This window comes from Centruroides vittatus, unplaced genomic scaffold (genome assembly GCF_030686945.1).
Source record: "Centruroides vittatus isolate TY-2023 unplaced genomic scaffold, ASM3068694v2 contig_364, whole genome shotgun sequence".
Lineage (NCBI taxonomy): Eukaryota > Metazoa > Arthropoda > Arachnida > Scorpiones > Buthidae > Centruroides > Centruroides vittatus.
The window spans coordinates 5263366-5466235 of NW_027122188.1; the positions used below are offsets into that span (position 1 = coordinate 5263366).

The following is a 202870-nucleotide window of genomic DNA, read 5'->3' on the forward strand; positions in this document are numbered from 1 at the left end:
AAATTCTTGAGTAGAAATTAATTAAAAGCCATTTATAGGTAAATTGTATTAGAACTTATGCTCAACTAATACCAGTAATAGTGGAATCCCCAGTTTTACAGCCGATCAATTTTTCTTCTCAGGTATATTTGTATGTTAATGGAGTCGGTTGAATGCTTCAAACTGAATTATAACGATAAATCGATGTCTAGTGATGGATACGAACTACTCTCTATTGAACTACATGAATATTTCATAATTTTCAATCAAGTTTAGTACAGTCGTCTGAAAGATTTAACAGAAATAAATGTCTCGAAAACCAGATGATGCTCCATATTTTTAACTATAAGTTTATGATAATGAAACTATCATGGCTTCAATTAATGCAACATGTAGGTCTACTGCCCTTTCACTTTCTCGGTTATTATAAGTTATAACAGAATGAAAGTATGTCGATCGATCAAAAAAATTACCTCCTCAAGATTTCTGGACTCGGAGGACCTTGAATTGTGGCGAAATGGAAAAAAGTTGGGTTATTTAAAGCTTAATAATTCCTGTGCCTTTCGTACAAAATTCCTGAAATTTTGCAGAGCGGTTTGAGCGTTACAGAGAAATATTTCTAGAAATTTTCAGGAAAATCGGATCATAAGTCCGAGAGTTATAGTCCATCCACTTACCATCTCTCAAACCAATCTGAAGACTTAAAGGTATTGGTAGCAATTATTAGGGACGATAACAGAAAAAGAATGCCGGTAAAGTCCAGCAACTATACATTTTTTCAGCAGTTATCATCATTATTGATTTAACAAAGCACTTTAATTACCTTCAATTCAACTAGTTAAATGTGTCTATCCATTAAATTTTTATTTGCTTAACTGTTCATCAATGTTATTCATCAGCAATTCATTTGTAATAAGGAGTAATAATGATTATATTCTTGAAATACTTATTCATAACGATGGCGACTGTTATCTAGTATTAATGTAGCATTATATGTAAATGATAATTATAGAAAGTAATGAAAACATTAATCAAATGTCTGAAGATGCTAATCACCATTAAAATTCTCCAGATAATCCAATTTATTTCCTGCTTTGGGACACTTAACCAGGAGCAATATTGGATACTTTAATATATTTTATGATCGAGAAAAATCCATTAAAATTGAGATAAAAATTCGAAAAAAATTCAGTTAAGTTATACATAAATACATAATTAATTAATTTGTACAGTTATTTCGTTGCCTTATATTAAAATCTTAAGAGCGGATAACGTGTTATTACTACATAAAAATTCACAAATTAATAATATAATTCTTTATATTATTCGAAGTAAAACTTTATTTTAAGAGAATCTAATTGAAATTAATGGCCTTTATTAAAAGAGGTCACCAACAAATTTAATAATTTTGGGTTAAAGTATTTTGCAGCGATACAAGTAGATTAAAGATAGAAGAAAAAAAAGAGGAGGAGGAGAGAAATTTAAAAAGAATAAATGAATCTATTAATCACCAGTTAAAGAAGTTAAAACGCTATTAAAAATTGGAACACATTAAAAAATACTTTAAATTAATTTACTAAAAATAAAAATTTTTGAAAAAATTTAAAGATTTCTGGTAAAATGTAATTGAAAAATTATAAAATTTCTACATTTATAAAATGATATATTTGGAAAATATACCCTTTTCCTTATTATTAAATTAAAAATTAATTCAGATAGAAATTAATTTAAGCATTAAACTAATTACCCCCTTATAAAAAAACAATTTCGAATAATCAATAATATTAATTAAATATTTTAAATTCAATTTTTGTGTCTAAAGAAATTTAAAAACATCTTAAAATAATTTTTTAAATAATACAATTGTTTGTACATTACACAAACAATCTAATACAGTACTGTACATTAAATTGTTTGTTTGTTTGTTTATATATATAACAATATTACAATAAGTAATTATTGTTATGTATTAAATTAATTAAAATTATAGAAAAATGTTTAAATAAATCGACTTACTAATTAATAAACAATAATAAAAATTGTAGCGTAACATCCGAATATCAGTATTAATACAATACTGTAGTTCTGTACAGCATTATGACAACAACACACACGGTTACATTAATGCTATATGGAACTATTATGTAAATACTAATACTAAAACTCTATATCATAACACGGAACCGTCCATTAATTACGTGTACAGTTTTAAGTGTGGTCTCAAAAAGTACATCATTGTACACGATGGTGAGGAATTTAATTTTATAAACTATCAGTTAAGAATATTTTTAGGACATTTTAGTTATTTTTTTTCAATGTCAGGGGGTCCTTGAACTATTGTACAGGTAATTAAAGATGTGCCAAAAATACAACAGAGGAAAGGAGCTGCACACGTAATTACGTTAAAAGCATTTAAAATATCAACTATTTGACTTATAAAAATGAATTTTATACGTAAATAACATAAAATAATCTTAATCTTTTAAATTTATTTTTATGTTTTAATGCCCATTTTTAAAGACAAGGATCAAGAATAAGAGTTAGAAGTTAACCAATAATCGTTTCACGTACTAAAAGTAAAAGGTAATTGGTTAACTTCTAACACTAATTCCTAATCCTTAATTGTAAATACGGCCGTAAATCAATTATCTCTCATTCTTTATTTACGAAATTTACTGAATATTAATGCTTCTCTAATAACCTATTAATTAACAAAATATAATTAATTTTTAAATAATTTAAATTCGTTATATTCGATGATGTGAGATAGAAAGAGTGAGGAAATTCTTTAATTTTTTTGGAGAAATTAATTTACGTATCTGACGATCATTTAACTTCGGCAGATTTATCAATGTTGACTCGATATATCCAAATATTGAGAATTTAATTAATATCGAATGCAGTTAATACGAGGATACGTGGCTTTTGATCCGATTTTACTGCGCTGGATACGAGTAATTACTAGAGATACAAGATGGATGTAACATTATTACAACTCTATAGCTTTGGTCTAAAATTTCCATTTATAAAACAATTATGATACAATTTTATTGATATTTTCAATCTGAATCTTAGTATTTTTTTATCATAATTGCAGGTCATTCAATTATTTTCCTCGTTTAATTGATCGTTTTCTTATTCTAAATCATAGAATCAACAGTTTAAATCTTACTAAACACTATGAAATTCTGACAAATTGTTTATAAGGACTTTAAATTTGATATAATCTAACTTCTAACAAGCAATTATTTATTGTGATATCGTCATAATGTCGGACTGCAATTTTTAATCATATTTTTTAATTTACTTAATTTAAAATATATGCTCTCCACCTCAAATTAGTAGTGTCTTGCCCCTGTACATCATACTTTTCCTGTTAGCAATAGAGTCGTGCCGGTCATCTATTAACTGCTTTCAGGGGGAAATTTTTGAACTGAAATCACACGACTTCCGGTTTGCCTCATTTTTTAAGAATGTTTCTATTTAAAATACCTAAAAAACAACGTTTATACAACGTCCATCTCCGAACAGAGGACATGTTTACGTTCCAGTTCAGTGGCTGTTCTTCACAGGTTTGACTATTAAAATTAACAAATATTAAAGAATAAGCTTTATATAACATATATTTAAACCTTATATTATTATTATTTAAATAATAAAATAAAAAGTTATAACATTTTCTAACTTAAATTTCGAATTTTCTTCATCTGTATAATTGCTAAACATTTGCACTTTATTGCAAATTAACAAATTTGACGGCGATCAAAACCTTATTAACAAGATTCTTGCAGACTTTTCACTTATATATTTAATTAAATCTTTTCATTTGGCTTACTTTTCAGACGCTCGAAATCCTCTAATCAACCTTCAGGTCTTATTAAATTTTGAGCATTAACCCGTGTGATCTCATTCCTATTTAAACGAATTCACAATCAAAAATTTAATTTGTATAGCTTAAAAGCATTCATCTTTATTAAATTAATGCATATTTTGTCTCTATTTAATCCATATTTACGTTATATAATGAGTATAATTTAATAAAATACAATAAGGAACTATATTTTCTAACATTCGAATGAATATTTCTTATGTTTAAGATAATAAAAACAATAAAAGAAAGGATAATATTATGTAAAATTTAGATTTTCGTAAGTAAAACATATTTAAATTCTTAAAATTTTTATATAAAATCAATTTAAAGAAGAGAGAAAGGATGATTCAAAAATCAGTTAATTATTCTAAAATGAAAGAATTTTATTATAATTTCTATTAAGTAACGGTTTCAAATGAAATTTTCCATGTTCAATAAGCAATTTACATCTCATTGAACATGGAAAATTTCAATTAACATGGCTTATTTAATTACAGATAATACAGTATTGTGGAGTATGAACACACAGAATTTACACACTCCATCATACGAGTTACAGAAAATTGCATAGAAAATCGAAATTAATTTTATTAATAAATAAAATTAAAATCAATTTTTATGGTAATTTCCATTAATTTCAGCAAGTCAAACTAATATTTTTTCCGAAATTAATCAAGTTAATTAGATTTATTCTTTCACTTATTTTCTCATTTTCTTCTAACGATAATGATAAATATAGTAATGGAGGTAAGCAGTTGAAAACACAATTATTATGTTAATTAATAAAAACATCCTTCTGAACTTTCACTCTCGTTAATAATTTAAGAAAAATTATTACTTAAAAAGTAAGAAATAAAAAAAAATAATAATAATAATCATGGAAATTTCAAGGAGAAAAGAGAATTGATACGAGATATAAAAACAAAGAAAACTTTAAGCTTGGCTATCGCGACAGAAATCCTGAAAAATTGCCAAAATAAAACCTTGTATTGTTTTTATTTCGAATTTTCTTCCCTTTTTTAAAAAAATTAAAACCTGTTGATCGAAAAGTTTTTCTCGTTAAATTAGTTTATTTCGCTTATAAACAAACACAAAATCCGGTTATTTAACTGTAATTAAAGTCAAAAATAACAATGGCATAAATCTTAATTTACTCTTCGACTTTTGTTTATTAATGATCATTATTTCTGCATTTTCTGGTGTACAATATTTAGAAATTAAAATTAATTTTCTAATAAAATTTTTCGCTTTTTTTTTCGCAATTATCAAAGACATTAATTCGTGGAAATGGAACAGATTTCAATTTAAAAATCATCTGGCAATTGTTGATTTTGTAGATTATATCTGTTAAATCGTTATGGATACTTACAGATTACCCAGAAAATTAACAAGATATTCCAATAAACAATTAACTATTCGAGTACTTTTATCTCCACCTTCCTCAATCCACGTACTGTACAACATGTTACTTTCCTATACGTTTATCCAGGCTAAAGTATAAATCTCTATTACAGTTTCGGATATCTTATCTAACGGATTTAGGAAATATTGATTTACTTATATTACATTTACTCGACATCGCATAATCTCTGCAGTATCGTAATATAAATCGAAGCGATATCAACTTAATAAATGATCTGATATTTACAATCAGATATTGGAAATTCTGTCTTAGTCATATCAGAATCAATTAAATAAATATAAAATATTTAAGAATATATTTTTAATTTTAAAAATATATATTTAAGATATAAAGTTTTATTATAATGTAATTTAGCAAGCGTTAGAAGTCTAAATATTAGATTGAATTGATGGGATAAGGTAACACCACTCATGGGCGATCTGCCAAGGGAGATTGTCTCACAGAAGGAAAATTCCTTCCTATTTAGGTGTTAAACACATTGATCAGGTGCAAACCCGTGACATGAGTTAGCATTCGTGTTCTCTAAAGATATAGAGTTCTATATCCGCATGTATTAAGTCAGAATTTATTATTTCTTCTAATTAACTGTATGATGATTATAAAAATTAACTTATAAAATCGTTACTTTCTATTATAAATAATGAGTTACTCGCAATTAACATCCTATAAATACACTAGAATTCTGCTCTATTTTATAACTAAGATGTCTTAACCGACACTCAACTGTAATTCTGAAATTTTAATTTTATTCTTCTTCGATTTTCAAAAACTCTAAGGATCAATAAAGCTTTATACAAGCTGACTCCTTGGAAAAATAAATATTCTCTTAAAAATTTAATTGCATTTTAATAAGAAGTTCTTTAATACAGTATTATTTTTCTTTTATATGCACACAAATATAATGACTATATAGTCAGAAGCATAAAGCTCATAAGCTTACTACGTAGCGTAAAATATAAAATCGATAACTGTCCTCAAGATAACTTATGTCATTACTTATTTGTAGCGTAAAATATTATAATATTCACATTATCTAAGGTTATATTTTGGCTTCTATTCAGGTTTCGATTTTTATCATTCCATATGCATACAATTCCGCATCAGTTATCGATTTATCATAAGCTTAATTCACATAAAAAATATATTTTTCTGATTAAACTACATAAAAAAAACAAATTTATGCCTTCCGTTATTCATTTATTTCACTAATTGGGCTGCAATTCAAAAAAATAACCTATAAATGCCCACTGTCTTTCCTTAATCTCGAGAACTGAGTTAGGTGAAAGATTAGGGACAAAAGGCTCCGATTATACTAAACTATATATGAACTTCCGGTACGAACAGAAAGTCACGTGATTTCAATTCAAAACTTTCCTCCTGAAAGCATTAATAGATGACTGGCACGACTCTATTGCTAACAGGAAAAGTATGATGTACAGGGGCAAGCATATATTTGAGGTGGAGAGCATATATTTTAAATTAAATAAATTTAAAAATATGCTTAAAAATTGCAGGTTACAATAAATAATTGCTCGTTAATATTATTTTTCTATCCTAATAAATTTAATTTTCTAAATTGCATAAACGACGACTATGAATTAATTAACAAAAAAGTTGAAGAGGACGATGTAACACCAAATAATAATTACAATTATTTATATAAAATGTTCATATTTTATAGCTATTATTAACATTTTTTTATTTAAAGAGAATCTATTAATCTTTGGAGAAAGAAAAGAATGTGTATCAAACATGAAAACAACGAATTTTTAATTTCATTTTTCTTTTGTTGTTACTATTAATACGCATAGTCGAAATTGTTTAACTTTTTAATTAATTTTAACAAAAAAAACGAACAGAAAGTAGTGAAAAAGAAGAAAAAGAAGGAAAAAAAACATAGATACAGGTGTGCAAAGAATAAATTTTATAAATTCAATTTTAAAGTTTAGTTGTCGTTCTTGATGCGAACAAACATCTCTTCCACCTCCTCCTCCTGCTCTTCTTCTTTTTCTACTTAATACAGGAATACAAAAATTAATATCTCGGTTTATATATCTGGAAGAAGAAGAATTCATTTTCAAAATCCACAATAAACAAACAAATGAAAAAACAATACGCTTGGATTGTTAAATGCGATATTCCGAAAATTGACTTTCAAAATATATCTTTGAAAATCAATTTTTATAAATAGAAATCATTTAAAAGATTCCGGAAGTCTCTCGATAAAAAAAAAGAAGAAGAAAATTGACGATTAAATGTCGCTTCCTAAAATTTTCCAAGTTTATTTTTTTAAAATATTCAAATAAAATATTATTTTTAGGTTAATATATGTTTTTATGTAAAGTGAGGAACGTATTTTTAAATGTATCTTTATCGTGTACAATGAAATCTGTCCAAAACAGAACCTCAATAAAAGAGAAACCTGCTTAAACGGGAATGATGTTCGGTACTGTACGAGTCCGTTTTACACAGGTTTCACTGTACTCTTCTTTATACAATATTTAATATATTTTAAAAAATCTATATTAGTTTATTTATTTTCAATCGGAATTGTATCGTAGGAAGCTGGCTTTTTTTTAACTCTTTTCGCCCTGTGGGCACTAAGAGGGCCTCTTTTAGTAGGCCCATTATGGGTTCGGCCAGGCCCACAATGGGGCGACCGGGTGGTGAGGGACGGGGCCCGACATATCCGAACGGACCACCCCCCGAAAAATTCCTGGGGATTATTTGACCCGTTCGGATTCGATCCCGGGTCCCCCAGAGCGGTAGACTGCCACCTTGACCGCTCGACCATCCGGCCTCCCCGTAGGAAGCTGGCAAGACCCTTTATCTGGGGCCTCTCGTCACCTCACAGAGACCCTAATTTCAATTCGAATTACATATTAAATGTAATAAACTTTATGAATATGATTAGAAAACCAACAGACATCAAATTCTGTCTTGAAAATCCATTAAAATATCGAATCTCTTGTTTAGAATTGAGATTCTAATGATAATTAATGTATTTGTAGTTACAATTTACATGTCTGAAAGATCTTAAATTCGTAATTGTCATCGTTAAAAATGTTAATTATTAGTTAGAATTCGATCAATATTATAGAAAAATTTATATAAAAATTTAAAAATAAAATAGTAGAAAATTTTCAGCAAACTTTAAAGATTTTTATTTTATTTTGTAGTCCACTTTCGTTTGCAAACAGGCAATTTTGAGTGCTTTTTTCTGCACCTTTATCATTTATATCAGTTTGTTTCCTCTAGAAACCGTCCGAGATTCTTTCAACGCATCACAATGGCCTTCCAGTATCTCCACTTTGAATTTATCTCTCGTTCCCCCCTCTGAAAATAACTTTATTGATACGAGTTTTTGCATAAGTTTAGTATGTAGGCCCTATAGAAGTTTTCACGAATCATATCTAAAAGCGAGAGAAAATAAATCGAAAGTTTATCGTAAATTCTAGTAATGCGGGGCGTAAAAAAATTTATAAGCTTATTTTAATATATATTCAATGTGAAATCCGTGAATATTTTCAAGTTACAAATCGACATTTTGTACTTGCAGCCAGTACAAAAATTGAAAACTAATACACTGATTTTTTCACACTCCTCTTGTAAATATCTTCTGTTTGTTTGTGGATCTTCGGTTTACTGTATACAGAAAGTCTACAAGGGTGAACTTTACTGATTATTGATCAATCAATTATCGATCAATAAAACCACCCTTTAAATCGCTACCATCTTGGAATTTAACCGCTCGATTCAACGTAATTATGAGGGGGAGATATCCGTAATTACGTATTACCCGAAAGACTAGTAAACAATTAGTATAAATTAACATATAAATAACAAAATTTGCCGTGTTTATATGATTTAAAACACAAAAATAAACGTTCAAATACTAAGTTAAACGAGGTGTTTTGGGTTAATTTTTGGTTCGAAATCCGTGAAATCGGGGTTCGTCGTATTGTATTATATTAAACTCTACACGTAATAAATGTAAATTTTGTAAATTGAAAGATTTTTTAAAGATATTCGATGAATTTTATCTGAAAGGGAAGCTATTTTTTCAATCAATTTTTGTAATAAATTAGAATGGAAAAGGGGAGTAATATTGCAATAATACTTCATACTAAACTGCAAAAATAATAATAAGCATCTATATATTATCGACCTTTTTTAATAAGAGTCAAAATACTAAAATAATAAATTACAGTAGAAAATTTTTTATGACTTATCTCCGAATTTGTAAGAGATTTTGTGCATCTTTTAATTAAATAATATAGAATATCGCAAAGAATCTATAATAAATAATAGTAATAAAGATGAATATTTGTTAAATTAGTTCCATTTTAAATCGAATTAAAACATTAGTCACTAAAGAAAACGTCATAATTTAAGACAGAATTACGGAAACAAAAATTTGAATTTAGAAAAATGGAGGCGATTTTAAATCTTAACGAATCATTTCGTTGTAATAACTTAATATTAATTAAGTATAATAGAATATAAATTATTTAAAATCATCTATTTATTGGCCTACTTCAACATAATTATGCAAGAATAATTTTGCCTGTGGACTAAGTAACTTAATTTTCACTCGAATGAAGTGGAATATTAAAACTGTAAGAGAAATCGCGTATAAAATTCCAATTTTATAACTAAGAAAACAAATATTAATTATTAAAATATATAAATTTTGATATTTTATACAATAAAAAATTGTTTTTCTTGAATATAATTCAACTTACGTGAAAAAAAAACAGGAAAACAATAAAGGCAACCTCTAAATGCGGCCATTTTTGTTCCCGTCGGTGTCCGTTCTTCACAGGTTTAACTGTATATATATATATATACAATGCTATACTTCACATAGAAAAAAAGAATTGAGTTATAAATACCTTCAGGTTGTACGTTGACTACACGTTTAATATTTCAAAAGATAATAAAAATTTTCTTGTAATAATAATGTAAAGCGTGTAAAATTTGGCGGTAATTTTCCGTAGTAATGTTACATTAAAGCATTTACTGTTAACTTGTTTCCGATTGAAGTTGATATATTGCAGGTTCTGTGCCAAGAAACCAATCGATTCTTAAAGAAAAACAAATGATAAAAAGTATATGCTCCTCCACGCTTTGCTACACAACTTACACTTCCAATATATAAACTTTATTATAGATTATATATTGATTTATTTCACTAGAGTTAACGTTTAACAATTACTTTATTCTTGAAATTTAGCAATCCTTGCTAATAAAAGCTTTTAGAGTCCATTGTTAACCAAATTAATCGTAAGGAACTTCGGGTAAAATCTGGAATCTCGTAAACTGGCAAGCCAAAACTAGCGACCCAGTGAAATTTCTCTAATTACTTCGAGTTTTATGTACTGTAAACCTAATTATCTTAGATATTTTGCATTTACAAGAACATTTTTATGTACTGATAATGGTCTTATACTTTTGATAATGAAATTGTTGCGTGCCGTGGCCTAAAACGTACAGTACATTAGTAACTTTTGCAGATTTTGATATTTATCTATGAAATCTCTAAATGTGTCAGATATAATATATATATATATATAATAGTATTCTCTGTAGGTTTTCTAAGAATAGAGCCATAATAAGAAAAAGAAACTGTTGAAGATAAGTAAAGACATCATCTTCACCTTCCTCAGACACTTCTTCATCAGCTCCAACTTTAAAATCATGAAAAAATAATAGAGTAAAAATGTATTTTGATGTCGATAATTAGTATTAATGCATATAATAATTGGTAATATAAAATCTAGAGACGTTGTTGAGATAATTTACTATGACTAAAATTAATACACTGGAGTGTAATTATCGTTGTCGAGATTTAAAGCGAATTAAATACCGTTTATAGTAATAAATACGAATGAGGAAACAGTTTAATTTCGTTGAAAACACGTCAAACTACCGAAGAGATCAAAAATTGAAAATCTGATCGATAGTCAGAGATAAGCTTTCACTCCACAATTGAATTGAGTCGCCGCTTTGATCCATTTATCCCTATCTTCCCATCCAATCCAAGCTGTCAACAGAAGGGACACGTGTCTCAATTCTATTCTCTCATCCATCAACACATTGTCCACAGTAACTCAGCATGTTCCACTTCGATTAAACTGACAGATTGGCTTAAAAAATGCGACAGAAACACGTCGGTTTTACGTTTTCTCGACCTCTTCTTTACTCACGCAAAGGCATCTTTGGTCTATCGCCTGTAAAATCGACATTTTTTTTAAACAATATGTATTAATAAGCATTATTTTGCTAAATATCGACGCCTTTTGGGAATTTTTCGCCTTAGATATCGAATCTGTTCCGCTTTAATTCTTTATTGTAGCTGCGGGTAGATAGATAAACGAGCTCTCCGCCGTGTACCGAACAATGTTCGATAGTTTAAAATTGCCTTAAGTGATATTTAGTTTCGTGTAAACTGTTAAATTTATAAATTTCTCTGCAAGGGACAGCCATTTTCGTTCCGCTAATCACTTTAAAAGCGAATTTTTTTATACCCAGACAATGGCTTCAACGTGAAATTATGGCATAGCATTTCATATAATTATTCAACTGTTTATTAAATTCATTATAGAATACACACGTTATGAATCACGTGAAATTCTGACTTTTAAATAAGAATTTTAACAGTAACCCTATGCATTTAACAGTCAAATCTCCATTAATAAAGTTCTAATGCTAATTTTTTTCTAATTATTTTACCAGTTAATTGCCAGAAAATGCAAATTAGTTTGAATACAAAATAAGAATTAGTTTATTATTAATTGAATTAGAAAATTTACAGGAAAAATATATACTTTACTCATTTACTTCACTGTTGGGGAATTAAACACAGCAATTACAACGCTAATCAAACAAATAAAAATTAACAAATTAAGTTTGTTTGGATAAATTGTTTAACTAGATAATTAACTTTTGTTTTTCTAACTTCATTAATATCTTGGGAACTCTCTATCAATCAAATTCTGCAAACAAACAATGTTTGTGCTTGTGCTTGTGTGTGTGTTGTGTATGTATTGTGTGTATTGTGTGTGTGAAAATATACACCTGCGTATTTGTAAGACAATCAGAGAGAGAAATTAATATCTCACTTAAAAGTGTGACGTCGACCAACAGGGTAAACATAATTCTGACAGCTGAAGTGGACATCTTTGTAAGCATAATTTATAATTCGCGTCTTACCTATACCTAAGACACTTTTCTTTACTTTCGAGGCGACAGAACATAATTAAAAGCGAAAAGTTTAACGTAAAAGAATGTATGGAACTACTTTCCATTCAAAAAGAGTTGAGCAGTTTAAAACTCAATATGGAAAATTGAGGCAACATCCGATAATGGAAGTTTTTGCTTGCTACAAATACACACATTATAAAAGTGTACTTCGCCAAATTGCACTTGAACGTGACATCACGCAGCCCATCAAAACACCAAAGACATTAGAATGTTTCTAGTCCAACAATCTTCCACGACGTGATGTATAAAAAATACTTTCATTTTACGTGACAAAATAATAAAAATAAAAAAAAGATTGTTTGATCTTTTTAAATGTTTTTCTAATCAATAAAAGACGTTCGACTCGACAGTATTCTAGAAAATACAACCGCACCGAACTGTAGTGTGTGTTTTCGTCAACTGACCGCTAAAAATTGCAATTTTTCGCGTGTCAAACGATGAGAAAAGAGTAAACACCGTTCAACGACGAAATATCAGTTTTTTTTAAATGTGGTGTCGAGTTGTGGAAGATAATATTTCCTGATGCTGTCATGCTTAGGTAAGTGAAAGTTTCATTAAAAAATAAAGTGTATTCCAGTTTTAATCAATTTGAAGCCTTATAAAAAAAATTCGGAGAGAAAAATACAAGAATAAAATAATCTAGATGTGGCATTTTACGAATTACTTATATATTTAAGATTTAAATTTATTGCCAAATTATGTCCACAATCATTTACTTTTAAATTTGGAAACCATAAAAATAATATTTTTCTAACAACAAAACTATGTTTTCTCGTTGTCAATGTGCATAAAATTAAGTCCAATAATTGTACTAAATTAGCATCATCTTGTAATATTTTAAAGAAAGAGATTTCCAATGAAGAAGAACAAGTAATACAACTTTTATATATAATTAAAGTATAATAAAAATATCTCCAGGATTTCATATTATTCCTATTAATTAAATATGAGTCTGCATCTATTATTTTAGGTTAGGTTAGGTTATTATTATTTATATTTACTGTTTATAACTTCACAAATATTAGTCCAACAATGAATATAAATACTTGTGCATATGAAAAAATATAAAACCAATCTTCCATTTGAATTTTAGAAAAACAACTGTTAGACTATAAATAATTACATACTTTAATGTATATTAATAAAACTGTCATCAGTTGCAATGATCTCAGGAATCTATATTAAATGTATTTCTATTAAGCATTGAGTTAGAGAGCTAAGTAAATATTTTGAAAAAAATGTTAATATACTTTGGAAAAACTTTTCGGTATCAATAAATTACACGATATAAAACTTATTTATTTGTAGTTTATTTATATAATTTCACTTTTTATATAAACTATAAATATGAAACATTTGATAACAAGTGCATTCACTGTGTCAAAATAAAGTTATTTTCATTAAATTAATGATAAAAATAATGTATTTACATAAGAAAGTCTGTTTACGTTCTTTCTTAATTATTTTATATTTACATGCATATTACATTTTTGTATGTTTACTTTAAAGAAACCAAAAATAGATACTTTTAAGAACTTTTCTGCTCTTTATTAATGTGTTGACTGGGCAAAGTCTTCCCTCGCCATTGCCTTATTCCTCTGTTCTTGGAGCCTAATGGTGTAGCATCCTGTTTTGTCGGAGGGCAGAATGGCATTTTTGTTTTTGCTGAAGATGGACTGGTTAGCAGAGGAAGAGGAGGAGCTGATCCATATTTAGATAGGATGCTAATTCGTGCTTTTATTTCAGATGATTTTAAGTCTTCCGGAGAATATTTTGTTTCTACAATTGCTGATGAGTTGTCTGTATCGCCTTTAAATTTTTTCAAATGAGGACTATACATTGGAGATTTTAAACACAAAGGACTATATACAGGATATAGTTTACGTTTAATAGGAATATTTGATTTTTTTATATTATTTAAGGGTGATATGTCTTTTTGAAATTTCATAAAAGGTGATATATTTGCTGGGGGTGCTATAACTGGGCTGAATAGCTGATTGAGCTGAAAATTTGCTAGTTGATCTTGTGCTTGTTTTACAAAATTATTAACATCCTAAAAAATACACAGTAATGTACATAAATATTACATTTTATTTAATAAATAATTAAATATTAATGTTAAAAATTAATTAAGTTAAAAATGAGCTTTATAAAATTTGATTAAAATACTTGTATTGATGTCTTTAAATGATCCATAGCTTCTTTCATTATTGGACTTCTTGGACAAGTAGAAAATAATGATAATTCAGTAGCCATAGCAGTAGAAATTTGATGATCATCTTTGCAAATGTTAGAAAGATTGCTAGCAGCTACAAATTGCCCAGGTAATAACATATCCTCTAAACCAAAAGCCTATAAAATTTTTACTTTATTTTATGCTTGTAATTTATTTTATCCATAAAGCTGATATTTTCAAAAATACTTACATCAACACCTTTAGGAAATTTTATTGCAAGAAACCAGAATTCATCATCACCCAGATAAACAATCTGTTGTAAACTATTTTCATTGGAAACTAGTGAAACAACTGTACCCACAACATCAAATTCTTGAAAATCAGATTTACTGCTTATTTCTGAAAATTTGGTTACCTTAACAAATAATAAATAATATATTATCATTTCTATCATATGTATTAATGAGGTGAAAATAATATTTAAGAAAAACAACTACTGTAAAAACAAATTAAACAAACTATCTAAATTAGAGGAACAGTAGAAAACAAATATTTTATTGATAATGATATGTAATGAGCAATTATTTATTGTGACATTGTCACAATGCCAGCTACAATTTTTAATCGTCTTTTAATTTTAAAAAAATTACGTGACTTCCGGTCCAAACAAAAGGTTTGTATATAGTTAATTTGGGTCTCCAGGCCCATCTGATGTCAATTTCAGGTGTGTTTCAACATGTACATTAAACTTGTGATAACAATTAAGTCATACCAGTCAGCTATCTACCTCCATTCTGGAAAAAATTTTGAATTGAAATCATGTAACTTCCAGTCTAAACTGGAAATTCATATATAGTTAATTGGGATCTCTGGCCTCTAAGCTTTCTGTATCTACTCTCAATTTTTATCTATCTAACTTCGTTCTTGAGATTAACAAAGGAAAAACAGACAGACAAATGACAGTGGAAATCTATAGGTTTGCAATTTGAAAATTGCAACCTAATAAAGATATCATTACCAGCATAATATGGGATTATTAGAAACCTTAGGAATTTTTCATGGGCAGTCTGTCTCAGATGTCAATTCCCATGTCTCACTATCCATCCATCTCCATTATGGACTGCCAAACCCATGATGGATATGATTAAAAGGCTCCCTTAGTACCCACAGGGTGGAGAGAGTTAAAAAAATATATATAAATAAATAAATAATACGTTTTAGAATTTTCACTATAAAAGCAATGTTTTTCAAATGACACTACTATAAATTCAAAAGAAAATACAAATACCTTAAGTGAAAGTAACTTCCAGAAAAGTAACTTTAAGAAAAAAAATGTATTTAAAATGAAAAAACTTATCTCAATAAGCAAAGATTTGGTCAATATAAACATATTTATTAAGGAATTATGTCCTTTGACTATAAAAATAAAACCACCAAAATTCAGAGAAAAACAAACATTATTGTTTAGCTTGATAAATTTTTTAATGGAGACACATTTTACACACTATGAGTTTTACTATAAACTACTTAATTCAATAGTTTGAATAGGAATAAAATTATTCTGCAATAAAATAATAATAAAGAAGGTTCACAACTGAGATGAAAGTATTTATTGCATTAAATAAACAAAAGATATTTCTTTTCATTTATATTTATTAAAGATTTTTACACTATTGAATTTTTATTTATAAAAATATGTCTAACACTTATTTAATTTAGATATTTTTTAGAAACAAATGTATAGCTCATTAGAGTTAAACATAAAGTGGTGTTCAATAAAACTTCATGCATTATCTCAAGAAAATTAATATTTGCTGCATTGTCAGGGTCATTATGTTTGTGAGTTGCAACTAAATACATTTATTGCAACACTTTGCTTAAAGGCTATAAAGGCAGAGGTGTTTCTTCATTAAGTGGTCTGTTTTGGTAGATTAAATAGTATGGGAAAATGTACAGTTAACATCAAGAAAAAAGTATGTGGCTAATAACCTTTAGGTTTTTCTTTATTTTACGTGTTAAGGTTATTCTTTATTTTTCTTTATTTAACCATTTTCTTCAGAAATAACTTGAGACTAAACATAGACCTTAATATTATGTTTATAATAAAGTCTCATCTAGTCCAAATAAAACAAAGACCATGACAGATAAAATTGCCCTTTATTGAAAACGATGCATTTAGAATTGAAACTATGCCAATCCCTCTTCAGGATATTTTACTTACACCATATTTATAAAACTTAAGAGATTTAATACATCAAAACAAACTCGATGTATTAAATCTCTTAATTTCCAATGAGAGAATTTTGGAATTTTGTAGTTTAAACCCGAAGCAGATTTATAAAATAAGCATTTGTATATTTGTTCATTAAACCTATTTTCTGGAAAAGTGTGAATGCTTTTGCTTTTACAGGATAAAAAGGCTTTCATTTTTATTGATTATAAATATTAAAACAGTTGCTTTAAAACTAAGAAATTTCCTTTAATTAAAAAAAATCTATTGATTTTTCAATAATTGGGCTGCAATTTGAAAAAACTGTAGACCTATAAATTCCCACTGTCTGTCCATCTTTCCTTAATCTCACAAATGGAGTTAGATAAATGAAAGATGAGACCACATATGAAAACTTTAGGGCCAGGAGGCCCCAATTAACTATACAGGTGGCCCTCGACTTTCGCACATAATTGGTTCCTAAAAGTGTGCGCAAATGTTGAATGTTCGAAAGTAGAGGAATGTAAAAAAATATGCACCAAAAACTGTTTTAAATTATTTATTTACCAATAGGTATACATAATGAAGTTAACGAGACGTGCTTTCAGGTGTTTTCATTATAAACTTGTCAAGAGTTAGTTGAATACTGCTCTCTTTTTTCTTTTCTTGATAGAGATTTCTATAACCTGCTGTATCTTTTGGAAACAATCTTTAAAGATATATTTCCACAATTTTGAACGTATTCCTTAATTTTACTCTTATTTTTCAAAATTGAACATATTGTAGATCTGTTTACATTGTACAAATGTCCAGTTGAAACAAAAGATTCACCATTTTCAGAACGTTTAATTATTTCCATCTTTGTCTTGATCGTATGAAGTTGATGAGTCCTTAATTTCTTTTTGTTCATATCAACACTGCAGTTTCCCCATTTCTCAATTTCGTTTATCAATTTATAAGAACAAAATATTTAAACATAAACAAATAAATTGGCAAAACACATAACATGTTGACACACACCCTAATGCAAAACTGAAATTGTTTTGACCTCTTGCTCGGAACAACACAGTAGTAGTTACGATTCCGAGAAGTCCGCTATTATAGGAAGTATTGTGTGTCTGAGAATGTAGAGTGAGCTACTGCACTTCATAGTGCATGCGCATTCTGCATGGAAACAAATTTTTTCATATGGACAAAAATATTTAAAAAGTTGAATTTTTAAAAATGTGCAAAATAGCGAATTGTGCAAAAGTAGAAAGTGTGAAAGTGAAGGGCCACCTGTATATAAACTTCCAATGCATACTGGAAGTCAGGTTATTTCAATTCAAAACTTTCCCAGAAAGCAGTTAATAGATGACCATCATGACTCTATTGGTTAAGAAAAATATGATGTACAGGGGGTAAGCCACTACTAATCTGAGGTGGAGAGCATATATTTTAAACTAGCAGATGAGCGGCACTGTTTGGGCAGAAAATAACAGCAAAGATTAAGATTATTAAAATATTTCATACTTTTAACCCTTCTATTATATTATATTAGTATTATATTAGATTTATAATTACAAAGGTTATTTTTCATAAGAGTTTAGCAGACCAAGTGATCAATCTAACACATTTTAAAAATTCTTTAAATTGTGTACTGTGGAGGAATAAAGAATTTTAAAATGCATTAGATTGGTCACTTGGTGTGATAAACTCTTATGTAAGATAACCTTTCTTGTTATATAAATCAAATACTATAATATAACAAACATTAAAACAAAAACCGTATAAAGAGTTGGATTATTTCAGCCTATCATCATCATGTTTATTGTGATATTCAGATGGTATGATATGGCACAAATTCAATGATCAAGTAGACAGGAATAGAAAATATATCTTAAATTTTTCATATATCATAATATTTCCTAATGTTAACTCTATGAAACTATACCATTCACAGCCAAATATCAAATGGTAATCTGTTGTAGTGCCCAAGCATTATGCTTATTAATTTTTTCGTTTATTCTGAATTCCACACATCATGTCAGGTTTTTTATTGTATTTTTCGTTTCATTCCATAGTATTGTACTGCAACAAGTATGACGGGTGTTACCTGTCGTACTTGTTGATTGGTCGATAACCAAGAAAACGTGTTTACTTGTCATACCCAATGACAGGAGGTATAAAAGTTCCAACTCTTGTCCAATTCAGCATATTCTAGTTCCTTCTTTGAGTTGGTTCAACAGTTAAGGCCATGTAGGAGTGCCAGTTCAGACAAAAGAAAAAATAACACAAGTGTATTTGGAATGAAGAAATAGAAATCCAGTTCCATCATATTGAATACGTTTGACATCTATGAAATAAGTGCAAGAGACAGCAAAAGAAACATCAAAAGACTTAAGTAAGACCATTATTTTTGTCATCATATTTGATTATCATGTTCTTTCATGAAACATGTGTAAAAATTGCACGTAATCTGCATATATGGAATGAAACTGTACTAACTATAACTTTACTTGATGTATAGTGTATATAACATCGAATATTGTACAAAAGATATAAGTTTCTGTTCCTCTCATGCTTTAGAATAGATAAAATTTTGTAAATAATCTATGACTAAACTTTTGTTACTGAATATTCACAAACTTTAAAGTATTTCATTTGTGCCTTAACCCTCCACTCTTGCCTAACAGACCTAGGTCTACTGGGGCTTTACACTGTCAACAAATCAAATTTTGGAAAAAAGGACCAAATATTTAAACTTGGCACTCTCAAAAACTGCTTAAAACATATTTTGTGCTCACCAATAACCTTATATTAAGTAATTTTCCTATTCAAATGCCATCATACCACTGGTCTGATAGAAAGAAGAAACTATTGAAGAAGGCAGTTGAAGTAATTCAGCCAAAAGTAGTTGTTGAGGATATCCTCCTCCTGAAAGAGAGATCAATGACTACTAATTAATATTGGTCTACTATTAATATTTGAAAAGTGATCCATGTTAGACAGGTTGTGATGGCTGCTTCTGATCGTAGTTGCTAGCCTTAACATCCAAAAGACTTCATATAAAACTTATTTAAATAAAAAATATCTTGTAAAAAGGCAAGAATAATTGCTTTTATGTGATAACAGTGTTTATATTTTTGCAACAGATTTTATAAACTATGTGGAAAGTATGTTCTCGTAAATATCACGTTTATAGAAAAATTATTGGGCTGCAATTTGAAATAACTGTAGACCTATAAATTTCCATTGTCTTCCCTCTGACTGTCTGTTTTTCCTTAATCTTGAGAAAGGAGTTAGATAGATGAAAATTAAGACCAAATATGGAAAGCTTAGGGCAAGAGGTCCAGATTAACTATATATGAACTTCTGATTTGGACCAGAAGTCATGTTGCTTTGACTCAAAAGTTCCCCTGATCAGAGTTAGATAGATGACTGACATGACCCTATTGTTAACAGGAAAAGTATGATGTACAGACACCATAAAAAGAATTGAGAACATTCTGACAAAAAAATTACCCGGAATTTGACAATTTCACAGTAAATAATCGCTTGTAAGAATTAGTTTGGTTTATTTGGTTACGGCAATGCAACACCTATTTGAAGAAAACCCAGAAAACTGCACGTGGCCAGCTTGTTAGCCATGTCCAAACCCACGACAAACTAACTACTGGTGTGTTCAGTGGTTTGATCCATTTAGTTACTGGAGGGCACTTATTAACCTATCTCATGTTGAAATTTGTCTATGTTGCATGTAGCCACCATGTTGAATTTTTGTCAATGTTAAATCTAACAAAAATTTTTTTTTAAATAATAATCATGGCTACTGTATCGTTAAAAATTATTTTTATTATTTTGCACAAGCAAAATAAATATATTAAAAATATTAAAAGCAAAAAGTTATATTTTGAAAGTTTGTTTTAATATAAAAATTACGATGCATAGCAACATCTAGTATCAAAAACGTTCCAATGCAGAGACGAATATATTCAGGGTCGCCAGGGCAGGTCAAATGAGGTCAACACAGAAATATTCGGAAACAACATGGGACAGGTTAAGAAAGTATCATTCAGAAATTAAAAAATCCAAGTGGCAAGTGCTATATGCTACTTGTCCCAGTAACAATATAGCATGTCTACATCATTGTCACAGTAATTAAGTGAATGTAATATCGAGTGCTGTATTGTTTTTTGCTTTTTCCCTTAATTCTATTAAACATTTCTACTAACTTAAACTAGTATTTATGTTAGGGCTTATTGCATCAGTGAATATAAACACAAAAATTTCTTGAATTAATATATATTTAAGTTTTCAATACAAAGAGATTTTACAGTAATTAAAACTAATATGTATAAAATATATTTGGGTGTATTTTATACATTTTATACATATTAGTTTTAATTATTGTAAAATCTCTTTGTATTCAAAAAACTTAAATATATATTATAAATTCAAGAAATTTGTGTGTTCATATTCACTGGTGTGATAAGCTAAATAACGTAAATAACTGGTTAAGTTAGTAGAACTGTGTAATATATATTTTTTTAAAATTATATCCTTTTTTGTAAGTATTATATTTAGTTTATGATTTTGTTAATTTTTTTGTCAATAGATGGCACTGTGTGTAAATCAGCAAATTGAATGTAGATAGAAATTTATAGATTTACAGAAATTCAATAGATATTTTGGGGTAAGATGTATGACATTACATTATCTAAGTTAGATGTAAACGTAACTGCCAAGTTTCGCAGAAATTGGTCGAATGGCCTAGGAGTGTATAGCAAACAAACATACATCCTCATTTATATATGTAGATTAAATTAATTAAAAATGCAGCCCAGCATTGTGATGATGTCACAATAAATAATTGCTTGTTTTATTTTGATTCTGCATTTTAAACAGATGACAAATATTTTTCTGGATAATTTTCATGAAAATTTTAATCTAATATATTCTAATATATAATCTAAATATCTAATCTTTTTTATTTCTCTAAAAGTTTACAGATTTATCTATCCAACTAAACACATTTCAAATATTAACAGAATTTATATTTTACCATCCATGCATTCTTGGAAAGCCATGAACTAAATTTAACATTTACTAAAATTTATATTATGATTTCATTTTAAGATAACAACTCACCTTTCTGGGAATATAAAAAGATTTTATTATATCAGAACTATTTTTTATTTCTTCATAATCAGTTGATTTTGTGCTGTTTAACTGAATTTGCCTTTTCCAATTCCTGAAAAACACTTTGATGTTATAAATTTATTTAATTAAAAGAACTATTTAAATAAAATTTATATAATTTAATGATATAAATAAAGCACTGAGCTTACTATTTTGATAAATAGTAAGCTCAATGCTATCTTTTATTCAGGAAACTTATTGTCAATCAGATTAAATTTTAAAAATTTATCTACTTTACTTGTACTTAGTTTTATATTTGTTTTTATATTTCTATTTTAGAACTTTAAGATTTCTCTTTTACATTCTCTTAATAAATATTGTAGAATGTAGAAACATATAAATCTGGTTTGCTTTAATTAGCTTGTCAATACTGTCTCTCATTTTTTTTCTATGTAACCGGAGATTTTTTTGCCAATTATCTATAAATAAACCTCTTTTTTTATCTTTAATTTTATACTGAATAAGATTTAAATTATCTATAGTTCTATAAATTCTTTAAAATATACTTTCATTAAAAAAGACAAAAAGTTATCACATGCTATGGATCAGTATGAATCACAATCAGAAAAGCCGAGAAACAGAAGAGAATAACCAAGTGATTTACAAGCTGGAATCAAAAAGTGTCCAAAACAAATATGTATTAACAGAACCTCAGTTTGTTGAACTACATTTCAAAACCAAACTAGATCAAGAAGTAAATGCATTGATCTATTTGTAAGAGAAAATAGAACATAAAGTACATCTGAATATAATTAAATAGAAGAACAAGGTCAATAAAGGTAATAATAAAATAAAATTGTAGAATTTACAAGTTACATATGTGTGAGATAAGCCGGGGGCTATAGGGGATGTCCTATTAACCACTTAATTGGCACAGGTTGTTTAAACCCAATCTCTGTGAAATTTCGAGTGGAGAAGTCATGTGGGGTAAGTTGACAGGCGTTGTTAGATAGTCAGGAGTCAGGTTAAACAAATAAACAAAGCATTTATTAAAATCTAAGGTTAACAAGGTCTACAAGGCTATATTCGGTTAAATGTGATTAACAACTAGATATATATAAGGGCAGCTAATAACTAAGCATATTCTCGTAGCGAGAGAGAGAGTTCAAAATGCTCTAACAAAAATATCTGTATGAGGAAACGAACGGTATGCGTCGAATGGTTCATAGGAATCGTAGTTCTAGTAGATATGGTGAGCTGTATGGAAGTTCAAAGCCGTGATCTGTCTTCTACCGGAGTCCTCTCCTTTCACTGAGCTGGGAGATGAATGTATCACCTGGACAAGTATAACTTCCATTGGATCGGCCAGAGCTTCCGAGCTCAAGCTTTTATTCGACTGTCATAGGAAAGGAGTCACATGATCATCATATATTGACAATAACGATGCATTCTTGACACCTATGTGTCAACTCTCCCATCTAACTGTTATCACAAATGGTGACTCTGATCTAATCCACACAAAGAGCGTTTTTTCTATTGGAATTGTTTACACTTTTTTCGACAACTGCATTAAATCCACGGATTTCACATATGTATCAATTTGAATGATACATAGGTCAGATATATATATATATGGGTAGCAAGTCCTCATTTAATGTCATTTTGTTATATCATCATGAAGGAAAGATACAAGTACATTTGTGTGACAATTGAGTGTTGATACAATGCTGATGAAAGCAATATAGGCTACAGAGTGTAATACCAAAACACAAATACTGAACAGATACAATTAATATATTTTATTCACAGAACAAAACAAGTGTTGCAGGATCTTTTGTCGGGATCCCAACTAAGGTTGGATACCAGTGAAATTTTCCCGCATTGGAAGTACACATGATTACAGACCAAAAAGAAAGAAAAACATTTCATGTATAACAGAAGTAACCTGAAATTAATATTACCTTAAAACTACCTTACGATCTAAATAATAGGAAAGTAGAATAAGAAATTAGAAAGATACAGATAGGAATATCAATAGGAAAAATACCCAGGATTTTGTCAAGGAATACTTTTCCTCGCTTGTGAGATGGGGTTCTTGAATTCTTCTAGCTTTCTGATTTTTCATCTTTCATCTGTTTCTTATCCAACTTAGTGATAATCAAAAGTCTCTTGTTCAGAAAGAAGCACTAATAAAATTTATATCCCATCGAGCTACACAGTACTCACCGAAGCTTAACCTTCTTCACTCTCTTGTTCTGTTTTTTCTCTGACTGACTGGACCTCCGTGCATCCTCTTAAGAATCTCCAGTTACTCTTTCCCCTTTGGACCCGTCATTGTCCTCTTTATTGTTCTTGATGTTTCTTGGAACATAACCCCCACGTTGACAAAAGAAAGATTAGACAGGGAAGACAAGAACAAAGGAAAGATGTTGAGAATTAAAATAATCAAAACACATAAATTTTAAATATTTAGAAAGGTGAGCAGCCACATTTGTAATCATTTACAATTATTGTTGTTGAATTTTCTTTATAAACAGTAAAATTGATTTTACGATGTAGAAAATAAATGCTGGAGGTTGCAAACATGATCCAATTAGAATAATATCAACCAAATAAAATCTTGTTTATATTAGCCTAAAGTAAAATTAATTTATTTTTACATTATTTTCACTTAATGTTACAGTTTCCAAGAACCTATCAATGTTGTTAAATGAGAACTTGCTGTATATAATTATATGTTATATAGATTATATATAAATATAAAATCAAACTTTTTTCATGTGAGAGCATCAGCAGTTTTTCTGGCATTACAGTACAATATTTTGAGATAAATCAGCTTTCTAATTTATCACAACTTATTCAAAATAATTATTATTGAATACTAAAAAACCAATTCTGAACAGAAAGCAACATGTGAACAACATAGTCATATTTTAAGAAAACTATTAAATTCTTTTCTTTGATTTTGTGAAGCAGAGGCCTATTTCATTATTCCCAGTTTTTATGACTGTATATATTTTCTATCATGACTATGAAATATTATATCAAAGCACCATATTTTTTATTGGTTATCTCAGAGTATGATATTATAGTTTAAACTGTGTTTCCAATAGTATAATCTTAATTTATTGCATTGAGTCTATGGGAAATAAAATGACTAGGTTTATGATGATTTGCTTAACAACAATTTCAAGAACTAATTAGGCCATAAAAATGAATAATGATATACACTGCTTTGATGTTAAAATAAAATTGCTGCACTAATTTTAAAAAATATAAATATAATGCCTACCGTTTAGTACCAGGAATTAAATTAAATATCCTTAGTACTTTTCCTTCTGTTAACATTTGTAAAGATTTTTCTGATGGAGACCACACAGTTAATATACAGGCAGCTGAAATAAGCAAAAACAATAATAAAATTAATTATCTTTTAAATCTGTAATAAATTAATAACAAAAAACAGAATATGTTCAAATAAGCAAATGAAGTTTGAGAGAAATTAAAGCAGTCATTGGGAAATTTGCAGTAAAAAAATAATATTACAGCAATAGCCACAAAAACATTACAATAAAATGGAGTAGCATCTCAACGAAGACTATGGACAAAAATTTGGGAAATTCACCAAGTTGCAGAGAGATCCTGTGTTTTAAAAGTGAAATTGAAACATTCAATATCTGAATGCTAGGTTAAAACAAGATTAAGCATACATAGATATTATGAATGTAAGACATAACGAGGAACCAATATTTACTTTATTTCTGTTATGTCACTGCCTACTTACACAGGTATACAAATTTGTTAGTCTCAGTTAACAAACCACAGTTTTGATTTTAATGAAAAAATGAAACAGCTTTAAAAGAGAATCAAAGAAGAAAATACATTTTTATTTCTAAACTCTTTTCAACACTATTTACTGGATGAACTTAAATTAAAATAAAATATTCACTCATTTCTGCATGGAAAATTTGCAAATTAATAAACTGCATTTAAAATGTTTTTCTGAATTGTCTTGGTTGAGTAGTTAAATAGAAGTCTTATTGTCATTTTATACACATACTTTCCTTTGTTTTTCATATTTTTTTAGATATATTTCAATGTTAACATTATTTATTTTATAATAAATTTAAAAATGTTATAAAAATGTGGTTGCATTTTCAAAAAGAAATAAAATAATAAAAATTTCCGTCAAGAAACTGTGTGTGTGGTATCACACCTCTAGAGGAGAGAACGACAGGTACAATAAGCACTTTATCCATTCTCCACAGATGCCTTACTTCCTGGGCGAGTTTCTGGGTTCTGTGTTAAACGAGGTCATTTTAACATGGAGTAAATAGGGATAGGGGAACACGCAACCAAAAATAAACAAATTTTATTTTAATTTTAAGTTATTTTTATAACTTTCTAATGTTTTCAGTGCATGTATTTTGTGCATTGTGAGTGTTTGGAATGGATTTGTCTTTATGTATGTGATTTTATTGTGTTTGTCAATAAATGTGATGTCTGGTCTGTTCTGGTAAATTGTTTTATCTGTGATTATGGCTCTGTCGTAGTACATTGTGTGCATGTTGTTTTCCAATACTGTCTGTGGAATGTATTTGTAGTATGATTTGTAGATGTCTAATAATTTGTATTTGTTTGCAAGCTCTTGGTGTATTATATTTACTACTTGATTATGTCTGTGTAAATAATCTGTCTGTGCCAAGAGCTTGCAACCAGAAGTGATATGTTGTATAGTTTCTGGCATGATGTGACATTTTCTGCATATGTCATTTGTGAGTGTTGTATCTCTGAGTATGTGTTTTCTGTAAATTTTAGTATTTATGACCTGATCCTGTATGGCAATAATGAATCCTTCCGTCTCCCCAGAGACATCCCCAAGCTAACCAGCTGCTTGACACAGTTTTGTCAACAAAATTGTGCCTGATTGTAAGGATGCCTGCCACGGAGTGCCTTTTGAGCCCATGATTGCTTAATGGTGTCTATGCTTTTTATATGTTGTGTTGTGTCCATATAATGTGACCATAAGTTTAATGGTGTGTTATTTGAGTCTGCTAGAGTTACCACTTTATGTAACTTGATGTTTCTTGTTTTTTGTAGAAACCTCTCGCAATGACTGTATTTGTTTGTAGTGAAAATTAACTATGTCAATCAGGCCACGTTCACCATCTTTATGTGGATGGGTTAATCTTTCTGTGGCAGATTTAGGATGATGTTGTTTATGCTTAGTAAGTGTAGTTCTTGTTTTCATTTGGAGTTGCTCAAGATCTGTGTGAGTCCAATGTATAACTCCAAAAGAATATGTGAGTACTGGGATGACATAATTTATGTGTTTATTGCTTTAACTGTGTGTTTTGCATTTAACTGTGTTCTGAGAATAGCATTTAACCTACTTTGGTATTCTTTAATTAATCTTTGCTTTATTTGTGTATGTTCTGTTAGTTTGGCCTGTTGGAATCCTAAATACTTGTAGAACTCGCCCTCTTCCAAGGATTCAATAACGCCTCCATTTCCAAGTGCAAAATCTTCTTTCTTCAGGATTCCTTTTTCTATGTGAACTGTTTTGCATTTATCTAGGCCAAATTCCATTTGTATGTCCTTGGTGTATGAATGTGTGATTTGTAGGAGTTGATGAAGTTGTTTTTGTGTGGATGCATAAAGTTTTATGTCATCCATGTACATGAGATGTGACAGTGTAAACTGTGTTGTTTTTTCATGTCTGATATTGTAGCCATATTGTGTGTTGTTTAATATGTTGGATAATGGGTTCAAGGCTAGGCAGAACCAGAGAAGACTCAACAAATCTCCTGAAAAATTCTTCGCCTGATAAAAATTTGGTTTGTTTGTGTGGAAGTGTTATGAATCTTGAAATGTAGTGTTGTTCCCCAGTGCTGCATTGTGTTTTGGATGAATGCAATGAGTGATGGATGTATTTTGTACATGTGTAGAATATGTAGCATCCAACTGTGTGGAATGCTGTCGAATGCTTTTCTGTAGTCTATATATGCCATGTGTATGTTTCTGTGTTGTTTGTGTGCTTGCCGTAAAATGACTGAAACTATGAGTAACTGTTCTTTGCATCCCCTGTGATTTCTACGGCAACCTTTTTGTTGTTCCGTTAGAATGTCGTGTTCTTCAACATGTTTGTATATTTTGTTTGCGATACAGGATGTCAATAATTTGTAGAGTGTTGGAAGATATGTAATTGGTCTGTATTGTGTGGGGTCTGTGGTATTGTTGTTTTTAGGTTTCATGTAGGTGATGCCCTGAGTAAGAAAATTTGGCATGTCTTGTGGATTGATGATGATGTGTGTTAGGTGTTTAGCTAGTTCCTGGTGCAGTGATGTAAACTTTTTGTACCAGAAATTGTGAATGTTGTCTACACCAGGTGTCTTCCAGTTGTGTGTTCTGTTAACAGTGTATTGGAAATCATGTATGCTTATTTCAACACAGGGCATAGTTGGTATGTTGTGTAAGTTTCTGTTCTCCTCCTCGATCCAGCCTGCTTCAGCATTGTGCGTGACAGCACTGGACCAAAGAGAAGACCAATATGTTGTGAGTTCTTCTTCTGTTGGTGTGCCACTGTGCTGTGTATCAGTGTTTGCTTTGTTATTAATTTGTCTGTAAAAGAGTTTTTCATTGTTTGTAAATAATTTATTTTGTTGTTTTCGTAGTGTACATGTTTTGTATCGTTTGAGTCTACGTGCTTTGGCAGCAAGTTTTTGTTTTAGTGTATCAATGTATTCTGTAATGTGTGTGTTGTGATGTTCATGTTTTGTGTGCGTTTTTATTTTCTTGAAAATGTTTTTGAGCTGTTTCTCTTAATTTGGGTGTTATGTTGCTTTTAGTGTATTGTGTCAGCCTGCCTAATTGCTGTCTAATGTCATTTATTTGTATTTCTATTCTTCTCTGCCAGGCAGGCTTGTGATAGTATTGTGTTTTCTGTGTATTTGTCTGTGACTGTACTTTCAGTCCATGGTGTGTCACTACTGTGACTGCCCCAGCATAAACTAATGTATGAATGTCTGCGAGTGTAGAAATTGAATGAATGTAGTGTGGTATTAAGTGAGTGTTTACATAATTTAGTGTTTTTCCTACTTCCTTTGACGTGTTGATTTTTGGTATTCGTGGTCTTTGTGTGGGATCTGTGCCTGTATATTTAGTGAGTGTTTCCTGAAATATAAGTGAGAGTGTATTAACTAAATCCAAGTCTATGTTATCAGTGATGGATGAGGAAGTGTCTGTAGTATCATTAGTGGTAATTGTTGTATGTGTGTTATTATCAATGCTTGTTGCTGGATTATCCTGACAGGTTACATGATCTTCATTAATGTTAGATGTTTCTGTCTGTTGATGTATTTGATCAGCAACCTGTTGTTTGATAAGTTCAAGTGTTGTTTGTGGAATAAGGTTGTTGTGTATAATTGTTCTTTTTTGATCAACAACCCTTTGTTCGGTGACAGTGAGGTGAGGATACTGTTGTGTGAATCTATGGTGTAGTTGTTGTCTGTATGCTGTCATGTTTGTTTCGAGTTTTGTGATGTGTAATAAGTACGGATGATAAACTCGTTCATTTCTACTGTCCATTTCATCCGTTGGCGTGGTTTTCCAGCCTTTGTGGTCTGTGGATGCATTGCCACAGAAACACCAAGGCTGGGTTGGTTCCTCACATCTGTTGAGGGCATTGCAGTAGCCATGCTTGGGCCGGTGCTGCTTTCGCCACCGGTAACCAAGGGAGACTGTGACCTATTTTTCGAACGTGAGCCTCTGCCTAACCCACGAACGCGGACCTTGTTAACCCGGGCGACGTCCGAGCCGGTATCACACTTTGATCTAGTTATTACCATGATGAATATCTCCACAGAATGTGGGAGTGGTCACTCTTAGCTTCATTTCTCCCCATAGACCTTACTGGCATGGGTGTCCCTACCAGGAGCTTGTGCTCCAGCCTGCATTGCCCTATGGATCAGTAAAATTACTGGGCTCTCCCACCACGACCAGGTGGTGACCACGGGAGAGTTATTATTATTATAATAAACAGGTCTGTTGTAATGTTTTTAATTAATATTATTCTTATAAACAGAATAAATAACATTTAATAAAATTCAATAGCATGATGACCTTTCTTTTGAAATAAAACCAGTTTATGTTAGCAGTTTTGAATTCTACACTGATGTTTTAAGCTTATTTCCAGAAGAAAAGATCATTTCTGTAGAAAAAGAAACATGATAAAAACATAATATAACTTTAAAATTTATAATTAAATTTGAAATCTAATTCAAAAATCACATTTTATATTTCTCTAAACAAAAATACTTTTTAAATCAAAATAAATACCAGATTTCTTTTGTCTATCTTCTTCAGATATTCCAGCCAAAAGCACTTTTAACAAAGGTACAGAAACTCTTTCTGGAATTAGCTAAATAAATAAGCTCTTAATTAATACATAATTAAATTATTTAAAATATTATAACATAAAAATAAATTAGGTACAGGTAGAGATATATAGGATATATAAGTTATATATTTATTTATTTAAGTATAATTAAAATAATAAATTAGCATGTTATTAAATTTATATTTTACAAATTAAATAAATATATCATAAAAAATATTAAATCTTTAAAAAATTATTTTAATTCTGTTGTAATTCATTATCTTATTAGATGCTTAACCAATAGAGGCTCAACTAATAGATTGATTCAGGCTAGAATAAAAACAAAATATGGCATCCTTAAAGGAAACTATAACACTGCCTTAGCCCAATATGCAAGCAAGCCTAGGGTGTTCCATGTTGGGAAGATGCAAAATTATTAAGAAAAATATTTTATGTGCAAAAATTAAGAATAATTGAAATCATTGACATATATAAAGCAGCAAGCCAAGGGCCCTGCATTAACAACAGAGAAAGCCTCAGCATATTGCAAGCTTGACAAGCATTTTTATCTAAATGTACTTAAACAATTAATAGTTTTTTATTAATTGCATCCATGTGCTTAGTATTTATTAGAGGTTCTTTTATATTTTAAATAAATAATTTTATTTAAATTTATAAATCTCAAGTTATAACATAAAAAATTTAAATAACCTCAAAGAAACTTTGAACTGTTCCATTTTAAAACACAGCATAACTCCTTCTTAATAGAATGGCTTCTAACCTGAAGAAGACTTGTAAATTAAACCAAAAATATTTGTTAGAACTATTAAGAAGTGGATGAAACATGTGAAAAGGTGTGTTTTTTCTATATAGTTTTATAAAAGTTCTAGCTTATGGTAGAAGATTTAATTTTTAATAATAATAAGTTAACATTAATTAAAATAAACACATTCAGGTTATACCATTGGGCCAATGGTATTATTATAAATTATCAATTATATACAACGTGTATTTAGTATATTCATAAGTTTTCTTGTTAGTTTAACACTAGAAAAAAAGGGCATCAAGATTGTCTATTATCTCCCATATTTGTTCAACCTATACAGAAAATTTATGTTCAGGGAGGCAAAGTTAGATGAGATGTCAGCTGGAATCAATATAGGAGGCCAGCATATCAACAGCTTAAGATATGCATATGATACCACTTTGTTAGCAAGATGCAAAGAAAGATTAGATCTTGTTATCAAGAGAATATAGTCAGAAAGTGAAAAGACAGAATTAAACATAAATAAGGCAAAATTTTATGTTGAGTGTTGACTCAAATAAGTTTAGGGTTGGTGGGGACAAGATTCAGGTTATCAACAGCTTCATCTATCTTGGCACTATAATAGAAAAGGACAGTATGCCAAGGAAGTAAGGAGAAGAATATCCTTTGGAAGAAAGGCCATGACACATGTGAAAAAAGTAATGTGGACAGGGACATATCAGACAAGAATATCCACAGCAATAAAAATCAAACTAGACAACAAGACCATAGTGTTATGGTCTTTACCATGATGCTGTACAGTTGCAAAAACTGGACTGTGAAAACAAGAGAATAAAAATAAATTGATGCAATCAAGCTCTGGGTTTGCAGACATCTATTGAAACTACCATAAACTGCCAAACAAATAAATTGGTCATAGACCAGATCAAGCTAAAATATATGCTTGAGGAGTTAATATGCAAGCAGAGATTGTCATATTTTAAATCCAAAATATAAATAGACAAAGGATGCAAAAAGATATGCTAGGCAAGGTGGAGGAAGCAAGAAGAAGAAGACAAAAAACAAGATGGAAACCCATGTATCCATGTCAATGAGACGAGCAGCCTGACCTCGGAAGAGCTAGAAAAAATAACAAGACAAGACGGCAAGAGTTTATCCATAATGTCACCATCAGTCAAATTTCAAGTTGACTACACTTAACTATTTCATGTGTTATGTGAAAGTTTACCATATTGCAATTCTTTTAAGAAAGATTTATAATATGCTAATTTTGATAATTTTACGTTATTGCAGTGAACAGTACATATTATTATTAATATAACAATAAAAATATTTATATATCAAACCCATGCAACCATAAAAAATATCAGCTATTTATTGATTAAAATATTTCATAGGTCACTTTTTGTCTTAATTCTTCAGCTTTTTAAAAGTCTTCAAAATGTTCACGAGGAGATTGCATGATTTGTGTATAGTTACTGGTACTTGTTTTTTTTTTCTTGTAGGTAATAGTGATATAAATATTTAAAATTTTTTATGAAATAAAAAAATTATTCACATTTATTTATCTTTTAGAAAACAATCAGTAACAAATAACTTTTATGTTATATTAGTAGATATCAACAAATTGACTAAATATCTCATACTTCTTCCTTCTATGTATATTAACAATCATGTTTCTAGTAATTGAACTGCTTAAATATAGATTAAATGACAAATTCTGTTTGATCAAAAATCAGAAGAATATCCAATCAAGATACTTAATTTATTGTAATAAACAAAGAATTATCAGTAATCTATGCATATTTACATTTATAATAAATTTCTAATAATTATATCAGAATTTAAAAACTTTTTGTTGTAATATTGAATCAGATATTGCTGTAATATTGAATCAGAAATACTAAAAATTTATTACATTACTCAGTATAAGTTTATAACAATATGACTGTTATGAAATTCAACACTAATATTAAAAATTATTTTAGCTTAAAAATAAAAATAATAAAATAGACTTCAATATTTAAGGTACCTTATTTTCTTCCAAAGCTTCATCAATTTTCTTTTTCATCATTTCTTGGAACTGTGCCTGATTTTTATTTTGAAGTTTATCTTTATATTCATATAATAAATTTCTTTGACGAGCATTTAAATCTGCCTGAAATTATAAATTTAAATAAGCTGCCAAAACAGTTTTTATTTTAATAAAATAAATTATAAAAAGCAAAGACAATATAATACAAATTAATTCAAATAATATACACATGATACTTAAATGAAATATAACTCACAATACATATGCACATATGTAAGTAAACTCTAATTCTGTAGTTTATGTTAGAGATAAATTTTAACTCTTACATTCTAATTACAAAAATTTAATAGATATAATGTAATAAGAAATAAAGAAATTTAATAAAAATAATTAAGAAAAATGTCAAAAGATAAATATTTATGACCATAGTGATTAATGGCAAAATCTATTTACAGCTAAAACAAATCATTAAGAAATTATTATTTTTGCAATCTGAATACAATAAAGCATTGATTAATCAAAATAATTGGCATGGAGCAGGTTCAGATAGCCAATTTTTTTCAGATAACCAATCATAGTTGGTAAAGAAAAACTAAAAAGATAAATACTTTAAATAAAGTTAAAATATTAATTTTAATTCTAGTATGATAGTAGAAAAAGGTTAACGAATATAAATTTAATATATATGAATAAGAAGAAACAACATTAAAACTTGTCTAATTTATTAAAAACAAGCAGTAGACTTTCATTGCAATCTACAGTGTGTTAATTAAACCTTGAATTCACAGTAAAAAATACATAACAATAAAATTAATATTAAACAAAGTTCATTAACCACATAAAAATTGTTTATCAGTTTTTTTTTAAAGAAGTTACTTATTTTGCTTTATCTTTCTTTTTCTTAATTCTGCTAAATCCATGGCATGCTTGATTGTCATGAGAGTTGAAAAATTTGATTCAGGTTGTATTTCTAACCATGCAAACACTATTACTAATGCATCAAATACTTCATGCACAGTAGTAGTGAAATATTTGATGCATTAGAAGTCTGTGAGGCTTTTTTATTTGTACTGTAATAAATAAAACTTAACATCAGTGTTGATAATGAGATAGCTCAATAGCTATCCTACAGAAAATAACTGACAATAGTAATTATGTAAAATCTTCATGATTTTTGAAATTAATACTCTCTGAAGTTGACTTTGAATCAATTTTCAAATAATTGACACTCAGTGCAGTGATGACAAACTTTTTTGCATAGGTTGGTCAAAATTCAATTTAAAATTTATTAACTCCAAATTGCATTTGAAATATTTAATTTGAATAATTAAAAATAAAAAAAATGCTTACAAATTATAACTTATTTAACTTTTTAATCTATATGATAAAAATAATAACAAGCTTAAAATAAGCATATAGATGATGATAATATTTTCATTTCCAAAATATTTATTTCCATTATAATCATATAATGAAAATAAATATTTCATTTAACGGGAAATTTTCTGTAGTTTGTTTGATGATAATTTTTCTATCTGAAGTTCATAATCAGTGGCATTTAGAACTTTTTTGTGTGTAGAGTTTATTTAAAAAAAATATTTGATAGATTTCAAATTTATAAAAACCTATTTATTTCTAAAAATTCAATGTGACTGCCTTGAAATTGTTGCACAAGTCACAACTGCTATAGTAGGCCTATACAGTGGTGCCTCATATAACGTACTTAATCCGTTCCAGGTGCACGTCCGTTATACAAAACGCATTTTCCCATAGAAATACATGTTAAAACATCTAATTCGTTCCGCAGCATAAAATAACCGCACTGTATCATTAAAAAAATAAACATGGGTGCGTTCTTTTATTCCTCCGTGTAACTCTGCGCGAGCAACATCCGTTTTAAAATTCCTGTGGAACGCGTTCCTAAATTCCGGTGGGAGTGCGCGCCGTCGAACGGCAAAAACGGCCGCTTGTAGCAGTAGTTTACGGTGTAAAGCAACATGGCGTCCTCCATGGCTCAGATAGTTTCGTTTCCGGGTCCATTATGTGGTTTTATGAATGAAAATTTAGAAATTGTGAAAGCGCGAGTTAGCGCACGCGTAAGTGTCTTTACGAATTTTTTTCGAGGCTATTTTGAATGCTCTTTCAACAAATAATCCATTTTATGGCTAAATTTTACAATTGGGACCCTTCTTTTGCCTTTAAAAGCTCATATTTTAGAATTATAGATTCCTCCATCACGATACATATCGATAGTGCGGGCGCTGCCATCTTTCTTTCTTTCACCGTCGTTCCTAAATGCCTACAAACAGCAGCGTACTCCCGTAGTAGTGGAGACGCAGAGCGACCGCTATTAAAGAACGCACCCATGGAGCAGTCACCAATTATGCCGGAAAGTCCGTTGTTTGCAGCCAGTCCGTTGCTTGAGTCACGTAACGGCCAAACAGAAAGTCCGTTGTTCGCAGCGTCCGTTATTCGAGGCATACGTTATACGAGGCACTAATGTATATCAAAATATTAATAATGCATTTGATAAAAATTACACCATTTCTTTTCTTTAACTACTATTTCTTACTGTATAAAATTTAACATGATTTTGTTTCTAAAGAAAAATGATGATAAATTAATCTACAACTAAATAAATATATTAATACATAATAGTTTCCTTCAATTTAATAGACATAAAATGATAATTGAACAAATTTAAACTTACTTCAGAAATTCCATCTTCAGATGAACGTTTTAAAACTTCATATATCTCTTCTCCTGTATTTAAGTCTTCAACTTGAGATAAACTTATTTGGTAATCTCTTTTATTATTCTTTAGTATCTTACTTTCTATATTATATAAATAAGAGTGTTAGATATTTGAAATTTATTATTAAAAGTTTTTATCTCCAATAGTATACTTTAATTATTTTTTGTTAATTATTTTGTAATTTTTTCTAATACTATAATATGTTAAAATACAGTAATTTTAGAACAGACAATCAAATTATATAATGGGCAATTATATAATTCTGTATTCTAATTCTATATTTATTTAAATAAATTTATAGAAGAAACAAGCTATAAACATTTTTCTAAAATACTCAGAAAATTCAAATTTATTCATAAATGATTACAAAGAGAGCACTTATTGAATTGCAAATTTGAAATTGCAGACCTATATATTCCCACTGTCATATATTTGTTCTTTACTAAAGAATGGAGAATGGAGTTAGATAGATGAAAATAGAGACCAGATATAGAAAGTTTAGGGCCTCCAGTCTCTTAAACTTTTCATATCTGATTGCTACTTAATTAATTATGTACAAACTTCCAGTCTGAACCGAAGGTCATGTAATTTTTTAAAAATTAAAACATGATTAAAAATTACAGCCGAGCATTGTAATGATATAATAAATGATTGCTTGTATTTCACTATAACATGTATAATCCATTTATCATAACTTCAATTCTGACATTCAGTGATAACAAAATGTATTTTATAAATTTATGCATTAAAATGATATAATGTATTTTCATTTTTCTAGTTGTAATATAGAAAATATCTAATCCAGCAACTTCAACCTTTAAATTTCCGGTACAAACGACGAAAATTAACAGAAAAAACTAACGTTTTCGAATCTCCATCGAGATCTTCTTCAGGTTCGTTAATGGAATGTCACTTTAAATTTCCGGTACAAACAACGAAACTTAAACCTTTAAATAAATTTAAAGGTTGAAGTTGCTGGATTAGACTTTATATGTACCGGTAGTGACGAGTGAAGTTTGTTTTCAATAGAAAATATCAATATCAAAATATAAATTATATCTTCTGTTTCTATTTTTGATTAAAAAAAATTGAGCATGATTATAAGTTTGATGACTGAATGAAACCCAAATCATATGAGGTGGTATCAGAAAGTTCCCAAACTGTAATTGGCATAATGGTACCATTCAATTGAACTGCTTGTACTGCTGAATCAGCATACTGAATGGTATCAGAGAATGAACATGCATTCAATCATTTTGTAGTGTGAGGATGTAGTGTGCACACATGATTTTGTAGTGTGAAGACCACTCTGTCATTTTGATGATGTCTGACAAATTCAAGCAACATGCATCCATCAAATTTTCTGTCAAGCTTGGGAAATCTACCATTGTGACCCTCAAACTGTTTCAACAGGTTACAGGTTTACAGTGGCCATTCATTAAGCCAAACACACGGTTTTGAGTAGTATGTGTGTTTCAAACCATGCTCATTGTTTTTTCAATATTAAGGGTATCGTTCACTGAGAATTTGTTCCTCCTGGCATGTAGTCGAATCTGATTTTTACTGCAATGTTTTGAAGCACTTGAGAGAGGATGTGCAACAAAAAAACTGGAGTGCAACAGCTATTGGCTGTTGCATCATGACAACACACCTGCTCACATCTCACTGATGACAAAGCAGTTTGTGGCAGAAAACAAGATGGTAGTTGTCTCATACCCTCTGTACTTACCTGGCTTAGCCCCTGTGACTTTTCCTTGTTCTCAAAAATTAAATTGAGGTTAAAAGAGTGTTTTGAGAGCATCAATAAAATTCAAATGGAATCACAAGCTGTATTGGCCTACTTTAAGAAAGTGGACTTCCATGGTGTCTTTGAGTTGTGGAAGAGGTGTTGAGATTGCTGTATAATTCCCAAGGAAAAGGGGACCACTTCAAAAGGGATAGTGGCCAGATTTGAATAAGATAACCTTGTAACTTTTTATAAGCCTAGTCTGAGAACTTTCCAGTACCACCTTGTAAAGAGTCATTACTAACATAAAAAATGAATAAAAGATTGTAAATGAACTAAAAAGTTTTACTGCAAACAACAGAAGCTGTACTGTATATCTTATTAAACAGATTGCAAATAAAATAAAATTTTTAATTGAGAAAGCTAATAAATCTATCATAAATTTTTCCAATCAAAATATAGCTTTATTATTATTCAATGCTACCAGATCAGATGGGTACAATTTCTATTTCAATAACAATAATGTATTTTATAAAAATAAATCTAGGGCCATTAAATCAATAGATTTCATATTATTTATCAAAGCAATTAGAATAATATAACTAAAACGTAACAATTACAATTTAAACTATATAAAATGTACTTGATATCTTGATAAAAACTTTTATCCAAATAACAATAAACTTTGTTTTAGTTAAATATAAATAAAATGGTTTTAAACTATAGTTAACATTGTAATTTTTTAAATTTGAATTTGTATTTCATTGGTAGTTGAAGCAGAAAAATCTGATTTATTAATTTATAAAGAAATGATTTATTATTTAAATAATTAATATTAGTTATAAACAATATATTTTTCTATAAAATAAAAACAAAGTAAAATTTATTCAATGAAAAAATGAAAAGGAACTAAAAACATTACAACAATAGTCTTTCATGGAAGAAGAATGGAATCAATATTCATTATTCTGCCTACATAAAGATAGTTCTGTGTTTGTTACAAATTAAAATATAATACATATAAAGAATATATATTACAAAACTAAAAATATGTTTAAACCATTATAATCCTCTTTCACAATGTACAACATTTTTGCAAAAATTAAGATTATATATATTTTTTAAAAATGTAACACAACGTCATATGTGTGTTTGTTTTTTATAATAATTAACAACCCAATTTTTACCAAAAAAATGTTTGTTTTGTTTGATTAGCTGATTGACTAAATACATTTTTTTTTTAACTGTTTATGCTCCAATTTCTAATTTTTAAATGGTATATTTTATCTTTATTGGCATTTACCTAATTTTGTAAAAAAAATTATTTATATGATCCAAGTTTTCTCACTAAGAGAAATTCTATAAATTTGAATGAAATTTAGTGTTTATTTAAAATTTACAAAATTTACTTACAGATAATAATTTGCAATGTCTGTAAGTCAATGTCAATTGATATGTTGAGATCTACAGACATTGTAAATTATTAACTGTAACAAATCAATTTAAAAATTGATATGTTGAGATCATAATAAATAAACTTCATAATTTTTTAGTTTCCCAAAATGTCTATGTCAATTAAATAAACTGAAAGTAGATACAAGCATCACATTCAAGTCACTGCAGGAAAACATAATAATGGTTATAATTTTGCTAATATCGATTTTAAACTGTCAAATAATCTTCATTTGCCCTGACTTCTTCCTGAATTTATAATGATTTAATGCATTACTTTTTAAAAAAAGTTTTGTTTGTTGTTTAAACAGAGAATGCTACTATGTTTAAATAATAAAGTCTATTATTATTTAAACATATTAATAGATAGAAACTAAAAGGAACAGATTAACTTGAAGAAGTTAATTTATACTTCTTAGTTTTTAAGCAGTCTAATATATCATATTATTAAGTTATTTTGTAATTTTCATCAAATAATTGATTTTTGACAAACAAACAAATAGATATCAGTTTAAATCTAATCTTAAAATTACCATCATCAGAAAACATCTCTGATATTCATCAATTTTTTTATCATGAAATGAAAACTGGAAAACTAGGAAGAAAAATAGTGACTACTTTTTCTCACTAAGAGAAATTCTATAAATTTGAATGAAATTTAGTGTTTATTTAAAATAAATTGAAAGAAATATTTTATCAATAATTAATATTTGGGAAAAACAATTGATATTTTATTTTTGAAAATATCAATTTAATACTTGAAATAAATTTATATCACATACATACCTTCTTTCTCTTGTAAAATTTCAAATTCCTTTTGAACTGAAACTGACAATTTTTCTAGTTGTAAGTTTCTTAATTTCAAATGATTATCAGCTGCTTTCATTTCAGTTTTTTCATTGTGAAAAATAATATTTCCATTTTGCAATTTTTCCATGAACTATATTGTAAAATATAATTTAATAATAAGAATTAAAAATCTTTAAATACAAAAACAAAAATTATATATATATATTATATATATATATATAATATATATATATAATATATATATAATGTATTATATCAAATAATAAAACATATTCTTATAATTATATATTATATACTGTCTTATGTAATATTATATTTACAGTTTAGAACATAATCAGTTTTATATAAAATAATTTTACTTTTTCCTTACATGTATATTTCACATAAATGGCAACATTTATTTAGCATCATTTCTCTTTATCATTTTTAATGATACTATTAATATCAATATCAATAATAATAATAAACTATATTTGAATTGGATTGGCTTTGTTAAGATGTAGTCCCAACACATTATGAGCTATTAATTCACAATTTTGTTCCCTTTAAGCAAGTCCAACTGCAAGAATGAGATGGAGAACAATATCTTAACTTGAGTTTTCCATTAACAAAAAGTCTTAAAGTCTGGATTAAATTTGATTTCTGACCCCTAACAGAGTAAGTAAATATTTTATTGCATAATCACCTAGTCAATTTCATCTGTAGTTGTAACTAATTTCCTCGAACTAGTTGTTAATAATTTTTAAGCAGGAAAAAGATCAAATCATTATACCTTATTAAATAACTTAAAATTATGATAATAAATACTGATATTTTAAACAGTAGTTTTACCAAACAACTCTATACAAATCCAATACATTATAATCATAAAGCCAACCTCTGCTGTATGCCATCGGACTACATAACAGCTATATCAATAATAAATTACTAAACAATTTGACCCTAGAGGGAGGCATTTGGCACCGTCTTGTAATAAATTTAATAATTATAATTTTAATTAAATAATTTAGTTTAAACTGGAAGAAAAGAATCGGCCCGGAGCAAAACTCAAACCTGCTACTGCTTACTGTGCAGATGCATTGCCAGTTACACTACCCAGACCTCCAGTCTGATCTGGTCCTCTAGTATATATAACACTACACTTTAACCATTGTCAATTACTATGGTGCCAGCTGGCGATGCATCAAGTGTCCTCGTCCTGTAAACTCCCACTTAAGGCACTCAACCGGCCATCGTATACCCTGGAAAGATATATATATAAACAAACAATTCTATGCACCCCCAATACATTATAATCATAAAGCCAACCATTGCCATATACAATATGTAAAAAGAAAAACTTTTTCTTTTTACATATTCTAGGCCTGTTCATAATGTAATCCTCATAGTACTGTGCAGTGTGGGTGGAAATAAATCTTGAACAGGTATGCTTTAAATTGCATATTGTAATTGTTGTTAGTTTCTCTGCAAATTTGTTTCTACAACAGCTACCAATATATTTTTATGTATGGCTGATGAGGGTCTTATATACCAAAATGCATACCAGTAATAAAGTTGCATTCTGATGATAGAAGTGTCATTTTAATGTTACCAATAGCAGTGTGATAAGTCTCGGTTATCTCTACTATTGTATTTGAGATATTAGTTTTGACAATTATTGAGACAAGAAGCTCTTTTATGTCTTAGTTATTTCGATGTACAACTACACAAACTTTCATTTATAGTAATATATAACAAACAAATATGAAATGTATGCATGTTGGTGTTTGTTTTGTTGCATACATCTATCAAAATACAGATAGATAGATAGATAGATACCCCTCAACTTATAACATTTTGACTTTACAAATAGTGTAATAGTAATGCACATCAGTAATCATTAAATTTTGAATTTTATTCTGTTTCAAGGTCAGTCTTCTCTAGTTTCTTCTTCATTGATTTGTTGCCACTCAGTCATTCCTATTTGGTGTCTAACTTAGATTTCATCCTTATGAGTCTTTAATCTTAAAATATCTTTGGTATGAGAAAAATCTATAAGAATATGTGTAAAGTCAATAAATGTAATTTCATGATAAATTAATAATCTCATTCATTTTAAATGATTAACTTAATTCTTTAAAGAAAGTTAACTTTTTCTAAAATTCTCAAAAAATATTTAACTAGCTTTAATCTCTATAGAATATTGGCCTCAATATTTAAAGAAACAGACTTAAGATTATTTTATCAATACCTTACAAATTGATTATCTCCTAAAAAATGATTATTTAGATAAAGACTACAAGAATTAAATTTAGCTCTCTCTTAAATACAGTACATAATGATCCTTCTCCCTGTCATAATATATTACATGAATTTTTAAAAAATTGCACATCATAAGCTAAATACAGTAGAGCGTCGTTTATCCGAATCAATTGGGGACTGGGGTTGTTCGGATAACTGATTATGTATGAAAAAATATATTAACCTATCCCATGTTGAAATTTTTCTCCGTTGCATGTTGCTTCGTGTTGAATTTGTCGATTTTAAACCTAACGAAAATTTTTTATAATAATAATCGAGGCTATTGTATCGTTAAAAATTATTTCTTTATTTTGTATGAACAAAATAAATATATTGAAAAATATAAAAACAAAAAAAAAATTATACTTTAGAAGTTAATCTAGTATCAAAAACGTTCGATTCAGCATGACACAGTCTGAGTGGAAAGCTTTCGGTCGACCGGCTTTCAGATAAACGACGCTCTACTGTAGTTAATTCCAGATAGCTAAAATAAAATTATTTACAATATGACTCATAAGGTATGCATGAAATTCCTGACAATTATAGCAATAGCTCTTTTGATTAATTGTAGAAGTGTTTTGTCACATATTAAAGAATAGATTAATTCATTGGATGCTAAAGAGAAATTTGAGAATTTTCATTTGTCAGGGGAAAAGATACTTCAAATTTGGTTTTTATTCTCTCCAGATTTATATACCTTACAGTTTTGAAACTAAAATCATGTTTATTAGTTTCTTTGTGATCTTTCAAATGCTTTTGGCTGTTTAATATAGATAAATTGGTTAGTATGCTAATTAAATTAATCTTTATGCTAAATTTATTAATTAAAATTCTTTTTAAGTTATTTTCTGAATTTAAAATATGCTTTTGTTGAGAAGGAAAATTTACTAAAACTGTGGAGTGCTCTAGAGGTACCCCACAGGGTGACCCATTTAGTTTGTATCTTTTTATATTATATTTAAGTGATCTTCAATCACACCTTTTGAAACGTTCTTCAGATAATATTCAGGTTGCTAATTACAAATTAACCTACTTATTACTTGTGAATGACATAATTATAATACCTCACACTAAAATTGATCTTCAGAGGAAAAATCAACACATTTAAGAAATACGGCAAAAAAAATAATCTTGAAATAAATATTACCAAGTCAAACATTTTAGTTTTTAGACAAGCTGATGAATACAGTTAAATACAAATTTTGAAATACAGTAAAATGGCTTTTTTATGATTGTCAAATAAAAGTAGCGAATTAATACAAACATTTAGGTGTGATATTTGATACTATATTATCCTTTAATGCTCATTTTACATAGAAAATGTCTCAGACTGTTCAAATAAACAAAACTTTAATTTCCTTATTTTCAAGAATAAAACTTAATAATTTAAAAGTGGTTTATTGATTATTTCAATCTGTGTGCTTGACTACTTGTTTTTATCTAGCTCCATAATGAGCCTTGAATGTTTTAGACAAATTATTGAGTATTCAGTCTGTGAAAATTCGAATCCGCCGAAGCCAACCGCTAGCAATAAAATTTCTTTTATTACTTGGTTCCCACGGAGAATACATGAATCATGAGGAACAAAATTCAAATAGTGCTGGTTGGTGAAAGAGAGGAACGTGACCAAGCTGATAAAAAGGCAACGCGAGAGGAAAAGGGGGTTGGTTACAGTGAAGATCCTTATTAATCCATTACGATCTTTACGAAATTCCTTCTCGAGTTGGTCTTTACTACTCGAGAACGTCCGTACAATGGTTCGAGGAAAGCTACACCTCCACACTCAGCAAGTGAATATATACAGTTTATTTACACAACAAATATTTACAGGATGTACAAATTTGACAACATTATGTACACTATTCAACACAGGTGTGGTGTCTCACGTCAGCTTGTCTGTTGGGGACTATTGGCCTCTCGGGAAACTCCGGTCGGTTCGTGGAGTTGGCTCAACTACACGGCCTGTCCAGTCTCCGCACTTACCCGTCCCTGAGATCGTTGTCAGAGGAGAACACTCTCTCTACGCTCAGCAGGCTGTCCAAGTGCCTGAAACTACCGTGTTAACAGTCTCTTGCCCTTCTCCTCGTTTCTCTCGCCACCCTTAGCTTTTAAGGGATGCTACGGCGACCACTTGCGACCAATAGGGTCCTTCTTTTCCCCTGGGAGCTTCCAAAGACGTCCGCCCTACGCCCGACGACGTAGCTTACAAACGCGTCCATCCCTTGTTTACGTTTTACAAGTCGACCAACACGTGGCCAACACATTGACATGTACCATAAATGGAAACGCTACTCCCTTTGTTGTTCCCGGCCGTTTATAGCTCCAAACCCCAGGTGGGACTAATTATCTCTGTCGCGTGGCTTTTCGACTTAGGACGCTAAAGGCGACCTTTACACCTCCCACCGACAAGGTTCAAACTGCGCTTCACAAAAGCCGGTTTGACCTAAACAATACCACCACGACATACAACAATCTTTACCGTACAAATTGTTTCGTTATGCTACATTTCCTCCTTTTCTATTACAAGGATCAAGTTACTACAGATAGTAAACTATACTAATAATACACAATATCTAATATTTTACAGAAAAAGTCTTTACAAAGTCAATACAATTTTCGGCAAATTGTCCCATCACATTGTATTCAGAATCACCTGGTAGATATCGATTATATCTATCCGAAGGACTTAATACCAAAATTAAACTGCCTTGTCTGTACGACCTGGAGGTTCCGGGTTGCTCTTGACCTCCAGTCTGGATAGCACGTCGATATCATTGCGATTCTTCCCTCTTCCGTGCGCGATCTTTACCTTGTTGTCCCGCGATACCAATGCCCTAGGGACCAATTGCTCTTTATGAGGCGTGCGGTCAACTAGCCAAAGGGGAACGCATGCCTGCTGACTATGATCCACCTTGCAATAATTTCTAACATTGCCCTTTTTATTTATTGTAGAGCTTGTCCTATTTTCTCCGTTTACTTCCGCAACCGTAACATTCGTGACTGGTTTCTGTCGCCTATTTGTTTTCGTCCGCCCGGCTCTCCTCAAAACGCAATAATCAGCTGCCAAAAGTAATGCATCTGTACCGCAGCTAAGTTCGTCAGTTAAGGCGCAAGTTATCAAAGCTGGAGCGTAATCATTTTTCTTTTTACTCGACCTCCCTTCTAGCCTTACAGGTATTGTCACTAACGTTGCCAATACCTGCTGTCCAAATGCGCTGATTAACTTAACCTTTCTCGCTGCCCGCGACACGTAACCCGGTACTACAGATTTCCTAATTACCGTCATATCTACCCCCGTGTCCACTATTGCAGAAAATTTATTACCTTTACAAGTGAGCAGGAGATTTTCGTTTATACTAACGGGTACATTTCCGCTGATCGTTTCCCTGTTCACCTTTACCCTAGCTATTAGCTGCTCGTTCGTTCGTTCGACGATTCTACCATTTCGTCTATTTTAACCGCTCGCGTTGGTTTAGACTTTGGTCCTTCCTCTTTGATATGTCTCCGAGGACAATCCCTTCTGAGATGTCCCATTTGATCACAGATATAACATCTCACCTTCGATCCTCCGTTGTTCGCGCTCATTCCCCCAGTTCTAGTGACTGTTCTATCTCTTTCGGATTCAGATATACACCTAAGGTCTCCCCTTCCTACAGCCTCCGCATGCTTATCTGCGTATCTGGCTATCTCTTCCGGTGGGAACCAGCCCTTGCCTTCTTGCAACAAAACGTAACGCTTAGTGTCTGCATCTAACTTAGTCTTAAGATGATCCGAGACGACTAGTTTTGTTAGTTGCCCAAATGAATCTACGCCTCTACTATTCAGATAGTACCGATAGAGGTCCTTCCATTCTAGCCGCAAATTGGGGCCACGTTTCTTTGCTTCCCTTTTCAGAGGAAGTGAACTCTTTGAGGTATTCAGCAGCAGACAGTCTTAGTTCGTCTAATATGAACTGTTTTAAAGTTTGGTAATCCCTAATTTCGACTGCCGTAAGCCTATTCAACGCCGTTTTACATTTCTCAGATAGCACCGTTAAAACTAGCTGCCCCTGGAGTTCTTCCGGTACATCGTACGTTTGTAAAACTACCTCTACAGCTCGAAACCACGATGGTACTTCCGCCTCCTTGTCTGGCATTTTAGGTAAAGCCCATCTGATTTTTCTAGCTAGACTATCCAAGTTATCTCCCAGCTCAGAGTTATTACTAGTTCTAGATCCACTTCGTAGACGATCTCTCTCTAACTCTATTTCGGCTAGTCTAATTTCCACTTCCATTTCGCTTTTTCTCATGTCCATTTCAATTTCCCTGTTCCTAGAGTCTATTTCTTTGTTTTTAGTTTCTATCTCGGCTAGTCTGATCTGTAAGCATAATTTCTCTAACTCGTCAGACTCGTGCCCCTCTATTTCATTCCAGTCGTCCATAACCTCGACCTCGGAGTCCAAAATTTCCCTTTCTGGTTCTGTATCCATTTCCTGGGATTGACTAAGATCAGCCCGACCTCCCTGATCCTCAGAACATGGCAAACCCCTTTTTGACCCTCGAGTCCTTCCGCATCCCGGCATTCTGAACACAAATAATTAAGAACAACTTACCAATATCGAGCTCTGTTCCGCCTTGATTTCCGGCTGCTCTTCCTTCCGTAAGTATCCAAAGTTCTCAACTATCTTGAATGTGGGCTCAGTACTTTCCTGTCGTCTTGCGAGAATCTCCTGAAGATTTGCAAGAATATCCTGTCGAAGACTGCGCCAGTGAAGATCCTTATTAATCCGTTACGATCTTTACGAAATTCCTTCTCGAGTTGGTCTTTACTACTCGAGAACGTCCGTACAATGGTTCAAGGAAAGCTACACCTCCACACTCAGCAAGTGAATATATACAGTTTATTTACACAACAAATATTTACAGGATGTACAAATTTGACAACATTACATACACTATTCAACACAGGTGTGGTGTCTCACGTCAGCTTGTCTGTTGGGGACTATTGGCCTCTCGGGAAACTCCGGTCGGTTCGTGGAGTTGGCTCAACTACACGGCCTGTCCAGTCTCCGCACTTACCCGTCCCTGAGATCGTTGTCAGAGGAGAACACTCTCTCTACGCTCAGCAGGCTGTCCAAGTGCCTGAAACTACCGTGTTAACAGTCTCTTGCCCTTCTCCTCGTTTCTCTCGCCACCCTTAGCTTTTAAGGGATGCTACGGCGACCACTTGTGACCAATAGGGTCCTTCTTTTCCCCTGGGAGCTTCCAAAGACGTCCGCCCTACGCCCGACGACGTAGCTTACAAACGCGTCCGTCCCTTGTTTACGTTTTACAAGTCGACCAACACGTGGCCAACACATTGACATGTACCATAAACGGAAACTCTACTCTACTCCCTTTGTTGTTCCCGGCCGTTTATAGCTCCAAACCCCAGGTGGGACTAATTATCTCTGTCGTGTGGCTTTTCGACTTAGGATGCTAAAAGCGACCTTTACAGTTACATAGTGTCCGCTAAACAGTGTGTGCGTCTCAAAGGAAAACCGCCGATGAATGAAAGGAACCCGAGGATACCCCAAACTGGTTACAAGACCTACTCGAACACAGAGGTATGACCTACCCAAGTCGTGTAAACTCTCCCTCCGCGTATCCTAAACTTAGGCGACGGTAGCTTGCCCCTATTTGTAACTGTAATTTTTATTCTTAATAAATTGTTGTTGTTTTCCATTGATGTCCTTTATTCGAGTATCGCTGCTGCTCTATCGTCGGACCCATCCACTTCCACACTCTCACTCGTGTAACGTGCGACACGTAACCAATCCGAACCGCCATCTTGACCGTGGGCAAGTCTCACCGACCTGTTAGCTGAGAAAAAGGAGGTGCGACTCTGTCCACCTCCCGGTGCACCCACAAGTCTCATTTCTTTAGATTACTTCTTAAACTGGATCATTTTGTACCTAGATACACAATTAGAGTAGAGACAGGATGATACCCACTGAAGACTAGCATTATCAAATTGTTCAGAAATTTTCTTAAAAGTATTATTCAATCTCCAGAGCCTTTTGAATTTTCATTATTACAAAGCATTATTGATGAAGCAATAAAAAATTGAGCTACACAATGGTTTAAAGATCTCTCTTCAATTGTTTATTCTTCAGGTTGCATCCTACTTATATATTGGCTAATGTAACAAACGTTAATAGATGCTGGCCATGGATTAACACCTGGTAGTTATAGCATTCATCGAAACTTGATTGTGAAAAACTTAATTGTTCTAAATTCCATCCACAGTACTCATTTATTATGGAAAATGCACTTTCAATATAATTTTAATTATTTACAAATTACGTTAAATATATTAAATTTATGAAATGATAATCAACACAATAAACTCAGAACACCTTATATATAAGCAGCCGTGTTTATATATAAGGTGTTCTGAGTTTATTGTCTTGATAAGTTATGCAGTCTATGATGAGCTATGATAATCAACTATTAAAATTACATCCTGATAATTTTTCTAAATGTCAAAAAAATAATTCAATTATACATCTTATAAAATATAAAAAAATTAATTTGTTGAAGGAAAAATGTTTTAATGTAAATATACTATCAAAAAATTATGTTATACTGTTTTATTCTAGATATTCAGTGTATAAATATGTAAAACTCATAAAATCTGTTCTTCTCTGATAGGGCAATCATCTAATTAATAACCAAAAAATTAAATATAATATGTAATATTTAAAAAATTTTAATTTGTGTTAATCATTGGTATGTTTTTTTCAGTTTGTATTTCTCCACCAGATAAGGGAGACTCCATGTATGTCTTTAAATAAATAAACAAGTAAAATAAAATAAATATCTAAGCAAGCAAAATATCTTTACAGTATTATAATTAAACATATCAATTTAATATAATTTACCAATAAAGGATATATTCTTTGTATTATGCATTCAACACAACCAATAATTCCACCATCAGAAAACAAAGAGGAAAAGGAAACAGGAAATGGCTTAGGAGATTTATAATAGCCCAATTTTGCATTCCAACGAGCTCTTCTCGTAGAATTTGTACTTATTTTCAGCATTAATTCTGGAGATGCCTAAAATATTTAAAAACAATAACTATTGTAAAATTATATAAAAATTTAAACATTAAGAAAATTATTCTTGAAATTTCTACTATCTATTAAAATGGCCATCATTAACATATTTGACATATTTGTAATAATACATTTTTTTGTTAAAATTAGATACAAAAACTATAATAAAAAACTTACACATAACAAAATTGTATAATTGTACAGAACAGAGACTCATAATTTCATTAATAAAATTAAATTGACATATATATACATGCTATATCAATTTAATAATTTTAAACTTAAATTATTAGTCTTTACTGAAAATTTAATCTTAATTCCCCTTTGAAAATTTGACAAATCAAATACTTAGAAACTATGAACAAAATCTCTTATGAACTAAACGTCTATCTGTCACCTCACTATACTAGGAACCTGTTTCCTGAATCCTTTCGCTATCGTCAAATCGAATTCCTCTTTAAACACCTTGGATCGCCTAATTCTCAATCTGGACTTCGCCTCAAATCTTTCACTCAGTAGTACACCTCGATCAGGAATCACCTCGATCATCTTCGGTTAGCGTGCTGGTTTTATGCTGTGAGGTGACGTCACAATTCAGCTAGGTTACTCCCCTTATTTACATACTTAAGTTTTCTAACATCAAATTTCTTTCTGGCAGCTTCAATTCTCCGACAAAATCTTATAAACCGTTTACAAAGCATTTAGCACAATTTTCTGGGATGTTTTATGACGGTTTAGTAAGTATTTCTTTTCTAGTGAGTGTGGGGATTCCCCCCTCCATTTTTTTTCTCTGCAGACTGTTTATTTCCGCTGGGCAGCGCAAGTGCGCGGGATTTTTCCTACGGCACTCGTTCTTCGTGAGTTGGTTTATTATCTTTTTTTTTGGTTACTAATAAGAGAGTGGTGGGGAACCTTCGTCCTAACTAAACATAAGCCCCAAACAAAATATAATAAAACGAAAAATAATAATAAAATAAAAATAACGCTCGGACTCAGTTCCTTACACCGTGTCTCTTGAAAGTTCACTTGAATGCTGGGAATGGAGGCATATGTGGCCAAAGCTGTATTGTTTAATCCTTTTTTGACAAATCCAGATGCTTGATGCTCTTTGAGACAGACATATAATGGGCAAGCTGTAGCACTTATGTATTGCAAGTGGTGGTTGTATCGATGGTCGATGATGGGATTGCAGTTGATGCCTGGCTGGGAGATGTTCCTTGTTGGGACAGCCTTTGGCGTTACAGAGTAAAGAGGAGATAGCCAGACTTCTGTGAAAAGCTAAACAATAATTGTTTCCTCATGCTATTTCTTTGTACATTGTGACTAGTGACTTAGTGTAGGTAATGGTCTTTCTTTTTGCAAGGGTTTATTCAACTGGATGGAAGCGGCGTTGGAAAGATTGAAGATCAGACTTTTAATAATCTGTGGGGGTAGCCATGTTGGGTCACATACTGGGTGATAGTGCATAGCTCCTTTTCTCTTGCCCGTTTGTTCAAAGAAGGTGAAAAAGCTCTCTGTATTAATGATCTGAACACTGCCAATTTGAATGTGAAAAGATCATGGGATGCAGCTGGGATGAAGGTGTGGAGGTGGGTGGGTTTCCTGTATACCTGAGTTGAGAGGCATCTCAGTTTGTAGGTGATCTGGAGGTCCAGGAAATGAACAGAGTGGGCATTGTCCTGTTCAAGATGTAGTACTAGGCCGAATGGGTTGTGATTTATCTTTTGTAAGAAATCTGGAATAGCAGATTTGTCTGGCCAAACTATGAGAATATCATCAACATATCTGGTATATAGGTGAATGTGGCTGGTGAAGGTGGGAAGTATGCTGGATCCAGTTGATGCACTACTAGTTTGCGTAACAAACCAGATAAAGGGCTGCCCATCGGGACGCCCTTGCTTTGTAGGAAAGTTTCTCCTTTGAATGAGATAAAGGATGAATGGCAGAGCAAGTCAGTTAATTCCAAAATGTGTTTATGGTGTTTGTTGGCATCATTAATGTGGAAGAGAAGGAAATCCTTCTCTTCCACATAGAACCAATTTGCACAGGAGGAGCAGAAAGAAGATTCAATATGGAATTTGTCAGCATCATTAATGTAGGAGAAGAGGAAATCATGGAGGGACAGAAATTTCAGGATTCTCATAATTTGACAGGACAAATCTGCCAATTACACACGACTTTTTGTAAAAGCACAAAAACTATTTTTCTGCTAAAATAAAGAAAAAAATATATTTTAGAATGATTTTTATTCATACTACATTTTAAGCAGTTTAATGTGACAATAAACACTGCTTTTCTTTCATAAGTTTTTCTATGAACAGCTTGATCTGAAACATTTTAATGTGCAAGGAACTCTCTATGCATTCACCTCTCAGCTAATTTCAATGCTTGTTTTTCAGAACCTGCATTTTTTTAAAAATTGCTCACAGATCTAAGTGTTACTGAACAAGTTTATCATCTTCAAAGCATGATTTGGAAATTCAGAAAACTCTTCTTTGGTAGGTAGAGCTTGTAAAAGTCAAGGAGTGGCATAATGTGGAATTCTGTTCTCAGTTTAGTGCTACACTGAAGATTGAGAAGCTCCTTGAAGAAATGAAAAAAATGGAAAAGACGTTGATGGCATCCTCACATCTGAAATCTTAAAATGATAATAAAATTTGTCCTTTGATCTCCAAATCTCTTCTGCATATTTTTCAGAATTATCTGGATTTTTCTTTCTAAATATTTCAAAATGAACAAGATTGTTGAAGCAAAGTTGTAATTCCCACAAGGACAACTAAGGTTCAAATGCCTTGATCTAATCAAACATTGTGCTCCTTTCCTTGGATTCAGTTCATTGAGATGTTGAATATAGCCAATCAAAACACAAAATCACACTTACAATTGCCAAATTCCTTCACTGACTTTCCTTTTGTATATGTTACCGGCAAAACCTGCTTTTACGCCAAACTAGTTTGGCCTGACACGCTTACGGCAAACTAGTTTGGCGTGAAATTGGGTTTTGCCAATAACATATATAAAGAAGAGTTCAATTTCTTTCTTCAAATCATAAACTTGCTTGAGCTTCTGACCATAGCTTAGCCATTGTACTTCAGCATAATGAATTACATCTCCATAATCAGATGCCATGTCATTCAACAACTGTCTGAATTGGCAATGATTTGGTACATTTGATATAATGAAATTCATAAGCTTCATAACAACTGCAACAGCATTTTTCATCCCATAGATTTTGCACATAAGTGTTCTTGATGCAATAAATAGTGACACAACATTAACTCATGACCAGTAAGTCAGTATACTAGCTTCTTGAGAGATGAGATTTGTCAAGATATTGTTCTTTCCAACCATTGATCATCAGCCTTCCTAAAAATAGCCTGAATTGCTTCAGTACTTTTATCAAGTCTTCTTTCAAATCTGCACCAATTGTTGTGTCCATCATTCCCATCATGCTCATTTATTCCTCAGTTATGTTAAATTCAGCATCAACACCTTGAATGAAAACAATCAGTTGAGTTACATCAGACACATCAATATTTTCATCCAATGCTATAAAAAAAACCACTTGAATTTGATAACCACTTGAAAATTTGATACTTTCCATTTCAAGAGGTCTTCAATGTTCTTTGACATGTCATCAACTCTCCTACTGACAGTAAACCTTGACAAGTTAATTTTTTTGGACTGACAGCATTCTTCTCAGGAAATGTTACATCAACCACAATTAAATTATCTTTTCATGCAAGATTCTTCCAAATAAAATTTAAGAGCACTGTCTATCAGTGTTAATAACGCTGATAGACAGTGCTCTTAAATTTTATCTGGTGTGAGATGATGATAATTTCTTTCACCAACACCACTTTAGGACATTCCTTCACTATCCTTTCATCACTAAAAGGCTTCATACACTATATCATATCTGGTTGAAAGCTTTTAACACACAGACTACTTGTATTGACATAACCAAACAGCAAACATATTACATAAAAAGCTGTAATTATAGACAAAATAATTCATTACAACAAACTGTCTAGTCTGTTGTAATGAATTATTAACTGGCATATTACATATTAACTGGAAAACAAAAAAATCACACACATCAGAGATATATCCATTCCAAACACTCACAACTACAAATACAATCAAAAAACTAGTAAATATTCAGAATTTTTCCTTAAAATAAAATCTGTGAGGAATGAATAAAATATTTATTGTAGTTTAATTTGCTTCTTGTTTGGTTTTAATAATCTTGATGTACTTCTGGCTATTGGAATGCCTTTTCCCAAACCATAAATGACCATAAACTGTTTTTTTCATTTTATTTTTCCTATGTATTAACTCCAACATGTATTTTGCATTTATTACTCATCCCTCCTCAGTTGATTACATCATCATTAAAAACAAGAGTATCAAAATATTTGTTCCTGTATTCCTATCTTGTACAGGTATCATAACACAAAAGTAAAAAATGTTTGGTATTAACAACATTAAATATACTTAACATGTTACATAATTAGGAAATGCTAAGCATAATTACATACACCAGCAGCACATAAACAAAACAACTGTATTTTTATAGCTATTCATTTGCCTTGGTTCAGTACATATTATAAGACATCAGTATCAATCAAGTAGAACACAAATTCACCAAAGTAATAATAATAATAATTTCTAATAAAAATATTAAAAGAGAAAGAAGAAATGGCTTAGTAATTTAAAAACTTAATTGTTATATAATATTAGATATAGGTTATAACAAGTATGTTTGTTTATCAAACTGATAAAATTGTTATTATTGTTGAATTTCTTTGTTTAATGAGAAAATTAAAAATTTTATTTTAGTATTAAAATTAATATCATTTTTCAATACTTACTTCCAAAGGACTACAAGCTGAATCTGATCCAATTAATTCACTGTTACTTATTATTAATTTCTGTCCTACAGAAACTTTTCCTTTCTTTATAAAAAATTGAAATCGTTGATCCACATAAGCAGGTATTTTATACCAACCATCTGTCAGTTGTACCTTATATATCTAAAACATAATAATATAAATACAGTTGTTCACAGAGTTGCTTATCATCAATATTTACAGTGTATTTCAATAAAACTGCATTATAAGTAAATAAAAAATCATTTCAATTTAAATAAATAAATTTATTTATTTAAATATCTCAAATATAAAGATTTAATATTATTGTTTAAAAGCAATAAATTTTTGTATAAAGTATAGAGTGATCATAATTAGGGTTTCTCATTTCCCAGTCTTTTGCTTGTCCCGGGATTCCGGGATAAAGTGAACTGTTTCCCAAGATCCCGGGACAAAATTAATTATTTTTAAGATATACAAATTATCATGAAATCAAATGATATAATTATTTTTCGTCTTTTAAAGTAATTTAATACGTTCCGCAACCTCCAAAATCATATTAATAACGCTAAGATATATATTAAAAATTTCCTTTGAATTACATAGAAATGTTCACAAATAGAAAAAATTTATTACAGTTTGCTGAAAACTGCATACAACAACAACAAAATGCTTTGAATTGAGTTTTAAAAAAAAGAACTTAGATCAAACTTCTAACTTAGAAGGTAATTTTTGTTTTTTCAAATAAAATATAATACAAAATATTGCAAATTTTTTATAAGAGTTTAAAAAGCAAAGATATTCAATACAGTACTCTGATCACTCAATCTAATTCTTATTTTAGTAATGAAAAGTCTTGCTACCGAGAATGCCTTTACCGATTTAATTGATGTGATTGGAATCGTGCTTAATGCATTTAAGAGAGGACAAATATTATGTGTTTTTCACCTGTATCCTGAAAGATCTCTAGTTCATTTTCAGAATTGTAGTACTTCTTTTGCTCTCTAGTATTCTTGATTTGTCTACCTCGACTACTTTAATAGAAACATCATTGCCCAATAATTCGGCAGTTCGTTTGTCTTTAATAATCAGGTTATGAAGAAAAACTTCATACTTGCAGACTTTGTACTTGTTTGTATCCTGGCCCAATTTGCACAACTTGGCGTTACGCAGTTATTGAAGCTACTAGGCATGGTTAAAAATTAAGACAACATAAGCACAGTTATTACAGATATTACAGGTAAAGAATTTTGAGAGTCCTGCTACAAATAAGCTATGTATTGATTATTGACCATTTGTGACGTGCCATAACGAGTAAAAATTAAAAAAAAACTAATAAGTAGGTTTAAAATTAATAAATAAAAATGTATTATGACAGTTTATGAGTTAACTACACTTTCTATTTGCAAAATTTCTTCAACCTTAACACAAAATAAGAAAAAAGTGAATTTTTAAGAAATTTGCAGGATTTCCCGGGATAAGAAAAATTTTCTGGGTTAAAAAAACAATCGTGATCCCGTTTGAGAAACCCTAATCATAATTAGAGTCTACAGAGAACTCTGAATACCTAAAGAACTTTTGAGCAAATCTCAACTAAATTTGGTATATATAATGTGCTGAATATAAGTTTCAACATTTCCAGGAAAAAATTTTACTTCAAAATTCAGCCTGTAGTGCAAAAAATGGCATTGATGACCTCTTAATATGCATATTATTGATACATACAATTTCCATTAAATGTTGGAAATTAAAAAACAAAGTTTAATAATTTTATTTACAGGTATAAGTACAAATTTAGAATGTGAAATTGATGATTGAATCAAATATATGGCTCTATGTGTCTTGCATGTCTATACTCTAAAAACTACATTCCTTGCACAACGCACTTGATGAGGAAACATAACTGATGTGCATGGAATTGTTGAACATGTTATTAAATTCTGTCTTTAAAGATAGGTAAGTTGAGAACATTGTCTTGATAAATGAGGCTCTTTAGATAGCCTCATAAGTCATAACCAAAAGACACAGGAGTTTCGATCTAATGATTGTGGTGACCACAATGTTAGAAATGATTGACAAATCACTCTCTCAAAAAGCAAAAAATGTTGTTGCAGTAACACTTGCAAATTTAAGCAAATATGTAGGGTGCACCTTATTGCACCCTCTCAAAGATTGCAGTGTTCAGACAAATTTCTCTGCTATAGTACTGGAGTGACAGTTTCAAAATCTGTTTCCATATCTCATGGCATTAACAGAATATGTCATTAGCCTAGATGTAAAGTTTTCCTTAAAAGCTGAGGACCAATGATAAAGGATGCTGTGAAGCCACATCTTGCTGATAAACATGTGGATTTTTGTCAGACAAAATATGGAAGTTGTGAATGTTTACATCACCATACAAATAAAAATGAGCCTCATCACTTCAGAGAAATTTCCAAGCATCATCAACCATCATCCAATTTATGAATATTGTGGCAAATTTTTTCCACTTATCATTATCACCAGAAACCAATTCTTGACTGCCAGATATCATGTATGGATAAAAATGGAAGATTTTTTTGTCAAACTTTACACAATGTCATGTACAGTACAACCAATCTAATTGTAATGATATTGCACTTATAATATTGATAATATGAGAATTTTACATTCCACTGCTACAGTCTTTCATTCACCAATAATGTCTTTTGTTTTTGAATGTCCAATCAGTTTACAACTCTCCTGGTTTTCAATTTCCGATCTCCAGTCTCCAACTAAAGTTCCAATCTATTGAGAATCTTAAAAAAATAATTTTCCTAAGATTCTCAATAGTCAGAGGACAACTTTGTAAACCTTTTATGCAATGAAATTCCATGTGCTGAGTTTAAATTGCCGTTTCATTGATAGAAAAGTTTAACAAGTAACACATGATAAGACAAAGTGAGCACTGTGACTGTTCACCTATTGAATAGTGAAAAACATTCTATGACTCCTCCTGTACTTGAAATTTGTTAGAAAAAATACGTAATATGCACATTAAGACAGTATTGCAATATTTTGCCATAGTGGCCAAATTTTAAAGTAAAATTTTTCTGAAAATGCATACCCAAAATAGTATATACATATATCAAATTTGGGTGATGTTTGTCCAATAATTCTTTCTACAGAAAACTCTAAACATCTACTCTTTAATTATTATCACCTTATCTATTTAAGAATATGTAATTCAAGAATAATTTATATAATTTTATTTAAATTTTATAAAAATATAAAATTTTGAATGCAAATGGAAAATTTTTATATAGATTAGATATAATGGACATACAATCATAGCAAAAATTGCAGTCTGAATGGAGTTAAGAAATTATTTTGTAGTAAAATGGAGACAGAGTTAAGCTACAATATCAATACTCCAAATTTTGTAATTTCATTGAAACAATAAACATTTAAATTTAGATACCTCATTTTCCTCATTTGTAGTATCTTCCAATTCACTATTTCCTGTAAATGAACTAATTCTTTTTATTTCTGATACACAAAGGATCATGGTCTTTACAGGTGTATCATCTCTTTCCATAATTTTTTTAAGTGCTGATCTATGAATAAAAATTATACTAAATTATACTTAATAATTAGATAGATAAAACACACACACACAGACAGTATTAAATCCAAGAAGCTTATTTTTATAATGTATGTCTTTTTTGAGATTTATTTGAAGATCCAGGGTTGCAATTAAAGATTGCAATTGCTGGATCCCTCATCCAGCAATCCAGCTGGATCCATCGCATTCTTCGGCCTGCTGAATCCAGCATCAGGTGCTGGATCCAGCGCTGCAGATCCACAAATACTCAGTTAACTTTCTAAATAATGGCAAAAAAGTCTGCATTGCTGCTTTGCTAACGACTAGACTGCTACTAATTACTTACTCACTACTTTACTAACACTAATAATTAAATTACTTATAAATAAACTATATCTTAATCAATCCAGAAAAATTTAATAAAATAATAATGTATTCAATCGCTTTTAACAATCTTCCTCAGTTACAAAAGAATACAACATTAACTATAGAACATAAAATGTGTTTGGAATAAATATAAAAAGAATATGCTTAATTACATCCCATTTTTAAACAAGATACATAAATGTACTGCCAGGTCTGATAATTTTTGTATTGTATACCGACGTAATCCCACTGTTTTCAAACTTTTAAGAAACGATAAAAAGAAAGAGGATCAAAATTCAACAGAATATGAACAGGTATATATATTCGGTGCCTTTACACGACCAACGTTTCAATTCCAAGCTTGTTTATGTGGGTGCAACGATGCGCAGTTTAAAACAAAGGCTCAAGAGCACAAATATACAATCAGTTAGAACCTTGACAACACTGTGCTAGCATCATACGCAAGACAGAAGGATGTTAACATCCAATGGGATCAAGCGGCAATTATAAAAACGACGACAAATAAGCAAACGGTCAAACATCTTGAGAGATTGGAAATCTGCAAGGCGCACATGACAACTGGTTGTATAAACCATAGAGATGCGGACTCATTGTCTACCGTGCGGAGATCCTTTTACATTAATTAATGTTATTAACGGACAATGCTGGTTTCGTTGTTATATCTCATATATTTTTTTTCCCACTATTTATTTTGTTTATTTATCTATATTTTGTCCGTTTGGGCGTTTTCATTAATGTTTATATTTATTCTGAACACATTTTATGTTCTATATTTAATGTTCTATTTTTTTCTGTAACCGAGGAAGACCACTTCGTACCCGCAATCGAACTGAGTTCGATCGGTTTACATAGCGTTACACAGAAAATGGTGTTTTAGACCCTCGGAGAAAAAAAATCGGCGAAAAAAAAATGTTTTTTTGGACTTTCGGATGTATTTTCAGTCCCCAAATTTTTTGAAAAATTTTTTCCCGCGCGAAAAAATTTTATTGCGATTTTAATTAACCCTTAATGATGGGCAATTAACGCTTAATTGTTTTTTTATGGGATTTTTTTATAGAACTTTATTTATCCTTCTAAACTTCTAGCGCACCGATTTTACTTCGGTAAAGTTATTTAAAGCTATTTTCTGATGTAAAAAACAACATCCGATAGTTTTTTAATTTTTTTAATTAATAGATTTTTTTATAATTACGTTTAATTAAGTCGGGGGGGTCGGAAATTTCAATTAAAATCGTAATTTAAAAAAAAAGTTTTGAAATATCCCGCCATCTAGTATTCACCCTACTTTTTACCCTTCTCCTCCCGAGAGTTTCATGAGAATGTCCCGCGAAACACGACACCAGCTGTTCTCAAGGTCATCCAGCTGTGTAAACAATGACTCATCAGTGTCAAGTTTCGCGCTAAGGCGAGAAAAAGGAAATTGTACTTTGAAGTGTTTTCTTCAAAATTAACACATTTCTTTCGTTTTTTTTTCGTTTTTAATATTTTTTAATGTAATTAAACATAATTAATTCAAAAAATTTTAAAAAAAAGCGCAGCGGAAGGGCGTTAAAAACGATTGAAAAACGTTATTATTTTATTAAATTTTGCTGGATTGATAAAGGCGTAGTTTATTTAACTTATTCTACTTCCAGTACATAGTTTTATATACTTATAAATAACTACAGATTAATATGTAGAGCCTATATAAGAAAACTGGTAAGACTGATAGCCACTTAGCCACTGATTATCCGTCCTTACATTATTATAATATATTAATATAAATTAATTAGTAAAATTACCTTTGCTATTATTTAACTTAAAGATTACATTATAATTATAATCTAACTAAACATTTAAAGTTAATTATATCTATCTCAAGTGTTAAACCTAACCAAAGTTAACTTTACTACCTAACGTGTAAGAAGTTTTACTGATTTATAGAGACCAGTCTAAATAATAAAAGTTTCTTAAGTATTTTTAAAAAATGTTTTATTTTCTTTAAAAAAACCATAAATTTCTGGGTAGATAGATAGACAGATAACACTTTATTGCACCAAAAATACATCTACGCTGGATCCGTGCTGGATCTAGCTGGAATGATTTCAATCCAGCAAAAATCCAGCTGGATTGAAAACACTACTGGATTGCAATCCCTAGCTGCAATAGTAGACAAGTGGGTAAAAATTGAAAGAAATACCTTAATTATTTTGTACATTTTCCAAATTATCAAAACCATTTATTGGATGTATTTATGGATTGCTGCTACATTTGAAAAATTACTGTTTTCATATTTAACCCAATTCAGCATCTGCCAATTTGGTTATTATGTTTTTAGGAATCAAAATCTTGACTACCATCTTCTGGTTCAAATTCATTATCTCTTTTGAAAAGACATGGTGAATTTGAAGTAGAGTTTTCCTAATTACTCTTCAGTTGATAAGCTCTTAAATTATAAACTCAATTGCAACTTTCCACACTCAATATTCAACAATATTTATAATTTTATTTCTAGAAGATACATACATTATACAAATAAGCTGCTTGGGGTTTAATTCTGTTTGTGTGTGTGTGTGTGTGTTTTATTTATTTATATGAACAAATGAAGATTGCAATAAAAAGTGCCATCTGTCTATAGACAATCTAAAGAGGTAGAATTTTAATTGAATTCCTTGCCTGCACTTTAAATTATATTATCTTACACAATACAGTACTTCAACATGTTTCCCAGGCTTCTCAACCTGGAGTTTATTTTTAACAGTACCTTTATTCCCTACAGTTTATTTGAAGTCAATAATGTACTCTATGAACCAATGACTGGTGTGTGACAAAAAAACAAACAAAAGGAAAAAAAATTCACAACTAATGTTTTTGAACTTCTGAGTTTGAAAACGTTCGTTGTGAATTTTTTTTTCCTTTTGTTTGTTTTTTTCATCACACACCATCATCGGTTCATAGAGTACATTATTGACTATACCCTGGTGTTGTATGTTGTTGTTTATTTGAAGGCTGGGGTTTTAATCAAGGAAATATGATATAGTATATATCAGGGATGGGCAAGCAAGAGTTTAGTGGGAGCTGAAATGTAGGTTTTGCAAAATGCATGGGAGCCGCAGTTCTGTACTGTCATGGCAAATAGTATGGTAAGGCTGGAAAGGATAGCACTTTCAGCAAGAGCCGCATGTAACTCAAAAAGAGCCGCATTTGCCCATGCCTGGTATATATTCTATGAAATGCTAATGAAAACATAGTAAAACACACTAACTTAGATCTTGTTAACTACAAATTTTTTTGAAAAACTATTCAGTAATTTAAAATTTCTTGACAATAGAGAAATTATAATTAATGAGTGTTTTTGATATCTGGAAATCTGTGATATTGTGCACTATATGACTGTACTGTTTTCTTAGATCTTGTTAACTACAAATTTTTTTGAAAAACTATTCAGTAATTTAAAATTTCTTGACAATAGAGAAATTATAATTAATGAGTGTTTTTGATATCTGGAAATCTGTGATATTGTGCACTATATGACTGTACTGTTTTCTTAGATCTTGTTAACTACAAATTTTTTTGAAAAACTATTCAGTAATTTAAAATTTCTTGACAATAGAGAAATTATAATTAATGAGTGTTTTTGATATCTGGAAATCTGTGATATTGTGCACTATATGACTGTACTGTTTTCTTAGATCTTGTTAACTACAAATTTTTTTGAAAAACTATTCAGTAATTTAAAATTTCTTGACAATAGAGAAATTATAATTAATGAGTGTTTTTGATACTGGAAATCTGTGATATCGTCACTTAACACCTTACACTTGCCGAGACAAAATATATTTATTTGCAACAAACACGCAAACGTTTTCAGCCTGATTCACAGGCCATCTTCAGGCTTGGAATACATTTGAAATTAAAATTCCATCCATGGAATACAAAAATTCAAATTCAAAATTAAATAAGGTACAATCAAAATAAAATATTGAATAACTAACATAAAGCAAAAAATAACAAAAAATATATAAAAATGTAACAAATGAATACGTAAGCATTAATAAATGCAAATTTCTAAGACATACAATAAAACCACTATATTGATTGGTTAGAGCCCTTATTAAACTTCTTAACCATAAACTTCCATGCAGAGGGAAGACTATCTGCGTCCCTCGCATTAAGACAGCCTTCTTGTAATCTACTTCTAAAAATCTGCAACTTTTCCGCTGTCAAGGCTAATGATGGAGACGATAAAGGATTTATGATGGCCGCCTGATTCCATTTGACCGTAGCTCCTGGCGCTTGCGCCATTTGGGACAAAACTGTTGCATTAGACCCCTTTCTGATATCATAACCATGCTCCTTGATTCTAATTCCTAAACTTCTAGTGGTTACTCCGATGTAATCTTTTTTAACGCCCAATTGCATGTTTTCATACGGAATTTTATAAACTCCTGCTTTCTCTTCTGCCTTTATAACATCTTTATCATTCCTGAGGATTTTGTATAAATTAGGGGCCCTTTTTATAAGCATCCTCGAACTTTTTCTGTGTGCTATTTCTTTCATGACTGTATTCATACTTTCATTATATGTAAACTTTACAAACTTATTGGGAGCATTCTTAAAACATCTTTTCTTGATGTTGTTTTCATATTTCTTAATTATTCCTAGAATTGTACTTTTTTGGTAACCTAGGGTCCTGGCTACACTTATTATTCTATTTATTTCTTTCGTCCTGTCTTGTACTCTTTCGCAATACAAAAAGGCTCTTCTTATTAAAGCTCTGAAAGCTGCAATTTTATATTTATACGGATCCTTGGATTGGGAGGGAATATACAATGGGCTGTGGGATGGTTTAATAAAAACACTAGTGGACAAGTGGCCTTTTTTGAATGTGATATCGATGTCGAGAAAATGCAGATTCAAGGAACTTTTCTGCTCCAATCTTAAAGTAAGGCCATCATTGTTATCATTGATCTTATCTAAAAAATCTTTAATTCTGCTGTTACTTCTCCATAATATAAGCAGGTCATCAACGTATCTGCTGAAATACACGATATCATCCTTAAAACCATGAAAAATTCTTTTTTCCAGCCTCCTAACTACCAATTCGCATAGGATCCCTGAGAGTGGGCTTCCCATAGGGACCCCTCTTCTCTGTCTGTAGACCTGTCCATTAAACACGAAACAAGACTCCCGGCAGACCAAACTAGTTAAACTCTCTACTTCTTCTGTATAACTAAGCAATTCCGAGTTATTGCTGTATAAGAAATCCAATAGTGCCTCCTCGCACGATTCTATCCTTACTGACGGATACATGCTCTCATAGTCGAAAACCGTTGCAACTTCATCCTCCATTAATGCTATACTTTGCAGATCCTTAACCACCTTCATAGGATCACGGGCAACAAGAGTATCCGTGTCTAGTTGCAAGGATAAGTATTCATGCAATTTCTTTTCTAACACAAATGTGGGACCCCTGCACTTCTCTACAACAGGTCTTATTTCTTTACCGGTTTTATGCACCTTCGCGAAAGCAAATAATCTAGGTGTTCCTGGCCTAGGGTTCCTGCATTTCTTGAGAAAAGGCAAAACTTTGGAAAGCTTAGAGACCTCCAGTTTCCTGACCCTTCTATCCAAGCTTCCAATAAGATTGCTGTTGATCTTTTCACACTCCGTCTTTTCGATGTAATCCATTAGTGCTTCGTTATATGTACGCCTTTTCATGATGACTAGTTGTTTACTTTTGTCAGCCCTAGTCAAGACCAAATCATTATGTTTTAACCAATTCTTCGTGAGCCGGATGTCACTACTCCTAAAATCCTGCTTACGGCCCCTCTGCCTGTTGTTGAGGACTGCTTTCCATCTGAAGTACTCTTTCTCTAAATCGTCCAGCCCAACAATGCCTCTTTCAATTTCCTGTACTGAGGTTTCCCAATTTATAGCCTCTACAGGTACAAAATTTGGGCCTTTTATTAGAAGCTTCTTAATTCTTCCTGGTACCTCAATTTGGTCCCACGCGCAGAAAGTAATAAGATTTTTCTTTGTATTTCTAACCTTTTGTTTACGTATAATCCATTTTAACTTCTTTACATAATTACTAGTAGAATTCTTCTGGACTGCTTCAGCTAGATCGACCACTCTTTTATTCACATCAACTAGTTTCTCTGGATCCTCATTGTATATAGCGTTTTCTAGGCTAACGAGATCATTCAATAATCCGAATTTCTTGTTCTTCGCAATCCGAATAGACTTCTTCAGGCAAGCCATACAAAACCTGAATTTCAGTGAACTGCATTCCGTAGGAACGCTGATTCGGTAGATTGACATAGGGAATACTCCATTCCTTAAACAAGCCTTTAAAAAATCCAATTTGCATTTAGCTTTAACCAACCTTAAGGTTAACTTCCTGTATCTTTTGCAAAGTTTCACCGGTGCCGCCATATCAATAATATTATAAAGCACTCAGCAAATCATTATAGATATACGTACTTAACACCTTACACTTGCCGAGAAAAATATATTTATTTGCAACAAACACGCAAACGTTTTCAGCCTGATTCACAGGCCATCTTCAGGCTTGGAATACATTTGAAATTAAAATTCCATCCATGGAATACAAAAATTCAAATTCAAAATTAAATAAGGTACAATCAAAATAAAATATTGAATAACTAACATAAAGCAAAAAATAACAAAAAATATATAAAAATGTAACAAATGAATACGTAAGCATTAATAAATGCAAATTTCTAAGACATACAATAAAACCACTATATTGATTGGTTAGAGCCCTTATTAAACTTCTTAACCATAAACTTCCATGCAGAGGGAAGACTATCTGCGTCCCTCGCATTAAGACAGCCTTCTTGTAATCTACTTCTAAAAATCTGCAACTTTTCCGCTGTCAAGGCTAATGATGGAGACGATAAAGGATTTATGATGGCCGCCTGATTCCATTTGACCGTAGCTCCTGGCGCTTGCGCCATTTGGGACAAAACTGTTGCATTAGACCCCTTTCTGATATCATAACCATGCTCCTTGATTCTAATTCCTAAACTTCTAGTGGTTACTCCGATGTAATCTTTTTTAACGCCCAATTGCATGTTTTCATACGGAATTTTATAAACTCCTGCTTTCTCTTCTGCCTTTATAACATCTTTATCATTCCTGAGGATTTTGTATAAATTAGGGGCCCTTTTTATAAGCATCCTCGAACTTTTTCTGTGTGCTATTTCTTTCATGACTGTATTCATACTTTCATTATATGTAAACTTTACAAACTTATTGGGAGCATTCTTAAAACATCTTTTCTTGATGTTGTTTTCATATTTCTTAATTATTCCTAGAATTGTACTTTTTTGGTAACCTAGGGTCCTGGCTACACTTATTATTCTATTTATTTCTTTCGTCCTGTCTTGTACTCTTTCGCAATACAAAAAGGCTCTTCTTATTAAAGCTCTGAAAGCTGCAATTTTATATTTATACGGATCCTTGGATTGGGAGGGAATATACAATGGGCTGTGGGATGGTTTAATAAAAACACTAGTGGACAAGTGGCCTTTTTTGAATGTGATATCGATGTCGAGAAAATGCAGATTCAAGGAACTTTTCTGCTCCAATCTTAAAGTAAGGCCATCATTGTTATCATTGATCTTATCTAAAAAATCTTTAATTCTGCTGTTACTTCTCCATAATATAAGCAGGTCATCAACGTATCTGCTGAAATACACGATATCATCCTTAAAACCATGAAAAATTCTTTTTTCCAGCCTCCTAACTACCAATTCGCATAGGATCCCTGAGAGTGGGCTTCCCATAGGGACCCCTCTTCTCTGTCTGTAGACCTGTCCATTAAACACGAAACAAGACTCCCGGCAGACCAAACTAGTTAAACTCTCTACTTCTTCTGTATAACTAAGCAATTCCGAGTTATTGCTGTATAAGAAATCCAATAGTGCCTCCTCGCACGATTCTATCCTTACTGACGGATACATGCTCTCATAGTCGAAAACCGTTGCAACTTCATCCTCCATTAATGCTATACTTTGCAGATCCTTAACCACCTTCATAGGATCACGGGCAACAAGAGTATCCGTGTCTAGTTGCAAGGATAAGTATTCATGCAATTTCTTTTCTAACACAAATGTGGGACCCCTGCACTTCTCTACAACAGGTCTTATTTCTTTACCGGTTTTATGCACCTTCGCGAAAGCAAATAATCTAGGTGTTCCTGGCCTAGGGTTCCTGCATTTCTTGAGAAAAGGCAAAACTTTGGAAAGCTTAGAGACCTCCAGTTTCCTGACCCTTCTATCCAAGCTTCCAATAAGATTGCTGTTGATCTTTTCACACTCCGTCTTTTCGATGTAATCCATTAGTGCTTCGTTATATGTACGCCTTTTCATGATGACTAGTTGTTTACTTTTGTCAGCCCTAGTCAAGACCAAATCATTATGTTTTAACCAATTCTTCGTGAGCCGGATGTCACTACTCCTAAAATCCTGCTTACGGCCCCTCTGCCTGTTGTTGAGGACTGCTTTCCATCTGAAGTACTCTTTCTCTAAATCGTCCAGCCCAACAATGCCTCTTTCAATTTCCTGTACTGAGGTTTCCCAATTTATAGCCTCTACAGGTACAAAATTTGGGCCTTTTATTAGAAGCTTCTTAATTCTTCCTGGTACCTCAATTTGGTCCCACGCGCAGAAAGTAATAAGATTTTTCTTTGTATTTCTAACCTTTTGTTTACGTATAATCCATTTTAACTTCTTTACATAATTACTAGTAGAATTCTTCTGGACTGCTTCAGCTAGATCGACCACTCTTTTATTCACATCAACTAGTTTCTCTGGATCCTCATTGTATATAGCGTTTTCTAGGCTAACGAGATCATTCAATAATCCGAATTTCTTGTTCTTCGCAATCCGAATAGACTTCTTCAGGCAAGCCATACAAAACCTGAATTTCAGTGAACTGCATTCCGTAGGAACGCTGATTCGGTAGATTGACATAGGGAATACTCCATTCCTTAAACAAGCCTTTAAAAAATCCAATTTGCATTTAGCTTTAACCAACCTTAAGGTTAACTTCCTGTATCTTTTGCAAAGTTTCACCGGTGCCGCCATATCAATAATATTATAAAGCACTCAGCAAATCATTATAGATATACGTACTTAACACCTTACACTTGCCGAGAAAAATATATTTATTTGCAACAAACACGCAAACGTTTTCAGCCTGATTCACAGGCCATCTTCAGGCTTGGAATACATTTGAAATTAAAATTCCATCCATGGAATACAAAAATTCAAATTCAAAATTAAATAAGGTACAATCAAAATAAAATATTGAATAACTAACATAAAGCAAAAAATAACAAAAAATATATAAAAATGTAACAAATGAATACGTAAGCATTAATAAATGCAAATTTCTAAGACATACAATAAAACCACTATATTGATTGGTTAGAGCCCTTATTAAACTTCTTAACCATAAACTTCCATGCAGAGGGAAGACTATCTGCGTCCCTCGCATTAAGACAGCCTTCTTGTAATCTACTTCTAAAAATCTGCAACTTTTCCGCTGTCAAGGCTAATGATGGAGACGATAAAGGATTTATGATGGCCGCCTGATTCCATTTGACCGTAGCTCCTGGCGCTTGCGCCATTTGGGACAAAACTGTTGCATTAGACCCCTTTCTGATATCATAACCATGCTCCTTGATTCTAATTCCTAAACTTCTAGTGGTTACTCCGATGTAATCTTTTTTAACGCCCAATTGCATGTTTTCATACGGAATTTTATAAACTCCTGCTTTCTCTTCTGCCTTTATAACATCTTTATCATTCCTGAGGATTTTGTATAAATTAGGGGCCCTTTTTATAAGCATCCTCGAACTTTTTCTGTGTGCTATTTCTTTCATGACTGTATTCATACTTTCATTATATGTAAACTTTACAAACTTATTGGGAGCATTCTTAAAACATCTTTTCTTGATGTTGTTTTCATATTTCTTAATTATTCCTAGAATTGTACTTTTTTGGTAACCTAGGGTCCTGGCTACACTTATTATTCTATTTATTTCTTTCGTCCTGTCTTGTACTCTTTCGCAATACAAAAAGGCTCTTCTTATTAAAGCTCTGAAAGCTGCAATTTTATATTTATACGGATCCTTGGATTGGGAGGGAATATACAATGGGCTGTGGGATGGTTTAATAAAAACACTAGTGGACAAGTGGCCTTTTTTGAATGTGATATCGATGTCGAGAAAATGCAGATTCAAGGAACTTTTCTGCTCCAATCTTAAAGTAAGGCCATCATTGTTATCATTGATCTTATCTAAAAAATCTTTAATTCTGCTGTTACTTCTCCATAATATAAGCAGGTCATCAACGTATCTGCTGAAATACACGATATCATCCTTAAAACCATGAAAAATTCTTTTTTCCAGCCTCCTAACTACCAATTCGCATAGGATCCCTGAGAGTGGGCTTCCCATAGGGACCCCTCTTCTCTGTCTGTAGACCTGTCCATTAAACACGAAACAAGACTCCCGGCAGACCAAACTAGTTAAACTCTCTACTTCTTCTGTATAACTAAGCAATTCCGAGTTATTGCTGTATAAGAAATCCAATAGTGCCTCCTCGCACGATTCTATCCTTACTGACGGATACATGCTCTCATAGTCGAAAACCGTTGCAACTTCATCCTCCATTAATGCTATACTTTGCAGATCCTTAACCACCTTCATAGGATCACGGGCAACAAGAGTATCCGTGCATGAATACTTATTAAAGAAATTGCATGAATACTTATCCTTGCAACTAGACACGGATACTCTTGTTGCCCGTGATCCTATGAAGGTGGTTAAGGATCTGCAAAGTATAGCATTAATGGAGGATGAAGTTGCAACGGTTTTCGACTATGAGAGCATGTATCCGTCAGTAAGGATAGAATCGTGCGAGGAGGCACTATTGGATTTCTTATACAGCAATAACTCGGAATTGCTTAGTTATACAGAAGAAGTAGAGAGTTTAACTAGTTTGGTCTGCCGGGAGTCTTGTTTCGTGTTTAATGGACAGGTCTACAGACAGAGAAGAGGGGTCCCTATGGGAAGCCCACTCTCAGGGATCCTATGCGAATTGGTAGTTAGGAGGCTGGAAAAAAGAATTTTTCATGGTTTTAAGGATGATATCGTGTATTTCAGCAGATACGTTGATGACCTGCTTATATTATGGAGAAGTAACAGCAGAATTAAAGATTTTTTAGATAAGATCAATGATAACAATGATGGCCTTACTTTAAGATTGGAGCAGAAAAGTTCCTTGAATCTGCATTTTCTCGACATCGATATCACATTCAAAAAAGGCCACTTGTCCACTAGTGTTTTTATTAAACCATCCCACAGCCCATTGTATATTCCCTCCCAATCCAAGGATCCGTATAAATATAAAATTGCAGCTTTCAGAGCTTTAATAAGAAGAGCCTTTTTGTATTGCGAAAGAGTACAAGACAGGACGAAAGAAATAAATAGAATAATAAGTGTAGCCAGGACCCTAGGTTACCAAAAAAGTACAATTCTAGGAATAATTAAGAAATATGAAAACAACATCAAGAAAAGATGTTTTAAGAATGCTCCCAATAAGTTTGTAAAGTTTACATATAATGAAAGTATGAATACAGTCATGAAAGAAATAGCACACAGAAAAAGTTCGAGGATGCTTATAAAAAGGGCCCCTAATTTATACAAAATCCTCAGGAATGATAAAGATGTTATAAAGGCAGAAGAGAAAGCAGGAGTTTATAAAATTCCGTATGAAAACATGCAATTGGGCGTTAAAAAAGATTACATCGGAGTAACCACTAGAAGTTTAGGAATTAGAATCAAGGAGCATGGTTATGATATCAGAAAGGGGTCTAATGCAACAGTTTTGTCCCAAATGGCGCAAGCGCCAGGAGCTACGGTCAAATGGAATCAGGCGGCCATCATAAATCCTTTATCGTCTCCATCATTAGCCTTGACAGCGGAAAAGTTGCAGATTTTTAGAAGTAGATTACAAGAAGGCTGTCTTAATGCGAGGGACGCAGATAGTCTTCCCTCTGCATGGAAGTTTATGGTTAAGAAGTTTAATAAGGGCTCTAACCAATCAATATAGTGGTTTTATTGTATGTCTTAGAAATTTGCATTTATTAATGCTTACGTATTCATTTGTTACATTTTTATATATTTTTTGTTATTTTTTGCTTTATGTTAGTTATTCAATATTTTATTTTGATTGTACCTTATTTAATTTTGAATTTGAATTTTTGTATTCCATGGATGGAATTTTAATTTCAAATGTATTCCAAGCCTGAAGATGGCCTGTGAATCAGGCTGAAAACGTTTGCGTGTTTGTTGCAAATAAATATATTTTTTCTCGGCAAGTGTAAGGTGTTAAGTACGTATATCTATAATGATTTGCTGAGTGCTTTATAATATTATTGATATGGCGGCACCGGTGAAACTTTGCAAAAGATACAGGAAGTTAACCTTAAGGTTGGTTAAAGCTAAATGCAAATTGGATTTTTTAAAGGCTTGTTTAAGGAATGGAGTATTCCCTATGTCAATCTACCGAATCAGCGTTCCTACGGAATGCAGTTCACTGAAATTCAGGTTTTGTATGGCTTGCCTGAAGAAGTCTATTCGGATTGCGAAGAACAAGAAATTCGGATTATTGAATGATCTCGTTAGCCTAGAAAACGCTATATACAATGAGGATCCAGAGAAACTAGTTGATGTGAATAAAAGAGTGGTCGATCTAGCTGAAGCAGTCCAGAAGAATTCTACTAGTAATTATGTAAAGAAGTTAAAATGGATTATACGTAAACAAAAGGTTAGAAATACAAAGAAAAATCTTATTACTTTCTGCGCGTGGGACCAAATTGAGGTACCAGGAAGAATTAAGAAGCTTCTAATAAAAGGCCCAAATTTTGTACCTGTAGAGGCTATAAATTGGGAAACCTCAGTACAGGAAATTGAAAGAGGCATTGTTGGGCTGGACGATTTAGAGAAAGAGTACTTCAGATGGAAAGCAGTCCTCAACAACAGGCAGAGGGGCCGTAAGCAGGATTTTAGGAGTAGTGACATCCGGCTCACGAAGAATTGGTTAAAACATAATGATTTGGTCTTGACTAGGGCTGACAAAAGTAAACAACTAGTCATCATGAAAAGGCGTACATATAACGAAGCACTAATGGATTACATCGAAAAGACGGAGTGTGAAAAGATCAACAGCAATCTTATTGGAAGCTTGGATAGAAGGGTCAGGAAACTGGAGGTCTCTAAGCTTTCCAAAGTTTTGCCTTTTCTCAAGAAATGCAGGAACCCTAGGCCAGGAACACCTAGATTATTTGCTTTCGCGAAGGTGCATAAAACCGGTAAAGAAATAAGACCTGTTGTAGAGAAGTGCAGGGGTCCCACATTTGTGTTAGAAAAGAAATTGCATGAATACTTATCCTTGCAACTAGACACGGATACTCTTGTTGCCCGTGATCCTATGAAGGTGGTTAAGGATCTGCAAAGTATAGCATTAATGGAGGATGAAGTTGCAACGGTTTTCGACTATGAGAGCATGTATCCGTCAGTAAGGATAGAATCGTGCGAGGAGGCACTATTGGATTTCTTATACAGCAATAACTCGGAATTGCTTAGTTATACAGAAGAAGTAGAGAGTTTAACTAGTTTGGTCTGCCGGGAGTCTTGTTTCGTGTTTAATGGACAGGTCTACAGACAGAGAAGAGGGGTCCCTATGGGAAGCCCACTCTCAGGGATCCTATGCGAATTGGTAGTTAGGAGGCTGGAAAAAAGAATTTTTCATGGTTTTAAGGATGATATCGTGTATTTCAGCAGATACGTTGATGACCTGCTTATATTATGGAGAAGTAACAGCAGAATTAAAGATTTTTTAGATAAGATCAATGATAACAATGATGGCCTTACTTTAAGATTGGAGCAGAAAAGTTCCTTGAATCTGCATTTTCTCGACATCGATATCACATTCAAAAAAGGCCACTTGTCCACTAGTGTTTTTATTAAACCATCCCACAGCCCATTGTATATTCCCTCCCAATCCAAGGATCCGTATAAATATAAAATTGCAGCTTTCAGAGCTTTAATAAGAAGAGCCTTTTTGTATTGCGAAAGAGTACAAGACAGGACGAAAGAAATAAATAGAATAATAAGTGTAGCCAGGACCCTAGGTTACCAAAAAAGTACAATTCTAGGAATAATTAAGAAATATGAAAACAACATCAAGAAAAGATGTTTTAAGAATGCTCCCAATAAGTTTGTAAAGTTTACATATAATGAAAGTATGAATACAGTCATGAAAGAAATAGCACACAGAAAAAGTTCGAGGATGCTTATAAAAAGGGCCCCTAATTTATACAAAATCCTCAGGAATGATAAAGATGTTATAAAGGCAGAAGAGAAAGCAGGAGTTTATAAAATTCCGTATGAAAACATGCAATTGGGCGTTAAAAAAGATTACATCGGAGTAACCACTAGAAGTTTAGGAATTAGAATCAAGGAGCATGGTTATGATATCAGAAAGGGGTCTAATGCAACAGTTTTGTCCCAAATGGCGCAAGCGCCAGGAGCTACGGTCAAATGGAATCAGGCGGCCATCATAAATCCTTTATCGTCTCCATCATTAGCCTTGACAGCGGAAAAGTTGCAGATTTTTAGAAGTAGATTACAAGAAGGCTGTCTTAATGCGAGGGACGCAGATAGTCTTCCCTCTGCATGGAAGTTTATGGTTAAGAAGTTTAATAAGGGCTCTAACCAATCAATATAGTGGTTTTATTGTATGTCTTAGAAATTTGCATTTATTAATGCTTACGTATTCATTTGTTACATTTTTATATATTTTTTGTTATTTTTTGCTTTATGTTAGTTATTCAATATTTTATTTTGATTGTACCTTATTTAATTTTGAATTTGAATTTTTGTATTCCATGGATGGAATTTTAATTTCAAATGTATTCCAAGCCTGAAGATGGCCTGTGAATCAGGCTGAAAACGTTTGCGTGTTTGTTGCAAATAAATATATTTTTCTCGGCAAGTGTAAGGTGTTAAGTACGTATATCTATAATGATTTGCTGAGTGCTTTATAATATTAGTGTTTTTGATATCTGGAAATCTGTGATATTGTGCACTATATGACTGTACTGTTTTCTTTGATCAATTATCATAATGTATAATTATTATTAAACCCTAGATTTATGTTTCAACATGTTTTATTGCTGTATGTAGAAAAGTCAAATTTAGATATTTGACTTTCCATGAAATATTGATTTCTGAAGCAAATTATGCTAATTCTATATATAACATATTTTTCCATATTTTAGTGGTTACTAAATATTTTGTCATATTTCTCTATGTTTCTTGCTTTTCTGATATGTCAACAGCATTTGGTCAGCTGATTGGCAGTTACTGTTAGAGTGAGAGATCTATATAAGGTTATCAGAGAGCAACAAAACCAATGTCTTGCCCATAACAAAATCTTTATTCATAACAAAAGGATAAAAATTAAAAGTCATATAAAAAAAGTTCACAATGCTATTAAACAGAATTTACAACATACATAAAGATTAATAATGATAGAATTAATTGTTTTATAAGTGCAACAAGATACTACTTATCTAGAAAATAGTCTGTATGAAAAACTGACAGCACTGCTATATATCTAAGATAGCAAACATATTTCTTTATGACATACAGCCATAATTCCAACAGTTATTAACTGTAGTAGATTTAAAAATTTAAATTACCAATTAGAGTTTGAGCTTTGAGTTCAAGAATTCCTTCATATTTGAATTTTTAGCAGTTTGACATCTTTTGCAGCCATTTATTCAGATATGAATTTATTTAAAATTTTTTATATTTAATATATTTAAATATAGCATCTGCCATATTTCCTACAGAATACAGACAATTTTATTTGGTGCCCTGTTGATTCAAATATAATTCCAAAAGATTTTTCCATGTCAGTTGTAACTGTGGATAAGAAAATTACCAAACAAAACTTTTAATACAAATAAAAAAATAATTTTCTGCCAGCCATGCCAAAAAAGTAAGTATATTGAGTATACTTCCTACCATTTATCTATCAATTTAGCTATCAACAGATGCTTAAAATTAAAAAAATAATTCGTTGCTAAAAACCAATACACTCTGATGATTTGAAAATGAATGTGTGGTTCATCATGTAACATAAGAGTATGAGTGGACCACTGTGTCTGGATAGCCTTCTCTCCTTTAATTCTTTGTTCTGGATTATAATCTTTTTCAGATTGTGAGGTCCCGGACAGGTCCAAACCGTCACGAAATTCGCAAAAAAACAGTTAATTTGGAGAAAAATTTAAATGTTTAGAAAGGCAAGAAAAAAGTTTGTAATATGACACCTTTGCTTATATCAAACTGTGATGCATAAACTGTAAATCATAGACAGAATGTCGTCCTATAATCAGTGAGAGATTGAATTCAGCTTTCATTTTGACCTTTCTCATGCTCCAGGTGGGAGTCCCATTACACTTAGTAACGAGGGACCAGCCACTCAGGAAGAGTGATTGAGGGAGAATGACCAATCAGAAGGGATGAAGGAAAGAATGGAGATTGATATAATCCTGACAATCAAGGACACCTTGCAATTGGTAAGTTATCGCACTTGGTTAGTTAACGTTCCAATTAACCAAGACACCATGTGTCAATGCACAAAAAAGCAGTCTCTCGTCTATTGTGCCAACCTGTAGTCTGTGCCACTATGGACTCAGACTGTGTCGCCAACGCCAACTGACAGAGCCTCCCCACCTGCCTTACAGACTTGTCAGTGCCACTGCCCCAGGGCTACCTTCAATCGGTGATCAATGCCTAGAACATCTGAACCGCCAAATTGTTTTAGAACAAACTATCTTTGTATTGTGTAAGTTACTCTTATGTTAAAATAAATGGTTTTTGTTAGCCACTTGTCATCTTCGTCTCCTCTGTCATCACCTACATGTGAACAAACCCTAGACCATCACTGACACAGAATTATTGACTTCCCCTAAAAGTCAGCAACTCACACTGGTGTCTGAGAAGAGGGATTTTAAGTCCCCAATCACCACCAGGTCAGCTATTTAGAAGATTTCTCAAACTTTTTCATATCTAAATATGAGATAATGAAAATGCAAAGATTTATTTATAGAAAAGAGAGTAGTCAAGTGTTTCCTCATAAGAACCATCTTAAAAATAAATAACAAACTATTTTTGAGGTTTTAGATGTAATATTGCATGCTTTGAAACACCAGAATGAGAAATGAAATACAAGATATATGGCAACCTTATTCTGAAAATTTCTTTTTTGAAACATTATACTTTTTCAAAAATAAATTTTGGATTTTCATAATGTATTTACATATTTCAAAGGGTTTTGTAACACTATTATTCAACTTTAAATATACAGAAGGGTAAATTATTATGATATAATTATTACATATAAACTTAAGAAATTTGGATTAAAAACAGAAAGAGCACTCTAGTTTTTGAATAAAAATTTATATCCATGAAAAAGTTTCAATGGGCTTTAACTCTATTATGACATTTTATTAAGACAAAATCATTTCACACTTCAAATAATTTACAACAATATTTATCTTTAAATTCATAAATGCTATCTCATCTGTATTAAGTCTATTTAAATATGAATAAAAAAGCATTAAAAGAAATTACTTTTGATACAATAATAATTTTAAGTTTCAAAACACAATTATAGCTGTTTTAATATAATATAAATAGTTTGTTATATTATCTGTGTGTGAAATAAAAATATAAAATATTTAAATCTAACTCTATTATTTGTATTATGATATTACAGAAAAGAAAGTTTCTGTAACTAAATTCTCTAGTCCTTCAATTTTGTGTTATTGAGAGCAAACTATATAATGAAACAATAAAAATAATGTAATGCTAGCATAACTTTCTCAATTTGAATTATTTTTGATCTAAAAGACTAAAATAATAATATAATATATATAATACAAATAATAAGCCAATGCATATAATTTTATTTCTTAATATGACATTTAATTTAATGTTTGTAACATGCAAAAAAAAAACAACTTCAAATATAAGTTTTCTTTATATTACAAAATTAACAAATATAAAAAATAACAATACAAGTTCAATAATTTGTACAAGTTCAAACATGCTCCCCTAAATCATTTTTACATGCTAAATTAACATTTTCATACATTTTCAGCTGTCAAACAAAAGTTTTGTGCACTCATAAGACGTTTTTTTTTGCAAGTTTTAGTTTCAGTATCATATTAACCATTTCTGGCTAATATCAAAATTATTTGTGAAATTTAATGTTTTGTTTGTTTGATCTCTATTTAAAGTTATGGTATTAACATTTTAAATAATATTTTATGCAGTGTAAAATATTTATTTTAAGAAAGAGTGAGTGGCGTAGTGATTATGTTCTGGCTTAGAAGTGACCTTCCATATTTGTTGTTCCATTGTTGTAAAAAATTAAAGCTTTCCTATCTTGTTAAGAAATGTAATAATATTTATTTTTAACTTTCTGGTAATTCCTTTATAATATGCAACTTTGTTTGACTTTCATATACATCTTTAGGAATGAATTACATCTGAAAGTGTGGGGTGTCTGAATATTACTTTTACCTATATATATATATATTATATGTATGTATGTGTGTTTTCATATTTTAATTAAATTTAAAAAACCTTAACCTTTTTAAAATTTCTAAGTATATTTATGGAATATTTCAATATATTTAATGGCCAGATGGCCGAGCGGTCAAGGTGGCAGCCTACCACTGCGGGGAACCTGGGTTTGGATCCAAACAGGTTGAAATATCCCCAGGAATTTTTCGGGGCTTAGTCCATCCAGATATGTTGGGTCCTGTCCCTCACCACCTGGCCACCCCATTGTGGGCCTGGCCAAACCATAATAGGCTTGCTAAAAAAAGAGGTTCTCTTAGTGCCCACAGCAGAAAAGTTAAAAAAATATATATATATAACTGTCCTTTGTGGTAGAGTATTGTGACGTCACTTGGGGCATGTGTATTCACAGGATACATAATGCAGATTAATGCAATTTTTATATTTTTAAAGATATATATGCTTGACTACAATTATATCTTTGATTTCTACACTTTCTCTACTATCTAACAGTATCAAATACTTGTGGGTTTAAAAAAATGAGATTTTTATTTATATTTTCTGTAATTTGATCTGTAAATGAAAAAGCTTAACTTAACAAATGTCAACTCACTATAAATCATTTCAACTTTCACTTATTGATCAGATTGTCAAAAATAGCTGCAATGACTTACTTGAAATGAATTGGGATTTGTCCAGTCATGAAACCAGGAGAAAAAAATAGAATGTGTAGCATTGTGGTAAAGTTTAAATATTCTACATTATTATTTTATTGAATTGTGATTGTTATGTGCAATAATCCAGAGTACAGCACTCTCATGCTGTGACAGAACTTACTGCAGGTGGTAGTAAGGCATTGTTTTTCGTAAAATTTCTCTGAAAAAAATAATAAAGTTGAAAACCACTGTAGGAATCGCTTTAGAACATATCAGTTGAGGAATACCACAAAGCCCACAGTTCAACTGTTATTTATTTTTGAGAAATTCAATAAAAACATCATGTAAACATATATATGTTGGATAAATATGCCTCAGAATGCAGGTTAAAGTAAATCTGTTAACCTAATATAAAAAGAGTATTTTGGCATTGTTGTTCTTTATAAGAGATGTAAATTTAAGATGTCAAAAATTTTCAATGTAAATGTTTGTATTTCTTGAATTCTAATGAAATTTATTGATTAGCAAATGCACTCCCAGATAAAAAATAAATAACAATAATTTGTAATTTACAATTCTTTCTCTATATCTTAATCCTTAAAAATTGAAATCATGTAAGTTCATTCTCTAAAATTAATAAATATAACATAACAACAATAACAACAAAAATTATAATACAGTAAAAAATCTAAAACTATTACTAATTAATTTCTTATTACAAAATGCAACATAAAAATTTACCTTTGATTTTGATCTATTTCTTTGTCATAACGATATTTGAGTTGCAATAACACATTTTCAGGAGTTAAACATCTAATGTAATAAATATGTTGTAAGTTTAAAAATATATTTACAAAAATAACATATTAAATTTAACTTTTTAAAAAACTACCTAATCAATTTTAATTATATAAACTATTTTTCATTACTCTATTTATTAATTTTATCAGATTGTAAAAATAAAATTTAGACATTTTGAAAAAAATACTTTATTGCCAATTGAATCAACAACAATTACAATTAGTGATTGAAATATATTGATGGCAAGATGTGGTTTATATTAATGGTGATTATCTACAAGACTAAAATGTAATTCAGTCTTGTAGATAATCACCATCAATATAAATCACATCTCACCATCTTTGCACAAACTTTCTATTCGATGAGCATAGTATGACAGATTTTTCTTTGAAGAAAGTCTCAAGCATGGATATTGTCACTTAACTGACAATATTGTTCTGCAGGGCATAAAACAGATGTAGTCACTTGGCACCAAATTTGGGCAATAAGGTAGATGAGGCAGAACCTCCCAGCCTAGATTAACCAGCTTCTCTACAGTCATCTTTGCTCTATGTGCTGGTGCATTGTCATGGCAGTATCGGATTTTGTCAAGTTTTGATCTTGGTGTTCAAACAATTCAAACAATCTTGGTGTTATTCCACAAGAGTTCTTTCATGATAATGATGTTGGTTGGGGAAGTAACCCATATAATGATGATGCCAAATGCAGATCATTGCCTTCTCCTGCACTATCAACTCTTTGACATTTGCAACAGCTGGTCAAATGTAATTGTACCTTTGTAAATTGTAATTGTACTTTGCAGATGAGACTGTGAGTCTTCTTTATATTGTGGCCACTTTTAAAATGATTGAGACAAAGCATGCAAATGTGTTCTTTCAAAACTTCTTTCTGTTTGAAGTTTCATATTTTCAGGCATTACTGATGTACCTATTTCCAATGAAATATGTAATGAAATTCCATCTATTTACTCTACACATCGAACATTCTAGAATATTTATTCTAGTTGTTTCTAGAAAACTTTAAATGTCTACATTTTACCTTTACAATCTGATAATATTAAAATTTCATAACAATATAATATATACTATTTATTTTTCATATCAATATAATATAAAACAAGTAAAACAGCAAGGCCGTATTTGAGACAAGATTATGTCTCGGAAACTAACTACTAAGAGGGATCACTTTGACGCTCACGGCAAGTCTCATTCTCATTCTCCAATCATCTTTGATATTGCTGGTTTTGAGCGCAACCATTCAAACTTTGCCAGTTGCAGTCACAACCACGAGGTCATCCATGATGCATTTTCATTGAAATTAACCTATCGAATGTTGAAATTTCTCTCCATTGCACGATGCCCCAGGTTGAATTTTTGTCAATGCGAAAATTTCCCGTTTTTGAAAAAAATAATGATGGCTATTGTATCGTTTGTAATTATTTTTTTATTTTGCACAAACGAAATATATATATTAATAAATGTAAAAAGAAAAAATAATTATATTTCGGAAGTTAGTTTTAATATAAAATTATAACGACATGCCATCTAGTTTCAAAAAGCTCCGATGATGAAACGAGATATCTCCGGTCAATCGGTCGAGGTTAGCACATGGCAACCAGAAATATGTGGGGAATAACACGGTACAGGTAAATGGTTTTTTTTTTTTTCAAAGATTCGTTTGTCAAATTTCGATTTAGCAACATTCGCTTTTCGAACTTCCCAATGCATGTGTTTGTGAAAATTTGATTTCACAATATTCGTATTTCCAACTTACCAATGAGCAACGCATGCGCAAATCTTGCACTACTGCCTGTTTGTAGAGTGTGTCACCATTTTGTATTTTATTGTGTTTCGGTTCTTGGTCCCCTGACTACCTATGAGTCTGGATTTTTTTATGAGTGCATGATTTGGGCATCTAATACTCTGTTGCCAAGTTCCAACTCCTGACATATATTCCTTCATACCTATAAGCTGATAAGACAGCAGGTCATACGACTTTATAAACAAGACATAGTCTTGTCAATAAATTAATTTTTAATTTAAGATTTACATACTTTAACATTAAATTTTTAAATTAATATTAAAATCTGCAAATATTAAATAAGGTCTACATAATCTGTATAAAATTATAATTGCCAAAATTACAGATAAATATATACTGAATTATTTACTTTTTTAAAAATATGCACGGAAATGCTTTCTCCATTGATGATAATTTCCATACAATCCACGTATAATGATTATGTATCCAATCGTTATTCACAAGATTAGGATCCACTCCAGGACCATCTAAAAATGCTCTAAGAATAAAAAATTAAATATATAAGCACTAATATACACTATTTTTGGAACAAATTTACTAGATTAAATTTTTTATAATCTTTATATTTTGTTTCAGATTAAATAATTGAAACAAATACAATGATTTACAAAATTATATTCTTAAATTCATCAACATTTATATTAAATAAAATTTAATATAAATGGGTTTAATATATAAATTTATAAATAATTTAATAAATATATAAATAATATAAATTTAATATAAATTACTGAATTAGGTTATTTTTTTTGTATGTTTCTAATTTCAAATCTTTCACTTTGTTTCATTCCAATTATAATTTAATTTCTTAGTTTAGGAAAAAAATTTATTCTTATGAACATTTTTTCCCTCTCGTTCTGCCCTGTGTATACAATGGGGCAACTGGATAGTGAGGGACAGGACTCAATATACCTAAAACAATGCCCTAAAAATTCTGGGATTGCTTACCCTAATAAGATCACTGGTTCCAGATTTATGCAGATATTAATTTTGAATAATTTTGTTTTATGTAACTAATTAAAATAGTTTAAAAAGGCTCATTATGTTAACTGCTAACCAAATAGATATAATTTACGTAAAAACTAAATAATTTTTCTGTCATTATTAATTAAATTTGTATTTGTTTTTAAGTTTTTTTCATCTAATTTGTCTAATTATCTTTTATATTTGAGCATATAAGAAAAAATTTTATATTTTTAATAAGTTATGTTAATATTGCTTAAAATAAATCAAATATGATGGAATTCTATAATGTGTCAAGTTTTAAAGTTTGACCTCTCATTAAACATATAATATTTTAATTTTTAAAATTTTCTGGTAACATATTCAATTTTCCTTTTCAATTGTATTTCAATTTTTTATTTTATAAATAGTTTGCTACCTATCCAAACATTTCATATCTGTGAGGCTAATAAAGATACTGTAGTAAAATTTACCTTAACTTTGGACCACCAAACACTAATAAGTAATTCATGACAAAATATAGCACAAAGGTAGATGTAACATGTTATATCCTTAATTAATCACCCTAACATAATTATTATTATTATACATTATAATAATAAATGTGTTAAAAGGTTACTTAGCTTTAGCAATAGTCCAAAGTTATGGTAAACTGAATTATAGAAGTTTTTATTTTATATCTTCTAAATTCTTTCAGGTATGAATATATTTATCAAGAGTTAAGCTGATGTCATACTATGACATTAACAAATCAATTAGTATAAGTGGCAATTTACTTTCTTCACATTTAACATATATAAAAATTCTAACTCCCCTTGAATATGCATACTAATAAAAATTATATTATATTACAATGCCAAAAATCAACTCTAGCCCTTTTAATTTTTGAAAAATTTTACAGAAACACAAAAGAATAAACAACATAAACAAATCACTTAAAATAAATTTAGAACTGAACCAGAAAAAATAAAACAAGTTCTAGAAATCGATAATAAGTAAGATGTTGAAAAAAAATAAGTAATTTCATATGTTCAAAAGACAAACTTTAAAATTAAAATAACTATAAATAAATATTTAATTATAATTAAATCAAACTTTCTAATGGAGAATATTAAAAATTAAAATTTTTAGAATTTGTTTTTATGAAATTGACTTACTTGCAAATTTCTTCAATTCCTATTTCGTTACTTTTATTTAAAACAATAGTCATACCATCGGCAATTTTAATATCAATACACTGATTGCATGTATCTAAATCAAAATAGTCCTTGGCCTTAAAAGTAAAATCTATTGCATTTGAAGCTGTTAATGAATACAGAGCTTCCAAAACATCACCTTCATAAATCTGAAATTAAAATTTATCATTTCTTTTACTTCAGTAATTATGTATGTTTATTTTCTCTTAAGTTACCATTAATATGTTTATTTTTTTTAAAAAAATATGAGTCATAAGCAAAATAATGTTGTAAACATAAAAAATTGTAAACGAGATTCTTAAAATATGTATATAGTAAGACCCCGCTTAATGCTACCTCGCTTAAAACTGATTCGATGTAATGCAGTCTGCTCGAAGCCTAAAAAAATGCTCAAAATTTACACTGATTTAAATTATCGTGGCATTTCATTGATTCGTACATAATACAATTATTTACGAATGTGAACCAATCAGCAAAAGGTGGCAAAAAGATGTACTGTACTTTCTTTAAATCTATGTTTGGTGCAATTTTGGAAAAAATATAACATTACGGATACCATAGACAATATCAGCTTTGCTTAGCAAGAATTTACTGATAAATGCATGAATGAAGTGCAGAAGAAGTTATAGCTGAAGGTAGTTATGGCTGAAGGTATCCAAGAATTCTCAACCAGAAGAGCCTATCGCCGTATCGTTAGGTTGACCAAACTCAATCTAATTTGTACAGCAGGACTAGAAGATGTAGACAATCAGGATATTGAGGAGTTACAGCAGGTTTCTGGTGAGAGCCTTACCAATGACGACTTTCAATAATTGGCAGAACAAGGAATTTGTGTAGAACTGGAAAACAGTGATTATGAAAATGAAGAACCCAAAGAATTTCTCTACAGATTTCCTTAGTAAAAGTTTAGTAACAATAACTGAAATAATTGATCAAATTGTAGCGAATGATCCAGATTTTGAAAGGAGTGCAAAAGCAAAATGAGGCGTTTTGGATCTTCTGCTACCAACATTTGCTTCCGGAAAGAAAATGAATATGACAAATGACACTAGACGAGTTTATCGCAAAAAACAAGAATTTCAAAAGAGCCAGAACCTTCATCACAAAAAATGAACGTTACATTTCTGTGTGCATATGTTTGTGTGTTATTTAACATATATTATTATACAAATTAATATAAAAATAATTTAAAATTAAAGTAAACTTTGTTTATTTTTGGTTGCCTGTTCCCCTATCCCTATTTACTCTATGTTAAAATGACCTCGTTTAATGCTGTTTCGTTTAGCGCTTTGTCGTCTAGGAACGCATCTCCCGTGTTAAGCAGGGTCTTACTGTATTAGTTTAACTAATTATGTTAAAAATTAAATATAAATCAATTAATTACCATTGAACTTTTTAAATTAAAATTCTGAAATTTTACAAATTTACTGCTTGAAACTAATTAGAAATAGCTGGTGCTGTTATCTTGTATTAAACTTGAAAATTATAAATAATCAAATTGAATTAATTAATAAAACTAAATTAAGACATGTGGAAGAAAGCATCAACTCAGAGCAGAATTTGAATCATATATTCAATTATTGTTAATAATTATATTACTATCAATACATCTATATATTAATAGAATAAAAATATTTTTTTCTATCTAGCATTTTGTTATTTGAAAGCTGCCTTAATGAATACCAGTCACAGTGTCATATAAAAATGTTAAAATGTTTGTAATTTTGAACTTATATTATCCAAACTTGGAATGATTTTCATCATTATTGTGTTTCTGTACTTTACTGATAAATACATCATCATTTAACATAAATATGTGACATCTTTTAAATATAAAATAAAAGTACATAACAAAACAAGCAATTATTTTATTGTGACATTGTCACAATGCCAAGCTGTAATTTTTATTCACAATGTTCTGAATTTTTTAGTAGTGTTTTGTCCCTATACATGATACTTTTCCTGTTAACAACAGAGTTCATGCCAGTCATCTATCTAACTCCATTCAGGAAAAATTTTGAATTGAAATAATGTGACTTCTGGTGCAAACCAGAAGTCACATTATTTAGTTATTTAGAAGATAGTTAATTGGGACCTCCTGCCCCTAAACTTTCCATATCTTGTCTTGTATTTTATCTATCTAAATCTGTTCTCGAGACTAAGGAAGGACGGACAGACAGTGGGAATCCATAGGACTACAAATTTTACAAATTGCAGTCCAATAAATAATTTGTTTGAGTCTGTTCACAAAGCTGAGATTCATTGCTAAAGATGATATGTGTCAAGGAGGCCTATCAAGTAGGGACAAGATAATTCAAGTTTCCACTCATCAAAACACGTTTTACGGAATGAATTGGTTAGTGTGAGTCATCCTGGACAAGTTGAGACAGGTATGCAACCAAGGCAGACCCGCAGGAGAGCTATCGACCCAACTCCAGATTGGTCGGCCAATGACCTTCTAAATTAGATATAAGGCAATGTGACCATTGGAACAAGGAGAAACAAGCAAGACATAAGACTATGTTGTTGTTGTTAGCAATCAAGAAATATTGCTTGTGAGCCCACGGATTTTTAAAGGAATTCTAGAAAATTAATGTTAATCATTCTTTCCCAAAATGTAAATATCCCCAATAGAAAAACCTCTCCTCACGGAGAATCGGGTCGGACATCGCCGCTAAAGTCAACAATCCAATGTGAAAGTTAGCATGAAACAACCTGGCAAAAATGCAAATCATCACGCACCTGCGACTTGAAATGAAAACATCATACAATCATGTGACTCATTTCTCACACTAAGTGTATAAAAGCACGAGCCCACCAGAAGCTCGAGAATTTGCACCTGGAAGTTATAATTGTGAATGTGCCATTTTCGTCTCCTGGAACTCCACTGGCCCAGCGAAAGGAGAAGACCTGGTAGGAAGACATATAACGACGCCAGAACTTCCACACAGTAGTGCCTCATATAGCTCACCACCCACATTAAAGGTAATTATCAGCAGACAGTGAACTCTCTCACTCTCTCTCGAAAAATAGGCCTAGCTGGTAGATAGTACTCTTGTAAAATATTAGACTATATAATCGCATTTAGCTGCATACAACCTGTCTATGTATCGAACTTTGTGTAGCATCCTGTATCTTATAGTTAGTAATATAATAAATGCTTGTTTTATTTGTTAAACCTGTCTCCTGTCTATCCAAGGACATCTGCCGACTTGCTCAACCCCCTCACCACTTGATAAAAAGCCATCTGAAACAACAACGTGGGCGGTCTTTGCAGACTGTTGCCAAGTAAGTGGTTCCTAGGGACATCCCTGGAGCCCACGGTTTCTCACATGCTGTACATACTGTAAATAGTGTAAAATAAATGGACTTAATCTGAGTTAAATGAGTCGTAAGGTGTTCTTTCTGACGGACCACAAATCCAGAAATCGACAACACAATCTGAACTTTACTGTATGTTCCCAGTCTATAGCAATCTATGATTCATTGTCATGACATCAATGCAAACATGTTGGGGATACATAACAATCACCATAGACATGCAAATTTTCCTTTAATAGTTGTCAGTTTATGGTACAGGAAAAGACAACATTCTGTAATGAGACTTTTACCTATCTCTAGATGGTGGACAATGATGATGTTACAGTTGTTCATGCTTGTTTCATGATCATCTCTCCTGGTGATCAGTTTGGAGTGTCCAGTGTCATTGTGTATATGTGCCCTATGTATTGACTGCCACAACACCACCTCAAAGTCAAGTCAGAATTACCCAGATGGCAAGCAATTTGGCAAATCAGCCATCCTTTCCACACATCAATAATTTGGTCTTTCTCAAACTTCATCAGCTGTGTGTAATGTTTTTGACTGCATAGTACAGGCACGCTTGGATAACCTCCAAACAACAAAACACTAAAAATTCTGAACACAATTTACTCATGTTACACTGCAATTTTTGCTTACTGTGTACATATTATGCCAACACAATACAAAATAAATAACAAAATTCATGTTTTTATCAGTAATAATTATAACTAAAATTTGAAAATGTTATTGAAAATTTTGCGTATAATGCAAATTCAATATAATTCTACTCATACTATTTACATATATATTTTTTAAGTTTTCTGTTTCATGTTCAGAAGACAATATATATTTTCATACGAACTTTTTATTTTTTTCTGCAATGCAATTTTTTTATTAATCTAGAATTTAATATAGTAAATTTTATTAATTAGCTGATTATGTATTAATAATAAATTAACAATTAATTGAACATGATAATGATTTAAGTCTCTGTTTGTTAACAATGTACTGAATATCTTAAAATTTTACTTGCAGTTAATAAAACATAGTATTTCTGTTTAGAAATTTAGAATTAATTACAGTAGAGATTAATTAACTGAAATAATTGGGCAGACACTTTTGGATAACTGATTTTTTCAGAAAAAATGATCACACTTGGTAGAAAAAGAATAAAATGTAAATATTTTTACTTAAATAAAGTAAAAATATTAAACAATTAAAAGTTATTGGCTTTTTATCAGTAACATATCATACAAGTAGTAGTTGTTGATATAGGTTTTATTGGAGGAAATGCATTTCAGGCCTTAATGACCACTCTTCAATCCTTATAATAGTTGACTATTGGTTACAAGTTGACATTAAAGAAAATATTGAGTAATTTACTGGGTAGAATCTGTTTACAAGGGTTGCTGTAGATGGTAGATGTAGAAAATATGAGGGGAGTGGTGTTTAAAATACCAAAAGAGTAAACTAAGTATTTAATGTTACATAAGGTAGAGGAACCAGTTGCACTTGCATAAATGCAACTGTGAACCAGTAATAGAACATTTAATTAAAAATATTCATTATAATTCTAATACAAGAGTAAAAAAGATTAAAGCATAGAAGCTTTATACATATAAATGACTAGAAATAATGAAAAAATTGTCTAATTTATTAAAAACAAGCATTAGTCTTCCCTTGCAATCTATAATGTACTGATGAAACTTTGAATTCAAAATACATAATAGTTAAGTTAATAATAATGAGAGAGCTCAATAGCAGGTCTATCAAAGATAGCAAACAATTATTATTAGGGAATAATTTCTTAAAATCATTTTTTCATATAATAGATTTTTAAATAATCAATGCTCTGTTGAACTAATACAATTTCAATTTAAAAATTTAAAACTATAAAAACTATAGCAAGCTCTAGAATTAATTTAAAATATATTAATAGTTTTTATTTTACTTTATAAAATTATTAAATAACTAATGTAATATATGATTTATTTTATTTAATAATAACTAAAATTTTACCTTTTTTGTACTTGAAGTGAAGGGGAGTAAATTGTTAACAAATTTCCTCAAGCTCTGTCGTGATACGCCACTAGTTTTCGTTATCCACAGCTTACCAGGAAGAATATTTACTTTTTTATTGTATTTATTTTTAATCCTTTCTTCTTGATTTTTCATAGCAAAATATCTTTTTTCTTCTATGTTGCTTTTATTAGTTACAGGAAAAACTGTCTGAGGTAAATTATAATCTACATTATCATTTATATTATCTGTATCTTTTTTGTCATTGCTTCCAAAATCTACTTTTTCAATTTTATTTCTTTTTTGATTTTGAGGTGAATATAATAAATTTGATTCATCTAAAGTCCTTTTTACTAAATTATCTTTTCTATCTTCATTATTATTTTCAGTTTTTTGTCGTTTAAAAGTTTTAGCGAGTAAGACTTCGCTGTGATGAACATTATTTGACTTAATTGTATCATTCAAATTATCATTAGTTGTTTTTTTGTCTTCTTTCATTAAAATGGAATGATTTTTTATGACCTGTTCAGTGTCATAGACATCACAATAATCACTGTTCAATTTGTTTTTATCATGGAAATTGCTGAAGTGTTTATCTTTTTCAAAGTTGCTATCTAAATTATTACTTTCTGTATATGATTGTTGGAATAATAATTTTGCTTTGTTTAAAGCTTCTTCTGATATTAAAATCTTTTTTCCAGCTGCACTATTAAATCCAATCTGATTATTATAAAAATCTTGATTTTTTGTTGGAATAAACCCAAATTTAGAATTGCTTTGTTCATCTAACTTATTCAATTTAATTTCACTATCTTTAAGCAGAATTTTAGCAGCTTGTATCGAATTTTCCGAAATTACCACACTTTTTCCTGCTGCTGTGGAAAATCCTGGAAATTTCAACAATTCGCATGTTTCACTTTCCTTCATTAATTGGAACTTTTCATTTACAGACAAATTACATTCTGCAGGATCATTGTTTAAAATTGTTTTTGCTTTCTTTAATGCATTTTCAGAAATTGTAACTTTTTTTCCACTAGCAGTATTAAATCCAGGAAATTTGCTTATATCTGAGGGAAACTGTTGTTGAATTTGTAAATGTGATTCATTTTGAACAAGATTTTCATTAGTAATTTTAATATTTTGAACAGTAATTTCAGAATTACTAATTTCTTCCTCTTTAAGAGAATATTGTTTTTTATTACATTCTTTAAAGTCCTGAGATTTGTCACGAACAAAATTTTTCTCAATATGTATTAATTTTAGTGGGTTATCAGCATTTGCACAATCACTTTTTTCTAATAACATCACATTATTTTCATTTTCAAAATAATATTTGCAATTTTTATCATTCAGTTCAACATTATTTTCTAAATTAAATTCTAATTTGGGAAATTTATTTGTTTCGTATGTAACATTACGTGTATTTTCATCAGAAACTCGATTAAAATATAATTGCTCAATGCTTTCTGAATTATTCATTATAAGATTTTTACTTTTTTGTATTTTGTTTAAATTATTATTTGAGATATCATTCAAAATTGTTTTTGCTTTTGACAATGAATCAGATGATATACAAATCTTTTTTCCAGAAGCAGTGGAAAAGCTAGGAAATTTTGAATTATGTATTTTGAGTACAGATTTATTTTTACATATTTCTATCTCTTTATCATCTGGTTCATATTTTACATTTTCTTTTTCATATTCAGTGTGAAAATCTGCAGGAATATTTTTTGCTGAATCATCTGAAATATTGGCATGTAATGTTTCAGATATTTGGTCATTATAATTTTTATATGTAAATGTCGTTTGAACATCACTAAGTTCTACAGGATTTTCATCTTTTAAATTTGATTTAGCTTCTACTATATTTTCATTCAAAATTAACTTATCTTCATCTTTAGTTAGATTATCAGTTTTTATTTCTAAATCAGTATTATTTAATTTGATATATTCTTTACTAGATACATCTTTAGCTTTATCTTTTTGATCTTCCAATAGAATATTTTCATTGTTGGTTTGAATTCTTTGATTGTCGAAACATTCCTCATGTTGTTTTAAATGAGGCATCTTTGGATTTTCTTCTTCATTTATTTCATTAACATAGAGCTCATGATCTGAAATCTTAGTTGATGGAAACTTTTCCAATTTAAAAACATTGTCATGTTTATTACTTTCCAAAACAGCCTTATATTTTTCATTGTTGTCATTACTAATAAATAACTTTTCATCATCATGTGAATCATCATCATCAATATTATCCAGATGACTGCAAGCAGTAAAATAACTCATATCAAAAGTAGGAAGGTAATCAGCTTCATCTGTATCTAAATTTTTGTCATTATTTTCATTAATAAATCCTTCAATATCTGATCCTTTCGTAAAAATTTTACTGCTGCTTTCATTAAGTAATTCTTTTGCAGTTTTTAAAGCATCTTCAGATACAATACATTCTTTACCAGCTGCTGTGAAAAATGATAGCTTATTATCATTTAAAACTGCAGTTTGATGTGGAATTTGTTTTATTTTTTCTTTTAAATGATTTTCTAAATTTTTATCATTAAGTAATAAATAGTGTTGGTTTTCACGTTTACTGTTCTCATTCAAAGAACTTATCATAGTAGTCATAGTTGATTTTGATGTATTATCAGTTTTATTGAAATTTATGTTTTCATCAAAAGATTCTACAGCTAATTCTTTTATTGACTCTTTCTTATTTAAGTTCAGAAAATTCACTTGTTCCACATCTGAATTAAAATTGAGATCAATCAATGACAAATCAGCAGAATTATTATTTAACTCTTCTTTTTGATCAAAAATTGATAATTTGCATTTATTTAATTCAGCATATATTTCTTTAGATTTGTTCAAAGCTTTTTCAGACAAATGTATATCTTTTCCTGAAGCAGTTGTAAATCCTTTAAAATTTTTTGCATTTTTAATCTCAAAACTAAATTGGTAATTTGAGCTAGTTTGTTTTTTTAACACCTTCCATGTTGCTAAATAAGCAATTTATATTATTGTTAATTTTAAATAATTCAGTTCTGCATTTAATCTGCTTTTCTGATGCATGATTAGATAAAATTTTTACATTATTTTTTCTTGAAATTATCAATGGATCTATATTAATTTTATCTTCCAGTGTATCCAAATTACTTTTTTGTATTATTGATCTATTAAAATATTTTACATTGCTATCCATATGTTTCATTGAATTCTCTTCTAAGATATTTTCTCCACATTGAAATAAGTTAACTTCATTAACATTTTGAAAATCATTGTTTATTTTTGTAGGATTTGGAGAAAACTGACTGAAGGTATGACTACACCCTTTTTCCATTTCTTGTAAACAAGCATATGTGATTTCAGCTACTTCCATTACTTGAGTTAAAGGAAAATCAGGAGAATGATATACTTGACTTTCTGTTTCTTTATCAACATCACAATTTTTATTGTATGTACTTTCTGTACTTAAATTCTTATCAGAATCTATATTTAATTTACACTCTGCAATATCTGTTGATGGAAGTTCTATTAATTCTTTTTGATCTGTTTGAGAATTAATATGTTTTGACTGATTATAATTTTCTGTTGTATTTAATTCAATTAAGTTAGGATTATTATTTACAGGATCCCTACAAAACTTTTGAGCATTTATTGAGTTTAACTTTGAAACATTTTCATTTGTATTTTGGAATGTATTAGCTAATAATTCTGCATAATTATTTTCATGATGATTAATATTGGGATTATGTTGATTTAAAATGCACTTCCAAGAATCATTTGTTACTTTTTCCCACATTTCTTTTGCTTGCTGTAAAGAGTTTTTATTTATAATAATAGGTTTACCATTAGCTGAACAAAATGAGGCAGATTTTTGAGGCAAAATGTCCAAGTTTCTTCCAGTTATTACTTCACAATTAACATTATGACAATCAATATTTTCTTGAGGGAGATTTGATGAATAGTCTTCTTTTATCATTTCTATATCAGAAAAATTAAGTTTTGGCATAGGAATATCTTTGTTTGATTGATTTATCTCTTTTATTTCAAGTTTTGTATAACTGTTATCATGACTTATAAATGAAAAATTTTGAATATCATAATTTGAATCATTCTTACAATAAGATATATTCATATTTTCAAATAGTTTATCATCTGTAGCCAAACTTGATGTTTCATTAAATAATTGATTTTTAGATTCATCAGTTCTGACTTCATCAACATTAAGAACTGAATGTTGTTCCTCATCTGTAGATATTTTAATTAAACTGTCTTGAGTTTTCTTATGAACATTTATATATGGCATAACTACACTCTCATTATTGTTACAAAGTTCATTTTTTTTACAAGTATTAGGGAATGAAAACTGACTAGCAAAAAGAAAGCTCAAAGTTTTACAAATAGTTTCATTATTACCAAATGAACATAGTTCATGCTTCATAGAATTTGTGCAAAAATCAGAATTTACATTATATGTTGAATTATCAGTTTTATTATCTTCTGTACAAATCTTTGAATTACCTGCTTTACATGTAGTCAATGGCATTTCTTTCATTCCTTCATTTTCTATTATAAATTTTTGAGAAGAAATAAAATTTTGCAATATATTAACAACATTTTCATTTAAAGTACTTTCACTAGTTTTAATGATAAATCTCTCCTTTAAAAAAGGATTGGCTATAAGAGTCATATCAATATATTCTGACCGAAAATGCATTTTATTGCATTCTCTATAAGTATTCATGTCAATTATGGAATTATCTTCCAGACACATATCTACATGAGAAGAAGGATCATCTACTTTATCATTTTTTTCTTCTATTTTCTGATTTTCTACAGAAAACAAGTTCTTTGGAACAACCTAAAATATTGAATCAAGTATAAATATATGAATAATCAGATAATCAATACTATCCAAACTGAAGAAATATATTATATAGTAACATTTATATGATTATGATTATTACAATTATTTAAACCTAAAACTGAATATGAAAGGTAATGTGTTATTGTAAAATCAGATAATCATTTAAGTATTATTTACTAAAATTAAAATATCAAAACATTGTACTTTAAAACTGTAAATATAAATTATCAATTTAATACAAAATTAAATTATAGAAGCATTTTTAAAGAAATTGAATCGAAATTTTATTTTTAAAATAAATCAGTTTGATCAAAATTTGTAACTTCATAATTCAAAACACAATTTACTTTTATGAATCTTATCAATATAATTAAAATTTAGCATCTAATTTGAATTCAATAAATATTTACTAAATTTTATTACTTTTTCATTTAAATTATTATTGCTCGTAAAACTGACTCTTCTTGTATCTATAAAAATTCTCACATCAACTGTTAAATTTTTAGAAGTTATATTTATTATACTCTTTCAGAATATATAAACTCCATCATCAAAATCTCATTATTTGAAAATCATAATTTAGGTGTCAAATTGTTACTATAAAAGATTCTAGACTGGTAAATAAATAAATGATTTAAAGCAGAAAATGATCAGATACTTGATTAAAAATGCTTCTGTTATTTAATAAAATATGTTGGCTTCCTGAAATAAGTATAAAAATATTGCCTTTATCATTGATCACTTATTTATCTGCAAAGATGGACTACATTCTGAAGATCCTCAACGGGGATTCTAGTTCTGATTTGTGAGGTACAAAACCGACAAACCCTAACTTGAACAATAATGTAACAGTCAGCACACACAACTTATTTTAACATATGATAAGTGTAATAATGTTAAACAAAACATGCAATTTTTCAGTTTACAATAAACTTTATCTTTCTCTGATACACAGTCTGCTTACTATTAGTGTACTTATTACTGTCTGTAAACTTTTTTATTTATAGTTGTGCTGTTTATTAGAATAAATATAGTAAATTAAATCATGAAAGCAAAAAAAGTCAAAATTAACATTTCCTATTAACTAAAAAAATAAATAACAATAATAATGTATAAAATAGCAAATAATTACAAATCTTATCTGTTGACTTTGATGCCTTCATCACTATTTAAACTAGTTAAAGACAGCAATTGGTAGCTTTTTACTAAATAGATGATTTATTTTATGGAGGTAAAAATGAAAATATGGATTTCATAAACATGATCAATTTGAATCAACTTGGAGTAACAAGAGTATATCAAACAGATGAAAAGGTAATACATCATTTGGACACTAACTTATACATAGTTGAAGAAATCTAAAAAGTTGCAAATATCTTCTTATACTTTCCAGTATAGAAGAAAACAAAAGATTTTTCTTGTATAAGATAAGCATTCAACAGATGGATCTGTAAAGCAATGCTCTCCTTATCCCCACAAGAAATATCACAAAACAAGACAGAGATCTAGCTATTTGCTTGTTTTGATAGCCAAGCAAATAGCTAGATCCTTTGCATCTCAACAATTTTCGTGAAATCTCCAGATGCTGTCATTCTTCCTAACCAATACCACCAGAGATGACCAAGAACTTTCAAAAAGACTTCTTGAATAAGACTTTGTTGACTTCTTTATTTAACTAATGAGATTCAATAAGGTTTCTGTTTGATCAACAGATATTCTCCAGTATTCAATGTCTCACTTTAATAGCAGTTTGTTCTAATAATGTTTTGGAGTAAACTTGGCTTTTTACTTCAAAAGTAGCATTAGTAAGTCCATAAACCTACAATTTTTATTTTCCAGAGAAGGATCAATTAGAGATTGGAATAACTGTCAATTATCAGTCTATTTTCCTTTTAACAATATATCTAAGCCTTCATCAATCAGCATAATAATTATAGTGTCCCAATTCTTTCTCCTAGATGAAAATGTCTGAAAGAAGTAACTGAGACAAGACTTCAAACAAATATTGATGAATTTGAAATGCCTATTGTCAGATAATATGCAAGTAGATAAAATTATGTCTTCTTCCAACATCAAATCATAGAGTAACTGCTAATATTTGTTACTGTTAATGACTATTATTGTTACTGATTGAGTAAACCAGTAACAATTATAATCATTAATAGTCAATAATAATAATAAACAAATAATATTTATAAACAAGTATGAATAACACTTGTTTTAAATATTACTTAATGAATCCATTAAAATACAGCCAAATCCTGTTACCTAAATCTATGTTTATCTGTTTCTATGTATACCCTGTTACCTAAATGTTTATCTGTTTTTGAAACTGTGTTTTACTGTGTATTTCAAAGTAAGACCTAATATTAAATATGTTTGATATGCCTCAATTTATGGCAGTATAAGCTGTTTTATATTTTTTAAATTTTAATTAGTTGTACGTGGATTTTATATAGTTGTTGCAGTCATTTTATCGTTCTGAATATTCGAACTTGTGCTGTATATGCACACCCTTGTGTACAAGGAATTAACGGTATCTAAGAAAATGTGCATATGCTTGGATAATTTCTATACAATTTATCTTTGTATGTTGTAATATTTATACAGTAGAGCATCAATTATCCGACTCAATTGGGGACTGGGGTTGGTCGGATAACTGAAAAGTCGGATAACCGAAAAGTATGAAAAAATATATTATTAGTATAGTGTATTAGGCCTGGTTTAAATACTAGCCTCCCTTTCATGGTCGAGCCAGTGCTGCCAGCTAAAACATGCAAAAATTTAACGAAAATAATATTAAAGTAGCCAAGACATAACCAAATATTGTAGCGCCACATCACTAGCGGACATTTGAATTTGCCGACTAGAACATGGTCGGTTAGCTGATAAGTCGGTTAATCGGGGGTCGGATAATCGATGCTCTACTGTATATTCTTTCCTGTTAGTTGACTGAAGAGGGGCAAAATGCCCAAAACGACTAAGAGTAAAAGTACCCGTATCAACTAATAAAGATGGAAAAAGCCAAGTGTTTAATAAATAACACAGTCTTGTGTTCAATACTCAATTAAATCTAATGTGTTCTTGAAATAATTCAAATATCACAAAATTTTTTTTCATTGTTTCTTTTGGGAAAGTTCTAAATTGTTTCTGTCCATCCAAATTATCTCAAATGACAATAAAACACTTCAGAAAACATATCAATTCATGATTTTAGCATGAAATTAAATGTTACAAATTACTTTAATCACAAATACTTAACGAGGTTATTAAAGGCTACATCTTTAAGCAGTAATACAGTTTGTTTAGTTACAGCAATGCAACATGTAGGTGATCTGCTATGGGGGATGTCCTAAGAGGACTTTTATGAGAAACTTGCCCCTACTTAGATGTTACAAATGTGAATTAACCAAGAAAACTCCATGTGGTCAACCCACAGGCAAGGTGCAAACCAATGAATAACTAACAGTGTTCAATGGTTTTATCCATTTAATCACTAGCGGGCAACTTTAAGTAGTAATACAACAAATAAGTTTGCATAGTACACCTTATTACAAATTGTATGTGAACTATATTTTGTTTAATATACAATAAAGAACAGAGAAAATAAAATAACAGCGTAATGAGTTATTAAGAAGTAGCTCATAAAATTGCACTGAAAATCATTAAAACCTTAACATAGACAAAGCACCATTAAAACAAACAAAAACAGTCACTGAAAGTAGAGTCAAATCTTACTTCCTATATTTATTGTTGGAACTTTTGAGTTTCACAAAACCAATTTCAACAAATTACTTATACTAGAATTATTCAATTCAAATATCATAATGAATACTAAAGAACATTATTCATTGTACTAGAAATTCAAAAATAAAAAGCTACTGTATATGCACAAATGTATGTAACTATAACTATAGTATATATGTACAATTATATAGTTTATTCTAAGTTTATTTTTTTATTTTAAAAATTATACTTACTAATGATTTGGAATGAAATGATTTATTTTTAACAACAAATGAAGAAATTGTATCTGCAAAGATAATAAAACATTATTTTAACAAATTAAAAAAAATAAAATTAATTCAATAAGCTTTTTTTTAAAATTACTTATTAATTTTACTCACATTTATTATAATAAAATTAATAATGAATAAATAATGAATCTATACATATATTTATTTACTTACATTAAGCCTATACTATTTTGTTTATTCTAGTATTTTATTTCATTTATTTATTTATTCATTGTTTTAATTATATGTTTATTGTGTATTTATTTTACTGTAAATTTTTGATAGTTATTATATTTTTATATGAATAAGAAACATTCAGCACACTTGTTTGAATTTGTAAAATTACACTTTAATATACTAATTTTCAAATCGAGTTAATAAGTTCTACACTGATGGTGTTCTATATTTAGAATGTATTTTTTTTCTTTAAAGAAGGTTGTTAAAAATGCCAAAAAATGTCCTTTAAAAACTTGAATGTTTAAATAGTTTAAACATTAGATTTTGTAATGTTTAAATTACAGTCGACTCCGCATAAGTCAACACCCCAAGAGGAAGCGGAAATGTGTCGAGTTATTCGATGTGACGACTAAAGCGAAGTTGGAAAAAACCCACAAAACTACAATTAATAAAATACAGTAGTGCATTATACAGTAGTATAGGCTTATAATACATTGTGTCCTCTATTTACAATTACTCTGTAGATGAAAAACTAAAAAATTCGTTTAGTGTTGTTTGTTTTGAACACTCAACTTTCTTTTTCAACAATCATGAACGCCTTGAAAACATTGTCTTCGCAATTGTCAATTGTTGGCAAGTAATGCCTAAGGATTCTTAATGCCTCTAGCGTGAGAAAATGCAAATTTATATTCTAATGTGACGTTGATGTAGATTGTATATTTTCTTTTTGTTTATCTGTTATTATTTTATACATAAAAATACATAAAATGTTAAGGCATTTTTATTAATAAATATTAAATATGTATATATATTAATAATATTAATGTATTATTATATTATTAAATATATTAATTTTATATTATAAATAAATCGACTCCCCCTGAAAAAAAATGAGTTTGCACCACACATGTGGAGTGAATTCATTTTTTCAGGAGGGGTGACGACTTATCGGAGTGTGGGACAGCAAAAGAATGTTGACTTATCCAGTGGTGACGAGTTAAACGGTGTCGAGTAAACCAGAGTTTTTTAACATTAATGCCTATGTAAGTTGGCTGGGACCACGAAAAACTGACTACTTAACCGATGGTGTCGACTTATGCGGACTCGGCTGTATATTAATATTATATTACTAATAATTTCACACTGATAACTTTAAATGTAGTATAGTTTCAATTATACCGTCTCAATGCCAGGCCGCAATTTATAATCAAATTTTTAATTTATTCAATTTAAATATATAAATAAAATATATGCTCTCCACCTCAAAGTAGTCGTATCTTGTCCCTGTACGTACATCATGCTTTTCCTGTTATCAGTAGAGTCATGCCAGTCATCTATCTAATTCCATTCAGGAAAAAATTTTTAATTGAAATAACATAACTTCCGGTTTGCATCAGAAGTTCATATATACTTAATCGGGGCCTCCTTCCTCTATGTTTTCCATATCTGGTCTCAGCATTCATCTATCTAACTTCATTCTTGAGATTAAGGAAGGACAGACAGATAGACGACAGTGAAAATTTATAGGTCTACCATTTTTTCAAATTTCAGCCCAATAACTACCTGTTGGACACTCTCCATTGCAATGGAAAGATGGATTGGAGAGGAAACTACAAAGAGTGGGTGTGCTGTCTGGGTGGATGCAAGAGGCGCAAGATGTGAAAATGGAAGGAGATTGTCGCAGCAGTTAAGGACCCAACAGTTACAAATAACCATTGAATGAATATAAGTTATATATTATAATCACTTTGAATAGTATGAATTTGTACAGTCTGAATAGTAAAACACTTTCACAGAACACCTTACTTGTAAAAATCATAATTTGCCCATTATTATAACAATTAGCTTCTGATCAATATAAATGGTAAGATTGCTGAGATTTTTAGCTTTCAGAAATTTACTTTCAAAAATGAATAAAACTAATAAAGACAGATTTACTATTGGGTTAGAAGTATTATGTGATTATTATTTTTATAATACAGGCATGATTTTCCGTATAACTATATAAATGAAAATGCTCTTGGAAATACACTTTTCATCATAGAACAGTCAATTTTCTATAGAAATTTTCAATTAACAGTACACTCTTCATGTAAAAAATATAAAACTTTTACAAATCTCCAAAAAATACTTTATACAGTGGAACCTTGCGTAATGATCAAAGCAAATTGTGAAAAAATGACTCGATTAACGAGCAACATTTTGCATAACGAGTGACCAGGAGAGGGGAAGTCCCGGACTATGCACATGTTCTATCAATCTGTGTTTAGCACTTGTTCTGCTAGCATCTTAATGTCGCTTATGATCACATATTTTTCCAAACTTCTGTTCACACATATTATGTATAAACATTAACAACGATAGCACGTTATATAATAAACACGCCAAACGATATGCCAAATTCTTGGGCTATGTAAAGACTATGATTAGATATTAGAAATTAAATAATTTGACTAGAGATAGACAGTTATGTTGCTATCTTGTATTAAATTTAATAACCAATTCCAAATTAAATTTTTAAAAAAATGTCTAAATAAAAATTAATTATTTATAATTATTAAATTTAATACAAGATAGCAGCATAACTGCCTACCTCTAGTCAATTTATTTAATTTTTAATATTTAATTATATCCTTTACATAGCCCAAGAATTTGGCATATCGTTTGGAGTGTTTATCAGACATATTATCTGTTTTTTGTTTTCTGCAAATCCAATTCTCATTCCAGGTTGGTTCATTCTGCGCTAGAAGAAAAGATTAAGAAGATTCACACTTCTTAGGAATGTATATTGTATAATTTTCTTTGAATAAACATTATACATAAAATATTTGAGTATTTTTTTTGGTATGGAACACATTATTGTATTTTACATTAATTTATATGGAAAAAATTGTTTTGCTTACCGAGTGTTTTGCATTATGAGTAAGATTCTGGAATGAATTATGCTCGTTAAGCAAGGTTCCACTGTACATTTGTAACATCACAAAACCCAATAAATTTTTAAAGCTAAACAACCACTGGATTACATCAAGCTACTTTTCCACAATTATATTTAATTAATTACTAAATAATTTGTCACTAGAGGGAGGTGTTAGGCACCATCTCTTATTAAATTTAATAACTATAATTAAATTAAAATTTATTATGTAATTTAGAATATTCTGGAAGAAAAGAATCATCCCGGAGCAGGATTCAAACTCACAACTCCCACTTACCATGTGGATGCATTGCCAGTTATGCTACCCAAGCCTCCAATCCAATCTCCTCTTCCAGACATATTTAAATATGATATAACCATCCTCAGTTACTTACAGTGCCAACTGGGGATGCCTTCAGTGCCCTCATCCTATAAACTCCTACTCTTATTTAAATATGATAAACCATGGATGGTTATATCATATTTAAATATGTCTGGAAGAGGAGATCAGACTGGAAGCTTGGGTAGTGTAACTGGCAGCACATCTGCAAGGTAAGCAGGAGTTGCTCTGAACAGATTCTTTTTTTTCCAAAATACTCTAAATTATTTAATAAATATTAATTTAATTATAATCATTAAAATTTAATAAGAGATGACACCTAATGCCTTCTTCTAGTAACAAATTATTTAGTAATTAATTAAATATAATCATGGAAAAGTAGCCTGATGTAATCCAGTGGTTGTTTTGCTTTAAAAAAATAGTTTTTCATTAAAATGATTATGTTCTCCAAGAATGAAGAAAAAAGATGTACCAGCTTAAAGTTCTAAGTTAAACTATATGATAAAAGTTCTGAAAAAGTTTCAATTAATTAATATTACCTTGATTATATGTAATTAATAGTTATTAATATTGAAAAAATAAATGTTCCTGATTTCTAATACCTTTTACTGTGACAGGAGTTTCCATTGCTGAATTCCATGACATATCTTTACAAGGCTGAATTCCCAAACTTTCAGTAATCTTAAGTGGTGTACTAGTTTTAAAACAACTTAATGGAGTATGAAAGACAGGAACAACAAATTCATCACTGAAATTTATATTTTTATTATTATTCAACAGCAATTATAAATATAGCAAATTAATTTTTTATTTTTTACTTAATTTATGTTAAAAAATTAATTAAAATCATTATAATGTGATGAGATGGAGCTAGTTAATACTACTCTCTCCAACATTGGCACTGAATGCTGAAAAAACTTAAACATAAAAGAGCAGGTTGGAAGACAAATTAATGCAAGAGATACAGGCAGTTTATTATCAGCATGGTAGTTCATTGTAAAAAGAAGTTTCTTTATAGAAACTCCTAGATACCATATTTAATGCATATTTTTGTATTGAAAATTTACAATTCTAGTTCTACATTTACATTTATTTTGTTTTACTTTATTTTTTATGTTAGAATTTTAATTTTTATGTTACTTTTGTGTTTTAGTTTTAATTTACTTTATGTTTGAATTATTGGAATGGTGCATTTATATTCAAGTGTTTGAAGTTTAATGTTCTAATATTCTATATTTATTATATTCTACTTTGGAACAGTTTGCAACTGGTGTTTCAAAATCAGTCACCTGAGGACATCCTATGCATTAGGATGAAAATGCTAGTATATAATAAGCAAATAAATGTGTCTCAGCAGCCAAAGGTGTTTAGTGATGCTTTTAATAATTATTCTTTCTGCTGACTGTGGGTTCAGTTGTAATTCTTCCTTAAAGTTAAGACTGACTTATAAGCATTAAATTCATAAAGTAAAATTAAGCATACTTGTAAATAGTTATTAACTATATTTTTTTATTATTAATTATACTTACTTTATTTGATTTTGCTCTTGAGTAATAGGGCTCCATAAGAAGAATGGACTAGAAACATGTGGTGAAATATTTCCTTCTTGAAAAACATTATTTGATATCAATAAAGAATTGTTCTTTTGATCAGATTTTTTCAAAGATTTATCAATATATCTTAAAGTAATAGGACTATTGATTAAAGAATCATTTTTTAATTGTTCAGCAAAGCTGTTATCAACATCTTCCAAACTATGTTTGTTTACTGGATCTGACAAATAAGTATCATTATTTTCAATATTTGCATTTTCAGGTTTAATTAAGAGATGTTTGTCAGTAATTTCTGTTAAGCATTTATTTGGAGATAATTCAGTTATTGGAATAATAGTATTATTTTCAATATCACAATATTTCAATTCACAGTTAGTGGTAAATTTCCAATCATTAAAATTTTTCAAATTTGTATCACTGTTGTTTGTCAAATTAACATCTTTATTTTCTACATCTTTACAAGTATGGAAATCATCTATTTCATCGTTTGAATCAACATACCAATTTTCATTTACCGGTCCCAACTCTGTAAAAAAAAAAAATGTTTATATATCTTTATATATATATATATACACAGAGTTTTTCATAAGACATATGCCATAGGAGATTGTGTGGAGAAGCATAAGGGCATAAGGAGATTGTAGACAAAGCATCAGGGACAAGTGTACAGTGTACTGTTTATATAATGTATAAAAAGACACATGATTGCTGGATTACATTGGATTATATTAATGCTACTATTAATAATTAAATGCTAAGTAATATAATTCCCACTCTGGGCAATTCTTTTCTTCCAAAATTTTCTAAATTAATTAATAAATATTAATTTAATTATAATTATTAAATTTAATTAGAGATGGTGCCTAATACCTATCTCTAGGCCAAATTACTTACCATTTAATTATTACTAGCAGTACCGATAGCAGTAATATAGTCTGATCTAACCCAGAAATTGTTTGGCTTTAATGTAACTATTAGAATTATAGATGTTTACATTTGTCATCTCTTGATAAATTTAATAATTATAAGAAGATTAAAGCCAAATTATTAAAAGTTTTTTTTTATTTATTTATTTTGTAAAAAGGCTTAAAATTAATTAATATTTTTTTCTTAATTCTACCATGGCTAATTATAAAGAGTAAATTTTAATAAGTAATTTTATATTTACATACTAAATTTTTAATGTTTGTATGTATTTTTTGTATTTTATACTTTGTGTTATGCTATACAGTGGAATCTCGCATAACAAGCAAAAACAAATTGTTAAAAAATGACTCGCTTAACGAGCGATGTTTTGCATAATGAGTGACAAGGAGAGAGGAAGTCCCGGATTGTGCACATGCTCCATCAGTCTGTGTTTAGCACTCATTCCGCTAGCATCTTAGTGTCACTTGTAATCACACATTTTTCCAAACTTCTGTTCACACATATTATTTATAAACATCAACAACCATAGCCTGTTATACTGTATAATTAACACACCAAATGATATGCCAAATTCTTGGGTTATGTAAAGGCAGTTATTAGAAATTAAATAATTTGACTAGAGGTAGGCAGTTATTCTGCTATCTTATATTAAATTTAATAACCAATTCCAAATTAAATTTTTAAAAAATGTCTAAATTAAAAATTATTTATTTATAATTATTAAATTTAATACAAACTAGAAACATAACTGCCTACTCTCTAGTCAAATTAATCAATTTATAATATTTAATTATAGCCTTTACATAGCCCAAGAATTTGGCATATCGTTTTGCGTGTTTATCAGACATATTATCTGTGATTTTTTTTTGTTTTCTGCAAATCAAATTTGCATTCCAGGTTGGTTCATTCCATGCTAGAAGAAAAGATGATAATTCACACTCCTTAACAATATATATTGTAGAATTGTCTTTAAATAAATGTTATACATAAAATATTTGAGTATTTTTTTCGGCATAGAACATATTATTGTATTTTACATTAATTTATATAGGAAAAACTGTTTCGCTTAACGAATGTTTCACATTACGAGTAAGATTCTGGAACAAATTATGCACGTTAAGCGAGGTTCCACTGTATTGTGTTATAAGTATATGCAGTGTTATACATCTATGAAGTGATGTTATGCACTTAATAATGTTATTCTGTTCTGTGAGAATGCATCATTTCAGGTTTTCAATACTGTCAAACAGAAAGTAAGTGCAGAAAATTCAAATGTGTGGTTGAATTACTTTTCAGTAATATAGGCACAGCTGCATAGTTCTGTCTATAATTAACCAGTGTGTTGTGAGGATTGACCTTGTTCTAATTAATACACAAAACATTACCAGTATGGTATCTGGAGTCCCTTGTTATACTAGTCCCAGAATGTAAGTGATTACACTCAGAATTTCTGACACAAGTAATAGGTTATATCTACAACTCAAGTTTTCAGAGTCTGGGATAGCAATGATTCAGTCACATGTGAAACCAGGGATAAGAAAATAGTGAAGGAAATGATGAGATTTAGTTGGAAAGAGTCACTCAACACAGTGAACTAAAGAAGTTTATTAGAATGAAAGTAGTTTGTACAGTATGTTACATAGTATTTGTGTTTATGTTCGTTATGATTGCAGAGAAAAAGTTTACAGATTATAATACGTTCAAATTCTGATGAATATTTCCTACGTTTTGTAACAAACAAATCCCACAAATGAATATTTTCTAAGTTGGAAATGCCTAGTAGGTTACCAGGACCCAGTTCTTTATGAAATAGAACTTTGGGAATTCAAAAAATGAGATGAGATGAGAAGAATAAACACAGATCTTGACAACTTGGAGAACAAGTAGCAACTCTCCCAAGGACTAAAAACCATATTATATGAAGATGAGATTATCCAAAGCAGTGACTAGCAGGTCAGTTGAGGAAAATGTGCCATATTCTGACTTCTAATGAAATCATATCATTGAAAGTTGTGATGTTAGGCTTGGTTGTGTTTTTTTTTTTTTTTTTCTGATTCTCACACTAGATTTTCATTATTGTTGTGTTTAATTTTACTTAAATAAACCTAAAAATAACCTGACCTGTAAGGTTCCACTCACAATATTTCTCTAGACTAAAATATAAGTACACAGCACAAAACACTTTAAAGAACCATAAATAACTCCAGTAAACAGATGGAAGAACTTTCAACAGATCTCCTTCAAAAATGTTAGTTTTCAAAGACCTGTTGAAAGGATCACAAATGTTAGTCCTTCTGTCTGTGATTATTTACTTTAAGGTGTTTTGTGCTGAAAACTAAAACTAACATTTTAAAAAAAATCAGTAATGTGTCATATTCTTGCTATCATCTGCATATCGAGTATTAAAGAACACAAATTCAATCCTCACAACAGAACAAAGCAGCTGAGCCTACACTAATTGAAAGTTATTTGACAAAGTGACAAAATCAGTATGAATTTTGTGCATTTACTTTCTATTTGACAGTATTGCAAACCTGAAATGATGCATTATATAACCAGTACACTTGCCCAATGCTCTGCCTACAAGTCTGATAGTTCTCTGTATAATCTCCTATGGCACATGACAAATGAAAAACCCTGTATAAAAAACATTTCACAAAGATTATTGTTTAGATAATATTTCACATTTCTGTTTGATTCTAAAATTTTATTCAATAGTAATTTTTATTTTAAGAAAATATTTCAAATTATTGAAATTAATAATATGAATAAAATGAGAATGTAACATTATTTTTAAGTGATTTACACCCATTTTCATAAACCAGAATCAAGAATTCAAATATTAGAACTTAATACAGTAAATTTCCATAAACATCAAGTAAAATAAATATTTATAGATTAACTTCTAATTCTTGATCTGAGATCTTCTCTCTTCCTATCCATAATAATAATATTTAACAATAATAATATTGTAATCTGATATTACTTGTTTCAGAAATTAGAACACATTACCAACTGGATAAGATTATAGAAAATGTGCAACAAAACCAAAACTCCAGTTTAAAAACGTCAAATACATTTTACACCTAAAATAAGAAAGTTATCATCAAAATTATAGCAAATTAAATGTATCATCCGACAGACTCTTACAATAGAAGAAATTAGTTATTATAGTAACCAACAGATGTCAAATACTATGTAAACATTCTTTTTCTCACTTTTAATGTTGTGGGATTTCTAAAGTTTTATTACTGTTTTAAACTCTCTCCATTTTAATGATAAAAATAATTACTATATATTTATTCTTCACAAAAATGGAAAATAAAGTAAAAATACTATGTATACATTCTTCGAAAAATTTAGACGAGGACGAATTTTATATACAAACAAAATATTCTGAAGAAATATGAGAGATAGATATTCTAATAACAATAAAAGAATGTTTTTAATATTGTTTATACCTTCAATAATTATTTACATTTGAATATTTGCAAACTTTATATGTTAACACTGACAGTTATGTAAATGATAGATATCCATCGTTTTTTATTTCAATTTTACTTCTTTATAGGCAGATTTATATAGACTTCAATACTTTTCTGTATTGTATTAGGAATTGCTATGATTTTACTTCTAATTATAAAAGAATATTTATACAGAAATAAAATTTTAAAATGACAGAATGGAATACATCTGCCATCATTGTGCTTATATATATTAGTTTCATAAAATTTCTGTTGTATGTTATATTACAGGGGTGGGCAAGCAAGAGTTCAGTGGGAGCCAAAATGTAGGTTTTGCAAAATGCATGGGAGCCGCAGTTCAGTACTATCGTGGCGAATAGTATGGTAAGGCATGCAATTTTATTATATAATATAAATATAATATAAAACAAATATTGAATTTTTTTAATAAATATATTTTCACAAAATTATAAAAGTAAAAATAAAAACAGAAATTAACACTTTCAGCAAGAACCACATGTAACTGAAAAAGAGCTGTGTGAAGCCCGAGCGATACTCGAGCTCATGTGTTTTTGATATCATAAAAATGTCAAATCAAGGGAACAAGCTTTTGATTCTGATGCTCGTAGAAATTGGAAGGATACTTTAAATCGGGAAATATTAAAGCTATTAATCGAGAGAAAAATGTTCTTTTTTTAACCTTAAAAGGAGATGCAGCGCTGATATTATGTATCAGACTTATAAGAATTCGAAACAATTGAATACGAGCAGAGGTTTCAAGTTGCGATTAAATTCCCTTGATCGGAATAAAACACAGTGTCGAATTTAAACCTTTGATAGCTCGAAATGGTCGGTCGTCTGCCTAGAGACAGGAAACCGACCAATCAGGAGCTGGAGATCCAGGGGAGAAAGATCTTATAAAAACCTGGATCTCAAGGGCAAAGCAGACTTTTCTCTGCCTCCCCTTGTGAAGACTTCTCCCAGCTTCTGTCCGTGTCAACCACTGTTCAGACTTTCCCCAGCTAACAACTATAATCAACTGTCCAGACTTTTCCCTGCCTCTACAAGTGGACACCATCCGATTGAACTTCGGGCTTTCACCATTCGTCACAACCTCCCACGGTCGAGCATCAACTGTCTGCCCCGGGGCCAACAACCGAACCATCAAGAGCAACCAGAAGACAAGACATGCAAGACACACTAGATTGTAAGACTTAGTGTAAATAAACGGGTTTGTTTGTCACTGCAGCTATTTGCCTCACTTTCCTTCACCCCACATACGATAAGTCCTGACATTTGGAAATCACGAATTCGGCGACCTCACACTGGTGTCAGAAGTGGGATTGTTATGCAATTTGGCAGTCCTACCAAATCGTAGAGGTGGCCGACATCCAAATTTTGCTTCTCGATTGGTTTAGTAGAAGGAAAAGTGGGACTGAACGATGGATACTGAGGCAAGTACTGCAGCGCGATCTCGCGATGCAGGTGGCAGCTCACTCGGTGCTTTTTCGGCTTTTGGGGGAATGATACCGACTTTCTCAGGAGAAAGTGGACGCGTCTCAGATTTCTTCGATACTTTGGAAGAAATTTCGAGTTTGGCAGGTTGGACCTCACGACAATGTTTAAGTATTGCAAAATGCAAGCTCTCAGGAATAGCTAGAGAATTTGCTTGGCAAGATCTTAGGATGAAAGCAGTCTTAGATTATGCAAATTTTAAACGCGCCATGATTGAAAGGTTCGATCGAGAACCGTATTCTATCCGAGTACAGAAGTTCCATGCATGCACTCAAAAACGCGATGAGTCAGTGCAGGAATTTGCGGTTCGCCTTCAGACGCTGGCAGACGCGACTAAGATTGAACAGACGGGTGCTACAGAACAGGAAAGTGCGATTATAAGGAGGTATCAACAAAAAGAATTGGACGAGAAACTTAGAGTTCAGTTCTTGCATGGCCTAAATGAACGCATAAAACGAAATGTAATGTCTCATGACCCTGCTACATTTTCGGAAGCACTACAGATTGCTATTAGGGAAGAGACAATAGAGCAGTTAACAGGAAAGACACGTAACGTTATTGCAAGCATAGGAAAAACAGAGGAGTCTCATTCAACTAGGTTCAATAAGGAAAAGTCTCACCAAAACCACACACTAGATGCGAAAATAAATAAAATTACCCAGCAGTTAGAGATGCTACACAAAAATTTAAGAAGTAAAACCACCCCTGGATTAGCAAATAGTCCTAGAAAAAGTGAAAGGTCTCAATTTAAGCATACACCTCAGAGGGTAGAAAGAGCAAGTCTCAGCATAGGGAATTACCGTCCCTATCAGAATTCACAGCACTCCTTACCCCCTCCAAATCACCCGCAAATACCACCAGCTGTTAGGCAAAGACAACCCCTCTCAAGATATTCCTATGATAGATATGTTCAGTTTCCCTCTTGGTTGGGAAATGGAGGTGAGCTGACAGGGTATTCCCCAACAGATCCAGCTTGGATAGGAAGTAGCTATTACGCTGGACCATTAACGGAGTGGCAGGGGAGAAATGTTCCTCCACAATTTAGAGTGGAAGGAGGCTTAAGAACGAATGCCCCTGAATGGCAGGTCCCAATTGTAGGTTCGACAGTTTCACCACGATATAATTGTATAGAACAGATACCATTTTATCAAGCACGTTATGGTCCTTGTGGACGAGGAGTTGATCAGAATAGCGAACAGTTGACATTTTCTCAAGCGCGTTATGGTCAATTCGGTCCAGAAAGTAGTTTTAATAGTGAACGAACCCCAGTTAAATGTCCTAGCAGAAATAAACGGATACTTACCTAGTGAAGTGTCCTTAATAGAACCAGTATCAGAAGATAACGTATTTAAGTACTACCAATGGATCACGACGACGGCAGTCGCGCTTCCTGGTATACTTCGGATTTTCGCTAAGTTTCCGTTAATCACTCCAGAAGGGTATTTCGACCTCTTTGAAATAATAAAATTCCCCGCTTATTTTTCGCACACGAAAGTATTCGCTTTTTATCAAGTTGAATATCCATACATTGCTCTGTCGCGAGATCGGCAGTTGTATATGTTATTGGAGGCCCACGACCTTCAGAAGTGCAGAGCGAGTGTAGTAACCGTAAGTGCACCGGAAGTAGCAGTATGGAAATTACCTTATCATTCGTGTGAATATGCATTATTTATGGCCGACGAACCATCGGTTAATAGAATGTGCAAACGGAGGGTTACAAGTTATCCAAAACCGATGTTCCGCCGAATAGATGAGGAAGGAACTTGGATCTATTCGACTCCTTCCCCCACTGAATTTGGTGGTCGAATGTCGTCAGTTAAGCAACTTACCAAAACCCGAAATTAAAATGATAAAATTAAATAATACCGGCATTTTTAAATTACCAATGACATGTACTGGACATGTGCCGGGAGTTCGTCTGACATCACACTTTCAATCGAGAGCAACCTTTACACTCGCAGCTCGCAGTCATTACGTCATACCAGCAATATCCGATATACTTAGTACTGCGGAAACCAAAATTCTAAAAAAGTACATCCACGGAAACTCATCCCCGAGTTTTCTCCGAGAACGAAAGGATGACTGGTCTTTAGAGATCGCTGGACGTGCATTACGCGATATTTCTAGGGATATCGAGACAGTGAAAACCGATGTCTTTCAAAATTCGTTGGAGGCTTACAATCATCCGTTATTAAATTGGAATATAGTCGTTATCGTTACTATAATAGCAGTTATTATAGGTCTCGTAACCGTTTGGCGTTGTCGAAATCGCATACGCCGAATAAAGAGATGGAAAGAGAGAAAAGCGACCTCTTTTTCCAGACCGAGAGAACGTCAAGAAGCAACGCCAACTGAGTTGGTAGAATTGACTTTGATTCCGAGCAGAACCGATCAATTACAGGTAAACAACACATCAGTGGAAAAGATCTTCGTTCCGGCCGTACGAGAGGGAAATATGATACCCCTCCCCGGAATAGAAACTTTGCCGATACAAACGAGACGATTATAATCAAGAAGCTGAGAGATATCTGTGTCACCCAGCAAAATAAGGGACTTAATCTCCTCAAACTTTACACTATCCAGAATATTATATTAATAACTTATTCCCTTTCTTTTCTGTTTTTTTTAGAAAAATAAATAAATAAAAGAATGGAGGGACAGGAATCAACCGAATGTCGGGAGGTGTCTGGAGTCACTCAGGCTATTCCTCCATCTTCGTCAACAGATCCGGCGTTGATGACCCTCTTCCAATGCCCGGTTTGTTATGAATACATTAGACCTCCGGTCTATCAATGCTCCACGGGACACGTTGTATGTGCAGAATGCAGGACACGGGTTCAAAGATGTCCCACCTGCAGGGGATGGATGAGGGACAACAGGAATTTCCTACTGGATCAGGTGGCGGAGATGCTGGCGCTCCCTTGTAAATTTAGAGACAATGGTTGTCAAGAGATTTTGGCTCTCAGGGATAGACGAAAGCATGAGAGACGGTGCGCTTTTCGAACTTGCGCCTGTCCGTCGCTCAGCTCAGGCTGCCATTGGGAGGGAACCCATCACCAGGTTATCCCTCACGTAGTAGACAAGCACCCCCGAGTGATTCATTTGAACAATCATACCGTTTACATGGCATTACTCGGTCTGGACTTGCCTCAACGTTTGGCTTGGACTACCAGAACGACCTGCTACCGACATCATTTTATAATCCAAATCATCAAAACCGAAACAGAGGATGATTTTTACCTACTTCATCTCCTCGTCCGATTGGTAGGACACCGGGATGAAGCAACTCATTTCAAAGGACGGATAGAGGTGAATGGAAGAGGAAAGACATCGATTTGGGAGTCTATTCCCAGAGACGTCGCAGGAGACATAAACCAAATCACAAAAAACGGGGATTGTATGACTATCCGCGCACCCACAGTTAAACAGCTTTTAGTGAATCGCATCTTGTCGATGGCAGTATTTATACGCCCAACACAGACGGAAAGGAACAGTTTGACTGTGAATCAGGAGGAAGAAGATATTTAATGATACAGATCGGTCCACTATAAAACAAAAACAAAAGGGAGGAAAAAGGTTTCCTATGAGAAAATGATTATGGTCATAGTCCTTGAAATGTATATGTATATATCGGTAATCATGATTCCCTCAAGTTTATTTTGACTGTCTCTTTCTGTATTTTACCCAGACCGAATGGCGACGGGACCAATCCAGATCCACAGTTCAATCGGAGAAGGAGACGGCCCCGATAATTGGGATGATGAGTGGGAGCCGTTTGTTTCTGCTTCGACATCCCATGAATCGGTGAAAAGAGAAGTAGATACAGAAACGGTCCGATATGCGATCGAAAGAACCCGCAGAAAATTGAACTCTCCGAGAGCTGAAATTCTCGTCCTACCGGAGGGAGTCGTGTTAACTGAGGAACTTCAAAGGGATTTGGATAGGGTAAACTCACTCGTCCAGGTTAAAGCGGACGAGAGGGGCGCTACGATACAGGAAGAAAAGAGCACAAAAGAAAGAAAAACTTCGACGGATCTAACCGAAGAAATTACACAGAAATCTCCATTATCCGAATCCCAAGGTCAAGGTCGGAGAGCGGCATTTTACCTGGCTTGCCTAGAGCGAGCGGGTGCGATAGGATCTACTGATGTAGGAGGAAGAGGAAGAACACTAGAGCGATGTAATTCCAACGACATCAATCCACAAGGAGGTAGATCAGTAAGAGGAGCGTCCGTTTCAAATACTTCCAATTTTAGAGGAAGAGGAAAAGGACGAAGAGCTTCCGCTTTAAATACCACTAACGTTGGAGGAAGAGGAAGAGGGCATGGACAACCGATCTTAGACTCCCAGTAGAAAGGAAAGAAAAACAAAAGAAAAAAAAATAGGGAGAGAAAAAAAACCCTCCTATTGTATACACTGTTTCTATAGAAAAAAAAACATTTAAGATAATCCACCAAATAAATATATACTACGTATATGTATATGCAATATATGCTTTGTTGTAAGAAAATATATTCTTAAGAGATAATTATTATTACTATTGAAAAATTTAATAAAGCCAAATACAGTACGATGCTATTATGTCACCTATTTTAGAAAAATCATTTGTCAAAAACAGAATTTATGTTATTGACATTTTATTTCGATAAACGCGATTGTTAAGACATAAATACGACGTTACTCTGTCATATTAATTATTGTACCTACCCCGTTTTTGTTATCCGTGTGATTATACCTTGAAAAACTGTTAAGTATCATAAACTTTATATGTATCCCAAGCACTGAAGAACGTTATTCTGGGTGCGACCGGAAACACCTGATATTCATGATTGTAACGCGAAACCAATCTCGCGCGCGCGCAAAGTAAACTTCGTCTCCTTGTCGCGTATCGCAAGGTGTGTAATAACCGATTTAAAGAAAAATGTTTTTTTCCGCGCGGTCGTACCTATGGAAAAATGTTGCATTCCATTTTGTAGCAACATTTTCAAAAGCGCCGGAGCCCTGTGAAGCCCGAGCGATACTCGAGCTCATGTGTTTTTGATATCATAAAAAATGTCAAATCAAGGGAACAAGCTTTTGATTCTGATGCTCGTAGAAATTGGAAGGATACTTTAAATCGGGAAATATTAAAGCTATTAATCGAGAGAAAAATGTTCTTTTTTTAACCTTAAAAGGAGATGCAGCGCTGATATTATGTATCAGACTTATAAGAATTCGAAACAATTGAATACGAGCAGAGGTTTCAAGTTGCGATTAAATTCCCTTGATCGGAATAAAACACAGTGTCGAATTTAAACCTTTGATAGCTCGAAATGGTCGGTCGTCTGCCTAGAGACAGGAAACCGACCAATCAGGAGCTGGAGATCCAGGGGAGAAAGATCTTATAAAAACCTGGATCTCAAGGGCAAAGCAGACTTTTCTCTGCCTCCCCTTGTGAAGACTTCTCCCAGCTTCTGTCCGTGTCAACCACTGTTCAGACTTTCCCCAGCTAACAACTATAATCAACTGTCCAGACTTTTCCCTGCCTCTACAAGTGGACACCATCCGATTGAACTTCGGGCTTTCACCATTCGTCACAACCTCCCACGGTCGAGCATCAACTGTCTGCCCCGGGGCCAACAACCGAACCATCAAGAGCAACCAGAAGACAAGACACGCAAGACACACTAGATTGTAAGACTTAGTGTAAATAAACGGGTTTGTTTGTCACTGCAGCTATTTGCCTCACTTTCCTTCACCCCACATACGATAAGTCCTGACATTTGGAAATCACGAATTCGGCGACCTCACAGCTGCATTTCCCCATGACTGTTATATTACATTAACTAGAAAGATTTTTATAGCCAAATGAACAGCAGAATTCTTCATCAGGCTACTTAAGGATAATTAATTACTTAAGTAGCCTAATACAGAATCTGGAGGTTTGTTTGGTATTTAAATTAATTATCAAGTTGGTTGTATAAGTTTTTATAGATTAATTATAAACATTCTATGATAAATTTATAATTTAGTAATAGTTTCATTTGTGGTTTTTTTAATATAATTTTTGATTTTAAAATATATCTTTGTGGAAAGAAAGAAGAAAAAATTATAAGTTGATTAGCAAAACAACGACTTAAATTTTCAAGAAGCCAGAAAATATCTTTTTTATTAAATGATAAGTTAAGATGTTTGAAATGTTCATCATTCCATCATCAGACCATTGTAGTTTAATGAATATTCAAATTGCATCATTTTTTTACACAAGTATTACACAAAACAAACAATTACAATATTATTCCGTTTTGTATAATATTTCTTAAATTTAATCATTTACCATTACACTGAGAATTAATTATTGCATTTATCCAAAAGATAAATTAAATGTAATTAATACAAGTATGTCCTCTTAAACTTGAAAAAAATAATAAGACAGACGTTAAAATATATTGTATTCTAATACATGATAGAGAGGGATTGATCAATTTTATTATTTTTTTCAGAAAAATCATCTACTGCTTTACTTTTGTTTTTAAATCTGATTACAACATATAAAATTTATTTAAGTGTAATTAATCACAAGTCAAGTTAAACATTAATGAGATATAATAATAATAATAATAATAATAATCTCTCTCCCGTGGTCACTACCTGGTCGTGGTGGGAGAGACTGATCCATAGGGCAATGCAGGCTGGAGCACAAGCTCCTGGTAGGGACACCCATGCCAGTAAGGTCTATGGGGAGAAATGAAGCTAAGAGTGACCACATTCTGTGGTGATATTTATTATGATAATAACTAGATCAAAGTGTGATACCGGCTCGGACGTCGCCCGGGTTAACAAGGTCTGTGTTCGTGGGTTAGGCAGAGGCTCACGTTCGAAAAATAGGCCACAGTCTCCCTTGGTTACCGGTGGCGAAAGCAGCACCGGCTCAAGCATGGCTATCATGGCTACTGCAATGCCCTCAACAGATGTGAGGAACCAACCCAGCCTTGGTGTTTCTGTGGCAAAGCATCCACAGACCACAAAGACTGGAAAACCACGCCAACAGATGAAATGGACAGTAGAAATGTACGAGTTTATCATCCGTACTTACTACACAATCACAAAACTCGAAACAAACATGACAGCATACAGACAACAACTACACCATAGATTCACACAACAGTATCCTCATCTCACTGTCACCGAACAAAGGGTTGTTGATCAAAAAAAAACAATTATACACAACAACCTTATTCCACAAACAACACTTGAACATATCAAACAACAGGTTGCTGATCAAATACATCAACAGACAGAAACATCTAACATTAATGAAGATCATGTAACCTGTCAGGATAATCCAGCAACAAGCATTGATAATAACACACATACAACAATTACCACTAATGATACTACAGACACTTCCTCATCCATCACTGATAACATAGACATGGATTTAGTTAATACGCTCTCACATATATTTCAGGAAACACTCACTAAATATACAGGCACAGATCCCACACAACGACCACGAATACCAAAAATCAACACGTCAAAAGAAGTAGGAAAAACACTAAATTACGTAAACACTCACTTACTACCACACTACATTCATTCAATTTCTACACTCGCAGACATTCATACATTAGTTTACGCTGGGGCAGTCACAGTAGTGACACACCATGGACTGAAAGTACAATCACAGACAAACACACAGAAAACAAAATTCTATCACAAGCCTGCTTGGCAGAGAAGAATAGAAATACAAATAAATGACATTAGACAGCAATTAGGCAGGCTGACACAATACGCTAAAAGCAACATAACACCCAAATTAAAGAAACAGCTCAAAAACATTTTCAAGAAAATAAAAACACACACAAAACATGAACATCACAACACACGCATTACAGAATACATTGATACACTAAAACAAAAACTTGCTGCCAAAGCACGTAGACTCAAACGATACAAAACATGTACACTACAAAAACAACAAAATAAATTATTTACAAACAATGAAAAACTCTTTTACAGACAAATTAATAACAAAGCAAACACTGATACACAGCACAGTGGCACACCAACAGAAGAAACTCACAACATATTGGTCTTCTCTTTGGTCCAGTGCTGTCACACACAATGCTGATGCAGGCTGGATCGAGGAGGAGAACAGAAACTTGCACAACATACCAACTATGCCCTGTGCTGAAATAAACATACATGATTTCCAATACACTGTTAACAGAGCACACAACTGGAAGACACCTGGTGTAGACAACATTCACAATTTCTGGTACAAAAAGTTTACATCACTGCACCAGGAACTAGCTAAATACCTAACACACATTATCATCAATCCACAGGACATGCCAAATTTTCTTACTCAGGGCATCACCTACATGAAACCTAAAAACAACAATACCACAGACCCCACACAATACAGACCAATTACGTGTCTTCCAACACTGTACAAATTATTGACATCCTGTATCGCAAACAAAATATACAAACATATTGAAGAACACGACATTCTAACGGAACAGCAAAAAGGTTGCCGTAGAAATCACAGGGGATGCAAAGAACAGTTACTCATAGATTCAGTCATTCTACGGCAAGCACACAAACAACACAGAAACATACACATGGCATATATAGACTACAGAAAAGCATTCGACAGCGTTCCACACAGTTGGCTGCTACATATTCTACACATGTACAAAATACATCCATCACTCATTGCATTCTTTCAAAACACTATGCAGCACTGGAGAACAACACTACATCTCAGGGTTAGTAACACTTCCATACAAACAAAGTAAATTTTTATTAGGCAAGGAATTTTTCAAGGAGATTCCTTGAGTCCTCTCTGGTTCTGCTTAGCCCTGAACCCATTATCCAACATGTTAAACAACACGCAATATGGTTACAATATCAGACACGAAAAAACAAACACAGTTTACACTGTCACATCTCATGTACATGGATGACATAAAACTTTATGCATCCACACAAAAACAACTTCATCAACTCCTACAAATCACACATTCATACACCAAAGACATACAAATGGAATTTGGCCTAGATAAATGCAAAACACTTCACATAGAAAAAGGAATCCTGAAGAAAGAAGATTTTGCGCTTGGAAATGGAGACATTATTGAATCCATGGAAGAGGGCGAGTTCTACAAGTATTTAGGATTCCAACAGGCCAAACTAACAGAACATACACAAATAAAGCAAAGATTAATTAAAGAATACCAAAGTAGGTTAAATGCTATTCTCAGAACACAGTTAAATGCAAAACATACAGTCAAAGCAATAAACACATATGTCATTCCAGTACTTACATATTCTTTTGGAGTTATACATTGGACTCACACAGATCTTGAGCAACTCCAAAGGAAAACAAGAACTACACTTACTAAGCATAAACAACATCATCCTAAATCCGCCACAGAAAGATTAACCCTTCCACGTAAAGATGGCGAACGTGGCCTGATTGACATAGTTAACCTTCACTACAAACAAATACAGTCACTGCGAGAGTTTTTCTACAAAAAACAAGAAACATCACAATTACATAAAGCAGTAACTCTAGCAGACTCGAATAACACACCATTAAACTTACACTCACATCATATGGACACAACGCAACATATAAAAAGCATAGACACCATTAAGCAATCGTCGGCTCGAAAGGCACTCCATGGCAGGCATCCTTATGATCTGGCCCAGGATTTTGTTGACAAAACTGCGTCAAACAGCTGGTTAGCACGGGGATGCCTCTTTGGGGAGACGGAAGGATTCATGATCGCCATACAGGATCAGGTTATAAATACTAAAAACTACAGAAAACACATACTCAAAGATACAACACTCACAAATGACACATGCAGAAAATGTCATGTCATGCCAGAAACTATACAACACATCACTTCTGGTTGCAAGCTCTTGGCACAGACAGATTATCTACACAGACATAATCAAGTAGCAAATATAATACACCAAGAGCTTGTAAAGAAACACAAATTAGTAGACATCCACAAACCATACTACAAATACATTCCACAGACAGTATTGGAAAACAACACGCACAAAATGTACGACGACAGAGCCATAATCACAGATAAAACAATTTACCACAACAGACCAGACATCACACTCATTGACAAACACAATAAAATCACATACATTATAGACATATCCATTCCAAACACTCACAATATACAAAACGCATGTGCTGAAAAAATTAGCAAGTACACAGAACTCGCCCAGGAAATAAGGCATCTGTGGAGGATGGATAGGGTGCTTATTGTACCTGTTGTTCTCTCCTCTACAGGTGTCATACCACACACACTACACAAAAGCCTGGGCACATTACAATTGAATAGAAACACATACATCACACTACAGAAGGCCACTATATTGAATACATGTCATATTGTGAGAAAATTCCTGAATACAGACACACACACTGATACACTTCTTTAATTTCTGTTTTGGTTACTATGCCTTGACTTTGGTCCGGCATAGTACACAGCCACCGGTGTTAACCGAGCATCTCTCACTTAACCCAACATATTAATAATAATAATGCTGGATGGCTTATAAAAATAACAAGTTCATCACACATTAAAACCTATTACCAAAATCAACTATACATCTACAGATCATTTCACATCTTTTGATCAGATGAATGGTATCAGTTGGGATTCTGAAAATTATAAAGAATTCAAGAGCCTTTTTTTGGTAACACACAGTGACCTAGTCAAAGATTTGTCAACAATCCATTCTCTTCACTAAGTAAATAGACTGATCTCTGCTATTTTGAATTTTAAAGCCCTGTACTATAAGATTAAAACTGTGAGTGTAGCTGATCAAATGATGAAGAATATGGCTTAATAAAAACATTTATAAGTTGTACAAAAGTTCCAAACATTTTCAAGTCTTTCTGTTTACTTATGGAATTTAAAGTTACTTAATTGTAAAAATTTTAACTATCTCATACTAAACTCAAAACTTTTTATTTCATTTTTAATTTTTCTGTTAATTTATAAAATAACAATATTTAGCAAACTTTATAATCAACAAACAAGTTAAATGCTTAACTTGTTTGTTGTGTGTATATTTATACAGTGATACAGTGACTTAATTTAATATTCAGACAGATGTGTAACTAATAACATATAAAAAAAACTAAGGTTGAATTTATTTTGTTTATTTATAACACAAAAAATGAGCACATGTTATAAACATATAAATTGAAAATTAAAATTGTATACAACAACTTGTTTTAAAAAATGAAATTGGGATTGATTTCTACAACTTTTACATTGCAATTTAATATCCAAACACACAAAAAAACTATTATTGGAAATAAAGAATTTAATAATTTAATATTTAATTGGGCCTCCTTAGTTGGGAATATTTAGTTAGCCTTTAATCTCTTCAGCATTGACTGAATCAAGGCCATGTTCAGTAACATAGAATGCCAAGTAAGAAATCTAAGGGATAGGAGAGCAGATCTAAGTATTCTGAGTATCCTTAAATGGTGTGCTAAGTTGGTAAGTTACACTGTCTTAAAATGGTTGATGAGATAATCATCATAATTATAATTAATTTTATGATCATTACAAAAAGGTACAAGTATATTTAGTCCAGCACAAGCACTCATCTTGCAAATCATATGTTGAGACAAAAACAAAGACATCACTAGTAGTAACAAAACAAACCAACTGAACTAATTAGAATTCTAAGCAGTGGGAGGAGTCAAGTAGATAGAAACAAGTTCAGCATCACAGCACAACTTAGCAAAAATTCTGTAAATACTGAACAAGACTCAGTTTTCAGGTATATTAAGGGTTAATTTCATCTGTTTGGTTCCTGTTGTTGTCTGTCCAAATATTAAATGGATGCATTTTTCTAGTCCCATCACTGCTAACACAAATATCTTTTTAAGAAATAATTTCAGTTACCGTATTTTACGGACTATAAGACGCATTTTTTTCTTCGAAAAATTGCCTCCAAAATTCAGGTGCGTCTTATAGTCCGTAGCATCTTATATGTATTTTATATGTATTTTTTATTAAAAAAAATGCTTAAAAATTAAAGTGCGTCTTATAGTCTGTAGCGTCTTATAGTCCATAAAATACGGTAATTGTTTTATTTAATATTCTATAAAACATCAATAACACGTTTTTTATTATAAATATCAATAATAATATGAAAATGTTTCTTATATCCCTTTAATTTATTTCTTAAACATCTGTCCAAATATTAGATAAAGTCATTGGCTGCATTCAGCAGAGTCAACAGCTGTAACCGAGCAAAGGCGATTCAATCGGTAGCTGTTACAAAATTACACCTGCCAAACGACAAGCAACGTATGTGTTGGATCAAAAAGCAGCCATCATTGGTCACTTTCAGGTAGCGATAGTTACTAAAGACATTACTAAATGTGACATCAAAATACCAAACGTGTTCCAAAATAGTGCTACTGTAGAGGTTGTTTGACAGAAAAACACTCAATAGCTCCGGAACTGTCAAGTCTGCCGAACGCAACCACTGTATATAAAGCAAACATTTCATATATTTGTTAATATTCAATAATCTAACTCAGATTAACAATTCAATTTTGTTCACTGTATTGCATTTGAGTGATGTGTAAAATTTGTATCTGCAGTGTAAGAGCTCAAGTTTATTATTTATATTTATCTTAATTCTTCTCAGTTCAGTCGTTATGGATTGTATATAATTATTTCATAATGAACAGATTTCCTTTTTGTTTTCATTTCTCAGTTAATGTATTGTGATAAATACTTTTAATATTTACCTTTCTTATCAATCTCTTGAAATAAACACTCAACATCTAAATCGTCGTCTGAATAAATTTCCCAATTAGCGCCTTCTAAACAATTTGCAGAAGAAATTATTTTTGCGGCTGAGTTCATAACTGTAACTTGCCTTCAACCATTTTATAACATACCTTTACTTATTGTAAAGTATATAAAACATTATATTTACATACACATAAAGCGTTTTCTTAAAAATGTATCTTATTTACTTCGTAATATTTTGTAATAGGCGCTACAAATACATGCAACGCCACCTGCAAATTTTGATCTTTTTCCGCTTATTTATCTGATTTTATTATGTTAAAATATTTTTAAAAATTTGTTTTAATATTTATTCGTGTTTTAACACATTATTTTTGATATTAATATAACTAAATTTATAAGAAATTTATTTGCAGAACTGATTGGAAGGGACAACTGCTCCCGATAGAGAGGCCCGGTGGTTTCGATTCATAACTGTATTACCACGTGTGTATTTGTTCAAGTGTTTTAAAGTTATGTCGATTTTTATTTTTTGAGTTTTTTTTTAAAAAGTATACTTTTTACGAAGAAAGGCACGTAAATTTAGAATCTGAATTTGTTTAGACATTCATTATGCCTACAACCTGCTTTGTTCCTGGCTGCAAAAGCGGTTACAGAAGCAGCAAGAGCGAAGAGAGGAGACATTTTTTTAAACCAGGCAAAAAATTCTTACAGTCCTGGGAAATAAAAATTCCCAGGAAAGATAGGGAACTAAGGTATAATTCTAACATCTGCGATGTACATTTCGAGGAAAGGTTCATAATAAAAACTTTTAAACATCATATAAATGGACAGCTTGTGGAAATAGAACGAGAGAAATGGACCTTAACTTCTGATGCGTATCCAACAATATTTTTCAACCTCCATAAATATTTGACAAGAAAACTTCCAAAAGAAAGGAATTTACCATCAAAAAGGAGTTGTGTCAATGAAAAAGAAAGTAAATTTACTGGTAAGTTAATTTTATTTATTCATTCATTTATTTCTAATACTGTTATCTCAGTGATTTAGTTATTTATTAGGAAATGTCGAGACTGCTTCCATTCCTACGGTTACCCTTCAAGAAGAGACTAATGTCAACAATCATAAGATTTTGCCAGAATTGACCACTGAATCTTCTGTCTCTACAAATAAGTACATAGTACTTACATCTACTTCATTGGGAAATTCTACAGGAATGCTTAAATGCAAAGAACAGATATATTCTCTTTGCAAGCAATTAAAGAATTGCAGAAAAATGAAGAAGAATCTCAGAGAAGAAAACAGGCAACTGAAGAGAAGAATGCTCAAACTCCAAAAAGAGCTCGAGAGTCATCAACTTAACAAAACAAATTTGCCTTACAGACAAAAATTACTTATTTCTAATGCTGTCCGTTTGTCACAGTGCAAAAATAAATGTAGAATGAGGTATGACATTGAATGGATTTTAGAATGTGTGCTATTAAGAATAAGATCACCTGAAAATTATGAGTTTATGAGGAAAAATAAGTATATGCCTCTTCCTGATCGTTCTACTTTAAGAAAGTATATAAGTGGCATTGATGCATGATTTGGATTTGATCTGGAATTGTTTGACAGACTAAAAGATAAAATCGTATAAAATGGATCCATAAGAATGCAAAGGAATCTTAATGTGAGATGTATGTGCTTTTGTAATGCAATTTCATTATGGACTTGGACAACCCACAATTTGCTTTATTTTCAAAAAATATCTGCTTTAAAAAATAAAAATTCTGCTATATTGCTTTATTCTATTTAATTAATTTATTTTTTTGACACTTGCATTCAGCACACAAATTTTTTTCTTTGCATTTTTATTGGTTTACCTGATTCTCAATACTACTTTTACTGTATATCTTTGTATGACTCTGATAAATCATCTGAACATGAAGTGAATATGAATGTCCAAATTTTCCTTGGTAAATAATGATCTCTTTGGTGTGAGAAGATAGTTCAGGGTAGAAAAATTCCTCTCTATATCTGCCCTGCTGGCTGGAATTGACTTTTAATGCCAGCTAACTCAAAATCAACATTTCCGTGTTTCCAGAAATTTATTATATCATTGCAGACAGCTCTGTTTTCATTGTTGATCAAAGCATTATAGTATGCTATCTCTTTCTTTGGTACCTCTTTCTTAGAGAATCTGCATAATTGAGAAGTCCATTGTTGGTTATGATTTGAATCTAGGACTTCAAGCTTTTTCCAGAACTGCCATGCTGGATGTTTGTGATCTAGATAAAGTTGGAGCTTCAAATCCATACTAAATGCCTTCAAGAATTTGCCAAATATCACTTCCTACAACACTAGATTTGGATCCATGCTTTGACTCCAGTTTCTTGATCAAGTTGCATAAGGCTTGGCTTGCAACTGCATTTAGCTGTTCTTCAAGTTTGGAATGATCAAGTAACTCTCTGAGTTCTTGTAATGCAGCTTCTTCCATAGTCTGATTTTCTCTAATCTATGTCACTACAGCATTCCACCTCTTATGATAGTACAAAACTGTGTCTAGCCATGCCCCCATCAAGTCAAGTAATAACTGGTACAGGCAGTGTGAAAGAGTGGTTCTTGGCAGATAGAGCTATCTGCAACGAATGCCTTCTGTTTGCTGCCTTTATCCCTGAGATGAAACATTTAGGATGCTGTTCTTCAGCATCCTACATGTGTAAAATGTGCCCATCATGTCATATGGAACAATCTCTTGCACACTGGCATGAGTTTCAAAACAGTAGCATTCATATACAGAATGTTGTCTGTCAAAACTCCAACAAAGTTGTTTAACTCAACATTCAAAAGTTTAAGAGAGGCAAACACTTCTTTGACAATGATATCATTGTTGCACTTCTCTACAGTCTGTGATTGCACTAGACAGAGTGGTTTCAAGGCACACAACCAATGTATTTACAACTTTCCTGTTTTTCATATTGACCAACTCATCTAGTTTCCACAGAATGTCAGCACCTTGACACATTTGTGCAGTAGTGACTAAATATGTTTCCAACATTGGAGAAAATCTTGTGCAAGATGCTTTCATAAGGCAAGTTTTCACTTTGAGATAGTTTCAAATTTGACTTCATTCACTTTTGGAACCTTTGTGATGGAAAATGTGTGTGAAAACCACCATTTCCCCCCTCCAAAAATACCTCGATGTAAGCATTTGTGAACTGTTATTTACGATATTTGTAATAATTTTTGTTTAATCACTTTATATTAACTTTTTTTTTTGCTAAGTATGTATTCACTTGAACTTTGTTAAAACCTTAACCATGTCTTGAACAACAATCGAAGTGTAAGAGGAAATTCACCTATTTTAACAATCTAGGGTAAAATATTACCAATCTATTTTACCAAACCCCCTTTTCCAAATTTTTATATCGATTTAAAATGATTTAAATAAACGAATTAAAATAAAATGGTTTATTATCCAACTATCAGAAATCACACAACATGCCAAGGGAAAAAGAAGAAGCAGCAATTAGAGGATTAAATTAATTTGTAAAGGATTGAAAATATAAAAAAGGGAAACATCGTACCCCCCTTTTCTCACGGCACCGAGTGTCATGGTGAGGCTCTGACTTCCACAATGTTTACTCATTAAATGAAGAACCTAGTCAAAGCAATCAATGAGTAATGATGAGAACTGTTACAAAGCAAAGATGAGTCACACCAATGCAAGGATGACACTACAAAAGTAGTCATCAAAACTTTTTGATGTCATTACCAAATAACAATATTTTTCTCAGAAGTTTGATGTCATTACCAAATAAACAAACAACAAAAAACCCTCTCATCCACGATGATGACACTGCCAATTGATCATCATCCATGACGAACTTTCTCATGCTGAAAGTGTTTAAAAAGGAGAGCTCCAACCTAATCTGACCAGCAGGAGCGAGAGAGAGAGAGAGAATAGACAAGCACCAGACCAGACAGACACCAGAAACCTCTGCAGCCTTGACCGCACTTCAGACCCACTTCACTTGCCCCCTCCATCGCTACCAAGAGGTCAACAGAAGCTATCATTAGTAAGCATCAATAGTAGACCAAGAGAGTGAGTGAAACTGGACTTGGAGACAGACCGACTGTCTGAACAGACGAGAGAAGACATCTGGTTTGTCCGGTATGTTGTGAGCTGCATAGTTCGAATACCCCCCGTTAAGTACCCCTCCTCTCATTGCATAGATAGAGAGAGGCAAATTTCCAAAAATTGGATTTGATAACTTTGTTCTAAACTTTCATTTTTTTTAATAATAAATTCCCTTTAATTGATTATATCTGGCTCTGCATTCTTCCTCCTGAGAGGCTCATTCCTGGACTTTGGAGTGACTCTTACCCTCGCGCCTTAATCATTTATTTTGTTTCAATCAGCGGTGTGTCCAGTAAAACACACCTGGTGGCAGGACTCTACCTAAAACCTACGTAATAAAACATCTTGATGGCCCCAAACCCCACATGTGCAAGGGTAGTCCCACAGAACAGAATATGGAAACCATGCCTTGCCATCTTGAAGGTTTACTACTTCCTGAAGCAGTAAAATGACAAGGTTCTGTTCTGTTGATAGTACTCATGCCCTTACAATGTTTCAGTCTTGTAATATGTGTACTCACAATGAATTTCGTTTCATGGCTGACCATAGTATTACAGTACTCGCAGCATGAATTTCCATCTTCCCTTCATCAGAAAATTCACATAGTCAAAGAGCTGCTGTAACTGATGTCTTGGGCATTGACTTAATATACAATGAAACAATTATCAATCAATCAATCAATTCTTTATTGTTTGAACCTTAGTTCATTATAAAGGGGTTACGTAAAGCCGAAGTTAGTACAACATAATAAATTAATACAGGATGTTACAAAATAAAATACATACAGTGATACACAAAACCGAAGTTAGTACAATTTAACAAATTAATGTAATAGCCTAATACAAGATAATACAAAGTAAAATACACAATAATAATCATATTTTGATGTGAAAAAAGGATATATATTGATTATATCTTTCCAGGATTTAAATCTTGTTAAACACTTTTTCCTGCTTGCTTCAAATTTTATACAATGAAAAAATATGTTCCCAACACTTAATTAAATACTTTATTTATTCAAATCTCTACTGCAATATATCAGACATAACTAACAGTTATGAGATCTTGGGGAGATGGGAGCTATATTGCCAACTGTTAGGAATGAAAAGTCATTACATTTAAAAAAGTCATCTTTGCTACTGTGGGAACGCCGGGACGTAGGACGGAGTCGTACCTCTTTTTTTTCGGCGAACAGGTCGGCAAAACCCACCCCACTGTCAAGGATGGCTAAATTTTTATGATATCCCGACTCGTCGGGATCGGGTAATTATTTGTCAGGTCGAGTGGAGGAAGTGTGTGGGTTCGTCGATAAGTTTAAGGCGATACCCGAATTAACGGAACCATGAGGAAAACAAATAACGATTTATTTAGACGGTAAACAAATACAAAAGGTCTAACGCATTCAGTTCCTAACCGCGGGAGAGAGAGTACAAATGTTGGGGGGATCATACCTCTTCCTAGGATTAGTCGTAGGATTAGCTGTAATCGTAGGATTAATCGTCTCGGTTCTCCGGTCGGAGGTAACAGGAGATCGGGGCGGCTCGTCGTCGGCGGGCTTCGGTGACTTCGTGTCTCGGCCCTCGATTCTCGGGACGGATCCTACGGGTCGGGTGTCTTGTGCGGACCTTCAGCGACCCCGTTCACAGATATTTCCCCCCTTTATATACTCCAGGTGTCGTCCGCTGCGATCACCAATCGCGATGGTGGGTGATGAGTCGATGTCCGTGACTCAGTGGTTGGATCCGGAGTGGAGGGAAGTGCGTTTCGACGGCGGAAGGCTGCACATTCTTTGAATTTTGATCGCTTCTCCGATATCTCCCGAGGGGATTTGAACAATAAAAATTTAAGATTTGTTGGGCCGGGTTTAACCCCGTCCTCACACTACTTAATTGAGCAAATAAAAAAAAAAATACCAAATCATCCAAAGTAAAAATTTAAAAATAAATATTTTATTTAACGAAAACAGTAAATTTCTATTTAACATTACATATACAAAGACACTGCAATTTTTCTGAAAGGAAACGATTAAATCATCAAAATGTATGAAAATGAAGTTTTTAATACTGTAAAAATGATATTGACAGAGGCCACACGAAAATAATAGTTATAAATTTGAAAAGAATAAATAATAACAGAAATATAGTAAACAAGATGTATTTTCATGTGGATATATAAAAATGAGAAAAATCTCTATTTTTGACTTATTTGGACACATGCCAGTACACTACTACAGCCCTCAAAAAACTTGCTAGGGCTGGCAATAAGGTGTAGGAATTGGACTGGATTGCAGAGAAAAAACATTGCAACCTTGACAAAAGTTCCTTAATTCTGCTTTATTGCTTAATATCTTTTGCATAAAAACTAGAAATGGTATGGTATGCACTCATTTCATGGTTTCGGTAAGTAACCCACAGTTGGATTCGGATATTGCTTTATCTGCTATTGGGTTGCCTTAATTATGACAAATTTAAAGGATCATTTGTTGGACATGTTGATTTTGGTGACATTGAAGCTACATTTGCCAGCAGAATGCTGAAGGTGATCATGCTCTGGTTTTTATGTTTTAGCCCTATTTAGGTGGATGGACACAAACAATTGCCTCATTCTGTTGCAAAGGAGCTACTCCTGGTATAACTTTATCCATTTTTCTTACTAGAGCTATTATTGCCCTAGAAAAATGCCATGTTGAAGTCACAAGTACTGTTTTATTAGTACTTTTTACCGACGGCCGGATGGCCGAGCGGTCAAGGTGGCAGCCTACCGCTCTGGGGGACCCGGGATCGAATCCGAACGGGTCGAATAATCCCCAGGAATTTTTCGGGGGGTGGTCCGTTTGGATATGTCGGGCCCCGTCCCTCACCACCCGGTCGCCCCATTGTGGGCCTGGCCGAACCCATAATGGGCCTACTAAAAGAGGCCCTCTTAGTGCCCACCGGCGGAAAGAGAGTCGATGTCCGTGACTCGTGGTTGGATCCGGAGAGAGGGAATTTTCGAGGGCGGAACGTTCTTCGGACCTTCCGTCGTTCCAGTGGGCTGGAACCATAACACTAAAAGAGGGGCCGGGGAAAGAGTTGCATGTAATTTCTGTTTGTGACAAACTATTTTCAACTCTCTGCACTGCAGTCTCAGATTGACTTGTGCAAGGTTTAATTAATTAATGCCGGTATTGTAGATTTGACGACAAATTTAGGCTAGTTGTATTTAGACTAAACCTACAACTGTAGTTGTATTTTATCTCTACTGATTTGTAAAGATAAAATACAACTAGCAAGTTATATTTACTAATTACATTTTGTTTCTTTACACCAGGGCTTCTTAAACTAATGGGTCGCGACCCCATTTGGGGTCGCGAGATTTTAATGCAAAATATTAAAAATAATTTTTGTAACTATAATAAATACAATTTTACAACTTTTTGTGCACGCCCTGCTTTACACCTTTACTAATGACCGACAGTTGCTATTTAGTGATGTTAAAATATACGACGCTTGGACTCAGACTCGTCGAGTTTTAGATGGATTATTGAATACAAATAAAAGTGAAAAACTCGACGAGTCTGAGGAGTACTCGGAACCGAAAACTCCAGTTAATGCCTTAACCGCTTCGGACATCTGTCCAGCCTTTATACAATATTTTGTTTTATAAAGATAATTTTGGGTGAAAAGGGACATTTGAGGACGGAGCAATAACTTTTCCGAATATATTACTGCAATTACATTCATTCTATTTTGGTTGAGAATTTAGTTAAAAAGCGCAAAATTACCAGACAAATATCCGGTATTTTCCATTACTTGCACATACCGAATGATCGTAGGTATTTTATACTACTCGTTTACATATTGACTATACACTTTCTTAGACGGGCAGATGGTCGAGACAGTTAAAGCATCAGCACATTGGATCACCCGAGAAATTTTTCATGGGCGATCTGGATATATCGATCCCATCCATTTTTCACCACCCGCCCGGCCGTTTGTGACATGGCCGAATTCATAATGGGCTTGATTTTAAAAAATATTATTAGTACCCACAAAGCGGAAAGAGGGAAAAAAAAGCCTTTTCCCTCATGGCAAGAATTAAAATTACTTTTTCCACAAAATATATAATTTATAATAGATTATATAAATTTTCTATAATCTATTCATTAGTTGTTGCTTCATATATCCTGTGAAAGAAATGTATTTAATTAGATTTGTAAGTATAGTACACTGTAAGTATTTTATTATTATTATTATTATTTCAGGCGACCTATTAGCAAATTAATCATTATAGCAGACTTTTTATTTTTAAATAATTAGATAAAATTAATTTTATATGTTGATATTTTCCTTTCATTTAATAAGTAATCATCCGTTAACTTAAAGGTATGATATTTTTCCACGATAAATAATTTAAAAGCCAAAATAATTTTATCGTACAACGAACATCAAATTTTGTTCCGTCGTAATTATTATTAAAGGGATTTAATGTAACACTCGTCCTAACATATACACTAACTATACCTTTTACGTGCTGTCTAAATATATAAATTCTAATATTATATAATTTTAAGAGTTATAATCTTTTTCCACCGAGAGAAATATTCCGGATGTTTGTTGTAAGCGCGTCACGAATTCTTCAACTTGTTTATTTAGTTCAATGATTATACTTTGTATTTATACTTGAAAAGGACAACTGGACAGGAAAGACTTTCGTGAGAAACATTTTATCCAGGTCAGTCGTACGCTAATCTCTAAAGTAAATAAATAAATAAGTTTAATAGTCAAATCAGGATCACGAAACCGAAATATATTACATTTTTAAAATTACTTTTACTATTATTAACGACAATTTCTGTTACTGCATAAATATTAAGCATCTTCCTTATTTTCGGAGGATAAAACATTTTTAGATTTTATATTAAAATTTTAACACTTTAAACTCAATTTAATGGTGAAAATTTAGCATTATTTTATTTGTAAAATTGTCATTTTTTTAAATAACTCTTTCTGCCCTGTGGGCACTACGAGAGCCTCTTTTAGCAAGCCCATTATGGGTTGGTCCAGGCCCACAATGGGGCGAGAGTCGGGGGTCGACATATCCTGTCGGACAACCCCCCGAAAAATTCCTGGGGATTTCTCGACCCGTCCGGATTCGATCCCGGGTCCCTCAGAGCGGTAGGGTGCCATCCGGCCGCTAATAAAATTGTCATTAATAGATGAATAGAATAAATTCTTTAAAAATAACAACATTGTAAAAATTTTCGACCGATTGTCAAAAATAAAAAATGTTTATAATTTATAAAATAATTTTAAAAAATTGATCTCATATATTATTAAGTAAAAACAAGATTTTAATTATTAATATATTTATAATATTATCTTACGAAAAAGCGCCACCGAACGACTAACGAGGAAACTAGAATAAACGATCTGAATCACAACCAGAACCGAAAAGGTTGCGAAGTCGGTAACTTGGAACAAGGCCACAACGCGGAACTTGGACAATGTGATAGATAAAAGACGTATATGGATTATTAGGTTTGTGTATTATTCATCTATTTAATCCGTTTTAAACGTATATCATTGTAGAAATTAAATTAAAACTCGAATGAAGTAAAATACGTTAACAAATATGTTTTATGAATAATCCAGATGGTGATTAACCACTTAATGGAAAAATTCCCGCGAAAGTTAACGTGATTTATAATAACTTTTCTCCTATTCGATTTTTAAATATATTTACAATTGATTTACTCACCCCCCAATGAATCATCTGGCATTTAAAGGAAGTTTAAATTAAAGCTTATTAAAAATATATTAAACATCATACATGAAATGAATTCAATGGTGGCCTAGTTTATAAGTTTAAATGTTTCATATATATGTGATCAACGCTCTTGTGAAATCCTGTAATTACCCATGTATGTATGTTTCTCTTAATACACTTTATAGTTGTTGTAATTTAATATCTGTTCTGTTGTTAAAAGAATTGTGTAACATTATATAGTCAATTAGTCTCATCCGTTTAAGTTTTCACAGGAAACCAGGATAAGGTTCATCTATAATACTGTTTTCATTTATGAATAAACACTAAATATTTATCGGATTAATTTATATATATATATATATATACAATACTTTACATAGTATTGTTATGACTCTCATTAATTTAGTAATTGAGTATTTAAATTTGTATTTAATTCATGTTCGCTTTTACATAATAGTTATTGATGGTAGTCGTCCGGTAATATAGAAACTAGCCGACGTTTTTAAGCTTAAAAGAATTTAAGTGGAATGTGATTTAAAAATACTGAATAATAGTTAATTAACCATTATATACTTGTATTTCTTGTTATTGCATAACTGTTTAAAACAAGACATATTGTTGGCTAAATTTATATTCTCATTAGCGCCGTGTAAGAAAAAAATCTAAACGTTTAGTTTTTGAATCAAATAACGATGCTTGCTTTCTCTATATAAAGTTGTAATATTTAAAAATGTAGAAATAAATGCTTTTACATAAAACAAGATGTTTAGACAAATAACTGTCATTTTTATTTATATTGCATTTTTAAATAAATCATTTCTAGTTAAATGATGGAAGTATTTTATGAAAAGAGACTAAATAATCATTTTTAACTTAATTATTTAAAAAATTAAAAATAATTTAATAAATTATCATATTTATTACATCATTTGTAATTAAAGATTTAATTTTTAAATTATTTATCTTCTGTTATTGTTTAATTAATTATATATTTTATTGTGCTAATTCTAATATTGGTTATACTGTTCAAAAATATGAAACTTAAATTATGTATTGGTTATGATTTGTCTTCTGTAATACGGTAATTTTAAAAATTATATCAGTAAATTCAAAAACGAGTGAACATAAGTTGATAAAAATCAAAAGTATTTTTATTTAACGCTTCTTGTTTGTTGTATAGTTTTAATTATGTCTTAATTTTAAATGCAATTATCTGAAATTACAAATTTCAACAATTCATTGTTAATCTTTTATAAATCACAACCGTACCCAGCAGAATTGAATAAAAAACTTAAACCAACACCTTAATGTTCGCTGAGAGATTTTTTAATGTAACAAACGTTTTCGATCTATTCGTTAGATCATCGTCAGGTTAACGCATTAACGCAAGGGACGCGGAGGGTCTTCCTTCAGCTTGGAAATATGCCGTTAAAAACTTATAGGAGGCGCTTGAACTTTAGTATATTTTAAATTGAATTATTTCTAGTTAGGATAGGTAATATTAATACTTGAGTACGGGTAATGAGTTCTTATTTTACACTTGTTGTATCTTTTATAATGTATCAGTTATTTTATTAATGTTATTGGTTATTAATGTTTTGAATTTTGAAATTGGTGTTCCATTTAAGAAATATTCTTTTTAACCTGACGATGATCTAACGAATAGATCGAAAACGTTCGTTACATTAAAAAATCTCTCAGCGAACATTAAGGTGTTGGTTTAAGTTTTTTGTTAATCTTTTATATGAATATAAGCAAAATTAACTCTGACTTCACTGCTAAGGACAAAATATTAAGAATTTAGATGATATATGATATTTAAGAAGAGATTATTGAATTAAGTAATTTATCTTCCAATTTATATTTTATTCCTAGTTTATTTTCAAGGTCAATTTACACAAAATGGAACATCAAGAGAAGATTCTCAACAAAATTTATATTACTAAGTTTAATAACAATGAAAAACAATTATACAATATATACCAAATGTTACAAAAATATGATTATACATTTAATTTATAGTTTGTTTTTCAATATGTAGGTTGAGCATTGAATTTCTTGTAATAAATCTTTTATACTTATAATACTTCAATAACAATTAACAGGAAATTACTAAAATGAATCATTGATGTTTGGTAATTCAATTAAACTAATCAACCATTAGATATTTCACAATCTTATCTTAGAAACAATGCCAGTTCTTATATATTTATTTTAAGATATATAAAAACACTATATTTAAGGAAAACAAATATTTTCTTTTTAAATGTATTTTATTATATTATATATGTGTATGTATGTAACGTAAACATTTTTAAAATAATTTTTTGTTTTCCATTAATACAGAAAGAAAAACATAATTATTTACTTAACTTATATAATTTACAATATCGATTCTGGTGTATTTACTTTAGAAATCAATTCTCATATCGGTACATATAAAATCCAATATATCTTCCTAAACCTTTAAGTTTCCGGTACCCAAGACGAAAATTAACCAACAACTAACGTTTTCGATTCTCCTCCGAGATCTTCGTCAGGTTCTTTGACGGTTTTGAAAATGGAATGTGATTATTCCTCTTGCATTCCAGAAGAAAATTCAGTTTAGCCCTTGCCCTCGTTAGGGCTAACGTTAATTTCTTGTATGTTCTAGCCGGCATAGCTATTTATAGAAATCAATCCTCATACCGGTACATATAAAATCCAATATATCTTCCTAAACCTTTCGTCTTGGGTACTGGAAACTTAAAGGTTTAGGAAGATATATTGGATTTTATATGTACGGGTATGAGGAATGATTTCTATAAATAGCTATGCCGGCTAGAACATACAAGAAATTAATGTTAGCCCTAACGAGGGCAAGGGCTAAACTGTATTTACTTTATATTAAAGTACAGAATGCATGCTTCATTATGTTGAAATTTCAAATCTTTAGATATAATTTTATTATATTTAGCAACTGTATAAAGTATATAATGAACCAATAAAACATAGACTTGAGCTGACTCTCATCTTTCTAATAATGTAAGTTTTTAAATCACTTCAACAATGAATGATTAAATTGGATGAATAAATTTTTTTTAGCAATCTAAGAACAGACTAATGCATTAGAAACTTGATGCTATTTTTTTTTTTTTTTTAAATATAGAACTAATTAAAATTTTGATTTTGAAAAAAATATTCTGTAAAATTAAGGATTAGGTACTGACAGTTAATCTTTATATTTTTGTTTATAAAAAATGCTAAAATATAAAATTTTAATTTTTCATATTTGTCTGATTAAAACACACAGTATTGAGTAATTGTCAAATAAATGACTAATATTAGTTATCAGATCTAGCAGAAAGAATTGATAAATTAAATTGGATACATAAGTATTGGATAAAATGAAACTTGGAGATATTTTAATTGTTTTATTAATATCTTAGTTTTTTCAACAGGTTTTCTTAAATCATAAATTGTATAAATTCTGTTATTTTATATTTAAAAAATTACAAAAGATTAGTTTATTATGAAATTTAGGAACTCAAAAATAGTTTTTTCCCTCTCTATAATATACATAAGATTTTAAGATTTTTAAGATTTGATTATAAGGTTAGTCATAGCGAAGAGCCATTAAAGCTTTTTCATATGGAGTTAACAATTTGATTATCCATTGTTTAAGTAATACAATTACTTTTTCAAAAACCTGATGTAGAAGAAAAAAATTTGTCAAAATATGACTTTATTCTAGGTCTTTTGGTTTGTTTGATGTAGAAATTTTTTGACAACCTTGTACAAATAATGAAGAGAAATGCTAAATATTTCTCTTAATATTGTTAATCAAAGTCATTCTAATCTAAAAAGCTCATATACCCTTATATTGATAATGATAATTATCCTGTATTAGTGAAGAAATCACTATCTGCTCATTATGTTTACTTTGTTGATTAGAGTAGTAAACTACAATCTGGTTTATGAAAACTAACTTAAGAAATCAAGACTTAATCTTACACTGTTGGAAACTTAGCTTGCAAATTTAATCAAGTCTACCTAATTACGCCGCAATGAAATTTAGACGAAACTATTTAGGTTTGTTTAAAAGTATCCCTTGTTGATCAGATATCTGCAGTAAACTTGATTTCTATATCATTTAAATATTTAAATGACTGAAAATTTTTGAGAAAAGCTCTAGGATCTTGTAATAAGAGAATCTATTGCTGTAATATATTTTAAATTTAATATATTATCACTCGTATTCCTACTACAGTAGAGCATCGATTATCCGACTTAATTGGAGACTGGGGTTGGTCGGATAACCGAAAAGTATGGAAAAATACATTATTAGTATAGTGTATTAGGCCTGGTTTAAATACTAGCCTCCCTTTCATGGTCGAGCCAGTGCTGCCAGCTAAAACATGCAAAAATTTAACAAAAATAATATTAAAGTAGCCAAGACATAATCAAATATTGTAGCACCACATCACTAGCGGACATTTGAATTTGCCGACTAGAACGCGGTTGGTTAACCGATAAGTCGGTTAATCGGGGGTCGGATAATTGATGCTTTACTGTATTTCAAAATTATAAATTTGAGGAAAAAAAAATTTAACAGATTTTCCATTGCTAGATAGTTAATTAGTAAAATTATAATAGTCAAAACAAACTCAGTTATGTCTAGCTTTGAAAACAATCTGTTGCTTATTTTCCTTTTAAAAATGCCTAATTAATTAATATAGCATTTAAGACTCATGCAAAAAATAGGATTGTTAGATATTTTTAAATGTTTAAAACTAAAGACTGTTTAACTTTATCAGTTTTACATCTACAGTTCTTGATAAATTTCTGAAAAATAGGGTTAAAAGTTTTGGAAATCCAGAGTAGAAATAAAAATTTTTTATTTAAATAATAGAAGACTTAAGGTGGGTTTGTACTTTAAGAGCACTAAATAGTTTAGTATGCAACACTTTGAGTGTTGCTAGTGACATACGTCTGTTTTTTTTTTTTTTTTTTTTTGTTTTAAAGAGAAAAAAGGACTTTTCTCTGTTGGTAGCTCAAAATTCATTGCATTCTTCAAGATACATTAATAAAATTGAATTGATTAGTAGTAGAGCAGAATTATCTTATGTATTGTAATTTATCATTTATATATTTTAAGTTAATCAAACGTATGAATAGATATTATTTTTACATATCTGTCTGAAACTTACCTAAAATATCAAAAATTTAATTTGGAATCATCATCCTTGGTTTGTTTTATAAAGTTATATTATCATCTGCTTTCTCTTCTTTGTGAATCAACTGTATGTACTCTTGTTTTTCTAAGAATTTTTTGACACATGCTTTCAAGGCTTTATTTTAAACTGTATTTACTGAAAACATGTGCATTTCTTTTGTTGACGAGACTATGTCTTGTCTCTAAAATCACACTGCTGTCAACAGCTGCACACCTTAGAGGTATGGAGTACATGTCGGGAGTTGCAATTTGGCAGAGTATTTGGTGCCAAAATCATGCACACATAAAACCAGATTTGTATGTAGTCAGGGGACTGAGAACCAGGTCAAAAGAAAATACAAAATGCTGAGACTGTTTCTACATACAGGCATGAGTATTTGTAGAAACAGCGTACGTGTTCCTCGCACTCTCCGAGACATTGTCTCGTCTCAAAAATGACTTTGCTGTTTTACTTGTTTTGAAGTATTATTGCTTATGGGAAGAGAATAATAGAACAGAAGAGATACATTCTTTCCTCTTTTCTGTTTGTATGAAGTATAAATTTGCCTTTAGACTACTAAACGTTTGTTGAGAAGAGATCAATATCTTCACTAATGTTTCTGCCAAACAAGTTTCTACAATCTTATGACAGTTCAAACAAGTAGTTTAAGACAATTGAACAAGAGAAATATTTAATTCTGCTTCTGAATGCTATAGATCTTTTATAAAATATTATGTAGTCAATACATTAGGGCCAATGAACCAGGTAATAGTAACAGACCTTGTTCAATAAACAATAAAAACTATATTTCCAGTTTGTTCAACAAACCAAAACCAATCTTAAATTATAAGATAATTCTGTTTAAATTATTTCCTTTTTTTTTTAGTTTGGGTTATGTAAAAGAAAATTATCATCATGAATCGAAACCAGACAACCCAACTGAACATCAATAGACATAAATAAGAGAATGATCTTTGTATCAGGATGTTTTATAGAGATGATAAAAATATAAATTAATATTTTATATTCGGTTCTCTTTTAGATATAATAGATTATAAACATTTATTTAAATTAACATTTTTTAAAATATAAAATATATTTCATTAAAATTTTTAAAATATTACTGTCAAATTATTATTATTATTTTTTTTTGTAGTGTAAATCTGTGTACAAATATCTTTAGTATAATACAGTATATACTGTACATAAAAATGTTTAATCTTGATAGGTATAATAATTTTTAATTTAGACAAAATTTATTTGCTTTCAAAAGTTTTTGTATTTGAAATTATTTTACAATTTTGACTGTATTATTAAATTTTTAAATAATAATTTTGGTTAATGTTACCTATGGTAGTGAACATGGTGGTTCGTCTCTGAAACAGTGGGGACGCACGTTCTAACCTAACCTATTCTAATAAATTACCATAATTATTGCCAACCAAATTATTAGAATAGGGGTAATTTATTAGAATAGGTTAGGTTATGTTAGAATGTGCGTCCCCACTGTTTCAGAGAAGAGCCGCCATGTTCGTTACCATAGGTAACATTAACCATAATTTTTAATGTTATGAGGAATCATTACATTTTTTAATAACAGTAATCATTTTATTTTTATATATTAACTTGAAAGAAATGTTTTTCTGTACTGATTTATAACATATTACTCATTCTTTCGGTTAACATATTATGGAATTATGTTAATTCAATGTGTTTGTTTTTAAAAACAGCAGCTTTTAGGATATTGAATACTGAATAAAATTTATTAGTTAATGATATTTTATTTATGTATTATTAGTGAAAGAAAAAAAAAAAAATAATAATCCAATGATCATTTAAATATTCAGGCTGTAATGTGGCTATAACCAAATAATTAATACTGATAAATTTGGTACTAGAGGTAAGCGTTAGGTGCCATCTCTTATCTAAATATTACAGCCCGAATATTTAGGCGATCGTTGGATTATTATATTAACTCATCGGGCTTTGAGATGTGTTTTATATGTATAAAAAATAGATAAATTTAAGTTGAAAATGTTTTGGCTTCCTAAAATATCTCTGTAATTAGAACAAAAAATCAATACTTATGATAGATGAATAATTGGTATCAAATAGAAGAATGTTGCTATGAATGCAAAATATTAGTTTTAAAACATTATATATTTCTTAGAGCATAATTAAGATTGTTTATGTAAATATAAAATAATTACCACTGAAATAAAAATGAAGACATTACTGATATGCAATATTTTAAACAAATTATACATGTATTTTAAAAATTATTATTATATTAATTAGAATACATGTGTTTTAAACAATTTAAATCTATGATATATGGATATATTTAATCAAAGAAAGCTATATAAATAATCACAAAAAACATTAATAATCAGCAGAATTTGTTCTGTGATATTCTTGAGTTCATAATATAATAATAATCAATGCTTCACAAAATATAAACATAAATCAAATGCTTAATTGAAGCATTAAGAGAAATTATTTCCTTGTGTTTTAATTGAAAGTTGGTTTGTTTGATTTTATAATTTTGTATATTACAAAAATAAGACTTTAAAATTTTTATTCGTAATATATTTTTATATCTTTAATAGTTTTATGCAAATAATTAAAATTTATTTTTATTTTTAGATGTAATTCTCTTCAAATGTATTTATATTAAAATTGTAAGTTTTTAAAATGGCAGAAAAGATGGCAAACGATCAAAATAAAGTGTCTGAGGAAGATTTTAAAGAACTTAAGAATAGGCTTAAAGTAAGTTATTTTATCTTATTATATTTTTTAAATAACAACAATAATAATTAGTATTTAATTAGCTGCAGAATTGTAAATTTTGTTCAGTTATTAAATTTAAAATAATTTTGAAATTTCATTAAAAACACTTTTTAAGTATATTGATTGATTTTAGAATGTTACTTTTCATGAAATCTAGTAAACATATAATTTAGAGAAAAAGTAAAATCATTCTTTACGTGATAATTATTATACTTAATAAATACTTGTAAATTTAACTCTATTACTTAACAAATTAAAATTATATAATTTATGACAACAGATAAACTTTTATATTAGATTTTTATTTAAATTTAATTTTATTTCATTTTATTTTAACTTTTTCTGAGATATTATTACTTTATAATGTTAATTTGTTAATATACAGTACATTGTTTCTATTTTGTTCATTTTCAGTATTGGAGTTTTTTACATTTAAGACTTTTTGTGAAAATCTAAAAATACTTTTTATGCAGAAACATATTTCTAGAATTTTTGTAGTTAATGCTAGATATCTCGATGTTGACATACCAATTTTAGATAATAAAATATTTATTCTAATCTATCGTATAATTCATTATAAATTTTTTTGACTTATTTAGTTTAAGATAACAGTTACAATTATTAGATATTGCCTAGTATTAAAGCAATTTATTTAAGAAAGTTTTTCTATAATAATTATTAGATTAGGCTACAATAAATTTCTGAGTTTATCTAATTTGTATTCATTAGTTTTACTTGCTTACATTTAATTGAGGCATTTTATTCACTATAAGCCTAAGATCCTAGCTTTTAGAGTTAAGAAAAATATTATTTAATTTTATTTTAACATTTAAAAGATTGATTTGAGTCTAAGGAAGAGTATTAAATTTTGAGAAGGTTTTGATTTAAGCTATTGAAGAAATTAATGACTGCTCTATCTTAATTCTTATTTAGTTTAATAATGAAATGATTGGACTAAATTATTAATTGGTAATTATTTGGAAAAAGCAATTCAGAGGTGAATTCAGCATCTGCAAGCTTGTTAGACACATTATCATTGCCATTAGTATTCCAAATCACATTTTTTTGATTGTTTGTTGAAAATAAACTAGAATTCACTAAACTATTAACTCTTAGTAAATCACAATATATATCAAATATTGTATTTCTGAAAATGGTTTGTTTAATATTAAGAAATTTTATATAAGATGAAATCCATTTAAAATACATTTTTAATATTTTAACTATTAAGACAAATATTACAAAAGCAATTATTGTAATTAAAGTCAATCAATTAAATTCTTTTCCGCTTGAAAGATAAATTAAAACTCATTATTTCAATAATTTTATTACATCAAATTTGTCATGTTTTTAATATGGCTTTATATTGAAACTAGTTTAACAAAAATCAGAAATAAAATTATAATTCAATCCTTAATCAATTCCCATAAGATATTTTGAAAGTTACACTAAAAAACTACTTTTTGAAGAACTGAGTAAAAATAGTTCATTCAGTAATGACCATTAGTGAACTGTTTTTTTCTTACATTAGTTTTTCAAAACAATACTTTAGCATAACTTTCAAAATTGTAAATTGATATAAGTTTTAAACTAACAAGCTTTTCTTTATATAAAAAACAGTAACAATCCTACTTAATTATTTGATTAATTTGAATTTTTTCTTTTTGTTGAAGTAGATCAGATTTTTTTCAATTAGTAATTTTGCTCTAATGTATGAATACAATTATTGTAAATTTGAATTGTGCTTTTTTACTATTATATTTATTTATATGCAGAAATTTTTCCTTTTAAAGGGTTTTTTTTTTTTATTATACTTATATAGTTTTTGATTTATTATATTTTTCTGATTTCTTTATCATATCAACTATTTTCTAATGGGTGTGAATATAATAATGATCTTTGAGATTTGTTTACGACTATGAAAAATAACTGTTTAATTATTAATATTCAAAATGCTATTAGTTTCTTTAAAATTTTTAGTAAACAAAATTAAACCTTTCCATTTCAAAGAATGGAATAGATGAAATTTTTATATTTATATTTTGTTTTCATTTCTTTTATAAATTTTTTAAAATTATTATTTTTTTTTCCTAGTTAATATTTGAAGCTGATCCAGAACAGGTAATATATTTGATTTTAAAACCATTTTATTATTTAGAACTGTGTAAATAAACAAGATTAGATGTTTCAAAATAGCATGTTGCTATCTAGAATAAATGTGAAAATGATACAGTGGAACCTGGTTAACTTGAATTGGTCGAGAGAAAAAATTCAGACTTAGAATTAAAAAGTTTTGAGTTATGGAGGTTCAACTAAAAATCAAGATTTTGTGCATCGGTTTATCAGTGACCCATAATAAACTATTCGTATGATATTTCCGTGGATCTTATTATGTAGAATTGTTGTATCAATGTAATCTCTGTGTTGTCCAGAAACTGAAATAATTAACCAAATGGTTAAGTAAGCTACTGAGAAATGCTTTTTTGAATGAATTAACCATCCAGGGAAGCATTTCTCAGTATAAGTGTTTAGTAAGGATTTTTTAATTGTGATATTTCATGCCTAGAATTTATCTGTTTTTTATTTATCACAAAAAGCTACTCTTTATGATTGGTATGTTTTTTAAAATTTTGCTGCAAAGGTTAAAATTTTTATATAGAATTGGACTATAATCATTTTTTAAAATTAATTTATCAAAAATCTATTTATTTGTTATACCAGTTAGTGGGAGAAATCCATCAGCAATCAAGTAAAACAAAAAAAAAATGTTTAGGAAAGAAAGCAGGTTTGAATGAAAGTTACAGTATCCAGGTTACTCAGTCTGGAAGCCACCACCTCTCTCTACAGTCATATGTGATGTTTATTTTTATTCATATGTGGTTTCTGCCCCCCTTTTTATAAAGTTTGATTAGTTTATTTGATTGATATACATTAATTATTTTATTTAACGAAAAATTAAAATTCTGGAAAGTTTATGAAAATACTATATCAAAATCTCATTCGAGTTAAACAGTTTGACGAATATGAATTAACCAGAGGTAGACGTTAGGCACAATCTCTTATCTAAGTTAATAATTATAATTTAAGTAAATATTAAATAAATTACTGGCTGAGTACCATTGTGGAGTTGTTCATAGGTCGTGGACGTAGGAGTCGTCCCCAGCCAGTACCGTATTTAACCAAGTAAGGTTATATCTAAATGAATTAATCAGTCTGATTTAACATGTAAACCCCTATGCTGGATGATTGGGGAAAGAAAATGTTAGTACTTAGTACCGGAAATTCGAAAAAAGGCTTAAGAAGGTATAATGGACATCATATGTACCGGTATGAGGATTGTTTCTATGAAAGAAAATGACTGAGTAAATGCATGTTCGAGTTAACTAGGTTCCACCCTATCTTATTTAGTAAGATATGTTTTACTTATAAAATTTTTTTATTTATAACTATATAAATTTATTGTAATGATAAAGATACAGTTGAATTTTGATATAGTAAATAAATTAATATATATATTTAACAACATTCATTCATATTTATAATATCTGAATGATATTAATCTTTTTTAATGTGTCAAGTCTTTATTTAACTAAATATATTCTGAAGATTTGAATCTGTTTACAAATTAATTAATTGAAACAAAGTATATTTTGAATAGATTTGGAAAACAATAATTTGAACTTTCAAAAACATGTTTGTTTGGATCAGCAAATAATAATTCTTACATTTACTAATCCTAGAGAAAAGTTTGAATTTATGAAGTAAGCCATTGCATCAACAAAGAATTAAAGTAGTGTACCATCATGGATAATCTATTGAAAATTAAATGAAAGTGCTCAAAAGATACTTAAAATAAATTATAAATTATTCATTGTTTCAAAATTTGATTAACTTTTCCCCCCTTTATTTTGAAACAAAAGATATAGAAAAAAAATTATCTCGTATTTATATTTAATTCAGTCAAGAACTTTTGATTTAACAGTCTATAAGTTTGAATAAATTAACTATCTAAAAATTTTGTAAAGCATATTAATTATTATTTTATTTCATTGAAATTTTAACATTTGAATGCAATTTAAAAACTGATAATTCTATATTTTTTATTTATAATTCTATTTATTAAGGTAATGCTGTAAACAGATTTCAAATTTAAAATGTATTTTTTAAATAATTACTTGAAATAAATAAAAAAATGTTAATTCATTTTTTATTTATTGGCTTACTTCTTAAACTAAAGTTGACAGTTATATTTTTTGAACAGTTGTGTATCTTTTCCAAGTATTACGACAAGACAATTGTTTATTGGATTTTACTAATAGGTGTCATATACTATTTGATGGGATGCTAAATTGTTTACATTATAATGTTTCATGACCAGCCTGTAAAATTGATATTAATTTTAGTCTGTTGACATTAAAGATTTTCTAATTAAATTTACAGTTGAAAACAATAGTGCAACATAATTCCACAGTTAACACAAGGTTAAATTTATTCTAAAATCCAAAGAGGTTTAGTTTAATTTATAATAAGTAAGATATCTGTTACAAATGTTTTTGTCTACTTCGAAGACCTTCAGGTAGAACTTTTAAAAATCGAATCTTTCTAATTGACTAGTTCTGGAATAGAACATGTAGATGAATCTCTGATACATTTGAATTAAAAATTTTGAATTTGAATGAATTAGAGATTTGTATACACACTATTCTAGAATACCACAATTAGAAAGATTTGAGTTTTAAAAGTTCTACCTGAAGAAGATCTTAGAAGTAGACAAAAACATTTGTAACAGATATCTCACTTATGTACAAGGCCTACTTAAGGTTGCTGAATTTTATTTAAGTTTAAAATTCTAAAGTTTAAAACTATATCATCCATTTGATATAGAAAGGTATTACTGTAGTTAAATATCAGAACTTTGGAAAATTGCTTTATATTAACTCAGAATTATAATAAATCTTGTTTCATAAACATTATCTGTAAAGGAATGTAAAATGTACTTCTTACCGTATTTTCTGGCATATAAGATGACTTTTTAACCCAGGAAAATCTTCTCAAAAGTCGGGGGTCGTCTTATATGGCGAGTATATCCCAAACTCTATATTTTAACTGTAAAAGTTGGGGGTCATCTTATATGCCGGAAAATACGGTATTTATGCATCCATTCAATTTTCTGGGTATTTATTTTATATAAGTAAACTGTATAAATACAATAATCTTTTAATTGATCCTAAAATTTCATTATGTAGAGATTTTGTGCCTTTTATTATTTTGATAAGATTTAAAATTACTCAAGCATTATGTTAGCTGCTTAAATATTTAAAAAAACCCAAGTTTACTTAGTACTGTGTATATTTTTGTCATTTTTAATCAAATATGATTTTTATTAAATGATCATTTAATAAATTTTGATGAAATTTGTTTTATTCTGACATCAATATATTAAACGTGAGTCATCCAAAATTGGCTATATTTTTAAAAAAATTATCAAATTTAATTAAATGCATTAATTGATAAGATGTGAAAGAACTGAATTCACATTATTTTAAAAATTCTAAATGAAATTATTACTTACTAAAAAATTTAATTATAGCAATAATTTTTATGAACATTTTACAATCTTTATGCATATATAATATAATAATTTAAGTTTTATTATTTTTTTAAAATCGTTTTAAATTTCTGTTTATGAAATTAAGTCGAACATTACAATAAGTATGCATTATAAAAATAATGTTTAATATTTTAGCCTTCATATAATTAATTTGATATGACTGCAAATTACATAATAAATTTTCTTTTTTTTCTTTTACTAATTAGTAACAGATGTGTTCATCTTCATCATTATAAAAAGTCAGATTTTTAAAATGTTTATGTAATTGAATTTTGAATTATTTATGTTTGTTTTGAATTAATTTCTTTTTATTTATATATTAGTTTAATGTATTTTAATAGTCATGATTTTGTTTGATAATGATAAAAAGAAGTTAAGTAATAATAATGAAGAGATTTAAATTTAAAAAATTTTTTCAAAATTATAATTAGTTTTTCCAAGCATTTTTTTGCAATATTAAGGTTTTTAAACATTTTTTTTTCATATTAAGACTTTTTCTCCAAATATTTTTAATATAAAAAGACATTACAAAAATTATTAGATTTGATTGGAACATTTAACATATACATCCAAAAAATATCAAAAATACTTCATACTTTATAAAAGAAGTGAAAATTTTAGTTTAAAATTAATTACTTTTTATATACTTTCAAACTTCTTAACGTATATATGATCCTGAATCGTAAATCTTTTGTGTTTCTTTTATTGGCTGTAATTTACAGTTAGGTGTTTTTATTTAATTATTTGCATTAGAAAATGCATTCTTTCTATACACAGAATCATCTTATATCTTAACCATCTCTACCTTCATCTTAATCTTAATTTGTCACAGCTTTAAACGATAATGATGAGGATGATATAAATCCTCATTTACGACATTGTCATCTTAATTCTAAATCATGTGCTGTGCATCATCCTTAATATTAACTTCTCACTACATCATTCTTAAATCTTACACATCTGTATTATTGCCTTAAATTTGTAATTTTCTACATTATCATCTTATCATTCTAAACTTCTGTCTTAAAAATGACATTAATAATATCTTAAAAGACAATTATTATAAATAAAATGTTTAGGATGAAAATCAATGAAAATAAATTAATCACTTTGGAATTTAATTGGAATTTCCTGGTGAGAAACTTTGCTCTGTCATCAAGTTTTCCATTATAAAAGGAAGCATAATCATGACAAACAGTTGTCAAATACAGTATATGTAATAATCTCTAAATAATTATAATTTTATGTAAAACAAGTATATCAAACTGTGTTCAAATAAACATTTAATGCAATATATATATATATATATATATTTCTTTTAGTATTTAAATTTAGAAAAATTCTTTACTACTATCATAGTTATTGATAATTAATAAATTTTTTTCAGTATCACAATGATATTTCAATTCGAAGATTTCTCAGGGCATTTTTAACAGTAGATGATGCTTTTCAAGCTATATTAAAATGTAACAAATGGAGAAAGGAATATGGTGTATCATCTATATCAGCCAATGATGCAGATATAAAGAAAAATTTAGAAAGTAAGAAAGCAGTAGTGCTTCGTCATAGAGATTTTGAAGGAAGGTAACAGAAAATTAACTTTTTTTATTTATAATAGCTTTCTTATAATATGTACATTGACTTTACTATGCTACATTGTTATGTTTGATTGTTGTAGCTGCACTTATATTTTTGATGTTAGTGATCTAGAAGAAAATATAAATGATTTTTTCTACATTAATTTGTAAATATTTTATTTTAAATATATACAAGTTAAGTAGATTGATATCAATTATTATTGAAAAATTATTTCTATATATTACTATCTACAATAATAAGATAAAGAAATTTTGAAGTTATATGGCATTATTATTTTTTTAGAATTTTTGATTAATGCAATAACAAATTTAGGAAAATCCTAAAGTCAGACTTTCAGAAATGATAAATATTACTAAGATAAAGGTTTACAGAACAATATATCTGGTTTAAGTGTATAATAATGTAAAATATTAATGTGTAACAAACATGCATGCACAATTTATGTATATAAGATTCAAGACAAACCTTTATACATAGGTATTATATAATACTGTTCAGAAATTACAATATAAATTTAAGTTTATTTTGTTACAAACGTTTAAAATGCTTATATTTTTTTATATTTCTCAGTAAATAGGTACAGGGATCATTCAGAGTTAACCAAGACTTTAGTTTCTTTAAGAGAAAATGACAGTACTATACTGACCAAACTAAGTCAGTATTTCTGTCTAATGTGCATGCACTGCTGCCATTATTGTGGGAGCATCATGATTTCTTTGGTGCAAAAAGAAGTGGGTTATGTTGATAATCCAGAACACCATTTCTGGAGTTTTGTCTTAATTGAATTTTATTTCTCCTAGATGCCCTTTAAAGACAGATCCTCAAACAGATGATAGTTGTTTGTGACCAAGTCAAAAGTTCCCAATCATTATGGTTAGAGATACTGCTCTCAGACTTGTTGTTTGGAGTTGTCATTATTCTTCATAACACTGTCTCTTTTATGACAGCTTTCCTGGTTTGTTTTGCAAACTTAACCTACAATGGTTTCCAGCAGTATGAAGTAGTATTCAATAGTAATTGTTCTCCCTTTCTGGAAAAACCCACGTAAATAATACCTTTTAAATCTCAGAAGACAGTTGCCCATGTCTTTCTGGCAGAGGGCTGAGATTTGCATTTTTTTTGGTAGGCAGAGCATCTTGGTGTCATCATTCCATGCTACTTTGTTTTCTGAAATGAAACAGTGCACCCAAGTTTCACAGCACATGGTGTTTGCTTCCAGAAAATGAATACCTTCAGTGTGAAAATGCTTAATCAGCTTTTAAAAAATTTAAATTTTTTATTTCAGAATATTCAATAATATCTTCACAATCTAGCTGTTTGAGAGTATTTTTTTCTATATCAAGCATTGCTAAAGATCTTAGCCTTTCCTGTCCTATTGAATTTCTTAAATAATTTTTAACTTATTTTAAAACAGAAAAATCTCTTTCCTGTTGCATTACTTACAGGCATAGTTAAGTAAATTCTTAACCATATTTCAATATTAGGAAAAGAAGATGGAATGCTATTTTTTTATGAACTGGTACATATTGTTCAGGGTTTGCAAATTTTGTTTTCTTGCCATTAAATAAATTGTCAGCTCATCTTGTTCTTCAATATAAGTAAACTTTTTTTATTTCAATTGTATAATCTGATACATTCTTTAAATCTTCAAATTCTGTAAAAAACATTTGAAATATTTTGTTAATTTCTTGATTGTTTTTTTTTTGTGTTTCATATCAATTTTGCTACAAATTTTGTCACAAATAACATAGAATGCATTTATTTTAAAATCTGCTTGACCTGTTAAATTGATATCTCCATCTTTTTGGTTTTCATCAAAATATTGTTTCCATTTTCTAGGTTTGTCTTGAGTATGAATGTCATATTTGATGTAGGATATTACTAATGCCTCATTTTCAATTTTATTATATTTACCCCTTCATGTATATATTTTGCAATAAACTCTGTAGCCAACTTTTATAGGTTAAGTTATTACTAGGATCTCGTATGGATTTACTGGATGTATTTATCCTTGTTAGTATTTATTATTTTTTTATTTTTTTTTCTGTACTGACGCCGGGGTTCCTCAGTTACAGGCCCTAGACCAGGGATGTCCAGCCCACATGCTGCATTGTGTCCCACTTAATATTTTTATGCGGCCTACCTCACCCTAAAATTTTTAGGTACGTTTTCATTTATTTTGGTAAAGAATGTTGTAAAAATTATTCTCATTTCACTGGATACACTTTGATGTCATAATGACATAATTGATGCTAGAAAACTGTACTACTCCACATGCAAAACATACTATTGTGAACAATTCTTTTCGTGCATGAAAAACATCAAAACTGCTGAAAGAAATAGGTTGAGTGAGTTCCATTTAACTAACATTCCTCGAATTATGACTAGTACCATAAATGCAGATATTGACAATATTATAAAAGGAAGGCAATGTCAAAAATTGCATTGAATCTATTTTTATTTTGTGTGAGTACAATTTGTTTACTGTCAATAATACAGTATTTTATGTAATTGTATATTTGTTATTAAAATTTGATACTCACAATTTGAACTTTTTAAAAGCATGTATTTATATAAAGTACCTTTGTGGCCTGCTGAATATATGTAAATTTCTAATTTGGCCCATTAGAAGAAAAGGTTGGACAACTCTGCCCTAGACATTTGTCTTATTTTTCTATTGGTTAATCCGGCACTGCAGGTTATGCATAGGAAAATACATACATTTAATGTTGATACTATAAACAGTATGAATCTCTCTAATTATTTACCACTGTGTACTCAGTAAAATTTTTAATGCTTAGCCCAGTAATTATTAATTTTAATGATTTTTTTGTGTAAAAAATGCATGTTATTTAAAATGTTGTTTGATTTTAGAAAATAGGGAAGATATCTCAAATTATATTTAAGATATTCAAATTTGATAGTATTTTAAATGCTTGAAAAATTTTATATTTTATTTCTTTCAGGCCTGTAATTTATATTCCAGCAAGGCAACATTGTGTAACAGAAAGGGATCTCAATGAGTTAACTCGTTTCATTGTATATACATTGGTATGCAATTTTTACAATATCTAGTTCTTGCTTTCAGTATATCAATTTTATGATATTTTATTTATTGTTTCCAAATAAGTAAGTATTTATAAATTTTTTAATTATAATGAAAGAACAGAAATTTTATTTGATTCATGTGATCATATTCTTTTTAATAAGAAACTGATTATACACTGAAAAAAATCTTTATGAAGATTATGAACTTCCTAATGCTATTTATAAAACTTAAATTAGCAATAATAAAATTGTTTTTGGTTCATTCACCTGTTTAGTGAAGCAAAAATGTCTAGTGAAGATAATGGTACATGATTTTTATAGTTAATTTTGTATATTTTATTAATGTCTCTAATGGATCCAAATTATTAAAATATTGAAAGACTTAAAAAAACCACTATGAATCATCAAAATGCATGATTATTATTTTGAGAATATTTACCCTAATAGATAAAAATAGATACTATTGAATTGTTTAGTATCACAGTTGCTAGTTATAATTTTTATTTACAGACAGACATTTAATTATGTTATATAGACATTTAGATGTCTAATTACTGTTCAAACAATACTAACAAAACTGAAGCGTGAAATCATGTGTCAACATTTGTCACTATTGTCATTTTTTAAATAAATATTTATATAATTCATTTTAAAGTTATAATGCAATCTTTACTTTAATGTGATGTATTAAAAACAAAATTATATATTAATCAATAATGAAAATAATGCATGTTAATTTGTACCAAAAGAATTAAAAAATTTCAAGTAATTATTTTAAAAATCATTTCAAATATTTACTATTCATTTGAGAAGAAAGTCCAATTTATTTAATTGATATCTTTTACTAATAGGTCCAAAAGAATTTATATCTCTTGCAAATGCATGGAATTTTATTCTAATATATAAGTTAGGAATTAATAATAATAATTCTGTTTTGCAATTTCTTTTGCTAAATATTTTATCTCATAATCATTAAATTGTGAAAATGTATTATTTATTTTGAAGTTTATTAAGAATACAGTTTCTTAAATATTTAATGATGCAACAAAGTTATATATGAAAATTTGTGTTTGTTACTTTTATTTTAAAAACACCAGTTATTGTTGCATAAATATATTTTTAAAGTTTAAAAATTATCATCATTTTCACTTATCTTTAATTTCAGCTTTCATTTTTAGTTTCTTTCTTATTTCAATTTTTTGTTTCCTTATTTTATTTTTAAATGTCTTATATTCATATATATTTTGTTACTTATATTTTACCCATGTTATTCAAGAAACTTTATATGTCAAATCCTCTCTCTTTCAACTTTATTTCTTACATATTCATCATTTTAATGTGAAGAAGAAGAATGTTGTTTAATTCCAAATTTTGTTTTCCATTAATAATTTACTCTTGTCCTTTCTCACTTTGAATTTTCTCACATTCCTGAATATAAATAATGTTTCGTTGATAATCCTTCTAGTTTTTTTTATAATTAATCTTAATCTTCTATCTTGTCCTTAATGGGATTCATACAAACATTTTTTTAGAATTTTTGAAAATTGAAATAAATAATATTTCAGAGGTAAATATTAAAATTTATATTAAACAGAATTTAGATATTTCTGTAAAAATAATTAAGAAAAAGTATAAATATTTTGAATTCTTTTCAGTTCATTTAGTTTTAAGCAAATGATCCAAATTATAATAATTACATATAATTATACAGTTTGACTATTATATTTTTAATAGCTTTGTAGTTCAAAAATTTAGTTTTGGAATATTTTTAGTTTTTGCTATATGAGTCTTGGTTTAATTCTATATATCTTTTACTGTAATTGATTGTATAATTATAAGTATTAATTATGCAAAGATTTAATTACTATAGAAAATTGTTTGGAAAAATTAAAGTAATAAATTGAATAACTATCATTTACACTCCAAAAAGTTATTGAAATGTTTGTATTTGTATATTTAAAAAAAAAGATAAAATTATATTGCGACATTTTTGTCATTGTTTTGTTCAAATTTTCCTAGTTATTAAAATAAAATATTGGATTTATTTTAATATTTTCAAATTGACAATTTGGCTTCTCTCAATGAATATTTATTTTCCATCTCAATCCAGTTGTGATAGTTACATAGATGAAATTGTCACAAAAGTTATCAATTTACTTGAACACAATATAGTTCTATGAAAAATTCATATTGAAAAATTCATTTACTTACATTATGTAATTATTCACAGTATGCAACATGATAATACTTTATTTATTTTAAAATTATTAATTTATGAAAACTAAAAACAAATACTCAATAATACAAATTCAAATCATAAAAGAGCAGGAAATTCTCTTCTGTTTAAGATTGCCAAATGTGAAGTATTGATTATCTAGCACAAGAAAGGCATCAAATATTGGTAAAAAATAGATTGCTTTGAATGTTTATAGAATTTTCCATGTTGCTTATTGTGAATAATTACATAATGTAAAGATTCCTGTAAATAAGTTTTTTGTTGGAACTATATTTATATTATGTGCAAGTAATGTGTATACTGTTCTTTTGTAGTTCACCTATCAGGCCTATCATAGTGATTTTTGTGACATGTTATATTACTATCAACTTGATTGAGTTGGAGGAAAGTCATTGTTTTGTGAAATCATAATTTTACTTATATTGATTATATTGATACTTATAAAATATATTTTATAAAAGTGATTGAAGTTATTCTCTAGAAAATTTAAAAAACTGAAAATTATACAGACTAAACTATAGAAATAATCATTATATTCAAGTATCACTTCAAAACCTTTAGATTTCTGGTAAGATACGAATTCAACTAAATGAACGAACATTTTCAATTCTCTATCGAGATCTGCTTCAGGTTCATTATTGTTCCAAGATTTTGAAGTGATACTTAAATGTACCAGTATTTACTATAGAAAGTTGCATTATATTCAAACTAATTCTACATTTTTATTAGAAATGTGTAATATTATTATCATTATTATTATTATTATTATTACTTTCAGTTTTTCAATGGATTTTGGTATATGGATATTTTGGATTTCAGTGGATTTTTAAATTATGGTTAAAATTAAATTTAATATTTTTTGGTTTTTTTTTTAGGAACTTGCTTGTAAAAAATGTTTTGAAGAAGTTATTGATAATTTGTGCATCATATTTGATCTGAAAGATTTTGGATTACAATGTATGGACTATCAATTAGTAAAAAATCTGATTTGGCTTTTAAGTAAACATTATCCAGAACGTTTAGGCATCTGTCTTATTATGAATTCTCCAGCAATATTTGCTGGATGTTGGGGTATTATTAGAGGATGGTAAGTTTTTTATATTTATATTTTATTTAAAACTATAAAATTAATAAAAAAAACAATAAACATTTAATAAATACTGAATTAACTTTCTTCTTTAACTCATGAAAAATTTGTTTAACAAAATGAAAACAATTTCACATAATCCATGATGTTAAATGAGTTTTTATTCAAAAAATAAATAAAAGTACTTTTGCTTATATAGAAAGAAGTAAAGCTTTTTCAGTTGATAGCATTCAAAAGAAACAGATTTGAATGCTTACATTTCGATGATTTAAATTACTTATTATTAATATTTTATTTATCTTTTTTACGATATTTTGAAGAATATTATATTTTCTGCAGAGACAAAATAACATAATTCCATACAGTTGGAAGTTTTAGTGTGGAAATATTATATAAATTGTTAGTTTTGATATATGAAACTTCTACCAGGAACAAAATTATTTAATTTGTAAGAATAAACAATTTTTCCTCATTCCATCTTAATTTGTAATCCTGTAAGGCTGAGATAGATGACTAAAACTGCATTTCTTTTTTACATCTTTCATGTTCTATAATCATGACATTCTATACATTCCTGACATCTTTTTTTTCTTTCTGCCTGTCTCTATCATTACAGCTTAATTTGTGCAATGTGGACTGAGTGGCAACTGAAAAGAAAGGTTATTGTATAATTTCAATTACCTATATGTTACCCATATGTCAATAACTGGCTTATGTGGGGTCAAGCTGCATAGTAACATGCAGCTTGACTCCACATAAGCCAGTTATTTTCTGCATGGAGTCCTTGTTTTTCCTTTCATTTTAACCCATGTATTGTCACTTCTGCACAAAAAAAAATATCTATGTTCTGGTACATAAGAAGTTTGCACTGGGGGATATTTTATATTTTTTATTTCTTCATACTTTTGCAAACAAACCTTTTCAAAAATAAAACTTACCATATTTTATGGCATATAAGATATCTCCATTTAAGCACAGAATATTAAAGGAAAAATTAATGTATTTAAGCTATTCCATGCCTTTGGCAATCTATCCAGAATACAGTAAAAAAGTTTTTTACTGTATTCTGGTTAGAAACAGTATAATAAGTTTAATAACATTTTTATTAGATTTACAAGAGTTATGCTAGATGGAAGTTATCTAAAGACTACTGAAGGCTGTTTGGAAAATTCAATAGCCTATAGGAGATCATAACTTTCCGTGTAAGATGCAAGGTTTTTTTAAGACAAAAGTCACATCTTATATGCTGTAAAATATGGTTCAATAACCACCACCTTATAAGTTGCTGAGGGAATTTTAATTAAGAAAACTAACGTTTTCGATCTATTCCATAGATCATCTTCAGGTTCGAACTGACGAACAAAAATAATTCCAAAGAATGGAACACAAAATATTTAAATTCAAAAAACCGACAACGGAGCAACTAATTAAAATTAGAATTAAAGCGCAAAAAAATAAATAAATGTAAACTAACAAACATAAAACAATACCAAGGTTATTAGTACACGCTAACATCATTTAACAGATAATAAAATATTAAAGTCCTCCAAATATGAAACACATCGCAAGTCATGAGCCATTTGTAAGTCTCTTAATAGCAAACTTCCAAGCCGACGGAAGTTTGAAAAGAACGACGTGAGAACCTCTAAACAAAGGCCTAGTGGATATACTAAGTTTACATTCAACAAAAATGTACGGGGCATTATGAAGGAGATAGCGGACATTAAAAAATCAACATTGATCTTAAAACGAGCCCCAAACCTCTACATCTGAGAACTGATAAAGAGGGGATTAAGAAAGAAGACAAAGCTGGGGTCTATAGGATCCCTTATGAAAACCAGCAATTAGGTCTAAAACAGGATTATATAGGGGTTACAACGAGAAACCTAGGCGTAAGAATTAAAGAGCATAAATATGATGTAAGGAAAAGTTCTAACGCAACAGTTCTGGCCCAGATGGCCCAGGCCGAAGGATTCGTCGTTGGATGGGAAGAAGCGGAAATCGTCAAGCAAATATATTCTCCAACTTTAGCAAAGATGGCGGAAAAAATTGAAATATATAAGAGTAGACTCGACAACAGATGCATTAACGCCAGGGACGCTGAGGGATTACCGTCAGCTTGGAAGTTTGCTATTAAGAGACTTACAAATGGCTCATGACTTGCGATGTGTTTCATATTTGGAGGACTTTAATATTTTATTATCTGTTAAATGATGTTAGCGTGTACTAATAACCTTGGTATTGTTTTATGTTTGTTAGTTTACATTTATTTATTTTTTTGCGCTTTAATTCTAATTTTAATTAGTTGCTCCGTTGTCGGTTTTTTGAATTTAAATATTTTGTGTTCCATTCTTTGGAATTATTTTTGTTCGTCAGTTCGAACCTGAAGATGATCTATGGAATAGATCGAAAACGTTAGTTTTCTTAATTAAAATTCCCTCAGCAACTTATAAGGTGGTGGTTATTGAAGTATATATTTTTGCTGAGTACGTTTATGTTCAATATTTTTATGTTCAGTAAAATATGGTATATAAAATCAAAATATTGAACACTACCATCCAAGGAATTTTTAAAGGGAATTTTAATAACCACTTTTTTGAAAGAATGGATGCCACAAATCAAGGATGAATTTTGAGGCATCCATTCTTTCAAAAAAGTGGTTGCAAATTTCACATTGATTTGTTTGTTATTATTCAGAAATATAAAATTTTCATCTTTCACTATATTTTTCATTTCTGGCTGCTGGACTTGTCTTTTACAACTTGCATGATGCTTCTCAGAAAAAGGCTGGATTATTGATCTAGAGTGGAATTGACCTGGAATAAATTCTGAACCCTATTCCAGATCAATCGTTTCAGAATTTTCTACGTTCTGTTTGTCATATTACCAAAATGTAATGATTTTTACTTAATGTTTGTAAAAATAAATTGATTCACCAGCAGTTTGTATGATTTTTTCCAAACTGAATAGATTGATGGTATTTTACTCCTTCAGTGATTTATGAAATGAGAAATAATTTTAGTTGTGACAGCTACCTCACAGAACCACATGAAATGCAATTTATAAATATATACAGTAGAGCATCGTTTATCCGAATCAATTGGGGACTGGGGTTGTTCGGATAACTGATTATGTACGAAAAAATATATTAACCTATTCCATGTTGAAATTTTTCTTCGTTGCATGTCACTTTGTGTTGAATTTTTATCGATTTTAAGCCTAACGAAAATTTTTATAATAATAATCGAGGCTATTGTATCATTAAAAATTATTTCTTTATTTTGTACAAACAAAATAAATATATTGAAAAATATAAAAACAAAAAAATTATACTTTAGAAGTTAATCTAATATCAAAAACGTTCGACACAGTTCGACTGGAAAGCTTTCGGTTAACTGACGTTTCGGTTAACCAGCTTTCGGGTAAACGACGCTCTACTGTATTAGATTAAATTGCTAAATGCAAACAATTAATTTTATGTATAATCAGAGTTTTTAACAAATTATCCATTAATGATTTGAGAATAAAGAATTTATATAACTATTTTGCTTTGTAATTGTAATTTAATAATTTTATAATGTATGAAGCTTAGTAATTGAAATTTATATGAAACAAAGCTAGTTTCAGTTTTAGGATATATAAAAATAATTTTTTAATATTTTCATTTAAATATATTGAATGAGATTATTAATTTTACATTGTATTATTCTTTATTACATTAATTAGCTAAAATATTTAATTTTTTCTTATTAATTTAGGTTAAATGAGGTAACAGCAAGCAAAGTAGTTTTCGTCAACAATGAACAAGAATTACTCAAATACATCCATCCAGATATACTGCCAGAAATATAAGAAAAGTCTGTATAGTTTAAACTAGAATTATTTTCAGTTAATTTTGAAAGAAGTGATATTGAAAAATGTCGTTTGTGATTAATATAAAGAAATATCAGTTTTTATTACATATTGCTGTATTACATATTATGTGTATTCAACATTCATTTCATTCAATTCATTTAGCAACATAATAAGATCCCAAAAGTAGACATTCAATATATGCAGTTCTTTAATCTTGCATATCTCAGTCAGTATTAATTTTTACTGTCTTCCTATATATAAATGTAAATTAAAAGATCTTCCATTTGAATGTTGTTTGTTTTAATTTTCAAGAGATCTCATTCGTTGATTAGAAATTAAAGGCAAATTTAAATGCAAAGAGAATTTTTAGTTTGATCTTTTTATTTTATGTAGGAATTGCAAATAATTGAATGATAAGCAGTTTTATGTTGTGAAGTATTTTGCTTCAAAGACCAAAATGGAAAGAAATATTAATGCACAATCATTTGTTGTTTAAACATTAGTTCTAGCATGTGTTCTTTGGGGGAAAAAAATGAGCAGCTATGTGATATGTAATGATTATTTGCAAGATCTGATTTGCACAGTTTTTTTTAATTATATTCAAATGGCAGTTATAATAAAATATATATTTTTTGTTTTTGACTTTCATTATTGTCATATTTTAATTTTGCATATATAGTAAAACTCCAATTATCTGGATTGTTCTGACTTTTTTAAAATAAATAGGCATGTATGTATATGTAATGTATATGCGCAAAAAGCAATTTTTTTCTACATACATAAAACAAACTGTGTTCATTTGTAGGTATATTTCTATATTTAATATCTTATTTGCACATAATTGTGTACACATGTACTACATAATGGGGTGTTTAGATAGAAAAAGACTATTTTAAGCAAAAATCCAATTATCCAGATACTCTGCACATTTCCAAAGTCCCAATTAATTTGGATAATTGGAGTTTTACTATATGATGTTTAGTTCCTAATATAATTTGAAATGTAAATTTTTATTTTACCTTAAGCCTTATCAGGTGCCTCTTGAATTCTGCAAATTTAGTTTGGATAACATGAAAATTAAAATTAGTAAAATTGTTTTAAAATGATGGACTTCTATTATAATGAAGTCTATAAAAGTAAATGAGCATTACTTAATTATTACACTTCTAATTATTTTTAGGAAGCATATAATAGTTATTGCTTTATATTTTAATATGTCTTTAGTTTTCTGTTTAGTAATAGTGTAAATATTGTTTGATAAAGATAATGATAGCTGAAATATTAATTATTTTAAGAAGAAGAAAAATTAAATGATAAATTTCTATTCTGGAACATTTTTATATTTTGCAATAGCACTGTTAATATACTGTTTATGAAAAAAAATATTAAAGCAATTATAAGTAATCGAACTTTATGTTTGTATTAATGTTATAAAATCATATTTATATCATGAAAGTTTTATATATTGTACAGTTAATAAATTTAGAAATTATATATAAATATATATATATGTATATATATATATATATATTTGACTTAATATTTTTGTTGAATTTGATCTGTTTAACAATATTCAGTAAGAATTTTTAATAGAAAACAAAATGAAATCTGTGAAAAACTAATGACAATCTGATATAATTTTAGTTTTAAGATAAATTTTACATTTGCAAAATATTTTGTTAATATATTCATTAAAAAATGTCAATAATTCATTTCATATATTTAATTTAATTTAAACTGAAACTGAACTTCTGTACGTGTATTGCTTTTCAAGTTACCAAATGATATACTTGAAATTTGATTCGTTTATATATTTAAAATTTAAATTGTTCGTTTCATATATAAAAATGTGTTGCAACAAATTTATTCTGATCTGGCACAAAAAATTATTTGTATTATTTTTTTTTTTAATAGTGATATTAAAAGAATTTCACATAATTTGTTCTGAAGTTTGTGGTTTTACTTGAAACACAAAATATAATTTAATTATCAGATCTACTTATCTAGTTGTTATACTAGTACTTATACTAGTACATCATGAAATATTTTGTAGATAATATAAACATAACAGAGGTATTCGAATATAACTTTGAAAAAACTGAATATTATGAGTTTTTATTTTAGTTAAGATAATTTGTACCTTTAATTCTATTAATTTAGGAAAGATAATGATTCTGCCATTATACTTTCCTCCTTATGTTGAAGTAAATAGTGAATTACAGGAAAAAGTAAAAGAATGGCAGATCTTGTCAGAGCATTATATAATTATGGGAGATTTTAATGCTCATATTCAAAATAATTCAACCTACTATGGTAGCAACAAGCATATTTTTAATGAAAAATCTAATAAATATTTAATATTGAACAACAGAGAAACTTTTGTTGAATTTGGTTTTGGAACTTGATTTATATATAATAAATGGAAGATGTAAAGATGATTTTCCAGCTAATTATACTTTTTCTATTATAGGTAAACCAGTGATTGCATATAAGTCATATAGATTGTAAGCAATGTTGTACAAATGTTTAAAGTTAATAGACTTTTCATTTCAGATCATCTACCATTAATAACAACAACTTTGAAATAATTAGTTTGATAATGATTTATGATAAACATTCTGTATATAGTTTACAGAAATAGTTAGTTTTTTATAATACAATCAAACTTCTATATAACGAAGCCGCTAAATCCTGGAAAAAAATTCGTCATAGGGAAATTTCGTTATACGTAAATTACACATTTTGGTAAATAAGATATAATTTTAAGGTAATTTGTTAGTTTTTTACGTAATTTAAATTAATATAAACATAGTTTTAAGTAAGTGTACATTTATGTGAAAATGCTTACAACTTATTTTACAATTAGTGTTTGAACTCATGAATCATCCAGAATCGCCCTCATCCACAGTGAGTGGCTTGATGGCTGAAACGGTTAAGGCGTCAGCGTACAGCTCTGGAGGAACCAAGACTGAATCAACCGAGCAACCAAGAATTTTTGTTCCGGATGTGTCTGGGTCTCATCCCTCACTACCGGCCCGCTCCATTTAGGCTCTTATCGGAACCAACAATGAATATCGTATGATTAAAACAGGCATACTTAGTGCCCACATGATGGAAAGCATCAAAAATAGGAGTGAGTGGCATGTGATGTGCAGAAGAAGGCCTGCATCATTACACTGTTTAAGGATGCACAACCGTTTTTATGTAGGGCACTTATCGTCAAGAGTAGAAAATACATTTATCTTCTAGGACAGTGGACCACTAGATGTGAGACATTGAGAGATCGAAAACAGTCCTTGAACCAACTATCACAGTTCACCTTATTCCGTTCCTGTAGACTGGTCTAGGCTCCTGTTACTCGAATGTATTGTATCTTCCTATCAATTTTGGCGTGGAGGCTTAATGATATGATCATATCAGCAATAACAGTCTCACATGATAACAGACTATAGTAGATTTCTGAACAATGCAATTCTAGCAGTTCTACAAAATGGACGGATACTTTCAGGTCATTATAAGAAAAAAAAAGGTGGATATACGAATAAGTAAATTATGAAAAGAGGGTGGGCAACTCAGGGTTCATCTTAAAAAATAAATATACAACGTCTTTGTATAGGCTATTTCTTCGTGTTTCGTAAAGAATCTATCGGGTTTCTAATGCGTGGTTGCTTATGGATTTTTGAGTATTTGAAAAATGTTCTTTCAAGACACCAAATAATAACATCAAAAAATTTCGGTTGCTAGTAAGAATTTTGCTTCATAGATTTGGCGATTTTTGAGTCACACTTAAAAAAGGTTGCTCATTCCTGATATCGTAAAGCATCAATATTTAACTGAAAATGGTATACATAAGTATTAATGTATACATATATATTAATTCAATTAGAATTGTTAGATCAATGATTAACCTTAATCCGTAGTGAATACTGAGTGATTCGCAAAAAATTTTCGATTTGAATGTTCGGATTTCAATTAGTTGATTCAGTTATTTTTATTAGAATTTTTATCAGTAGGCTGGGTTTGACCTACTAACGTGTACTTATTTTTACTGTAAATCCAATACTTTTGACATCTAATTATATTCATACTTTTACAACACGCATTGTTATATACCTCTCGATTCCTCATCTGTTTCTGTCTATACATAAGTCTCATACACAGGGTGATCATAATTTAAGAGAAGGTATTCAGTGCGGTTTGTAGAAATATTGGATAAATCTCAACGAATTTGCTATACATTGTGCTTAGTATGCGATTTCAATTTTCGGGGAAAATTTTTACTTCAAAATTCAGTAGCTAAAGCGGAATTTGGTATTACTCTCCCATTAATGTGCTTATTACATGCAGTACGTTTTCTAACGGATTTCGGGTATAAAAGGAACCGCAAAACGTTCTTCACAATTCGATAGGTGAACAGTTGATGCTCTTGTCTCATCGTGTCATATGTTGAACTTTTCTATCAATGAAACAGCAAAGCCAGCTCAGCATTTAAGGAATTTCAACACTTAAAAGGTTTACAAAGTTTCTCCTTTGACAATTGGGAATCTTACGAAAATGATTTCTCGTCACTCATTATCCTCAAAATGAGAGTTTTTTCTATGACGAAGATCGCGAGAGAGGAGAGAAGTATAGAGGTGAAGAGATGGGACATCGTCTCAAAACAGATTTGGGAGTCGATGGAATTGCTCCCGAATCACAGAAGCATCCTCGACATCCGAAAAACAAAGTCCATCGACTTCCGGATCCAGAAGTCAATGGACTTCGGAGATCTCGGAGCACGCCCAACAAATCAAATGGATGAAACCGAAGCTCTATTAGGATGTTTAACTGAGATTGGCATTCATGAGCTACGAGGAGATAGAGATCGAAATGTGGACGGAAGACGTGGAGTTCCGACGAAATAAACTCTACATGGAATATTTTATCGGAGAGGCACTTCCAGATTTAAAGAAATGGCTAAATAAGGGGAAGAAATGCTTCCGTTCCTGCTTTGGTGGTTGAAAGAAGTCGAAAATGAATCCGGATATAGACGATGCTAATAACCAGGGCCGGATTTACATAAGGGCATTTGGGGCCTGTGCCCGGGGCCCCCACAAAACTAAAAAAAAATTATGTTTAAACATAATTTTTTTTCTATTACCGCGACAGCCTAGTGTGGTCTAATCATGAGGGCAACAGGCAGAGAAAACCAAACCCAGGAAAAAACCTATGAAACATCGGAAAATTTCGGGAAAAAATTTCACATAGGTATTTTTCAGTTAAATTAAAATAATTAGTTTTACACAATAAAATATATGTATGTTTACAATAACCTTATTTTAAAATGAAATTTACAACTTCCTAGTTCAAATCTAATTGAAAGTACAGTATTTTGTGTAAATTTTCTAAATCATCAAATTTGCCTACTCTTAAAGGGGGGCCCCACCGAATTTGTGCCCAGGGCCCCTGGATTGGTAAATCCGGCCCTGCTAATAACATCGCGAATCGTCTTACAGAATTACTTGATTCCGAATCGGACGAGGATGATCTTATTAGGGATATAATTGTGAAAAAAAAAGATAAGCAAGATCCATAAAAAAGATAGAAACTTATATTGAAGAGACTGTACCTTTTTATAATCCAACCGATTTTAAACAGCTGTCATTTTCTTGAGAAGTCATTTTCCGTATGTAAGTGAAAATTCATTCATGCTGTACATTTATTTACGATTTATCTAATGCTCTGAACTTCTGAAGATTCCAAACGTGTATAAGGTAAATTTAACTTTTAATTAAACAATGAGTCGACATTAACCATCTCAGTTTATGAAGAAAGTCATCTACAGTTATTGAACCGTACAATAAAAAATGTAAAGATCATTGTAAACATTTTATACAACAAACAATTGAAATTTACCAAGAAAAATATTTCCTGTCGTTTCTTTTTCCAGTAATAATTCCATTTTCATTTCTTTGTTCAAAAAAGTCATTTTTTCATGGGAGCAGCCATATTGAATTAACGCAAAGTTTAACAACGAACTAGTTAGCAGTCCGAGCTTACTAATTCCGTTAAAAGTGATGTCACACAACTCTAAAGTAAACGCCAATGAGCGTGTAGCGCTCGGAAGTATACAGGTTGAACGTGCTGACAGTAAAATTAGCTCGGGAAAACACACCTTGTACAAACATTGGACTAGATCAAGACCTGTTATCAGCAGAATAAGAATTTTTGTCTCAAAAGTATATTCATAAGTACCCAAACAACTGTGTAAGAAATAAGTCGGGCAACAGGTGGAGTGTACTCGTCGGCTTAGACACAATATCAAAAGGCTATCGTATTTTGGATCCAAAAAACAATAAAATTTGGGTAAATAGAGCGGATCACCGAGATTTGAAGAAATCTCCTCCAAGTAACCAATCATCGAACGAACATAAGCCAGGAGAGGCAACAGTCGAAGAAGCTCTTTTGAGTGAGGATATAAATGAAATTGACGTTGGGGTATTCTGTCCAGTAGGCGAACAAACTGAGCACGAAGAAGCAACCTCTTCTACAAATGAGGAAGCGCCACCGTTCTCGAAGAAAGAACAAAGATATCTCCGCAAAAAGACTATTATATAAAGTAAAAAATAGAGCATCCAGACGAGCCTACACCATGGGAAGATATGATGTCCCTATCATTTCATGAAAGAAAGAAAAATGGATTGCCGCAGCAGAAGAAACAATTAAAAAATATGCGAAAGCGGGAGGTTTTGACATTAACTGAATTACCATCCGGACGCAAAACAGTCACAGCAAAGTGGGTTTTCAAGAAGAAACGCTATGCGACTGGAAAAACCACCATTTATACTGCATGACTCGTCGTGAGAGGTTTTCAACAGCGATATGGAGAAGACTTTGATGAAACATTTGCCCTTGTCGTGAAACGCGAAATTGTTTGAATATTATTTGCTGTTGGTGCGTACAAAAAACTAGAAGTGAGACAACTCGATGTAAAATCAGCTTTCCTGAACGTCGACTTGAAGGAAGAAATATACATAACAACCGCAGAGTAGTACTCAAGCTGAATCATAACATCCACGGTTTAAAACAATCCGCAAAGCATGGAATAAGAAAGCCAATGCTGAGTTGAAAGGCCTGGGGTTTGTGCAAAACAAAATTGATCCAAGTTTATACTCAAGAAAAGAAAACGATTTTCATTAACATATATACTTCTACATATCGATGACATTTTAGTTGCAAGCAAGCATAATGAATACGTTGAAAATACTGTATATGCAAGTGTCTTAACAAGTTTTGAAACCAAGGACCTTGGCAAAGTATCTTGCTATCTTGGGATTCATATTAGAGGGAAGAAGATGGTACATTTATTCTGCACCAACGATCCAAACTTGAAAAGATGCTCGATATGTATAAAATAACGTATGCCAAACCTGCTACTACCCCGATGGAGATAACCTGTCAAAATAACATTGACAGTTCAAGTAAAACATTACCGAATAACACAATGTATAGACGAGCTATTGGTTCGCTCCTATGCATTGCTATCAGATATAGCAGTCGTTGTAGGAATTCTTTGTCGTCGAGTAAGTGAACCTACTGAACGGGACTGGAATACAATAAAATGTATAATGCGCTATCTGTCTGGCGAAGCTCCGTCTTTCGGCACAGTGTGAACCAAAGCTACAGTGCTACCTGGATGCTGATTGGGATAATGAGAGACAAGATAGTAAATCTACCAATGGCTACGTCGTTATTCTGGGTTGCAACACCGTATGCGTGGTCGAGCAAGAAGCAAGCTACGGTTGCCTTATCGTCGACCGAAGCTGAATATATATCAGCCATGTCAAGAAGTCATTTGGCTACGTCAGTTCCTATCAGATATGCAGATACCGATGTCAAGTGCAACTACAATTTTTGAAGACAACCAAGGTTGCATTGAAATGGTGAAATCCGATAGATCAAGCGCACGGACAAAACACATTGACATCGAGTGTCATTTGCTGCGTGATATGCGTGAGAAGAAAATCGTTGAAATGAAATGTTGTCATGATTGTGGATATGATGACCAAACCTCTTCCTAAGGATAAATTGGAACGATTTTCAAATGCTGCGAATTTGGGATTGTGACTCCATTCAGCGAAGACGGGTGTTGGCAAATTTTAATATTTATTTTTTGGTTTAATTTATCCACCAGTTTGCAACACTTAATCCTTCCACCTTTTTTTTCCTTTTTGTATGAAGCGGTACGTTGTAACGGTTGTTATAATAAAAGTTCTTTCTCAATATCTTTTTTGTGTTTACTTCACGTGTGTGAGTTTCTTATCCAACACTTGTAACTCCCAAGAGAACGTTTTTCCCCTACTAGACTGCTCCTCCGTCCAAAACATCGACGGAGTAACTTGCTCCGTCGACTTTTTTATTTTATTTTAAGCTTTCTGTTATCATCATAAATAATTTTTCGACATGGATTGAGAAGCTGTATGTATGCACGTTTTAATTGTATTATTATATCGATTAATTATTAAACTATTGTTGAAAAATCTATAAATTTGTAAGATTCAGTTTCATTCAATAATTTTGTTAAGTAATGGTTTTGTGCGAGGCTTGCCGTTTAAACTTTTCGGGCGGGAGATTTAATCTCTCCTCTTCAGGCCCGAAATTTGTACAGTACATGCGATTCTGTGTTACAGTTTATTGGAGACTTGTAGTAATCTTCAAAACACAAAAGCAATTTGTGTTTTGTAAATTTGTAAATTGCTTTTGTGTTTTGATTCTTGTCAATAATCTTAAATCGATTTCTTTAAAATTCTTTCTGCCCTATAGGCACTAAAAGGGTTTTTTTTTTTTTTTTAGCAAGCCCGTTATGGAATATGGGGCAGCCGAGTGGTGAAGGACAGGCCAAACATATCCGGAAGGACCACCCCGAAAACTTGAGGTTTCTTAAATTGATTAATACACTTATTTTTTGTTAATATAATTCTGATAGCCCTCTTATGTCTTTTCACAAGTTTTTCTATCATTTACACAGTACAAAGGTATGGATGTTTTAATAACTTAATAATTTTCGTGTACAAAGATAATAAAGGACTGTGCAAAGGAAATTTGTTAATTATCCACGGTGTTTTACTATTTTACTATTAAAATATAGAACTGGTTGTGGTATTTGACGATTTAAATGATGAATTATCCGCCCGAATAAATCACGAAAAGAATGTGTGATCTCGTTGTTGGTCGACGAGTTCGATCGATCTGGACACGGACTTTGATGATAGGAAACACGCGAACTGGATTTAACAAAGGTAAAGCATCCTGCAATCAAAAAGTAAAACCTTTTATTTCAGCTTGACTACACACCAACTGACTATCGTTAGTTATAGGAAGTTTACAGGAATATAACATGAGAAAACAGAAAAGAAAAAAGTACAATACGTCTGCAATACAAATACCTCTACAAAATACCAGAAATAAGAAAAATCGCATGAATTCATTCTATATTTTTATATTTATTTTTTGAAGTTTTTTTTAAAAAATTATAATAAATGTGTCTTAATTATTTAGTTAATATACTAGAAAGCAAGTTGAGGTCAAATGGTTCAAGGGATGAAGTGGATCACTCTAAGCTTTTACCGTCATATTTTTAAGTGTTTTTATTTTTGTGTTTTGTCCCTACGTGCTACTGTTCTGTTGAACTTTCTAGAAGATAAGAAAGAAAGCACTTGGCGAAATTCGCTTCAGTTTCATAAAAATAAAACTTTTGTGTCTATGCATCAGCGGCGACAACACGTGAATACCTCGTAAGTTATTACCGTATCGGCACTGGTAATAAACTGAAATATTACGCTTATTATTACAAATAAAAATACAAATCTGTTATTAAACAAAAGTAGACGGAATTTTTGACGATGTTTTACTGTGATTGGACTAATAAGGCGATATTCAACAATAAAAATACTTTTTTTTCGTATTGAATTGAGTATGGGTTGATTTGGGTCACTAGAATTTGAAAATTTATGAAAATTTATTCACAGAAGATGTATGAATACGATAATAGAAATAATGACCATCCGTTATCATGTTCTTTTCATTTTAATTTGTCATTTTATACTGTAAATGTTTAAGAACGGCTTTTTTTTTTTATTTGAGAAATATATGGCTGGTGTTAAATTATACTCATTATGGGCAAAACCAACATACAACGGGATCCGGCCAAGTTAGTAATCAGTGGGGGTAATTAGACACGGACTGGGTATCTTGGATCCCAGAAGAGTGAATAGCTCTTAGAAATTTCCGAAATAATGAAATCAAAGCGAAATTTAGTGAACCAGTCCAGAATTCTAGCCCCTAAGAATTTCATTTTGGACAGAACACTAAGGCAGCTTAGTTACGCAATGATAATAAGGAACCAGACTCTTATTTTCATTTCTCTCTCTCTCTCTCTCTGCTTTGTAAGCACTAAGAGGGTCTTTTCTCTCCTTACCCATTTTGAATTTTTCTACTTTAAACTATTTTAATATAGTGACTTTGTTTTGGTGTGTTTGCATTCGATTCTCGTAATTGAAAAGCATGCTGTCCATTTCACGCCGTACAGAAATTGAATATGATCCATTTTACCCTTACAATGGACTGAAATGGATCGTTTGACAATATATTTTGAAATGTCAGTATCGTCCCTACCAATAAAGTTAGCTGTTTGCGAATTATGGTCTTTCAATCACTAGTTTTGACACTTTGCAATGCAGTTAATTCAATTTTCTCTGTTGTATTTCTTTGTACAATAAGTGATTTTACTGAAGCTGATTTCACACTGTATTAAAATTTATAATTGTTTTAAATTTATAAATAATAGTATGGTGCCAGATTGGGAAATAACGAAGAAAAGAGGAAATCGTGGATTGAAGAAGTGAGGAAAAGCACGAAGGACAGAGGATTGACAGAGAAAAATACAAAGGACAGGAAGAATGATACAAATGTCGTGGCTCACCTATAGGGAAGAGGAACACCCTCAGCCTAGTGAAAAATCTGAATAAAAAAGGAAAAATAGAAACCCGTTTAAATTTAATATTTATTATTTAATAATTTAAAATTCTAATTTAGATGTAGCGAAATATATTAGAATACTTAAAAATATTTAAGTAGCATTTAATACATATCAGAAAACAAAAACATTTTTTAGTAATATCCTAAGTAGTAGATGTATTTAAGTTGAAATAAATATTTTATATGAAAAAACTTAAGAAACAAACAAAGTCATCTCTTATGTTAGAGATTTTACAAGCAATTTTGATGACAAATTTATATTAATTATTAAATTTATTGTTCTTTTTCTGTTTCCAATAATTAATTAACCAAATATACTATAATAATACTTTTTATATATTAATTTTAAAATCTACAGACATTAAAAACTCAGTAACAGTGGTGTAGTATTTGAATTGTTTGTAGATTTCATGTAATGAAACTAATTACTTAATATCTCTAAGGTGCGATGCAATTTTGAACTGTTCAAGTAACATAATAAACCTTGTAATTTTGAATTACATCTTCATTACGCGAATGGTATATCCCGTTTCAAGTAATTCTCTACAGGAATGAACGTTACATCCAGGATTATAGTCGTAAAATTGCCAAATGCATACACTGAATAAGTTCAAACAGCAGAAGGAATATTGTATGCAGAATAAAATGGATATATATATATATTACACGCTAGCTTAAACTCTAGTATATATTTAATTTTACTGAAATACTGGCTAACTCTACTTTATTCTACTATATCTAAATCTACTTTATTCTCTAAGTATATAGCTTCGAATAAATTAATATGAATTTATTATTGAAAAATTGATAGCAAGAATAATTTTTTAAAATATATTAAATTTTAAATATGGCAAAAAAAGGTAGAGAATACAGGCTACTCACACAAACCATGTGGAAGATATAAGCCTTATATCGACTTATTATTTTTAATTACAACTCTGAATATCTGATTACATCTTTTTACTTATACTTTTAGCAGGGAAAGTAACATAAAGATTAGAATAAATACTAAAGATAAATGTAAAGAAACTTCTAAAGTACAGAAGTCTACAAATAATATTCTATAATTATGTATTTAGCGTAAGTACAGCAAAATTCGGAGAAATATATTTTCATTTTCGTACAATATTGTTATAAGGGGTGGGCCAAAAGTCATTTTCTCATTTCGAAAAATCGTATATTTTGCATCTAATAATTTTTGCATTTTTATTCTTTTCTAGAAATAAAGTTTATTCTGGGTAATTATGCACAATTGTGGAAATCATGGAAGTTACCTACTCTGTACTTAGAGATATAAAGTGCCCACCAAATCTTCAGATCCTTCTATCAGGACTTAAAAAAGATGAGAAGTTCGGATCAGTCATAAATATAGAGCTTTCTCCCTTCGGAAAGTCATAAAAATATAAGAATAAAACAAATAAAAACGGATTTTTCTTTACTGATTAAAATAAATTTGAATTTATTTAACTTTCATATCACATTTTTTTTATATAAAAGACGAAATTATGGAGGCTCTTTAGGTTCGGAGTTCTGGCCAAATGATTCGTAAGCAGATATAATAGAGCAAATGCTATTCTTCATAAAGTAAATGTATATTCTAATCATCTACACAACTTTGTACAGCAGCAAAAAAGGTTTATAAAATTCCTTTATCTAGAACTTAATATAACGATTGGATTTAAAGGAAGATACAGATTTAAAACGTTATTTTATATATTGTAAGTTATTAGAATCTGAATATGGTGCCATCTGAAAGAGCGAGATTTTGATATTCTCAATAAGCTCAGCATTTTGAATGTGTTAAAACACATCACAAGAAATAAACAATACCGTGAAGGCAGCCATTTAATAAATGTACTTTTTCAAACTTAATTAGAAAAAAAATTATTCGAACTAATAAATAATTTCCTAATTAATGTCTGTTTTTTTATTTTTACAAAATTTACAGTCAAAACAAATCAGAAAGTGACTTTTTAACTCGGCCTGTTATTTAAAATAAAATTTATTGTTTTATTTTAATTAAATGGTTTAGAGATATTTTAATTAAAATTAATCATAATTTCTATTGGAATTATTCTCATCGCCAGAGAAATGCTTAAATATTTTAGAAACTTTTGAAAAAATATTCATATTTAATTGACATTTATACGTGTTTGTCAGTTACAGATTAAAATTTTTCAAATAAATCTGAAATACAGTTTAAAATGTAAATTCCTTATAAATATACAAAAAGATTTAATAAGTTCGGGGAGATATTCATATTAATTATTTATAAAATTTATAAAAAATAAATTTAATTTTTATAACTTATATCATATTTTTTTTTTTACATAAAAGACACAATTCTGGAAGCTGTTTAGGTTTGGAGTTGCATGTTCTTTATTAGGCCTGAATATAACGATTGGATTTAAAACAAATACAAATTTAATACACAATTTTATATATTATAAGTTATTAGTGTTTGAATTTAGTAAATAATTTTAATTTTCTTGGTTATTTAAGAAAAGCAAACGTTGAAAATCGACCCGGAGTTGCGCTTATTTATATTCTATGGATAGTTCTTTTCCCTCTAACCTATTTCTATCTCATATTTTATATATTTTATCTTTTAACGACGTCTATTACGTTAAATTATCTACCATAAATGATATTCTGCTTTCGTTATCAATCTTCCCTAAAGATACGAGGTTAAAACGATAAAAAAATAAGGGAAAAAGGAATATTATTTGTTGCCATTCTTACTTCACGCGTGAAAATTTTTAAATTGCTTTGATACTTATCTTCCTTTACAAAGTTTAAATAAAAGAATATTTTAAAGATATTTATATTTTAAATAATGAAATAAATTATTTTAATTTTATCTATTAAAGGAAACGATAAAAAAATAATAATAATAAGAATAATCTCTGTTGTATATGAACTGATAAAAATGAGAAACTTGACTGTCTTTAAACGGTTTTATTTTATTTTAAAATAATAGGAAAAAAATCATTTTAAATAAGAAAATAATATGGAAAATTATGTTATATTTTTAAATATAAATACTGTATTAAATATAAATAATTAAATCACTTTTTAATTGGTTATTGGAAGGTCGTCGTAAAGCGAGCCATCTTTCTCCCATTAGAACAGTGTTGCAAACTGAGATTACGTTCCTAAAATTAATTTTAATTATGTAATATTATATACACGTGACTAACAAATTACAAATAACTTAAATACTTCATTTTACATAGTTATAATAAAAATTTAAAGTGTCAAATAGTTTTAAAATGAGTCGTCGTAAAACGAGGTCTACTGTATAAACAATTTATTTTAAAATATTCTTAAATTTGAATAATAATTAATATATTAATATTATAAAAAAAGTATTTAAAATTTTACAGTTTTCTATTAAGAGTCAGCATTTTTAAGCCAAGCAATGAACAATTTATCAATGAATAAATGAATAAACTTATCATCAAAATGAATACAATTGAATGCATCTTCAATGAAAAAATTATAAAAAATTATATTATTTAAAATTCATGAATTTTTTAACTAGAAAATGAAATTATAATTCCTTTTTTTCTTCTTCCTCTTTTTATATATTTTCTTATTATATAATGTGTAATTTTATATATTTTTCTTTCTCTCATTGCAAAATATCAACAATAAAAAATATAATTTAAAATAATTCTTTACATATTTAAAATTTATTAAATATATAGAAAAATATATTATTTTCATATATAAATTATAACGTACATTATAATAAGTTCGTTATTAACGTACGTTTTTAATTAAAACACATTCGATTTAACGCACTTTCGGAAATGGCGGACACTCTCTTCCCCTAATTTAATCCGTTAAATCGAGGGTCTATTGTATTTACAGGATAATAATAATAAGGGTATAAATCACTTGGTTTAAGAACGTAGTAAGGATTTAGAGCTTAAACTTTAAAACAAATAAAAATAAATAAATAAATGGATTAAAAATGGTAATGCTCCTCCATAAATTTTCTAACCGACAGTAGTAGATCCTAGATTTAGTTCTTTGTTGTATAATTTAAACTCTATATATATGGTCTTACTTATGTTTAAATAAATAAATAAATTTACAGCTAAAATTCCCTGAATAAATTACGACTTTAAAATTTATTATGTAACTTAGTTCTTAATTTTACGAAAGTATTCTAAAGTTACACAAAAAAAAGGGAATAATGTCTACAATATTATAGATAATTTAGAATACATAAATTCGACTTTTAAACCGGATAATGTTCATATTTTTAATGTAAAAAAGTAGCGATAGAGTGGGCAGAGCGCGTATTGAGGTAGCGTGTCGTATGTTTGTAGTGTAACAAAGATAGAGGTTTCATCATTCTGGACGTGGATGAACATCTGCACTACCTATTTTATTGTTATGACATTCATGAATGAAAACCGATACAGTCATGTTTCATCGGTTACTGGGATCAGTACGTAGACAGATGCAAGTAATGGATGAACACACTCCAATATGTTTTATTGTCTGATCGACTGGATCTATTAGGTATATAAAACGAAGATAGAAATTTTTTCTTATGGGATATAAAAACCGAATCGTCATAAAATATTCTAGAAAAAATCGATCACTCGATTACACAAACATGATTTATTTCGGTTTGTTTGGGTGAATATGTACTTTTATAATGTCGCCGATACACTTTTACAACTGAATTTAGTAGGTTCAAGGATTTCTGTTAAGGACGTTATTTTTCCTGACAGATATATTGTTCGATTTGTGATAAAACTTCTATTTTTATCCTCGTTTGAGTAATATATGTATTTTTATTTTTTTTATTTTTAAACTGCAAGACGGAATTAAGGAAAAATATATCTGTTTTTATTAATCTTCAGAGAATCGACCAACGCATAACTTTTTTTTTTCAAATTTGTTTTTGAACTTTTATCCGTTTTTTACGTTGTAATAACGTGTTGTAGGGAGATAAATGTATTTTCGTCCAATGCTCTTGCAGTAAATGGAAGGCTTTAAACGAAGCCTTTCTCTGCTTATATCAAAGTCATTATGGATTTTGGTACATATTATAGTGAAAAATAACTAAACGGCTTTATTTGAATAGAGGAAAACTTATCGATTTTACACGGGATCTTTTATATACCAAGTTTCTTAAAAGTACAATACAATGTAATGGTAATACAAAGTTTGCGTAAAGTTTACATACAACGCTGATATTCAACAAAGACATTTACAGCGCGAGAGAGAAAAGGAGAAAACAAATGGAAAATTTCAAAGATTATCCAATGTGGAAACGACACTCATTTGAATGTCGACAGACCAAGTTAGCGATTCAAAGTTTCCATTCTTTCAGTACTATTAAATATCGTTTAAATCGTCGGACGAGCTCAAGTTCCAATTAGAATATGAAGACTTTTAGGCCATTCTTCAAAACCAAAGAATCTGAAATTTAAATCTAGTCGCCTAAGTGACTTTAAAAGACGCCCTTATATTTCCGTTTCTTTCAGTTCTAGTGCCATGCAAATTCGATGTCCTGTCTTATCTGTTCTCAGATGTCAGACAGATAAAAGAACAATAATTCTAACACTTAAAAATCGAAAATATCATTGTTTAAATGTAACTAATGTAACTATTTGCAATGAATAAATATATGAAAGTTTAAAATATAAAACTTCTTAAAGTTTTAACTCTAAGCGAAATTAGAAAAAACTTAAATCTTCTATCTTCTTTTTATAACACAGATAGTAAATCACTTAGTTCTATTTTCTAGCCTATCAGCATCAATTTCTTTTAGTCTTTTTTTTTTCTTCTTCTTTTTTCTTCTTTTTCCAGTACTTGTATCAACAGAAAAAGACAATTTATTGAATGATATATGATAAAACTTAGAGTTATGCTATATACCCATCTCTTTTTATCGTCTTAAGGTCTTTGTCCATCTGCCAATTCTATCAAATCTTTTACGCTTGGGCATCATCAGTCATTATTACCGCATCGTATATCCGTATATCATTTAAGTAACATGACACTACGTCAAAGGGGGGTTTCTTTTGATAATGTTTAAGATACAACAACAAAATACATAGGGAATTGATTATAATATATAACAATCAGTCTTTAAGTATAACATCTTGTTAAAGTAGTAGATATTTATCACGCCAGATGGTGCCACTTATATAGGGCTCAAATAACCTTTTTTTTTTGTAAAGTTAGTCGGTTTTTTCTTTTATTTAAAGTGTTGCCAAATTTGGCTGACGTTAGATCAATATATATATATTTTTTTAATCATGAAAGATATACTTTGAAAGGCAACTTTTGACAAGTATATTTTCAGATATAAATATTTAAAAGATTAATTCTTCCGTTTTTTAACAGGAATCCGCTATATAATGGAATATTTGAAAGGAGGAACTTTGTCCATTTTGAACGTACACAAAAATAGTATAAAATGCACTCACAGCAGTCCAAAGACTACAAGTTTCTTCCATTCCATTCAACAATGCTTTTTTTTTTTTATTTTATCAGAAACGTTCGAAGTATTTAAAGGCGTGTTACTGCTTTATATAAAAGCTTTTTACATGTTTATAAACTTGTACCATAGAAAAGGCCGAAGGGAAGTTATGATTAAAAAGAAAATTACCTTTTTAACCCCGTAATGGCATCGATTTTCGGTAAGGAAAAAAAAAAAAGATAATAATATATATATTTTAGGAGTAACAAAGAGATTTCAAATGATATATCTAAGCGTGTTCCGGTACATATGTCATCATTGTGGACACCGCAGGTGATATACATCTCCGGATTGGTACGTTTATGTCAACACCAAACGGGGATCCCCGCAGTGATCTATAAGGTATAACATAGCCACCTGCCTAGGATTGTTGAAAGAGATAATTTAAGATGGGATAAATGTGTTAGCCACATACTGTTCGTGATAGGAAGTTTGTTAAATTAATTCTTCCCGTAAAAAAATGATTAATAGCAATACTGTTTAAAAGTTGAGCATTATCGATTTTACTTTATGCCGTATATTTTTAAATTGGTTGGCATATAAGTACGCTTGCATTTAAAAAAAACAAACAAAATATGCCAAATTTTTCTTCTCTTTATTTAAAGGATAAGTGAGTTTTTATGCGAATAGCGATAGTTTTTTTAATGCATACCTATCGTAAATAAGAATTTTCTGCTTTTTACTAGAGAAAAAAAAATAAGCCATATAGAATCATGTAATTTGATATCTTTCAGACGGAAATAAAGAAGACACCATCTGTTTGGATTTAACCAACCATGAAGAACGAATGCAACAGAGCGTCAGAAGACAGTAGAAGGATAGGTAGAGATGCAGAACAGTTTTAGACAGAAAATAAAAAGAAAATTTTCTTTTTAACTGCGCATTCAGCTAGATCTTTCGGACCGGCTGTTCATAACAGAAAGACAACTTTGGGTCGAATCAATGTTTCTGCAAATCGTACCAAAGAAGAGATTCAAAATGGGATAATATTATATGTAACTCAAAATACATTTCATGTCGTATATAACCACCCTTTTTTTTAAATCTTCACTTTGAGTTTAGAAATAAACTCGGGTGACTGTATCTTTTTTTTTATATTTTATTATTAAAAATTGTTATTCTTCAACCTATTCGATGAATGTTTATCTCAATGGATACGTCGTGTTTTATGTTTTTAAATGTAAATTTTTAATGTAGGCGATTTACATATAAAGTAGACATAAACATTTAAATATATATAATATTTTCTATTTTACTATGTAAAATTGAATTTAATAATTTTTATTGCTGTAAGATACAAATCTTGCAAAGAAAAATATTAAATAATATAATTTTCAATTTGAAATTGCTTTATCTTTTATATAAAACGACTGTTTAACAGTTTAAAATATAACTTTTATAATTAATATTATCAAATATGTATATTCAATTACAGAAATTAAATAAATGGAAATATAACTAAGACAATTTTAAACTTTTAATGCTGAATATTGTTCGAATTTATGTCATAAACTTCTATATCAATTATAAATGTATAGAGGTTACATATAACAAATAATTCTTCAATGTACTTTTATATATTGTATAACATTTTGTTATAATGCTATAATTAAATGCTTATGTATATTAAATTGTTATTTGTATTATTTATTGAACATGTTATGTATGTCTATATATATACAAGCGCAAAATAAGTTTAATTGAAACTTAACTGATTAATTGCATAGAATTATCACAATATGAACAATTAATTAGGTCTAGATTTAGGTTTACACATATTTAAGTATATATTAAATCTATCAGATTATATTTTTCATGTTTTAATTTATTATAAATCTATGTAAATTAAAAAAATAATAATAATAATTAAGCGACTTCTTCAACCAAAAATACAATTTTAAGCTCTCCTGGAATACATCTTTTTTCTTTACCAGAACTTCTCGGATTTTAGAACTGATGCAATGTATATTTTATAATTTTTTTTTCTTAATTTATACAAAATTGTATCTCAAAACTTTTTATATTCTATTATACTTTGCTTTTGTTGGTACGGATTATAAAAGTTCTGGTAAATCGGTGCAGTTTTCCTGTTCAAGCAATTTTCTTCGCTTGCATTGAATGCCTGACAAGCTAGAAAGTATGACACTTGACGATCGAATTTTTCGTTATTATTATTTTTTTTTAAATAAATTCTTATTTACTCGCACTGTCAACTTGTCTCGTAAGAAAAATAAAATGCACAAAAACAATTTTAAAATAATTTCTTTTTTTTAACGTAATTTTAATTATTTCGACATTTTTCAATTGTTAATGAATGTGTTTCCTTCGTTGGTTTGAAAAATATGATGTCATTTACCACTTTCATTTATATTATGTGATTGTAAGGTTCATCTATACGGTCCCATGACAAACCATTGATAAGAGAAAACAATTTACCCCAAACAGAATTCATTTTATAGAACAATATATCAAAACTTTCTCTTCAATTTCTTTGGACTCATCTTTCAAAACTAACCTTCTCTATAGAAACTTATAGTTACGTCCAATGGATGATAAAGAAAATATAGGAGATATTTACCAAAAACCTAGTATACTTTACTTCTGACATGAAATTATTTTATTTTGACTTTATTTTTTTTATATATATATATATATGCCAAGAGTTTTGTCTCTTAATACTTTTATAAAATATTATACATATAAATATATGATATTTTAAGATTTATAAATCATGCTACGACATTCTAAAATCGAAAAAGTTTGATAAAATATTGAAAAATTTTATTCATTTCTCATAATTTTTTTTTTATTTTTTCGATTATTTACGAAATTTGTTCGGTGTGTTTCAGTTACGTAATATATTGTTCAATTACATTCCATTCTATTATGACGTTCTTAACAGCACATGGCGCGTAATACATTATCAACAGGTTTTCATTCTTGTGATTGGTTGATCGTCGCAACACGTGTTTATGACATTGATGAGCGTTAACAGCCGCTACACTTTGTTAATGTGATTTGTTTTACTTTATAAAAATCGCGTAAAATAATTTTCAAATAAACCTTTACGTAAGCCTGTACATCTACAACATTTGTAATATTAATAACAAATTTATTATTGGGCCTAATTTATCTTAGAATATTAAATTTTGTGTATTACAAAGTATAGAATGCAATTTAAAAAAAAAAATGCTTAACTTTTTAAAATATGCTAAAAATATGAATCGTTCGATGTAACATTTAAAATATAAAAAAATAAGGATTAATTGCTTAGGTCGATACAGGATTTTAAGCTGTTTAACTGTTGGATTAACAGAGAAATAAAAAGAAAGACATTTTGTTTACTAAAGGGATGTCAACAAAATGGTTGACATCCCTTAACAGACAAGTGTGTCCACAAAGAGGACAGTTACTGATGAGTGGACAATGTTTGTGAGAAGGATAGAATTTGGAAGACCGAAGACAATCTAACGAACAATATTTCTTTTCCACTTAGCTTAATTATAGTGAATGTTTGTTTTATTGAAAGAATAAATTAATGGCAACAGATTTCTGTACTTGTCAATTGATGTGCCAGTATAACACAATAAAAGAAATTATTTGCTTTATTGAGTTACATTAACGAAGGATGCTTTTTAAAGACAGATAATTTTCTACACATTTTTTAAAAATCTTTAATTACTAATTTTATTTGTAAATTAAAACAATATACTTTTAAAAAAAAAATCTATAGCAAGCATACAAACTTATGAATTTTAAACATACTTTACATATCTAAATATAGAAAGTATCGAATTCTGATATGAAATCTGTAAGAGAAATTTTTATAATTTCTAATTCATGTTTAAGGGTGGTCTGTCCCAAATCTCCGTATCTCACCACCCGGCCACCCCATTGTGGGCCTGGCCGAATTCACAACGGACATAGGAAAAACGCCTTTTTAATGTCCACAGTAAAAATCGAGATATAAAACGTTAAAAAATATTTTCAAATAATTATAAGCGTATAAATATCCTATTTTAGTTAATACGGGAATGATTTACTGTAATATTGTTACAATAAAACTATTGCATAAATGTTTATAAATATCAAAGCGAATTTCGAATTTTTATGTTTACTGTTTTTCTGGTTTAAAATATATTTTGATATTGTATCTCATGGTTTGAATGCCAAATATTTGCATTCAGACCCATGCAGACAGAAAAGAATATAGTTTATCATGTTGTCTTCGCATCTTAAATCTTATATAGACTCACATATTGAATAAAAGCCGTGCGAAGAAGGAAATGAGGTACTTAAGCATAAGAATCAGAAAGCTAAGAGTCCATCCATCAAAGAACTTTTAGCTTATTGACGCATTGCTTCATTGATGTATCTCATTCGTTGGACCTCGTCATATCATTATTGAATGCACCATTAAATTTCCTGCTTAAAATCTTGTTTTTTTAAGGTCCCTGATGTATTAAAAATACTTCGCTAATTCGAGTCATTATACTAATTTTAAAATATAAGTCGAATGTTACATTAATCATTCTTTTTATTATTATTATTTTTATTTTTATTTTTCTTCGTACTTAAATTTTATAGGATGTGATGCTGTATTAATTGTAAAAATTTATTATTATTATTTTTTTTTTTAAATAAATATATCGAAGAATTCTACATTTTAATTAATAAGTTATTTGATTAATTTAATATCGGAGAATAAAAATCTTCAAAAATTAATTCTAATCTAGCGAAATGATTAATTGGATTTTTAGTATACGGTTGATCAAAAAGTATTTTCGACATTTTATTAATTATGTTACATTGATAATGAGATTTTAACGTCACTAAAACGGAAAAGCTTCGATGTTTTTTTTAAAAATTATTATTATTAAATTTATTTAAAATACTTTGCAAAATCGAATTTAATTTAAAAATTTTGATTAAATAAGAAATTTTTTTTTTAATGTTACTGTTATAATTCGTGTTTATAGCAGCAGATGGCGATACTTATCTATTAGTTTAGTAATGTTAAAACCCCTGGTCGATGAAGATTAAAGAAAATATTTTTTTGTATCTTCATCAAATTAGGAAAATTCAGGCTAAATTAATGTTTCTTATATGCATAAGTTTTTAAAATATTCAATAAAATCTACATAAAAGAATTCGTATCATTAGATGTTTTTAAAAAAATATATACATTTATTATTATAGCATTAATTAAAATCTTCCATTTTCTAGTACTTATCCCGCAAACAATGCTTAAAAAATAACAAAGATAATTCAAGCATCACGCGAAGTGAATATTACAAAAGAAAATGAAGATATTTAAGATTTATTATTATTTTTTTAATAACTTTAATAATAATAAAATTTTCTTAAATATTCGATTGTGGAATATTAAATTATAATTTCACAAATTTCATATGTAAATAATTGATATTAAACATCGAAATCATAGACTATTTGTATAATTTCGGACTCTGTTATGAACGTTTCGATAATTGTAATTAATTTCATTAGAATAGATTTATTCTATACTTTGTTGTCGATTCAAAATATGTTAATAAACGACACAGTATTATCATCATAATTATCTTAAATTTAAATATTATCACGATAATTTACAATGCTAAATGACTTAGGCTCAATATACAATTAAATTTAGTATCTTTTCGAGAAATTAATTGTGTTTATTCTTTTTAAATTTCGATTATTTGGCTATTTATTTCCAATAAACACGACTTTTAAATCTCCCCAAATGTTTGCTAATACAAAATAACAAGGCTAGATTGTTAGGGAATAACTCTGTTACAGGAGATAGATTTTTTAATTATTTTTATTTCTATATTTAAAATATTAGTAAAAAAATTATATATTTATACATTTTTAATTAATATTTTTAATAAACTGATGAGAAAAATCTATTTCCCTGTAACAGGGCTATTTTCTAACACTTAATTGAATGTTACAAATAATGAAATAATCCTAAAATGTAAAATAAAATTTAAAAATTCTCATTATTAACGGTTAAATAAATTTTTAAATTATAGAATTTTATTTATTTTTTCAAGTTTCTCTTGAAATTCAAGTAGAATAATCGATAAATGAACCTATCAGATACATGTGCTACTGACAAACATCAGAACACTATGATTGCTACTCTCTTATATTTGAAATATATAAGTTATAGGCCTATATATATATTCATATTTTATTTTATTATTTCATTCTAATATTTATATTTCTATATTAAAAATCGATAATATTATTTTCGGTAATTTTAAATTATTAGAGTTGTAGTGAATTTCATTAATATTTTAAAAAGGTAATACTTTCAGTGACTCATTTATGAATATGGCGCCCATAGGGCCACTAAGCAGCGCCTTAGTGTCCTATGGGCAAGTGCCTGGGGTCCCCACCAATCTTTTATAAGAAAATATCTTCCTCCGAAGGAAAATGTCTGAAGTCAACACTGTACATGGGCCCCATAACTAAAATTTGCCTTGACTTTTTGAAACTATAACGCATCGCTGAAGTGCCCCATAAACTAACAATGCCACTTCCGCACCGAATGATTCTATTTTATAATTTCAATTCTGCAATAATTGTATTTTTACAGACTTTTAAATATCGAAAGGACAAAGGGCACTGTTATTGAAAATCCATCATTAGTAAGTTACTTCCGTTTTGTTCATGAAAAATACATTCTTATATTAATACTACTCAACTGATATATATATAAATGAGGATGTTTGTTTGTTTGTTCGCTATACACTCCTAGGCTGCTCGACCAATTTCTAAGAAACTTGACAGTTACGTTCACATACTTCCAACTTTGGTAATGTCATAATCTCACTCCAAAATATCGATCGGATTTCTATAAATCAATTAATTTGAATTTACATTCAATTTGCTGGTTTTACACGTAGCACCATCTATTGGTAAATAATTTAAGAAAATAATAAACTAAATATAATTCTTACAAATAAAGGATATAATTTAAAATATATATATATTATATTCACTTAATTACTGAGATAGATAGCATATAGCACTTGCCTGTGTGAAATCGAAAGTGTCATCCCATGGAAAGTCAATAAGTATTTAATTTTCCACATCTAATAACTAGGGTATTTTTTTTATTTTTCAGCGGTATTTTCTTAATTCTAATAAGTGTCCTACAGTAGCCGAGTAGATAAAACCACCAGTTAGTGGGTTCGGGGATGGCCAACGGGTTGGTCACGTGGAGTTTTCCGGATTTTTCTTCACGTTAGTAACACCTAAATAGGGTCTTTTATTTTATTTTTGATTGTATAAGAATAAATTATCTATCAAAAAAAATCATTAAAAAATTATTTATGGTAATTTAAAACGATTGAATTTAATTGTATAAGACTTTGTACATAAAATATTTATACGAATCTAAGCATTAGATTTAAAAATAAATAAAAATATATATTTGAAATTATGCATGGAAAAATTTTTAAGAATTTTTATTAAAATAAATCAGCCGAATGATTTCTTATCGAAAAAAAGATAAACTTAGCAATGCAATGATAAGAATGTTTTTGATAAGATAACGCATCAAAAGCGAATATTAAGCGCATGGTGAAGCGAATTATCGCTATCATTATTATTGCATCCGTAAATGTTAACCTTTGCAAGAAAAGTTCATTCGAACGGAAGAATATAATGACTCCTAAAGTATCACATAATATTCTAATATTTTTTAATTAAAAATACTTTTAAGTAGCTAATTTTAATTGGATAATATTCGTTAATACCGTTTAAAAAATGCCTTGTATAAATATAGGCTACTTTTATTATTATTATTATTTAAAACTGTGGTAAAAGTTTACTGACAAGTTTAAGCTGGAGTGGAAAAGATATTATAGATTCGAACGTAATTTTATTTAAAGGGTGTGGATCTTATCCACCGTTGTGATAGAATAGCGTGAAAAATTTATGTTCCCCACCCGTCCATAGTCTAATTTTAGATTCTCTGGGGATGCCTTATTTGTTGGCTCAACTAGCTAGCTCAATAACCTTATATTTAAATAATTTCAAAGAATTATTAATTCCTTATTAGTTAAATATAATAAGAAACTTGTTTATTTTTAATTAAGTTATTTAAATCGTTAATATTAATTAAATGGAATGAAAAATGTTATATATTTAATCTTTAAAATGTCGTCTTTAATATTAATCATTTTAATTAAGATAGATAAAAATAGAGAATGTTAATTTAGCAATATTTTCTTTATCTTTAACAGAAGTAATAAAGAAAAGAAGAAGAAGAGGAGATATTATAGCAATTATTTATGAAATTGTCATCTTTGGCTCGGGATCAGTCAAAATTAATAGAATAATTTCCACTTCAGTTAGGTTATACGAAAATATTTAATGTTGTCAAATAGTTGATAACTCTCATCAACATTTTGCTACGAAATGAGAAAAGATGGAAGGGAGAATAACATTTTCCACTACAATCACAATAATATCGGGTTCAATGGAATCGTCTGCATGTAATAAAGTTGAAAATGTTATTGGCTTCTCGACAAGATTAATGAATGTTATAGATAATGTCATAGAACTTAGAAATGAGTAGTTAGCTACGAAAATTTACGATGGACCTTGACTTTATTGAAATTTCATCTTTGTAAATAGAAACACGATAAATTAAAGCGGGCAAATTTTCGAGATGTATGTCAATAATACACAGGTTTAATCAATAAACCTTTTTAGTTATAAGTGATTGATGGATATTTACAAAGTCTACTTCATGAGTCATTAAAACCATCGCTTCGAATCATGTTCTTCCTCATACTAACCGAATCATGCGAGAAGTCGCCTTTGTACTTTACAGATTTACAAATTACTCTTCGAACTCCATCCGAGTATTATTTTTATGTAACCGATCGTTCTGAAAATAAGAAAATTAAGCTCTAAATTTTCCAATTTATTGATATTTTCTTAAGCGTATGCGATCTTAAATCAATTTTCATGGTATATTCTTGAAATTTATTTCCTTAATATACATGTTAATATGAATTGTAATAGAGCATATTCCACTTAATATATATGTTAATACAGAACGTTTCTATGTTATTCCTGTTAAGTTAGTTTTACAGTAAAATAAGAGAAAATGTAATTTTTTAAAAAATATTATAGTAAAAAATATAAATTGCCAACGGATCATGTGGCATATTTTATTTGTAGAGGGGAAAAATAAAATGCCATTTATCTCTCGTTTATATAGAATTTAACGTAAATAAAACGGATCGTGGCACAAAATAAACGATACATAAAAGTTAATAAAATACCCGAGACAAGTTTTAAAAAGTAAAAATAGATCACGCTTCACTTTAAAAATATACGAAGACAAAATGTTATGAAAGACTTTTGGCATTTACAAAGACAAGATTATGCATAAAATATTCAAAGATTGAAGATAGAGGAATAGCCAAAGGCAGTAAATGAAATTGAGCCGACGATGATCAAACTTGAACATGATTGGTTTCGACAAACATGTCGACAAGTACTGACATTTAATATTAGTCCGAACTGCTTGAGGGAGTTGGAAAAGAGATGATCCATCACCGATTCATATTGTTGTAGAGGGGATTGCTTGTCACTGCCTTATTGAGATCAGCGTGCCAAAGACAAGCTTCGGGGTTAACACTTCTCTTTATATATATAAATATATACAAGCTCCCCCGTCGATCATTTTTTGAACCATCTCCACTAACGAGGAATCCTCTCGTATCTTTAGATATAAAAATTGTTTATGAGACAAATATAACAACAATAAATTTATTTGTTTTGATAAGAAGAGGAAGAAGGGAAAGGAAGAAAAAAAAATTCGATAGAAAAACTTACAAAGCTGATCTATAAAATTTCTTTTAACAACGGCACTTTATTATTTCAAACATGGGGATAACAGGATGAAGAAGAGTAGTTGAATTCTTTTCAGTTTTATATGTAAAATGATGGTGACATTATCGTTCTATTAACATGAAATGGCTGTAGTGGCTTTAATTTACGATCGTAGACAGAAATAAATTACCAAACTTGCTTCACATAATACGAAATGATTGATTTGTTCCAATTGAATTGCCTCGTGATAGGAGCATTTTCCAGATAAAATTAAAAATAAAAAAGAAAAAAAAATCTATGAAAGCGAAAGGAAATTTAAGAATATTTATAATTACTTTGGACGTAAAAGTTAATTTATAACAATGCAAAATTACTTATAAATTGTATTTTTTTAAAATTTTATTATACTTTTTCCTCTCCATCTTCTTAATGTATAATAAGATTTTCGGAAATGATGAAGCGGAGGAGAGATATTTGCGAATTATTTGATTTATTAATTCTTATAAAATTTCAAAAAAAATTAATAAATTAAATGTTTAAAATGTAAAATAATTATTTTTCTTAAAGTTTAATTTAAAATATTTGTATAAATGAAGATATTATCAACGATTTTTAAAAAAAGCAAAACGTGTTTCGTCAGCAGAAATTCTTAAACAAAAGGTTAAACAATAAATTAATTTGTTAATTGTTACGTTACAAATAATTAATTAGCAACTAAAAACTTTTAAGAAACTGTAAATTGCTTATAATTGAAAATGAAAGTCCCTGATGAGATAAAGAGCAGAAGTTTTTATGAACCATCTAAAACGGTAAATTATATTGATTAAAGTTATTATTAATTAAATTATTCTGCTTAAACTAAATTATAAGTCTTGCTGCCGTCACTTGTTACGGGATTTTACACGTCTTTTTTTTAAAACAATTTTTACGTTGTTTTATATGAAAATTTAGTATAGAGATTGATATCAACGTTTATGAAGCGTTGGAAAGAGTAAGGTGGGAAGTCAAAGATTCTACTTATCGCCAGGATTTTTGTAACAAATTGCTATATAATTAAACATTTCTAATTGAAATAAATAAATATATATGTATATAAATTTTAAATATATTTTCTGAAATATTTGTTTCTATAATTATCTGCGTATTTTGTTTAAAAAAAATAAAAAATGTCGGGGGAAAAAAGTAATTCGATTTGATCAAAGAAAAGAAAATTTCTTGTGAGAAACATTAAAAATCAAAAATAAGATTTCAGTATTATTTCTACTTTTAGTTTTTGAGGAAAACAACATATTGTAAAATAGTTTACGCGTTAAGTGTTATCAAATATAAATCTGCTTTAAAACTTCGAAGGATCTGAAAAGAAAAAAAAGAAAGAAAAAAGTAGAAAAGAGCAGAATCGACAATTAAAAAATCTTCCGTTCAACTGGTTTAAGCGATTTTTTATAATAAATTATTATTATTAATAATATTTTAAATATCAAAAACATTTTTTATGGTTTAGACACAGATTTTATAAATAGTATTTTTATATTTTAAACGTTTTTATTTAAGAAAAAAAAATCTTAAAACATTAAATATTATTGTTTAATTTTAGAAAAGGGTTGTATAAGTTATAGGCCTAATAATTTTAGGAAAAAAAAGAAAAGGAAAAAAAATGAAAGTAAAATTTGAAATGATAAATTTGAAGGCTTGAAAATCGAACAGGTGAATGAATTCTTGCTTATAGAGAATATGTTTGAGAGAAATGATAAAATTGATGGCGAAATTGCCCTTTGAGTAAATACAAAGTTTGACTGGTGCAGTTGGAAGATTTACAAGAAATGATGTTGCCTATTTTCTAAACGTAGCAGGACGACTGTTTACAACAGAGCGATACTTCCATCTATGATATATGATCTATGGAAGTGAGTGCTAGACATACATAACAAGAGCAGATATAGGAATCGCATGATTGTTGCAAAGATGTATTATCTAAGGAGAATACCTTAAGATATCACGATATAGTATCGTAAAAAATGGTAAAAATCCTGTTGGAAATATGAAACTATATATCTACATAGAATCCTTTATGCTTTTCTGTGTTAATATCCGTTGACACGGAATGCTATAAATTAAATTCGAAGAAAATTTATATTAAAGTTAAGGCTATCGATTACTATTTAATCTATGGCTGCTATTTTTCTATATATCTCGTATATAACGATTTATTGTTATATATATATATATATATATATATATATATATATATATAAGAGGTGTTGTCAAAAAAAGCAATAACGTGTTTAAAATTTTATAATTTCTGATTGATCAACATCAGTTATGAGATGAATAATGCATTTATAATATGACTTATCTTTAAGCAGTTCACAATGGTCCTCGTCCTTTAGTACAAGATTTTGTTGAAACTATCGATAGATCTTTCAAGCCTCCTTACGAAAAAAATTATTCAGTTACTCGAGTGGATTATCAAGAGCCAGATGTTGTCAAGTTTTCTAAAAAGCCTTCACCAGTTCCTTTGTCGAGTATGTTAACTGAATATATATTAAACATAATATAAACTAGTCTATGTAATAAATATTTATTGATAAATAGAAACTTCACTTAAATCTACTTAAAATGATTGATTTTATTCATACTTATTTAGTTTCTACCGTTTATAAGAAGTCGTGTTTTGCCACCTTCATGGAAAGGAGAATACAGCAAAAATTTTAACTTTCTATTTATTTATATATATATAAAATTCTCTTTGTTGCTATGAAAGAATAATTAATCATTAACAATAAAGTATCGTTATTCAGTAGAGAAAGTTTCTTTATCATATATACTCTACTCTCGAAAATTTATCTGTGGGATTAAAACTTGCAAAGACCGTAATTAATCATCGAGTAAATATATGCATATACGTGAGAGAGTATCTTAGAAAGACCCGAATGTTATATATACTTAATAACGGCATTTCTCAGAAGTGCGGTTCTTTACTGTATACGTCATCACAATCCCGGAAGTGACGTCGACAAAATGCATGGAGAGAAAAGCGAATGGAGAGGACATCAGTTGGTAATGGAAAGAGTAAGCCATCGTATATGCATGGATGCTTCAGTGAAGAAGACGAAAGATCGTTATTTTCCAGTCAACATTTCTATAATATTTTTCGTCGTTATGCTGGCAGATGCTATTCGTTTTATGCGACTCCCAGTTTACAAATGATGAAGATGACGTCTCTTTTCACCAAAGGCAATATTTCCTACTTTTGTCAACAAATATGTGCGCCTTTTGATAAATGTTAGCAAGACATGTTTATAAAGCTTAATTTCTATCAGAAATAGATGAAGAGATCCGAAAAGGAATTAAATTCCTCAAGGATAATTATTAAATACTTATTCTGTCCTTTCTGGAAAGATGACAGTAACTTTAATCGTTTGTTTCGATCTTCTTGAATAAGTATTAATCATTTTGCTCGAGTCTTCTGGAAATATTCAATTCTAATTCGAATTTAATCGAAATATTTATAATTGTATGCATCTTTTATAAATCTTTACAGAACGTCACGTTAATGGAATATTCTTGTGGAACTTGTGTTTCGGGTTTCTTAAAAATCTCAAAACAGCATTTAATTTCAAACTTCTTGGAGATTTTAAACATGTTTCGAACAAGTTAATTCATATTTCTCGTCTAATAAAATCGGAAAAAAATTATTCTTTTTGTCTAGTTGAGGCAGTAAATTGCTTTCAGAAATTTCCATGATTATAAACAATAAAATAAATTCAAAAACTTTTATAATATATCCAAATTTAATATAGGACTATATAGAATTAAATAATCTATTATGCAATACATAAATCTATTCTTAAATTAAATTTAATTAATTAATAGTTAATTATTTTAATAAAATTAATTATCATCTACTATTTTATTAATTAATTTAGTATATAAAACGATAAAAGTTTTCTCAAAGTTTCATAAAGATGAGTTAAGTTTGGATGCGAGTTGAAATTTAACAAGTGTGTTGATATTTTATATCTATCTTGTCTTCTGAAATTTCCACTAGTAATAGGCTCTATATATCAATTTCGAGTCGGAAACTAGTCGTTTAAGCTATGAAATGTTTATAAGTCTATAATTTTAGATATTTCGGCGAAGGAAATATTTTATTTTTTTATTACTGAACTGTAGATATCAATTGAATTTAAGTGGGGAAGATTCATTTTGATAACCAATCACTCAAGGGGGTTCTATCGAGAAATGGTCTGGAAAGATCTACGTGATCAGAAACAAAACTTCACCAATATCTCTCGTGGATACATTGAGAAATATTTGATTAAGCCATTCTACTTAATATCAGGAAGTTAATAACTGTCAGAATTTCATCCAGACTGCCCAGGCTTTAATACTAGTGCACTCTATCTTCATTCTTATATGTAATTTTTTTTTATAAAATGAAAATTATTTTTATTCGTTTTCATTGTTTGCTTGTATATCTGATGTCACATTTTATGGTAGGATGTAAAATTAGATAATTCGATCGATATTTCTGAAGAGTTACAATGTTAAAATTCAATATAAGAACCCAAGTCTCGGATGTGCTTGCAGAAATTAAAGTAAATTATTAGAAAAAATTTTCAATAATATGTTCAATAGAATAAAAAGGATCATTAAAAGTTAATTATTTATTTTAGACTTATATAAAATAATAATTAATGCTAGAATTAGTGAGATAATTCTTGATTTGTGTAGTTTAACAGCTACTTTCAACAAGTAGTTAACTGTTAGGATAGTGAGTGAAGTGAAGAAAAGAAAATTTATGCGACATTGTCTGCAGACATGCGAGGATGGAAATGACCAGATCTCCATATTTCTTAAAACATTTTTAAAAGACAGTCCATAAGTAACAACTTCAGTTGTCATTTATTTTCTTAATGACTCCGGAGACAAGTTTCTTTCTGTCTTGGGTATTCTCTCTATAGCAATCTTTCAACCAGAACTAGCGGATGAAAAACAGACTCGGACAATGAAAAACGGTGATCATTTATCAGAAAATGACGTCATTGATTAAACTATTCATTTATATCTATCCCGTGAGATTCTTCTATCGGCAGGTGTCAGGATATATTTTACGTCCAACTAATTTTTGGATAAAAGAATAGCTTAAGATTTCTTACATGGCTCCTCATTAGTGTGAAGGATAAAGATTTCAGAGGCAATAAAACATAATGTAATTTATTAGGATTTATATAATCCTGTTTGATTTGTCTTGTTTATCGAATCTGATGGCAACATGGGCAATTGTTTATCGTCAAATTATGCATTATGTTTATAATGGTAATACATTATCGAGATTATCTTATTTATGTAATCGAATTTTTGCAAAATAATTTGCTAAATGTTTCTTACAGTTCGTTTAAAATGGCTGAAGATAATTTTATTTTCATAATTTGTTTTGATATTTTGCAGAAAGTACAACTAATGCTGCCGTATCCAAGTAAACAGCTATAATTTGATGAACACTACCACATTTTATAAGCTAAATTATATTTCGTAAAAATGTTTATAAAGATTTTGTAAAGGGATATTTGAAAATACTTAAATACTTTAATAGGAATGAAAATAAAAACATTTATATACGCATTTTTTATACTTTGTCATTTATGTATTTGTGCAAATATTCAATACGTAATTTTTAAAACAATTTAAAATATTTAATTACATTATTTTAAGATTATAAATGGAGTTTATTTGCAAAGACGGTTAAGGCGACACCTTATTATTTGGGGGATCCGGGTTCGTATACAGGCGAGCAACTCCAGGAATTTTTCAGGAATATGTTGAGGCCCTTCGTTCATCATCTAGCTACTTTATTGTGGGCCTGACAGAAGCCAGAATGAGCCTGATAAAGGCCCTCTTAGTCTCCATCTCGTGGACACTAAGAGGGCCTTTATCATCCTCTTAGTGTCCACGGGATGGAAAGAGTAAAAAAAGCGACTTTTTAAAATTAATCTAAATTTCATAAGAGAATTTTCGATTTTATGTGAGCCTAAATTTTTAAAATAAATAAATAAAATATAATATTAGCTACGATTCGGTAGTTACATCACGATCATGACGATGATAATAATAATAATAATAATAATAATAAACCCACTTTAAAATTCTCTATAAGATACATTAAAAAAAAATCAGAATTGCATTTTATCACGTGGAATTCCGCGTGCGAAAAAATATTTACTTTTTATTGAAAAGAGAAAAGAAATGCAGCTTTCGTCATAAGGTATAACGAAATACGCAGGAAAATCGAGTCGCCATATTTGATACAAAGAATTGAATTATTGAGAAGAAATGGCATATATCGTTTCTATGATCTTTTCGAATTCACATCGAATGCTATTGAAACTTCGATTTAAAGCCGTTCTTAAGAAATTCCCAAAGGAAGATATAAAGTGAAGAAAAGTTCAGAAATACGCAGACTACATTGAAAATCCTTTCTTCTGTAGATAACTTGGTTATCGTTGCTATTCTGATATTCTGAATGTCGTTTCATGTCTGTATACTTATCTCGTAAAAACTTATTCAATACTAAAAATATCATGTTTTTTTCTATTGATAACTAGCAAATTATCTCGTCGAGATTTTTAACATCAAAGATTAAAATCTCTTGCTTTTGCGAATATTTTAATTTGGAAATTAGAAATCAACGAGAAAACCGAGTATTGATAGACGAACATTATGATATGAGAATTTTATGCTATTTTTAATGAAATTAGTCTAGATTCATCGTCAACTTCTGATGCTATGGAGAAAACATTCATAATAATTGGAGAGTTTCCTCGGACGTCATCAGGGAACATTGAAGTTCCACTAATACATCATTGTTTCGTGAACAGAAGGATAATGACTTGTCTGTCCCTTGATTGGGAAGTTGCGTGTGTTCGACTCATTTCTCTCAGCATTTACATTTTCTTTAGTTAATACTGTGATAGTGTCATGGAACCACTTATAAGTGTCTCCATCTGGTGATTAACAAACTTAAAATGTTATTTAAAATCTTTTCCAACTTACTTGAAATCCCCTAATAATTTACAAAGGGAGCAACAATTCGTCCTTTCTTCTTTCACTTATTCTCACAGGTAACGATTCTTAAATGCCTTTTGAACGTTTAAAGTCGATCAAATTAATAAAAGGAATTTAATTACAAACAATTAGTGTATTCGTTCGTATAATAATCATTAATTTCCAATGGTCTTTCTATAATCGAGTTTGAGTATAAAAGTTAATGTTAATTCCCCGTAACACCGCACTTAGAACAAATGCTCAATTAGAAGAAACTATAAAGGATTGGCGTGATTTGGATAAATCTACTCCATTCTTATTTAACATTAGTTGAAGCCACATTAAATGAACCAATGCCGAGCATTGTGCTATTTAACAACTACACAATCAACACTTGAAATTGTTCCATCGGGTCTCTAGTAAGATTCTCTCCAACATCCTCCAATGACTTGGCAACAATCTAACAAAGATTAAGCCGCATCCAATCGATAAAGGAATTTACTTCAGAAGTCCACTTCTGCGAAAAAATGTGTTCGACCTTCCATCGACCTCAGTCAGGGGTTAATTGCTATTTCCATGCCCCTCCTATCTTTCTATTATTGACCCGTTATCTAGAGAAGAGGTCAAATTTTTTTCTTTTCCACCCCCTTCTTCTCCTCCTATTAAGAAGCAAAGAGAGATGATTCTCATTTTCTCACAAGTTTCGAGGCGCAGCTGCAGCAACACCTGGTCATCTTTTCATTATTTTTTTTTCTACTTTAGCTAAGATATCAATCTGTGAAAATAGCTTTTGGGATTGCACCGAATAGAATTTTTCTTCGACTTAAAACTGTATTCAATATAAATTGTTATTGGTTCGTACGCGAAAGAGTTTTTCTTCCTGATATTTTAAAAGTGTTTACATTATTATTTAACTCAAACGTGATCTTTTTAATAAAGTTCTAAAGAGTTAAAAATTGCAATTCCTCTTTAAACGAAAGGACTATTATCTAATTAACTCGCTAAATGAACTAAGATAAAGAACTTCAGGTTAATAGCTTAAGAAAATTCAAACTTATTCGGTCTTCAAACTCGTCTTCAAACGAAAACTAAAAAGACTAACTTTTGTAATTCGAAATAAAATTATAAAAATTAGTTTAGTGCATTTGAACTTTTGCGAACATTCAATTGGATTCTATTTAAATTACTCACTAAATTTGATTTGAAATTATTTTTAATTAAATTTCCTAACTCCATCATTATATTGAACTTCTGTCCAGTTTCTGAATTTAAGTATAAATTTTAATTTAATTAATAATTTTAATATGTAAAATATATTAACTTCAATCATTTCTATAGAAATGACGGCAAATTTTAGTTTTTAAAATTAATTTAAACTTTCAAACTGATATATTTCTATCGAGAAATTACAAAAACACACTTTATTACACGTAATTTATTCTTAATAATAATATCTTGTATGTGTAAAGGTTTATTTTTCTTTTCTCTTTTAAAGTAATGTTTTCTATATTATTAAATATATATATATATATATATATATAAATTGTATAGCTTGATATATTTTGCATAGATTACTATAAAGAAATATTCATGCTGCATGATTTATAGTCGAGTCAACTCTGACAGCTTTAACATGATAAAAGTCAGCTGTGAGATATCATAAAAATTTAAATTAAAGTATTTTATAACTTTTTTTATTGCGATAATAATATTTTAAGCGTGCAATATCTGAATAAGAGTTTTTTTTAATATACAAAATGTGTACACGATATAATAATCAATAATAAATAGTGAAAAAAAAAATGAAATAACTCTGTTAACACCTAAAGGCTAACATAGCCTACACGAAGACTAGAAATGTTTATTTTATTTAAATTAGTAATAATCCTCTTACCAATTTATTGATATAATATTTGATTTCCAAAAAATTTCAAGAAATTGAATATTTTAAATGAATTTAAGTGTATCTATTTATTGATTTTTAATTAATAACTCTTTTAGTGCATTAATATAATTTTTAAAAGTTTGCAAATCATTTAATGCAGGCAAATCTAACTGTGCCAATAAAATTATTATTATTATTTGAAGATTCAACATAGTTATGCCTTCATTTGAATGTTTAAAATCTATGACTTTTAATATAATTTTTTGGAAGTTCAGCAAAGGGTAAGATTCTGTCAGGTCATTTAGACCACTAAGAGTCCCAAGAGAAACATAGACCCTTCGAAAAGTTGATAGAGATGACGGTTTTATGTGAGAATATAAAGTATCTTCAATAAAAAAGTCTTAATTTAAAAGAAAAGATAAACTTTATAGAGGCTACAATTCTAGTTATTAATTCTCCAGAAAATCAGAAAAGATATTTAGATATTATAGATGATGTATGCTCTAAAGTATTCCTACTTAAATATACATTTTCTTATCAATATAATAAACATAGACTAGTAATTTATGAGTGATAGAACCTATAAAATATAAGATTTTTCTTCTTACGTGTATTTTCTAACTTATTGACATCGTCTTGTGAATAATGTTATGTTATACTTAATATCTTAAATAACGTCATATTTAGTTAATTTGAATATATGAATATGCAATTATTGCTATCTGCAAGAAGTCATTATATATCATTAACAATATTTAACGTATAGTATTAATTTGTAACAACCATTAATCTTATTATATCGTTATTGCGCTGATAATGCATCATTATGCAGATAATTATAATAAAGTTATAATGAGAAATCTCAAAATTCTGTAGCTTGTTTAGTTTTATTGATTGTGGAAAATTGATTAAATAAATGTGTGAAATTTTAATTGGAATGTACATCAACAAATATATTAAGTTCTTGTCAGAATTCTTCTTTCTTGCTAATGAGTACCTATTAATAATAATATTACATAATTAATACGGCAACTACTATAATAATTTGATAAACAGATCAATTTATCTTGTTCAGAAAACTTGTATATCCCTTGATAATAAACAATATTTTATATATGTTTAAATGGAATGTAAAGAATATTTACAAGCGTCTGTAAATATGTTGAGAATTATAATAAGCTTTGCATAGAAAGAAAATTTAGAACTTATTTTGGTATATTTGCAATTCTCTTAGGATCCGACACAATTCTATTAAATCCAGCGACGTTACTAAATCATTTATACAAATCGCCATTACCTATGGAGAATTTGCATTCGATTTTTAAATTCTACAACGGATATAGTCCCTGTAAATAAACATAAAATTACTGTTTTGAATTTCTCAAAATTCTACTTGGGAATAGCATTTGCATTAGTAAACAATTTTGAAAGGTTTATCTGAAGTTTGAAGAGATCGCATACAAACTGCAATGATCCATAAACATCTCGTCTGTGTAGATCGGCCAGAAATGAATGTCTAATACGAATCTACAATGGTTGGTTATGCGTTAACGTCATTTTCTACACGTCATTTATTTAGACTAGACTAGGAATAAGCCGAGATATAACATTTTACTATATTTGCTTAGGGGATAGAATCTGTGTTTAACCATATTAATGCGCGGCAGACTAATTGCTGGAATTTCTCTTACTGACATCTAGGCCGTTCACTTACTTAAGTCTAGTTAGTTAGCAGATAGATTGCATATAACTGCACTGAAATGTTAATAGTTGAAGCTGTTCCCAAGGGGGAGATTAAATACGTCAAAACTCTCTTAAATGATCGCGTGCTTTTTTTCCCTCCCTCTGATTTGTAATTCCTGTAATTAGACGAAGTGCGCTTTCATTATTGTCCACGTCTTTTCAGACCGGTTTTTCTCACGAAATACTTTTTTGTTATAAAGCAATATAAAGCGAATTACATATAGTAAATTATTAAGTTAATGCATATCGCTTACATCTATCAACGACGACAACTAATTATATAATATTATACATAAAATAATATGTTAGTAAATTGCACATTGAAAAGTTCTCAATGGATAGAATGATGGGCGCAATATTGTTAAAAATTAAAATGTGTGCGATGCTATTATAAAAAATTCAACAGGAAAAATATTCTAGTGTATAAATTATGAAAATGTCCAAACGTGGTTGCCATATTGCAGAATTAACTTACACGAACCAATGGTTGTACACCGAAAGAGTTTTATTGTCCATGTAATCTAGATATAAGAGACACGATATTACTAAACTATAGTCGTACAAGTCCTAACTTCTTATATGTACAAGATATAGTACAAGATATAATGTCTATGAGTTATCTTATTAAGGGTAGGAAACTTCTAACTCTTATATATATTATGTTAGAAAGCAGCTATTCACCATATATTTTTATTATTTATAATTCAAATAACCATTTATAACTCGTATAATTAATAATAGGACTATATTAAATATATATATAATTAATTTATTTATCCTTAGATTATTATAGTAAAAGAGAAGAGCTAAGCTATTTCTTAAACTTTCTTCAAAATTTTAACATAAACCTTACAAAATTGCTTGCTCTTCAATAAAAGGAAGCCCGAACTGGTGCATTTAAATGTTTATGTGAACTACGAGAGAAAAATAAAATAAAAACGTCTCTTGGTGCAGTATTTAATATGCGATATGACATGAAAAATATTTAAAAAAAACACGCAGTATAATGTGTAAATTCGGCAGAAGCTGAGGCATTTCATGTTAGCTATCTGAGTATTGAGCAGAGGGAAGTTTCCCATTACTGTAAGAGCAAGCGAGCAGAATTCCATTACGAATCGTTAAAAAATTCAGTATGGAACCAGCAATGTAAAAAGTGGTCGTTTCTTCTTTGATGCTAAGTGCTTTGATTTGATTTGCAAATGCGAATTCCGCAGTTTATGTCGAGGTCAATACAACTAAAACTAAAATGCTTGAACTTGTCAGGCGATTTCAGTTGACGAAAATGATCATTTTTGTAAATGGATAAATCATCGTTAATTTAAAATATATATATATTATACCTAATTAATCACGTATGTATAGGAGAACATAATGTAAATGTAGAAGTTCACTTGACTATATACTTAATTATTTATAATCTACACAAGTTTGTTGGTATAATACGTCAAGTATAATAAGAGAAACTCGTCTATGGAATATTGTAATGCAGTAAGAAAATAAATTACAAAATAAAGTTCATTTCCTCATATAAATATTAACATAGGAAATTCACTTATTTTACGTCTGTTGGAATTTATTTGTATTAATACCAAAAGCATATCTTCATACAATTTTAAAAACATTGTAAAATCCCTTTAAAAAAGCTTTTATTATTGGCAAATGTGATAGATAGACATTTTAGTGCATAAAATTTAATAATGCAAATAAAAATTGAATATAATTAATTGTGATTGAAGAAGTTATGTGAGTAATTAATAATTTATTGCGGTGTTTTATAGAAAATTTATAATTAAATATTTATATAAAGCGATATAAACTGTAAGGGATTTCTTTTTATAATGAGAGTGCTACTTTACGGATAATTTGCTGCAATTTATGGGTTTAATAACGTAAGAAGAAAACTTTTGTTTCTGTTTTTTAGGTGAGATTTCGAGTAAGATTTGTAATTTATGTGTCGTATTGATCTGTCCACTGTATTTGTTTTAATTGTTTACCTTCAATATAAGTTGTGCTAGAGTTTATTGATTGACATTTGTTGACTCTTCTTCGTCACACTTCTTTTGTCTGCTACTTATTATAATTCCTTTATTCTCTCTTAAGTTATAAAGGAGGAAAAAAAGTTACGTGAAGAAAAACAAACTAATGCTAAGAACAATATTTTTTCAGTGGGAAAAACTCTTGGTTTTCGAAGAAACAATATCGCAAATAACAGCTAACAATATTAATTTAATAAGTGATTATTATTATTATTATATTAAAAATAAATAAATAAATAAATATTATTTTAATTTATTGCAAAATAATTTGAAAACTTGTAATTTTATAAATTTCAGAATAAATAACACTCGAGTAATTTATATTTTAATCATTTTACACTTCGGCGAATAACTCGAAAAATATTTCTCTATTGAATAAATTCGGTTTATTTATCACTCGATCAAAATTTTAATTAGTTACAATATCTGTAGAAGTACGTTGGCATATACCCATCATTTACTATATCGTATACAGGCATAATTTAAGGGAATTAGATAATTTGTTGCTTCACAAGAGATGTAATTAAACCAAATTATCCAATGAGACATAAGGATAATATTGCAACATCGTCAGACATACAGCTACGCTTTATTTAAAAGTAGCGTATAGAGGTCATCTAGCTGATAAAATGCAAACATTCTGATATATAAATAGAATAAAATAAATAAATTTAATCTAATTTTTAATATATTTTTATTCCTCCGCGTATATTACCTTGTCTTTGTAGTTCTTATACAAAAGTATAATAGAAAGAAACAATTTTTGAAACTTCCTTTAAGGTTGTTAGCATTATATAATCAATATTTGATTGATTTCTTTATGTTTTCACAGAGAATTTTTCTCTTTCGATTCTATTGAGATGAATTATCTTTTGTTATTACGAGAAAGAAGAAAAAGAAAAAGAAAAAAAGTCGAATAAAGATTTCATCTTCCATCGAGAGATTTAATTATGTTAATAAGTTTTTTATAATTTAAAAGAAAAAAAATTACTGTTTTGAATTTTAAGCTGTTTAAAATGACTATGTTTTGATTGGATTTTGAAAATTGAGTTTAGATTGTCTCCAGTTTAATTGGGCTGACGTTTTTATTCGAGATTAAATGTATTTTAAATGAAATAAATATCTACAAAATAGAAAAAAATATCATTTTAATATATATAAATTTCTATATTTTAATCGATTTTATAATTGATCGTATTGAAAATATTATTTAAAACATTGTTTAAACGCGTTAAATTAATATAGCGATATATTCTATTACTAAATTATATAAAAGTTAAATGAAATTTTAATTTAAATTCCACTTAAAAATAAATAAAATTGAATTAATACGCCATTTTATAATATAGATCTTACTTATATAATTCTATTTTATGCTTATATTGAAATAGTAAGACCAATATCACAATATAAAACGTATTTTCTTGTTTTGTTCTCAGGAAACAATATAAAATTTTAGTCGAAACAGAAGTTTAAATATAAAGGAATTCCAAATTAAATAATAATAAAAAAAAGTTTTGTAAAGTAAGTATATTGGATTAAAATAAAACTTTTCAGGCCAAAACATTTTGCAGTTCTGATGTAACAATCCCATAAGTCAATTTATATATATATATATTGTTTTCATGCTTATTATAAGTTTAAAAGACACGTCTGAAGTTTAAAAGTTTTGAATTTTATTCAACTTAAAACTTATTCAACTTATTTTATAGCTTAAGAGTAAGTGGGGGGAAGAAAACAAAAACTAAACAAATGTTTTAAAAATATATTCAAATCTGTATCCTTTATTTTACAATTTATTATTTTAAATTTAAACTAGCCGTATGCTTGTTACGAAGTGGAAAGTGCAGTTGGCAGTTTAAAAGTTTTTGGTTTTCATCGATATGGGACAATATACTTTCCATCCTATCGAGTCAAGGATTACATTTGCTGACAAGTGCTATTTTCGCTTTTGTATTTCTTCTTTGAGTTTCGCAAACGCTGCTTTCTTTGTATGCAGATCAAAAAGCCAAGATATTCTTTCTATCAAAATGCGAACAATTTTTTTTTCTCTATCCAAACTATTTTTGTAGTAAAATCCTTCCATTATAAACCAATTCAATTTTCCAGTTGGATTCTTCAAAGAGGAAGAATAAAATTTGAATACTTCTTAAAACTATATTTTTCAGTTTATCACACTCTAAATAATTCTTTTTAACATTTTTAAAGATATATATATATATTATAAAAATCGTTATAAAGTGATCAAACTTTTCGTTACTTCCTAATCTTATTTAGCTTAAAAATTCTCTTTCCTGCAATTAATTATTGTAATTTTAACGAAAATAATCAGGTTTTGCTTATATCCTATCAATATAAACAAAACTCTTACCATTAATTTAAGGAAAAAAATAACATAAACTCATTTTCTATTATTATTAAGACCATTCTTCACTTTAATATATTGCATATATTTTAAAATTTATCACTTAAACCTATTAAAGAAAAAAACATTTAAATTACAAATTTTGTTTTTTTTTCAAAAATAATATTATTATTCAGTAATGCAGTAGATTTATCTCTAAATTTCTTTTTTAAAAACAAACATATTTTGTTCGAAATGATTAATTTAAACGTATTAAAGAAGTTTTGAAGACGGAACAACACGCATTTTAAAAATTTATTATTATTATTAATTTTTTTCTCTCGTCATCCTTTGCAGATTAAATCTCGACATTACTACGATTATAATCAATTAGATTTGTGTTAATTTATCAGCGGTACGGCCACAATTTCATGTTAATTAATGACAATGGAACCATAACGATAAGTGTTCCATATTAAAAACGCCATTTATCATTTTGTCCCTATTAAAATATATATTAAAACCGAATAGTATGTTACATATTGCATGGTACGGTTGTCGAGTAGCTAATTCGCATCAGTGAAAATCACAACTTGTAGTAATTGTGTCGCTAGAAGAGAAATTCCTGTACGTCTTAAAGGGGACTTCTTTCGTCTGACCATTAGGGTAGAACCATTATCTGTTTCCCACCAGGAAGACCATATCTAATTGCCTTCTCTAACCCAGAATCGAGCTTTGTCACGGTCCTATCCTGATTCCATGATTCAATCAACAAGCTCTTGCAGCAATTAATCCATTAACCGAACACGTAGAGGCGATTTTCTGTTTTTATCTTGTTAAGTAACAGTCCTGTCTACGTAAAAAAAAAGAAAAAAAATATATATATATAGAAAAATCTTGCATATCGATACTCTAATATTCTACATTTTAAAATTCCACATTTGTGATGGGTTATTAGAAAACGTGGATTAATTATAACTCTGGAAAATCTGATACGTAACAAAATACAATTACCGTGTTTACACTTATTTACAAATTCAATTTAATTATTGAAAACCGTAATTAAAGTAGACAATTTCTGTTCTTTTCTATAGATTATTAATTACCATCTAACATCACACGTGATAGCATTTACCATTCATGCGATGTTAACTAAGAAGAATTTATTCGCCGCTTGTTTATTAATTCTAAAATTAGAAAATGGGAAAGTTTTCATTAGTACATACGACAGAAAGAAAAGTTTCTAAAGTTCATTTAACTACAGAACCTGTAAAGTTGTGGAAGAGCCTCAAAGATTAAATACCGTGCTTTTTCCTTCCGGTTTTCTTAATATATAATTGTCTCCGTTAAATTAGATTTAATTAAACATTAAACTCGAGTTTATTGTATTGATGCCGGCGATGATTTATTTTATATTTAAATAATTAAATAGTTAAATATTATACAATGACCGTAAGTATCGAAAGTACGGTTAATCAATGCTAAACCGCTCGTTCGATAATTAATTGCAATTAACTACATCTATGTAAATAGTAAGTTGGTAGCATTTAAAATTTTATAGAAAATCTTTGGTGGACATAAAAATAAATTTAAGTATTTTGAAAATTTTTTATTACGCTCGACTAATACTTCGAACGATAATAAAAATTCCGTAATATATCTCATAATATAAGTATTGCATAACGAATTACGTTGGAAATTTTTAATATTAAATTTAACGATAAATATAAAAATCTGCCGTAAAAGTAGATTTACTTAATTAAAGCTCGCTTCTTTTTATTACGAGGGTTTTTGGATGCAATCAATGAGATTTCTTTAAGCAGTTACCAAAGATCGTTAATCGCCATATTCTCTTTCGAAAGATCAAACAAGATATTGAAAAATGGATCCGAAGATTTCATTGAGGTTTATAGAAAATTAATGTTCATCTCAACTCTTCAATTAATCACACCTCTTCTATCAAGTTTTTAGGAAAAATTACTTTCAAAATGGTGGATTTTACTAGAGGATAACGATCGTTAAAGCGTTGGAAAACTTTTATGAATATTTCATATTACATAATAAAAGAATTTATTTTTAAATTTTACAATTAAAATTTTTATATTCTTCGTTACTTTACCGTTCCTTTGTTGTAATTAATTAAAAAGAATGTAGATTTTTTTTAAATTACAAAGTACTTTTTTGTAGTTTGAGAGAAATTACTACTTGAGACATTAAACGAGTTCTGTAACATTTGACTCGCTTTAATTATAAATGTAAGATGGTTTTCACGTTGAAGAATGCAGGTTTTGATGAATGAAGTCGATGATAAATCTAATCAATGCACGTCAAAGAGTCGCCCTAGATGACAGCTGCAAGCATACCAGAACTCATATGAAGTCAACTGAAAGGACCCAATAACGAAATATAGTTGTAGGACAGATATGTTTAGTTCTGCTCCAAAGAACATATGAGAATTATAAAAAAAAAGTATTATATTCAGGAATAGTTGACATCATTTAAGATAGAAATGTTCAGTGTAATTTCTTTGAGATTATACAAAATTTTTAATAATAAATTTTTATATAAAACGACAATTTCAGGACTTTAATTAATGCTTTATATATAATAATGAAAGCGTTACTAATTGCTTTTTTTTCTGAGAAATTCTCCATGTTATATTATTAAATACATCTATAAAACTTCAATATTAAATCTTTCATATTAAATTTTTCAAAGAGAATATAAAGATTTTATTATTTTTAGTTATAAATTGATGCGAACTTTAAAAAAATTTTTTCTTTGAAATTAACAATATAATCAATATAAATATATAATTTACAGAGATATAATTTTCAATCTTTATAAATAAAAAAAAATAGTATACAACTTAAGCATCGTTATTAATTATTTTGTTATATAACGGAATATAAAATAATTGTTAAACAAATTTGGAATTTTACTTTTAAATGTAAACACGATAACATAAAAATTTTAGTTTGTATTGTGTCTTTCGTATAATAATTTATTTTATTTTGTGTGTGGCATAAACAATGATACCGGAAACCGAATGTGAAAAGATCTTTCATTGGATAAATAGATTGTAAATAAGATTTGTTCGAGCTTCGCAGGGTTTAATTTCTTCTGTAAATTTCATCATCTCGCTCTTTGTAGAAGTTTAAATGGAGAAGGCGCCAATAACCCATCCCTATGGAGACGAAAACTATGTAATAAAATAAAAATTTTTCTCTGTTATTTACTCTGCGGATAAAAACAGAAATCAATCGTTTATTATAAGAATTTGGAAATATTCATAATGAATTTTCCTTCAATGTCATTATTTATTTTTCAATAAGCGACGTAACGAGTCTAGAATATTTTCTTAGTCTTTTGTATACGGTTGGCTATTGTTAGTAAATCTACATTATAATTTTAATCATTAAAATCCACTCAGTCTTATCACAACTATTTACAAAACTAAATAATGAGAACGCCTTGAGAACTTCTTTTCTGGTTCAAAACTAAATCGATGAAGAACAATTGAATATCTCACGCACACTTTTTAATCCTCTAGCTTCTTACCATTGGACAAGATTTCCTCCAATTGCGGAGATTCTTAAAAGCAATAATTCCATTTATGCCTAATGATGTGACACTTCTTCCAGTCATTATAATTATCATCAGTGATAATGTTGTCTTTAATGGTGTCGTTGGAACCTATTAAGACTTCTATATGCATTAAAGAATTCGCAAGTTTCTAATAATTACAAGAACTAATGAGGCATCTTGATTATTACAAAAACTTTTACCAAGATTTATTTCGTTATTTTAATTCTTACAAATATTTTCTAGTGTTTAATATTTTGCAAATCTCAGGAATTTTATAATGTTTATTGATAAACTTGAAATGCTCTTTTATTAATAGATTATGATTAAACTTTGCAATAAAAAATTTTTATTGTAAACTAAAATTATTATTTTTATTTATTATTAGTGTCATGTTATCGGTTTAAAATAATAATTAATATATATTTTTTAAAATTTAAACTTTGTAACCAAAAAGGTTTGACTACAAATAACTTATATCCATATGGATTATTTATTGTGTTTCTGTCTTTATATATTAGATTTGTATAGTCCATTCCTGAAATGTGTTGCGGTTTCCTTCTGCCTCCTCCTCCTCCATTCTGAGTAAAAGACATCGATGCAGTCCATCAGACAGAAGTCACATCTGCTCCCTATTGATGTTCCATATTTTGTCTCCTACACTGTGATTTCATCCATGTGATATTCACAACTTTCTCATTTTCTCAGCAACTTACAATGCTTCTAATCAATTATACAAGGATTTTTTTTAAATAGTTAAATAATTTTTTCCTCGTTACAAAATTCTTTTAGAAGCACACGTTTATCATATTTTTTAAATTAGAATTTCTCTTTAACTAATTTAATAATAAAATTATCTTATTAATTAATTTTAAAATATTATAAAAATAGACACTTTTTATTCGTAGAAAACACTTGAAATATTATTAATTAATTTTAAAGTTAATTGTTTTGGATTTATTTCATAATTAAATTTAAAAAATTAATTATTTAATTAAAGAATCGATTAGTTGAAGACCTTTTTTCTTATAATATTTTTAATTGTGTAGACAAGTTATTATATGATGAAAATCTATATGTTAGCTAGTACAATTCTTCTCGATTTGCATGACTCTTGCCATTACAGGAAACTTCAAATCGTCTTCTTTAATTATTCTTTGTGAAAACGCGATTGTTGACGTAAATTTTATATTTTCCAATCGAATAACTTGATTTCTACAATTAAAGTTTAAGCTATTTGTACGTAATAGTCGATCATTTAAATGCTAATAACATGCAAATATATATAAAGATGTGTACATATTTTACAACGAATGCAAATTATCTTTCTGCTTTAAATATAATTTTAAACTTTAAAATAGCATCTTTTAAATAATTCAAAAGTCAATT

At 29.8% G+C, this 202870-nt stretch overlaps 4 protein-coding genes across 5 annotated transcripts; 2 read left to right on the forward strand and 2 right to left on the reverse strand.

Annotated features, from left to right (window-relative positions):
- Positions 1–13852: 13852 nt before the first annotated feature.
- On the reverse strand, positions 13853–90544 carry LOC136975148 (breast cancer type 2 susceptibility protein-like). The gene is made up of 16 exons (XM_067270174.1): positions 87583–90544; positions 82222–82409; positions 80451–80579; positions 78221–78292; positions 57638–57773; positions 54202–54363; positions 49148–49327; positions 39943–40096; positions 35934–36058; positions 33221–33346; positions 30383–30464; positions 25338–25440; positions 22055–22157; positions 14966–15130; positions 14709–14891; positions 13853–14592 (listed from the first exon to the last, which is right to left on the reverse strand). Exons 1-16 carry the CDS (start codon positions 90205–90207, stop codon positions 14068–14070), a joined length of 5058 nt encoding a protein of 1685 aa, XP_067126275.1. The 5' UTR covers positions 90208–90544; the 3' UTR covers positions 13853–14067.
- LOC136975149 (putative uncharacterized protein DDB_G0282133) lies at positions 90544–120422 on the reverse strand. Its single transcript, XM_067270176.1, has 5 exons — positions 120158–120422; positions 101429–101978; positions 100502–100647; positions 96430–96482; positions 90544–92443 (listed from the first exon to the last, which is right to left on the reverse strand). Exons 1-5 carry the CDS (start codon positions 120273–120275, stop codon positions 90548–90550), a joined length of 2763 nt encoding a protein of 920 aa, XP_067126277.1. The 5' UTR covers positions 120276–120422; the 3' UTR covers positions 90544–90547.
- Positions 120423–120688: 266 nt separating this feature from the next.
- LOC136975191 (uncharacterized) lies at positions 120689–121935 on the forward strand. The gene is made up of 2 exons (XM_067270229.1): positions 120689–121152; positions 121223–121935. Exons 1-2 carry the CDS (start codon positions 120774–120776, stop codon positions 121747–121749), a joined length of 906 nt encoding a protein of 301 aa, XP_067126330.1. The 5' UTR covers positions 120689–120773; the 3' UTR covers positions 121750–121935.
- Positions 121936–128894: 6959 nt separating this feature from the next.
- On the forward strand, positions 128895–157391 carry LOC136975150 (uncharacterized). 2 transcript variants are annotated; one of them, XM_067270177.1, is made up of 8 exons: positions 128895–128997; positions 129657–129803; positions 137874–137996; positions 140112–140138; positions 145016–145212; positions 148194–148278; positions 151387–151598; positions 155357–157391. In XM_067270177.1, the coding sequence occupies exons 3-8, from the start codon at positions 137922–137924 to the stop codon at positions 155448–155450; spliced, it is 690 nt and encodes a 229-aa protein (XP_067126278.1). In that variant the 5' UTR covers positions 128895–128997; positions 129657–129803; positions 137874–137921; the 3' UTR covers positions 155451–157391. The 2 variants fall into 2 exon arrangements, with proteins under 2 accessions (XP_067126278.1, XP_067126279.1); XM_067270178.1 differs by having other exon boundaries at positions 137929–137996.
- Positions 157392–202870: the final 45479 nt, after the last annotated feature.

Coding starts and splice junctions, on each gene's coding strand:
- LOC136975149 (XM_067270176.1), bottom strand. CDS start 120,275: ATGAACTCAGCCGCAAAAATAATTTCTTCTGCAAATTGTTTAGAAGGC. Junction 100,648..101,428: donor CAAGAGCAAAATCAAATAAA/GTAAGTATAATT, acceptor TATAAATTTCAG/TGATGAATTTGTTGTTCCTG. Junction 92,444..96,429: donor CATTTCATTCCAAATCATTA/GTAAGTATAATT, acceptor TCAATATTTTAG/GTTGTTCCAAAGAACTTGTT.
- LOC136975150 (XM_067270177.1), top strand. CDS start 137,922: ATGGCAGAAAAGATGGCAAACGATCAAAATAAAGTGTCTGAGGAAGAT. Junction 140,139..145,015: donor TTGAAGCTGATCCAGAACAG/GTAATATATTTG, acceptor AATTTTTTTCAG/TATCACAATGATATTTCAAT. Junction 151,599..155,356: donor TGGGGTATTATTAGAGGATG/GTAAGTTTTTTA, acceptor TTATTAATTTAG/GTTAAATGAGGTAACAGCAA.
- LOC136975148 (XM_067270174.1), bottom strand. CDS start 90,207: ATGACTACTATGATAAGTTCTTTGAATGAGAACAGTAAACGTGAAAAC. Junction 57,774..78,220: donor GAAATAGATCAAAATCAAAG/GTAAATTTTTAT, acceptor TTTTATTCATAG/ATCAGCACTTAAAAAAATTA. Junction 14,892..14,965: donor AATTTCCTAAAGGTGTTGAT/GTAAGTATTTTT, acceptor AAAATTTTATAG/GCTTTTGGTTTAGAGGATAT.
- LOC136975191 (XM_067270229.1), top strand. CDS start 120,774: ATGCCTACAACCTGCTTTGTTCCTGGCTGCAAAAGCGGTTACAGAAGC. Junction 121,153..121,222: donor AAAAGAAAGTAAATTTACTG/GTAAGTTAATTT, acceptor GTTATTTATTAG/GAAATGTCGAGACTGCTTCC.